Source organism: Cricetulus griseus (assembly GCF_003668045.3).
Source record: "Cricetulus griseus strain 17A/GY chromosome 1 unlocalized genomic scaffold, alternate assembly CriGri-PICRH-1.0 chr1_1, whole genome shotgun sequence".
Classification (NCBI taxonomy): Eukaryota; Metazoa; Chordata; class Mammalia; order Rodentia; family Cricetidae; genus Cricetulus; species Cricetulus griseus.
This window is the reverse complement of record NW_023276807.1, coordinates 90,873,214-91,161,571: the sequence shown is the minus strand read 5'-3', so window position 1 is coordinate 91,161,571 and position 288,358 is coordinate 90,873,214. Positions and strand designations below refer to the sequence as shown.

General features: G+C 36.3%; 1 long non-coding RNA gene and 1 pseudogene across 1 annotated transcript; one reads left to right on the top strand and one right to left on the bottom strand.

Moving 5' to 3' along the window:
- Positions 1-245,196: 245,196 nt before the first annotated feature.
- Positions 245,197-245,733, bottom strand: LOC100766033 (annotated as a pseudogene).
- A 30,748-nt stretch (positions 245,734-276,481) lies between these two features.
- Positions 276,482-284,689, top strand: LOC103163470. Its single transcript, XR_003479673.2, has 3 exons — positions 276,482-276,625; positions 279,194-279,308; positions 283,978-284,689. It is a non-coding gene; the product is annotated as an uncharacterized LOC103163470 (long non-coding RNA).
- Positions 284,690-288,358: the final 3,669 nt, after the last annotated feature.

Genomic DNA, 288,358 nt, shown 5'->3' with positions numbered 1-288,358 from the left:
TACATTGCTCACTTAGATGTGTTACTCTGGCCAATATACTAACTGACTCAGAAAGCCGCTGGTATTGTGTGGAGCCAGGAACTGAAGAAGGTTCTTTAAGGGGGCTAGGCTGCTGTGCAGGTTGCCCTACCACTTGACTATATGTTGGAGTTGACCTAATGATACTTATGATATCAGTGGCAAACAATGATGCTTTCTGGGTCCTTTAGCAATCTCCTATAAGTGAAACACAAAAGATACCTTTGGGATTTTGAAATAAGGTTTGACCATCATCCCCAGATAATAATTTTCCCTTTGAATGACAGCTCTTAGCCTACTATTGGGACATAGTGGAAACTGAATATTTGACATTGGGCAACAAATTTCCCATGTGATCTGAGCTACCCATTATGATCTGGGTTTTATCTTACCCACAGAGTCATAAAGTAGAGCATGCACAGCAGTAACTTATTATCAAATTGATGTGGTGTACATATAATTGGACCTGAGCAGTTCCTGAAGGCACAGGCAAGTTACATGAAGAAGTTTCCCAAATTTCTATGGTTTCTAATATTGTTGCAATATTGTCTCTAGCCTCATGGATGTTCCTTTATGTTTGGATGACTGAGTAAGAGAAGACTAGGGCCAGCACAGGAAGATTTGGTGGACTTGGTGGAGCCCCGGTTGGGGGCCCTACCCTGCCTGGGGAGTGGTGGGTGGATGGGGTGGGGATTAGGTTGGAGGTGGGGGAGAAGGAATGGCGGTAAGGGGAGGGAGAGGGAGAGGGAGAGGGAGAGGGAAAGTACATGTGAAACAAGCCTGTTCCCTAACTTGAATTAATAATAATAATAAAAAGAGAGAAAAAAATTCTGAAAAAAAAAAAGAGAAGACTAGGGCATGTTTTATTGATGGTTGTCAACATTATGAATGTGCTGCCCAGAAGAAGACAGTTCTAGCATCACATCCCCTTTCTGGGACATCTGTGAAAGATACTGACAAAGGGAAATCTTCACAGTAGGCAGAACACATGGTCATAATTTTTGTTTGGAAGGACAAGTGGCCAGATGTGTGATTTTCATTGATTCAAGATCTGTAGCCAATTGATTAGCTGGATGGTTAGGGACTTGGAAAGAACATAATTGGAAAATTTGGCCAAGAATGTAAAGATCTTTGTGTCTCATGCAAATGTTCATCAAAAGGTTATTACATCAATGAACTAAGTTGCATGGTGGGTTCCTGCAGTTTCTCACATAGGCTATGGTACAGAGAGGTGTCATGGCAAGTTTGAGGTTTTGTTCCTGAAAGCAGAAAAGTTTACAGATGCTCAGTAAGGACAGAACAAGATGAAAAAAATTCCAAAATGGTTACAGTGTGTTTAAAATGTACAAAGGCTTGGGAGAAAAAAGAAAAAGGATATGGATAATCATAAATGTTTACATGCATATATATATATATATATATATATATATATATATGTGTGTGTGTGTGGTGTGTGTGTACATATATATATATATATATATATTTCTATATATAGTTTAAATAATATATAGTTTTAAAATAATATATTTTTTAAATATATAGTTTTAAAATAATATAGTTTTAAAATAATAAAGTGCTTAAAAAGATGGTAAAGTAATATAAAGAGATAAGCCATGTAAAGATGAGAAATACACAGAGAGTCTAGATCTTGTATGTTATTGGGTAGTCTTTAAATATTTTGGCTGCAAAGAGATGTTCGATTATGTAAGCTGCTAGACTACACCAACATATATATTTAAAAAATACCTTAATTTCAAAGTGGAAATTAAAATGTTTGTTGCTTTGGGTAGAGGTTATGGTTTTATATCCACAGGAAATGAGAAGTTATTGATTTATTCCAGGTTAATATGGATCAGGGAAAACACCCTGAAAATTTTTGCTACAAATATAAAGCAATATACTTAGAAAAATTATACAATATATGACATATATTTTACCTGCTCCAATATAAAACAAAAAATCATATTTTAATGCCTTGTGAATACCACATATTCCATACTTGTAATGTATGTTATTTAAATGTTTATGTATTTTCAGAACAAAGATAATAGACACCAATAAAAATGGATGGCCCATTTGATCAAGCATCTTAAAATGCCTCTTTTACAGTCTCCTTAAAATTCTGCATCTAAATAAGCTTCATGGCTGCTTTCTGTATCAGTCCAACTTCACAAACTGCTTCAGTCAATAGTTAACAATTATTCTAATTTTCCAAAGGTTCTCCCAAAGATACCAATACACACAAGTGATTAGGAGTAGTCTAGAAAACAACACCTATATTCCCAAGAGATGAAATATGTTTGGGTTTTGGTTATTCAATGGATTATAGTTATTAAGCCTTGTTTAGAGGGGTCAGTTACATATTGTTATTGGTCATAGTAAAAAAAGCTAAACAAAAAAGTTAAATTCAAAGATGTCTTTCTAAAGGAAAATTGGGGGATATGAAATAGAAATGATGAGGTAAAAGGGTAGATTGTTGGATCTACTTTAATCAAAAAACCCTATTAATCTCAAAATACTCTACATTGGTATTGATATTAGTTTACTGATAGAATTTTAAAGCTAGTTTTTGCTATATTATTTGTATGTTTCTTCTCTCATTTGGAGTACACTTCAAAAACCTACAGAATATGGCATTTAATATGTTTAATAGCCTAAGGCCTTACATGGCAGTGAGGTACATCTGATTCTGACAGCACCAATGAACTTCAAAAGAAGATGATGAGCATCAAAGAACCTCCATATGGAGTTTGTTTTCTTTATTGCAAAGCTAGCCACTTTGGCAAAGAAACTGCCCTTGCCTCAATTACTTATGGTATACTGTCCAAAGTGGACTGGAAGGATGCAAAAGAAAATGACTGCCAAACTTTGCTAAGACAAGATAGGAAAGTCCTTGAAAATTCCATGTTTCTGAAAAATGTCTTACATATATGCTAGTCCTGAATGCCAAAGTTGGAAGGCATAATTTTACAGAAGACCTTTGGGTGACTATCCAGTCAGCCTGCTGTTCCTGTCATTATGTAATATTTCATGTCTCTTGGTCATAATCGAGGTCCAGAGATCTCCTTGGCCAGCTGGTCTTTTACCTCTCTATATCCACCTCTCTCCCCAGTCTACAAACCATTCTGCCTCTCCCTCTCTTCCACCTCCCCACCCTGTACTTTATCAGCAAAACAATGCCAAGCTTCTCAGGTCTACGTTCCTAGGTTGAGTCACAGGTGGCCCTTGTTTGAGTATTGCCTACTCCAGCCATAAGGTAAAGCATGGAGCTGCTCTCTTTCTCCAATTGCTGTGCTTAGAGACTTCAGACAGTACTTGGTATGATGGTATTTAATCTTAATTGATTGTGATCCCTTCAGACCCAAATGTCTATGGGTGAAGTCCACAATCTCTGTCCATTGCTGATGCAGGCTCAACTCTATAGATAGTTTTGTGAAAGTGTTTCCATCTTTTTTCAACACTTTAAAATTATTGTTTACTGTCTCACATCTTTGAAATTTGAAGCCTATGTGAATAAAATAATTTTGTACTAATTGTGAGACACATTTTGGAAGTTCTTTGTGGATTTAGAACAAGTTGTTCAGATATCAGACAATTTGAGTATTCTACAATTTGGATTTCTTCAAATTTTTTTGAATATATCTGTTGTTTTGGTTGTGCTTGGTTTTCTGGCAGAAGCCTGATTTTCTTAGTCATTTTGTCATAGCATACTCAAAGCTAAATTCTGCCCTACTATTAAAATGTTTCCTGGTATGGACAAAATGCTTGCCATGCTGGCATGCAGACTTGAATTTATAATACCAGCATCCATATAAAAGGACAGGTACAGATTGTACTTATAAGCAAATCTGGGAGTTGGCAAAAGGAGGTTCTTGTGTCCTTGATGGATAGTTAATCAATGTATTTTGATTTTAGTGAGAGAACTTATTTCAAAAAATATAGTCAAACGCACAAAGGAGACAGCGAAGTCAGAATAAACACACACACACACACACACACACACACACACACACACACACACACACACACACACCACAGCATTCCTAATGTTTTCCTGAATTCTGAATTCTAAACCCTGTTATATTTCTTTATTGCTTCAATAGTTGTCCCACCCGCATTGTGTGAAATGGGGAAGTTTTCACCTTAGACTATTCTAGCCCTTCTTTTTTGAGTTTTGGAGATTGTCACTTGACATTGGGATGGTTATTTATTTATACATATTTGTTGGAATCCTATGGAGAGCTTTTGAAATTGTTCTGTACAGGCTTCCTTTCTCATATTCTACTTAAAATTTTCTATAAAAATTATCTTTCTGTTTTTTTCAGAATCACTTATTTCATCATTTGTAGTCACCACAGAATCTACTGTCTGCTTAGAGAAAATACTAGCTCAAAGTAGATAGCTGGTATATGTAGTTTTTCACTCCTCTCAAGGACCAGAGGGCTTATACCATGTGTTGCTTCAAATATGATGTCTCATTTAATTATGATAGGCATACACATTCATATGTTCAAACACACACTATCTTCTGTTCCTATTGTGCTTTAAGTTTCAAATTAAAAGCCTGTCACACAGCTTAAGACACTGTCACAGCTTGCTTTCTACATTCTCATTATGTAATATAAGATATTATGGTGCTATCATCAGTTCTTGTGTATATCAGAAAGTTAGAGAAATCCTATTCATTTCTTACTTTTCTTAATTCAGCTAATATTAATTAATTTGGTAAACACTTATTCAATCATATGCCAAGGACTTAAGAACCTTCTTAATATTCTCTGCTGTTTTTCCTCTTAAAATGAAGATTAGATATGAAAATTAGTGATTTTTCTGGCTAAGGAAACAGATGTGGGTACCTGTTTATGCAGATCAACCTGAGGTGTCACTCCACTATCTGAAGCCAGGAGAAAGAGCTACACCTCTCTGCATATTATTCTTCTTTCAATGGGATGATAACTGTTTTAAGCAATAAAGATTTGTAAAACAACTAAGACTTTTATCTGGAAAGGTAAAATGTTCATGAGTTTTAAAAGATATTTACAATTATTTTTACCAATACCTATATTCAAAACTATTATCTAGTACTTTCATTTCATAACTGTTCTGACATCAATTTTTTCACATTTTTCCAAATTAGATTTTGCATCACAATACATCAAGTCATTATGAAGTACAGTTCTCTACTCATCATCTATGAAATCTCATTGTTGTTGTACTGCTTTTCCATCTGCTACCTCTTTCTATAATAAATTACTAGATATTGTTCATGTAAAGCATCTTCTTTCACAATTAAGTCTACTTAAATTCATCTCTGTTTTAAATCCTTTCTCTGCCAAATTCAGACTGTCATGGTAACAAACACATATGCTTAGTAATTTCCTGATAGCTTAACTATCATTGGTTATTATTCTTCCACACATTTAAACCCAACTCCTATATTACTTCTCTCACTCTATGCACTTTATTTGACTAATTCTCACAATAAACATAAATTTGGTGAATCCTGATGTATTCACATTTCCAAAGTTTATTTGGCCTCTGTGCACATTCTAGGAGTTTGGCATTATATGATTATCCACTAACCTGACTATTAAAACAATGAAATACTGTCCAGTAACAGCTTTTATCATGATATTAGTGATTATTGCAATGTCTATCAGCAATGCAAGTGTTCCTAAGAAAACAGATTTACATACAGCAAAAAAATCTACCAAGTAATACTCATCTGTATCTCAAAGAATGAAAGCAAAACAACTACTTTTTAAAGTTATTTATAAGAACATATACTCATGTGTCCGTGTTTCATCATTCTTAGGTCATTATTTGGAGAAGATTTCTTTCCTTATGGAACACCTTGAAAGCAGGGCTATGTTTGAGTATGTTGTTCCTTTATTAATATTGAAATATATGAAGTCTTTAATTTCTTTGTTTTTCCTTCATAGACCCAGGAATGGTGCAATTGAGCATTGTACAATTTCCATTGAGTTTGCAGGGTTATTGCAATAAGTGTTCTTTTTTGTATTTTTTTTTATTAGTTCAAATTAGGAACAAGCTTGTTTCACATGTCAATCCCTTCTCCCTCTCGCTCTCCTCCTCCACACCTCCCCTTCCCCCCCACCTACCTCCCACCCCATCTATACTCCACTCCCCAGGCAGGGTGGGGCCCTCAACAGGGATTCCCCAAAGTCACCACATCATCCTATGACAGTTCTAGGCCCTCCACCATGTGTCCAGGCCGAGTGCATCCCTTCTTGAGGGATGGGCTCTCAAAGTCCCTTCTTACATCACATGAAAATACTAATCCACTTCCAGGGGCCCTCTGGTGTTCAGAGGCCTCCTAATTGACATCCATGTTTAGGGGTCTGGGTCAGTCCTGTACTGCCCTCCCAGACAGCAGTCTGGGATCCATGTGCTCCCCCTTGAACAGGCCAGCTGTTTCTGTGGGTTTCACCAGCCTGGCACTGACCCTTTTGATCTTATTCCTCCCTCTCTGCAACTAGGTTCCAGTGGATGTCTGTGGATGTCTGCCTCTGCTTCCATCAGCCACTGGATGAGGGCTCTAGGATGGCATAAAAAGTAGTCATCAGTCTCATTATAGGGGAAGGGCATTTAGGTTATCATCTCCACCATTGCTTAGATTGTCAGTTCGTGTCACCCTAGTAGGTCTCTGGAAATCTCCCTAGGGCCAGATCTCTCCTTGGACCTATTTTGGCTCCCTCTGATATGCTATCTCTTATCCTGTTCTCCTCTATTCTTCCCCCAACTCAACATTTCTGCTACTCCATTTTCTCCTCTTCCCTCCTCTTCCAAGAGAGGAATTGCTGGATCTTGAGGTTGACTGATTCCCATTTTCCTGAGCATTTCTCTGATGGCCAAGGATTTTGAGCACTTTCTTAAGTGTCTTTCAGCCATTTCAGATTCTTCTTTGATTCTTTCTTCCATCTCTCATATTCTTCTTGTTATGCTTGCATCTGTATTTATGATTCTTTGCCCACCTTTTCTATTTCCATTATTCCCTTCAGACAGTTTTTATTGTTTCTATTTTTAGTTTTCAAGTTTCCACTGTTTTAATTGTTCACTTGTTTGGTTTTTTTTTTTTTTGCTTTCCTTGTTTTCTTTAAGAGATTTGTTTATTTCTTGGATATTTGGTTTATGCTTTTCTCCTCCACTCCCCAGGCAGGGTGGGGCCCTCAACAGGGATTCCCCAAAGTCACCACATCATCCTGTGACAGGTCTAGGCCCTCCACCATGTGTCCAAGCCGAGTTGAATTTTGAAACTTGAAATTTTTGTTTGTTTTTTCTTCCATTTCTTTAAGGGATTTTCTCATTTCCAGTTTGAGGGTGTCTATCATCTCCATAAAGTAGTGGGATGGCCACCAAGAACATCAGTAGGAATGGAGGTAGTACAGCCTGACCCTTTAAGATAAGCCAGCTTTTCTGAGGATAATATACCTTAGAGATGGGGCTAATCATTCTGTTTGGAACCTGAAATGTCATTAAGACTCACAGACATCAGACAGTGAATTTTTGGCTTTTTTTGATCTGATTATAATTGTGCCCTTGTTCTCTCCTCTTGGAATAAAAAAAAAATGTGTAACTCATTTTGGACTTTGTAGAAACACAGACTTGGGAGATTTTCCACCTTTAAAAGACATTGAGAAGAAAGTGTTTAAATCCTGAAAAATGTGCCTCCAGAAGACTGACCTGTGAGGATATTTTATTGATTAATATTTGATGATAGAGGTTCCAACTTACTGTGGTTAATGCCACCCCTGATTTAGTAGTTGGTCCTAGAAGATATAAGAAAGGAGGCTGAACATGAACTTGGAGAATAAGCCAGGCTTCTCCTGTGGTCTCTGCTTGTGTTTGATTACTTGACACAAATTTGCCGAGGGATTAGCTATGATCAGGATGTGTAAAACAAATGCACTTTTCTTTTTTCCCAAGATTCTACTGTTCAGTGTGTTTATCTCGGGCATATATAACAATGTAAACAGAAATACCAATTAAAATTATGAGTTTCAGTATAAAATTTCCATAAATACATTGATAATATTCATCCACCAATTTAAAATATGTTACTCATTGCAAATGAGCTAAAGACAAAGAAAGAAAGAGAAACACAAACTTAGCTAGTAAATTCTTATTCTAGTTTTCTAAAAACAGTCTCTCACAATGCATAAAATACAGCAAGGATAAATATCCAGTGATTAGTAAATAAGAATATGGTTTGTGATTAAACCCGGAAGGAATTTCATAAAACAAAACATAAAAGCATTAGTCCAGATTGTCAAACTTGAGAGAACTGAATAATATATCAATGAATACAAATATTACTTGGTACATTATAAGACTGAATAAGGAATTCACTGGAAGTATGTGATAAGAAAAATAGAAGAGATTGCAATTATTGATCTGAATTTGTAAAGTAATCAGCACAAGGAAAGATAACTTATAAATTTTTAATAGAATTTTATATTATTGCTTTTGAACATAAGAAAGGAAAAACAGGAATGTTAATGATGGCATCTATGAATTAGATTAGTCACATACTTAAAACCACAGGTGATGGCCCAAGGCCTTAGAAGCTATTATATTCAATTTAAAAATAGTTGGTGATATAAACACAACAACTTTGAAAAAAATGAGAAAATACATCTTTACAAATATTCATAGTTGATCTTTTTTAAAAACATTATTTAAAGGGGTACCACAATAGTAAAGTACAACCAATTAATATGCAGATCTATGGAGCTCACTCCCAACTGACACATCTATAGCTGCACCTAAGGAAACATCTAGAAAGAGAATCTGTAATATACATATATATGTATGTAAAACAGACCATGAGTCTGAAAAGTGTGTGAAGGCATAACACATGGAAAATATTTGTAGAAGGAAATGGAAAGGGGAAATTTTATTTATATTATAATCTCAAGAAACACAATATTACATATATTGCCATGAGATAAGTGAAGATTTTTAGAACTTCATGAAAGAAACACCTTATTTCTGTCCTTATGATCTCATGTTTAGAGCTATTTTTGTTTGAAATCATATATTCTCATCCCTTGAGGGAGGAAAGAGGCTTAAAACTCAAGAATTTAAGAAAAATCACAAGGCATATGAATCTCAGACAGTCCCAGGAATTTTGGTTAGAGAAAATATTATTATTCCAAGGATTATTGTGAAATTCAATTAATTCAGATCTCAATGGAGTCAGAGCTAGTTTGATGAGGAGATGTTTACTAGGAAAGTACTCATACGATGGAGTCAGTCTTGTACAAACAGGTGGGTGAGGGAATAGAGAAAGCCACATGCGTGAAATCCTTATATTTAAAGTCTCACTACATCACTTGTGCAAGCCTCCAAGTGGGCATGACTAACTTCACCTGGGCCAGCCTTCAAGTGGGCATGGCCAGCATTTCCCCCTACATAGAGCAGCAAATATTGTGGTCTTATGTTCACACTGATTTCCTCTTTTCCTATCTGGTCCATAGGATTTTTGGTGACAGCATAGGAAAATTTGTGTAATCTGCCTTCCCTTTGTCATTTTCTATGACAGAGATACCATATTGTTCAACCTGTTTACTATAGAGCAATCATCAAAATTAGTGTGAGCAACCAAAATAGAAATCTCTCTTCCTAAGATTTGTACAGTATACATCTCATGAATGGCTGCAATATTACCACTAAGAGGATAAGTTTAGTGACTAAAATAACTGCAAGGAGATTTTATAATGAGTGTAACCTATGCAGCTTGTAGAAGTGATTCTTTTAGCATCACAGCCTTTCTGAACTCCGAAGACTCAACAGATACCCAGCACTGTGTAATTTACCTTGCAGAAAATGTAGAACATGAATGTTTCAGCTGTCTTGGCCTTTCTCTCATGAATATTTTCTCAGAAAGGTTCCAAGCCTTCATGGAGAAGATCCTACTCACCAGATACTTTAAGAACATATAGAATTTTAATTAAGAACACTGGAGATACGTTAAAAATCGCACTATGTCTGATACTGTTTGAAACCCTGATTCTAACACAGTCCCACAGGCTGCTTCCCTTCCATGTAGAAGAAAATTTAGGTTTATGTGCACACTGTACTTCTCTATCCAATTGACAACCTGTAGCAGAGTCAAAACCATTGAGAAGAAGCTCTTATCACAGGGTAATATTCAAGTTAAGTTACATCAAAGGGTGTAGTGGCATCTTGTTTTACCAGTGGAAATATGGTGGTGGCCACATCCTAGGTGTGTGGCTTCAGGTGTGCTAAGGTGATCCCTTATAAGGAAGTGAAGGGGTTGGCACACTCTCTTCTCACTTCTCACTCTGACACGCACTTCTCTTGGTTGTAGTTGGAGATCCAGAAGGCCAGAGACTGCATCTTCAGTAACAGGAAGACTGCAGTGGTTATTTACCATTAATAGTGTCAGTGCTTCCCTAATAAATATCTGTTAATCATTTATCTGGCTCTTGTGGTCTCTTTTAAATCCACCTTCAAAAGGGACTCTGTGTGCTCTCCTGTCATTTCTACTTTCTTTGAATGGAAGGGCTAGAGAGGTAGCCCATAACTTGGAGTCAATGCTTCTCTTACAGGGAGCTGAAATTCAGTTTCTAGCACAAACTTTGATTTAGATCACAGCTGCTTATAACTCCAGCTTCAAGGGATCTTAGTTCTCTTACTTCTACAGATATCTGTACCCAACTTGCACAACTCCCATATTATCCCTTCCATACAAACAATTAAAAATGTTATGAAGAATTGATAAACTCCTACTTTTTAATCTCTATATTTGTTTCTACTCCAGATTAATTTCTTTCTTTTTCCAGACTTGTCTAAGGATATGCCTACTGCAGTCCTCATATCTCAAGTTTGAGTCCATCTGTGCTCTGTGGAACACATGCTTGAAACTGAGTACTCTTCTTTGCAAGTATGAGTGGAGGCTTCAGTTAAAGTTCTGACCTCATTTATCCTGAAAAAAACAGCTATTCTGGAGATTTTCCATGTCTTCAAACATAAAGAAATCAGTTTAAAATTTGAAATAATTTAGTATTTGAAGAACTGAACAGGCAGTTTCCTAAATATTTCCATTTCACAATATATACTTGTTCCACTTTGCCTGTTCAAGACTCAGAACTTTTTTAATCAAAGCTTTTCTTTCAAGAAGAACATTCCTTTAGACTAAGAATACAGAAGCCCCATTTGAGGAAATTGTTGAGAAAAACAGAATAACCCTCTTCATGGTTATGTAATAAGTAAAAAAAATGGGGAATTTCCATAGTTATAAGCATTCACCATTCCCAGATTCAAAAAATCTTGTCCTCAGTTTTATCTAAATTCCAGGATGTGCAGAGTTGATATTGTATTTTCTTCTCTAAGCTTTATAAAAGAAATAATTTCACATGAACTACATAGTTCCAGTTAGCTAAAATGACAATTGTATAAGAACCCCAAAATAGATTGCTTGTAAAGAAGTGGAGATGAAAGTGTGTCATATCCCACCCATACCCAAATTCAACAAGGACAATTTTGAGTTTTTGGAAAGAAATGAGCATATAACTTTAAGTCCTTATTTGCCTCTTCTTACAGAATCATGGATACAGCAACAGAAAGTCCATAGCTGGCTTAAAATATAAGTATGACTTCTTTCCTTCAACTGTTGCTGTTTTGTCCTGAGACAGCCATAAATTTGATTTGCCCTTGAGATGACAATAAATCTTTTACTTACACTGAAAATGCAATTTATGTAATTAAGTATAATTTTCCTCTGTGGGTTTCTCCTTCCCAACTAGAGGATGCTCAGCTTCAAGCTTAGTGTGTTAAGACAGTGATGTATTCAGGAGGATCCACCATGGAGTAATGCCAAGCAGATGGCTTCTAGGCAGATGGGCTTTAATCCTTCATTAATATCCACCTTTGATTTCTAGGAATAGCCCACTAGAGCTCTACTTCAGCAACAGGTTCCTGAACAAAATCATTGCCCTTCTTATTCATTCTCTTTTCCTCCCATTGGATACATAGCTTTTATTTTAAAATTTATTTTTCATTTTACATACCAACTCCAATTTCATCCCTCCCCTCCCCCACCTGCCACTCTTCCCACCCAGCATCCACTGCTTAGAGTGGGGAGTCAAAAAAGTATAGCATACCAAGTTGAGGCAGGATCAAACCCCTACCCCTTGTCTCAAATCAGAGCAAGGTGTCCCACAATGGGGAGTTGGCTCCCACAAGCAAGTTCATGCCCCTGGGCTAAGTTCTGGTACCATTACCAGAGATACAGCAGCATATCAAGTCACATAACCACCACCCACATTCAGGGTCTCTAGTTATGTCCCAGGCAGGCTACCCAGCTGTCAAACCATAGAATATGAGATTCCGGTAGCTTGGGGCATCTCTCTCTGTGGTTTTCCACATCATGGTCTTGATGCCCCTGGTTTATATGATCCCTCCTTCCTCTCCTCAAATATCAGAAAATTGAAAAAATTGTCAATACTCTTGGATAGGTAGGATCATCATAGTAAAAATGGCAAACCTTCCGAAAGCAATCCACAGATTCAATGCAATCCCCATCAAAATATCAACAGTATTCATCCCAGACCTTGAAAGAACAATATTAAACTTCACATGGAGAAATGAAACAAACAAGCAAACAAAAACAAGATATCCAAGACAATCCTGTACAATAAGGGGATTTCTGGAGGGATCACCATCCCAGGCTTCAAGCTCTACTGCAGAACTACAGTAATAAAAACTGTGTGGTATTAGCATTACACTTTAATTGAATAATCTTGTTTACTAATCATCTAGTCAGAATTATTAGGGAACTAGACTTGCCAAGGATAGCTAGACTATGGCATAGATGCATGGTAAAAAAGAAAGATATTATTTATTTTAGTGATAAAAAATTACAGTAGTAAAATGATAACTCTGTCTGTTGAGGTCATCCTTGACTTGTATGGATGTGACCAGTTCCTTCAAAGACATGCTTAAGTACAAAGGGGTTTCAAGAAAGCAGTTAGATCCACAGAAAAGCCAGAGGAAATAGAAAGTGACAAACATACATGAGAAGGAAAGGCAGAACCAGTGGCATTGTGTTACCCAGGGCTCTGGCCAGCAGGAAAGTACATTTCTCCTGCAACCAGATTAGCTCCATGCATCCTGGGCTGTGTGTTCCAAACACCATTGAGAAATATACTTCTTTAACTGAGGGGAGAGAACCATATATTAAATAAAGAGCCAAGTTTATAATTTCATATAAGTCCTAAAATTAATAATGCTCTAAAATAAGGAATGTCTTTTGCTAAAGGTTGGTAGAATCAACTGGTGAAATGCTGTACAATGCTGCTTTCAAAAGCTGCACTAAAGGTTTCGGGGGTTTCCCTGAGGCTAGGATGCAGGACACTGGGTGTGAGGAAGATGGAGTTCAAGGAAATCAGATGCAGTGTTCCTGGAAAACAGTGTAATTTGGTCACTCTTATGATGGGACCCATACTTTCATGGAAGATAATGACATCAATGAATGGTAGACTCACCCCTGCAGAGCTGCCTCAGGATTAACAAAGAAATTTGTCCCTGACCTGTTCATCACTCAAGACTTTTCGAAACAGCTGATCTTAGAATATTTCATTGTCTCCCAATCTTCCAAAGTTGATATGGAAGAAAAGCTGTTGCTTTTCAAAATACACTCATTTTCATTGCCACAGTGAGAAAATGCTACCAGAATATGCAGTGTGGCAAGGTCCTCATGTATGGACATTTAAAACATTACAATATCTTCAAGCCTCAAAGTATTCATTGTATTTCCCAAACTGGATATATCAGTCTATTTCTCACTGCTTCAGACAAAGTATCACTGAAGGACAGCAACATTTATATGCCAAGCCAATTATATATATCAAGATAATTTCAAAGTAAATCTACACATTAATGTGAAAAATTCACCTGTATGAGATACTTCCTTTAAGAATGGATACATGAATACTAAAGCTGAATGCTGTCAGCTGTAAGATTTTATAATTTTGGCTGCTTTTCACTACTGGAAATAGAGAACAACTGCATGAATACTGATATTATTTTGTTATTCAATCCCAGGATTTTTAAATGGGTATTTAATACTTCTCTATGTTAATTTCTACATAAGTATTCAAGTTGAGTCACTAGTAAGTTTTACATGAGATTATCAAGATTCTACAATATGTCATATTAGTTAGATAGTGAAATATTTGTTGTAGATGCATGGGATCATTCATAATTTTAATGAGAGCCAAAAGAAATCTTAGAATATATCCCTCTATATAACTACATCCACACAGATAGACTTTTAAAATCCATCTTTTCCAAAAGGAAAGATACAAGCGAAATTGCTTTGAGACTTGCTGTAAGCTTCAATGTCTAGAGAATTTCCAGAGGGAAAATGTAGCTATGAAACAAGAAATCAGTGGGCCTGAGAAAGTCCTGTGCAGTACCAAATGCTCATTTTGGCATCATTTCTATGAATAAAATAAGAAACAGAAAAACAAATAAAACATTAGTTTCTCTTTTTTCTGAGCTCATCATGAAATGAAGTTTCAAGACAAATATTGAATTCAAAATCCAGAGTTGACAAAAGCCATTTGGGAAATACAAATCCTGAGAACCAGAAAGATTTTGTTAGTGTGGAAGGCAGAAAAATGACTCCCTTAATATAACCCAGGAATATCCCTTGTTACATGAAATAATGGACATCGCAGATGTACCTAAAGCCCCAGAACTTCAAACTGCAAGAAATATTGTGGAATGTCCAAAGACCCAATCTAATGAAAAGAACCCTCTGTAGAAGAAAGCCTTGCAGCTCTTTTTGAAAAGAACAGCATGTTGTCTTCAACTAGAGCTGGCTCATGTGTAACAACAGTCTATCTTATTGCTCTGGTCTTTGGCTAGACAATGTCTAATTTCTAACTCTCATCTTCCCTAAGGCCCAGTAAGGCCTTATGCTTTTATGCTTTGTTGTATTTTGTTTTTCATCATCAAATAGATTTCACCTAGCCAGTAAAAAGAAAGCTTAAGAATATTTTTGCAAGATATGACACATGCCTGCAGTTTTAGTTATGCTAATTATATAAATTCAATTTGCTACACACTCTACAAATGTATTGAAACATCACAGTATTTCCCATACATAGGCACAATTTTAAAAGTTAGTTAGTATTTAGAAAAATCATTTTAAAACAATAAATTTCTTAACTTAAGGAAAAAGTTGTGCATTGAGGAAAAAAATTAGATTCCCCATGTCAAAGACTGGTTAAATCAGTAATTACTGTCTCAGAGAGGCAGTGATTACTGTATGAGGGCTCTACAGAAAAGTTGAGTACCCTCAGGAAAAGTCTGTAGAGAGGCAAGGACCTTAAGACAAACAACAGACCTGGCTTCTGCCTGAGAATAGGAAGGTATTATATCACAGGTGCTCCACCTAAAAATTGAAGTGGCGCATACCCTGATTTCAGCTTTGTTTATGCCTTAGAAGAAAGTCATTAAAACTGCTTCAAGTCTCATTACCAAGGAATATCTTGAAACTTTATGTTATGTGTCCATGTTGACCAAATTTCAAGATCTTTTTGTGTAATGTCTTCAATTTTATAATATCCTGGTTGCCTTTTGTCTGTTTTAGGCATATTATCTGCTATGGGAAAAATTAAATGCATTTTTTTTCTACAGTGCTAGTCCTTCTATCATGTCTCCCTGTATTATCTGTATTACTTTAAAGATGTTATGATTTAATGTACTGGAAATCACTAAGACTTCTAATTGGACAAGTTAGTAGGATATATTAAATTAAGTATAATTTTAATTACTGAAAATGAAGATTCCTTTGTTCCTCTTTGATATAAGTTAAATAATGTAATGTGCTTGTATGGGTATGTGTCCTTAAACTTAATGGCCTATAGAATATGTACTTATATCAGTGTAAAACTGAAATATCTCATGATAAATGTCTTGTTTAGATGTCATAATTTCAGCTCAATTAATGCTTTTATAACAGTGATGGTAATTACAGCATTAATTATAACTCTAGTAATTCCTCCTAACATTTGCCTAGTCAGTCCCAATCATTATTCCAATCTTAAATACTAGGAAGCTGAGTCACTGAGAAGCCTGAAAAGAATGAATTTAATTCCTGTTTGAGAAATATCATATTCCTTAGGAACAATCTTGTAATCATATTTTTGGGTGATCTAATGATCTGAGTAATCATGCTGTCAAATATTGATCATGATGGATTGGCGAATGTAGTGGATGTTTTATTAGATTTTTCACTCTGAGTTGTTTCATTACACTAAATCTCACATAAAAATAGGTTACAATGTTGTCTGATATTACTGAATGACTCCATGTGAAACAAAAGAATGACATATTTATCAGAGAATACAGAGATCAACACAGAGAGCAATGATGGTATAAATAACTGCTTAGGGTCCTTTAGGTTGCAAGAGTAGAGTTCCTTCATGAAATAAGAAAGTTGAATAGGCTGTATCTTGGTGAACCATGTGAGCCAAATTGAAGCTTTACAATTTGTTCTTACTTGGGTCTGGGAAGGTGATTCTTCAGCTAAGTGTCCTTGCTGCTCTTCCAGAGGACCAGACTTTTGTTCCCGAACTCACAAATCCCTGTAATTACAACTCCAAAGTATCATACACCCTCTTCTGGCCTCTGTCAATACCCTTACACATGTGTATATGCTCTGTACACACATGTGCATTATTAAAATTAAATAAACATACTGTATCAAGGCTACTAGTTCCATATGTCATTATCTCACCTTTATGAACAATTCTGAAGTATTAAGTACATAAAGTCACTTCCTCTTAAAGACACCTCCTGGTTATCACATTGGGAATGTCTACTTGGTGACTCCAGACTATTGACCCATGTTCATTGCTACTTTCTCAGTCAGAGTAGTTATCATAATTCAGAAGGGGCCAGGAATGAAATGACAACAAGAACTGGGTGTCTCTTATTTAATGATATAAAGTCTCTACTGATATAATGAAGCACAGGGGAAAGTGAGATGATGGGCTAGTAAGGTTTAATGCAGTCAGCAGAATAGTACACTTAGTTAAGTTTATTCTTTCCTATTCCACATTATATTTTGATTTTGGCCTTTGAAATTTATGTTCAGTTAAAACTGAAAAAAGTTTATTGAATATATACTAATTATAATCCATTAGACAATATTCATTATCACAAAACTACCTGAATATTGAGTCATAACAACTTCCACACACTAAATGTTATACTTTATTTCAGTTCAATATGTCAGATAATGGTAAAAAGTCAAACAAACATAATACAGTATTGAGGAACTTGTATTGGAGCATAACTGCATTTCGACTAATTCACTGGCTAATATTGCTAATATGCTAGGATATTTCTTTAGGAAGTATGTGGTTAAATGTCATATCATCTGTCTAGAAGGTAGAAAAAAATTAAACACACCTCATTTTCTTTTATTAAGATTAATAGGTTTTATGTAAACAGAGATGAAATTCATTATTGCTTTTGGAATTGGTTTTGCTTTAGAAGAAAGATGACTCCTTCAATAATAATGCTATCAGGTGTCTTTCATTGACTATGTGTGTTCTGCCTCTAAAAATTCAACATTTAGTGTTATAAGCATACATGATGACAATCTCTATTGTGTACTCAAGGATTACTATAGGGAATATTATCTGGTTTTGGTAGAAATTAGCAGCAATAGTTAAATTGTTGAAGAGGATATTTCCATGGAAATCATGAGAATCACTATTAGGAAGTAGAGTGATCAACTGAACTAACCCATGGAAATAAATTTTAAAGCTGACCTTGTGAAAGAATTAGATTACCCTAGAAAATTAAGAATTGGGTAATTTCACAATTTCTATGCTAAACCTGTATCTTTTCCATTTGAATTATGACAAGATCTGAATTTTATTAGATTAATATGGGTTCTAAGACTCTGGCTGAAAAACTATTTAAAATAAATAGTATAATTAAGAATTGGAATATTTGGTTAGGGATATATATGGATATGCTGTGAAGATTTGTCACTCAGATTGGTTTAAGTAAAAGCTGAATGGCTGGTAGCCAGGCAGCAAGTATAGTTTGAACAAACAAACTAAGGATGCTAGAATGAAGAATAGCAAAGTCAGAGGACAAAGAGGAAGTAGGATATACAGCAAATGAGGTAACAAGCCATCAGCCATGAGGAAGAGTATAGATAAGAAATATGGGTTAACCTAAAATGTAACAGCTAGGTAGTAATAAGCCTGAGATATTAGCCAAGCATATAGAATTGATATTAAGTCTCCATGTCAGTTATTTGGGAACTGGGAGGTGGGAAAGAAATGTCCACCTACATACCTACACACACACAGACACACACACACAGAGGCACATACACACACACACATATACAAATTTATATATGTATGATGTATGTATGTTTGTATGTCATATATATATATATATATATATATAATATATATATATATATATATATATATATATCATGCTATTAAAATGTAAAAAAAGAAAAAATTGAAATTGAAAATCATAGTGATAATTGTTGAATTTCTAAAATTTTAGGGTAATAAATGGAAGGACAAATGCCAGGAGGTGTTGGCCTATACCTTTAATCCCAGGATTTGGTAGGCAGAAGCAGGAGGATCTCATGGCCTGCCTGGCCTACAAACAAGTTCCAGAACAACCAGGACTGTTATAAAGAGAAATCCTGTCCTAAAAAAAAGATAATAAAAGCATTAAAAAGGAGGGAATAAGGACAACTAATACTAAATGTGTTTGAAAAAACATGTGGGAATATACATTATATAAGCATGCTATAATAACACATGTATGAAAGGAATATAAATTGAGGCCACAGGGTAAGGCAATGCCACTAATATACATTACTTTGCCAATGATGAAACTTCCAGTGAAAGCACTGGGTTACATCTTGTTGAGTCATTAGCCAAAGTGGTCAAACAGACACCACTAAAAAACACAAGCTATTGCTAAAACTATTGATTATCCTCTATAGTCTGAAGTCAAGGGCTTATTGCTAAAGACAACATGTAGTTACTCAATCAAAGATGGAGATTTGAGATGATGCTAAACTAAAAGTATTTTCCTGCTGAATAGTATTAATGCTAGTGTGAGTTACTTTGCATGCTAGCAGAGAAGGGAAGTAATCATCAAGTATAAATCTTGCAAGCTTAAAATAACAATCTGCCTATATTATATAATGGTACAACTGTGGATCACATTTTACAGGAATAAGCGGCAATTTTTTCCTTTGGATTTAAAACCCATTTCATTATATGGAATGCATACCTGGCATTGTAGTTTTTATAATTTTATAATCGTAATTAGACCAATTTTATATTAGAAACAAGCTTCTTTTACTTGTCAATCCCAGTTCCCTCCCTACTCCTTCTCCCCTGACACTCCACCACATATCCCAACCAATTTCTGCTCTACAGACAGGGTGAGGCCTTCCATGGGCAATCTATAAAGTCTGTCACATCATGTGGAGCAGGACCTAGAACCTCCCTAGTGTGTCTAGGCTGAGAGAGTACTGCTCTAAGTAGAGTGAGCTCCCAAAGTCCATTCATGTACTAGGGACAAATAATGATGCACTACCAGAGGCCCCATTGATTGTCCAGACCTCCAAACTGATATCATCATTCAGGGGTTCTTGAACTGTCCTATGCTGGTTTCCCAGCTATAAGTCTGTGGTCCATGAACAACCCCTTGTTCAGTTCAGCTATTTCTGTAGGTCTCTCCATCCTGGTCTTGACCCCTTTGCTCATCACTCCTCCCTCTCTGTAACTGGATTCCAGAGTTCAGCTCAGTGTTTAGCTGTGGGTTTCTGCTTCTGCATCCATCAGCTACTGGATGAAGGCTCTAGCATGGCATATAAGGCAGTCATCAATCTCATTATCAGAGAAGGACATTTAAGGTAAACTCTCAACTATTGCTTAGATTGTTAGTTGGGGTCAAACTTGTAGATCTCTGGATATTTCCCTAGTGCCAAAATTCTCTTGAAACCTATAATTCCTCCCTGTATTATGGAATCTCTTTTCTTGCTGTCCTCTATTCTTCCCCTGACTACATTTCCCTGCTCTCTCATGTACTCACCGCTCCCCTCCTCTTCTCCCTTTCTCTTTCTTCTAGCCCCCTCTCCTTTGCCCTTATGCTCCCAATTAGCTCAGCAGTTGTTTTCCCTTTTCCTTTCCCTGGTGCTGGGGGAGAGTTGGGGAGACATGCATAGCTCTCTTAGGGTCCTCTTTGTTTCCTAGCTTCTCTGGTGGTGTGGATTGTATGGTGGTACTCTTTTGCTCTATTTCTAAAATCCATATATGAGTGAGTGCATACCATTTTTGTCTTTTTGTGACTGGGTTATGTCACTCACTATGCTTTCTTCTATTTATATCCATTTTCCTGTGAATTTCAAGATGTAGTACTTCATTGTTTAAATATACCGTATTTTTTCCATCCATTCTTCAATTGAGGGGAATCTATGTTGATTACCGTCACATCTATCTTGACCAGCAAGAGAAACACAACCACGACTCTTCTTCAAGCAGTTTATTCAGGAACCTTGTACATCAGCTTCTTCTTTAGCTTCTTTTCTCTCCCAGCCCCCGAAAGCACTTAAGTAGATGCTCAGTGCCCAATCAGCTCATGCCATCTGGCAATCCCGGATAGGCCACAGAAGGAGGAAGCACTCCAGATGCCTCAAGCACTTCCAAATAAGGCTTGTTTACAGCTAAACTCAGACTACTGGCATCCAGCCAGGCACCATCTTAGGGCTGTGGCTCTCCACAGATTACAGGTTCTGGCTATTACAAATAATGCTGCTATGGACATGGTTGAATAGATGTCCTTGTTGTATGAATGTGCATCTTTTGGGTTTGTGCTGAAGAATAGAATTGCTGGATCAAGACAGAAGGTCCAGGGTATTCTACCAACACTAATAAGAGACCACATATACCTGACATTGTTAAAGTAGCCAAGAATCTGAGAATTATGGGTCATATGCCTTAGCCTGCTACAAATATTCTACTAAATGAACATGACAATAAGATGAATTTTTTTTTTTTTTTTGGTTTTTCAAGACAGGGTTTCTCTGTGTAGCTTTCGAGCCTATCCTGGCACTCACTCTGGAGACCAGGCTGATCTTGAATTTAGAGAGATCCACCTGCCTCTGCCTCCCGAGTGCTGGGATTAAATGTGTAAGCCACCAAAACCTGACCCAATAAGATGAATCTTAATGACATACTGCTATATGAGTAGATTGTAACATGGATAATATAAAAAGCCAGAGATGTATATTGGGGTTCAAGCTGAGGATCAGAAAAGCAAAGCAGCCAACTAGTAGAGCCTTATTTCCTCTCCCAAGGCTCAGACCAAAACGGATGATCCTGTCCTCAGTGTGACTGCATACCGATTTATTCCTATCTCATCCCTTCTTATATTCCACTCTTATGCTTGTATTAAAGGCATGCACCACACCACCTGGCCTCTATGAAAAACTAGTTTAACTGCTGGGATTAATGTGGGTGCCATCTCTGCCAAGCCTGTATAGGTGACTAGTGTGGCTAGCATTGCACACTGATCTTCAGGCAAGTTTTATTTGTTAGATCATAAACAAAATATCACCACAGTAGATCAGTGTGTTGTTCAGACCTCATCAAAGAAATTTTTCTTTCAGTAAATTCTATTTAACACAGAGACACAAAATTAGACAATGTAAAGTGTGAGATGTTTTGGATACACAGTCATAAGTGGGATGTTTTCATGAAACAATTCCCCTCACATTTCAGGCATCTATTCTGAAGAAGAGGCTAAAAGATTTTAAGAGCCTCATTTATAGAAGTCTATCAATTGCTATGAACAAAACTTAAGTCAAAATTGATCAAAAACCTCATAATAAACCCAGACATACTCAACCTATTAAAAAATAAAATGGGAAATATCCTTGAATTAATTGGTACAGGAGATTGCTTCCTGAACATTTCACCAGTAGCACAGACACTGAGATCAACAATTAATAAATGGGAGGTCCTGAAGCTGCGAAGCTTCTGTAAGGCAAAGGACACAGTCAGCAAGACAAAACGGCACCCCACATACTGGGAAAATATATTCACCAACCCCGTGTCTGACAGAGGGCTGATCTCCAAAATATACAAAGAACTCAAGAAGCTAGTCTTCAAAACACCAAACAATCCAATTAAAAAGTGGGGTACAAAACTGAATAGACAATTCCCAATAGAGAAATCTAAAATGGCTGAAAGACACATAAAAAAAGTTTTCAACATCCTTAGCCATCAGGAAAATGCAAATCAAAACCACTCTGAGATACCATCTTACTCCTGTCAGAATGGCCAAAATCAAAAACACCAATGACAGCTTATTCTGGAGAGGACATGGAGAAAGGGGAGCACTTCTCCATTGCTGGTGGGAGTGCCAACTTGTATAGCAACTTTGGACATCAGTATGGTGATTCCTCAAGAAAATGGGAATCAGTCTACCACAAGATCCAGCAATTCGACTCTTAGGCATATACCCAAAAGAAGCACATTCCTACAACAAGAACCTATGTTCACCTTGTTCATAGCAGCACTATTTGTAATAGCCAGAACCTGGAAGCAACCTAGATGCCCCTCAACTCCTCAACTAAAGAATGGATAGAGAAAATGTGGTGCATCTACACAATGGAGTACTACTCAGCAGGGGAAAAAAACAATGGAATCATGAAATTTGCAGGAAAATGGATAGAACTAAAAGAAACCATTCTGAGGGATGTAACACAATCACAAAAAGCCAAAGGTGGTATGTATTCATTCAGATGTGGATGTTAGACATAGAGTAAAGGATTACTAGCCTACAATCCACACTGCCAGAGAAGCCAGTAAACAAGGAAGACCTTAAGAGTGACATACATAGTCCCCTGGAGAAAAAGAAAGGGTCAAGATCCCCTGAGCAATTTGGGAGCACAGAAAGAGGTGGAAGGAGCTAGAAGAATGAGAAGTGGAGAAGATGAGGGATGCATAGGATGTGAGGGAGCAGAAAGGTTGAGTCAGGGGAAGAATAGAAGATAACAAGTGAAAGACCCACGCGGAATGCTTCTGCAAGTCCCCTGCCCGCTGCCTCTCTGTCTTCCCCGCCTGTGCCGGTGTTGGATGTTCTCTCTGGAGCAGGCGGGATGGGCTGGGGAGGGTGGGGGATGGGGATAGGATGGGGGCGGGAGGAGAGTTGGCCGAGGAGGATACGGGGCGCTCCTGCCGCCCTGCTTCCCCTCATCCCGCTGTCCCTGCTGCAGCTGCGATTGCAGATGTTGGGGGGCACCCCTTGAAAGACTCCGCCCCTTAGCTCTCTCTTTCTCAAGTTTGCCTCCTCCTCCGGTCAGCGGCTGGTGGGGAGCATGAGGTGGATGCCTCGGCTCCTGCGCTTCCCCGATCCCCACCCCTGCTGGCCTCCACTTCCGCCGCTGCCGCACGCCCGGCCACCGGCTCCCTCCCAAGCCTTCACTCCGGCGGGGCCCGCGCCCCCGGGCCGCCCACCTGGCACCACGCCCCAGGGCTGGGGCCGAGCGAGGAGCCCGCGAGGCGGCCAGAGGCAGGCCGGCCCTGGGGCCCCACCCCCGCACCCCCGCCCGATGGGGAACGCTCAGTCCCAAGGTCAGCCATCTGGACGCAGAGGAAGACGAGATAGAACCAAGGCCGTTTCGCCTGATTACCAGACCTTGGGAGAATGCTGATTTGAAATAACTTTGTACCTCATTAAATTGTCCAATAGAATCTCTGTAACTATGCTTTTCGCTTCTGCACTGCGCTTTTGCTATATAAGGATCTCTCTCCCTTGGCTCCGGGCGCTTAGCCACACAGAAGCTAAGTCACCCGGGGTACCCGCTTATCCAATAAAACCTCTTGCGGTTTTGCATCCAAGTCCGTGGTCTCGCTGATTCCTGGGTGCGGGTCTCCTTCTACGAAAGTACCTCTTCTGAGGTCTTTCACAAGAAAGGAGATACCATAATAGAGGGAGACATTTTTGGTTTACAGAGAAATCATGCACTAGGGAAATGTCTGAAGATCTACAAAGATGACACCACTAACAATCTAAGCAACAAGAGGAGAGGCTACCTTAGATGCCCTCCCATGCTAATGAGATTGATGACTGACTTTTATGCCACCCGATAGCCATAGCCCTCATCCAGCAGCTGGTGGAAGTAGAAGCAGACACACACAACTAATCACTGAACTGAACTGGAATCCAGATGCAGAGAAGGATGAGTGACGAGCAAAGGTGTCCAGACCAGGCTGGTGAAACCCAAAGAAACAGCTGATCTGAACATCAGGGAACTCTTGCTTCCCAGACTGATAGCTGGGATACCAGTATGAGACTGATTCAGACCCTAGGAAAGTGGGTTTCAGTGAGGAAGCCTTGGAAATCTACGGGACCTCCTGTAGTAGTTCAGTACTTATCCCTTGTATAGGTGTGGACTTGGGAGCCCATTCCACATAGAGGAATACTCCCTGACCCAAGACACACAGGGGTGGGCCTAGGCCCTATCTCAAAGGATACAATAGACAATGATGACACCCTATGGAAATACTTACCACCCACCAATAGTAGAATGGTTATGTGAAAGATTGGGTTGTAGTTTGGGCGGGTGGTATGGGAGGAGGGGAGAGAGAAGGGACCTGGAATTGTCATGTAAAACAATCTTGTTTCTAATTCAAATAAAAAAAATCTGCAAAAACAAAAAAAAATGATTTTAAGAGCCTCAGGCTGTTAATGACTCCTAGGAATAGAGTCTCCCAGATATAGAATGACTGATACACACTTGAACCCAAGGAGATTGTGGCAATACTCACAAGGCCTTCACAGTTTAAAACCTGACAAACTCCCAGTTCTGAGAAGGGAAAATTAGACACGTTTCCATCATTAATCAAGAAGCTATCTGATATTGGTACATTTTGGAAAAGGAAAATTTATTTTGTCCAGTGAAGTAACTTTGGGTTTATCTGCCACACTCCAGGGAAATCTCAGTAACCAGGAATAGTTGGAAAATATAAAACAGACTCCATGATTTGAATGATTCATCTATTTAATATTTTTGTATTTTTTCTCACTTATTGGCTTTTCTTGTTGATTGTTATTTTGAGGACCTTATATATAGAAAGGGAGAAAGACAAAAAATAACATGAAGTTGGGCACATAAGGAGATAGAGAGGATCTGGAAGGAATTGGGGTAGAGAAAGTTTATTATAGAAATATAAGAAAAAAATCAAATTTAAAAGCAAAGTATGGCAGCAATATTATTCATAATATTTATAACTTCTCGAACTCCAGACCCTCCTGCCTCTGCTTTCCTCAGCAAATCCTACCAGTCTGCACCAGGGATAACACGAACTGACAATCCAGGCAATGGTGGAGAGGATAACCTAAACGCCCTTCCCCTAAAAGGAGCTTGATGACTACTTTTTATGCCATCCTAGAGCCCTCATCCAGTGGCTGATGGAAGCAGAGGCAGGCATCCACAGATACACACTGAACTGAACTCTAGAAGTTAGTTGCAGAGAGGGAGGAATGAAGATCGAAGGGGTTGGTACCAGGTTGGAGAAACCCACAGAAACAGCTGGCCTTAACAAGGGGGAACACAGAGACCCCAGATGCTATTTGAAGCCAGCACACGACTGATCCAGACCCTTGAATATGGATATCAATGAGGAGGCCTCTGCACTGTAGGAGGCCACTGGTAGTGGATTAGTATTTTTCCCTGGTGTATGTAATTATCACATACTTACATACATCACGTGAATGGATGAACTATTGCCCTGGACACATGGGGAAGGGCCTAGTCCCAGCCAGGATGATGTGGTGGACTTTGTGGAGCCCCCATCGAGGGCCCTACCCTGCCTGGGGACTGGAGGGTGGATGGGGTGGAGGGTTGGTCGGGGTGGGGTAGGAGGGGTGAGGTTGAGGGAAGGGAGAGTGAGAAGGGATTGACATGTGAAACAAGCTTGTTCCTAATTTGAACTAATAAAATATATTTATAACTTCTCTGTTTTGGTTTTCTGAGACAGGGTTTCTCTGTATTACTTTGGAGCCTGTCCTGGAACTTGTTCTGTAGACCAGCCTGGCCTTGATATCTCAGAGATCTTCCAGCCTCTGCCTCCAGAGTTCTGGGATTAAAGGAGTGCACCACAAATACCTGGGTGTTTATAACTTCTCTAAATCATAATTTCTGATTGATTTTAATACCTGCAAAATGATACGTAGCATGCCTTTGTTTTATAAAGTTGACAGTTTACCTTCTTTACTTAATATCATTATTCTGCTCAATGATTACTTCTGGAGGTTCCCTGTGTAAGAAATACCATCTTGGATAAAAATAATAAACAAGTACATAGATTCAGTTCTCACCTAACAAAACAACCATGGGCCAGTGGAGGCTTGCAATGGCTTTATTCCATTGCTTCTATCTGGAGATTTCTGCTGCTATGATCTTAGTTATTTCCTTCTCACCCAAGTCCTTTTCCACATATTCTCCTTCTGTAGTTCATGGTACTATTCATTGTTACAACTACAAGGACAACCTCTGCCTATAAATGTTCTCATTTTTCTTTCTCCACCTCTCATCACAATCTTGTCCTTGTACTGATTACTTTAGTCTCAATGAGGGGGTGCACAATTCTAGATCTCAAGCACCAACTACTGACTATTGCTCTTATTTATGATAAATATCCTTTCAGAACATTCTTAATTGTCCACTCTATTTTATATAAGTGTATATTATAATTAACTTTTTACTTAATTCTAGATACACAGCTTCTTAGATAATGTGTTTCACTTCAAAACTGCGATGTTGCTTTGTGCACTGCTTCTGGAAACAATGAGACAGATTTTTGATTAGTGATTTTTCATCAGCACAATATTTTCATATCCATGTTTCTTTTTGAAAATACCAATTTTTAGACATTTGTACTCTGATATTTGTGGTGTGTTTGTTTTAAATATGCATAAATAAAAATTTCATTTCTGCTTTGGAATTTCTTCTATAGTGTATTTTTTCCTTCTGATTTTGTATTGTTTTTCAGATTTTTTAAGCCACACTGCAGTTCAAAGCCATTCTTGGAGGCAATCTTGAGCTTCTGTCTTATCAATAAATAGTAATTATCACATACTTATATTCAAGCTAAACTTTGAAGAATGCACATGCAGAAATAGAAAAATCCAAAAGAACAAGATATATAACTTCCTAAATTCTACCTCTCATAAAACATAACTCAAGGAATTAATACACAATTTGTAAGTCATCTTTTCAGTGAAGGGAATTAAAGCCAAGTTCTTACACATGATAGGCAGATTCTTTAACATTGAGTCAAATCCCCAGTTCATATTCAGAATAATATCTTTAGAAATGATAAAAATATTTATTCAATGTCATGGTTTCTGGGCCAAGGTAATCTCTATTATATAGTGGTCAATGGTCATGGTAGCTTGAAAGGCTAATTTTTTTTTCTAATATTCCCCTCTTTTCTGTAGGTACATCACTTCTGCACTTATTTTGTACTATTGTTCTTTGAGACATTGGAATGGGTGATATGTGCATAATTCTTGTTTAAGCATTAGGCCAGCATAATATATTTGGCATAGTATTGTTATTACTTTAACCCATTTTGAGTATCCATTAATAACCACCACCCAACGTAAAACAATTTCTCCTATACTCAGCAGGTTGGATTGCCACTGTTGTCTATGGTCATGAATATAAATATTTAGAAGATAGTTTGACAGACACATTGTATCCATTCAGTAAAGCAATAATATTCTATTCCTCACTAGCAATATATTTTTGCTCTCATTTACAGTACCAGATATCAGTTTACTTCCATAAAACAGACCTTAACAAAGTAGAAATAGTTGGTTGCAACACTGAAATAGTGGCATGTGCCCATGGGTACATCTTATCTGTAATGTTCAACTTGTAACATGTGAATATATTCCTGAAAATTCTTCCCCCAAACTTGCCTAACACCTTCCTACATTACAAAAGCTAGCCAACAGTGAAAGTCCCCATTCATTTTGAGCTTCCCATGCTCTACCCGTTGCCTTGAAGCAGATAATGTCTTGAGCAATAGGGTCTTCCTGAATAATGCAGGAATACAATTAACAGGAGATGTAATAGCCTATGCATCTGTATATTTTTTGAAGGGGGTATGCTTCAGGAATTACTTGTCCAACAATTTATAGTGAGATAATTCATTCATAGCTTTAGGATTTTATTCAACAAAATTCTTGCTTTAGGATATGAATTTTCTAGACACATATTTCAAACTCTAAATAAATGCTGATTTTACTATCCTTTCAGATACTTTACCAAATCTCTAAACTAAACTGTGGTTAGTGCTAAATTATGACACCACTTCACAGAATATGAACAGGATCGGTGAGGGCCCATAGTCCCATATCCTAAATAAGTACCAATTGATCTCCAGAATCTTCAGCTAAGGAGATTTAAACTCACTATAGCATGAAAACTACTCATTATTTGTGTTATTTCCTCAAATGCACAAAAGTAAATATAGTCGTATAGAAAGAAGTAAGGCAATATTACTTAGTTAATTCTATAACCTGTTGTAATTTCTTCCAAATCATGTTCTCCCATTATGGAGTCCTACCATAGAGCCAATGACCATATCATTATCCCAGATTGGTTCAATGTGTATTGGATAAGGTTGCTTAACCTAGCCCATAACCAAAGTGAAAAGCCCCAAACTCTAGCCTGTTGCCAGCTATCCTAGCCACTAGAATTAGCTTTAAGGATATGATGCACTCTATAGCAGCTCTATTGCTATTGCCTGTCCATATGTCATATCTGACTACTTTAAGGGTTCCTGACTAGGAAAAGAATCCCTGTCTCCAAAAAGTGTTTTGTTGTTGGTAGGTTGGTAGTTTGTTTGGTTGGCTTTTTTGCTTGTTTGGTTGTTGGATTTTTGATTTTATTAGAAAGCATATTACACAGTATACCATTCTGGAAAACATAACTACCTACACTTAGGATGAATGTAATCCTTTTTACCTGGAATTCTGCATTTTCATTCACCCACTAATAAACATTATCTCCTCTTTTTTATTTACAATGAATGAAGATATATTTCTTTCCAGAAGTCACCAAAGAACTTATGAATTATGTACATCAATAGAGGACTAAAATATCTGATTGGGCCTCAGGTGCCCATAATCTAATTTGTAGGTAACTCTGACCACTTATTCACAGGACGGCTGTAATGGATTACCACATTAATAGGTCTCTTTCTTCCACAAGAGATCATGTAGCAAGGCTCACAAGAAAGTCCTTCAGATTTTAGAGGAGTACCCTTTAGACTCTAACACCTTCCAGAATATCCCTGGGAGCTCCAGATCTTACATTTGCCTTTCCATGCTCAAAACAAGTACAAGTTCCTGTGGTTTTTTTCTTATGCCTCTCAATTGATTTAATATTTTATCAACCCAATTGACATGTGAGATTAAGTCGTTTATATTCATCAAAGCTCCTCCTTCCTCCTAATGACCAAATCCCCCAAATCTTTTCTGAAGAACCCACTAATTCCTGTAGCAGTCATGAGATTCTTTCTGTGTTATCACTTTTCTTAAGTCTCCAGTGGATATAGCCATAAACAGCCTGTTTAATTGGGTTTCCACAACAACCTCAGTCATGTCCAGCTCCTTTATTCTTATTTTCACCCACATTGGCCTTAACTAATTAGCCTACCAGCCCATATGATCATAACACCATGTAACCCCACAATGTGCTAGTTTCAAGAATTGTATTATGTTTTATTTTCTGCAAACCATTGGCAGGAATATCCCCTCTGTGGATATCACTTTTCCAGAAGTATCTTCTCATCAAACATGAGGGAAAGTGACCCACTTGAACTTCTCCACAGATGATCCATCCTATTTCTCCTTTTTGACAGAAACTTCAGTCTCAATGGCAATGGTTGTATCTTTACATATCTCAAAAGTTTTTTTGCTGTTGTCCAATAGGATGTCCTGCCATTCTATACCATGTGGGAAAAGATGGCCATATTGATATAAAAATTATATGTGTTCCTTGCACAAATGGATCTACTATTTCTGTGTCTTTCTACCATTACTGGGTTTGGTGTAATGAACTGTTCTAAACTCGTCTTAATTTCCATCATTCTCTGTATCCGTTGATATATTTTGCATTACTTTTCATGGGTAGATTTTAAAAAATATTGATTTAGTCCCTATAGTGTTTAAACAAGAAGGTATACAAATCCATCTGACCCCCACTTGATGAACCCTTGCATACATTAAGCTTAATTACAGGAACATGAGAGAAGGGTCACTGTGACCCCCAAACTAGTTCCTTCAATAAATAAATTTTGGAAATGTTTAATGGAAGATTCTTTTACTGAAAACTCCAAGTCAAAATTAAGTATTTACAATAAAAGAGAAAGTGGAATCAACTTGATTTATAAAAGGTAAACATTTATAATGTAAACAAAATGCACTCAGGAATTGCACATTTATGTTCTAAAATGATTGGCATTATATAATTTTAAGTAAATAATGGTTTAATGAGTTTACTCAGTAGATAAATGCTTGATGTAAAAGTATGAGGACCTGAATTCTTATTATTAGCATATTAATAAGAAGCAGGTCATGGAATCCCACCCCCACTCAGGGCAGAGCTGAATTGATTCAGCCCTGCCTTGGGACCAACTTATGCATGCCCTCACTGGGATTTCCTGTCCTCGGGTCTGCAGGCAGTTCAACTCAGCCCCTGAAGACCAAACAACCCTGAGTCTTTGGACATCAATGTGCTATTCCTGCCACCACCCACCTGGAGAGGGAGATCCTCAGACCTGCTTGCACCCACATTGAGACCCATCAGAGTATTGGACCCTCTTATACCTACCGGAAGAGAAGCCTGGACACATAAACACCAGGAGAGGAAGAGGTACCACCCACTGGAAGAAGGGATGGGAAGACAATATAAGAATATATCCAACAGCAGAATAACCAATAAGATGCCACCAGAGTCTAGGGACTCTACACCAGCAAGACATGAAAACACCAAGAGAGATGAAGCAGAAGAGAGGGGCCTTAAAACCAATTTAATGCAGATGATAGAGAACCTAACAGAGGAAATTGTTCAAAGAAATGGAAGAAAAGACAAACCAAAAATTGCAAGAATCATTTTAAACAGTGTAAGGTTTGAAGGCCGAGATACAGACAAAAAACAAACAAACAAACAAAAAAATAAAACAAAATACCTCACAGTCTGAGGGAATGCTCGAATTAGAAAAGATGAGTAAATGATCAGAAACTACAGCTGCAAACATAACCAACAAAATAAAAGAGCTGGAAAAGAGAATCTCATGCATTGAAGATATACTAGGAAAAATGGATTCATCTACCAAAGAAAACCACTTAAAACCAACAAATTCCTAAAATAAAATATCCCGAAAATATGTGAGAACATGAAAAGGCTAAATCTAAGAATAATAGGTATAGAAAAAGGTGAAGAAACAAAACTGAAAGGTGCAGAAAACATAATCAACAAAATCAAAGAAGAAAACTTTCTCAACCTAAAGAAAGACATGCCAATGAAAGTACAAGAAGCCCACAGAACATCAAATAGAGTCATCAACTAAAAAGGTCCCCTCCTCACATAATAATTATAACACCAAATCTACAGAATAAGTAATTAATATTAAGAGCAGCAAAGGAAAAAGGCAAGTAACATATAAAGGTAAACCTATCAGAATTACACCTGATTTTTCCATGGAAACTCTGAAAGCCAGAAGGTCCCGAATAGATTTTCTACTAACACTGTGAGACCAAGAATGCCCACCCAGTCTACTATACCAAGCAAAGCTTTCAATCAATACAGATAGAGAATGCAAGATATTTCATGATAAAACCAGATTTAAACAATACATAGCCACCAATAAAGTCCTACAGAAAGTACTGGAAGGAAAACTCCAACCTAAGGAAGCTAACTACACTCACAAAAACATGGGCAATAGATAATCCCACTTTACCGAAAGCCAAAAGAAAAAACAGGGAAAATCCACACATAATAACACCACCACCAACAAATCAAAAACAAACAAGAATAAACACTCAATGGTCCTTAATTTCCCTCAGTATTAATGATCTTAACTCATCTATCAAAAGACATAGGCTAATAGAATGGATATGAAGACAGAATCCATCCTTCTACTGCATACAAGAAACACACCTCAACTTCAAAGACAGATATTACCCCAGAATAAAGACTTGGGATAAGATATTCCAATTAAATGGACACAGGAAACAAGCTGGTGTAGCTAACCTAGTATCTAACAAATTAGATTTAAATGAAAGTCAGTCAAAACACATGACAAAGGTCATTTCATATTCGTTACAGGAAGAATCCATCAGGAAGAAGTCTCTAAAAAATTGCTCATCATCCTTAGCCACCAGGGAAAGACAAATCAAATCAACTCAGAGATACCATCTTACACTAGCCAGAATGGCTAAAATAAAAAATACCAATGGCATTGTATGCTGAGAGGATGTGGATAAAGGGGAACACTCCTCCACTGCTGGTGTGAGCACAACTTGTGCAACCACTTTGGGAATCAGTATGGTGTTTTCTCAGGGAATTGGGAATCAGTCTACCTCAAGATCCAGCAATTCCACTCTTGTTCCTATATCCAAATGATGTACATTCATCCAATAAGGACATATGTTCAACTATGTTCATAACAGCAATATTTGTAATAGCCAGATCCTGGAAGCAACATAGATGCTCCTCAAACAAAGGATGAATGGAGAAATATGGTACATTTATTCACTGAAGTATTACTCAGCAGAAAAATAAAACAAAACAAACAAAAACCAATGAAATCTTGAAATTCACAGACAAATTGATGGAATTAGAAGAAACCATCCTGAGTGAGGTAACCCAGTCACAGAGAGAGAAGCATGATATATACTCACTCATATACTGATATTAGACATTAAACAAAGGGTTAACAACCTACAATCCACAACACCAGAGAAACTAGGAAACAATGAAGGCCCTGAAAGATAAATACATGGTCCCCTGAGGCGGAATCCAAGGCAGGAAGTTTGTGAAATGTTAACACTGAGGATGAATAACTATGAGAAAAGTGAGATCCTTTCTAGAAATCAAAATGTGAAGATATAACAAAAGTTAATCACCAGGATAAACATTTTACTGCAATACTACATACTTGAATTGGAAATTGAGGTAAAATATTCATAATAAACAAGCTTTCAGATAAAGGTATGTTCTTATAACTTCCTTTGTAGTGCAGATGAATTGGAGGTTATATATGAAGTAACTTCTGACTTCTGGGCTGGTCTATCCTCCACAGAATCCTTTCATGGGAGTGCCTGCTAGCATGAGAAGGACTAGTCAGTACAGAACTTGAACACTTACTGATATTTTCAAAATGGTAAAATTCTTATTAACTCTCCCATTGGGCTTAGATATTTTCAAAATGGTAGAATTCTTATTAACTCTCCCATTGGGTTTACAATGTGAGATGTTCTTGATGAGGGTCTAAGGTATACATACTGGTTTATACAATGTCAATGAATGTAATACCAGAAAATGGAAAGGTAATTGTACCTGAGTCATATAGAAAAATCTTGTTATATGTGATTTCCTGAGTAACTACCAAATGACATTACTTGTCTGCTAATATTTATTGCTAATCTTTTCATGTATGTATTATTTTGGGACACTAAGTAATTTGTTAGATCCCAATATGATTTGTCATCTACAAGATATTATACATTTGTACGTATGCAAGTTTGTGTGTTTCTATGTGTGTTAATGAGTTCTTGAAACATTTTCCCTTGACAACATATATTTAGTTATTTTGTTATTTAAAACAATTGAATTAGTTATAACATTCTCACTGATACGTTTGTATTTTGAAACATATTTAGACCTCTTTAATTTAGCCACATAAAATCAAAAGAAGTCAATAAAAACATCAACACTGAACAAATCAAAGATATTTGCTAGCTAGTTCATAAGAGCAAAGGATAGATCATTTAGCATTGAGATTTCTTGCTGATTGAGGATCTGTTTTAGTGTGGCAAATAAAATTCTGACATGAAGATATATCTGAATTATCATAACTTACAGGCTTTAATTCATAAGAAACAAATCAAAGAATTCCACTGTTTAATATAATTCTGTAATTTACTAATAACTCTGAGAACAGAAGATTGAAACACATCTTTCACTCTTTAGAAAAAAATCTGGGTATTTCCATTTTGATTCACTGGATAAATTGTCACCTAAGAAAATTAAACAAACCTTGTTCACCTCAGTCACATGAAAAACAGATGTTTAAACTTTCCCATCCTGACATAAGTCTGTGGAAAGTCACATCATTTGAAATCTAATTAGTGTTTAATAAGCCATTAGAAAATGATGTCATTCAACTCCCACAAATTAATCCTGCTCTTTCAACACCTGCTGATATTTCCGCAACAGTAATTATTTCATGACAAAAAGAGACCTGAACCAGTTCTTATTAGCATAAGCATCTCTTGTGACTATTATACGTTGTTGTCCTCCTGAATAAATGTTAATCATCTCTTTCTGTTTTGAGAGCAGAGAATCTAAGACAAAATTTTAGATGGTTCTAAGAAGCATAATAGGAAATTTCTTAAGTAACACCAGTTTATTTCTGGAAGGATGGTGTAGCAAGCTATTTTAACAAAGTATTTCCCCTAAAACCATGAGATCAAAATGAAGTAGAACAATTTCTTTAAGTTAAGCCTTGGCATAACCCAAACTGTCAAACAATTGTCAAGTATTTCTTGAACCAATGTTTAACATCAGGAGTGATGGATTGCTTTGATTTGAGCTCAACTTTGATGGTTTTACTTCATTATCATTAATTTTAGTTATAATATCAAATTCTGCATAAGAATAATGATACCTCACAAGGTTAGTGAGAAATGATGTGTCACATGGTTACTGATATAATTAAACAAATTTATGAATCCATGGGTTCATGTCATCTAGTAAAAAGGAAGGAAATGCTCCAGTTGTTCTTCTGTATATGAATTTTCCATGGTATTTCCAGTTAGAAAATATTCCAGAGTTTTCAATTTACAAGGAAAAAGAAATTGATGGGTAATGACATGTACCAATTTGATTTTACCATTGTTGGGTTCCTAGCTTGTAATCAAATCACTTCAGTTGGAAAAAATGGATATTGGTTGTTTATCCTTTTATTGAAGATAGAGTACTTTCTCATATAATATATCCTCATTACAGTTTCTCTTCTCTCCACTACTCCAAATTTCTTCCTACCTATCCTTACCTCGGATGAATTCACTTTGTGTCTCTCACCAGAAAAGAATCGGTTTTGAAAAGACAGCAACCGTATATGACAAAATAAAATATAATAAGGTGAAACAAAACTAGCATAATGATGTTGGACACAGCAACCCAACAACATGAACCCCAATAATATTTAGTGGGTCAACTTGCCAAGTACTAGTTGTCACTGATGTACAGTACCACAGCTGTCTGCACTTATGCAAACTAACTGGTACAGACCAATGCAGGCCATGTGTTTACTGCTCTAGTCTCTTAGCTCATATGAGCCTTGTTTAATTGATTCAAAGGGCCATGTTCTCTAGGTGCCCTCTATCCCCTGCTTCCTCTTCTGAATGATTCCATGACCTCTGAGGGTAAGGATTTGAGTGAGAACTCACATCTAGACTCTTCTGCCTAATGTCTGGCTGTGGGTTTCTGCACCCACTCCTATGTGCTGTGAGAAAAAGACTTTCTGGTGGTAACTAAATAACTTACTTACTTATGAGCATATAATAACATTAGGTGTTATTTTATTAGTAAGTTTTTTTTTCATTTTATACCAATAGTGTTTGGTTTTACCCTTGGTCTTAGTACTATCTAGTCTCTGGTTCTTGGTTACCAAAGAAGTGTGTGTTGTGGGTACAGGTTCTGTCTATTAGATTAGGCTGTAAGTCAAATCTGATAGTGGTTGGTTACTCCCTCAAGTGCTGTGTCACCATTTCCCTTGCATATTTTAGGTCAGGACAGATTGTAATCCAAAGGTTTTGTGGGCGGACTGATTCCCACCTTTTCAATTTCTTGATAACTGCAAAGTACCATCTCACACCAAAGAGAATATAATGTAAGAGTAAAAACTCCCTATAAGCACCACCTTGAGTTCTCCAGGTTCATGTTGTTTGGGTGTTGTCTTCATCAAAATGACCCTGCTTTAATTTTCAGAAAAAAATCTTTTTTTCTAGAAATAGCCTAGGCTACTTGGAGATTACAATGGGCTTCCCTTGGCCAACAACTCAACTGAATGTAACTCACACCCACCACTGGAAACCATGCCTGGTGACAAGAGGTGTTTTGTTGAGACTACATATATCCCATTACTAGAGTTTCATCAGGTTCACTTTCATTGATTATTGGAAGTTTCTACTACACTACGTTTCCATACCTCCCTCTAAAGTCTCCCAGTTCCAACTGATTTTCCCTGTATTGTCTCCTTCCACGCTATCTCTTCCACACCGGGATAAACCTACTTCCATTACCAACCAAACTGTGTCTGCCTGTAAGTTATATGAATTCTATTTGCCCTCCCCATGGAGATCAGTTCATCCCATCTAGACTCCTCTTATTTACCTAAATTGTTTTTATGTATAGATTTGAGCTTGGTTATCATTTAATAGCTGATATCCATATATAAGTGAATATATATGGTCTTTATCTTTCTGGGTCAGGGGATACCACACTCAGAATGATGTTTTCAGGTTCCATCCATTACCTGAAAATTTCATGGTGTCATTTTATTAGCAGCTAAATAATACTTTGTTGTATAAATGTACCCCATTGTCGTTATCCATTCTTCCATTGAGGAATATCTATGCTTTTTTCCACTTTCTGGATATGATAAATAAAGCCTCAAGGAAATGGTTGAGCAACTTTTCTTCTGTTAAGATGGAACACTCTTTGGGTATATGCTCAAAAGGGGTGGTATATATAGTGGTGTAGATGGATGTTGAGTTAGATAGACTCCAAAATTTTTGAGGAGCTACCATATTGATTTCCATAGTAGCTGTACTAGATTGCTTTAGGAGTTTTGCCCTTTTTCCACATTTTCTCTAGCATGAGCTCTCACGTCTCACTCATGTCCCAGTTGCTCCACTTCTTTGCCAGTATAAACTATAACTTGTATTAATGGTCTTAGCCATTCTGACAGGTGTAAGATGGAATGTCAAAATAGTTTTGGTTTCCCTGATATTAGCATTTTCATGATATTTAAGGATATTGAGTGCTTTTTAAATTATTCTTAGCCATTTATGATTCCTTTATTAATAAAAATAGGTTGATCATGGTAAGTGATAATTTTAGTGAGTTGTTGGATTCAGTTTGCTAATATATTACTGATTTTTTTTTGGAGAAAGGTTTTGTCTGTGGCTTGGAGGCTGTCCTAGAACTAGCTCTTGTAGACCAGGCTGGTCTCCAACTCACAGAGATCTGCCTGCCTCTGCCTCCCTGGTGCTGGGACTAAACGCATGTGCCACCACCGCCGGCTATTATTGAATATTTTTACATCTACATTGATAAGAGAAATTGTTCAGTAATTCTCTTTCTTTGTTTAATCTTTATGTGGGTGGTATCATTGTAACTGTGGCCTAGTAAAATGAACTGGGAAATTTTCCTTTTGTTTCTATTTTGTGGAATCATTTGAAGAGAGTTGGCATTAACTTTTTTGAAAGTCTGGAAGAATTCTTTGCTAAAAACATCTGGCCTTGGACTTTTTCTTTTATTTTCTTTTTGGTTGGGAGAATTTAAATATTTAAATATTTCTTCTATTTAACAAGATGTATAAGTAACTTTATTAAATGGTACCTATTGAGAAAATTATCAATTTGTTTTAGATTTTCCAATTTTGCTTATTACAAGTTTTTAAGTATGTCCTTTTGATGATCTGGATTTCCTTGATGTGTATTATTATACCAGACTTTGCTTTTCTGATTTTGTTAATTTTGACATTAATTATTCATCCTTTATTTAGCTTAGATAAGCATTTGTCTATCTTGTGGATTTTGTCAAAGAAACAACTTTCTGTTTTGATTTTTCATGTTATTTTTTTGTTTCTATTTTGTTTATTTCAGCTCTGAGTTTGGTTATTTCTTTTGTGTACTCATCTTGGTGTTTGCTTCTTTTTTGTTCTAGAGCTTTCAGATGTGCTGTTATGTTCCTATTATGAGATTTTTTTCTTATTTATTTGTTTAATTTTATTTTGGCACTTAGACTTCTATTTCTATTCTATTATTCTTAGGATTTGTCTTTTCTTAGTGTTTTACATTTTCTGGGTGTTTTGTTTCAAGACATTTTTATATTTAACATTTTTGAGCAGTTTCCATATCTTCTATCTTATCATTAATACCTGAGATTCTTCCGTCTCTTCTATACTGTTGGTAAAGCTTGGTTCTATATTTCCTGTTTGAGTTCTTTAATTTTTCATTTCCAGACTTCCTTCAGTTTTGTTTTTGTTATTGCTTCTGTTCTCACTGCCAAGTGTATTATGCTATAGAACTGGGAATATGCCTTGAGGGCATGAATCTGTAGAAACAGTGAAAGATGTGAAGGTCTGCAGGAAGCCTACCTGGTTTTCTAGTATGCATAGCCTGTGGGTTGGCAGTTGTTGCTTGTTATATTTGGGGGCCAGTATACAGCAACTAAGTCAAGGGAGGAAGATTAAGAGGGGAAGGTATGTGTGGTCCACAGGAATTGGAGGCAGATGGAAGACTGCAGTTGGTGTTCTGTTGCATTCTAGGAACAAGACTAAGGGATTGGATTTGGAAGGTTGGAGGGAACAGTAAGCATCATCAGCTAGCTTGCCTGTTACATTGTTCTGTTCTAACTGGTGTGCTCCCTGTTAATGTCTACTGGTGTTGGATTCTGGGACGGATGGGTTAGGGAAAGGAAGATTAGCAAAGAAGATCTATGTGCTCCATTGGGCATGGGTTCAGAGAGGGAGGAGGGAAGGGATGGTAATTTTTTCCTGATACAGATTTGGACATGAAACTGATGTGGGAGTTTGGATCTCAGGTCATTTTGGAGAGGTATCGTTCAGTCTTCCACATACATGTGGCCCTCGAAAGAGCAGCCTTTTGGTGTCAGGAGCTGCCTGCTGTGGTTGGGGTCTGAGGCAAAGCAACAAGTAGAAGAATGAATATTATAAGGGAGAAGTCTGTGGAATCCACAGGTGATGGGAGAGGAGGGCAGGGAAGGCTGCAAGTGTGCTCAGGTACAGAGATGAGGGTAGGATGGGGAACCGAATCAGTGAGAATAGAACAGTATAGATAATCTTCACCTTAATTCTTTATTCAAGATTTCCTTGAAATTAACTAACTTTACTCAACTAAGGGAAAACACATGCCTGTTTTATGTTGTCTTTACAAATGAGTTACATGCAAATAATATTTGCAATATAAAGTTTTGCTTCAAGTTAAGCTTTGATAATATTTAGCTCAAACTTCCATTGGTAATTAACTAACCTGGATAGGTACAATGTGGACAAAAATGTAGTGACAGTTTATATTTCATTTTCACATGTTATTTTTAAAGATTTTATTTATTTATTATGTATACAGCATTCTGCTTCCCTGTATATCTGCACTCCAGATCTCATAATGGATGGTTGTGAGCCACCCTGTGGTTTCTGGAATTGAACTCAGGACATCTGGAAGGGCATTCAGTGGCCTTAACCTCTGAGCCTTCTCTCCAGCACTTCACATGATATTTTTATATATCAACTGTTTCATTTTTTTCTTACAGATTTTCTTATGGAAACTGTTATATATTAGTAGAATGATTGTTTATTCCAACCATTGAATCAAATTGTATATACTGAGCATTAAATGTATAATATTGTTTTCTAGCTGTTAATTCATTCTACTGACCATTTTTTATGCATACACAGAGATCATTCTTGTTAGCCAAATGTAGTTTCATGGTTTTCTTCGAAGTTAGTATTTATAATTTTGTCCTCTGTTAATATTATTTTATCTACATTCACAACTTGCTCAATGGTGATTTTCAGGAATGTTTTCAGACATGACAGTTTAAATACTACCTTTTTTCGAAAAATACATTATAATGTACATGATAGTAGCTTTTGAAAAGTGGAGATTAAGTGACATAAGAGATATGATTGAATATCAAGTTGACAAAGAGTAGATTTGTGGTGGGTAATCCTGCTTGTAAATTCAACTGGGTCTTGAATTAAGGAAAATACAGGCAATGGCCACTTCTGTGAGACAGTCTTGTGATCAGAATATTTGTAGCTGGAAGATCCACCTTAGGTATGAATAGCAATTCTGGTGGCAGCACAGAAAAAGAACATCTTTTATTATAAAATGGTACATCATTTTCAATAAGTTGAAAAGTTGTATATTTGAATTTAATCCGTGAATATGTATTTTACATTTTTTAAAATTGAACTTCACAGAAAACTTCTCAAGAGAAAAGATCTGTTGTAAATGTCTCTGGGTAAGACAGCATTGTTGAGAAAGTCAGATAGAACACAGGAAAACATCTAACAAAAAGGAATTCCAAGGTTCTCACATTTCTCATTGGCAGAGTTTTAGTGGATTATAGTGCATTATTGGAGGCAATACATGGGAAAGTTCATTGCAGCCAGATCTTGTAGCAGGGGTACCTGGCATCTCAGCAGACCAGCAAGCAGAGCACATCAAGAGAATCAGGTTTTGGTAGGTAAGTTTCAAAGACACAACCTAGTGATCAGTTCCTTCTGTATTGCTCCACCCCCAAAGGTTCCACACTTTACCAAATAGTACCACCAATTTTGGAACAAATATTCAGAATATAATCATGTGGGAACAGTTCAAATGCAAATTGTAACACATGAATAGTTCTCATATGAGGGTATAGAGTTATAGTCAGATGGCCACTGAGCATGGTGTCATATGATTAACCCAAACTAACACTGCCTTTGTTTTATGTGTGTTGCTTCTTGGACATGATTATTTTTTTCTCTTCAGCATGAGGTATTTCTTCCAGTATCCACTGTAAGTTTGGTTTGATGATCGTAAATTCCTCTAGCTTGCTCTTAAAAGGGAAAGTTTTTCTTTCTCTGTCTTAGAATCTATGATCTTTCTGTAGGACACAAGCCACAAGTCAAAACGCTTCTGGCTTTCAAAGTTTCCAATGGAAAGTTAGCTGTTATTCTTATACACCTGCTTTATATCTGACTTGTTTCCTTTTTGTAGCTTTTGAAATTCTTCTTTGAATTTAGTGGATTGACTATTATATGACTTGTGAAACTTGTTTCCAGACTGTGTATTTGACTTTCTCTATGCCTCTTACATGTAAATGGACTACCCTTCTCTAAATCTGGGTTTTCTTCTATATTACTGAAAATATTTTCTGTGCTTTTGACCAGGATCTCTTTACATTCTACTTTATCCATGGTTCATAGGTGTGTCTTTTCATAGTATCCCAAAGATTCTGCATGCTCTGATATGATTTTTCTTAATCTGTGTTATCTAATTCTGCTACTATTACTTCGTACCCTGGTTTTGAATCCTCTACTTCACCCATTCTATTGGTGAGATTTTTCCACTGAGCTTCTTATTAGACTCTCTGATTTTTTTTTATTTCAAATTGTATGTCTCAGTTTTTGTCAGCATTTCCCTTTACTGAATTCTATTTTCAGTTATGCTGCTTTGTCTTCTTTATAATTTAATTATTTCTACTTTCTTGATTTAGTTCTCTGCTCATTCATATCTTCTGAGTTACTTGAACATATTTTTATTTTTTTTTGTCATAGTCATGAGTATTAGGAAAGTTGCTTTCTTTGGGCACTGTTGCAATGGTATTCAATCTTTGTTAAAGACATTCTACAACTTTTCATGTTATTTGGGTTTTTACAATGGGATCTTGGTATCTGAATTCTTTGTGTCTTTTGATATATATTCCTGGCCCACATTGGTTACTTCATGATTAAATCTTTATTTGCTGTTATCACAACTTGACAAATTTGTAGAATGTTTATATGATGTCTGAAATTCAGTCTTTGGTGTATAGTGCTGATTTGTAATTGGGGCAACAGATTGTTCAGCTGGAGAAAGACATAGTTTTTATTTCACCAGCAGTACTATGAAGAATAAGTCAGTTTTCTTTGGGTTATTCAAATGTCCCTGAGGGCATTGCATCTAAATTCATAAAAAATCATGTGAAACCATTTTGGTAATATTAATAAATAGAGATTACTTTCTTCTAACCTACAGTTTGTAGTTATTAGCTGCATAAGAAAACTATGCACTGCCAGGTGTTGGTGGAACACGCCTTTAATCCCAGCACTCAGGAGGCAGAGGCAGGCAGATCTCTGTGAGTTTGAGGCCAGCCTGGTCTCCAGAGTGAGTGCCAGGATAGGCTGCAAAGCTACACAGAGAAACCCTGTCTCAAAAAAAAGGCAAAAAAAAAGAATACTATGCACTTATCACTTACCAAGAGGTAACTGTGATGGGTATCCATACACTAATTTTTAAACTTAATATGTGTATTACATTTTCAGTTTCCAGGTTCTTTATTTCAGATGGTACTTAGCAAAACTGTTTCGGATGTTAATTCACTGGTATTCATTCAACTAAATGTCTAATAAATATGAGGCCTGGTTTTTGCTCTTCACCTGGGTTAATACGGACAATATCTTTGAAAAATGTATTCTCTGTGATAGCCAGGACGTCTCTCTAGCTTTTATAGCTTTTACAAGCCTACTTGGATAATGCTTTAAAATGAAAATTTGGATCACTATATTGTGTTTCATTTCACCACATCAATTCCCAATTCAGAATACATTCCCCTTTGAGCATCATAATTGGCTGGACCACTTGTCATTGTTTAGGCCACTGACAGAAAAAGTTCAAAGCCATTCAAAAGCTCTTGTTTGGATCAAATTTCACTATATGTTGTAGACTCACATATGATAGACATTACTAATCCTAACAAATATTTCAATTGTCATACAGATTTGTGAATGCTTGCCATTATTGGTCTACAGTGTCTTTTAATTTTCAGCTTTCGCCATCAATAGCAAATGATTTAACCTTTGAAGTAGTTTAATAAAAATATTAAAATATTAAATTATACAAATAAGACAATCAAAAATGAAGAATAAATTAGAAACAATTCTGTTAAACAATGTATTTTTCTCAAAATGCAGATGTCTGCCGTCACCATAGTGAATTTTCATAAAAGTATTTCATTAAAAGAATCATATTTTATGTAGAAGTCTGAGATTAAAACATCACTTATCCTCCTTTATTTGTAATTAATTCTTTACTATTTAAACAGATTGATAATATCGGAAACACATCCAAGAATCTCCAATGCAAAAGTGCTTTAGGAAACTTGTGAGTGAGAGAATGTCTGTTAATTCACATTCTTGTGAACAATTGTGTTGGAGAGTCAGAAACACTTATGTGCTTACACGCTTACAAGTTCTATTACATGCTTAGAACTTTTCCAAAACTGCTGAATTTCTGACTATTTGTGCAGCATGCCATGTTGTAGAAGATTTACCTCAATCAACTTGTAAATTCATGTTAAATGTACCCAACAAAATGTATTTCATGTGTGTAGCAGGAAGAAACAACAATGGTAGCCCCGATTTTCTCCTTTGTCCAATTGCACAACTCGACACTTAACACCAACTTCACTGAAACTTGTGTTAAATACGAGGGAAGTTAACAGTAGCTCAAAACATAGATAATCTTGTTTGTCTATGAGATATGATGATAAAAGTATGTGAATGCCCAGGCTTACTCCAGATGTAAGCCTGCTGTAGCCCCTTCCTCAGTAGAGTCTGGAAAGGTGAGCACTATATATTTGAGAGTCAGCAACCATCCAGGAGCCTGAGCTGGAGTCCAGACTGAGGCAGCATGGATGGATTTATCTTTCTTATGAAAAGAAGAAAAAAAGGAGGGGGAATTTCTGCTTGAGAGGAATTCACCACAGGCATTCTTGTGAATAATTCAACTGGTTCTCCTTCTTCCAGAGCCAGAAGAGGAATTTCTCAGAAGTTAAGCTGGAGAACATGTTGGGATTCTGTACTTGAAACCTATAATTAACCTCTTCTATAACTGAAGAACTCACAACATCATGAGAGTATACATTCCATTTATCATTTAAGGGCCCCTTCCTGACAGTGCTTTCCTGTTTCTTAAACAGGTGGGAAACCAAAGATGGGACTGTCATTTTGTCTGGCTTTTCATGTTTCATGATGATTATTGCCACTCGAATTCAGGCATCCTATTTCTGAGATATCTTGGTGATTTTAAGTTGTTGCCATTTTCTTATTATGGAACCAGGACCTGCAAGCTTTTAAATTATTTCATATCACCACAAAATTAAATTGTCATTATTTGAGTTAAACATTTCCAGTTTCCAAGTTATTGCTTCCTACTTATCTCTGTCATATTTCTTGCAGAAATGTAGCCTGTTGGTTAACAGTGTATTATTATTCATCAATAATAACTCATGTGTATTATGAATTTGAACATACATGTTATTATGGTAAATGTAGCTTACCTTAAATAGATTGCTTTTAAAAGTAACATGTTACATATATTTTGTATTTAGTTTATTTTTAGAAGCTCTTAATTTATTGCAATAAAGGTTATCATTCATATTTCTGGCTTCCTGGACTTTATCTGACTTCTGTTCTGGGAGAAGGTATTTTTTCCAGAGATATCAGCAGGTAGGAGCCCTACCTTTGCAACAAGGGCAATGTCTTGAGGAAAATGTTAGAGCAAGACACACACATGAAGAAGAACTTCTCTTAATTTTCCTATAATTATAAAAATTCTCAAGATTCCCATAATGAGGACTCTGTGAGACTTGGCGTGACCGAAACACAGCTACAAGGAGGCATGACCAACTTACTGACTGATTTCAGGTGGGAGGCCCTTGTCCCTTTCTTGCTTCTCCCATCTCCTACTGTTGCTCTTTGGAAATGAAGCGCTCAGTAACAACTTTAAACTCTGCTCCCTGGGGCATCGGGAATGAGGGGAGCAAGTGATTAATAGAAAAAAGAAGCAAAGAAAGTAAAAAGATAATCATATCTCTGGTATAGCCTTCTTCATTCCAAGGTCAAATTATCAGGCCTAACCCATATACAATTAGTGTGTAAATTGCAAGAGTCCAAATGATGATTCTGAAATGAAAGTCATCATTTCACTTATGTTAACATTTAGGGGAAGTTTGCTTACCTTTCGTTCTAAGTTCTATGTTATACAACCCTCTGCATTTTTATAAACACAAATAATAAATTTAATGAAATATAGGAGCTATATCCAGAATAAGTAGTTTCAATTAGCAGCAGGAAATCAATCAAGCATTAATTAATTAGTCAATAGAAACAAATTATTTCCCCATGAAATTCTGCTTTAAATGGCAGATTTTCTTTTTCTAGCAATTATCTTCTTAAATACCAAAGAACACATGAGACTGGCCATGCAATTGGTCATACAATACTGCATACACATCTAAAGTCCTGCCATAGAACTTCCACAGCCTGCACTTTTCAGTGAATAATCTGTATTTCGTACACTAGCTTGGTTCATCAGTTTCATCTTTCCTCAGGTGTGTATGTAGCTCTTTAGATTACAGTTGCCTGCATGGGGTAAGAAGCTCTGCATATGTCTATAGAAAGACTATCTATCACTATGTGAAAATCTTTAAAGTGATAGCAGCACTCTTTAAAATGTACCTCTGTTGATACATAGGAACACAGTGGAAGCTCCAGAAAGTCTTGATATTTTACAACACGTGCTTCTTTTTGAAGAAAAAGAAAGACTTAAAAACTCATGTTTTAATTTTCAAAACATAAAAGGGAGAAAAGTTAATAGTATGAAAATACATGAATTGATGAGTTTTAACATTGCACCCTGCTCATGAATTGCTCCGCACCTAATGACTACACCTACCTTAATGAGTTTGACCCAAATGAGTTTATAACACTCTTCTTGCTATTAGGGAGAAAATTATACAGCTTTTCCTAGTTTAGGTTTAAAGGCTGCATTTTCATATTATAAACCTGGACTCAACAGACAATTATGTCTGGAAGTCTATTACCAGCAAGAAGAATGGCTCAATATCAAGTATACTTAAAATATTGTACTATTTTAGCAGATGGCATCTAAAATCACTTTTTCCAGTGAATGCACATAATATATAAAATCTGTAAGTCATTTGGGCTGAAATGTATCCAACAATACATCTGGTCTTTCTTAAGAAGACAAAGTGACTTAGCAATGCTATCCAGTCTTAATATAGCTTTCTTGATTGTTCAACACAGTGATGGATTTCAATTGTAAGAATTAACATTGGCAATACAATTAAAGAATGTCAAATTTCTGTTTTTAGTTACCATTTTAAAGTTATGACATTTCCTTAATATAACACACCAGATCTCGGGCCCCTACTTTATTTTTGGCAATAATAATCTGGCTGTTTAGAAATATGCCTATCTAAATGTTGAAATTTTCATAGGAATATTAGAGATTATTTTTGTTGAGTGGTTGGAAATCTGTAAGTACCTCGACTAGACTATTTAAAAAAATGTTATCTTAAATTTACCAACCTCCTCCTTAAACCTGTCAATAACAATTTTATAGAAATAATACTTTAGACATCAATTCTAACAATGTATAATAAAACATTTCCTCATGTGATCTAATTTTAGCCTTAGATTAAACCTGCATTTTAAAGAATGGTTTCATTGAGCAATAATTAAGTACTTCTTAGAATACAGGACTGTGTATACCACAGATCTACATCAAGAAACAAACTGAAGAGCTTCAGAAACTCATTTTTAACATGTTTGCAACTGTGTCATAAAGCTTACAAGACATGTCATATTTAACATGGAACCTGCAGAATTATACATTTGGAGAATTTTGTCAATAATCTGTAGCTACAAATAGAATGGAATTTAGAGAAAAGCATCTGGAACAAGTAACAAGCACTGAGCTTTTCCATGTCTAATGCTTTTACATTCATCACTATATTTTTAAAAAATAATCAGCTACAGATTTGGAATTGTAATTTGAGAAAGGACCAAGGCAGTCATTCTGTTTGGATAGCATGAGAAACACTGACCAGCCTCCCACACTATTTTTATCAGAATTCACATAGACATGTTACAGGTGTCTCATGAAAGAAAATTCCCCTGACTGAAATAAAATGGAAACATTACAGTTCATTCATTTTTTGCTGCCTTTTTCTTGTTTCCTTACTTTATGACATTAAAATTTAAAGACTGGTAAAAAGTTTTGCCTTTGCAATTATGCTGATGTTATGAGAATATATGAATATCAACTGAGGAGATTATGAATAGAAATGGCTGTGTCTATTGCCTCAGCCCAAAAGATACAAGCATTTTTAAAAGTTTTTGTTTTTGTTCTGTTTTAGTACACTGTGGTGATATCTTGCTTGTACAAATAAAGCTTGTCTGAAAGTCAGAGAATGGAGCTTGCCACTAGCTAACCACAGAGTTTAGTGGCATCTTTCTTTACCAATGAACATGTGGTGGTGTCACATTATAAAGTAGAGGAGGGACTGTCTTGCATTGTGGAAAGAGCATGGGAAGGGCAGAAACGACATCTTCTGGAGCAGGAAGACCATGGCGGTTACTTACCTTTATTTGTACAAGTACTTCTCTAATAAATAACTAAGTATCATTTATCTTGGGTCTGGCTAACTCAGATAAACCCCTAGCCCCAGCAGTAGCATAGCCTTTTTGTACCAACATAATTTCAAGTGTTTCAAGTGGCCAACTAGACCTCAGATATCTGCACAAGTTGAGGGTGCATTTTTATAAGCATATAATATATAATAATTGGCACAATCAGCTTTTGAAGGGTGGGCATTCAGATTGCTTCCCAATATTTCCTATAAAGAATATCATAAGTTCATGACAGGATAAAGTACAGAGTAGCCTTGGTGAGATAAAACATGTATGGTAAAAATTTTGTTGCCAGACAAAAATTGTCTTCCCAGAATAATTTTCTAATTAAGACAGCAAAAAGGTTAAAATGCTGTAGTATTTTTGTGTACATACATTATTATTTGTTTTAAATTGATGGATATAAAATAATTTGGCTTGTTAGAAGTTTTAATTGACTTCAAAATGACTCTTTTGTTACAATTTTTAATTTGTTACTTTTTTATTCCACAGAGGACACTTGGTGTCCTTTTTATGTACTTTATACAGGATGTTACTTATGAATCCAATTATTTTCAGATAGCTTTAAACATGTACTGAAAAAAAGGACAATGCTAAAACTTAATGTGTATTTTAAGCATCATCTATTTTAATATCATGTTTATAAGAGAAAAGAATGCTTATATTTTACTCTTTCATATGCATCTACCGAAGTATCTACACAGTGCATATAAAGCCAATTTTATTTGACAAACTGAAATAAAATTAAGTACCATAGAGTACATGCAACTATTTCTAAAGTACATGTGTAGTAATTACCTTATTCATTAGTTCAGATTTTTTGGCTATTGCTGTCTGGTATATAAATTGTCTCTGGCTTACTCATCTGTCCATGGCTTGACCTTCCCTTGTGTCCACCTTCCCTTGGTATTTTCATTGAAGAATGTGGCCACCGATTATTCCTTCTTCCAACTGGCCTCTGTTTTATCCAACCCTTCTTGTTGCCCAAAGACTGTAGGATTTTTCAATTCTTTATGACTTACCAACAATAATAACCTGTAGCTTCCTGATGTCTGGACTGACACTGAGATTCTGGGAAATTAGCCAAAATAATAAGGACGTAAAAAATGATTATACTTTTTCTAATTTTAAACCCTTGGTTTCTTAAAATGTTTTATGCTAATAGAAAAGAATGAACAAAAGGTTCAGAGATATGACATTCCTGCTACCCTCAGCCTTGGTCAGCCTTCATGTCACTGACAGTTGGGGAACAATCCTAGGCTGTTCACTTGTCATCTTTATGACCTACATTGACATGGCATCGTCAATTCATTCACAGCTAAGGTTCACTTTTGATGGCATATATATTATGACTTTAGGCAAATGTGATTGCAAAAGATCTCCTCTCAGTGTCATTCAGAGACTTATTACTACCCTAAAAACACAGTGCACTCTGCTTATGCACCTCTCAGTACCTCCAGCCCTAACACTCTCTGTTCTCTTCACTATCCCTATAGTTTGCCTTTTCCAGAATGTTATGTGGTTTGAATCACACAGTGTATAGTCTTTGGGGATTGTATTCTCATGCTAGTAATATGAACTTAACTTTCTTCCACATATTCTCATGGATTTATGGCTCATTTCTTCGTATTGTTAAATTATATTCCATTGTCTTAATGTGTTCATTTGTATGTGCACCTTGATTGCTTGAGAATTTAGTCACTTATGAATAGTTTTCTAAAAATTCCTGTATGGGCATGGGTTTTCAATTCCATTAGATAAACAGCATTGAACAAATTTGTAGTAACAAATGCTGTCTATATTAATTTTATAAGAAACACATAAATCCTCCTAAAGGTCATTTAGCAACTTTTTTGTTTTGTCTCGTTTTTTGTTTTTGTTTTTTGAGACAAGGTTTCTGTGTGTAGCTTTGGAGCCTGTCCTGGAACTTGCTCTGTAGACCAGGCTGACATAAAACACACAGCCTGCCACTGCCTCCCCCAGTGCTGGGATTAAAGTCTTGCACCACCAAAGTCCAGCTAGTCCTGTAGCAATTTTTATTTCCACCATTAACAAATGTGGGAGTCTATTTGCTGATTGTTGAGAACCCTTAGATAGTCTGTGGAAGTGTTTAATGAATTTGTCAGAATCAAATATTTTCTCTTGGCTGCTTCTTGTCTTTTTATTCTCTTGAATATGTTTTTAAAAGAGAAGAAATTTTCAGTTTTCTTTCAGGTATTAAAACTCTACTTTTATATCTGATTACTGACCAATAAATTAATGGTTTTCTGCATGTCCCCTGTTATGTTCTAGTAGTTTAATGGTTTTGAATTTTTCATGCAGTTTTCTATGACTGACTTTGAGACAAGATTTTTTGAAAGATTTAGGGTGTGTAATAGAATCATGCTGATACATAAATATTTCTGAAACATTTGTTGAGTACTTTTAGCTTTTTTATTTTTTTATCTTTAAAAGTTAGCCAAATGTTAATTAATCATATTTGCATAAATCTTTTTCTCAGCTATTTTGTCCTTTTTGTTTATTTATTCTCCAATATAATACCACTTTATTTTACATTATCATTAAATACTAAATTAAGGTAATATTGCTTATGCATTATGCCTCTTATACAGTGCATTGTTTTAGATTCTCACATACACTTTAGAATCTGTTTTCCAATCTCCCTGAAAAACATTGCTGGAATGTTGGCTAGGATCACATTGAGCTTTCACATCATTAAGGGAGAAATGATGCCTGAATAATAGTGACTATTCCTACCCATGAACTTTTATTTAATTTCATTGGTTCAAATATTCATTCAAAGAAAATAAATAGACCTTATAAGGCACACTCTTATTTGTATTTTAAAAATGGCATTATCTGTAACATGGTTTTTAAAATTAACCATATTAATTCTTTTGTAATCACCACAATAATTGAATTCCAGAAAAAATTATCCTCCAAGACTCTAATCCTGTGCTCAATAAACAATAATTTCCCCCATTTCTGTACTCCCCAACTGCCTAGCAGCCATTGTCCCATTTAATGTGTCATGAATTTAACAACATCAAGCCTTTTGCAGAAAGGAAGCATGCCGTGTTTTTGTTGAGGCACCTGATAGTTTTACCTGGTTAAATGCCTCTGAAAGTTTTTTCATGGTGATCCTTGTATGAGAACCCCTCTGGCATATGGCTGAACTATTGTATTTTACAATTCACATTTGCTGACTCATTTTTCTGACTGTGGACCACAGAGGTGTTTTCACATTTTAAATATTACTATAAATAGCTATGATGTGAAGATTGATAACATGTAAATTTGTGAGGAACTATCATTTTTCCCCACAGTGCTACCTTACTTTCTGTTCCTTCAAACAGAACACATTTATACATATCTTAAACAAAGTGTGTTACTCATTATCTTTGTTTATGCCAACATTATTTGATAACAATATTCATTTTTCATGAAGTGATTGTTTCCCCACTTTTGATGTATGTGCACATGATTCTCATGATAAGCTATATAAATATATTAGTAATAATTAAGTATATGTGTTTGTAAGTCCAAAGGCCCTAGAGCTGGTACTGAATTAAATGCCCCTCCCTGAGGACTAGCTTTCATGGTTCCAGAAGACAACATATAATCTTCTAAATGAAGGAAATAACAAACAGTCCTACCAATGTATGACACCTATGAACCACAATAACAAACAGCATTGCACAGTAACTCTGAATATGACAGTGGTATGTATACACAAGCAGTCACCAGATGTTCTCCAATTAGACTTAAGACCCATGCAACAATAGAGAATTATGCCTGTTAATGCAAAGCTAGCCAATGATTCATTGATAGTGAAATTACAGTTAACATTGCAAGAGAACCTTTAGCTATTACTTCACTAAACTGCCTAATCTCTTCTACAATCTAAATATTGGTCCTCATACCCAAAGGTAAATGTAATCCCCACAAGTCATCAAGGAAACTTCTTTGCAACTGACAAATACTGTTACAGAAAAGCACAACCAATTAAAAATGGACTGTGGAGCCCAGACTCAAGAGACACAAAATGAAAGCAAGAACCTCAATACTCTGGTTAAACAAAGTTTCTAATTTTAAATGCAAAGAAGGGGCAAAAGGTCAAGGAGCCACCAGGGTCCACACTCTGCTCCACTGCTTATTAGAGAATTGTAGCAGGTATCCAATAAACATCTATGGAGCCAGGAGTAATGTGACATGAGGCTCTGAAAGATCCCTGGCTGAGTTGTTTCATAATTTGTGTGTTTGAAAGCTTCTGATGTTTTGTTTTTTTTCTACATGTGGAGAGTCATTTCACCTTATTTGCCATTCCAGTTTGCATGATTTCAAACACTCCACTCAAAGAAAATTTCAAGCATTTTGCTCTACTCAGAAACAAGGATGTGTGCTTGGAACTGAAGGGACAAGCTCTGCCATCAAGAATTTTTCGTAGACAAATTTGACCTTCCAGACAGGACCTGTGGGGCTTTGCTGGTATCAGCTCTGAGATCTCTGTGCCATTTTCAGCAATGTCCAGTTCTGTCAACAGTAATAAGTATCTGTACACAATTACTAGGCACAATGTCACATGGCTTATGTATCCCTGATTCATTCCAAGGGAGATGAATAGCTATAGTTCTGGCTGCTTCTGCTTTCATGGGAACCACAACTACCATTGCTAAATAATCCTCCATTATCTGTTGTATACTAATCAAATAGCATGTTAATAGGACTTTAGTCCCATGAATACTGTTTTGTTGTTTAGCCCCTATTTTATGAAACCAAATGAGGCATCATCATTTTATGCATGATGCATTACTAGTCCTGAATGGAGTATTTACATCATACTTCCCACCAACCAAGGCCTGGAGAACATGATGGGGAAGGACTTAAGAATGTAAGATCAGGAAAATGGATAAAATTGTTGAGAAATGATGCAGTCAGGGTAGCACTGACGTAAACTACACAAAAGCTGTACCAGATCAGGCCAGCCACAGATTCAGCCCAAGTGGAAGAGATGAACTCCAACCCCACCCTTTACTGAGGAGTTACTTTGAGTTGATAATTTTTGAAGCAGGGAACACTGATGGGTTTCCAGTGTTCCAGTGAACTATCCCACGATCAAGTAAAAATAGGCATCACTAAGTTAAATAATTGAATTATAAAATAGGGATGAAGATGGGATGGGTAACATATTGGTGGGTGGGGTAGAATTGGAGGGGATAGTTATGGTCACATTCCAATGTACACAAATATAAAATTCTCAAGAATATAGGAAAAATGAAATGAATTAATTTATTTTAATTTAAAAATTACAGTTTATATGGCTGCATTTGCATTTACTTTCTTTTTATAATTTTCAGTACAACATGTGTTCCTCTGCTGACCAGATGTAGCAGATGAGTGTATTTCAGCTTTAATTAACCTTTGCAAAAAAATCACAAATTAATGCTCTTATTATCTTTTTGAATAAGATATCTCTAAATTGAACACTTCTGTGTCAATGATACAACAGATTCTATTAGCATTGCTTTAGCCTTCACTAGCTATCCTGGAATATTGGAAGCAATAGGTTCAATCCCAGAACTAAAAAAAATATTATTTCTTCCTGGACCCAGGAGTTGTGTAATTGGGTGTTACTTAATTTCCATGAGTTTGTAGGTTTTCTCTAATTTGTGTTGTTGTTGAATTCTAACTTTAAACCATGGTGGTCTGATAAGATACAGGAGGTTATTTCAATTTTTTGTACCTATTGAGGTTTGCTATGTTGCCAAGTAAGAGCCTTTTAGAGAACGTTCCATGTGGCACTGAGAAGAAGGTAAATTGTTTTGTATTTGGATGGAATGTTCTATAGATATCTGCTAAGTCAAATTGCACCATAACTTCTATTACTTCCTTTGTTTCTTTGTTAAGTTTCTGTCTGGTGTTCCTGTCCAGTAGTGAGAGAGGGGTATTGAAGTCTCCCACTATAAGTGTGTGTGGTTTTATGTGTGATTTTGTTTTAGTAATTTTTCTTTTACAAACGTGGATGCCTTTGTATTTGGGACATAAATGTTCAGAATTGAGATTTCATCCTGATGGATTTCTCCTGTGATGAGTAGGAAGTGACCTTCTTCATCTTTTTTGATTGATTTTCCTTTAAGTCCAATTTGTTGGATATTGGGATTGCCATCCCACTTGTTTCTTAGGTCCATTTGATTGGAAAATCTTTCCCCAACCTTTAATTCTTAGGTACCATCTGTCTTTGAAGTTAAGGTGTGTTTCTTGTATGCAGCAGAAGGAAGGATTCTGTCTTCTTATCGATTCTACTAATCTGTGTCTTTTTATAGGCAAGTTAAGACCATTAGTGTTGATGGATATTAGTGACCTTTGATTGTTCATTCTTGTTTGTTTTTGATTTGCTGATGGTGGCAAGATTATGTGTAGGAATCTATGCCTCATTTTTCTTTTTGGCTGTTGGTAAAGAGGGGTTATTGCCTATAATTTTTTTGGTTGTAGATAATTTCCTTGGGTTGCAGTTTTCCTTCCAGAACTTTCTGTAGGGCTGGATTGGTGGATATGTATTGTTTGAATCTGGTTTTGTCATAGAATATCTTGTTTTCTCCATCTATATTGATTGAAAGCTTTGCTGAGTAAAGTAGTCTGGGCTGGCATCCATGGTCTCTTAGTTTAGGTAGAATATCAATCCAGGACCTTCTGGCTTTCAGAGATTCCATGGAAAATTCAAGTGTGATTCTGAAAGGTTTGCCTTTATAGGTTACTTGACCTTTTTCCTTTGCTGCTCTTAATATTTTATCTTTATTCTGTATTTTTAATGTTTTGATTATTATGTGGCAAGGAGACCTTTTTTGGTTCAGTCTATTTGGTGTTCTGTAGGCTTCTTGTATTTTCATTGGCATATATTTCTTTAGGTTGGGAAAGTTTTCTTCTATGATTTTGTTGAATATGTTTTCTGCGCCTTTGAGTTGGATTTCTTCACCTTCTTCTATACCTATTATTCTTAGGTTTGGTCTTTTCACAGTATCCATATTTCCTGGATATTTTGTGTTAGGGTTTTGTTGGACTTAAGATTTCCTTTGGTTGATGAATCTATTTCCGCTAGTATGTCTTCAACTCCTGAGATTCTCTCTTCCATCTATTGTATTCTGTTGGTTATGATTACACCTGTAGTTCCTAATCATTTACCCAGCTTTTTCTATTTCCAGCATTCCCTCGATTTTGCTTTCTTTATTCTTTATTTATCTATTTCAGTGTTTAGGTCTTCTGAAAAAAATTAAATGGAAAGTTAATAAATATTCATGCTGTAAGATAACATCTGAAACCTATTGAAATTTCTTACTTTGCTATAGCATAGCCATTTAAGGTGACACTATTATAACTGCCACAGGTATTGTTTTCTGGCTTTATGTTTTTCTGTGCCTATAGAAGTTTAGACAAACTGTTCTTTGATGGGATATGTTACTGAATATAAACCCTAGTTCTGGATTATAGTATCTCACATTTGCTTCACAATAATAATTCTGTTATTTATTCTAAGGTGAAATATTTTCCTTTGCTATATGATAATATAACATGTAATTAAGAGAAGGCAATATAGAGAGAGTTAAAAACCCAGTTTGGAGGTAGTAGTTAGTAAAATTATATATATATATATATATATATATATAATATTATATATATATGTGTGTGTGTGTGTGTGTGTGTGTGTGTGTGTGTGTGTGTACAGTGTGTGTGTGTATAGTGTGTGTGTGTGTGTGTGTGTGTGTGTGTGTGTGTGTGTGTGTGTGTATGTGCATGCATGGTATGTGTGTATTTGTGTGGGTCTGTGCACATGTGCCTGCAACTGAACATTCTTGTGTTGATTGTCCATGTGAAATCGAGAAGGAAGGGTTGGGCATCTTCCTCAATCATTGGCCACCTTACATTTTGAGACAAAATTCCTTCACATAATGGATGTTTTAATTTTAGTAGATCACCTGGCTGGTGAGCTCCAGGCATTCAGCCATCTCTCCCTCTCCAGTGTTTTTGTTACAGATGTGCTCTCCTGTTCCAGTCTTTGCTGGGTGTGCTGGGATATTAACTCGGTACCTTGTTTATGTACCAAGTACTTTATCAACTGAACTCTTTCCTCAAACACTTTAAATATATCTTGAAGGCAATTGTTAGAACATAAGTAATCATGTTGAAAAAGATGAAACCAGCAAGATGAGGCTCCTAAGGGCACCAACATGAAATCAATCCCTAGAACCATGTAGTGGGAGAGAGAACTCTTGCAAGCTGTCCTCTGAACTCCACATATGCACTGTTACATACATACATACTACACGGTGATAAGGTGTTTATAGGATTAGAAAGAAAAGGGTGTCTTGATTATTTTTAGTTATTATTAAAAGCCATACACTTATATATTCCTCAAAGATGATCTGCAGTCCGTAAAGATAAGATTTCTTTATTCAGATAAACACCAGTCCAAATGCAAGCCAGAGTGTGCCAAGAGGCCGCAAGCTAGCATGGCCAGAGAGAAGGGAGGGTCCACATGTTCATGACCTCTTAAGAATTCTCTCTGCTTCATCTTTGACCTCCCCTGACCACTCTTTCATGGGCATGGCCAGGCACACCTGTAGGGGCTACAAGGAGGAGGGGCTACAGTGTCTCCATACACTTATGTGCTTGCATTTTTAGATGCTATGCCTTGTAATGATGGGTATCTGCCTGCTGTGCCTAATTGAGATTTGACCCTCAGTATTCCAATATTAAACTCTATTAAAAAATGGGGGGTGAATATGTAAATATGAGTGCTTCTAAAATAAAGCTTAAAAAGAGATTTTAAAAAGAAAAGAAATGTGTCTGTATGCAGAATTTATAGCTTATCCAGATAAAGTTGAGAAAGTCCCTTGCATATCTAATAGAAACCTTACAATAGTTTACCAGTCATGCTTTGCATTCTGTGACTAAATTCTTAACAGAAACATACTATGGAAGGAGCTATCTGCTTGGGCTCAATGTCTCACAGGGTTCAACCCATTGTCTCTGGACAAAATATTTCTGAACTCATTCTAAGGCAGAATATGATGGAAATGAGAGCATATGTCGGAGGTATTTCTTCAGGGTCACAGTTCTTTCATACTCTCTAGGGTATAATCAAGGGTTACTTTGCTTTAATCCTATCACAATGACTGGTCTTCTAAGAATAATGTCTTTTGAAGGCATTAGTATGATTGGATTCCTCACTTTTTTCAACTTTATATTATCTGAATGCCTACTCAACCTCTTAATTTAAGATACATTCCTCTGTTTTATCTAGTTATATATTTTTATTTCTGTGATGTTTATATTTTTCAAACACACATACAAATTATTTATATTTTTATATCCACTCTCCATCTTCTTCCACTAATATGTAACATCTAGAACAAAGATCTCATTTTTCATTGCAAGAACCTAGAATCATAGTTAAAAGTAATAGGCATCCAACAAACAACTGTTTTGTAAATGCATCATTTGCTGTACTGGTGTTAATAAATGAGGGTAGAAAATAAATGGAAAAAACATACACACAAACTTAGAAGACTCACCAATTAATTTGCATAATGTTTTAATAGACTTTACCTACTTAGAGGGATTTAAAGTATCATCTGTACATGGTGGGAATTAAAGGATGTATGTACAGCTGTCTCAAAGAATGACAAAAGGCAGCAAAACGGACTTCTCTTTTGACAATTCTTTGAGAATATCTATTGATGACAAAAACTACTGGCATCTCTAAGTCTGGAAGCTGTCAATTGTGCACTTATATTTTTTTCCTAAAGTGATTTTAAAAAATAGTAGATGAAGAATGGTAGGAATAATATTCAGTTTTTTCCAGCAGTAAATTACTGCTATCAGCTAGTCTTGAATCTAGGGGGAAAAAAAACCTATCTTTAGCTAAAATCACAGAAAATGCAAAAGAATAATGGAACTATATGTGAATAAGGCATTTCATTCTCAAATAGCTTTTGCTAAAAGCACCTAGCATTAAAAATGCAACGGTCTTTACATGGCCGCTTCTATTCTATAAGGTTCTGGGAGGGAGGTCTTAATGGTTCTGGTCAAAATAGGATACTAATGGCCAAGACTCCTCTTTCTTATTCCACAGCCTATAGTTCTTTATTCATGAGAATTCTGATGAACCCTATCAGGCACTGAGAACAGACCATTTCAGAACCATAGATGAACACATTTGTGTTTTTCCACAAAATCAGCATTTACTGAATAACAACAAAAAAAATTAACAGGTATGTCAGCTTTGTTGCCAGAATTTTGCCAAGTATTCCAGCTTCATTGATAGTAGTCTGAGGCAAACACAAGATCTTTTATTGTCATGTTATTTACTAGGTTAATTCTCAGGTGATACCTTATGCATCATATAGTATGTATACCTATATATGTATAAATGCCAGCTACAGAATGGATACCAAGGATGAAAGAGGTCCCAGAAAAGGTCAAGGAATTTCAAAGATACCTTACTTGAAGATGGAAATATAAGTCCAGCTGAGATGAAAAAGCATCTCTATGTAACACAGATAATATTATGTCTAGTTATATATAATGCAATTTTTAATTGAAAGTATATTCTAGTACAATATATTCTGGTTATGGTATTCTATCACTGAATACCTACAGATTCTGCCCACTTCTCCACCCCCAAATAAACGTATCTTTAGAAGTCAAACTTTCAGTATTTACCAATGATATGATAGTTTACATAAATGACCCAAAAAGTTTTACCAGGAAACTTCTAGAGTTTCAGGGCCCAGAGAGATTGTTCTGCTTCATTTTTGATTAAGGTCAGAGAGATAAAAACTTTCAATGTTTAAAGTCATAAGACCTAAATTTCTATGGTGTGGCTACTGTAGGATGTTTGGTCATAGGCATGGATGTCTTATACAATAACAAGAAACGTGTTCCAAGTTGTGGTCACTCTTAACCATCAAGGCCAGATAGTTGGAGTTTTATTCTAAGGCATAGTTACCAAATTTTTGGCAAATTAAGGAAGAAGGTATGTTTCTTCTATGTATCTTGATAAAGAAATGTTCCCCTTTTTGGTTGGGGAATATAAGAATATTGTAGAATAAACTTTGGGCTTCAGTATTCACTGAATTTCCCTCCTGACTATTCTGTGTCTCTGTATTTTCCTTAGTGTCTTTATGTGCCATTTCTCAATCCCCACTTGCCCTCTCAGGTATAAACCAAGCAAGTCTGCTGAATACTACTGTAACTCTGAAATGACATGTTACAACAGTACAGCTGATACACATCTCCAATTATTTGACAGGATACAAGATCAACTCAAAATAAAAACAATATTCCTCCCATATACAGATGATAACCAGGCTCAGAGAAAAAATCACCCTTCAAAATAGCCACAAAGAACATGACATATCTTGGAGTAGCTCTAACCAAACAGAAGAACTATAGGAAAAGAATTTTAATTCTTCAAAGAAATACATTAAAGAAGATATCAAAAACTGGGTAAACTTCCCATGATATTGGGTAAGTGGGATTAACATAGCCAAATGTCAATCTTAACAAAAGTAATCTACAGATTCAATGAAATCCCCATCAAAATTCCAGCGCAATTCTTCACAGAATTTGAAAGAATAGTACTCTACTCTATAAGAAAAGCCAAAATAAGCCATTGGATATCAAAAGCAATCCTGTGCAATAAAGGAACTTCCAGAGGGATCACCATCTCTGACTTCAAGATCTAATATAGAGTTATAGTAATGAAAATAGTTCAGTAGTGGGACAAAACAGACAGTTGTACCAATGGAATCAAGTTTAAGACTCTAGTATTAATCCATATACCTATGAACGTCTGATTTTGACAAAGAAAGTAAAAGTATATAATGAAAAAAAAACTTCAATAAATCTTGTTGGCAGAACTGCATTCTGACACGAAGAAGAATACAAATAGATCCATATCTATCCCCGTGTATACACTTTAACTTCAAATGGTTAAAGACCTCTTCATAAATTCAGCCACACTGACTGTCTTAGAAGAGAAATTTGGAAGTGTCATTAAGTGCATCAGCACAAGAGACCATTCATGAATATAGTACCAGTAGCACAGACAATGAAATCAACAATTAATGAATGGGACCTCCTGAAAATGAGAAATTCATGTAAAGGAAAGGACACAGTCAACTACACAAAGTGGCAGCCTGCAGAATAGGAAGCAATCTTCACCAACCTCACAGTTGACACAGGGATGATCTCCAAAATCTACAAAGAACTCACAAAACTAAACACCAAAATACCAAATGATCCAATTAAAAATTGGGGTACAGATCTAAATAGAGAATTCTCAGATAAGTCATACCAAATGGCCAAAAGGCATTTAAGGAACTGCACAACATTCTTATCCATCAGTGAAATGCAAATCAAAACAACTCTGAAATACCATGTTACATGTGTCAGAATGGCTAAGATCAAGAACACTAATGACAGTTTATGCTGGAGTGGATGAGGAGTAAGGGAAATGGTCCCCCATTGTTAGTTGGAGTACAAACTTGTACAGTTACTTTGGAAATCAGTATAGTGGCAGTTTCTCAAGAAATTGGGAGTCAATCTACCTTAAGCCCCAGAAATACCACTCTTGGGCATATACTGGAAGGATGTACACTTAAACAAGGACATTGGTTCAACTATGTTCACAGAAGCATTATTTGTAATAACAAGAACCTGGAAGCAACCTAGGTGCACCTCAGCTAAATATTGTATAAAGGAAATTTGTTAGATACACAATGGAATACTACTCATTGGAAAAAAAAACCACAATGACATTTTGAAATTTGCAGCCAAATGGATGGAAGTAGAAGAAACCATCCTGAGTGAGTAATAGAGACAGAAAGACAAATACAACATGTAATCACCCATAAGTGGATATTAGCCATAAAGTAAAGGAAATCTATCCTAAAATCCACAACCCTGAGAAGCTAAGAAACAAGGAGGGTCCTAGGAGTCTTACAAGGACACCTTCCAAAGGAGAGGAAATCAACAAGATCTCCTGAGTAAATTTGGGAGCATGGAAGGGAAGGGGTAGTAGAAGAGTGAGGAGGAGAAAATAGGAGGTGGGAGAAGTACATGAGAGATCAGGAAGGTCAAGATGTGGGAAGGACAGAGAGAAAGAGAATGGAAAGGAATGTTATGATATAGGGAGCCATTATGGGGTTAATGAGAGATGTGACACTAGGGAAATATCCAGGAATCCACAAGGATGATACCCAACTAAGAATCTACACAATAGTGGAGAGGATATATTAACTTCCCTTTCCCTATAATCAGATTCATGACTACCCTAATTGTGATTGTAGAGCCTTCATCCAGTAAGTGATGAAAGAAGATGGAGAGATGCACAACTAAGCACTGGGATGAAGTCCTGTAATCGATTTGTAGAGAGGGAGAATTGATAATTTGATCAAAGGTGTCAAGCCCAAATTGGGGAAATCCACAGAAACATCTGACTGGAGCAACAGGGAGCTCACTCACTCCAGACTGACAGGTGGGGAACCTGCTTAAGACTGAACTAGAACCCCTCATTTAGGGTGACAGTTGGGGGACTTGGGCAGTTTATGAAACTCCTAGCAGTGGATCCAGTAGTTATCCACAGTGTATGAACTGGGTTTTAGGAGCCCATTCCCTCTGGAGGAATACTTTGTTCAGCCTAGATACAGGGTGGGATGACCTTGGTCCTCACCCAAATGGGATGACAGACTTTAATAATTCCCCATTGGAGGCCACACATTCTCTGAGGAGTGGATGGGGTGGGGTGGAAAGATAGTGAGGGAGTGGGAGGATGGGAGGGAACTGGCATTTGTATGTGAAATAAAATTGCTTAAAAATAAATATCAATTAAATAATATTCCTCTGTGTAACTGTACCAAATGTTCTTTATTCATTCATCCATGGACAGTTTCATCTACAATTATTTTGGTTGGGTCTTTGTGTGGATTAGATGTCAGGATAGCTGTGAGCCTGTATACTATGTCAGAAACATCAATGAATATGACTTTGTCTTTCCCTGATATCAGAATATATTAAATAACAATACATACAAGGTATTTTCTTTCTAAAGTAGCAATTTGCCAGATAATACTACCTTCTTGATGTTTGGGCTCAAGCTAATTGAACTTTTTTTATTCTATTATTAATTATTCATATTAGCTCTTAAATTAAACATCATACAGAATAGAGTAAATTTATCTAAGCTCTTATGTATATATGCAATTTACAGAAAAGTACAATATGCTACTGCAGCATTAAAGAGATTTTATAAGGGGGTTAGAAGAAATGATACAAAATTAGGCATGAACTAGCACAACTGCTCCTTGCAACACCAATTATATTAGAGAGGAATATGGGCATCTATGAAACTTTTTATGGAGTTTGCCTTCAACATGGCAGGGATAGCCATTTGTACAAGATACTTTTCTTGCCTCGACTTCTTCAGAGTATGTTATCCAAACTGGACAAGCAGTTTACAAAGAAAAGGGACTGCTGAAGTTGTTGTGTGGCAGAATGGTCCTTCAAGTTTCCTGCTTCATCAAAATGTCTGCCACATATTCTGGTCCTATAGGCTGAAGAAGGATACCCCAAAATTACAGAGTAACTTTGGGTGACTATCCAGGCAGTGATATGTCTCTATCAATTCTAGAGTTTACATATTATCCTTCTGGGGTCCTTAATGGAGAGGAAGATAGTTATGTTTATGTTTTTCTTAATTATGAAAAAGATAAGTTGCTTATAAACTTTAGACTCACAAAAATAGGATAGATGATAGAATATTTTCTTTAAATTTTGCTAAACATTAATGGACTAAATATTGACAATTATAGTTCTTGCTTTATAACTGTTTTATTATATATAATTTTACTATGTTAAAGTTAAAACCTTCCTTTTTGTTTATACAGAAGAGGAGATGATGGGGGGATGTCATTCTGTAGGCTTTGAATATGTTTCTCTTGCTGGTTGATGAATAAAACTGTTTGAACCAATGGAAAGGCTGGCAGTAGCCAGCAGGGATACCAGACTACGGGAATTGTGGTAAGAGGAAGACAGATAGTGAGTTGCCAGTTAGACACCATGTAGCTGCCCACGAAGTAAGAGGTCTGGGCAACAATGGTAGGCCAAGACTCCATGGAGATACACAGACTAATAGAAATGTGTTAATTATTAAGAGAGAGCTAGCCAGTGAGAAGCCTGAGAAATAGGCTATAGTTTTATAATTAATATAAGCTTTTGTGTGTTTGTTTTGGATTAAACAGCTATGGGAATGGGTGGGACAACATCATCAACACTTCTTCCTTATCTATTCACAGAAAAGATACTTCTGTAAGTGGCCATTAAAATGAGATTTATAGAATAAGCAGCAAATCACTGTTCAGAATTTGGCTCCAAGGAAGTCATATTTCAGACAAAGTTCTAGCATTCTGTAGTCCCCACAGATGCCAGATTGCCCCAGAACATGAGGCAGATTTCTTCCCAGGAAGTGCCTCCTACTGACACAGATTGATGCTGTATTTTCAAAAAGAGGTATTCTCTGAGGCATGTAGCAAGATGCTTGAAGAAGAACTTCCTTTTGTTACTATCTACTGACCTTTTTTGTTTCTCTTCTCTGGCTTTTTAGAAAGGCCCTATAGATCTCTGCTTGCCCTCCTTTGATGCTATGAGAGTAAATGAGATGTGGTTTTGACAGTAAAGATATAATAGACAGATACAAATAGGAACACAGGTTTAAGCAAAAGATCCTTAAAACTTGAAAGGTTAAAAGAAAAAATGTAAAAGTACCCAGGGTTTCTATGCCTCTCCCACACAGAATTCTCATCAATTCTTCTTGAAAAACCTTGTACCAGGGAGGATTTATGAATATAAATCTTGCATTCACTCCAAGAATTCTGTAGCTCCACAGTATCACAGGGGCTGAGAGCCATTCCAGCTGCTTTGAAAGTAGTTCAGCAGTGGCACATTTAGCAGTAAAATGTACTAAGATTTGATATGAATGGTGCTTGCTGATGTGTCCACATAACCTGTCTTTAAAGCAACTGAAAGATGAGTAAATCTGAGATACCTGTAGCAACTGCATGGACTGCAGGAGGAACAATGGACAAGAATGTTCCGCATAACCACTTATGTACAGGTCTTTGAAAACATAAAATAAAGACTTTGAAAAAGATGCTGAAGAAATAAATCCCCTCCAAATTTAATATCCAGTGCAATAGCATTAATATTCAGGCGTTATTCAGGTTTGATGAGACAGATCTATAAACCCAGTTACAGAGTACAGTAGGCAGGATGATCTCAGTGAGTTCAAGATAGGACAGGCAACATAAAAATGAACAAATAATGACCCACCTTAAATAGACCTAAGATTTAGGGTGTAAATAATGATAGAGCTCTTGTCTAGTATAACTAAACAACTAAACAATCAAATGATAAATGAATAGATTAGTGTCCATAAACATTGAAGTATTTTTTCAGTCTAAAGCACTCTTCTTTGCCATATGAAAGATCAAACTTTGATGTTCACAGCCTCTACATCCTCAGATATGGAAAAAGTGGCCACCTTTGTTGTTGACATCCCAGCTTAAAAAGCTGACCAGATAATTTCTATTTATTTTGAATCTCCTTAAGACATTTTATTGTTTTACCAGAATACAAGAAATACTTGTATTTACAACTACATAAAATGATCATGGTTACTTCTAATCTTGATTGTTAGTGTGATACACATGGGAAAATGGAACCCAGGATAAACAATCACCTTCCTCAAATAGGCCAGTGAAATATCTGTTAGGATATGTTCATTTTTAATTGATATAGGAGTTGCTGTCTCACTATGGAAAGTATCACAAGGCATGTAGGTCTGGGATGTATAAGAAATGGAGGTTATTTTGCACCTGGTAGGAAGATAGTAAGAACGGTTCTTCCATGGTCTTTGCTTCAGTTATTGCTTGAACACATGCCCTGTTAACCCTCACTGATGGATGGCTGTGATCTATGAGCTGAAATAAATCCTGTTTCAAGAAGTTTAATTTGGTCATGATAGTCATTACAGAACAGAAATCAAAAAAACTATCACAATTATTTTAAGTTGTCGAGTCTATCTCGATCAGCAAGAGAAACGACCACAACTCTTCTTCAAGCATATTCAGGAACCTTGTACATCAGCTTCTCTTTCTCCCAACATGCTCCCCCGCCCTGCAAGCCCTTAAAAGCAAGCTCATTACCCAATTAGCTCAGCCACCTGGCGATCCTGGATAGGTCACAGCTGGAGGAGGCACACCAGATCCACTAAGCACTTCCAAATAAGGCTTGTTTACAGCTAAGCTCAGTCTCCCTGGCATCCAGCCAGGCACCATCTTGGGTCTGTGGCTCCCCACATTAAGTAATTTACCTGCTAGGAGAAATTTTGTGATAATATAAGACAGTATTTTATGAGTCAAGGAAAATGTCTCTACACACCTGAGAGTGTGAATGTTCTTCTGAAGTTGGTTACCTGTTACAAAGGATGCACTGAGGTGTTACACAAAACATGAGTATGAGCATACCAGCAAGTATGTTTATATACCACAGAGTTCCACAGACATGAATGAAGACAGGTCTTTTTTCAGTATTGTCATACTCTTACTTTGTATGCCCCTGAAATATATACTTTGCTAATATATTTCTCAGAAAGAGTCATCCTAAAGATGAAAAAGGAAAGAACAGAAAATGACTGGGGAGTGGTTCATGCCTGTAATCCTATCACCCATGAGGCAGAGTCAGGTGGAACTCTGTGAGTTCAGGGCCAGCCTGATCTACAGAGTGACTTCCATGACAGGTTGAAAAGCTACACAGAGGAAACTTGTCTTAAAAAAAAGAAATAAAAAAAATGGAAAGAAGAGAAAATAAACTATGGGATTAATTAGGCTGCCCTGACTAGAATTGGTAGAAGATAGACAAACCTCAAAGATTACATTTCAAGTATAGTCCGTTGAAGCAAGGAAGCTGTGAGCCTAATGTAGTCTCAAAAGTTAATCATTTATTTAAAAAAGTCATGTAAACTAGAACAAAATTGATGAAAATAACTTCTGAAACAATGGAGTACCTTTCTGTTTTATTTCATTCTTTTTGTACAGGTTGAATGGAGAGGATAAATTATTACAAAGGTGAGTATAAAAAACTTTATTTAAACTCTTTTTAATAGATAAATGTAGTCATTGGCTCTAACATTCTCTTGACTAAAAATGAATTAATCAAAAAAGGAAATTGTGAATATTAAGTGTTTCAAAAGGGTATTTGTAAAATTGTTAAAAATACATTGTTTTTAGCAATTTTATAAAATTACAATTTCATGTCTTTTGTATTAAAAATGAGTAAAGTTCACAAAATAGTTGCCATGAATTATTGGAAAACATTTTTCATGCTCTTATAAAACCTACTTACAACTAAGGAATTTGTGATTTAAAAACTATAATATTAAAGGCTCTAAGAAGTCAGTTAAATTCTTCAAGAGAGACAAAGATAAATTAATCAGTTCATGAAATTGAGACTTACCAAACTGAATTAAATATCATGCCACCTTGTTTTCTATAAATACATTTGGCTATTATTTGTCAATATGCAATAAAAGACTACAAAAGAAAATAAGGAAGATATTTTACATAAAAACACTATTCAATAACTTGTCTCAGCTGGTTCTCTTATGCATCTCCAGTCCATGTGTGGAAAAGGCAAGAATCTCAGAATAGTACTAGAATTAATTTTAATACACATTAAAAGCAATAAAGCAAATACCTGAGTGAAAGAAATGTATGGCTTTAGAAAGTTATAGACTTGAAGCTTGTCATTTCCTGATTCAAATACCACTTTCAGCACTTATGATTTTTGCTAACCTAATATTATCAAGCTATAATGGTTGCAATAAGCATTTGTGAGAAGAAAAAGTCATAGGATATCTGAAGGAAACTGTGGGACCACTATGCCACCTTTTTTCCTTTCTTCACCTTCAGATTTTTTCAAATTCTGATGAGAATTAAGTAATAATTTTTGTTATCATAATTTTGCTCCATCTCCAGCAATGAAGCTTCAAATGTGGTTTATAATTTCATGTAAAATGAAAGTTGAGGAGCTTTTCTAAAATATTCAAAACTGTGTCCTATAGAAGTGGACTAGTATTTATCCCTAGTACATGAATGGGCTTTGGGAGCCCACTCCACATGGAGAGATACTCTCTTAGCCTAGACACATGGGGGGGGGGGGCTGGGCCCTGCTCCAAATGATATGACAGACTTTTAAGATCCCTCATGGAAGGTCTCACCCTCCATGGTGAGCAGAAAGGGGATGGGATAGGGGGTTGGTGGGGGACAGGGGAGGAGAGGAGGGGTTGACACATAAAACAAGCTTGTTTCTAATTTAACTAGAAAAATAAATAATGAAAATAATATTAAAGTGCCTTGAACTTCTATGAGCAAATCTCATCTTCTAGTAAGAAGTAGTTACATGGAAATCTGTTATCCTCTAAAACTAACAGGAAATGATGTTCAATTTTAATTAATTTATTAAATGACTTATTTTCATATAAGAACTAAAAGTACCTTAAAAAAGAAAATGAATCTTTTATGCCATTATAAAAATAGGGGAAAAGACCAGGCTTTTTTAATTTAGTTAATTTAGTGTGCCTTATTTAGACTTGAGTTTTCTTAGGAAGACATCTAAAAGGACATCACATAGGTACAAATTAATTCCAGTTTTATAACATGAAATGAGAAAACTATTTCCAAAAGTTACCCAAGGCCAAATAATCCATAGATTCATAGTAATTATTTTGTGGAATTGGAATTAATCTCAATATTGAGTCACTGAGACATAATTATAATCATATTTAATTGGAGATATTAAGTACCTGGAAATTAGGCATATATATCTTTTATACCAGCACACAAGAGGAAGAAGTGGGAAGCTCTTGAGAACAGATCGGCCTGATCTATTAGTTACTTTTCCTTATTGTAATAAAATACCAAGGCCAGAAGCTATGGAGGAAGGTTTATTTGTGTTACTATTGGAGAGAGAAAGTACATAATGTCAGGGAAGGCATGACTGCAAGTAGTCTGATCAGGGAATGGAGATATCACAGCTTAACAGCAAATATGAAGAAGAGAGTTAACTAGAAGTAGCTCAAGGCTATAAACTCTCAAGACCCAGTTTCAGTAATGTATTTTCTCTAGCAAGTCTTCATCTTTGAAAACCCAATAACCTCCCCTCACAGCACCATCAACAATAGATCATTTCTCATTGGAACCACAATACTGGATATTCATTATGGTTTCCAAATGACTTCAAACTTGTAACAGTCCTCCTATGCTACAGACCACTCAGGCAGAGAACCACACTGCGGGAGAATCAGGATCTTGGTACTCTTGTAGGGACAGAATATAATCCAGGGCTGCTCAATCAGGGGTGGCACTTTTCACAGTATTCTGGGCTCTCCTATATCAACCTTAATTAAGAAAATATGCCACAAACATGCTTGCATTGAAGCAATTCCTCAAGTGAGGTTCCCTTTTCCCAGCTGATTTTGGTTTGTTTGAAACATAAAAGCACAGAGGTAATACCTTTCCTCAAATTGTCTCAAGAGAACCCTGGCCTTTAAAGCTACTGTAAAACACCCTCTATGAAGAGATAAATTTGCACTCATTTAGGAATGGACTGAATTTGGAGACTAGATATAATCCATTTTACCAAGAAAATCTAGAGATCCAATTTAAAGTTCTTCTTAGAAGGTCTCTATATTCTCACTGAGGAGAGGAGTAAAGAAATCTGAGCTCCCTCTAGAATTCCCAGCCAGAGAACCAAGAGCATTTTTGGAAGTGCAGCTATTATTTGTCCCTTCCCAAGACTGCTTAAAGTTCCCGTCTCCTGTTCTAAGTATCCTAACTATCTCAAGAAACAACAATAAGTACCATTTAGGGAATGGAGAGGATGATCAGTCTGAAGTCTTCGAGCTGAGTGGGACTGTCATTTGTGGCAATTGACATAACTCCTCAAAGCCTAGATAGGACTCTCTAAAAGTACATTAATAATTCGATTTGTATAACAACAAAGTGTACAGGAAATAGGAAGTCTGTGGCAAGTGCCTGGCATTGAGCAGGTGAGAAAGGACTTGAGAAGGTATTTGAGCAGAGTGAGTCCATTCTATCAGGAGTGGTGTGGGGGTTAATATAAAAGCTTAACATTACAGTTTATTCTAGTTTCGTTTTGTTACCAGGACAAACAAGATAACTAAAACAGTTAGGAAAGGAAAAGATTTAATGGGATTGTACTTGAAGGTTTCAGGTCATCATTTTGAATTCAAGAAGGAACTAGAAGCATAAACCATGGAGCAAGGGTACATGCTGGATCACTTACAGACCCATGACTAGCTAGCTTTCTTTTACATTAGAGAAAACCCTGCCTAGAAAATTATGCTACCTACAATTAATTGGGTCATTCTATATCAGTAAGCATGACAATACTCACAGCTATGCTCACATACCAGTATGAACTATAAAACTCTAAATTGGGATTATGTTCTCAGGTAATTGTAGGGTATGACAAGTTGACTCTTAAAATTTACCAGAGTATCCACCCTAGAGAGATAATGAAGGAGCTAGAATAAAAGACTGTTGAAAATGTTGGAATCAAAGTCATCTAAAGTCCCTCAATAATCTCACAAGATTATCTATCAAGTAGGCTTCATTATTTTCTGGCTTCCAAGACTTTGCTCAAGAATGTTTAACCTATGAATTGTTTTCAATTGCTGTCAGAATTGCAAAAATCACAGTGTGGGGGCCTTCATAAATGAAATCTAGGAAAGGAGAGAAGATATTTAACCATATTTGTTTTTAGATTAAACAATAGTGGCCCATGTCTCCTTCATTAATGGATCACTCACAGCTGTTGCAATGTTAAAATGGAACCAGAATCAAGATACCCATATCTGGGGATCACTTGTCTTATCAGGAAAAAAAAGCTATTCATGAGATATGATTGTTAAAATAGCGTTTCATATGGATGTAAATCTAATGGATGTGGACTGTTAAAATTCTAATTATCATTTGTCACACTTTCTTTTTGGATATTTAAGGCCATACATGCAGACAAAATGAATTTTTAATAGGATCAAGGTGAGTCAAGAAAATTTTCCTCAGGGTCACTTTAGTTTCAAAGGATACCCTGACTCCTTTAAGTATTCTCTTTTACTAAATATTCTATCAGTTTTGAATAAGAGATGGCCCTGTTGACTATGGCTTCTTTTGGAAGCATTCGGGGCTTATTCTTATGTGTTGATGCTTCTGTTTATAGAATGTACACAGTTTACACCCAATGGTCTCCATTGTCTCCTTGATCAAGAGAACAGGTAACTCATCAGAGCTTAAAAACCTCTTAAGAAGGGTTCCATAGTTCTCCTGGATCACCTTGAAGGATCTGTGTCAAAATACAGTCCCTCTTAATACCCTTGAATATTATCTTGCAGTTATTGTTAAATACCCAGAAGATCAATTACACAAGTTTGATACTTCTCATATTTGTGTTACAGTTAAATAAAGCTTGGACAAAACCTAAAAGCTTCTGAAGAAATCTTGATTATATATGGTTTTGTTCTTTTAATCTAGAACTTGTGCTATCAAGAGTTCATCACTAAGTTAAGAGATTCATTGATTTGAACAATTTGACACATTTTTCATTCATTTATCATATTCAAGTCTCAAATTCTCATGCATTATGTAATTTATTCTGAATCTTCAGACTACTTTAGGTATTTTAGTTTTGTATTTGCCTTTGTCACTTTGGAAAAAAATTGTGTTAATCTTAGGATAATTTTGTCATAAAGACATGCTACTTTACAATTTTTTCATTCATTTATTACATACCCTTAAGATTATTTACATTGCTTATTTGTTTAATTTTATTTTCTTCTGCTGTAATATTTTATTGTGTGAGATTTCATATATGCATGTAATGTGTTGTGATCAAATCAATCCCCATTTCCTCCCCTTATTCTTCCAAGTTGCTATATCACCATTTTTCCTTATAAACACATATGTTCTTTTAAAGCTCAGAGATTCACTTTAATGCTACCAGTATATGCATGGGTACAGAATCATTTCCTTGTACCTAGGTAGCCTTTCAGAAACTACATCTGTGAGAGAAACTGACTCCTCTTCCTCTTGAAGGTAAGAATAGATAATAGCATCTCAGCTAGGGTTTGACTTCATGAGGATCTTCCTCTGCCAAAACTGAGATGTTATTCAGGTCTTGCACAAGCATTCAAGGTCAATTCATGTTTGCAACAGCTCATGTTGTGGGATATTTGAAAGCACTGTGGAAAACTGACACTGTGCTATTAAATTTAACCTTGGATTGGAGGTGGGGTCAGCAACTATTTGACAGGAATGAGTCATAGAGAGAATGAAGAATTCAGGAATATAGATAGAGAGACTCACAGAAAGGAGTAGAGAGGTACTTAGATTTTCAGGATCTTTTTTGATTTGAAAAAGCTGGAGAGATGCTTTTTTGCTGGATCTCTGGCCAAAATGGAAGGTCAGTTCTTTGTTTCTTGACCTCTCTTAGCTAACTGGCAATTTTCCCAACATCTGACTACCAAGTCTTTATTGGTAATTAGAACTATAGAGACTTAGTTAAAAACAACATTTGGTATCTAATGAATGGTATAAGGTCAAGCCAGATAGTATAGGGGTTTCTGCCTCCATCAATCTTCTTACTGCTGCTTTCACCCACACTCTGGAAGGCTTCTCCCACCATGGTCCCCATGTAGCCTCTCCTTATGTGGCTTTTCCCATTGTGGTCTTCCTGCAGCTGTATCCATGGCCAAAGCTGCATAGCAGCCACCGACACTATAGTGCCATTTTGTGTTCCTGCCACTGCTACAGCCACACACCAAGCCCAAATTGCCTCACAGATAATACAATGTTAAAAAAGAAAAATCTTGCCCATAATAAAAGTGGGAAATATAACTATGTAGAGAGTTAAGACTCTGTATGGTGCTATTATGGATGGCTTGAAAATAGAAAAAATAAAGAAGGAATAAACAAACTTATCTGGGATTGACATAATACTGAATATAATTACTATCAATTTGGTAATTCATATTTGATCCTTAATAATTGTGAATATAATTACTATCAATTTGGTAATTCATATTTGATCCTTAATAATTGTGTCAAATATGAAAATTTCTCTGATAAGATACAAGCCTTAGTGAGACTCACTAGTGATATGACATAAGCTTAGAAAAATGTTTGTTTTCATTTAAACAGGGTTGGTTATAAATGGTAATAAATATAGTCAATCTTTTTTTTTTAAAGAAAAAAGTGGAATAGGATATAGGAATGAATACTTTGCATTAGTATGGCTTTTCATTTATTGATACAACTTTAAGGTCAATTTTGTGATATGTATATGTCTCCTCTTGTTTAGGTATTCTGTTTATATAGATCTTTTAAAATGATATGCATAATTAAATACAGGTTATATAATCACCTATGATACTCAGAACTTATAATTAGGTTAGTTAGGTCTTCTAGATATACAGAGATGTATTTGAGATGGTTAGGTATTCTTCAAACCTTTCAAAGACCTACAGAAATATGGCATTTAAATTGTTTAGTGTTTTTCTTGGCAGTGAAACACAACTGCTCCTGGCACACCAATTATGTCAGAAAGGAATATGAGCATCAAAGAAGCTCTTTATGGAGTTTGCTTTCAACATGGCAAGATTAGCCATTTGGGCAAGAAACTGCTCTTGCCCGGACGGTTTGTTGCTGTATAAATTGGACATGCAGGAACCACAAGAAAATGACTGTTGAACTTACAAAACAAGACAGTACTGAAGGGTTCCTGTTAAAATGGAAAAGTGTGCCAGACACACTATGGCATATAGGCTAATGTTGGATGCCCCAACATTACCGAGGAACTTGGGTGACTGTCTAGGTAGCAAGATGTGTCTGTCAATTATAGAGTATATATATTATCCTTCTGTGGTCTTTGGTAGAGTTGAAGACAGATAGTTATGGTTATAGTTTTCTTCAGTTATTATAAAAGATAAGTTATCCTTCTTTTTATGTAGACAGAAAAGAGGAGATGATGGAGGAAGTACTTCTGTGTATGTTTATCTTTTTGATTGTTGAATAAAGCTCAGTTTGGCCAATGAGGCAGCAAGTTAGACAGGACTAGGAGTCAAAGAGGATTCTGGGAAATGTAGTAGAGAAGTGGTGATCCAGGCAGGAAGTGACATAGCAAGGAGAATCATATTTAATCAAGGAGAAACAGAAAGTGTCTCTCTTTTCCTCTCGGCTCTTCCTCCAGCAGCACAATGTGATCCAACGGCAAGAGAGGGTTCCAGAAGAAGGCATCCTCTAAAAGATAAGTCTTATAAAATATATAGATTTATGATAATTAAAACTGAGCTAGCATATGAGAATCCTAGTCATTGGCCAAGCAACATTTGAACCTATTACAAGTTTCTGTTTATTAATTTGGGCCCTAACTTGGGCGGGTGGCTGGCGTAAAGCGCACATATGGTGGTGGGGTTCGGCAACTTTTGGCAGAAAGATTTATTGTAAATATACATCCTTCATAAAGATTCACTACTGATAAGATACAAGCCTTAGAATGAGTTACTAATGAAAATGAGAAAAATACTCATACACAGGCACTATAATTTAAACAAGAAACTACTCTGTCATTGCAGTATGAAACTGAAGAGGGGAGGACTAATGTTATTAGAAAATCAACCTTAGTTTACAGGAATGACCAGCAAACAACAGGCACCCCCAAGTTTAAGCAGAAGTTAAATGGAATACTATAGAGATCTTAGATTTGATGAGATTTAAGGAAGCAGTCTTTTCTTATGATATGCATTCACCTATTTGTGAATCCGGTATTAAATTTATGGACAACTGAGAGTAGAATTATCCCCTAAGGATGTAAAGATTTAGCTACAACAATATTGGAATCTGGCCCTCAGTTGCAATGGCAAACATGATGGACAAAGGAATCTAGGGTTATAAAACCATGAAATAGGAATAGAGGCACTAATATTTCCCAAGATCATCTTCTAGATGAAGGCCAATAAGTTGAGTTGTAATGACAGTGTGAATTTAGTAATCATACCTTGTCCCTAAGTAGTTTAGCAGCCTTAAATATTTGGAACAAGGTTGAAGAATCAGGAAAGACTTGAGAATCATTTTTTTTAAATAATACAAGGCCAAAAAGAAGACTTCCCTGATATTTTTCCCACTAATATATGGACAGTCCATAACAAGTATTTTGGAAAACTTGTATAAATGTTCAAAGAACAAAGGTAAAATACAAATAAATGACTATGTGATTGAATGTTTATTAGACAGAGGTGCAGATGTAGCAATAAATTTAATAAAATTTTGATATCCAGATAGGATTCTTCAGGAGGTAAATATTTAACTTCTCGGGATTGGAATTTGATCTCAGGTAAAATGAAGTACAAGTTGTATCAAGTGTATAAGGGCACAAGGACAAGAATAGAAATTTACACCATATGTGGCTAAAAGAGCAATGAACTTATGGGGACATGATTTGTTGCAGAAATGGAAATCCCATATTATCATCAGTCCTATCATAGAAACAATACTTCAACTAAAGTATGCTTCTGAGAAAAATAATAAAATATATTATCAAGAGCAGTCACTAACCATTCAGATTATACCTAAGCAGGGCACAACAGCTGGTGGTTTTTCAAAGACATCAACAGCCCTACTTTTAAAATAGTTAACTAACAATCCTGAATGAGTGGAATAATAGCTTTTGACGTCAGAAAAACTAGAGGTACTACAACAACTAGTAAGGAACAGGTAAATGCTCAACATATTGAAGCACCAAACAGTCCTTGGAAATCTCCTATATTTATTATTAAAAATGAATCTGGAAAATGGAGAATTTTTCCATATTTAAGAGCCATAACCAAGTTGATTCAGTTAATGGGCTCTTTATAGCCTGGAATTCACTTGCCTTCTTTATTACCTAAAGGACAGTCTATTGTACTGACTTCTTCAAAACAATACTTTTTTACTATACATTTCTAAGAACAAGACAGAGAAAAAGATGTCATCACAATGCCTAATTTTAATAATGCTCATTTCCTCAATCTACAATGTGGATAGTCTCATATTATCTGATCCAGATATAGATATCTTAGGAAAAATGTTCAATGAAGTAAAGAGTATCTTGTTTTGCTAGGGTTTACAAACTGTACCCCTCCCAAAATACAAAGGGGAAACATTATTAATTATTTAGCATATAAGACAGTTTATAGAAAATTCTGCCAAAACAAGTACAAATCAGGAGAGAACAATTAGAAATTTTTAATGACTTCCAAAATTTGATGGAAGAAATTAACTGTTTATTGCCCATGATCAGATTAAGTACTCAATAGCATCATATTTTTTTTCAAACCTTAGAAGGTCATAAGGACTTAAATAGTCCAAGAATAAAAACACCTGAGGTTGACAGAGAGTACAAAAGTTTTCCAGAGCTTGATTGTATCTTATTCATTCTACATTCTACTTATTCTTTTACAGTATTTCTTATGCAGAATGAAGAAATATGGAGAATGTATATTTTACCACACAGAAAAAGTTATAGACATATGTAGAAAAATTTTCTGAATGGATTTATTTTGAGAGAAAAAAATGAGATTTCATCAATCATCAGGAATAGACCCAGAAAAAATGTGACACCTTTTACTAATGCTGAAATTGTCTCATTACTGGAAAAAAATGTACATTGACAAAGAACTTGCAGTAATTTTTGGGAGAGATTAGCCACTAATATACCAAAAGCAAGAGACTACATTTTATAAAAAGAAGTAATTGTATTCTCCTTCATATAATAAAGGGAACACAAGTTTCTAAAGTTCTTAAATTCTATACTGATGCAAATAATTCAGGAAAAGCAAGTTATATATCAGGAAAAATAAGTAAAGTGACTCAAAGTCTTTGTGATTCAGTTAAAAATCAAAATTATATGTTATTCACATGATATTATTAGATTTTTCCAGAGCCTCTTAACATAGTTACTGACCCTTAATATCCATAAAGAATTTTTACATATTTAAATTACTGAACTTATTCCAGATGATTTGGAATTATCTTTATTATTTATCCAATGAAAACAAGTAATCAAAAATAAAAATCAACCTTTGTATATAACATATAACAAATCCAATATGGGTCTACCATGCCCCCTGGCATAAGATAATGATGAAATTGATTAGCTATTAATAGGAAATATGCTAAAAGACTCAGTGTTTCATAAGAAGTACCATTTTTGTAGCAAAGATTAGAAGAAAGATGTGGGTCTCTCTTCTCCTCAGGGATTGCTGACCACAGCTCTATGAGGAAGGAGGGAGCAAAAGCAGGGAACAGTGACCTGACAGCTTATGGGCCCAACAGAGATAGCTTTTCAGGAGACTGCTTCAGTGTTACAGCTCATCTTTATTCCATAATGAGCAGAAATACATAGGGTTGGAATTGTACCAGGAGCATCACCTAATTTGCATTTGGTAGTAGAGTCCTACCACAGAGATGGGAGCACAAAATCTTATTATCCTCTGTGCAACAGAGGGAAAATCCAGGAATCCATGTCACAGGTCTTTACTTGAGATATCTCAAGCATCTAGACTTAGGGGGAGCTTCCAGATTAGGTTAGGCCTCCAAGTCTAGAGACATTATCAAGATAGACAAGAGTCTTGATGGAAAGGGAGTACCCCCATATTGTGATGGGCCCAGAGACCTATCAGGACATGGTGGGTAGAAAACTTAAGTGAAGACTACACCAATAGAAAGATTTATCCATCACTTGGCAATGAGCCAAGGAATTTTTGTGTGGTGGGGTAGGTGGGTGATTTGAAAGAGGATTTCTCTGTGGCTTTGAAAACTGTCCTGGAATTAAGTATTATAGACCAGGCTGGTCTTGAACCCACAGAGATCTTCCTGCTTCTGCCTCCCATGTGCTGGGATTAAAGGCATGCACCAACAACACCAGGCTGAGCCACAGAAATTATAAAGACAAGTCCTACTTTTTACTTTTGTAACCAAATGCCATTACCTTGGGAAGTAACATAAAGGTATTAAAATAAATGAAATTTATCAAATGGATATGCTTCAATTTTTAGGTTTTGGAAAATTAAGTATTTGCACCATAGTATAGATACATATTCAGGGTTTCAATTGGCAATTGTTTTAAGTTCTGAAGGGCTAATTCTATAATACACATTTATTAGGAGCCAGAGCCATTATAGCAATACCTGTACAAATTAAGACTGATAATACTCCAGCATATGTCTTTAGTAAAATGAAATCCTTTTTGCATTTTAAAACATAAAAATATTATACAATCCTACAGGACAAGCAGTTGTAGAAAGATCTAATTGCCCTTTAAAAGTAGGATAATAAACAGAAAATGGTAATGAAGAAACCCAGAGATAGATTATGCAGCTCTTTAAATTCTTTAAATGCCAATGAAAAATGATCAATGGCCGCAGAAAGACATTGGATAGTAGAAAAGAAAAACTGCGGAATTAAATCAACCTTAAGTTTTGAAGACATGTTCACCTCAGAATGAAAAGCAATACATGTGCTAGATTGGGGAAGAGGTTTTGCTTTTGTTTTCACAGAAGAAAAGCTGTTGATACTTTCCCAAACTGTTTAATATTGATAAACATTAGATTTGAAAAGGAGAGACCTTCTTATTATGGAGCAGGAATATTTCATCTAACATATTGGTCATCCAATTCTAACATACTCAAGACAAACATTTGATCAGGTATTTTTAAAAAAGTAACTCTCTAAAGTTGGCTTGAGGCAGGGTTTTCTGAAGAAGATAAGCCTCCATCTGAAGGAATACAGAGACCACTGGACAAGTGAGATATCTGAAGAAGAATGAATAATCAAGAGAAAATGTCCCAAGAAAAAGAGTAAATTGGTCTAATAGTTTCATCAACCTCAAACAGGAAAGAATTTCATAACTATTCCCAGAGACTTGTTTTTGATGTTATAAAACATAAAAGGCAAATGGTTGGTTATTTGTTCCAGTTCAATTAAAATTCAAAGCTGGCTTTGAGGTTGGAGCATCTGTCTCCTTCTCTAAAGTCAACCATGTTTGGTAAAGAAAATCCAATATTTCTGTCTCATGTAAGAGGAAGCACCTGGTATGGGACAGAAGAAAGACAAAATTAAGGAACTATTTTATTGTTAATAATCTCCTAATCCTATGGTCTTCTTTTGACTCCTTAAATCTTTTCTTAATATATAAATATTATTACAAGAATGCATAAGATTACTTGTATACATATAAACGTTTCCCCAGAATATTAGTAATCATATAGACTACTAACCAATTTTAGAAATAAGCTTCATCTATCTTTCTATATGTGTTTTCGGGTCTGAGTCTAAATCCAGTAACTAGGATCTAAGCTTGTGTACCCCAGATGTACTAACTAGATTGTGCCCTCTAATCACTCAGAGATCTGCTGTATTTAGTAGTTAATATTTTTAAATTCTCTGCAGTCAACCATGGCCATTCCCAACAGTGACCTTTGAGGTTTCCAAAGTGATGATAGGGCCCTGCAATGACAAATCCATCTGTACTGTTGTAACAGCATTAAGATGATAAACTCTACTAAAAGATCAGTTTTGAACTACAAACTGCTTGGGACAATTTCAAACAGGTATTTGAGATGGTTGCATCTCAAAGATTTCTCCAGCCAGGACATCAGTTAAACCCTAGACTTTCCTATCATACAGAGACTAGACAACATCCTCTTTAGATGCCTTTTCTCCAAGAGAGAATGAAGGAATTTGAAAAGCACTACACCCACTTTCCTAAGAGTTAGGATTGGTGGTTGTTAGTCATTTGGTGGCTTCTGGATATTTGTCCTTGTTTAGGGAGTTAGTTGTAAGTTGTTATTGGTCATCATCTGGAAGAAACCTAAACAAAGATTAAGGGATTTCTATCTTTTTTCCCCTTCCTTCCTTCCTTCCTTCCTTCCTTCCTTCCTTCCTTCCTCCCTTCCATCCTTCCTTCCTTGTATTCTTTCTTTTGCTCTTTTCATCTTTCTTTAAAAAGTCTTCTATATAGTGCAGCAAAAATGGGGATAGTTATGAAAACAAAGAAAATGGAGGAGTTAGGAATGATATGATAAAAAGGTAGATTATTGAATACACAAAAATTATAAGTCTCAAATATTTTCATTTGTATGGATTTTTATATGGTGATACAAATTTAAAGTTACTTTTGTTATAATATACTGTCTATAATTTCCTACTCTTGTTTAATTTATCGTACCTATGCAGCTCATTTAAAAATGAAATGTAAAGTTCTAGTTCTTGGAAGATATCATTCCAAAATATTTAGTATAATTAAGAAAAGCTGGTTAGGCATTAGTCATCTATAACAGTCAAACTTGTATTTGTGTTAGGTAAACTTTCAAGGTTAAGCAGATATATTTTAGATAGGTAGTCTTTGAACACTTTAGAGATTTACATAATACAGAATTTAAGATTTTTTAATAATATAAGCCTTTTCAAAACATTGAGATATATCTATTACTGCCAGTACCAATCTAATTAAGAGAAGATGAAGAGCATTGAAACACCTCCATATAGAGTTTGCTTTAAATGTGGCAAATCTAGCCACTGGGCAAGAAACTTCCCTTGCCTTGACTGCTGATAGTATGCTATCCAAATTGGACAAGCAGGACACAAAAGAACTGGGCTGCCAAACTTTACCAAGACAATATAGGCCAATACTTTAAAATTCCTACTTCATAGAAAAGTATGTCAGATATACTACACCTGTAAGCCAAATATTGATGTCCCAACATTGCCAAGAAAAATTGGATGATTGTTCAGGCTGTCAGCTGTTTCTGTCATTTCTATAGTTTTGGAAATTGTTTACTCTGTACTTTTATTTAATCGGGTAATGTTTTATCTTTCTCAGGTTTCTGACGGTGTTGACAATTACATAGTTATAGTTTTCCTTGTTACTAAGTACAAAACAAAATAACAAAGGTAATGTAATGTTTATAATGGTTGAGAGATATAAAGGCTAAAGTTGCTCATCACAGAAAATGTTTTAAGATCTAAAAGAATATTTTTCAGACAGTGACACAAGCTATGATAGAAAGTGGTTTAGGCATAAATATTTGTACTCACCAAGATAGGGTAGATAATAGAGTACTTTATCTGATTTTGCCAAATACAAATGGAGTGGACATTGTGGACACAATTCTTATCTGATATTTATTCTTACTATATATAGTTTTACTGTATTAGAGTTAAGACCTTTTCATTGTACTTAGACAAAAGGGGGAATTGTTTCAAAATATTTGATCACTCTGTGAAAAATCAAAACTGTGTTAATAAATTCAACCATGGATCAGGGGCAGAGCCAACAATTGCTTGACAGGAATTAGCCATTTAGAGAATGAAGGATCCAGGAACACAGATAGATGCACAGGTAGGAATTCGGGGGGACTTGGATTTTCAGGGTGTTTTTTTGATTTGGGTCATCTGGAGAGATACTCTCCTAGTGGGTCTCTGGCTAAAAATGAAGGTCAGGTTGTTGCTTTTCAGCCCATGTGACCTAATATGTATTCATCCCAACATCTGACTCACAAGTCTTTATTGTGAAGTAGAGAAATAGAGATTTAGTGAAAAACCACAGTCCCAAGTTCAGCAAATACTGTTTCCACATAGACATTCACTGTCTATGCCTCTTATAAGCTGTTGCCTCTTCCACAATTGATCCCTGAGCTTTGAGGGAAGGGATGTCTTAAAGATGTCTGTTTCCTAGCTTAACATAGTCTCTTATGAGTCTATAGACCCTTCAAAAATCTATGAAAGCCAGCTAGAAGGTATGTACCAGCTTAATTTCTCCATGTTTGATGACTCATTTAAGTGGTATCTTTAGCAATAGACTCTTCTTTTCAAGTTCAGAGGATAATCAAGAATAATGGCAATAGACTGTGGTATTTTGGGGCATCCATGTTACTAAACTGAACAACACAAAAAGAGGTAATTCACACTTACAACACGGCCTTTAATTTAAAAGCAAATAATGCCCGGAATAAATATTTTCTTCCCATTATAGATAAAAATTATTTAGTCAGGCTTTCAGAGTGGTCCATACTAAGGAATTGATAGATCTAGTTCATTCTCCATTTAATAAGTATATGATATTTCTATATTTTAATTCTATTGACTGCCTTGCCTTTTTCATTATATTATTATAAAACTTCTATAAATACAATATTGTTTCTGTACTTTTGGCATAACATAAATCTGTGAACTTGAAATTTTAATCTTGTGTTAGACATATTTTTGTTGTTTGTTTAGTCTTCTTTCAGATTTTATCATGTAAATCCCATTATTCCAAGTTGCCAAAATCATTTGGAAATCATTAAAAAAAATGGGAATTCTTAAAATTGAATTTATTGGCTTTTTTGATCCAGTTTTGTTTGGACAAAAAACCAGTATTGTACAAAGTATTAAGTATATACTTTTATATTTCCTGAAATGGACTGTTGTGACTTTGGATACTAGGGAAAAGTTGAATAATAAAGCCATGTTTATTACAGTATAATTACCATGTTAAACCATGGGATAAATGCCATCAATAATACTTTATGAAGTAAAAAATATATTTAATATATGTATTAAACTCATCAACAGGAATAGGCTTTTTTTTTTGGTTTTTCGAGGCAGGGTTTCTCTGTGGCTTTGGTGACTGTCCTGGAACTAGCTCTTGTAGACCAGGCTGGTCTCGAACTTACAGAGATCCGCCTGCCTCTGCCTCCCGAGTGCTGGGATTAAAGGCATGTGCCACCAATGCCTGGCAGGAATAGGCTGTTATATGACTATTCCAAAGGTCTTTTGTGTCAATTATTCATCCTTACAGTTCCTCCTCTACCCTACTCTAAAATCACCCAACTCTTTTAGCCTTCCTATTGCATTATTTCACATTTCTCCTTCATAAATCCTACATTCCACTCCTTCCCCATGAAACTTATTCTTATAGTCACATATTAGTTTCCTGACTGCTGTGGGTATGTGGTTTAAACATCCTTATCTACATATTCAGTGCTGGTATCCACAAATGACAGAGAATATGTAGTACTTATATAATTAAATCTGAGTTAGTTCATTCATAATGATTATTTCCAGTGGCAATCATTTATCTGTTAATTTAACATTTCTATACTTAAAAACAATATTTCTATTGTTATATATAATGTTTTTATTAGCCATTTATCAGTTGCACATACAGTGTTTTCATTTTCGGAATTCTGTGAATAGAGTTTTTCATAGATGTTCATGGCTGTTCAATTCACAATAGCCAGAAAATAAAGGCAATCTAAATATCCATTATTTTCTTTCTCAATACAAAAACACAGAGTAACATTGACAAATCACATAACCATGTATTTAAAAAAGAATTGGGTACCCATCACTCGGGAGGCAGAGGCAGGTGGATTTCTGTGAGTTGGAGGCCAGCCTGGTCTCCAGAGCGAGTGTCAGGATCAGCTCCAAACTACACACAGAAACCCTGTCTCAAAAAACCAAAAAAAGAACTGGGTAGCATGATGATTAATTATTTTTGTTTGTGAAACTAGCATTTAATGGCTAATCCATCATACCACCATGATATGATCACTTGCATATATATTTTTAAACTTTCAAGTTCAATAGCAAACTTAACAGAAAACAGCCACAAAATTTGTTGATATGCACTATCTAGAGTAGGATTTACCACAGTTTATAATCTGACAGGCTATATTAGAATATACAATTCAGATATAAAGCAAACACAATTAAGTGCTTGGGTGAAGTTCTATTTAAAAATCAATCCATGGATTAGGAAAGCCACACTGTGATTTACTACATGCAATGTGCTAAAATCTCCATTATATAGAGACTACCAATCACACAAAACAAAAACAATAAGTGTGGAACTAAGCAGGTTAGGAAACTGTTATAATATTCATGAGATGGACCTTAGAGGGTGGATCCAAACCAAGGCAGATGAGAGTCAACACACCATTTAGGCAAAGCTTATGTGGGAAGTTTTATTGGGGGAAGGGGAAGGAGTGGGAGAATATAAAGGAGAAAGGAGAGTCAGAAAGAGAGAGGGGGAAGAGGGACAGACCTGGGATGGAAGAAAAGGAGGAAGGAGTAAGTGGTGTTCAGTCTTTTAAAAGAACCACACAGTAGGCCAGGGTACTTCCTGCCATAATCACAGGGAAGTTTGGTGACTCTGCCATGTTACCAAGAGTTGGGGCCAAAAGTGCCTGGATGCTAACAGAGACAACGAGGTTTAAAAAAGGATGCATTAAGCACCATTGAGCTAGTGTCTCTAACCTCCTGACCAAGTATGCTGATGTTATTATTGGTTCACTGGACAATATCTCACAGTGTGTCACTGGGTTCCTGAGTGGACTATATGCCTTCCTGAGAGCTGACTGTGAGCTTCTGCAACTACTTCATTTGAGCCTTCAATGTCCAGATTTATAAAAAGTGCTAGCTCCCTTCATCAGTTGGCAGACTGAAGAAACTCTAAGTACCCTTTAGAATTCAATAGATACCTCAAGTAAAAATCATTCTTTACATCAAAAGAACACATTATTATGGTCGGGTATTACTTCATTCATCTCATATTAAAATACATTGGTATTATCACATGGAATTAGAGACACGTAGAAAACTATATATGGTATCAGTTGAATGTATGTCTTTGTTGGTGTTGTTGTCTATCTGTTCCTTTTGCACATTAGGAACTTTAGCATGTAGATGGTAGAAGATAACGTAAGAGGGTAAGTCAAAGTATAGTGAAGGTCCTTGCCATTTTAATTGTTCTGAACCATTCTTTCCTGCTCTCCTCTCCTACCCTCTCCCTCTCTGTCTGTCTGTCTCTCTCTCTCCTTTCCTCTCTCTCTCCCTCTCTCTCTCCATACATATTACATAATGTGATGGCATTAAGAGTATACTGTAATTTTTGAATTCCACAATCTTCAAGTGTTAACTCCCCTGTATAAAACGGCATGGTTTTGCACCTACCTTATGCAGACTCTTTAATATAGGCTGCAATGTAAGGAGTTGGAAAATATTTACTATATATTTTGTTGAAAAACTATATAAATTTTTGTTCTGAATATTTTTGATCTGCCACCTTTGAATTTCCAAGTGAATATAAATGGATATAAAGCTCAATTATATATGTAACCACGCACATGTATGTGTGCACAAACATATACATACAGTTACATGTTTACATGTATCCCCCCCCCCGACAAACACACAGACACACAGACACACAGCATTTTCCTGTTGACTTTGGAGACCTTTACCTCATATGACTATGTTGGGAAATGGTGTCTGTTTATGATGGATATTGACATATTGAGCATGAGCAAGGACAGTATTGAAAGAAGCAAACATAAAAAAACAACAAAACACACACACACACACACACACACACACAAAAACCTCTCATTCTGAAGCAAAGTTAGCAGAGTCAAGACTTGGAAATTCAAGGTCTTTGAGAATCTGTGAAGATATCCCCTCCCCCCCTTCTTGGCTCTTGGTAAAGAAATCAAAACAACCATTCACAGAATGTATTTGTCCTCCCAGCTGTATTTGTGGGATTCTTTTTAAAAAGCCACAGAATGGCTTCCTCTTCTTACACAGGCTTCTTCCCAGCAATAGCTTTGGATCCTCTGAAAGGAGTGCTGATTATGTGCACAGCTGCGAGCAGGCTGGGCTCTACCCTCCTCCTCCTCTGGGTCCACTCATCCCTATCCCTTTTGTTCATCTTGCCTCTCAGCCTGGTCTTCTTTCTGTGAAACTGGCTATGTTGCCCTACCTTGGTAGTTTTGTCTTTGCCACTGCTCTTGAGATATTTGCAGGCCAAGTTTGACCTTCTTCACATCTGAGTCCTCAATGCCTCTCCATTCAAGAACTACATCTGGCAGATTGTAACAGTGCTGTGAATGTAAGAAAAACATTGCAAAAATGATGGCAGCCAAGTACCAGGGATAAAGAGTATACTTTATCATACTGTCTGAGGAATGTGTGAACAAGGGAATGAATTGAGACAAAGAAGGTATTACTGCTCAGATTTAAAACTCAAAGTAAGTCAGAATGGCATAGTTATTTAACTGTAGTCAGAAAGTACTTCTAGTTTTTAAAATATACTTTCTTCATTGTACTTTTGGAGGTATCAAAATGATGAAACTTAATTTCCTAAGAATAAGCTCTAGGATATCAGTGATATCAATTATTATGTGGTCATTTTAATTATATTTTATTATGTGTAATATTTTTGCTTTGCTCTCTCTAAACTCTACATACACCTATGTACTACTTGGGTGAGGTTGGAAGTTGAGATTTCTGAATCTTGGTACTTCTAAGTACTCCAAGGTTGTGAAGGGTCAACAAACATCACATCAAACATTGCTTTACAGTTTGTGATTCCTAATGTGAAAATGTCTTCATTAGAAGACAGGTGAGGCAAGAGGGCCCTTTGGAATGAATGTGACAAGAGCAGTTTTTAAGTAGCTCAAGATGAATTGCTACATTGGAACATTACAGTGGGCATCTTTAAGAAAGTCTCACCTCAGTAGCTCTGCATCAACAATGTACCAGAAACATGGTAGGGAATTATGCCCCCACAGAGCATGCAACTTCATCTTCCATGACTCTTTACTCCATCTGGTTGATGAGGAGCCACATAATTAATTTTAGCCATCACATATGTCTTAATACTTCCCAAGGAAATGGTGCATGATGTAGAATTCCTAATAACTTTCATTACCATATAGAAACCCTGATTTGTCTTATAAATCTGCTTCTTATGCACTGGAGATCCCTGTTCATCATTAAGGATGCTTAAGAGACTAGATTTTCTTGTTGTTCTGTGTAATAAACAAAGATTTGGTAGATCAGAAATAAAATCTCAGAAGGAAAAGATAAGTACCTGATTTGAATGTTAAGGTGGATATCTAGGGACAGATTTTCAGCATCCACTAGTAAAGTCTGACACTTGAGTCACATAATGAGACTTTTAAGTGGCCATGAGATACACACTCCAATACCTTAGTTCTTCCTCTGGGCACAGAGTAACTTAGAAGCTGATTTCTAAGTGCCTTACACTCTGGGTTACACCTGAAGTGCTATTGCTTCATGCCTCCAGAGCCTGTTTATAACTACTACCACTACTAAAAAGTTTTTAAATATTTGCACATAAATTTGGCTGATTTTTATGGAAATAGACCCCACCTGAAAGTTCAAGAAACTTTATAATTCTGTTCCTTCCATGCTGAAGGTCACTCTAACACATTATAAGATAGGGCTGCATTGGTCTACTGGCAGGTATCCTGCTTTGGAAGCCTGCCCCTTCCTTTTCTCACCTTAGAACCTTCCAAGGCACTCTCTTCCTATCTCTATTGTACTACCTTTTGTTTTCCACCAGATTAAGTTTAGCAGAGAAAATTTTATCTGAATTTACGAAGGTCTGCTCTTTTCTAATTCCTCTGCATTTCCCTCTGATTTTTGTTGTTATTTGTTGTACTAATTGCCTGTATATATTGTATATAGTTATTGTCATTATTGTATATGGTTTTTCTTATATTAGTTATACCATTCTTTTTATATTAGACAAAAAGGGGGAACTGTGGGGATATATTATTTATTATCTACTAAACTTTGCCTGAAGATCAGAGAAGCAAAGCAGCTAAGCCACCAGAGAGCTTTCACTTTTACCAATGCTCAGACCTAAGGGGTGATCCACCAAAACTCAGATTGCATCTGCATACTGCACTGCTCTCCCTCAAATTTCAGATTGCTCCTGAGACTGCACTGAGCTCCTTATATGTTTCTCTTTTAGAGTGATTCACACTCATGAAGCCCATGTTGGCTTGAACTAACAGAGCTCTATCTGCCTCTGTCTCCTGAGTCCTAAGATTAAAAGTGTGTGCCAGCACTGCCCAGCTTCTATGGTTGTGGCTAACTTTGCCTTCTGATCTCAAGGCAAGCTTTAATAGATATAAATAATACATCACCATAATTCCCCCTTTTTGTCAAATACAAAAGGAAAGCTCTAGCTAATGGACTTGACATTGTTGCAGTACTTATTGCCAGTACAATAACTTTATACAATATGTACTGGCAATAAGTACTGCAACAATGTCAAGTCCATTTGCATTTGACAAATTTAAAGAAAACACTCCATTATCTATTCTATCTTTGTGAGTCCAAAGTCTGGTACCTAATTTACTTTCTGTTCTAAATTGCATTATCAAATTATCTTTTATAGTCTCTCAAACTTTTAAACTTTATAACTCTTTAGTGAGTTTCTTTTCTGAGTCTGGTAAACAAGGACAACTATAGCAATAACTATGTACTCTTCAACTCCCTTAAAGACAGGAATGGAGTAATATTAACTGAGTAAGCATGATGTACAAGCAAGTGACTTCCAAATAATATCCTAAATGCCAAAAACATCTGGCTACCTGGACAGTCACCCAAGGTTATTCTTCAACATTGGAGTACACATCTTCAGCCTACATATCTCACAGACTTTTCTGTGAAGCAGGATTTTTGGAGGATTGTCCCACCTTGTCTTGGCAAGATTTTTCAGTCTTCCTCTTTTGTGTCTTGCTTATCAAATTTAAACAGCATAATGTTATCAGTAGAGTCATAGGCTCTTTCTTGCCTGGTGGCTTACTTTTCTCACAAAGAAGGTAAATTCCATGTGGAATTTGTTTGATTCCCATCATGTTCTCTGAAGTAGATTGGTGCTGCCAGGTGCACACATGTCTCATTGTCATAAAAAAGTAGAAACTATGTTATTGAAACATTCTAAATGCCATATTCTTTAGATCTCTGAAATATTTGCAAATGAGCTTTCTTTTAAAATATATCATTTTGACTTTTAAAACATATATAATGTGACTACAAGTTTAATTTTAATAGGTGATTATTAACCTGCATTTCCTTATTATCCTATATAGTTGGTAATAATAACTTTCAAAGACTAGAAATCTGTGTTACACTGTTAAATGAGCTGTAAAGGTACAATACCTTGAACAAGACTGGAAGTGTATGTACAGTTTGGTTTAACAAAATTGATCTCAAAATCATATAAATGTACACAAATTAGCATAAAATATACAGAAAGTCCTATCCAATGTAAAGTACTTAAAATTAGTGTTGCTTTTTAGAAGTAGATTCAATAATCTGCCTTTCTATCTTATCATGTCTATAGCCTCCTTTTTTCATTTCAGAGTAGATTCAATAATCTACCATTTTATTACCATATCTATAGCTCCCCCCGTTTTGTTTTTTCAAAACAAGAACCCTGAATCCACACACCTCTTTTCAACTTTCTTTCTGACTGTAACCAACAGCATTTGTAACCAAACCCCTAAACAATGAAAAGTATCCATAACCCAATGAAACACCAAAAATCACCCACACACCTCTTGGAAATGTGGCTGTCGTGTTCTTAAGTTTGCTTTCTGCTGTCTTGGAGTGATGACATTTTTAGGACAACCTTAAAAGTAAAATTTGGGTTAATTTTTAAGCTGTATCATTTATTTTAATGTCTCTGCAAAATGGGAGAATGCAGACTTTGTCTCACTTCCTGGATGGAGTAGTCTATGAGGCTTGTTCATCTTACCTAGCCACTTCAAAATTGTTCTAAGCAGTTTGTAGTCCAAAGCTGATCTTTAGTTGGTGTTGCTCAGCTCAACAGTTAATTTTAATTGAGGTATTCCATCTTTCAGTTTTGGAGACTTCAGAGATCACATTATGTCAGATTAATTTTTTTCTTGATAATTTTTCCTGGTTGCTCTCTCCTCTTCCTTAGATTTTTATTTGTCCAAAGGTCTTTTAATTTCTTAAGATGGTTGTTTTATTTTTCTGAAAAGTCAAAAGCAAAAACTCTTTACCAACTGTAACTTTGGGGAGGTCCCTATTCTAATCTTTACCAATTTTTATCCATGGTTACTCTAAGAGCTTTATCTTCTAAAGCTCTTTGATCATCATTCAGAGAAGTATGCTTTCTTACAAAAGACATTTTATAAAGGAAGTAACTGGATCCTTCTTTGCAATGTATGGAAAATACCAAATTCTGGAGTCCCTACATTATATACTTATGGAAATAAATCAGGAGAGACAGGCATTGTAATAATGAATGTATATCAAGAAAAGACATTCAAGAAAACACTGTATCATCAGGAAACTCCTTGAGGGGCCCCCTGAAGACCTCTATACTAAATATGGCTCAGTCATTTCTTATCACCATGGAAAACCCTTCCCAGTGTGATTGAAGAATCTAATGGTTATTGTAAGAAATCACACTGCTCTGTATGACTGAGGAGCTATAAAAGAGAAAACAAAAATTATACAAAGCAAGTATATTGACAAACTTCTATAAATGATAAAAAACCAAATTAAAAATATAAATAAATGATTTTGTCATAGAAGGTCTAGTAGATACACATGAAGATGTAACAATAATTTCACCAGAATCATGGCATCCAAATTGGCCTCTTCTAGAGGTAAATGTTTAGCCTTTAGGGATTCAAACTTTATCTCTTGTAAAACATATTGTGAGATGGGTTAAATGTATAGGGACAGAAGAACAGAGAGGAAAATTAAAGCCCTATGTTGCTAACATGGCAATGAATTTGTGGGAATGTGATTCATTACAGCAATGGAGTACTCAAATTAACATTCCTCCAATCTTAGAAACAAATAATAAATTAACGATGTTCATGGGAAAAATTTTACAAGGTATAAAGAACAGTCACTCACCCTTCAGGTTGTACAGGATAAGGGCACAACACCTAAATGCACTAACAGCTCTATCTTCAGAAATGGTTGACAGACAAACCTACATAGGTTGTGCAATGGCCTTTAATGTCAGAGAAATTATAGACTTTAGAAAAGCTGGTACAGGGGTAACTAAATGCTCAACATGTTGAGGAATCAACCAGCCTTTGGAGGTCTCCTATATTTGTTGTTAAAAAGTAATCTGGAAAAAGGAGAATGGTAACAGATCTACAAGCTGTTAATAAGACAATTAAATCAATGGGCTCTCTTAAGTCTGGAATTCCTTTGCCTTTTCTATTGCCTAAAGGATGGCCTCTCATAATAATTGGTTTAAAATACTTTTTCTTCAGTATACCTTTAGAAGAAATAGACAGAGAAAAGTTATAATCAAAAGGGAGAGAAGGACCAAATTTAAAAAAATAGAAAAGGAAAAGATTGCACCTGATAACAAGAAAATTATGAGACTCATAGGGCATAAATTAGAAGTTATATTGCAATGAACTTGAAAATATGAAAGAAATGGATAAATATATTTATAGATGCACTTGATCAACACAAAATGAATTGAATAACTTTAGCAGATCTATACAATGCAACAAGACAGAAGCAGTAGTTAAAAATTGACTAGGGTAGTTGGCAAAAGGAACTTGAAGGATCAGATTGGTGTCTGGGTGGAGGGGGGGCAGTACTGAAAGCGTCAGGTAGAAAACTGATGCAAGGGAAATTCCTATGAATCTGCAAGGATTACCCCAGGTAAAACTCCTAGCAATAGGGGATGTATATCCTGAACTTGCCATTTCTTCTGATCATTTTGGTGACTTCCCCAATTGTCAATAGGAGCCTTTATCCAGTAATTGATGGAAAAAGATGCACAGAATCACAGCACAACTTTAGAGTATGCTAGAGGAATCATCCTGAGGAGAGGGAGGAAGGACTGCAGGAGCCAGAGGAGTCAAGGACATAACAAGAAAACCCTCAGAAACAACTAACCTAACTCACAGGAACTCACAAAGTGTGAAACAATAACCAGGGAGTCTGCATAAATATGTGACAGTTTTGTAGCTTGGTCTATTTGTGGCACTCCTAAGAATGGAAGCAAGCGCTGCACCTAATGCTTTGGCTGGCTTCTCATACTAGATTGCTTTCTACTGTCTAAATACAAAGGGAGGTACTCATTCTTACTGCAACTTGGTATACCATGCTTTGTTGATACCTATGGGATGTCTGCCCCTTTCTGAATAGAAACAGAAGAAAGTGGATTGAGAGGGGGGAAATGCAATCAGGAAGTAAAATAAAAAAGAATACAGAAAACACTCCCGATTGAAACAAATCCTAGGAAAAAATGGATTTAGCAAATAAATCTAAGAGATATCCAAAGAAGAATTAAAAATATTACTTCTCCAGTTGCTCTGTGAAATAGAAAAGGTCTTTTAATTTGTCTTTAGGAGGTCAATGACATCATGACACCAACATGACATTCATATTGGCATCAAAATAAGATAATGATACAACAACCCAAAAAAGGAAATATATATATATATATATATATATATATAGAGAGAGAGAGAGAGAGAGAGAGAGGAGAGGAGAATTTCATAGGCAATCTCTCTGATGAAGACCATAGACCCATAGACATAAAAATTCTCATTAAAATATTTTCAAATTTATTTCAGGGACACATATCAATTATCACTCACCATAATCAAGTCAGCTTCATTTTAGTGATGGTGGGGTGGTTCAAAATATATGAATCAATAAACATAATTCACCATGTTAATGTTAACACATTAATAGCAACTATGTAATCATCACATTAGATACAGGGAAGACTTTTGTTTAGACTCAAAAATTAATGATTAAAAATATGTAGAGGCTTGGTATTTACATTAAAGGCTATATATGACAAATCTATACAAAACCAACATGTTAAACCTAGGAAACCTGAAGAATTCCCACTAATAACTGGAACAGCAGAAGGGTAGCTACTCTCAATATTCCTATTCAATTAATGCTTGAAGTCCTTGCTGGAGAAAAAAGATGAGACAATGACATAAAAAAGATACAAACTGGAAAGGAAGAAGTCAGTATCCCTATTAGCAAATGACACAGTTCTTTTTTTTTCTTTTGAGAGACCCCAAAGACATTACCAAAAAACTATCATAGATAAACCTTTTCAGCAAGTATCTCATTATAAAACTAACATGCCCAAAGTCCTAGTAGCCTTCTTGTATACCATAGACAAGTACTTTGAAAAAGAAATCAGGACAATTCTATTCACAGTAGTCTCAAACCTAAAATAATATCAAATGAATACAAAACTTAGACAAAATACCCAAGCAAATGAAAGATGCATACAATTAACTTTTCCAAAACAATGGAGAAATGAATTGAAAAAGACATCAGAAGACAGAGAAACCTCACATGCACATGAACTGGTAGGAATCACATAATAAAAATGGCCATCTTACCAAAATAAATCTACTGATATGATATAAAGCCCATCTATTTCCAAGGCTATTTAAAATAAAAGTTGGTAATCTAACAATTGATATTATGTAACACAGATGACCTCAGATAACCAAATCATTTTGCACAATAAAAATAAGACTAGAGTATTACTATCCGTGATTCAAAACTATACTAATAATCATAGTATCATCTGTTAATAATGTTCCAACCAAATTGATGAACAAATCTTAAAATTCTCAACTTTAACCCTTAGCTGAGTGAATCCACATTTACTGTCAGCCACATCAATTAGGCAAGAGTGGGGCTCCTCCAATTCCAAATTGTCATAAATAAACTGTATTGGGCTGATAACGGGAGTGAAAATAAATATTGAGACAAAAACAGACAGATTACAGGAACTTGAATAGCCCCATGAAAAGTATGGAGCTAGATGAATTTGTGTAATTATGGTTACATGTATCCGAATGGGCCAGCTAATATATTTGCTTCAGACTCTTGTCTACAGAGCCTTCCCAACAATGAAGAAGAGAAATTTTGATGGTCAAAGGGCACAAAACCTTAACTGGACAATTAAAATTAATTTTCACTTCTTTGTTATATATTATACAATATTTTAAATAAATTAAATGATGTTTTACATTTACAAATTTTTATAAGAATGGATTTTAAATGTTTTGGTTGGAAAATGGTATTTGAAGTGATGTGTGTGTTATTTCATTTGATGTAGTTATTCTAAATTGTGGTGGTAAAATATGTCGTCATAACCATAATTTGCCAAGTGTAAAAACAAAAAAGAATTTCAGACACAAAGTAAAAATCAGTAACAGAAAACCATATTATTTGATATGACCTAAACTTGAACAAGGTTTTCTTACTGTTCATGTTTATTTGTACTGGTTCCTTGTGTTTCAATTGTGTATGTAAAACATGCATTTAAAGATAGATGAAGTAATATCAAAAGACCTGAGAATGAGGACACCACCAAGTGACTTCCAAAATTAAAGGAAATGACAGAACCTGGACAGTCACCCTAGGTTCCTCTGTGATGCTAGGCATCCAAATTTGGCCTAAAGGTCTAGAATATCCAACACATTTCTGATAAGCAGGATATTTTAAAGGACTGTCCTACCCTGTCTTGGCAGAGTCCAGCAGTCTCTTTTCTTGTGTCCTGATTGTCCAGTTTAGACAGCATACTATTAAAGCAGTTTCTTACCCAAATGGCTAGCTTCTGCCATAATGAAAGTAAACTCCAATATGGAGGTCCCTCACTGCCCATCATCCTTTTTTGAAATAGATTAGAACCACCAGGAGCAGGCATGTGAACCTGATGTTATTAAAACATTTTAAGTGCCATATTCTGTAGATCTCTGAAATGTTTGAAGATCACCTATCTACCTAAATATATATCTGTGTGACCTTGAAAACATACCTAAACATGACTATAAGTTTGACAGTTATAGCTGACTATTAACTGGATTTCCTTAATATCATATAAGCTTTCAAGGACTAAAACATTTTTCTTTTTGTTTTCTTTTTTGTTGGTTTTTTGAGACAGGGTTTCTCTGTGGCTTTGGAGGCTGTCCTGGAACTAGCTCTTGTAGACCAGGCTGGTCTTGAACTCACAGAGATCCACCTGCCTCGGCCTCCCAAGTGTTGGGAGTAAAGACATGCTCCACCATTCCCAGCAAGGACTAAAACTTTATATTACATAATTAAACAAGCTGCATAGGTACAATACCCAAAGCAGAAATACAAATATACATATAGTATAACAAAATAACCTTAAATTTGTATCAATATAAAAATTCATACCAATATAGAATTTTCTGAGGTTAAGCAACTGCTTTTAGGATTAAAGTAGATTCAATAATCTCTCCTTTTCCCTACAGTGCTTATATCCCCACTTTTTCTTTTCAGAGAGATCTTGACCACGGCCAGTAACAACTTGTAAACAAACCCCCTAAACAATGACAAACATCCATAATCTACTTAACAACCAAAACCCATCCATCCCACCTCTTGGGCATGTGGGCATCATGTTTTCTAGACTGTTTCCTGTTGACATGGGACTCTGGCATGTTTAGGGGACCCCGAGAAAATAGAGACAATGGTCAAGTCCAGGGAAGCTAGCTGTTGTCCAGTCTTGATCTGATAAGACAATACAAGGCTATCTGGAATCCTGACTGGAGCAGTCCATGAGGCTGGACCATCTTAACTACCCTGAAATTGTCCTGAGCAGTTTGTAGTCCAAAGCTGATCTTTGGAAGGTGTTTTTCAGCTTAGTGGCATTACCACAATCCAGGTGGAATCCTCATTGTGGGCCTCATCATCTTTTGGAAACTTCAAAGGTCACTGTTAAGAATGTTCACCGTTCACTGGAGAAAACCTAAACATTTTAAATGTCATATGCGGCAGATCTCAGAGAGATTAAAGGGCCATAATCTATTAAACACACCTGGGATACACAGACTTAATTCCTAAATACCTGCTTCAGACTCATGTCTGATGTCACACACAGGAAGCTACATGCAGCTCATGATTAGAATTAGATAGTACTCTATAAGACCATTAATATCACAACAGCTAAAGTTTAAATATATATGTACTTATATACATATACATCTAACATATATATTATAAATCTTAAAATAATATTTATAACTTTAAAAAGGTTTTAAGAGGCAAAATAAATCCTAGGGGTATGAGATTAGTGACAATATGATAGTCTCTAGATTTGGTTTTCTTCTGTCCCATACCAGGTGGCTCTTCTGATACAAGACAGAGAGTTTGGATTTTCCTTTAACAAGCATGCTTGGGTTTAGAGAAGGAGAGAGCCAAACTCCAATTCCAAAGTCAGCTTTAGTTTGAATTGAGTTGGGACTATATAAAGACCATCTGCCTAACATGTCTGAGGAGAACATCAGAAGCCGACATTTTGAAAGATTTATTAAATTCTCTCTTGTGAAGTGTGCTATACTGCCTGGCCATCTGACTTCTTTTCTTGGGACATTTTCTCTGGATGAATCTCTCTTCATTTTTCCAGTGGTCTTCTAGATTCCTTAGTTGGATGTTTTTATTCTCCTGGAAAGACAAAAACAAAATCCTGCCCCAACTTTAATTTGGGGTAGTTTTCTTTTTTGCCAGGTTGATGAACTATCACCTCTCCAGATCAAGAGGTCTCTAGTGCTCAAACTGAATCCTGATCAATTTTGTTGGTATCTATAGCTTTCCTTTTCCTGTGGAAACAGAAGCAAAACCTCTTCCCCATACAACACATATCCTGGTTTCCATTCTGAGGGCAACACATCTTTAAAGCATACTGGCTGATTTAGCTCAGTGGTTTTTTTATTATCCAATGTCTCTCTGAAGCTGTTGTTTCCTTTTCATTTGCATTTTAAAGCTAATAAAGCATTGTGAAATCTATAAAACAAAAAAGATCCAACTTAGAAACATAATATATTTTATAGGGTAATAGATGAATAAGATTAGTTTGATGTTCTCTCACTCAACCTCATTTCTCATTTGTCTTTTATATATTTTGTCCTTGAAAATTTGATACATATATACAGTAAAAGAAAGAAAAAAACTGACCAAAATACAGATATTTTTCTCACAAGTTTTAGAGAGCATCTAGAGAATATTGTTTTCTAAAACAATATTCAAGAAAATATTTTCTAGTTTATTCTTCCCTAAGCAGCTATCCACTGCCAGTAGCTCCTTGGTAAAGAATGAGACTGGCTATCCCATCTACACCCAGGTCAGAATTTTGACTGTCCTGTTGTGCAAATGACCACAGCTGCTGTGAGTTCATGAGTGTAATGGCCATACCATATCCAAAAGAGAGAAGTAAACAGCACTTGTTCCCATACTCTTATTCTCATGTTCATTAAGCCTTCTTTTTCAGGAATCCCCTATGGTTTTTGGTGCATAAGGGTTGGAGATATGATGCAGAAATACATAAATGTATAATTGCTGAGAGTAAGAAGTCAAGAACTCACTCTATTTTTTTCCAGCCAAATCAGAAGCATTGGCTGAGTTTGAAAACCAAGAAGGGAAACATTCTGTACTTCATGGACCTCACAGACATTTGGTTCAGTGCTCCAAACTAAATTCCAGGGTATGTATAAGAACATTTTGAGAATTTTTTTTCACTTACCTTTTTATAAAAATATAACATAGACATAAATAAATTATTTTGGTATTCCAAATAAAAATAAAATAGTTTTGAAGTATTTGATAGAAAATAATATCAATTAAGTACTTTCAATATAAATTTGCCTACAAACATATATTTAAAAATAACTAGTTTTTCTTTAATACCTGATGGTGATTTCCTCAATTCTGATGACAGAAACAAAAAGACACTAAGGACAATGTATATTTATCATAGATTCAGTTGAAGTTTCTTAGAGATTATATAGCATCACCATATTCCTTTATACATGATTAGCATGATCCTAATATATATTGAACCTTTGCTGATGATTCTTTTCAATGAAGAGAGAAAAATAATTAATAATAGATGAATGATTTGAATAAATGAATAACTAAATAAATATTTTTAAAATCTATAATAAAAATAATAAAGAAAATTATAACTTTCCAAAACACAGAAATAGAATATGAAATTTTAGATTTTAATATGTATACATAATTTTATAAAACTGTTGAAACTTCTTTCCTGAGACTTTCCAATTTTGTGAAATATCATATAATATTATTAAAGTTGACACAACATAAAGAACTTTACAGTATCCACTGATTTATATTGTTGAAACTAACTTTTTTCCACAATGTCAGAATATATACAATGATGTTTCAATGGCTGGATTTTAATAGATTTGCTCACCTGTTTTTTACACAAGTGTCAGAGAATATACAGAGAATGTTATTTTTTCTAATGAAAGATGGCAGAAAACACATTATTCTAGTTTACTTTCTGTTGCTGGGATAAACATTGTGACCAAAACAAATTTGGAAGGTGGAGAAATAGACAGGAGTACAATTGATATGATCAAGAAAATTGGAAATGAGGAGAGCTGTAATCAGGATGGAAACAAACACAAACACAGGAGCAATATGGTGTAAAAAATAACAGTAAAGACATCTGAAAAATCATAAATAAAATTATTACCTCTTTACCTAAAATCATCTGTAATTCATCCAAATCTCTATATATGTATGCATATTCGTAAACATTTGAGTTTGAATGAGATTTTCCTATCAGGTTTGACAATGCTCCCTCCAAAAAATTAGAGGCTACCTAATAAAATATCTGGTAGCAGTGGTGAAGAACCTTCTTTTGAAATGATAGTAAGGACTGTCCAACAATTGCTAAAGCATTATAAACTATTACTCTTGCTCTTGATTGCCCCCCCAGAAGTGGAAAGTAAGTCCCCAGTGATTAAGACAACATAAAATTGCAATATAGTAACCATAGGGCATGTATTGGCTTTGACATGAAAGCCTATTTCCTGAAGACCTGAAGATGCCATCAAAGTTTCCAATGTAGGGAAGTAACCAGTAGTCCTGCCCAACTATGATTCTAGTAAATCACAAAAACTAAACAGTTTGGCATGGTACACATATTTTCATGATACCCAACAGCTCACTAAGATGAACTTAAGTCCTACTAAACACTAGGGAAATTATATTTGGTATTTGAAACATAATTAACTACCTGGAGAAGGTGAAGTCTTGGATCATGAAGGTGAATCTCAAGTGTCAATATATCAGTCCAGGATAAATGCTGAATTCAAAACATCATATGAATGACTTCAACAGTGTCATTGAAGGACCCATAAATTTCCCTCTGAAACTTTACAAGCCAAGAATCCATTTCCCACTCATCACTATCTTCCACATCCCCACAACAGCTCATGAGGCTCTGAGTACTCAATGGATTTTCCAGCCCATAGCTCCGAAATCCTCAGCCTGCCACCCATAACAGGGTATAAGGCATAAAACCACATACACGTGTTCAGCACTGCAATACCCTGTATCTTCATACCCAGTTCTATCCTAGTTTGCTTTCTGTTGATTGGGAGAAAAGGGTTTACTTAAGATTACAGGCTATGGTACATCTTTAAGTTTGATAATTATGTTTCATCTCTTCAAATTTATTATTTATTATTAAAATATGCTATGCAATTCAGCATAGTATTCAATAATAGGATAAGTATACAGAAGAAATAACATCCTAAAAATTAAAATGTGAGTATATTCAGATGTTATACTTAATATCATAGTTCTTTTATATAAACACAAATGAAAAACATCATTTGTGAAGATACAAGCACACAAATACATACACACACACACACACACACACACACACACACACACGTGCACAAGAATGCTCACATGGAAAAACACACAAACGGGGGGGGGGGGGTCCAGAGGCAATGCCATGGAACTTTTTCATTTCTTTTTTCTGTTTTTTATGTAAATAAAAAACAAGCTTGTTTCACAGGTCAATGCCAATTTTCTCTCCAGCCCCTCCTCAACTATGTCCCCAACAATGCCTATCCCATTCCCTTTTTGCTCACCAGGGAGGGGTGAGGGCTTCCATGGGGAATCTTCAATGTCTGTCATATCAATTGCATCAAGGCCTAGCCCCCCCACCCAGTGTCTACACTGACAATATGACTTTATGTGGAGTGGGATCTTAAAATCCATTCCTTCCTATACTAGGGATAAATGCTGATCCACTACCAGAGGCCCCATTGATTGCCCAGACCTGCAAACTGATATCCACCTTCAGAGGGTCTGGAACAGTGCTATGCTGGTTTCCTAGCTATCAGTCTGGATTCAGTGAACTCCATCTTGTTCAGATCAGCTGTTTCTGTGGGTTTCTCCAGCCTGGAAATGACCCCTTTGCTCATCAATCCTCCTTCTCTGCAACTGGGTTTTAGGTGTTCAGCTCACTGTTTAGCTGTGGGTGTCTGCTTCTGCACCCATAAGCTACAAGATGAATGCTCTAGGATGGCATATAAGGTAGTCATCAATCTCATTATCAGAGAAGAGCTTTAAGGTAGCCTCTCCACCATTGCTTAGATTGTTAGTTTGTGTCATCCTTGTAGACCTCTAGTGCCTGATTTCTCTTTAAACCTATAATGGCTCCCTATATTATGGTATCTTTTATCTTGTTCTACTCTATTCTTCCTCTGACTCAATAATCCTGCTCCCTAATGTCCTCCTCTCCTATCCTCTTCTCCCCGTGTCTTTCCCCTAACTCCCTCTCCTCTCTCCCCATTCTCCCAATTTGCTCAGGAGATCTAGTCCCTTTTCCCTTCTCCAGAAGGCCATGTATGTCTCTTTTATGGTATTCCTTGTTTGTAGTATATCTGGCAGAATGGATTGTAGGCTGGTAATCCTTTGCTCTATGTCTAAAATCCATATATGAGTGATCACATACCATGTTTGTCTTTTTGTGACAAGGTTTCTTCATTTAGAATGGTTTCTTGTACTTCCATCCATTGCCAGAAAATTTAAAGATTCCATTGTTTTTTCTGCTGAGTAGTTCTGCATTCTGTAATTGTACCACATTTTCTTTATCCATTCTTCAGTTGAGGGGCATTTAGGTTGCTTCCAGGTTCTGGCTATTACAAATAGTTCTGCTATCAACATTGTTGAACAGATATCCTTGTTGTATGAATGTGCTTCTTTTAGATATATGCTTTATGAGTGGAATTGCTGGATCTTGTGGTAGACTGATTCCCATTTTCTTGAGGAATCTCCATACTGATTTCCAAAGTGGCTGCATGAGTTGGCACTCCTACCAGCAATGGAGGAGTGTTCCCCTTTCTCCTCATCCTCACCAGCATAAACTGTCATTGGTGTTATTGATTTTAGCCCTTCTGACAGGTGTATGATGATGTCTCATAGTTGTTTTGATTTGCATTTCCTTGGTGGCTAAGGATGGAGAGCACTTTCATATGAGTCTTTCAGCCATTTTATATTTTTATATTGAGAATTTTCTATTTAGTTGTGTACCCTAATTTTAATTAGATTACTTGGTCTTTTGGAGACAAGCTTCTTGAATTCTTTCTAAATTTTGGGGATCAGCCCTCTGTCTGATGTGTGGTTAGTTAATATCTTTTCCCAGTCCCTGAGCTGTTGTTTTTTTCTTGTTAACTGTACCCTTTGCTGTAAAGAATCATGTCAGTTTCAGGAGGTCCCATTTATTATTGTTGATCTCAGTGTGTGTGCTCCTGGTGTAATCTTTAGGAAGTGGTCTTCTGTACCAGTTCATTCAAGGGTATTTCCTACTTTCTTTTCTAATATTTTCAGTTTGGCTCTATTTATGTTGAGATCTTTGATCCATTTGAACTAATTTTTGTCCATGGCAGTAGACATGGGTCTATCTGCACTATTCTACATGACAGGTTCCAGTTATGCCAGTAGCCTTTGTTGAAGATGCTTTCTTTATTCCATTGTATAGCTTTAGCTTCTGTGCCAAAAATCAGGTGTTTTTAGGTGTGTGAGTTAATATCAGGGTTTTCAACTCAATTTCATTGGTCTACCTGTCTATTTTTGTGCCAATACCAAGCTGTTACAGGACTATAGTTGTATAATAGAGCGTGAAATCATGGATTGTGATACCTCTGGAATTTCTTTTATTGTACAGGGTTGTTTTTGCTATCCTGGGTCTTTTGTTTTCCATATAAAGTTCAGAATTTTTTCAAGGTCTGTGAAGAATTGTGCTGGTATTTTGATTGGGATTGCATTGAATCTGTAGATTGCTTTTGGCAAGATTGCCATTTTTACTATGCTGATCCTACCAATCCAAGAACATGGGAGATCCTTCCATTTTCTGGTATCTTCTTTAATTTCTTTCTTTAAGGACTCAAAATTCTTATGGTAAAGTTCTTTCACTTTTTTGGTTACCCCAGGGTATTTTATGTTGCTTGTGGCAATTTTTAAGGGTGCTGTTTCTGTGATTTCCTTCCCAGCACATTTATCATCCATAAATACTAGGGCTACTGATTTTTTTGAGTTAATCCTGTATCTCACCACTTTATTGAAAGTGTTTATCAGCTGTAGGAGTTCCTGGTAAAATTTTTGGGTCAGTTATGTAAACTATCATCTCATTTGCAAAGAGTGAAAGTTTGATTTCTTCCTTTCCAATTTGTATCCATTGATCTCTTTTTGTTGTCTTATTGCCCTAGCTAGAACTTCAAGTATAATGTTGAAGTGATATGAAGGAGAAAGTGGACAGCCTTGTCTTTTTCCTGATTTTAGATATATTGCATTGAGTTTCTCTCCATTTAGTTTAATGTTGGCTGTTGGTTTACATAATATTGTTTTTATTATATTCAGTTATGTTTCCTTTATCCATGATTTCTCTAAGACTTTCATCATGAAGGGGTGTTGGATTTTGTCAAAAGCTTTTCCAGCATCGATTGAGATGATCATGTGGTTTTTCTTCTTCAGTTGGTTTATATGGTTGTAGGGAACCGTCCCTGCATTCTCCATTACAAGATGGCACTTGCATCCGGCAGGCACCGAATGTAAACAAGTTAATGCACGCAGGCGCTGGGTAACTTTCCATTCCTTGATCTCTGCCTCTTCCGTGGCGTCATATGGTCCGATGAGCTGCAGCCAATCATAGGGTGACACGTCCCAGGCAGCAGTTGCCAGCCTTTATTAGGGGACAGGATTCTTGGCTCGGGGTCTCCGCTTTTGTAAGCTTATGCTCTCTCTCTCTCAAGACGCATAAAGCTTTACTGCAGAAGGATCCGAGTGTCCTGTGTTGTTCTTGCTGGCAAGACAATTGCGCGGGACATATGGTGAATTACATTAATAGATTTTTGAATGTGGGACCAACCCTACATCCTGTGGATTAAGCCTACTTGATCATGTTGGATAATTTTGATGATATGTTCTTGGATTTGGTTTGCAAGTATTTTATTGAGGTTTTTTTTGTTTGTTTGTTTGTTTTTTTGTTTTTTTTTTGTTTTGTTTTTTCGAGATAGGGTTTCTCTGTGGCTTTGGAGCCTGTCCTGGAACTAGCTCTTGTAGACCAGGCTGGTCTTGAACTCATAGAGATCTGCCTGCCTCTGCCTCCCAAGTACTGGGATTAAAGGTGTGCGCCACCAGCGCCCAGATCTTTATTGAGTATTTTTGCATCAATGTTCATGAGTGATATTGGTCTGCAGTTCTCTTTCTTAGTTGTGCCTTTTGTAGCTCTAAATGCTCACACGAATTAACTAGAGTATAGTCACACCAGAGATTTGACATCACAGCTGAAAGCTCTACACCAAATGGAAGTAAATTCATGTGGAGGAGTACATGCCAGGAAATAATCAAACTGAGGGCAGAAATCAATAAAGTTGAAACAAATAAAATGATTCAAATAATCAATGTAATGAAGAGTTGGTTCTTTGTGAAAATCAACAAGATAGACAAACCTTTATCCAAACTAACCAAAAGGCACAGAGAGAACACAGAAATTATCATAATCAGAAATGAAAAGGGGATATAACAATGGACACTGAGGAAATCCAGAGAATCTTCAGGTCATACTTTGAAAACCTGTACTCCACAAAATTGGAAAATTTAAAGGAAATGGAAAATTTTCTGGACAGATATCACTTACCAATATTGAATCAAGAACAGATAAGCAACAGACCTATAACCTCCAAGGAAATAGAAGCAGTCACCAAAAGTCTTCCAACCAAAAAAGCCCAGTTACAGATGATTTCAGTGCATAATTCTACCAGAAATTCAAAGAAGAGCTAATACCAAAACTCCTCAAATTGTTCCACACAATAAAAGCAGAAGTTTCGTTACCATTTTAGATTCTTCTATTGAGAATTCTCTAATTAGTTCTATAGTCCATGTTTTAATTTCATTATTGGGTGTTTTGTTGACTAGGTTCTTGAGTTCTTTGTATATTTTTGAAACCAATCCTCTGTCAGATGTGGGACTGGTGAAGATCTTTTCCCATTGTGGATGCTATTATGTCTTGTTGACTGTATTCTTTTCCTTACAGAAGATTCTCAGTTTCAGGAGATGCAATTTATTAATTCTAGATCTCAGTCTCACTATTACTGTTGTTATGCTCAGGAAGTGGTCTCTTGTACCAATTCATTCGAGAGTACCCCCTACCTTGTCTTTTAAAGGTTCAGCATGGCTGGATTTATGATGAGTTCTTTGATCCATTTGGACATAAGTTTTGTGCATGGTGATAGTCATGGATCTATTTGCAGTCTTTTACATGCCAGCATCCATTTATGCCAGTTATCATTTGTTGAAGATGCTTTCTTTTCTTCCATTGTATAATTACAGCTTCTTTGTAAAAAATCAGGTGTTTGTATGTGTGTTGTTCCATATCAGTGCTTTCAATTCAATTTCATTGATCTACTTCTCTAATTTTGTGGTAATATCAAGCTGTTTTGAGGACTATACCTCTATAATACAGCTCGAATTCAGTTATGGTGGTGCCTTCAGAAGTGTCTTGTTTATTGTACAGGGCAGTTTTGGCTATCCAGTGTCTTTTATTTTTCCATATAAAGTTGAGTGTTGATCTTTCAAGGTCTGTGAAGAATTTTGCTGGGGTTTTGATGCTGTTTGCATTAAAACTGTAGACTCCATTTGACAAGATTGCCATTTTTACTATGTTGGTCCTACCTATCCATGAATATGGGAGAGCTTTCCATTTTCTGGTACCTTCACCATGGAACTTTTATATTCATCGGTTTTTAGGGAAAATAATGATATAGTTGTAATTGATTTAGTCATTGGGTAGTTGATTAAATTAAATGTTCATTCCTTCCATAATATTGGGCACTAAATTTCTATCCAATGAAGCAAAGTCTCAACTTTCTACTCATATGATTGCTCTTTCTTATTATCTAACCAGGAACTATCTTGGGATCCATCTTAAATAATTTATTAGGACAATCTTAATCATGTTTAAGAATGAAAAATCCTCAAAAGGAAAACCTTACCTGGAGTGTGATAGTGTTACAACATTCATTAAAATGGAAGAAGAAAAAAAAAAGGAACACAGAGGATAAACAATTAGATCACAGTATGCTGAAATATGTAATTGGAAAAAAAATGAAGTTGATGCCACCAGAATTGCTCTTTAAATAGATGTAAGTTATGACAACTAACTTTGGAAGAAGAAAGGCTGCTTCAAATTAAGCAAGTCAGGACAGGAAAAATGTAGACAAATCTCCCAATATGATAATAATGAATGAAATTACAATGTAGTTTTATAACTATCATAAAAATGCACAATTTAGATAAACTGAATTCTGAGATACATAAAAATGAAGCTACACTTATAGAAAGAAAATTGTAAATTTGAAAAACTGACTATGAATTGCATCATTGTTCTACAAACTATCAAAATAATTTTAATTTTATTAAAATTTTTCCAAAAAATTATATCAAATTCCAAGTTACTGTTATCATGGTGCCATTTCATTGCACCAAATAAGAGAATACCACAAAGTACAGTGATATGAGACCACTGTATTATAAATTAAATGCTAATATACTAGCAAACTGAATTTAGAATCAATGGAAAATTGATTAGCATAAGCTAAATTATCAGGTGGCATTTCTTCAAAGGATGCTAGTTTACTGTTAAAAATATGATATTAATTTATATAATGTTCGCTTACATTTTATATCAATTATACATGCAACTTAGGAATTATATAATATATCCTGTATAAAAACAATCTACAAAAAAAGCTTAAAGCTGGGGTATGGGTCTTTCACTGGCATGGACATGGCTGAAAATGATCTGGTGCTTTATTGTAATTAACTTATAAATGCTTACATATCCATTGTATAATTGGTATAATAGCAAATGAATTTCATAAACCTTGCTGTACATCAGAAATTATGGTACATTATAAAATGGAATTTTATTCAGCTGTTTAAAAGTAATACATTTCAAGTAATGGATGTAACTGGAAAACGTTCTTTTAAATGAAATGCCCAGGCTAATATTGTTTTCTAATTCAACATAATCTAGAATGACCTGGAAGATGGACTTATGGGCATTCTTTTGAGTATTATCTTGATTTTATCATTTCATTTTTGCAGATATGGTGACTGTTAGTAATTTTATTTCCTGCATCAAATCCTAATTCTATAAGTAGAGAAAGAGAGCTAAGAAGAAGCATGCATTCATTTCCATCTTTCTACTTCTTAGTTTGTGGTATGTATAGTTTGGATATGTATAAATTAAGAGCTTTAAGCTCTTAATTCCCTGATTTCCCCACCATAAAATGGAAAGTATCTTAGCATATGAGCCAAAATACATTTTTCCTTCTTTACATTGATTTTGTCAGATATTCTCTTATTCCAACAGGAAAAGCAAATATGATAGTTAGTAACACAGGTTCAGAAAGATAAGTAGTATAAGTTCAGTCTCATGTGCTAACTCCAGCTTCCAACTGTTAAATATGCATATAGAGATGTGAGTAAATATGGGGGAAGCTCAGAAAATATTCAAGGGATCATGTGACTAAAATATAAGAGATAAACTTTAAAGGAATGGAGGCGATTAGAAAGTAGAGAAAATATGAAGGAAAGAATATGGGGAGCAAAACGAATAGTGGGGAAAGGAGGCAGAGAAAGGAAGGGTAAACAGTCTGGAATGCAACCAATGAAAATGAAATACGTCTGAAAACCTTATGCCTTAGGTTTCTGTTGTTGTGAGAAAACATCCTGAACAAAAGCATGTCAGATAGAAAAGCTTATTTCTTCTTACCCTTTCAGGCACTGTTCATCATGACTTAATGTCATAATTTATATTGTCTTTGTAATTACTTTAAAATATCTAATATTGATTTGCATATGTCATATTTTTGTATTCTACATATGGGGATTTAGCTTGGAACTGAGCTGTAGAGGTATTCTGTTTACTGACTTTTCCTTCATTCCTTGATTAATTTGCTTTCTTTTTTTTTTAAATTTTATTTTATTTTATTAGTTCTAGATAGGGAACAAGCTTATTTCAAGTCCCTTCTCCCTCTCCCTCCCCTCACCCCCAAACTTTCTCCCCCACCCCCAGCCCATCCCCCCAACCCCATCCACCCACTACTCCCCAGGCAGGGTAGGGCCCTCAACGGGAGCTCAGCAAAGTCCACCAAGTCTTCCTATGCTGATCCTGGGCCCTTCCCCATGTGTCCAGGGCCAGAGTGTAACCCTTCATATGGGATGGGCTCTCAAAGTCCCTTTTTGCACCAGGGAAAAATACTAATCCACTACCAGAGGCTCCCTGGAGTGCAGAGGCCTCCTTATTGACATCTATGTTCTGGGGTCTGGATCAGTCTTGTACAGGCCTCCTGGACAGCATCTGGGGTCGATGTGCTCTCCCTTGTTCAGGCCAACAGTTCCTGTGGGTTTCTCCATCCTAGTACAGACCCCTTCGTTCTTCATTCCTCCCTCTCTTCAACTAAATTCCCGATTTCGGCTCATTGTATATCTGTGGATGTCTGTCTCTGTTTCCATCAGCCACTGGGTGAGGGCTCTAGGATGGCATAAAGAGAAGTCATCAATCTCATTTTAGGGGGAGGGTTTTTAGGTTATCCTCTCCACCATTGCCTGGATTGTCAGATCATGTCATCCTTGTAGGTCTCTGGAGATCTCCCTGGTTCCTGATCCCTTCTCGGGCCTACAGTGGCTCCCTCTGATATCGTTTCTCTCATCTTGCTCTCTTTCCTCTATTCTTCCCCCAACTCAATGTTTCTGCCCCTCCATTTCCTCTCCTCTTCTCCTCTTCTCTTGCTCTTATTGTAGCAGCTCCTTCCCCCCCCACCCTCATGCCCCCAATTAGTTCGGGAGTTCATGCCATTTCCATTCCTGGGGACCATTTAACCCTTAGAGTCCTTCATGTTTCCTAGTTTCTTTGGTGAAGAGCATTATATACTGGTAGTCTTTTGTTCTATGTCTAAAATTCATATATCAGTGAGTACATACCTTGCTTGTCTTTTTGTGACTGGGTTACCTCACTCAGGATGGTTTCCTCTAGTTCCATCCATTTGCCTGCGAATTTCAAGATTCCATTGCTTTTTTCTGCTGAGTAGTACTCCATTGTATAAATGTACCACATTTTCTCAATCCATTCTTCAATAGAGGGGCATCTAGGTTGTTTCCAGGTTCTGGCTATTACAAACAATGCTGCTATGAACATGGTTGAACATATGTCCTTGTTGTAAGTACATGCCCTATTTGGGTATATACCCAAGAGAGGAATGGCTGGATCTTGAGGTACACTGATTCCCATTTTTCTGAGCAACCGCCATACTGATTTCCAGAGTGGTCTTACAAGATCGCACTCCCACCAGCAATGGAGGAGTGTTCCTTTTTCTCCACATCCTCTCCAGCATAGATTGTCATTGGTGTTTTTTATTTTAGCCATTCTGACAGGCGTGAGATGGTATCTCAGAGTTGTTTTGAGTTGCATTTCTCTGATGGCCAATGATTTTGAGCACTTTTTTAAGTGTCTTTCAGCCATTTCAGATTCCTCTGTTGAGAATTCCCTATTTAGTTCTGCACCCCACTTTTTAATTTCGTTGTTTGGTGTTTTGGTGGCTAGCTTCTTGAGCTCCTTATATATTTTGGAAATCAGTCCTCTGTCAGATGTGGGATCGGTGAAGATCTTTTCCCATTCTGTGGGTGGTCGTTTTATCCTACTGACTGTTTCCTTTGCCTTGCAGAAGCTTCTCAGTTTCAGGAGGTCCCATTTATTAATTGCAGACCTCAATGTCTGTGCTTCTGGCGTAATGTTCAGGAAGTGGTCTCCTGTGCCAATTTGTTCAAGGGTAGTTCCCACTTTCTCTTCTAGAAGATTCAGTGTGGTTGGATTTATGCTGAGATCTTTGATCCATTTGCACTTAAGTTTTGTGCATGGTGACAGGTATGGATCTATCTGTAATTTTCTGCATGTCCGCATCCAATTGTGCCAGCACCATTTGTTGAAGATGCTGTCTTTTTTCCATTGTATAGATTTAGCACCTTTGTCAAAAATAAGGTATCCATAGGTGCGTGGGTCGATATCAGGGTTTTCAATTCGATTCCATTGGTCTATCAGTCTATTTTTGTGCCAATACCAAGCTGTTTTCAGAACTATGGCTCTATAGTAGAGCTTGAAGTCGGGGATGGTGATGCCTCCAGAAGATCCTTTATTGTAAAGAGTTGTTTTGGCTATCCTGGGCTTTTTATTTTTCCATATAAAGTTGAGTATTGTTCTTTCAATGTCTGTGAAAAACTGTGTTGGGATTTTGATGGGGATTGCATTGAATCTGTAGATTGCTTTTGGCAGGATTGCCATTTTTACTATGTTAATTCTACCTATCCATGAGCATGGGAGATCTTTCCATTTTCTGGTATCTTCTTTAATTTCTTTCTTTAAGGTCTCAAAGTTCTTATTGTACAGGTCTTTCACTTTTTTGGTTAGTGTTACCCCCAGGTATTTTATGTTGCTTGTGGATATTGTGAAAGGTGATGTTTCCCTGATTTCTTTCTCATTGGATTTATCATCTGTGTATAGTAGGGCTACTGATTTTTTTGAGTTAATTTTGTATCCTGCTACCTTGCTGAAGGTGTTTATCAGCCGTAGGAGTTCCCTGGTAGAGTTTTTCGGGTCACTAATGTAGACTATCATGTCGTCTGCAAATAGTGAAAGTTTTACTTCATCCTTTCCAATTTGTATCCCTTTGATCCCCTTTTCTTGTCTTATTGCTATAGCCAGAACTTCAAGTACAATATTGAAGAGATATGGAGAGAGTGGACAGCCTTGTCTTGTTCCTGATTTTAGAGGAAACGCTTTGAGTTTCTCTCCATTTACTTTGATGTTGGCTATTGGTTTGGTATATATTGCCTTGATCATGTTTAGATATGTTCCTGTTATTCCTGTTCTCTCCAAGATCTTTATCATGAAGGGATGTTGGATTTTGTCAAAGGCTTTTTCAGCATCTAGTGAGATGATCATGTGGTTTTTCTTTTTAAGTTTGTTTATATAGTGGATTACATTGATGGATTTTCGTATGTTGAACCATCCTTGCATCCCTGGGATAAAGCCTACTTGATCATGGTGGATGATTTTTCTGATATGTTCTTGTATTCGGTTGGCCAATATTTTGTTGAGTATTTTAGCATCGATGTTCATGAGGGATATCGGTCTGTAGTTCTCTTTCTTAGTCATATCTTTGTGAGGCTTGGGTATCAAAGTGATTGTAGCCTCATAGAAAGAGTTTGGCAATATCCCATCTGCTTCTATTGTGTGGAACAGTTTGAGGAGTACTGGAATTAGCTCTTGTTTGAATTTCTGGTAGAATTCTGCAGTGAAGCCATCTGGCCCTGGGCTTTTTTTGGTTGGGAGGCTTTTGATTACTGCTTCTATCTCATTAGGGGTTATAGTTCGATTTAAACTGTCTATCTGATCTTGATTTAATTTTGGTAAGTGATATTTATCCAGAAAGTTGTCCATTTCCTTTAGGTTTTCCAATTTTGTGGAATACAGGTTTTCAAAGTATGACCTAAAGATTCTCTGGATTTCCTCAGTGTCCGTTGTTATGTCTCCCTTTTCATTTCTGATTTTGTTAATTAGCATGCTCTCTCTCTGCCTTTTGGTTAGTTTGGCTAGAGGCTTGTCTATCTTGTTGATCTTCTCAAAGAACCAACTCTTTGTTTCATTGATTCTTTGTACTGTTTTCCTAGTTTCTACTTTGTTGATTTCGGCTCTCAGGTTGATTATTTCCTGGCGTCTACTCCTCCTTGGTGAGTTTGCTTCCTCTTGCTCTAAAGCTTTCAGTTGTTCTGTCAATTCTCTAATGTGACTTTCCTCCAGTTTCTTCATGTGAGCACTTAGTGCTATGAACTTCCCTCTTAGCACTGCTTTCAGGGTGTCCCATAAGTTCGGGTATGTTGTGTCTACATTCTCATTAAATTCTAGAAAGTCTTTGATTTCTTTTTTTATTTCTTCCTCAACCAAGGAATGGTGCAATTGGGAGTTATTCATTTTCCACGTAAATGTAGGTTTTCTGCAATTCGTATTGCTGTTGAATTCTAGCTTTAATGCATGGTGGTCTGATAAGATACAGGGGGTTATTTCAATACTTTTGTACCTGTGGAGGTTTGCTTTGCTGCCAACTATGTGGTCAATTTTTGAGAAGGTTCCATGTGGCGCTGAGAAGAAGGTATATTCTTTTGTGTTTGGATGGAATGTTCTATAGATATCTGTTAAACCCAGTTGTGTCATAACTTCTTTCAGATCCTTTGTTTCTTTGTTAAGTTTCTGTCTAGTAGTTCTGTCCAGTGGTATAAGGGGGGTGTTGAAGTCTCCTACTATAAGTGTGTGTGGTTTTATGTGTGGTTTGAGCTTTAGTAATGTTTCTTTTACAAAAGTGGATGCTTTTGTATTAGGGGCATAGATGTTCAGGATTGAGACTTCATCTTGATGGACTTTTCCTGTGATGAGTATGAAATGCCCTTCTTTATCTCTTTTGATTGCTTTCAGTTTAAAGTCTAATTTGTTAGATATTAGTATTGCTACCCCAGCTTGTTTCTTGAGCCCATTTGATTGGAAAATCTTTTCCCATCCTTTTACTCTGAGGTATCGCCTGTCTTTGAATTTGAGGTGTGTTTCTTGTAAACAGCAGAAGGATGGATTCTGTCTTCGTATCCATTCTGTTAGCCTGTATCTTTTTATGGGTAAGTTAAGACCATTGACATTCAGGGATATTAACGTCCATTGTTCATTGGTTCTTCTTAGTTTTGGATTTATTGTTGGTGGTATCATTGCGTGTGGATTTTGCCCTTCTGTTTCTTTTTGTGTTTGGTGAAATTCGATTAACTACTGACAGTGTTTTTGTGAGTGTAGTTATGTTCGTTGGGTTGGAGTTTTCCTTCCAGAGCCTTCTGTAGTGCTGGATTTGTTGATATGTATTGTTTAAATCTGTTTTTGTCGTGGAATATCTTGTTTTCTCCATCTATAGTGATTGAAAGTTTTGCTGGGTACAGTAGTCTGGGTTGACATCCATGCTCCCTTAGTGCTTGTAGGGTATCTATCCAAGACCTTCTGGCTTTCAGAGTTTCCATTGAGAAGTCGGGTGTGATTCTGATTGGTTTGCCTTTATATGTTACTTGGCCTTTTTCCTTTGCTGCTCTTAATATTTTCTCTTTATTCTGTAGATTTGGTGTTTTGATTATTATGTGTCGGGGCGACTTCTTTTTGTGGTCCAGTCTGTTTGGTGTCCTGTAAGCTTCTTGTACTTTCATAGGCATATCCTTCTGTAGGTTGGGGAAGTTTTCTTCTATGATTTTGTTGAATATGTTTTCTGTACCTTTGAGCAGTATTTCTTCACCTTCTTCTACACCTATTATTCTTAGGTTTGGCCTTTTTACGGTGTCCCATATTTCCTGGATATTTTGTGTTAGGGTTTTGTTGGACTTGAGGTTCTCTTTGGTGGATGAATGTATATCCTCTAGCGAGTCTTCAGTGGCTGAGATTCTCTCTTCCATCTCTTGAATCCTGTTGGATACACTTACATCTTTAGTTCCTGATCGTTTATCCAACCTTTCCATTTCCAACATGGTCTCATTCTGTGTTTTCTTTATTGTGTGTATTTCAGCTTTCATGTTTTGAACTATTTCAAGAGCTTCCTTCACTTGCTTGGATGTTTTTTCTTGGCTTTCTTTGGATTCTTTAAGAGATTTATTTATTTCTTGAATTTTTTGGTTTGTCTTTTCCTCCAATTCATTTAATTTTTTGTTTGTTTTCTCTTCTATTTCTTTAAGGGATTTTCTTGTTTCCTCTTTAAAGGTCTCTATCAACTTGCTGAGATAATTTTTGAGGTCCATCTCATCTTCATGCTCTGTGTTGGGCTTTTCAGCTCTTGCCGGAGTGGAGTCCCTAGGTTCTGGTGGTGTCATGTTGGTCTTTGTGTTGTTGAGTGAAATCTTATTCTGTCTTCTCCCCATATCCTTTTAGTGGGTGCGGGTGGGTTCTCTCTATCTCCTCTTGTGGCCCAGTGGTGTGTGGGGGCTAGGAATTCGATGTCCACAACTCTAGATGATCTCGACGCTCCTGGTGGTCTCCTCGCTAGTTCCTAGTTTCTTGGTCGTTCGGCGGAATGGAAGAGTGGGGTGCTACCAGATTTGGGGCACAGGGAGCTCCTCCCTGCCTGGGCTTGTCTGGCCCAAGCCGGCAGGCTCAGGAGGGGGTGGTGGGATGGGGGTGGTGGGGTGTTCTGGCCTGGAGTCGGGAGCGGGCAGGAGCTCACTCACCTAGTTCCAGGTCAGTCTGCGGCGGCGGAATGTAAGAATGGGGTGCTAGCAGATTGGTGGGGCAGGGGGCTCCTCCCTCTCTGGGCGTGTCTGGCCCAAGCCGGCAGGCTCAGGAGGGGGTGGTGGGATGGGGGTGGTGGGGTGTTCTGGTCTGGGGTCGGGAGCGGGCAGGAGCTCACTCACCTAGTTCCAGGCCAGTCTGCGGCGGCGGAATGTAAGAATGGAGTGCTAGCAGATTGGTGGGGCAGAGGGCTCCTCCCTCTCTGGGCGTGTCTGGCCCAAGCCGGCAGGCTCAGGAGGGGGTGGTGGGATGGGGGTGGTGGGGTGTTCTGGCCTGGAGTCGGGAGCGGGCAGGAGCTCACTCACCTAGTTCCAGGTCAGTCTGCGGCGGCGGAATGTAAGAATGGGGTGCTAGCAGATTGGTGGGGCAGAGGGCTCCTCCCTCTCTGGGCGTGTCTGGCCCAAGCCGGCAGGCTCAGGCGGGGGTGGTGGGATGGGGGTGGTGGGGTGTTCTGGTCTAGGGTCGGGAGCGGGCAGGAGCTCACTCACCTAGTTCCAGGCCAGTCTGCGGCGGCGGAATGTAAGACTAATTTGCTTTCTTATGGAACTCAACATCAATGGTCTGGGGATAGCACAACCCTCATTAAACCCAGATCAATCACCAGTCAAGGAAATGTACCACAAACTTGCCTACTGGTATATCTCCTTGAGGCCTTTCCTCAATTAAAGATTCCCTCTTCCCAGATAGGTCCAAATTCGGGTCAAGCTGACAAAAACTAACTAGAGTACCAGTTTAATAAACCAGTTACTTAGAAAGTAGGTTATAAATCATAAGCATAATAACATGAAGAGTTTTTAGGAAAATTATATGGAACATTAATTATATATCAATACCCTTTGAAGGAAAACCTCAAACAGCAAGTAAAATAGAAATGGCATTGCCAGATATTTGAGAATAGAAAAACATAGAAAAATACATAAGATATGGTACTGAGATCTACCCATGAAAAGACAAATTGTGTACTCTAGTTCAGTTTTCAATTGAATTTATTGTAGTAGTAGATTTGCTGAGCTCTAAACAATGATTTTAGTTTCCCACTGGAAGGGACTGAGACTCCAAATGAATTTTTTTTAATTTGAATTTCAATTTGTTTGTGTGTGTGTGTGACACAGAGAGAGAGAGAGAGAAAGAGAGAGAGCTCTAAGCAATATCTGATTTTATATTCTGTAAGATTCAAGACATAATTTTCATCAGCTTTTTAAAAAAGGACAAATTCTTACTTCATGTCATAGATTGCTTCTCTTGAATGACTATAATCTTTGTTATAATAGCATTAATATTTTAACTTATTCCATTAACAACACAACTACTACTTAATATTGGTTATGAATAATGAGATATCAAAATATTCTATGAATAACCTTCTAAAGTCACACTTCTTACTTCAAATATTTCATGCAAATTCTAAAGGACATTGATTACAACCACACATGAAAAAATCAACATCCATTTTAAGTGTTCATGTTATGCATATTAATATATTTGCTTTCTGAATGAATCATATTCAATAATAACTGTATAACTAAACAAATGTAAATTAGCAGTAAAGATTATCTTGGATGTAATTAGATTTGCAGTAATAAAATCATCAGAGATTTGTAAATTATAAAGAAGAGATGATATTGTTTTATGCTCTGAAGTAATTAGATTTATTTGAGTGTTCAGTTTATTTTTAAAAGTATACAATAATCACGCAAAGTAGAAGGAAAACAAGTATTTTATTTATTGAAAGGATGAAATTAAACTGTCAGGACTAAACCATCTACAATTTTTTAAATTAATTTTCTGTCCTATAAAGTTTCTGTCTTTATCATTTTGTTAGTAAATGTTCTTCCCAAGCACTTTTGTTTCAGCCTCAGAGACAAACGCAGTGTTGAAAATTCATCTGCTAGAAAGAAAGCTGTCCTGCAGGTGGTAGGCCATGCCTGTATCTGTAAAATTAACAGCATTTTTGGAACACTTTCATTGTAACATGATCAATTTTGAATCTCATTAGGCTTCTTATAACCCGTTTAACTCTTTTAGTGTATTTCATATGATTTAATATTCACACATGGATTAAATCTACCCCCAGATTCTGTGTGTTCTAATTCCTATCCTATCACAATCCAGTGTTTTCTCTCCAAACTTTATGTCCTCTAACTTTGTTTCTATAAACACTCATTAACAGAGTCTCTTAAGTGATACCTATATGTGTTTACATGTGGTACTATTTACTGGAGTATGGATAGCCTCTGCGGGCCACCATACATGAAAAATATAATAACTTGACTCTTCATCCTCCAACAGCCATCCATTGCCAAGAGTTGGAGTGGAATTTTAGGGGCATTCCCACAATAATGGTGACATTTTTGCTAATTTTATCTTGTACAGATTTTATGCACCCAGCACTACAAATTATGAGTTCAGTGAGCAGTTGCACTGTCATTCTTGGCAACTGCTACTAGGCTGAAGACCTAGACTCCCTCTTGTTCTTGTAATCTTTAAACTCCCTCTTCCCACTAATTCCTGAACTGTGGGAAAGGAATGTGATATAGATGTTCCATGTAGAGATGAGCACTTCACATTCTCTTATTCTCCACATAGTACCTGGATTTCTGTACTATCTACAGCAAAAAGAAGGCATTTTTCTTCCACACATTGCAAGTTTACCTGGGTGGGGTCTTGCCCTAGGTCACCACTCCTTTCATTCCAATGGAAGCAAGCCTCCGCTTGAATTCCTTATCTATTTCATCAAAGCCTTGAGTCTAACATTAAGTTTCCTAGTGCTCTTTTTCTCCTCAAAATTTACATTCTTTATTTCTCTCTGCCCCATTTTTTGTTTTTCTTGCAGACCTATATAAGAGTGTTTACTAATAACTACAGGACAGGATCAATACCATGCTGACTTAAAAATCTTTACCATCAAAGAGTTTAGCCCATTACTTTCTAATCTAGTCTGAGGGTGGTCTTAATATGATGTCAGAAAGAATTCAAATAATTTCCAAAATATCTTAGGAATAGTATCTGGCCAGTTATGATAATATTTTCTTCTGCATATTCTTGAGATTGGCCTTCACAGCATACCACAATCTGCTTTAATGTCTTGCAAGCTCCTACTAGGATGGTACATTAAGCTCAGGTTATAGTATCCAACTACTTTCCTAGACCAAAGTCAGAAATCCTTCTATGTTACACAAAAGAACAATAACAACAAACAAAAGCCAATCAACAAACCAACCAAACAACAAAAATGCATGGCCAGAAGTTTCAAAGTAAGATACTTATGGTACCAAATTCTTTTTTAGTTACTTTTATATTGCTATGATAAAACACTAGGCCCAAGGAAACTAATAATTATAGTGTTTGACTTGGGTTACAGAGGATTAGAGTCTGTGGTGATTGAGTGAAGACATGGTGGTAGGAACAACTAAGAACACAGGAATCAGATAGCATATGGGGAATGTTAAGAATCTCTTGAAAATTCAAACTAATTTTAGTTTAGTGACATACCTCCTCCAGCAAAGACATATCACTTCCCACCAACTATATACCAAGTATTCAAAAATAAAAGATATTGGGGCCAATCTAATACTACCCACCCCTAAGAAAACAAAGCCCTCTAAATCAATAGTTCATAAGAATTCACAGAGACTGAGGCAGCATACACAGGGACTATACAGGTCTGTACCATATGGGGTCTTAGAGTCACATGTTCCCATCCACAATCAGAAGCCATGACCTATTGATAGCTAATTGCAAGGGAAAGTTTGGTTTTCCACAAGGGATTCTTACTGGGGAAATAAGTACACTGCCGACTCAGGACTAGAGTTGCTACAGAAAACAAATTCAGCAGTGTATTTGGAGACTATTTGTTTCAATTTGTTAGGGCCTTTTCTTTCCTTTCTTTTCATTTTTAATAATATTTTTATTTTTGATTTATTTATACAAATAATTTTATAGTTAAATACTTTTTATGGAATCCTGAGTTTGGTAATAACTAGGTAACATCTATGTCTATTTCTTGTATGTTTTCTTGGGTTTTTTTTCCTTTTGTTTATTTCTTTATTCCCATGTTGGTATATTAATTTTTGTTTTATCTTACTAAGTTTTTATATTATTTTATAGAAGGTTGTTTGTTTTCTAATCAGAGACATAAAAGAAAAAAATTTCAATGGAGGGAGATGTGGGAGGAACTCAGAGATATAAAGGAGTAGAATCCATAATCAGGATATATTATATGTAATAAATATTACAATAAAAGTAAAAAGCATTCTATCATATATATATATATATATATATATATATATGTGTGTGTGTGTGTGTGTGTGTGTGTGTGTGTGTGTGTGTGTGTGTATGTGTGTGTGTGTGTGTTTGTGTAGCAAAACTGAAAAAGAATATATTTTCATCTCAAAGAAATGGAAAACAATTTTAATCCTCTGGAGGGTGAAAAGAAAAGTAAAGTGAAATTGGAGAATGGATAGAAAGTGTCATCAATATTAATGACAATAAAAATGAAAGTTCTACATTGTCCAACAAAAAGCTGCTGAAATTCTCTGCAGAAGAAGCCATATTGTCTTGCTTCATACATTAGAAAGAATGAAATGAACCAATTAATTTTAAGACTATAATGCACAATGTGAATGAAACATAAAAGAAGGAGAATAAATTGAATGAAAACTATTCACAGCAAAATTTGATTTCATACTAAAAGCATTTGAGGAAGAGGATCAGATTGTGATTACAGTATAAGATATGGAAACAGAAAAAATTCTAGCTATTTCAAATGAATAAGAAAAAAATATCCTAGTAAAATTTATATCATTCATGAGCAGATAATTTTCTTAAAAATATTTTTAAGATAATGATTATGAAAGTTCTATTTATATTTTATTATTTTAAAAGAAGAAAGCAGGGTTAGGGAAATGGTTAAGCTTTAAAATACTTGTTCGGTCAGTTCTTCCACCAACATTGTTCTGAACAACCACTCTAATTCCAATTCCAGGGGAGATGTTACCATCTGATAGATGCTGTGATTACCAGGCATGCACATATTAAAAATCTCTCATAAAATAAATGAATATAACATTTTACAAACAACTGAATAATCTTCCAAAGTGTTTCTAATGAACCACGTACAAGCTTAGTAATAAATTTAAAATATAACTAATACAGAAATTTATTGATGCAGATCATAGAAGCAAGGCATAAACCTTTACTCGAAGCATCCAGAAACTAGGAGGTGGTGGTATAAACCTTTAATCCTAAAACTCAGGATTAAGACACAGAGGGATCTCAATGAGTCCAAGGCCACCCAGATCTATATAAGAGTGAATGAGTACAAAAGAGACCTTTAATCCCAACATTAGGGAAGTATGTAAGACAGAAACAAGGTCTCAGAAATGCATTCATTCCCCACCACACTGAAGATAGGAGCATTCATTCTCTAGCCAGGCTGAGGAGGTATTATAGTCTGAGGTTTGGTAAGAGCTCCTGGAGATAGGATCAGCCAATGCAACCTGATGCAGAGGTAAGAAGCTAGTGAATGGCTACTTTGTATTTGTTTTTTGTTTTTTCATATTATGCTTGAAGACTGAACCCCAATATCAGGGTTATTTTTTTATTCATGTTACATAGCGCAGGCAGCTTTCCTCGAGGAAGCTGCCCACCGGGGCTGGCTTTGGGATTAAAAGTTTCTACCACTTGTAGTTGATTCTGTGTGATTTGTTTTTGTGACTGAGTACAGGATGTTTCAACCTTATGCTTCTGCTGGCATTTATGACACTTGCTGCCATAGGATTTCAAACCATATGCCCAAATAAAAGTCTTTTGTAAGTTGCTTCAGGCCATTGTGTTTTATCACAGGAACAGAAAAGTAACTAATACACAGACTATTCAAAAATAGATACCAACTATACTCTTTTTTATTTGGAATGGACCACAAAAAGTCCCTTCTCCACATAAAATCAAATTCCCAAACAATATTAAGAATATAAGAGCAGCTAAGGAAAATGGTCAAGTATCATATAAAAGCAAAACTGCCAGAATTATACCTGACTTCTCCATGGAAACCCTGAAAGCCAGAAGGTCCTGGATAGATGTTCATCACTAAGAGACAACAGATGCCAGCCCAGATTACTATACTCAGCAAAGCTTTCAATTATTATAGATGGAGAAAACAAGATATTCTATGACAAAACCAGATTTAAACAATACACATCCAGAAAGTACTGAAAGGAAAACTTCAACCCAAGGTAGTTAACTACAACCAGAAAAAGATAGGCAATAGTTAATCCCACTTTACCAACAGGCAAAAGAAAAAAAAAAAGGGGGGGGGGAGGAAATCCACACAAAATCCCACCAACAACAACAAACTGCAAACAAACAAAAATAAACAATCAATGGTCATTAATATCCCCAACTATACTCTTATGTCATTTTGTAGTTTTATGACTTTAGGGGTACCTGACAAAAATGCTGATGTTACTTTGATCTATCTGCCTTTTTTAAACATTAGTTGGTACATATTTCCCTTAAAGCTTTTAATACAATTCCTTTACTCTGTGTTTTTGAGATCTTTGCTCTAATTTGTCACGGAGAAGTTCTTTTTCATAATATCTGTTTTGGATTCTAAGTGCCTCTCGAGTTTGTATGTATACTCTTTTCTCTAGATTGGAAATGTTTTCTATTCCAGTTTCATTGAATAGATTCTCCATGTCTTTTCATGTTTATCTCACCTCTTTCTACCCCATGGATTCATAGGTATGGTAACTTGACCATTTCCCAGTATTCTCGTACATTGTTATCATGTTTATTTTTCTCTTTAGTGAAATCTGTGTGCATCATTTTATCAATCACATCCTTCATTTCTGATATTATTAGTTCTATTGGTCATGATCCATTGAAATATTCATTTCTGTCATTTCTCATTTTAACCTTTTTTTTTCAAAAATCTTAATTTCTTTGAAAATTTTTCCTCCAATATTGATCTCTCATCAATAGTGAGGATGTTTTCATTTATTGTTACAACATTTTCCTCCACATTGCTCATTTTCCTATCCTGAAACTGCATTGAGTTTACATATTTTATTTTCTTTCAGTTTACTATCACTTTTCCAAGAAAAGTTTGAAGTCTCCATCTAGAATTTAATCTATTTCAGTATATTTGGGTTCAGGTACTAGGGAGTTTTGATATTTTAGAGGAGTCATGCTGATTGCTTTTTCATGTTTATCATATTTCAATTTCTTATTATTTATTTATTAGTCAATCATTATTTATTAGCAGGGTTGAGGATTTTATAACTGGTCAGCCTACACTATTTTATTTTATTTTATTTTATGTACAAGGGTGTTTTGCTCACTTGTATGCCTGAACACTGTGTACTCCTGGTTAGTCACAAGTGTGTGTCAGATCCTTTGGAACAGGTGTTAGAAATGACTCTAAACCACTATGCAGATACTGGGAATCAATCCAGGGTTATTAGAAAATGAAGTTTCATCTCTTCAACTCTGAAGAGTCTATTCTTGAAGGCTTAAGCCCCATTACCACACTCTGAGCAGGAAACTGTAGCAGCAATAACAAGCCAAACACAATTATGCCTTTAAAATTGTAATATAAAGGAATATGCATATGCTTTTACTCATATGTATGTAAAGTATGACAAAGAAAGAGATGAGGAAAAGTTGAAAAAGAGAAGCAGCATTCATAAATAGTAAAAAGACAGAGAGTGGAGAAAAATGTTATAGAGGAAGAGAACAAAGAACAAGAGAAAGGAAAATAAAAAGAAGATAACAAACACATTTTCAAATAACAAAAATGCACAAAATAAATAGAATATATTTTATTTAGTATTATATAAGAAATAAATATATGACTTTACTAAAAATGAATAAACTATTTTCAGGCCTATATACCAATATATAAACTTATATTATGATTATAATACACAATACACATATGAAAAATCCAATATAGTATTAAAGTAGAATGAAAGACAGAAGGGGTATCATTCATGCTACACTAATGTAAGTAATCTAGAGAGTATTTTATTTATATTAGCAAGTATACATAGGTTATATATAAATAAACTTCTTTTTTTTTGTAAATACTTGAGCTTCCATCGATTTTGATCATCCAATAAGAGTCCCAAAAATAATTTTCCATGGATTCCAGGAAATGGTCTTTTTCTGATTATCAAAGCTTTTTTTAGGAGTTTTAATACTTCTTACCTTTCACTAGTAAAATTGGTATAATTTGCACTGTCTTCTTAAAATTAGACAGAATTTGGCCAGAATTTTCAATTTCTATTGATGATATTGAATTTTTTTCTTTTTAAAAGACATAACTTGTGGTACAGTTATTTAAATACAGTAGAAAGCGATTCCAGTGTGTCTCCCAAAGCCACATAAACACTGCCAAGAAGTTCTGAGCCAGCTGGGATTCTGAATAGAACAGGTGCAACAGTCAACAGTGTCTGCTGGAGTCAGTTTCTCTGACAGAGACTTGTGTATCACAAATCCATGAGCCTTGAATGTGAGATGAAGACCTCATCATTACAAATTTTGTATGAAGAATGGACATTAAAAGACATTGAATATTTTCTTTGAAAAAATAATAAATTTCTGTTGATTCTGCTGATAATTTAAATGGTAATTAACAGATATTTCTCAAAATAGAAGAATAAGAATTTTCTTGAATCACTCCATCTAAAAATGATGTCAGTTGTGATTGGGTAGATACAAGGACATGGGATTCCAGTTCACAAGCTCTAAACATGATCTCCTTTTCAGAATATCTCAGGGCTCTGTGTATCATCTATGGGGAAAAGAATGTGCTCTATCAACTGAAGTTTTTCTTATAAAATCTATATCCAAGAATATAGGGCTGTTGCCAGTTATACGTTCTGGCTCAAAAACAAGCATACAGCACAAATCTGCAAGGTAATGAGGTCTGGTACAAGAATTAAGTAGTGCCTTGGAGAGAACACAAAATCCTTGGCAAAAGGATGGAAACCTCACATGTGCTTTGGCTACTTGTGGCCATCCTCCCTGTGGAGACTTGAAAACAGAAAAGCATTCTATCAGCCTGTTATTCTTAGATTCATCCACTTGCCTTCTTACTGCCATATCTTTCAATATTAAATTACAATATTTAACTTGTTTTATTGTTATAAAAATAATTATGTGTTTTTACAACCATTCCTACAGAAAACCAAAGGTTATTTTGAAAATATTTGGAATACTGCGTCTATAAAACTATTTTGTAGATAGATGACAGGTAGATAAACAGAAAGGTAGATTAGATAGATGATAGATACATGTGAATCTATTAGGAAATGAACAATATCAGTTTTGAATAAAAATAAGCTTACATAAAAAGGAGATAACAATGTTGCATTGAGTAGACAGAACTTATGGCAAATTATTATTTGCAGACAAAAGCAAATTTCACAAATGAAGTGCAGCCTATGTTTTATTCTCTGAACTGTGATTTTTCCAAACTTCCTAGAGCAATGTGATTTTTGCCAGGGATGCACACTACCTTGAAAACCTGCAATCAGCTAAAACCTCTTTGTGTATAAAGGTGGAAGAGTTTTCTAAGGTGCGTAAGTATTCAAATGCATTATCCTTATGATGTCTTATAAAGTATTAATGCATATGTTCAACATTTTTCTGAAAGCAACAAGCAAAGAACAGGAAATAATGGTTTTCAGAGGAAACTTGAAGAATGCATTTAGTGAGTGTTCAAGATCTTTGTTGGAAATATGCTCTAATTTATCTTGCACTTGTAAAGAGTCAGAATCAATGACTATTAAGAGCTTGGTTAAGGCATTGGACAAATATATCTGTGGTGGTTTGAGAGTAAATGCCCCCCTAGAGGAATGGCACTATTAGGAGTTGTGTCCTTGTTGGAGTAAGTGTGTCACTGTGGGTGTGGTCTTTTAGATCTCTTTGCCTTGTTGTGACAGTCAGTCAACTTCCTGTTTCCCTTGAGTCAAGACAAAGGACTCTCAAATCAAGCACAATGTTTGCCTGCATGCATCCATGCCTCCAACCATTGTGATAATCGACAAAATCTCTTAAACTGTAGGCAAGCCTCCTCAATTAAATGTTTTCATTTATGAGTTGCTGTCATCATGGTGTCTCTTCATAGCAATAAGCAGCTATCTAAGATAACATTTATTAACAAAAATGAATTAAAAGCCATCTTTGTTGAGGCTGGCTTACTTTAAGAGAAACTGGTAAATATAGGAGCCAGTCACAAAGCTTGATTCAAGAAGAACCACTTATTTTAACTTCACCCTCCCACCTGCCATCCAGTCCCAACCCATCAGAATTGTCCTCATCTCTATAGCAAACCACCAGATGGCTTCACTTTGTTCTCTGACCCCATTCCAACCGATCACACATATCTCATTCTACAGTCTCCCTCTACCATCCTATATCATTCATTGCCTCAGCTGCCAACTCCAGAAGATATGCTCTGCAAGCATGCCCACCTGCAAAGAAATTAAGTAAGTAATATGCGTCCACTGCCCTGTCCTATAATTCCAACATCTTAGTCTTATCCCTATCTCTGTAGAAGAGTACAACCTGTGGACACTTTTTCATCTTTAACCTCATTCAAGGGGACAACATATATCTTTTCCTACAGTGTTTTACCCCAATTCCCTCCTTTGTCTCAGTTTCAAAGTCCCATATGTGCGCCATAGAAAACCACAAGTCATGCTATGCAAAGGAATCAGGTAAGTGATTGTCACTCTACCTCTTGTTCTCCAATTCCAATCCCCATATTTGTAGCAGAACACCTGTTTCAGCCTTTCCTTCCGTCTGCCCCCCAGTTCTGGTGGCATGACAAGATTCCCTCCCACCTGTGGTCCTCTCAGGCCCATATCTTCTAATCCATCCCCTTTCCTTCACATCAGTTCCCAACACTTAGAATCACTTTCAACCAAGGACCAACAATAATGGCCACACCTGGCATGATCTCAGAAACATTACATACAAGGCAACCCAAATACACTATACTTTTTACATGGCCCCAGTTTTCCTGATACCTAAACAGCATAAAGAATCAGTAAAGAGAATCATAAACAAATTTCCCTTGTGGGCACATGTGCAAGTATTCTCAATAAAATACTTGCAAAATAAGTAAAAGAACATGTCAAAAAAGTTCAACAACCTTGATCTAGAAGACTTTATCTCAGAGATGCAGGGACTGGTCAGCACCTACAAAACTTTCTAAATATGGAGAAGATAAGCAGGTTCTTAACTAGAGTCTTCACACCACATGAATGGTGCTCATGGCTATTGAAGGTACTTTGTACTGTTTGGGAAGAGAAAGGTAAATCTAACTGCAAAAGCTTTGAACTGCAATGATGGCCTCTGTGAAAGACTTGCTAGTGCAGTAGTTGCAAAAACTTGTGAGAGTAGCAAACCTATATCTGATTGGATTTAAGGCCTACTCCATGAAAAAGTATTTGGCAATGACCCTTCTGCTTCTATTGTGTGGAATATTTTGAGGAGAATTGGTAATAGCTGTTCCTTGAATTTCTAGTAGAATTCTGTACTGAGCACCTCAGGTCCTGGCCTTTTTTCTTTTTTTCTTTTTTTTTTTTTTTCTTGATTGGGAGACTTCTGATGGCTGCTTCTATTTCACTAGGGGGTTATATGTTTACTTAATTTGTTTATCTGGTCTTGATTTAATTTTAGTATATGGTATCTATCCAGAAAATTGACCATTTCTTTTAAGATTTTCCAATTTTATGGAATATAGGTTTCAAAGTATGACATGATAATTCTCTGGATTTTCTCAGTCTGTTATTATGTCCCCCTTTTCATTTCTGACATTTTTTTAATTTGGATATTCTCTCTCTGGCTTTTGGTTATTTTGCATAAACGTTTCTCTATCTAGTTGTTTTTCTCAAAGAAGCAACTCTTTGTTTTATTAATTTTAATCTATTGTTCTCTTTGTTTCTATTTTTTTATTTCATCCATCAATTTGATTATTTCCTGTCATCAATTCCTGTGTATGTTTGCTTCTTTTTTTTCTAGAACTTTCAGATGTTTTGTTAATTCACTAGTATGAGATTTCTCTAACTTCTCTTTATACAGATATTTAGTGCTATGAACTTTCCTCTTAGTGCTGCTTTCATGGTGTGTCCCATAAATTTGGGCATGTTGTACATTCATTTTCATTTTATTTTAGGAAGTCTTTAATTTCTTTATTATTTCTTACTTGACCCAGGGGTGATTAAGTTGGGCATTATTCAGTTTGCATGAGTTTGTAGGCTTTCTAGAATTTGTGTTTTTGTTGACTTCTAACTTTAAGCCATGGTGAACAATAAGATACAGGGGGGGGGTTATTCCAATTTTTCTGTATCTTTTTTGAGATTTGCTTTGTAACTGAGTATGTGGTCAGTTTTAGAGAATGTTACATGGCATGCTGAGAAAAAGTGTATATCCTTTTGTGTTTGGGTGGATTGTCTGTGAAGCCCATTTGAGTCATAACATTTGTTATATCCCTTATTTCTTTGTTAATTTCCTGTTATTCCTATCCACTGGTGAGAGTGGGATGTTAAAGTCTCCCACTATTAATGTATGGGGTTAGATGTGTGATTTAAGCTTTAGTAATGTTACTTTATGAATGTGAGTGACCTTGTATGTGGGGCTTACATATTCAGGATTCAGACTTCTTCTTGACGGATTTTTCCTTGTGATATACATATACGATATGTCCATCACCCCTTTTGACTACCTTTAGTTTGAAGTCTATTCTGTTAGATACTAGGATAGCTACAACAGCTTGCTTCTTAGGTCTATTTGATTGGAAAGTACTTTCCCATCTTTTTACTCTGAGGAAATGTCCTTATGTGGAGTTGAGGTGGGTTTCTTGTTTGAAACAGAATGATGGATCCCCTATTCATATCCATTATGTTAACCTGTGTCTTTTTATAGGTGAGTTGAGTTCATTGACAATAAGGTATATCAATGACCAGTGATTGGTGACTTCTGTTAATTTTTGGTGGTAGTGGTGGTGTGGGATTATTTATTTCTTGTGCTTTCTTGGGTATGTCTAATCTCTTTGGGTTGGAGTTTCCTGTTAGTGCTTACTGTAAGGCTGGATTTATGGATAGATTCTATTTAAATCTGTTTTTTTCATGGAATATCTTCTTTTCTACATCTATGGTAATTGAAAGATTTGCTGGATATAATAGTCTGGGTTTTTCTTTTTATTTCTTTATCTTACTTCAGATTGTTTGTTTGTGTTTTATCTTATTTTACTTTATTATGTTTTTTTAGATGCCTGTTTGTTTTCTACAGAGAGTCTGAAAGGGAGCTGGATTATGATAGGATGGAAGATTTGGAAGAACTCAGAGAAGCTAGGGGAAAAAAAACCATAGTCAGAACATATTTTGTGGGAAAATATATATATTCAATGAAATGAGAATAAGAAAAAAAGAAATGCTTATACTTCCCTTATTTGACAGATTTGTGCTTGAAAAAGTAACTCACAAGGAGTAAGTTGATGTAAACACTATATATCAGCAGTTGCACATGGTTCACATTAATTATTCATTAATAAGTTCTGTAATTTAACTAAGTATATAAATTGTTTCTACTCTTAACTCTACTCATTTTTAGAGCACATACTTTTCAGGAAGTATAGTGAAAATAACAAATCCTATTATTAAATACTTTGTCAAATTAATTTTGTTTTACTTACAGACTAAGCACTTACATCCTGATTTTCTAGATATAATTATTGTAATGTCTGGTATTTTTTCCCTAAAATACAAGATATATCATTTCAGAAGTACTTCAAATATACAATTAAAATTGACACATTATGTCAGTAGTTTCTGTGTTCATAAACTTTTCACTATATAGATAATTTTTTCAATAATTTAAATAGAAGAGCCTTTCCTTACCTTCCCTACTCGGTTTTATTTCTCTTTGCTAATTCATCAGAAAGTATAATTTTATTATTTTCATATGTGGTTGTCTTTTTTATGATATACTTTATATATCTCAGTTTATGTAGACGAAACACTGAAGTAGTCTAAACATAACACCTGCAAATTACTGAGTGCTGAGATTCCTGACTTAGGCAACTTTTCCTTTTTTTAATTTTTGAGATTATAATTTCATTTCATTTCTCCCTTCCTTTTTTTCCCTCCAAAACTTCCCACATACCACTCCCTGCTCATCTTCAAATTCATCCCTTTTTTATTTTTATCTTTTATTTAAATTAGAAACAATCTTATTTTCACACTTTAATCTACTGCTATTGCATACATATGTACATATGTAAATATTTATATATTCTTAAATACATCCTGCTTAGCCTATTTATTGTAACTAGTATGTATGTTTTTAAATCAGATCAGTTGGCACTAGAAAACCAAGTGGAGTCTTCTTCCATGGGGAGGACCACTTCTCTCCTAGCTTTCCTCAGATTCCTAGCTCCTTGTGGACTTGTGGGCTTTTTCTCATCACTTCCAAAGAAGTGAGCACTGGGAATCATAATCTGGAAATAACCAAATCTAAACATTCAGCTCAGTAGAGTACAAATAAACAGAGCACTGCTGATTTTAATGAACCAAGTGTATTAAATACTGATGTGTGCCAAGCTTGTATGCTTTTCCTGGTTCATGGATTCAGGAAATCAATGTAATGTTCTAACATATATGTGACATGACAATGGCATCTAAGTTTCAATAGAATAGTCATGACATGTTTATACTCAGTAGGGTTAATCTGCTATTTCTTTTCCATACAAAGACAAGTCAAGAGGATCATAAGGAATGTAAGGAACAACCAGGCTGGTCTAAAATTGTCCCTCAATAATCATCTCTCTTCAAAAAGTGCTCTGAGGATAGAAGATAAGTAATCTCATCTACACCATCTAATTCTAGCTACACAAAATCATGAATCTTAAAGTAGGGGAATAGTCCACAAACAGTTTTAGCATGAGGATGATGAGAAAAATTACATTGACCTAGTATCTCATTTTGTTTTCCATACTGAGGATAAAACTCAGGACTTTATCCATCGAAGAATATTGATCTCAAACAGAGCCAGACACCCTCCTCACTTTATTTACTGTCTTTGAGGATGTGAGAGAAAATAATTGCCTTAGAGATCTGCAGACACACCCGCTCTCTTTGAGAGTTACAGACAGGGTTACATCGCTGTGAATTACTGTCGACAAATTATGTAACCTTTCAAACCACCATAAACAGTGTGAAGGATTTGTTAGACCTGATTGTATTTCCTTAGCCCCTACTGCTGTCTCATACAGTTTGTGAGTAACACGAGCCACAAAATCACCAGAGAAGCTTGTACATGGAATGTGAAATCACTCTCCACTGCCTTCACCCTCAGCTATGTAATGATATCCACTGATCTGAGGAAATGTAAAAGCAGATAACAACTTACCACCGAGGTTTTAGCACTACATCAGAAATTTAATTTCTTGAGGTATCAAGCTGGTTGTGATTTTTTGATTTATATGTCTTACACATATAATATCCCCATACTCAGATTATAAATAAAAACTAACTTGACTTTTAACCTGGCCCACAAGCATTCAGTCCTAGATAATGAGTTATTTATAGTTGAATCATGTGAACACCACCTAGGGAAAAGTAGAAACTTTTACTTTAGTGACAGTTTGCTCAGAAAAGTCAGAAAATAATACAAACAATGTATAAAATGGCAGTATAAAATTTTTCACTTGCAGTAGATTCAAAAATAAAGGAAAAGAAAAGAAAACCTTCTACTAGAGTATTCAGAGTATTGCATATAGTACATGATGATCATCATCCTTTCTAAAGCTCAGACCTAGAAAAAAAAATATATATATATACATGTATATCAGGACACACACACACACAAACATATAAGAGGTCAATCATATACATGAAAGGTAGATAGATAGATAGATAGATAGAGAGACAAATACAACTTGCTTTTATCTCCTTCCACTGGTTTTTCACTATCTTTGCCCTTGCAGTTTTCTCCTCAATTCCTCTAATCTCAGTTTTCTTACTCCTCAATTCAAATGGGAATTTTTAATATTCCAAGGAATTCAGACCATCCACCTCTCTGTGCAAAGTCTCCTTTTATATTTCATTACCATTTCCTAAGTCTTTTTATTATCAATTAAATTTTATTTATGAAGATAAATAACATATAATCTTTAGAACTTTTAATATTATAGTAACAGACATTTGGGACCAGCCAGATTATTAGACATGCCACCCTGTCTGGCAGTGTTGCCTGGTAGAAACAGAAAGTAATTTACACATTGATTCTTCTTAAACTTCTGTCACAAGTTCATAGTGGCTGCCAAGGAAGGAAGGTTCAGTTTTCTCCTTTCTCTCAGTGTTGACACTGACTTCCTATAGGTTTCTACATTCTAAGTGGTTAACCCAATTAGTTCTAACAGTGGAGCATTTCTGTGCTTTCAGTTCTGAAGTTAGATATCCAGTCCTCCCAATGAAAATATCAAGTATCTGGGAAAGTAACAAAAATGCTTGCTTATTCACCCAAAAATACTGAACAGAAATTCAACAATCATGCAAACAGTAACAGTCTTGAATGATGTTCAGGTTCCTCTATGCTGTCATTCTGTTCTCAAGATGTCCCACTAGACAGTGGGGTACCAGGGCAGGAGGTGCACCATTTGTCCAATTGGCAGTGAGAATAGTTTTTATCACACTGTTAGAGCGCTTTGCACAGAAATGCGAAAAAGTGGACCATCTCTTGGTTATTGTTGCTATTGTTGTTGTTTGTGGTGGTAGTGGTGTGTGTGTGTGTGTGTGTGTGTGTGTGTGTGTGTGTGTGTATGTGTGTGTGTGTGTGTGTGTGTACCTGTGAGTCACACTCTGTTGCCTGAACTGAAGTCTCTTATTCCTGAAACCTATTTCCTTACCATGTCCAGAACTACCACCAGGTATATAGTCAAGCTTCTAGAGTCACACATACATTCTCTTTGAGTTTGGTATCTACAGGTTTCCCTGGGTAGTTGTTTCAGCTCAGCTGGTTTCAGCACAAAGCCATAGGCATCAGTGCAGTTAGCATTCTGTAGTTCTTTATTTTCCTTTCTATTTTTATTACTTCAAATTGGAAACAAGCTTGCTTCACATGTCAATCCCTTCTCCTGCTCCCTGCCCTCCCACCACCTCTCCCCCCAACCCCTGACCTACCCCCCACCCAATACACCTTTCACTCCCAAGGCAGGGTAGGGCCATCAACTGGGGCTCCCCAAGTACACCACATCATCCTGGGATGTGCGTAGGCCCTCCCCATGTGTCCAGGGCAAGAGTGCATTCCATCATGTGGGCTGGGCTCTCAAAGACCCTTCTTACACCAGGGAGAAATACTAATCCACTACCAGGGGACCCCTAGACTGCAGAGGCCTCCTAATTGACATCCATGTTCAGGGATCTGGATCAGTCCCTGCTGGCCTCCCAGACAGCAGTCTGGGGTCCATGTGATACCCCTTGTTCAGGCCAGCTGTTTCCATGGATTTCACCAGCCTGGTACCGACCCCTTTGATCTTCATTCCTCCCTTTCTGCAACTAAGTTCCAGAGTTCAGTTCAGTGAATATCTGTGGATGTCTGTCTCTGCTTCCATCAGCCACTGGATGAGGGCTCTAGGATGGCATAAAAAGTAGTCATCAGTCTTATTAGAGGGAAATGGCATTTAGGTTATCCTCTACCATTGCCTAGATTGTCAGTTTGTGTCATCGTTGTAGGTGTCTGGAAATCTCCCTAGTGCCAGATCTCTCCTGGGACTTGTAATGGCTACCTCTAAAATAGTATCTTTTACCCCGCTCTCCCTTATTCTTCCTCCAACTTTATATTTCTGCTTCTACATTTCCTCCTCTCCTCTCCTCTTCTCCTGCTCTCATTCTGGCAGCTCCCTCTCCCCTATCCTCATGCCCCCAATTAGCTCAGGAGTTCCTGCCACTTCCCATTCCTGAGGTCCATGCATTTTTCCTTTAGAGTCTTTCTTGCTTCCTAGTTTCTTTGGTGAAGAGGATTGTAAGCTGTTAATCCTTTGCTCTATGTCTAAAATTCATATATGAGTGAGTACAAACCATTTTTGTCTTTTTGTGACTGGGTTACCTCACTCAGGATGGTTTCTTCTAGTTCCATCCATTCTCCTGAGAATTTCAAGATTCCATTGTTTTTTTTCTGCTGAGGAGTACTCCATTGTAAAAATGTACCACATTTTCTCTACCCATTCTTCAGTTGAGGGGCATCTAGGTTGCTTCCAAATTCTGGCTATTACAAACAATGATGCTATGAACATATTTGAATATATGTCCTTGTTGTATGGAAGTGCATTATATGGGTATATGACCAAAGAGGAATTGCTGGATCTTGCAGTAGACTGATTCCCGTTTTTCTGAGCAACTGTCATACTGATTTCCAAAGTGTTTTAACAAGTTCACTCTCCCACCAGGAATGGAGATTTCCTTTTTCTCCACATCCTCTTCAGCATAAATTGTCATTGATGTTTTTTATTTTAGCCATTCTGACAGGTGTGAGGTGGTATCTCAGTTGGTTTGAGTTGAATTTCTCTGATTGCCAAAGATTTGAGTACTTTCTTAAGTGTCTTTAAGCCATTTCATATTTCTCTTTTGAGAATTCTCTATTTAGTACTGTATTCCTCTTTTTAATCTCATTGTTTGGTGTTTTGGTGTCTAGCTTCTTGAGTTCATTTTATATTTTGGAAATCAGCCCTTCGTCATTCTGTGGGCTGATGTTTTGTCTTACTAACTGTGTCCTTTGCCTTACAGAAGCTTGTCAGTTTCAGGAGGTATCATTTATTAATTGCAGACCTCAATGACTCTGCTAATTGTGTAATGTTCAGGAAGCAGTCTACTGTGCCAATTCGTTCAAGGGTATCTCCCACTTTCTCTTCTAGAAGATTAAGGGTAGGTGGATTTATGTTGAGATCTTTGATGCATTTGCTCTTAAGTATTGTGCATGGTGACAGATATGGATATATCTGCAATCTTCTGCATACCCAAAACCAGTTGTGCCAACAACATTTGTTGAAGATGCTATCTTTCTTCCATTGTAAAGGTTTACCATCTTTGTCAAAATAAGATGTTCATGCTGGGCATTGGTGGCACATGCCTTTAATCCCAGCATTCGGGATGCAGAGGCTGGCAGATCTCTGTGAGTTTGAGTCCAGCCTGAGCTCCAGAGTGAGTGCCAGGATAGGCTCCAAATTTACGCAGAAAAACCCTGTCTCAAAAAACCAAAAAAAAAAAAAAAAAAAAGAAGAAGAAAAAAGAAAAAAAGGTGCTCGTACGTGTGTGGGTTAATATCAGGCTATTCAATTCAATTGCATTGGTCTATCTGTCTATTTTTATGCCAATACCAAGCTGTTTTCAGAACTATGGATCTATAATAGAGCTTGAAGTTAGGGATGGTGATGCCTCCAGAAGATCCTTTATTGTACAGAGTTTTTTGGTTTTTTTTTTTTTTTTTTTTTTTTTTTTTTGCTATCCTGGGTTTTTTGTTGTTGTTGTTGTTTTTCCAAAAAACAGTGAGTATTGTTCTTTCAAGGTCTGTGAGGAACTGTGTTGGGATTTTGATGGGGATTCCGTTGTATCAGTAGATTACTTTTGGCAAGACTGCCATTTTTACTATGTTGATTTTACCTATCCAAGTGCATGGGACATCTTTCCATTTTCTGGTATCTTCTTTAATTTCTGTCTTTAAAGATTCAAAGTTCTTACTGTACAGGTCTGTCACTTTTTTGTTTAGCATTATACCAAGATATTTTATGTTGCTTGTGGATATTATGAATGGTGATGTTTCCCTGATTTCTCATTGTTTTTATCATCTGTCTATAGTAAGGCTACTGATTTTTTGAGTAAATTTTGTATCCTGCTACTTTGCTGAAGGTGTTTATCAGCTGTAGGAGTTCCCTAATAGAGTTCTTCGGGTCACCTATGTAGACTATCATATAATCTGCAAATAGTGAAAGTTTTACTTCTTCCTTTCCAATTTGTATTCCTTTGGTCTCCTTTTTTTGTCTTATTGCTCTAGCTAGAACTTCAAGTACAATATTGAAGAGATATGGAGAGAGTGGACAGCCTTGACTTGTTCCTGATTAGAGGAATAGCTTTGAGTTTCTCTCCATTTAGTTTGATGTTGGCTGTTGGTTTGGTGTATATAGCTTTCATCATGTGTAGATATGTTCCTGTTATTCCTGTTCTCTCCAAGATCTTTATCATGAAGTGATGTTGGATTTTGTCAAAAGCTTTTTCAGCATCTAGTGAGAATATTATATGTTTTTTTTCTTTTTCAGGTTGTTTATATGGTGGATTGCCTTGATGGATGTTTGTAGGTTGAAACATCCTTGCATCCCTGGGATAAAGCATACTTGAACATTGTGGATGATTTTTCTGATGTGTTCTTGGATTCGATTCGCCAATATTTTTTGAGTATTTTTGCATCGATATTCATAAGGGATATTGGTCTGTAGTTCTCATTTTTAGTTTTATCTTTCTGTTGCTTGGGTATCAAAGTGATCGTAGCTTCATAAAAAGAGTTTGGCAATGTCCCTTATGTTTCTATTGTGTGTAACAATTTCAGGATTACTGGTATTAGCTCTTGTTTGAATTTCTGGAAGAATTCTGCAGTGAAGAATTCTGGCTCTGGGCTTCATTTGATGACTGCTTCTATTTCATTACAGTTTATAGGTCAATTTAAACTGCTTATCTGTTCTTGGTTTAATTTTGGAAAGTGATATCTATCCAGGAAACTGTCCATTTCCATTAGATTTTCTAATTTTGTGGAGTACAGGTTTTCAAAGTATGACCTGAAGATTCTCTGGATTTCCTCAGCGTTCTTTGTTATATCCTCTATTTGTTTCTGATTTTGTTAATTAGCATGCTCTCTCTCTCTGCCTTTTGGTTAGATTGGATATAGGTTTGTCTATCTTTTGGTCTTCTCAAAGAACCAACTCTTTGTTTCGTTGATTCTTTCTAGTGGTTTCCTAGTTTCTACTTTATTGATTTCAGCCCTCAGTTTGATTATTTCCTGGCATCTGCTCCCCCTTGGTGAGTTTGCTTCTTTTTGCTCTAAATCTTTCAGTTGTTCTGTCAATTCTCTAGTGTGACTTTTCTCCAGTTTCTTCACGTGGGCACTTAGTGCTATGAACTTTCCTCTTAGCACTGCTTTCCGAGTGTCCCATAAGTTTGGGTATGTTGTGTCTACATTCTCATTAAATTCTAGGAAGTCTTTAATTTCTTTTTTTATTTCTTCCTCAACCCAGGAATGGTGCAATTAGGTGTTATTCAATTTCCACGAGTTTGTAGGTTTCCTGCAATTTGTATTGCTGTTGAATTCTAACTTTAAAGCATGGTGACCTGATGAGATACAAAGGGTTATTTCAATTCTTTTGTATTTGTGGGGGTTTGCTTTGTTGCCAACTATGTGGTCAATTTTAGAGAAGGTGCCATGTGGCGCTGAGGAAAAGGTATATTCTTTTTTGTTTGGATGGAATGTTCTATAGATATCTGTTAAATCCAGTTGTGTCATAACTTCTGTTAGATCCTTTGTTTCATTGTTAAGTGTCTGTCTGGTGGTCCTGTCTAGTGGTGAAATCTGGGTGATAAAGTCTCCTACTATAAGTGTGTGGGGTTTCATGTGTGGTTTGAGCTTAATAATGTTTTACAAATGTGGATACCTTTATATTTGGGGCATAGATGTTCAGGATTGAGACTTCATCTTGATGGACTTTTCCTGTGATGAGCATGAAATGCCCTTCTGCATCTCTTTTGATTGATTTTAGTTTGAAGTCTAATTTGTTAGTTATTAGAATTGCTACACCAGATTGTTTCATTTGATAGGATAATCTTTCCCCAACCCTTTAATCTGAGGTAATGTCTTTCTTTGAAGTTGAAGTGCATTTCTTGTATACAGCAGTAGGATGGATTCTGTCTTTCCTGTTTCCATGCTGATATGTGTCTTTTTATAAGTAGGTTAAGTCCATAGACATTGAGGGATATTAATGTCCATTGATTGTTGTTTCTTGTTTGTTTTGGATTGATTGGTGGTGGTGGCATTGTGTGTGGATTTAGCCTTCCTGTTTCTTTTCGTGTTTGGTAAAATTGGATTATCTATTGCCTATATTTTTGTGAGTGTAGTTATCTTCTTGGGTTGGAGTTTTCCTTCCAGAACTTTCTGTAGTGCTGGATTTGTGCTTATGTATTGTTTAAGTCTGGTTATGTCATTGAATATCTTGTTTTCTCCAACTATGGTGATTGAAAGTTTTGCTGGTTACAGTACTCTGGGTTGGCATCCATGCTCCCTTAGTGTTTGGAGGATATCTATACAGGAACTTCTGCCTTTCAAAGTTTCCATTGATGAGTTGGGTGTGATTCTGATTGGTCTGCCTTTACATGTTTCTTGTCCTTTTTCCTTTGTTGCTCTTAATATTTTCTCTGTATTCTGTAAGTTTGATGTTTTGATTATTATGTTTCAAGGGGACTCCTTTTTGTGCTCCAGTCTGTTTGGTGTTCTGTAAGCTTCTTGTTCTTTCATAGGCATATGCTTCTGTAGGTTGGGGAAGTTTTCTTCTATGATTTTGTTGAATAGGTTTTCTGTACCTTTGAGCTGTATTTCTTCAAAAAGGCTGTCCTCCCATGTATATCAGCCTGATATAGTATCTCAAGTTGCAGTGAAACTAGGCATCTCCTCACCTATGAAGCCTGGAAGAGGCAACTCAGTAAGCATACTAAACACAGGCATCAAAGTCAAAGACAGCCCTTGCTCCCATTCTTAGAAGTTCCATAAGAGTACCAAGCCACACAACATATGTACAAAGGGCTTAGATCAGTCCCATGCATTCTCTCTGGTTGGCAGTTCACTTAAGTTATTCTGTGGGTTTCCTGTAGTGTTCTTGTCCCCTCTGCCTCCCATAATCCTTCCTTCTCCTCTTACAAAGGTCTCTCTGAGGTCTGCCTAATTTTGGGCTGTTGGTCCTTGCATCTGTTCCCATAAGTTGTTGAGTACAAACTCTCTGATGACAATTGGGTTAGGCAAAAATCCATGAATATAGCAGAATATCATTAGGAATCAATTCACTTACACTTTTTTGGGGGGGTCAGTCATATTGGGTCTATCCTAGGTCTATGGCAAGCTCAGCTGCTGGGTGTTAGCTAATATTTTGATCCCGCTGACTACACAATTACAAGTAGTTTTTTATTATATCAACACCTGATCTATTACCATAATGATATACCATACTGCCTTTCCCATGTTTATTTCTGTGAATTGATATTATAATAACAACTGAAATATAAGAAAATATTTAGTGTGACTCAAAATTACAGAGGGTTAGATTACATTATCTTCATAGAAAGGATCATGGAAGCTGGCAGGCATTCATGATGCTGGAGTAGTAGTTGAGAGCTTACATATGATCCACAAGCACAAGGCAAAGAGCGAGAATTAGCTGGGAATGACATGGTCTTTTGGAATCTCCAAGTCCACCTCTTGTGACAGAGCTCCTAATGTTTTCTGAACAGTTCTACCTACTAAGTAAGGATCAAGCATTAAAATATGAGCCTAAGTGGCCAATCCTCATTCAAAGCACCACATACATTTTTTTTTTTGGTTGTTCGAAACAGGGTTTCTCTGTGTAGCTTTAGAGCCTATCCTGGCACTTAGCCTGTAGACCAGGCTGGCCTCAAACTCACAGAGATCCACCTGCCTCTGCCTCCCGGGTACTGTAAATAAAGGCATGTGCCACCAAATCCTGGCCGACATCGATTAATTTTAATAATTCACATAATCTCTAAAAATATAGTACTTACTACCAAGAAATGTTTTATGACCATTTCATCAATGTAAGTATCAAGAAAAAATGAAATTACTCTGAGTTTTATTACCATACCTGTTTTCTCAAACTATCCATTATTTATATTAGATATACTCATTTCTTGAAGAAAAATAATACATGTACAAGAGTAGAGAGGTGCAACAATGCATAAAGTGGTATAATATCAAGAGTAATAAAACATGAATACATTCAGTGAGAGAAAAAATCAATGAATGCTGTCATATACTCACTTTACATTCTCCATAATTTTAATACATTAAAAATTAATGATTTTTATTTGTATATATCATTAGGTTTCTAAATATATAATCCATATCAGGAATTGGTTCTAGGAAACTCACCTTCAAGACAACTTTGATTATCACTTTTCTAATTTCTATCACAGAAGTATGAGGGAGCCTGTGCCCTGCTCAGAGCCCACCTGAAGTCTGGGGACTCTGCACACTGTGGATACTGTCCCAGTGGTACAGCCCATCCAGAGAAAGCCAGCATCCTAGTCCCCTTCTCTGCCCATTAGATGAGATAAGCATGGGCCTGTTTCCTGCCCACCTTCTGGTACCATGCTCAGAGCCACCTGAGCCCTGGGGACTGTCCACTGGGAAAGCCATCCTGGCAGTCCAGGCCAACCAGGGAATGACAAGGTCATGGTACTAGTCCCACCTCTAACCACAGGAGGAGGAGAACCATAGAAGTATTGGACCTGTTTGCACCCACCTGAAGTAACCTTGGACTCATATACACCAGGAGAAAAAGATACTCCTCCTGTACCCACTGGAAGAAGGGATGGGAAGAAAACAATATAAAAACACATTCAACATCAGTGTGAATACAGACCTACAGACCGTGCCAAAGAAACTAGGAAACATGAAGGACTCTAAGGGATAAATGGACCCCAGGAATGGGAAGTGGCATGAACTCCTGAGTTAATTGGGAGGATGAGCTAATAGGGGAGAAGGAGCTGCCACAATAAGAGCAGGAGAAGAGGAGTAGAGGACAGGAAATGGAGGAGCAGAAATATTGAGTTGGGGGAAGAATAGAAGAGAGAGCAGGATGAGGGATACCATATTAGAGGGAGCCACTATAGGTCCAAGAAGAGATCTGGAACTAGGGAGATCTCCAGAGATCTACAAGGATGACATGATCTGACAATCCAGGCAATGGTGGATAGGATAACCTAAAAGCCCTTCCCCTAAAATGAGATTGATGACTACCTTTATGCCATCCTAGAGCCCTCATCCAGTGGCTGATGGAAGCAGAGACAGACATCCACAGATATACACTGAGCTGAAATATGGAATTTAATTGAAGAGAGGAAGGAATGAAGATCAAAGGGGTCTGTACCAGGTTGGAGAAACCCAGAGAAACAGTTGGCCTGAGCAAGGGAGAGCACATTGACCCCAGATGCTGTCAGGGAGGCCAGTACAAGACTGATCCAGACCCCTGAATATGGATGTCAATAAGGAAGCCTCTGCATTCCAGAGAGCCTCTGGTAGTGGATTAGTATTTTTCCCTGCTGTAAGAAGGGACTTTGAGAGCCCATCCCACGTGAAGGGATGCACTCTGGCCCTGGAAACATGGGGAAGGGCCCAGGCCCAGCACAGGAAAATTTGGTGGACTTTGTAGAGCCCCCTTTGAAGGCCGTATCCTGCCTGGGGAGTGGTGGGTGGATGCGGTGGGAGGTAGGTTTGGGATGGCTGAGGAGGGATGGGGATGAGGGGAGGGAGAGGGAGAAGGGACTTACATGTGAAACACGCTTGTTCCCTAACTTGAACTAATAAAAAAATAAAAAAAACACACATTCAACAACAGAAAAACCAATATGACACCACCAAAGTCAAGGTACTCTACACTAACAAGACATGAATATCCCAATACAGATGAAGTAGAAGAGAAGGACATTAAAAACAAGTTCATGAAAATGATAGAGGCCCTCAAAGAGGATAAGAGAAAATCCCCTTAAGAAATGTAAGAAAAAACAAACAAAATTACAAGAAATAAATAAATCTTTTGAACAAAGCCAGGAAAAACAAAGAGATAAAGGAAACAGTTCAATATCTGAAAACTGAAATAGAGACAATAAAGAAAACACACACTCAGGTAATGCCGGAAATAGAAAAGTTGGAAAAATGATCAGGAACTACAGATGCATGCATAACCAACAGAATATAAGAGATGGAAGAGGCAATCTCAGGCATTGGAGATACACAAAGAGAAACAGATTTATCAACCAAAAAGTATTAAATCTAAGAAACCCCTAACATGAAATATCCAGGAATTATGGACACCAAGAAAAGACCAAACCTAAATATAATAGTTACAAAAGAAGGTAACGAAACTCATCTCAAATGTGGAGAAAAAATATTCAAAAATATCATAGAAAAACCTTTCCCAACCTAAAGAAAGACCTGCCAATGTAAGTACAAGAAGCTTACAGAACACCAAATAAATGTCCCTCACCACATAATAATCAAAACCCAAAACATACAGAATAAAGAAAGAATATTAAGAGCATCTAAGAAAAAAGGCCAAGTAAAATATAAAAGCAAACCTGTCAGAATTACACCTGACTTGTAAATCCTGAAAGCCAGAAGGTCCTAGTTAGTATATCCACAATTAGAGATCTCTAATACTAGCCCAGCCACCATAACCAGCAAAGCTTTCAGTCATTATACATGGAGAAAACAAGATATTCCATTACAAAACCAGATTTAAAAAATACATATCCACTAATCCAGGCCTAAAGAAAATTCTGGAAGTAAAACTCCAACCCAAGGAAGCTAACTACAACCAGAAAAACAAAGGCAATAGATAATCCCATTTTACCAACAGGCAAAAGAAAAAAAAGGGGTGGAAGTCCACACATAATCCTATCACCACCAACATATCCAAAACAAACAAGAAGGAAAATTCAATAGTCATTAATATCCCTCAATGACAATGTTCTTAAGTCCACTATAAAAAGATACAGGCTAACAGAATGAGTATGAAGACAGAATCAATCTTTCTTCTGAATACAGGAAACACACCTAGAGTTAAGGGTTGGGAAAAGACTTTCTAATAAAATGGACCCAAGAAACAACCTGGGTAGAAATCCATCAAGATGAAATCTCAGTTCTGAAAATCTATGCCCCAAATACAAAGGCATTAGCATTCACAAAAAATTACTGAAATTTATATCAAACATAAAATCTCACATACTTCTAGTGGGAGACATCAACACCCACTCTCACCATTAGACAGGATCACCAGACAGAAACTTCACAAAGAAACAAGGAAATAATAGACATTATGACCCAATTGGGTTTAGCAGACATCTATAGAACATTGAATCCAAACACAAAAGAACATACCTTCTTTTCAGTGCTACATGGAACCTTCTCTAAAATCAACCACATACTTTGCAACAAAGCAAACCTCAACAGGTAAAAAAAAAAAAAAAAAATGGAATAACACCCTGTATCTTATCAGACCATCATGCTTTAAAGTTAGAATTCAACAACAAAACAAATTGCAGAAAACCTACAAACTCATAGATATTAAACAATGTAAAATTGCACCATTTCTGGGTCAAGGAAGAAATAAGAAAATAAATTAAAGACTTCCTAGAATTCAATTAAGATGATGACACAACATACCCAAACTTATGGGGAACTTCGAAAGCAGTGCTAAAAGGAAAGTTCATAGCACTAAGTGCAAACATGAAGAAAATGGAGAATAGTCACATTAGAGAATTAACAGCACAACTGAAAGCTCTAGAACAAAAAGAAGCACACTCACACTGGAGGAGTAGACACTAGGAAATGATTAAATTTAGGGCTGAAATGAATAAAGTAGAAACTAGGAAAACAATACAGTGAATCAATATGTCGAAGAGATGGTTCTTTAAGAAAATCAACAAGATAGATAAAAATTAATCCAAACTTAACAAATGGCAGTGAACATGAAACTTAACAAAATCAGAAATTAAAGGGGGCACATAACAATGGACACTGAGGAAATCGAGAGATTCAGCAGGTCATATTTTGAAAACTTGTACTCCTCAAAGTTTGTTAATCTAAGCGAAATGGAAAATTTTCTGGTAGACATCACTTACCAAAATTAAATCAAGAACAGATAAGCAATTGAAATAGACTTATAAAGCCTAATGAAATAGAAGAAGTCATCAAAACTTTCCTAACCAAAACAAGCCCAGATCCTAATGGTTTCAGTGAAGAATTCAACCAGAAATTCAATGAACAGCTAACACCAATTCTCCTCAAAGTATTCCACACAATAAAAGCAAAAGGGTCATTGCCAAACTCTTTTTCAGAGGCTTCAGTCACCTTGGTACTCAAGCTACAATAAGACATAACTAAGAAAGAGAACTAAAGACCAATATCCCTCAGGAATATTGATTCAAAAATAATGAAATTCTGGCAAATCAAATCCAAGAACACATCATAAAAATAATCGACCATAATCACGTAGGCTTCATCCAAGGATGCAGGGATGGTTCACCATATGAAACTCCATCAATGTTATCCACAATATAAACAAACTAAGAAAGAAAAATCACATGATCATCTCATCTCAATGCAACTTCAACAAATGGTGCTGGCATTACTGTATGCTGGTGTGTAGAAGACTGCAAATAGATCCATATCTATCATCAAGGATACAACTTAAGTCCAAATGGATGAAAAACTTCAACATAAATCCAGTGACACGGAACCTCTTAGAACACAAATTAGGAAGTACCCTCTAATGAATTGGTACAGGAGAAGACTTACTTAACATAGCACCACTAGCACAGACAATGGGATATACAATTAATAAATGGGACCTCCTGAAACTGAGAAATTTCTGTAATGCAAAGGACACAGTTAACAAGACAAACAGCAGCCCACAGAATGGGAAAAGATTTTTACGAACCCCACATCTGACAGAGGGCTGATTTCCAAAATATGCAAATACTTCAAGAAGCTAGTCACCCAAACACCAAATAATACAATTAAAACTTGGGGTACAGAACTAAACAAAGAATTCTCAATAGAGGAATGAAAATGGTTAAAAGGTACATAAGAAAGTGATCACCATCCTTAGACATCAGAGAAATGCAAATCAAAACAACTCTGAGATACCATCTTACTTCTGTCAGAATGACCAAAATCAAAAACATCAATGACAGTTTATGCTGGAGAGAATGTGGAGCTAGGGGAACACTCCTCCTCTGCTGGTGGGAAAGGAAACTTGTACAGCCACTTTGGGAACAGAATGATATTTCCTCAGGAAAAATGGGAATCAGTCTACCACAAGATCAGCAATTCTGCTCTTAAGCATATACACAAAAGATGCACATTCATATAACATGGACATCTGTTCAACCATGTTCAAAGAAGCATTATTTTTAACAGCCAGAAACTGGAAGCTACCTAGATACCCCTCAACTGAAGAATGGATAGAGAAAATGTGGTACATTTACACAATGGAGTAATAGTGGAAAAAAAAAAAAAAACAATGGAATCTTGAAATTTGAAGGCAAATGGATGGAAGTAGAAGAGTCTATCCTGAGTGAGGTAACCCAGGCACAAAAAGGCAAACATGGTATGCACTCACTCATATATGGATTTTAAACAAAGAGCAAAGGATTACCAGCCTATAATCCACCCTGCCAGAGAAGCTAGGAAACAAGAATGACCCTAAGAGATATACATGGTCCCCAGGAATATGGGAAAGGGACAATTTATCCTGAACAAACTGCAAGCATGTGGGGAGGAAGAGGGAAGTAGAAGAAAGGGAAGGGGAGAAGAGTAGGACATGAGAGAATAGAAGTTCGAGTCAGGTGAAGAATAGAGGAGAGCAATAAAAGAGATCCCATAATAGAGCGAGCCATTATAGGTTTAAAAAGAAATCTGGCACTAGAGAAATGGCCAGAGATCTACAAGGATGACACAACCTAACTAACAATCAAAACAATAGTGGAGAGACTACATTAAATGCCTTTTTCTGATAATGAGATTGATTACTACCTTATATGTCATCCTAGAGACTTCATCCAGTAGCTGATGGAAGCAGAAGCAGACACCTACAGGTAAACTCTCAGCTGACCTACTGGAATCCAGTTGCAGAATGAGGAGTTATGGTTATAGTGGTCAAGACCAGGCTGGAGAAACCCACAAAATCATCTAACTTGAACATGATGGAGCTCATGTACCCCAGACTGATAGCTGGAAAACCAGCACAAGACTGTTCCAGACCCCCTGAAGGTAGATGTCAGTTTGGATGTCTGGGCAATCTATGGGGCCTCTGGTAATGGATCAGTATTTATCCCTGTTACACAAATAGGGTTTGGGAGCACACTCCACATAGAGGGATCTTCTCTCATCCTAGACACATGTGGGAGTGTCTAGGCACTGCTCCAAATGATATAACAGATTTTGAAGTTCCCCCCATGGATGACCTCACCCTCCCTGACAAGCAGAAATGTGATGGGATAGGGGTCTTTGGCACAAAGAGATGAATATATTCCAGCAAGTGAAGGTATTGAACACAGCTCTATGCTCTGTGTTTCCCCACATGGTATAAATACTATAAAGTAATTTGTATTCTTTGGGTATGATTTGGAATAGTATATTAATATGTAAAATAGAAGTCATATCCATTTATGAGTCATTTAAAGTATGTAAAAACTAAAAGAATAGTATTACAAACCCCAACTCAGATGTAACTTGGGACTAATAGGTTATTACTACATGCCCAGTCTTGCTGTGTTTACTGTGCCTTCTTTCTCTAATTCTCTATCAAAATTGTATAGTTTTATTAAGTACCCTACCCTTAAAAAGAACTTAACCAACATATATGATTTTATGAACACTGGTATGTGCGTAAATGCATGAAACTGTAAACACAATGAAGACAGAGAAAAAATCTTTCACATTCAGAAGCTTCAGTTGTAGCAAATATTCTCTTTCCTAACAAATGTACTTAACACCTACTCTGACACAACCAATTCTCAGATTTATAACAATATAGATATTTCTGGGTTTTTATGAACTTCTATGTAAGTGTGACATATGTGGAACTATTCTTCCCTAATGTATATTCCTGTTTTGTCATGCATCAATATTTTATTGCTTTTCATTGTTGGGTCACATTTCACTGTGCTGATAGAGTATGATATTTTTTAAACACCGGTTATTAAAATTTTCCTTGATTGATGTGATTGGTATAAATTATACTACCTAGAAACAGGTACATTAGAGCAGAATTTCTCCAATATATTATGTAAGAACACTTAATTTTTAAACATGTCACCAAATTAGTTGTTTAAAATCATTATCAATAAAGAATACAAGAAACTTTGTCTCTTGCTCATCACTTAGCAACATATGATGTTAAATATTTTATCATGGACATTCTAGTTGGTATGTAGTAACCAATTATTTAGCTTTGGGATATCTTTCGTTGTTAGTGTATTTCAACTACATAATTATATCTATAGTTTAGAAGATTTTTTTCCATTATATTCAACAGGAAAACCTTTTACTTTTAAATGGAAAATTTAGTCTTTTTTAGAGATATTTTAATATTGTTAATAGTAAAGGAAACATGAGTTTTTATCTTGGCTTAATTACCTTTATTATATTAGTTTTAAAGAAATGAATGTTCATTTGCCGAATTTTTATTTTAATTATTTTGTGTCTTTTTATTTCTCTTCTATAGATGTGTGGTGTGTGTGTGTGTGTGTGTGTGTGTGTGTGTGTGTGTGTGTGTGTGTGTTTTCTTAGAATAATCAAGGTAAATTTTTATCTGGGTATATATTTTGAAACTATGTTCTTGCTGACTATGCTTGCCTTTTCTATTTTGTCACTTTGTCTTTTAATCAAGTTCAATTTATGTATGATTTTCAATAGAAAGGCTTTCTGATGGCCTTTCTAAGAAATCCTTGTGTTCTTCTTTAATTTCTGTAGCTAAGATAAAATATTCTGAGAAAAAGTAACATAGTAGAGAAGGGAGTTAATTTCAGTTTTCTATTTCAGGCCATGTTATATCATTGTGTGGTAATTAAGGCAGGAACTCCAAAGAGCTAGTAACGTCACATTCACAATCAAGAGAAGATTAAATAAATACATAATGATCATATGCTTGTTTGTCCTCAGCTTGCTTTCTCCACTCCCACAGAGTTCAAGATCTCTGACTAGGGAAGGCAGACATCCCACAGTCTTATAATATCCAATAATCTGTGGTCTTGTTTACAAAAGACCCTTGAGTCTCACAGCTACGTACAATGTTCTCTTGAGTTCTCTCTATGGGAACTCCAATCCTTCCACACAATTTCTGGCTTTAGTTGTTCCCCATGACCCATTCAGTGTTGCATTTTTATACCTTCAAGACCAGTAATACAAGGAGGATGTTCACATTGCTAAAGTCTGATACCAGGTCAAGTTATCAACAACATCTCTTGGACACAGCTATGTCAATGTCTGTATGCTGACCCTGAGGAAAAATTTCCTGTTAACCCAACTGTAGTACTGGAGATTTCATTTCAATGGTGCAGATTTTTTAATAGTCACAGATGCCTTTTCATCTCAGCCAGATGCATACACAAAATTTTTAGCCAAAATATCAAAGAAATAATCCAGACAGCAACTTTCTTCTCTAAAATCCTATGGCCATTCCTTTGTCTCCCCCAGAATTTTTAACTTACAAGATTCCACTAAAGTGATTCATGAATCTCATCTTCCATACTCTAATGATTTTTCTAGGCCAAAATCCCAAACTCTTCCACAAAATAGCCCAAAAGAATGGAATCACCAAGACCAGTTTTATTACAGAAAGGCCTGCCATGTCCTCATTTCTAGTTTCTCTCTGAGCTTTTTTCCAGTTGATAGATAAGATACCCTTACAAAATCAACCAAAGGAACAATGCACAATTTACTATATGAGGTCACAGGTAACCTGAGAGCTACAGCAAAAAAAGATCCAAAAAGAAAGAGCATATCAGTATAATTTCCCTTATGAACACAAATGTACTAATTCTCAATGAAATACTTATAACTCTATGTCCCATATACACTTATTAGTGAGTACATACCATGTTTTTTTCACTGTGTCTGTGTTACCTCACTCAGGATGGTTTCCACTAGTCCTATTCATTTGCCTGTGAATTTCAAGATTTTGTTTTTTGTTTTTGTTTTGTTTTGTTTTTAATTTTTTCCTTTGAGTAGTACTCCATTGTGTAAATGTACCACATTTTCTTTATCAATTCTTCAGTTGGGGAGCATCTAGGTTGCTTCCAGCTTCTGGCTATTACAAATAGTGCTTCTATGAATATAGTTGAACAGATGTCTTTGTGCTATGAATATGCATCTTTGGTAATATGCCCAAGAGTGGAATTGTTACATATTGAGATAGACAGATTTCCATTTTCCTGAGAAACCTCCATTCTGATTTCCAAAGTGGCTGTATGAGTTTACACTCACACAAGCAATGGTGGTGTGTTCCCCTTTCTCCACATCCTCTCCAGCATAAGCTGTCACTGGTGTATTTATTTTAGTCAATCCAACAGGTGTACGATGGTATCTCAGAGTTTTTTTGATTTGCATTCCCCTGATAGCTAAGGGTGTTGAGCACTTTCTTATGTGTCCTTCAGCCATTTTAGATTCCTCTGTTGAGAATTTTCTATTTAGTTCTGTACCCCACTTTTTAATTGGATTAGTTGGTGTTTTGGTGACTAGCTTCTTGAGGTCTTTGCATATTTTGAATATCTGTCAGATGTGGGGTTGGTGAATATATTCTTCCATTCTATTGGCTGCCACTTTTTCTTGTTGACTGTGTCTTTTACCTTATAGAAGCTTCTTAGTTTCAGGAGGACCCAATTATTAATTATTTATCTCAGGGACTGTGCTACTGGTGTTATGTTCAGGAAGCAGTCTCCTGTGCCAATTCGTTTGAGAGTACCTCCTACTTTCCCTTCTAAGAGGTTCAGTGTGGCTGGATTTCTGTTGAGGTTTTGATCCATTTGACCTTAAGTATTGTGTATGGCAATAGATATGGATCTATCTGCAATCTTCTACATGTCTTCATCCAGTTATACCAGCACCAATTATTGAATATGGTTTCTTTCTTCAATTGTATAATTTTAGATTCTTTGTAAAAAATCAGGTGTACATAGGTATGTGGATTAATATCAGGGTCTTTAATTCCATTGGTCTAACCCCACTTTACCAAAAACAAAAAGTGGGTGCGTGTACACACAATACCACCACGAAGAACAAATCCGAAACTAAAAAGAATAAACAATCAATAGAAATTAATATCCCTCAGTAACAATGGTCTTAACTCACCCATACAAAGACACAGGCTAATAGAACGGATACGAAGACAGAATAAATCCTTCTGTGCATACAAGAAACACACCTCAACTTCAAAGAAAGGTATTACCTCAGAGTAAAGGGTTGGGAAAAGATTTTCCAATTAAATGGACCTAAGAAACAAGCTGCTGTAGGTATCCTAAAATATAACATATTGGACTTCATATTAAAATTAATCAAAAGAGATGAAGAAGGGCATGTCATATTCATCACAGGAAAAAATCTATCCAGATGAAGTCTCAGTTCTGAACATCTATGCCCCAAAGGCACCCACATTTGTAAAAGAAACATTACTAAACTCAAATCACACATAAAACCCCACACACTTATAGTGGGAGATTTCAACACCCATTTCTCACCACTGGACCGGACCACAAGACAAAAACTTAACAAAGAAATAAAGGAAATAATAGGGAAGTTATGCCCCAATTGTGTTTAACAGACATATATAGAACATTCACACCCAAACACAAAAGAATATACCTCTTCTCAGTGCCACATGTTTTGGTTATTTATCGATTGCATATCAGTTTTATATGTAACTGATTAACTAATCAATATGTAACTCATGCTATACTCAGGGTCCTGACATATATTTGTATGTGCATGTTATACTAGTGCAATTTGAAAATGTCATGTAGTGGAAATAATCCAAAGCCAATCAGTGGATGAATGGACAAACAAATGTTATCATCTATAGCTTTTTCTAGGAACATAGTTCAGTCTTTAAAAATTGGTGAAATTCTGACACTGAAATAGATACATCTTGAAAACTCATTAAATTAGTTAGAAACTTTTCAAAACATATGTATAATTTCACTTCATGAGAAATTTAATCAAATTCAGAGAAACAATATGGGTAAGCATGACTGAAGAAATTCCATTTCTTTCATGTATTAAACAGTGCCATAAACAATTTGTAATTTTAATAAAGTATGCATCAAAGAAAAGGCATTTATTACCCAAGACATATTTTTGCTTACACAAAGTTTGGAAGAGGAATCTGTTGAAATGGCTCAGAGGGCATAGAGACTTACCCACAGATTGGATAAAATTAATTTATTTCACCTTGTATAAGAATCAAGTACCACAAATTGTTCTGTGACCTCCACAGGCATTGCATGATCATACACCTTAGAATACACATTCACTAATAGAGAGAAACATGCACACACATTTACCACACTCACAGAGAGGGAGAGGGAGAGAGAGAGAGACAGAGAGAGAGAGAGAGAGAGAGAGAGAGAGAGAGAGAGAGAGAGAGACTCATGTATGCACACAAGCAGCCACAAATATTTGTTTCCATAACCAACCTGACGAAAATCTTTAACATGAAGCTAAGCCTCCCAAGTGCTGGGATTAAAGGCATGCACCAACAACACCTGGCATGAATGTTTTTAAAATGATGAAATATTCAAATTTATAAAATTGTAAAAGTTACTATGTTTTTTGAAACTAAAAAGAGCTCTAAGTGGAATGTTACAGTTTTATAATTGAAGTCACTCTAAGCGAAATTTGTCTATGTAGGAATTATAGCTTGTAAAATAAAGTTATTTAACTCAGTATTCAAATAAAATATATGCACAAAAGAACATTTACAAGCAAAATAAGTAAGCCATTATTATAATGCATGATTCAAAAGTTAGAAAGAAAAGACTTTTTTAATGAATGATGACACTGAACCAATTTTGTCTCTTCAATTCTTTCAGAGAGCATCTTTTTCTATTAAGTATGGTATAAAGTGAAGTTGGAAGTGTGTTTTGTAACCATGAGATCACATCAAAAGCATCAACTACTTCAATGGAATGAACTGTCAAAATATGTATGATAATATTCAATAAATTTATGTAACTGTTAATGTCCTTATTGGAAGAAGCGCTTCACCTCACAAGAATGAAAAGTTTTCTGCTTTCCAGTCTTTAACTTCCTTCTGTCTTCTCTTATTTATGTCTTTTCATTCCTTGATGTTTTCTCAATTACATTTAGATGAGTATTCATTGACAACTTCTTATCATAGAAGATGTTTTTTGATAAGCAGGAAGGGACCCATTCATAGATAATCTGAATTATAAAGAAATACCAGTTATTTTTATATAAAAGACATTACAACAGTTTTATTTCTTGATGTAATTATATTCAAGGACTTTGGGAAAGATAGAAGATAGACTGCCTCTGAGTAAGCCATTGGAACAAAAGTGTCAGAATAAGGTGGGAAGAATTTTATTCAGGTGAGAAAATAGATTTAGATATTTATAAATGATCTGTAAGCATGCTGGAAAATAACAAAAATCAAAAGTGTGCTCTTGTGATTCCAAATGCAGTCAACCTTACAATGAAAATTAACCATCACATGGAAAGTCCAATAATGCTTGTCTTCAAAGGTGCTAAGGTTAATCTCTTCTATCCAGAGGCTTCAGGGTTTTCCACAACATTGATCACTTTGTTTATATTTACAATGCTATCTATATATGCAAACACATTTATATTTTAAACACAATAAATAAATGGGTCAGAAATATAAAGAGAATCTAGGAGCTCTCAGTGTCAATCACTCAGTCAAAAAGCTTTACATGTTTTATCACTTCATTCATTAATGATGATATGAAAAGTTGCTAATCATCACTATTCTGAAGTCTTTGGCAAAGTAAAAGGTATTACTACAAGTGAAGATGGAATTACCTATGAAGTTGATGTGATTTCTGGATATAATCTTCAGCTGATGATAGATAAGCTATAGTGAACGCATACCACTAATATTAGAAAATTTTGTTTTCCTTATTCTGTATTTCCTTATTCCTGTATTTTCTTATGAATATCTGCTGAATGACTGATTCTTATTTAGTAAATATGAGGTTTACAGAAGCAGGAGCACTACTGAGATCCAGTGAAACTAATACTCATCATATTTTATTTATGAATAGAAAAATATTTTTTCTTTCTTATATTCTTTATTTTTTCTATTCATTTATTTAGCTCATAAATAAAGTCATGCACAATTATGATACACAATATAGTATGTCCACAATGGCATGGCTAAATTGAACCAATTAACATGTTATATCACACATATTCATCAGTTTTGTTTTGAGAACACTTAAAGTGTACTATCTCACAACTTTTAAAATATAGCATATTGTTATCAACCATATTTATCATGCTCTCAGTAGACCTCAAGATTGCACAGAGTCCATACCTCTAGTCCAACTGCAGTTTTATATCCTTAAACCAATCGTGTCCCCATTGTTAAAAGATCCACATTGAAGCCTAATAGCCACAATTCTGCTCTCTGTTCCCATAAGTTCATCTTTTCTAGGTTACACATAAAATTGAAATTGTATGACATTTGTCTTCCAGTGTGTCACTTATTTTTTTGGCAAGCATATAACTTTACTACTTACTAAAGATGAAATCAAATCTTTGAACTAGTTTTTTCAAGACTGATCTTATACCTCTCATTTGATGTGCAATATTTGTGATTATGAACCCAATTATGGTTCATGAACATCACAGAATTAGTGATAAATAACCTCCATAATTATATCTATATGCATGAAGCATTTCTCCTTATTATCTTTAATGCAAAAATTAAATTGGATAAAGAAGAATTTTCTCACTACATAGTCAATACCCTCCTAGTTCTAGTTGCAGATTGGGAGTAAGTTTTATACCTCTTAAATATGTACTTCAAGGCAGAGCTTTTCTGTTTGCTTTTCAGACTGATTTCATTTCAACCAACATGTCATTAGATGCAAAGAATTATTTAAAAAGAAAATTGGAAACTATAATTTTCCTGAATCTAAAAATAAATCTTAAGTAATTGATGAAATTGATCTCTGACTTTATGACACAAGTAAGAATTTATGTTGACCTTAATTTTGTCATGTTTTCATTAACACAAGAGCCTGGCTTATCTGTACAGCTTTAGCTAGAGTAAAATTTTGATGTACCATTTTATAAGTTTGGTTGATTGAGATTCCAAAATTGAGTGAAGAGTGAATTGCTTTTTAGACCTTTGCTCTCAAATTTGTTTCTTGCCAAAACATAAAATCATAAAATCATCATGTTTTCAACATTATTAAAAGTTGTGAATAATAATATTTCTAGAACATTTTTCATAATTTGCAGATGGCTTTAAGAACCAGAGACATGAGAGTAAATATACTGAGAAAGAAATTTCAAACGTTGTATATTGTGAAAAATACAAAAATGATTTAGAATCTTAAAACAGAGTTTATTAATGGATTGTGCATTTTCAGGTGATCATAAATAAAGAACAATAATAAAAGCTAACCTTGGTGATTACACATTATACTTTCATAAAACTCAATCCAGAGTCTGTTTCACTTGCTTATAAAATATTGGCCAGTGATGAGAATGAATGTTTTGGGGTTTCAGGCTTGTGAGAAATTATTTATTTTATCTTATAGATTCAGAAATGAATCCAGAGTTTTGTGTATGTGTGCTGCAAATATTACCTGGATACGTTAAATGAAACAGTGATCAGAGAACCCATCAATCAGGTAAAAGATATAGTGTACTCATAAATCTCTTACAAGCATAAGAATATGAGTGTGCTTGATGTCTATATCCCACATTAGAAGGAGAGAACTAGTGACTGCTTGTTACCCTGTGATTTCCATGTGCAAACAGTGGCATGTGCTCAGCCCTCCCAACACACACACACACACACACACACACACACACACACAGAGAGAGAGAGAGAGAGAGAGAGAGAGAGAGAGAGAGAGAGAGAGAGAGAAAGAGAGAGAACCTCTCAGTGTCTTCTTTATCCTGAGCAGAGTGCTCTTGAACAGGCTGGACTTGGTAATTGAGAAAGATTTCTCTACATCTAATCACAAAGTAATATCCAGAAAGGATTTTCCTATTCCCTCTGTCTACAGGATTCTTTAAAATCACTATAATGAACATAATGAAGAGCTAACCAGAAACAGAGAAAAAAATAGACATACTTAATTGGAAAAACATGTATAGCACTTAAAATAGTTTGAGTGTTATGGTGCCAGCTTGCAATCCCAGAACATGGACAGCACAGGCAGGTGGATTGGCATAAGTAACTGGGCAGCTTTGCCTTTTCAATAGAGTGAGTTCCAGAAAAGTCAGACCTACCAAACAATACACAGTTTCAAAAAGAAAAGAAAATTCTAACATACTGACAACAAATTTAAAGATCGTAACAGACATTCCAGTGCATATAATAGAAAGTTCAGAGTCATTATTACATTAAAATTCTATTGCTACTTTCAAATAAACACATACCTATAAAAAGCAGTAGTACTTTTTAAGTTTTTCTAATTCCTGCATAAATACAGTTTATCCTAATGTAATATTTTTGGCATAATGTTCATTCATTCTTGGGCAAGAATTTCCTTCTTTCTGGGCAGAGAAACATTTAATTTTTGAATTCACCATGTCTTTATTTTTAATTAGTGTCTATTATTTTGTACAATAATGGGTTTCAAAATGACATTTTTAAATATGTGCATTACACTTTCAACATATCTCCTTTCCTTCATAAACCTTTCTTGCTTCCGTCCCTATACTCGCCCCTCCCTTCTCTGAATATATCTCTTTCTACTTCATTTTAAATAGAGACTCAATGTATGAGGAGAAACAACTGTACTTGTCTTTTGAGTATGTCTAATTTTACTTAATGTACGCTACACTTCTACCCATTTTCCTGAGAATTATACAATTTCATCCTCCTTATGGTTGGATAATATATGTATGTGCATATACCATATTTTCCTTATCCATTAGTCTACTTATGTTGTTAGAATGACTATCCATGTAGTCTCTAAATCATGGTTTTATTCAAAATGACACATGGTCTTGCAAGAGTAGTTAACTTCTCAGAACCTAATTTCATCTCCTTTAATAAAGATACAAAATGGGTTGCTGGATATTAGGAAGATTCTGTTTTCAATTTTAGAAGAACTCTGATTGTATTTTCTATGGTAGGTAACATATTTATCACTTTAATTACCAGTGTACACAAGTTTCAATATTGCACACATTTAGAATCATATGTTTTAGTCTTTCTAATTGTCCTAACAATCATAGTTTTGTTTTATAATACTTTGGTGATATTGATATTGAGCATTATCTCAGATGCCTGCTCACCTATTCTGTCTTCTTTAGAGAAATGTCTTTTCAAATTCCCATAGATTGCCATTTTCTCTCCATTGAATTTGCTGTGCAGAGTTTTTTCTGCTTTTTTCTTTACCTTTATTTAGTTCTACTTTCAAATTATGTTCTGTTTTGTTTCCTCTATTTTTTGATTCAAGAAATAATTATCAATCCAACAACATAAAGTATGTGTTTTTAATATATTTTAAAAGTTTCTGTTTTAAAATTGCTAATTTATTTTCATTGAATATTTGTATAAGTTGTAAGGCTGACATTCAGTTTCACTTTCCATTTGGAATTATTTGTGAATTATTGTAATTCTAAATCACCCCAGTATCTGTTTTAAATGTAAATTGAACTTTGTCCTGCTAGAAGGAGACTTCTGCTACCATTAGCATAATTTACAGGTCTTAGCTTCCTCCCTCTTCTCAATGCAATAAATTTAGATATCTGCTATATAGAATCATACCTTAGTGATACTTGTGCAACGCACAGCTAGATGCATTTTATTTGACTCACCCAAACCTCACATAAACTGATGGCAAAATAACCACATTTCAGTTACAGCACTACCTTCAAAGAATCCACAGTTACTATGGCAAACAACAAAAGTGCATGATGAGGCTTTGGGTCTCTATCCAAGATCCATCCATATTTCCTCTGTCCACTTTCCTAATGCTTGCTAAATTGAGATTTACACTGCACTTCTGCCTTTCCTTATTCCATGTGTCCTATTCTTTAAGGGATTCTCCAAAGTACTCTTCTCTAGCATCATGTGCTATGTGTCTGCTGCCTCTATGTCTCATTTATCTCACAAATCAAATCTACCTTCTCTCCAGCAAAGAAATGTATCCCAAACTGACTACTTCAGAATGAATAAACTGGAGTCTAGGTACAGAATATTCACAAAATTATCTGCCTTTGTACCTGATATTATATAGAAGAACATCTACTTATGGCACAGACTTATGACATTGAAACATTTTCCATAAAAAAGAGGCACTCCTCAAGAGACACAGGGTAGAAATCCATAGAAAGACCTCCTGAAGCTACTTTTGGGACAGGCATAGCATTTGTAGCCACTATCCATAATCTTCAAGAGAAAATTAGAAAGAAACACAGTACTGGTTTCCCTGGCACTATTTTCAGAATAAGCTGTCATTTCTACAATGCATAGTTGTGCAAACTTATTAGAGATCTGACTCTCCATCACTCTGCAAGCATTTATAGGCATTTATCTCATTGGTATGTAAGGATGCTGTTTAGCTGATGATGTGATCCTTTGTTTACAACAGTCACAATTACTTTTATTTATATAGGGAAATATTTTCTGACTTGAATTATTGTTATTGAGAATTTCATAAAATATGATTTAATCATATTTGCCTGTTCCACCCTACTGCCATTTTTCCTAAATCTAGTCCTTCTTCCCTACCCAGCAAACTTTATACAAGTACAATAGTTACTGTCCATGTCAACCCACCACAAACTGCACACTTAAAGAAAACACACTTTTCCTCTCCCAGTAGCTATCAACTGCCAATATTTCCTTACATGAGATGGATTTGGGGCCTACCTCCAGTATCAATTAGTGAGTTTTTTCTTGCCTGATCATATTCTTGTCTTGCATATACTGTCACAAATGCTGTGAAATTATAGATGTAACAGCCTTGTTATGCTAAAAAAATCATGTTTTACAGTTAACCACTACCTACACTTCATAATTTTTCCATTTATTTTCTTTTACAATGATACTTGATCTTGTGTGGACAGAATAAGATATAGTTGTCCAATTTAGGACTGAAAATTTCAGTTTCTTATTGGATGCTCATTGGCCAATTGTAGGTCTCTGTATTAATCACCATCTACTTAAAAAATATCTGGTGAGTCTTGAGAGGTATATTCTATGGGTATAACAATAAGGAAGTAGGAGTCAGTTTAATTTCATGTTCATTTTAGAGTAATAGTATTTTTTTCCTTGTGTTTATGGCCTGTCTAGCCACAGGTTCTTAGGTCAGGAAATGGTACAAGTTATGAGTTTCAACTTGTACAGCAGGCCTTATATCCAAACAGAAAGTTGTTAGATACTCTCATGACATTAATGCCTCCACTTCTCTGAGCATTCATTTCTATAGGAGATGTGTGAAATCACGAAGACCCTTGACCCCACTGTTCATGCCCACAGCCCACCTCCAATCTACTCAGGCAGTTACATTCCTAGAGCCCTACTTATATTTGCTTATACTTCAGCCACACTGCATGTCCACCTACATCTTGTAGAACCTTGTCCTCACTATTTTTACCTGTAGTTCCAATCCCCCAAGAGTCACACAGTTTAAAGTTCTTATAACCTCCTATCTCTGGTACAAACTGTTTCATCTTAGTTTTCTTATACTAGGGTTAGGACCCCAACCACCAAATTTGTTCTATACTGCTATACCATTTATGACTCTTCCACATAGGTTAGAGGATTTGTGACTCTGACACCCACTTGACACTTACACGCAAATACCATATAGTAAAACCTGAGGAATATAAATAATCCCCACCAGAGAATATTTCCACCATCTATCAAGTACTTCAACAAGAGAAACCACAAATCATTAGCCCACTCTGAATTACAGACATGATCAATATTCTTTGTGGAGCCAGCCTGCTAAAGTTAGGGTTCTCAGTACATCCTGCCATGATGCACACTCTCACATCATAAAACAAACCATATACTGTAAGGTCAGATGATCTGTAAGACCTCCACAGCTAAAGTAATTCTTATACCTCAAACCACACTGTTCATCTTTCTAGGTATGACCGCCAAACACAACACTTTAGCTGCCCCATCTACAAATCAACTGTATCTAGCATATCAAACCACAATAAGCTGACCCAAGAAGGACCAAGCAGATGGAATTCCAAGCATGAAACATGTTTGTGCCAGGAAGATTTATTTAAGCAACAAACCAACTCCAATGTAGAAAAACAAAGCACAAGAAAAGCCAAAAAATTTTGGCTTCCAAAATTCTTGTACCACCAATATGAGTGTCTTAGTGAAGTTCCAAAGAATCCATAAAATAATTGTGTATATTTTCAAGGAATCCAGAGGTCAATAATAAAGCCATTGATGATTTCAAATAGGATTGCATTAAGAGAATGAATGAAGTGGTAAGGGAAGCCTCAGTAAAAACTCAAACAGGTAGATAAAACAAGAATATCAAAGAATGAAATGGAAACAGAGTACAGCAAAGAGAAAAATATTGAACAACAAAAACTGAAATGATGATGGAAATGAAAAATCCAACATGTCAAGTAAAAGCTTGAATTAAACATCTTACCAATAGAATGGAAAATGTAAAGAATAGAGTACGGGAGAATCAAGTTAAAATTAGCGATTACAGAAAAAATAAACAGAACATGAAAGGCCTATGAAACACAATAATAAGACCTATTTATGAAGAGGACAAACAGTTCCAAGACTGCACCAAAGGCATAGAAATGACTTTTCCTAAAAATAAAAGAAGTAAACGTCACAAATATAAGGGGGAAATGCCCATTCGATAATGGAGGCATACAGAACACCAAGTCAACAGAACTAGAAAGGAAATACCCCAAACTAGAATATAATGAACAAAATACCTATTCAGTAAAAAGAAACATGCATTAAAGGAATCAATAGAGAATGGTCAAGTCACACATAGAAGCTGGGTCACAAGAATAATAGTCAATTTTATACTGGAAAATCAAGAAGCAAGAGATCTTTCAAGTTTGAAGGGATCAACTATCTATCCATAGTACAATATCCAGCAAATCTATCTGAACAATGAAAGAGGAATGAAAAACATTCCAAAATTAAATAAAACAATTTATGACTAATACTCTAGTTATATGGAGATATTAAAAATAATTCTAGAAGAGCATGATAAACATATCCAAGAAGTAACACACAAAACATGCTGAAAAGCTTTTGTTTTTTAATTGTTTAATTGCTACTCATATTTACGTATCCATTTCCCCTATTCCCTCAACCTCCCATCCTTCCATGTTCCCCACAAACAACCCCCAACCCATCCCCCAACTCCTCCCCAGTGACAGGTCCAGGAGGGACCTTCAAAGTCTATCATACCATTTGGGGGAGGGTCTAGGCCCTCCTTGCTGTATCTGGGATGCAATAGTATCCCTTCATAGGGATACTATTGGGAATGGACTCCCAAAGTCTATTTGTGCTCTAGGGTTAAACACTGGCTCTACGATTAGAGGTCCCATAGACTGTCTTGGCTTCCTAGCTGTCACCAACATTCAGAGGGCTTGGTTCACTCCAATGCTGTTTCCCCAACTTTATGGCTCAGGGCTCCATTCTCTCACTAGGTCAGGTTGACTGTTTCTTTGGGTTTCTGCAGCACCATCTTGATTCATTTGCTCATCCCTCCTCCCTCTCCAAAAGTTGATTTCAGGAGTATGGTTCAGTGCTTAGAAGTGGAAGCCTGTTTCTGCTTCGAACAGCTACTAGATAGAAACAATAAGAAAATATCAAACATGCTATTACAAATAATGCTGCTATGAACATGCTTGAATAGATGTCCCTGTTGTATGAATGTGCATCTTTGGGGTGTATGCCTAAGAGTGGAATTACTGAAACTTGTGGTAGATTGATTCCCATTTTCATGAGGAAACACCATACTGATTTTCAAAGTGGCTGTATCAGTTGGCACTCCCACCAGCAATGGAGGTGTGATTACCTTTCTCCACAACCTCTCCAGCATAAACTGTCACTGGTGTTTTTGATTTTAGACATCTGACAGCTGTAAGATGGTACCTCAGAGTTCTTTGCTTTGTATTTCCCTGATGGCTAAGGATGTGGATCACTTTAGGTGTCCTTCAGCCATTTTAGATTCCTCTGTTGAGAATTGTCTATTTAGTTCTGTACATCACTTTTTAAATGGATTAGTTGGGGTTTTGGAGACTAGCTTCAAGAGTTCTTTGTCAATTTTGGAAATCAGCCCACTGTCAGATGAGGATTTAGTGAATATCTTTTCCCATTTCTGTGGGCTGCCATTTTGTCTTGCTGACTGTTTCCTTTGCCTTACAGAATCTCAGTTTCAGAAAGTCCCAATTATTAATTGTCAATCGCAGTGTCTGTGCTACTGGTGTTATATTCAGGAAAAAGTCTCCTGTACCAATTCGTCGGAGGGTACCACCTACCTTCTCTTCTAAGAGGATCAGTGTGGCTGGATTTATGTTGAGGTCTTTGAGTGATTTGGACTTAAATATTGTGCATGTCAATAAATATGCATCCATTTTTGTAATAGCCAGAAACTAGAAGCAACCTGGATGCCCTTCAACTGAAGAATGGATGGAGAAAATGTGGCACATTTACACAATAGAGTACTACTCAGTGGGGGGGGGGGCGGGAAACAATGGAATCTTCCAGATGATGATTGAGAAGCTAATTTAAAAAAAAAAAATGGTGCCAGGTACCACAAGAGTAACAGAGCCTGCTGTTTTTCTGGGATTTTGTTTTTTACTTTTTTTTTTTTTTAATGGAGAGTGCTGGATGTCTCTACAATTTTGTTCAAATGACTGCAGAACCTGGAAAAGCTGTTGCTGCTATTGATGCATAACATACTGCCATTATTGGTCATATATATATATATATATATATATATATATATATATATAATTTGAATTTTTGGAAACTTTAGCTGTGCTGTCAACTTTGGAAAAATGTATCCCAGTTTACCATGTTGAGTTGGCATTGTACAAAAATTAGCAGCCATATTGGTCTAGAAATTTTGAACTTAATTTTTTTCCATTTACAGGGGTAATGCACTGTATTAAATATGTAATGTCTTAAAAAAACAATGGAATATTGAAATTCACAGGTAAATGGATGGAACTAGAAGAAACCATACTGAGTGAGGTAACCTAGTCACAAAAAGACAAAAAATGTTATGTACTCACTCATATATGGATTTTAGATCTCAAGCAAAGAAGGAGCAGCCTACAATCTATACCACTAGAGAAACTAGGAAAAAAGGAAGACCCTAAGAGAGACATACATAGTCCCCCAGAGAAGGGGAAAGAGACAAGATCTCCTAAGCTAATGGGAGCATGGGGGAAGAGGAGAGGGAGTTACAAGAATGAGAAAGGGAGAAGAGGACAGGAGAGGAGGACATGAGGAAACAGGAAAATCTAGTCAGGGGAAGAATAGAGAAAAAGAGATACCATCATACAGGGAGCCATTATAGATTTAAAGAGAATTCTGGCATGAGGGAAATGTCCAGAGATCTACAAGTTTGACCCCAACTAACAATCTAAGCAATAGTGGAGAGGCTATCTAAAATGCCCTTCTCCAATAATGAGATTGATGACTATCTTTTATGCCATCCTAGAACCTTCATCCAGTAGCTGATGGAAGGTGACTCAGACAACCTCAGGTAATCATTGAGCTAAACTCCAGAATCCAGTTAAAAAGAGGGAGGAGTGATGAGCAAAGGGATCAAGACCATGCTGGAGAAACCAACAGAAACTACAGATCTGAACAAGGAGTTGCTCATAGACCCCAGACTGATGCCTGAGAAAGTAGCATAGGACTATTCCAGACCCCCTGAAGGAGCAAGTCAGTTTGGAGGTCTGTACAATCTATGGGGCCACCAGTAGTGGATCAGTATTTACCCATAATATACAAATGAACTTTGGGTGCCCTCTCCATATAAAGGGATACTCTATCAGCCTAGATACAGTAGGAAGGGTCTAGGCCCTGTTCCAAAAGATATGGCAGGCCTTGAAGACCCCTATGGAAGGCCCCATCCTTCCTGGGGAGAAGAAAGGGGCTGAGATAGGGGGTAAGTGGGGGGGCATGTGGGAGGAAAGGAGGAGCGAATTGTAATTAACATGTAAAAGAAGGTTGTTTCTAATTTAAATGAAAAAGAAAATACCAAACATGTAAAGTCATTTTCAAGGCAATATTCAATACACATCTTTCAAAAATAACTTGAATATCAATGAACTAAATACAAGAAAAATATCAGACTAACTAACTGTACACCAAAAAAGAATCCATCTTTTCGATACAAACAGTGAAAGTTCACCACCAAAGAGTGAAATCAGTTTAGGGTAAAAGGAGGAACAATATGACCGAGAACAAATGGGTGTTTTATGGTATCTGGAAAAAAACTGACTTAAAGCTTACATTAGTCAGAAGGGATAAGAATGTTACTTAATAAAGATGAAGGGGAAATTCTATTAAGAAGACATTACAATTCTGAATGCATATGTACTGATCACATATCAACCTAGGTCACAAAAACAACTACTATTTTATGTAAAGTCTATATGATCTGACTGTATTACTTTTGCTTATGTATGCAAAGAAAGGTATCCTAATATAGTGATGCCCACACATTCACATTCAGAGATCTTCTAATTCACAACAGTTGAAAAATGCAATCAACCTAGGATTCCCATCAGCTAAGAAATGGGTATTGAGATTCTAAAACTATTTGCACAGGGATTATTGTCAGCTATAAAAAATGAAATTATGATATTTACAGAAAAATTGATAGATCTAGAAATTATACATTGAGTGAGGTAACTCAAGTAAAGAAAGACAAATTAAGCATGTTCTTTTTTCAAGTGGAGGTCCAGACTTTTAATTTAAATATAAACATTTTATATTTAAATTGGTATTAGTTTCTGTAGAGGTCAAGAAGCAAGAAAAAAATCAAAGATACCAAATGAGTTAGTATGGGATAGCATTATAAAACATGGGAACATGAAACTTGAGGTGTAAAGTAGAAGGCCTGAAAAGTTTTAAACAAGGGGAAGAGAAGGGATAGGAAAAACATGGAGTGGAGAGTCTTATCAAAGCTAAGGATGCCTAAAAATTTGTATAGAAACCTTTTTTGGTTTTTGTGTGTTTTTGTTTGTTTGTTTGTTTGTTTTTTGTTTTCCTGAGACAGGGTTTCTTTGTCGCTTTGGAGCCTGTCCCAGAACTAGCTCTTGTAGACCAGCCTGGTCTCGAACTCACAGAGATCCACCTGCCTCTGCCTCCCGAGTGCTGGGACTAAAGGCATGTGCCACCAACGCCAGGCGAAACCTAATATTTTATAGGTCAAAAGAAATAGTCTTCTCAGGGGGAAAGTGCACCAATTGTTTATCCAATGCCAAATGGCCTTGAAAATATACATGCAAGGAACATTGTGCAAATTGAGCAGGTGTTATTTATTACATGTGTATGTAAATACACATATGCATGCGACAACTACTAACAATAAAGAAGTCCATGATTTTGAAAGAGAGTAAGGAGGAATGGATATATGGGAAAGTTTTGAGAAACGAAAGAGAAGGGAAAATTAGGTAATTATGACAATCTCAAGAAAGAAAAGAAGCAATAGAGGAAAGCTTTGTATAGAGGTGGATAATGCTGTTCACAGAAATCATAAGCCTTTAAATAAAAACCCCAGCACCAGGTATGGAATACCACCTTATACCAAAGAGATTGCAGAGCCCTTCTATACTAGCAATAATACTGAACTTTGTTTGTCTACCATAGCTAAATAGTGAGACCCTGTTGCTGAACACAACATGCAGGTACCTGATAGATTTAACACAGACATTAAGCTAGAACTAAACCAGGAACTTCCAGTCTGATGGCTAGCATTCATAGTGCTGAGTAGTACTATGAAGGGACTTGGGAAAGAAAAATTTCCACCAAACTATATCCCATGCTTTCAGTAATACATGATTTGCCGACTACTGTAATACTATGTTTATAATATTCCTGGTAACTAACTTCTTTGTGACTGGATTGGAACCCTCGCAAACAGAAGGAATGTGCATCTGGTATTATAAACCTGGTTAAATTCCTATGCCCATGGTGCTAACAGTCTAACTTGCTTCCCTAAATAGACAAATTATCAACACTACTGTCTCAGTATGTATGTTTATGCCTGCAGAGTGGTGTTGCTTTCAGCAAGGATCAGATAAACTCCTTTTTGCAAAGGGCAACAGTTGATACAGACTCATGTCTTGTCAAAGTGCTGAGAATAAGTTACTGTCAAGAACTTATCCATAAATGCAACATACATATCACTGTCAACACTTGCAAGTCACAAGAACTTCCTAGAAAAAATGGTATAAAGAATACAATAGTTACATGCTGGCAAAGGGTGTCATGGTAAAAACCCTGCAATCCAAACATGACAGTCTTTTCTATTAGGAACATACATCAACAAAAAATATGGACCCGAGATTGGGCGTTATAACCCACTGTCATGCATAGAGAAGGTACAGAAAAGGCCCTATACCTTCCTGAGGCTCTTTTGACAGTTACTATGCCATTAGAAGAAAGGGTTCCAAATGAAAGGAAAGGGGATAACATGATGATTTTTCCCAATACTACAAAAAGTCCATCATAGTGTGTTTAGGGTTATGTCATAAAATACCAAATATTATGTTCTGTATAAACACTAGAAAGATATTTCTCATAATCTTCCAGTCAAAAAGTACAAACTATAGGTTGTGTCAGATTTACTTTGTGAAGAAGGTGGCTGCCATATTAAAACATATATAACTCCTAACATTAAAATTATAATTGATTTATTTTCATGATCAAGTCACCTCCAAAAACCTCATTGATTAACTATTACTTTGGATCGAGGACTTTCTATCATGAAATTTTGAGGAACACAAGCATTCAGAAGATAAGAGGATACTGGAATTTGATTACATTATGCTGAATCTGTATATCATATAATATGGCATAGATATTGTCAAAGAGATATTCAAATTTGTGAACCCAAGATACCTTTTTATTTGCTTTTATTATCTTTATTATTGTTAAACAATGCTTCATAATCTGCAATGTGAAAGTAAGTTTATCACTTCTAATAAGTATTGTTGTTGAGTATTTTATTCTTTCTTTAAAGATTTATGTATTTATTTTATGTGAATTTGATTTGTTTGAGTACATGAATATGCACTGCATGCATACAGTGTCCTTGGAGTCTGGAAAAAGGCATTAGATCCCTTGAACTCATTTTAATGAAGTTCTGTGACAACTGATGTAGGCACCAGAAACTAAATTTGGATCTTGTAGAATTGGAAGTAATCTTAGCCATTGAGCTGCCTCTCCAGCGACTTTATTGCTTAGATGATGTTATAGAAGCAATTTATTATTTCTGCATACATTCAATGAGCAATGCCTTCATTTAAATCTATTAATTGCTGATTAAGAAAAAGCAGATGCATTTGATATTACTATGAAACTAAATTCTATAACTGTTGCTGTTTTGTGTTGTTTACTTATATCTTCAGATTGTTAGCATGAATATTTGCTTCTCTTTTTAATAAAACAAGGCTTATTGTTGAACTGGAGTTTGAAAAACATTTTTGAATATTCATTAAATAATTTGTTTTCCAATTTTTAAAAATCATTTATGATATATACAGTTAGAAATTAATAATTATAAATATCCAAGAAGCTTTCACATACTTGAGTAGGAGAGGAAGGAATGCATTTTGACCTATGACAAATTGTTCTACCATTTATTCAAATGTATACTTGTCCTAAAATGCTTTGCTAATAAAAGGTGATTCTAAAAGCTATGCTCTCTGAATTGGATGAGAAAGTAATACCTTCTGTGCCAACTAGAGCACAGTTTTTCAATCTCATATCCTCTGAATTAGTCATGCAATTTCCACACCTGTCATCTAAATTTGCTTAGGAATTTCAAAAGAATAGGCAATGCTGATTTTGTTATTCTCTACTTGAATTGGGATATTATGAGTTGAATTTTAAAGTAGTTGAGGTACATAGAACATAGAAATAAACTGAAGCCAGATATCTAATGCTAAACTATCAAACTCAGTATAAATCATCAAGTTACAAGAGTGTTAACTAGATTGCACTATTCAGTACCGAAGTATCACTGATTATAATTCACTGTCCATTGTCTGGGTCCATGAGATTTATTCACACTCTAGATATGTGTTTTATTCTGATAGTTGTACAAACAGTAGCTCAAATACATGCTTTATCTTCATATATAGTGATGACTTTTCTCTCTAATTCATGGTGAGGGGCTGAACAGATGTCTCAGCAATTTAGAGCACCACTTCATGCTCATGGAAAGGATGCAAGTTTAATTCCCATCACCCACATATTGGTTCACAACAACCAGAACTCCAGTTCTAGGAATGCAATGGACTTTTCAGTGGGCACCAGTCATGCATACAGTATACATGCACATATGTGGTCCAAACACTCATACACATAGAATAAAATAGGTAAACTCAGAGTGGGTAGCCTTACAGAGGATTCAGAAAACCTGAGTTACTTTTTTAATGCTGCCTTAAAATCAACATAACTACACTGAAACAAAATCCTGTTCAGCATTATTGCTTTAGGTTTCCAAAATCAAGAAACCAGTAAAATTCTAATTGATCTTTTAACTGGCATGTGCTTGATCAATACTGAAATCCTGTAAGGGAATGCTATTCTCTTTCCCCCATTCCTCACCTCTAAAAGATCTGTCCTCATATGTTTAACATGACATCAATATGAATTTATTATAAATGCAACAAAATCTTAACTTGGAACAGATATTTTTTACTGATAATTTCATGGTATTCTATTTTCTTTCATCTTATAGTAATGTAATTGGTATTTGTGTGCATGGTTCATGGTTCATGCTTAGTACTTCATCCTGGATCTTTAATGTCACTGGCAAAAGTGACCTGCTTTGCATAAACATGCTGAATGCAACAGTAGTTCGACAGGAGTAGCCCCTAATGAGAATGGTGTTACAATATATCCAAGAGTAAGCCACAGAAAACTGCTGTCTATTCTACTTATGCCCCCAGCATTTAAAGACACTAAGTGTAACAGGGGTTGGGCTTGACTTGATGTTCTTATTGTCATATTTTTCTTCTTAACCTTTATTTGTCATAACAGTTCTTAAGATTATTTGCAAAATTATCTCCTATATAAGTAGTTAAGTTGAATTTTACTCACCAATTTCATTTTTAGTACACATAACATAGAAGAGTTAAAGCTAGAGAAAGAGAGGATGGAGAATGGCTCAGTGCTTAAGAGTACTTGCTCTTGCAAAGACCTGGGTTTGTTTATTCAGCACCCACATGGTTGCTCACAAACATCTGTAACTCCAGTTCCAGGCAATCAAAGATACTTTTCTCACCAGCACAGGTACCTTGCATGCAGGTGGTACACTTACATAAATGCTGTCAAAACCCTCACACACATTTAAAAAACCTAAAACAAAATTCCAAAATTATGAAATAAGAACATATAGATTAACTGGAAAGGGCATATTGTAAATAAAATCCAAAATAGAGGCCCTCTACATCAACAATCACAAGAATGACCAGAAGTAGGGAAAAAGCCACTGTTCTCCAAGATATATTGACCATTTACGTCAGTCTGAGGGTATAGTAGTTCTTTTTCAGGGGATGCTTGTCACAAAACAACTTATTCTACAGTGAGTTCTCTCTCTCTCTCCTTCCCTCTTTGTTCCTCCATTTTCTCTTCATGCTCCCCTATTTCCAACAGCAGCTTGTTTCATTTAACTGGTGGAAAAGTTTTATATCTCCTTGCCAAGTACCACTAATTTTTGACCACTGGTGAAGGACTTAAGCAAGCTTGCATGAACTTCCATGGTTTCTATATCTTGTGTGTAATATATATCTATATGTGTGTACTATAAAGGATGCTCTGCTACATTTCACCTCTTTAATTATTCTCTAGAAATTTTAGTAAATAAGTCCAGAAAAAAACGTTCAGTTCACCTAGTGTCCTGGGTGCCTAGGATTTCTTTGATCTCACACTTGGTCTCAACTAATTTAGTCAAAATCTTATTGAATCATCCTCACAAACTTGAATGTTTCCTCATGCCTACGTCCTGTCTTCCTGGGGATTAATTTTTCATATTGGTTAATCACACTGATGTTTTAGAGTGAGAAAAGCATTGTTATTTTGCAGACTATCCCATATTTTGCTGTTTTGTCATTATATCAGTGGGAACTCTTTCTATCAGCTTCATACATTTTAAGTCATATCAAAATGTGACATATCTTCAGATCTAGGAAGCAGAATTGAGATAAGCCTGTATTCAGAGGAAAATCACAATTCCATGTTGCTGAGATATGCACATTAATCTCAAATCCATCCATATGCTACTCCATGTGCAGAATAGAGATTCCCTTTGTTCTTTTCAGATTCAGCACTTGAAAATGCTGGACTTGGTTCTAAAGCTTCTCTTTTTCAGAAATTCATAACCCCCTTATTCTGCTATATGCATGCTCTAATGTCCCACACATGGTTTGTTTTGGTATGATTTTCTTGTCTGTAAGGAACAGACCTTATTTTAATGGAATTTGATATTCTTACATTGAATAAAATGATTTATGCTTAACTTATAGGTATAAAATATTTAATATGAACAAAATTCTATAAAGTCAAGTATAAATGACCACAGGATCTCTGATCTCTATACTCAAAGAAATATTAATTAGCTGATATAATGATTTTCATCTTTGTCCTTTGGGAAAAAGTAAATTGTCTTCTTTCAGCTAGAATTTTTTTAGATCTAGAAAGCATTGTCATTATATGGGCATATGCTCATATTTGGATTCATTTCAGAAAGGTCGAGAAGCATTAACATCTAGAAAAGATGCAGGGAAGTGAATGATTCTTATGTGAGATTTTAACCTGTGGTAGCCACATGTTTCTGATCATTTCAGAGTAGTCAAACACTCTACTGTACTTGCAGATACAGAAAAAAAAAAACGGATTTGTCTCATACAATTTAAAAATGCACATGTATTAATGGTATTAAAGATTATCTCTGGATAACAGGTCATGGCTAATTTTGTTTGTCTGTTTCATTTTGTTGTTCTACTCTATGAGCAGAAAAAATTCTTGATTTTTATGATTGATGGATGACTTCCTGCCTGGATTTCACAAAACTGCCTACTGTTCACATTCCCCTTTACAGGACAATGAGTTCTGTATGGAAATGTTAGTTATCAGTTCCTTATTCACTGGCTTCCTCAGATGGAGCAGAAGTGACCATACATTAGCCCTGCCTGTTGTGTGTTTCTCTAGTAAGTTTCCATTGAGTCCCACACAATCAAAACAAACCAAAGTGGTATTTAGCAATGATTTTAGTAGAATTTTACACTACTTCGATAGGAGGGTCTGAAAAAGAAGTATGCTTCCAATGTTAAATGGTGAAAGTCTTCTCACTGTACCTACTGCTGCTGGAAGTCTAGGAGATAAAACCTAAGCAGAGATTAATATCCATAAAAACTGAAAAGTTATGAAGGATAAATAGATGATGTAAAAATGCTTGCTGTGCTGAATGCAGAAGTGAGACAGCCACCTAGCTGCCCACTTACTCCTGTTTCAGGCTCTTCCTTGACAGAGCAAAGTTTGTCCTTGAATAGCTATAAAAAGAGACATGGCTGGAGTATTTCTGGAAAAAAAAGAAACAAGAGCAGCTTTATTGTTTAACTGTACCAACAAAAACCCTTTTCTTCTTGTTCCCAAAAGGGATTAGCGCATTGGATGATATCATAAGTTTGTGTTAAATTTGTCTCCACTGTTTATATGAAAACATCATTCTTCTTCTACCATGGTACAGGTTCCATCCAGAACAACATGTATCGATATTGGTTCCTGAAAATTTGGAGTATCACTGTTATAAGCAAATGTATCTCTTCCTTTACTATTGGAGGACTTTGGCTTAGCACAGGCATTTTGTTTATGAGTTTTTGGTCTGGCCTTTAAGCAGGAAGAATTAAGTTCAGAAGACACACCTATTTCTTTACCTATGAACAGTTTGAGGCTGAGACCTATCAACAGTGAGCCTGGTATTCTTTTTCTTCCATTGAATTCAAGAAGTGTATAATGACACTAGCATGAATTTCTGATCACATTTGATTTAGAAAAGCTTCATGTTCCCAGAATTGATTGGGAACTCTGAGATAGGCTTGGGTCCTGGAAAAGTGCATATACTGCTCAGGATTTAGTCAGTCAATACAGTAAATACTTGACTGTGAATGCTTTCAACAGGATGCAAACCATAGAGATCATGTCCACTACTCTAATAGGATGTTTGAAGTACTTTGTGGAACAGAGGTGGTTTGAGCCCAGCTGAGGTGGTTTCAAATGAGGTCCCAGCCTGAAACGGCACAGAACATATCTATGACAGTTTGAAGTAGAATCTATTCAAGTTTGGAAAAATGAATCTAGTTAAGCATTAACAGCAATAGGGATAGATAATTTAGGAAGAACACAGTTTTCTTTCAGATGGATAGGAGTACCTAACCATCACCATACCTATCTAAATAATGATTAGAAATATTGGCAACAAGAAACAAAAACAAATAAGTTTAACTGGCTTGAACAAGAGATTATACTTGGGGAAGACAGTAGGAAGGCAAAAGCCTCTTGGGCAAGGAATAGTTTAGGTTTGTTTGGAAGTCCCCACATAATAAGAAACAAGATAGGAAACAGCTATAGATAAAACTGTGTGTCAATTAAAATGTGTATCAATTGTCCAGTGATGCCCCTATGGGTCATCTGAGACACAGAAGGGGTCAGGGGATTTTGCATGCAGACTGGGGTAAGTGTAGACAGATTAGGTAGAATTTGAGTTAACTGTGGCAGAATTAATTTTGGGGTTTGGATTTTCTACATTAAATAGATACTTGGTGTTAAGTAATTTTAGCAATAAAAATTAATTTTGAAAAAATAATGCTGCATTACAAGTGGATATTTTCTAGCAGTTTACACAAGATTTGTCTGATCAATCCAGGCAAAAAGGTATATATGACATGTCATCATATTCCTTCCCATAATAACATTCCACATAAGGATCAGAGGCTGGGGGTTCATGTTTTCTACATTTACCACATGACATTGGTCCTTGTGGTCATTTTCAAAGTGAAAATATAATTTCTTGATAAGTTCTCTCATATTTTATGTTGAGTGTTTCAAAACAGGTGAACTCACTACATTTCTTCCAGTTTCCTAGTGATTTGAGTATTTAATAAGACCCTACAAGATCTCCTTTTAAAAATCTAATCAAGTTTTCTATATTTTGTATTATTACCACTTAGTGTGGTTTTATGGCTATATAGCTCTTCTGTGTTTACCATCATGTTGGTGACCAAAATTTAGATTCTTTTTTTTTTTTTTACAGTTAGTGTTTGTCAATATATTTAGGGATTAATCTTAGGAACTTCTGAGGAGACGCTTAACTTCTTTGAAATTTCCCCTGACTGTTGTGTCATCAGCTCAGGTGGGTCAGGGTTTTGCTGACTGTTTGTATCCTGTTGAAAGTACACAAAACACAAAACTCTTACTTGTACAATGCCTCTTCCCTTTGAAGCTAGACTCTGCATTCTTCACAGCCTCTTAGGTCAAGAGGATATATGAACTTATGAAGACACAAAGCCTTTTTGGAAGTGTCCTGTCACCCTATGGAACATATCCAACCTAGTAGACATGAGAAATGAGTCCAACATATTGATTGTCATCTAACCTATTTATTCTCACTGACTTTGTTCTCCAAATGCAGCCACTAAATTCCCAGGTGTTCAGTTACACTAATTGTGAATAATAAACAGTGCTTTATAATTTTGCTGTTGTAGACCATTTAGAAAAAATCTGAAAAAACCAAACAGATTTTGAAATAAATGTTCACTCTTTTAAGACTCAGCTTTTAAAAAGTAGTTAAATGCCTGAAAAAACTCAGCAGAAAACACAAGTAATCATCTTGATAAAACGAAATCTGCATCTTTAAAGCATATCAGCAAAAACATATTAGCAACTTGATGTTTTATTGCAAACCAGAAAAGTGCATTCAAAAGACAGAAAATATGGATGTTATTGTAAATATCTTATAATAGCATATTTGTAAAGGTGACATACAGAATAAAATGCAAATTTGTAGACAAACTGGAGATAGACTAGCAGAAAAATAACAAATAATTACATGAAACAAACATCTATGAACATTCAAAAATACATAACCTCACTTAATCTTGATGTACATTCTTAGAAACCGTCGCAGGATGGCTTGACAGAAAAAAAGAGACAATGAATCTACTATCCTTCATTACATGCACAGATCCCAAACCACCTCTGCTGTTGTTTGACTCCACAGCAATGAACCAGGAAGGAGCCAAGAAGAAAACATGCAAAAACAAACAAACAAACAAACAAACAAACAAAAACAGTTCTTTACTGTCCAGGGATAGAGCAGTAAAGTATCCTGGCCCAGACATTCAGATTGCACTACAGAGCTACCTTGGCTAGATATCCTGTTTCCAGGGCAGGAGGATCTCACTCTGAATAGTCCTTTAGTTTGGAGAGAGATCTGGCACAGGGGAAATGTGTAGGTGATCCACGGGGATACTCCAACTAACAATTTAGGCAGTGGTAGAGAGGTTGCCTTTGATGACTTTCCTCTATAATGAGAATAATGACTACCTTGGTTAACATCCCTAGAGCCTTCATCTAGTAGCTGATCAAAGCAGAAACAGGCACTCACAGCTAAGCACTGAACCTTACTCCTGGAATCCAGTTGCAGAGAGGGAAAAGGGATGAGCAAAGGAGCCAAGACCTTGCTGGAGAAACTGGCTGAAACAGCTGACCTGACCTAGTGAGATGAGATTGCTGGATTGCTAATCCCTAAGGGCATTGAGGACCTCAAACAGAGAAGCTTTCTAGGAACACTGATTGAGGAAAGGGCTAGTACTAGCCTTCAGGCATCTCTGAAAGTACAGATTGTGACTTCATGGGTCCTAAATTGGGAGAAAGTTAAAGTATGATGAATTTGTGCTCCATGCATGGACCACCAGTGTGGAAGATTTCTTTGAGCTGGTAAAGAATTCAGACTTGAAAAATGAATACAAAGGAAATTTTATTTAGTCCAATGAAGAGAGATCATGAGAATAACAGAACTGCCCAACTATGGCAAATGATTCTGTGAACTTCCATTTTGGAGCTTGTTCCATTGTGGTCAACCACTTCACATGTGACTTTTCAGCAATTCCCGACATGCAAATAAGAGCTCACCAGACTGATCCATATTCAGTCTAGGTAGATCAATGTGAGACACATGGCATATGATTTCTCATGATTTTTTGAGAAATGCCACCATAGAAACAAAGGTACTCCTATTGTGTTACTTTGTAGCTAATTTTCTTTGCTCCTACCATTCTGCTGTCCCCCTCTTCAGGCAGAGTACTGTAGCAATTTGTCTGTTTGAAGGATAATTTTTAGACCAAAGCTGCACTGGAGACCCACCCACCATCTGCTATCTCACTTCTCTATTTTCTTGTCACACTATGTAATTGGAGAAGGGGGTTTATATAGCATTAAAAGTTGATTTTGCTAAACAACTAAAGGAACCAGAAGAATACACACAATGAAACAAAATTGAGGGAAGGCTTTTTTGGCATCCACAGTTCCTCCCTCCCTCCTCTCCTCCCTCCCCTCCCTCCCTCCCTCCCTCCCTCCCTCCCTCCCTCCTTCCTTCCTTCCTTCCTTCCTTCCTTCCTCATTTCTTTTAGCCTGGAATTGAGAAGGGGCCTGGTTACTAACCTGACAAGGATATTAGACTAGCATGTATTCTAAATCCCCACCAAAAGAAACAGTTTTTGAAAATGACTAACCTGAAAAACCCATTTGAAAGCAGAAGGAGGTGCAAGAGATGACATTATGAATAAAGAAATTCATGCGCTAAAACCAGAACACATAGTTCATCTTCTAAAAAAACACTGGGAAATGGAAGCTAAAACCTATGAGAGTTCTGGGCCCAAAACTAGAAAAGGAAATTAATTTGACTATTAATTTTAAAGCTTATTAATTGTCTTCATACCAAAGACATTTTCATTTACATGATATAAATTTTAGAGAGCAGTCATCTTCTACTGAGTGTGATAGCTAGACATGTAAAAGCGCTATAGTCAAAGCTGATAAACTAAATTCAGTATCTGGGGCCCAACTCTCCCAAATTGTCATCTGGCTTCCCCTGCATGCTGTGGTAGATACACGTGTAAAAGTAAATAAATAAACAAAAAAATAAAATAATAAAATAGAGTGATAACTTACAAGTTAAGTAATAAACGCAAGGACTAAGAGCAGTTTACAAAATCTTTAATTCCAAGCCAGTGTCTCCTGAATTCTGATGGCCTTATCAATATAGTGTACATAATTATCTATTCACTGCCAAGGTGAGTGAATGTTAGATATTTGCAAAGTATTCAACAAATTCCCTAAAATGGCAGCTGATCAGAAATGGATGTGACAGATAAAAATATACGAATTAAGTTTCAGTGATTCACAATGCATGAAATAACTACCGGATTTGAATCTTGAGTTAATTTGTACTTCTCTGTTTGGAGCAACAATTATTATAGATGAATTACATGTAAGTAACATTAAAAAATAATTGAATACATTATAGAAGGGGAACTATGAACAAGAATGCAACAACACTTGAAAAGTGAATAAAAGAAACCAGAGTTGCTCAATAGTTTGTTTTTGTTTTTGTTTCTTGATAGTTTAGGTGAAACTCTGGGTATTTAACTCAAACTCATTCTACTCCTATGACAGCGATCCACAAAGGAGTAAAAAAGTAATCAAGGGAAGAGCTAGACATTCAACCCTCATTGAGTTTGAAGAAAAAAGAATTTAGGGAAGTTGTTTGGAAGGGGGTATTCTGGTGTTTTGCAGCATCATTTTAAGAGAAGAATTTAGATTCTAAAATTCCCTTCTAGTAATTGTTTCTACTTGTTATGTTCCTTATGCTACTATTTACTAAAAATTTACAACTTAGTCGCATGGGGTTGATAGCATCAAGAAACATGCATTAAATTGAATTAATAACCTGAAATACATTGTGTAAAAGTTTGGTTGGCTCAATCTTAATTTTAATAGACTGAAAGTGATTTTATATAGTTTGGTTTCAGTCGTTCTTATGATTTACAATAATTTGCACTCCCAACAAGTATTTATTAGCAGCCTACAATAAATAAATTGTAGTTTCATGTACTAATATCAAAGGAAACGTGGATGCATATACATCCTGTGGGAACAAATAGCTGCTTTTGGAGTACAATGTGACATTTTCTGTAATTTTGAACAATTACTTTGCAGTAAAGAAAATCTACAAGGATTTGATGAATAAATTATAGGCAATATATAAGAAACTATCTTCCAAATAATAAGAAATAAATAGGACTTTCCAAATAAAAGAACTTCAATATTCCAAGTAGATGCATTGCTAGATCAGAATTTGCACAGGGCTAGCAGCAGTAAAAGCATATGTTTTCAGTAATTGTTTGGCTTCCTAAAATGTATGAAGCTTAGGAACTAGAAGAGAAGGTGACGTGCAGCACTTACCAGTGGCTAGAAGCAATGGATTTCTTTCATGAATGATGAGTTTTCAAAGGACAGCTATTGTTTCTTTTTTTTTTTCTCTTTACAAGTTTCAAGGACATGATTGCATAGCTGCAGTCTAGAATACCTAAAGGCTACTCACATGTTACAAAAACTGCCCCTCAGTTGGTATTTGGGACCTGGAAGGACCTTTAGGAGGTAGCTATTAGTGGGCAGATTCAACTGCACATGAGGTATTCTCAAAGAAGGCTGGAGGGTATTGGCCTTTTCTTTTATTTTTTTCTCTTTTGCTTTTAAGTCAATAAGATTAGGTTTGTGCCCCACTACACAACCTTACATGATGATTAGAGGACCAAAACAACAAGGTAAATGAACCATGCTTTCCAAACTCAAAATGCTGCACAAAGGTGATCTGAAATTCTTCACTGGATAATTATTTCTGATATTTATTATCATCTGAGAAAGTTGACTAATTGGTGAAACTTAAATATGTCTTCATTTTCTTTATCTTCGACAGCCACATAAATAACAAGTAAACCCCCACAACACTGAATACCATTTGCTACAAAATGCTCGTTTAACAAGCAAATTATTTCATAGGAAACTGTAACGTGGAAAATTGATTTATTCAGAAGAAGCGCGATTTATTTGCCTAAGAAGTTCAAGATCTAAGAATAATTTAATACTGGAATACAAGCTGTGTGCCATGTATTTTCTATTCATAGATTTTTAAAATTTTTGTGTACTCTGACTTTTGAGCTACACAATTCCCCAAATTTCTGATTCCCAGGAATGGGAGACACTATTGTCTGTGATTTCTCTCTTAAAGCACCAGAAAATATTTACTAAAGAAAGTATATAGACTGTGAATATTAGATAACAGAACAAACTGTAAATAGAGTGCAAAAGAGGACAAAAATAGAAAAAAGTGATTAGAAACAGAGATGGTTAGTGAAGACTATGAAGAATAAAAACAAATTTTTATGTGAAAACATTCTAAAAAAGTGTGAAGCAATCTTAAGATGAACACAATTTTTGCTGACCTTTTGAAAACTCCCTGGGGCTGTACAGACCATGTAAACCAGCTACCCCATAGGTCAGTTTCTGACATGTTAGTGTATTACATTTAAGGGAAAATTTGAAATTGGCTACCATTATTTCGGTTTGTAAAACTAGCACACATTTTTGAATAATTTGGACATTTAATGTAAGTATAATTGAAGACTTGTTGAAGGAAATTACAAAAGATGCTATCAAGTAGGATAATATTCAAGTTTTAAATGTCTTATTTCTAACAATGTTATGAACTCCTTCAAATGAGCATGGTTTTTATTGAGCTAAATGCTCACTTTGTTCAGAAAGTAAAGCAATTGTTAGAGTCCATAATGATATCTTCCTTTGATAGAGCATATTATTTAAAATTTTAATTTTCCTCACACATATATCTTTTTAATTAATTTTTATTTAAATTAAAAACAATCTTATTTTACATACCAATCCTAGCTCCCTCTCCTTCCTGTCCTCCCTTTCCCCCATCTCACCTCCATTTACTCCTCAAGGATGGTGGGGACTCCTATTGGGGATCACCAAAGTCTGTCACATCATTTGGGACAGGACCTAGGTATCTAACTTGAGAGTGTATCCCTCCATATGGAATGGTCTCCAAAGGTCATGTGTGAACTAGTGATAAATACTGGTTCCAGTGCCAGAATCCCCATAGACTGCCCAGGCCCCCAACTGACACCCGCATTCAGTGAACATGGTAAGGTCTTATTCTGTTTTGCTAGCTGTCAGACTAGGGTCCATAAGCTGTCACTTGTTCAGGTCAGCTATTTCTGTGGGTTTCTCCAGCATGGTCCTGACCCTTTTGTTCATCACCTCTCCCTGTTTACAACTGGATTCCAGGAGTTTGGCTCAGTGCTTGCCTGTGAATCTCTGTTTCTGCTTCCATCAGCTACAGGATGAAGGCTCTATGATGGCATTTAAGTTAGTCATCAATCTCATTATAGGTGAAAGGCATTTAAGGAAGCCTCTCTATTGCTTAGATTCTTAGTTGGTGTCATCTTTTTGGATTCCTTGAGATTTCCCTAGTGCCAGATTTCTCATCCAGTAGGGTGAAGAACTAAAAGGAGAGCAAGGAAAGAGATACCTTAGTGGAGGGGGCCATTATGGTCTTAAAAAGAAATCTCCAGGAATCCACAAGGATGACCCCAACTAAGAACCTCATACATATTTCTAAGATGCTGTTATCTTTTCTTTTTATCACTTATCTGATAGGAGCCATCCACCCATTACATGCATATAGGCTACTGTAGATTTCAAAATTGCTTCTTTTCTTTCATAATGTCTTGAGAATCCTGTCTATTGTCTAGGAAAGCTATAATACATTATTATCCAATTTCTAGCATCTCCATGTTGCTTTGGAATTTCATAAATATTCATCATCCTTATCTACTCCTTGAAATTTATTCTATATTTTGGTATACTCTAGCACCAATAAAATAAATTTAAAATATATGTATGGAATAGAGAAGAGAGAGCTCAAATGAAGGTCAAGGTATATAGGAACTAAATGAACAAAAACTAAGCAGCATGAAGAAATGGTGAAAGAGGCTGTGAATGGAAATAAGCAGTAAAACACTTTACCTCATGCAATAGAATGTGTCTTTGATTCTGGGGAAATACGCCTTGTGTTATATGACTAAAATAGAGATTAGGAACTCTAGGTAATATCAAAATGATTTGGAAGATATAGAACTCTATTATACATATGGAGTTGTAGAATATGTGCTTAAATCTGAATAGAGAAAATTCTATATAATTTCTATTGATATGATGTACAGGGGAGATTTATAAGATATCAATTTGATGAATTCATTTCAAAGGAATAATTGATCATCATATGAGTCTAGCAGAATGTAAGTGATGAAGAAACCTTCATTCCTAAAAATGTTAACTACATCAGCTCCTCCTTTTTAAAATAAATTGCTTCCTTGCCTGCCTTTGAAGCCGAGAGCAAACAAAGCAAAACATGCAAAGCAGGTCAAACCCCAGTACAGTTTCTTCTCCTCATCCCTTGTGTATGAGGGTGACTGAGACAGGTAAAGAGCAGAGGACACTTCATCAGCTCCTCTGACTTTAGAACATGAACTAGATGACTGGACATGAACAGAATAACCTAGGCCCACATTAAATGATAGAAACACAGACATGTGGTGGAGTTTAAAGATTTCTTAGTAATTTCATGAAAAATATTAAGGGAAAGAACAATGGGAAAATGGATAGCAATGGAAGTGGTGAAAGGTGTTCCATGGGGGGGGGGCATGGCAAGAAACAAACAAATAAGGGATAGTTTTCTTTCACATTTAAAAAAGGACCCTTGAGACTGTCTCTTTGGCTGTTATGGGGTGGAAGAGATTGTTGAATTTCTCACCAGCCGGAGGCTTCTTACAGGTAAAAACAGAGACAATGAAAGGACAGTACCTTAGGTGGCAAGACCAGATCTTCTAAGGGAAGCTGTGGCAGTTTGTCAAGTGAGGAAGATTCCAGGAATAGTCAGGTGTTCCAGTAGCACTTTGAACATTTGGGAATATTTTCTAGAATCCTGAGAGCACCTACATATCAAGGCATTGAAAATTAATTAACTGAACCTTTTTATTATGCCAGGCATTATGAAAATACAAATCTTACCTATTAATGGTTTAACATGGCATAATTCATTGATATGTTCTTAAGTATAAAAGTAAAATTACTTTCTACAGCATTGGCAAAATGTAAATGAGAAATGTGAATTTAGTAGTGTAGTTCTGAAAAACATTAAAGAGAAGATGATATTGGAAATGTTTTTAAGGCTAAGACTGTGTAGCAAAATATTAAAAAGTTCTCTGAAACATTAATATTGAATGTATAAGAATACCCTAAAAGTCTCCTTAATGATGAAATATGCATTTCAAATTGTGATTATATGATTTCATTTAACTTACTGGAAAAGGTCTAAAACTAGTATTGCGATCTATCTTTAAAGAGTAAGGTAACAATGGCTGAAGAGAAGTCTCATCCATTTACAGCACTAACTGCTTTTCCAAAATTCATGACTTTCTTCCAAAATGGCAGGTATAACTCCAAAGGATGACAACTTAATAACTGTTCATAACTCCAGCTTCAATTCATTTGATACATCTTTTACCTGTGTAAGTATCTGCCCACACAAAGAAATACATAAGAACATAAATAAAGATCACATATGAAAACAAAGCATAAGGAAAAATTAAGTCAATCCTCAATAGCAATCAACTAGGTATTGGCTGAGTAATAACTCTCTGACTGAAAGTCTATATTCTGGAGATTTTCTCCTAGTGGAGAAAATTTTGCATAATTTTTAGGAAACTGGAGCTTGGTTCAAACTATCAATAAAAATTTTAATAAGCATGAAGGAATTTCAATAACTCAAATAAAATAGTCATGTGTAAAACTTGAAATAGTATTAGATATTTTATTTTATTTTTCTTTACTGTTTTTGAGGCACAATTATTTATCAATGCATTTTGAGAAGAGAAAGTTGTCTTAAGGAAGCAACATTAACAGTATAGAATGGTTTTACAAAAGTTTTATTTTTATCCTTGTATGTGATGACTGCATGCATGTCTATATGTCATGTGCAGGATCTGTGACTGTAGAGTTCAGAAATGCTTGTAAGATTCCCTGGAATGGGATTTAGCCATGTCGGTGATTGTCTACATGGGTGCTTGATGGGAGATGTTATTCTATAAATATGTCTCTCTTATTGATTTATGAAGAAAACACTGTCAAGCCAATAGGGAAGCAAGATAGGCGGGACTAGGAGATAAGGAAGATTCTGGGAAATGTAATAGGGAGTTGCCATGTGATCCCAGGAGGAGAGCACACATGAGTCTGGCACTCTTGGTAATATAAAACCTTGTAAAAATGCATATACTAGTAGTTATGGGTTAATACTTAAAAGAGAGCTAGCCAATAAGAAGCCCTAAGCTTTGGCCAACAGCATTGTTACTAATAGTCTCTGTGTGCTATTTAGGGGCTGAAGTGGTGATGGGAGTCAGGTGGGAATCCCATAACAGGTGCTGATAATTAAACCTGGTTCCCTTCCAAGAGCAGCAAGTGCTATAACCTCTGAGCCAGCTCTCCATCTCTTAACTGTATAAGATACTTAGATAAGTAATGTTTATGAATTATTTTACAAAGACTTAGAAACTGAAGAATCTCTTCAAACAAAATGCTAATTATTTTTGAAAACGTGAGGGGTTAAAAGGTTTATGAAAGGAAAAACAAACAAACAAATAGTCAACTTCTACAACAAAACAGGTTTAAAATGAGAAATTTTATGGATGGAAGGTCTCTAGATTAGGGAACCAGAATTCTCATTGCCATTTCACTGAGATTGGAGTATCTTAGTGAGAAATGTGTAGACAGGATGGGAACAGGAAATGAAACTTTCCTGTGTTTGCCTGTGATACATTATTTCTGGAGTAACAGCAGAAAGTCAGATGAGGGAGAAACTACTCAATGTTCCACCATCACTTGAAGTCAGCAGTTTAAGAAATAGTAAGAACATAGGAAAATGAATTACTTTCATTCTGCAAATGGTCACTACAGTAATTTTAGGAAACCATAGACATTTTACCAAACTGGAAGAGCTTTATCAAATATCCTGGCCAGGACTAACACTAATAAGAGCCAAAGGAACAAAACAAGAGCAGTGTTTTCAAGAAAATCAGAAAGCATTCCAGAAAACCAAAGAAAAAGAAAGAGAGAGAGAGAGAGAGAGAGAGAGAGAGAGAGAGAGAGAGAGAGAGAAAGAAGGAAGAAGAAGGAAGGAAGGAAGGAAGGAAGGAAGGAAGGAAGGAAAGAAAGAAAGAAAGAAAGAAGAAAGAAAGAAAGAAAGAAAGAAAGAAAGAAAGAAAGAAAGAAAGAGGCATTTGAAGATTTCTTTGATAAGTCTCCTTGAATTTGGATGTAAAAATTGGGGATAAACTACATTAGTTAAATGAGGAATATTGCATTGTCTGTAAATAATTCTTTATTCTTCAGTACCAGATGACTCTGGATGTTCTCTGTGGAACTTCTCTCTGCCTATGGAAGGATTCCTGTCTATCCCAATCATCTATCTGTCCATCTCACTCTGATAGTGTCTGGGCCTCTGGCAAATCTTCTTGTAACCCTTTGAACTCTCCATCAAATCACACTTAGATTATGGTCCTCTGGCTATATTTCCTATATTGCTATCATCTGCTTATCACACTTGGACAGTGTGTGAGCCCTCTCTATTCCCTTGAAGACAGAACTTTACCACACAGCAATATTTCTTTTTAAGTTTCTCCCCTAAAATCTTTTCACTTATGAACACAGATTGAATTCAAGCTTGGAAGCAAAGATATTGTTGGATGGGTCTCTTTTGTCTCTTTCTTTCAGAACTCCACCCTTCACTGCATGTTACTATTTCTAATCATTAAAGACAACACTTTTTAATCTGTGGAAGAGGGGTTTGGAGAAGGAATCTATAGTTATATATCATCTGGACTTGCTGCCTATCAAGTATGACAGATTGCCAGTTCTCTGCAGTAAACAATTAATTTAGAATAAATATGAATAAAGGTGACCATGTGATAGAAGAAATTGAGGCAAATGTGGTATGAAAAGGAAATATAGGGTAACAGTGTTAAGAAGAATGAAGTTATTTATCCCAAACACTTACTAAATCTTTGATTTGTATTGTTCCCCATGTGTTAAAAGCTTAATCCACAGTCAGAGTTATTCATCAAAATGGTGGTGACACTAAGTGCTTGGCTCTTGGATGAGGGTAGTCACTGATGTCTTCTTGAAAGAACACTTTCTCCTTCTTTTTCTTTGCTTCCACAATAGGAGATGCTTGTTGCTACACATTCTCTTCTAAGATGTATGTTCTTTTTCTTTTTCAACTTTAAAAAAAAGAAATAGGGTCAAGCTTACTTTACATGTCAGTCCCAGTTCCCTCTCCTTTTCCTCCTGCCCTGCCCCACACTATCTCATCCCCTTTCTGCTTCCCAGGGAGTGTGAGGCCTTCCATGGGGTATCTTAAAAGTCATTTAGAGCAGGACCTAGGCCCTCCACCATATGTCTAGGTGAGAGAGTATCTCTCTGTGTGGATTAGGTTCCCAAAGTCAATTTGTATACTAGGGATAAATATTGATTTACTACCAGAGGGCCCATAGATTGGTGAGACCAAGATGTATATTCTTATACAGGCTCAAGAGCAATTTGGCCACTTGTCTATAGATCAGCACCTCCACACCCAGAATCCAAAACAAGCATTTTCACTTCAAAATGTATCCCATTGAGAATTTGTTGCTTTAATTGAACACTGCCTAGTACAGATAATGTTACTACCTGAGTATATAGAGTCCATTAATGCAAATAAACTAAATCATTGACCCCTATACACCTTGTAGGTTGTAAATCTTAGAAAAATTAAAGCAGTTGTCTTGTTCCTATTAGCACAAAATGAATAAATTTCTGTTTTACTGATTCTCTAATTTTTACAGTTCAAGCATATGTACAAGGTGATGAATAAATTGATGCCATTGAAGCATTATTTAAAAACTAGACCCAAGGCAAATGGAGTCACACTGCAAATGTCCAAATTTTTAAAACAGTATTTTGAGACTCTTACATGAAATTTGATACTAAAGAGTGTTCAGATATTAAAATATAAGACAAATATAAATATAAGACAAATCACTCATAAAAATAATTGCAAAGAAGATATGATTTCCAACAACTGAATAGAGAGAGTATTATTTAGATTTTGGAATAAGTTATTTAATCACAAAATGAAAAAATGAATTGGCAGTAATGTTTTGGGTTTTTTCCCTTTCTATTTTCTTGCTTCTTCTTGAAATACTGAAGCTAGTCAAAAATAGTGTCTGGATTTGAAATTTCATCTCTGCATATGATATATACAATTATGAATAAGTTAATTTAAAACACTTTACTCTTATAAAATTTTGACATTCAAGGAAGAAATTGAAGAAGGTTCTTTGAGAAAGTTACAAACTCAATTCTTACTGATTTGAAGAATCAACACTTTAAAAAGGGCTATCTAAACTATCTACAGTTGTAACACAGACTTCACCAACATTAAAATATCATACTTCACAGAGAGAGGGGGAGTTTCATTTGGAAGCACGAACTTAGTCAAAACAGTCCTGAGCCAAAAGAATGATATTGGAAGCATGAACACATGTGATTTTAAGTAATACTCAAAGTCTTAGTAACAAAACATCCTTGTATTGAAACAATGTAGACTTCTAGATCAATGGAATGGAATATATGATCAAGATATAAACTTATGTTGCTATATGCATCTGAATTTTGACAAGGAAGCCAAAAACACATATCTTGAATGGACAACAAATGTATTGGGAAAGTTGCATATACAAATGTAGAAAAATGAAACTTGATAAATTTATCTCACCCGGCAAAAAAATAATCAACTCCAAATGGGGTAAATGGCCTTAATATATGGCACAAAACTAAAAGTGTAGGAAAGAAAGTATGGAAAAAAATTCCAGATATAGACACAGCTAAGAATTATCTTAATAGGACTCTCTAGTTGCTCAGGAAACAACGCCCAAATCAATAGACTCTCATGAAAATGAGAATCCATAAAACAAGGAAACAATTAATCAAGTGATGAGACAGCCTACCAAATGAGAGAAAATTCTTGTCATCTGTACATCTGATAGAAACTACAGGCTACAAATATAATTACGCCAGTAGCACAGACATTGAGGTCTGCAATTAATAAATGGGACCTCTTGAAACTGAGAAGATTCTGCAAGGCAAAGGAAACAGTCAGTAGGACAAAACGACCACCCACAGAATGAGAAAAGATCTTCACCGATCCCACATCGGACAGAGGACTGATTTCCAAAATATATAAAGAGCTCAAGAAGCTAGCCACCAAAACACCAAACAGTGAAATTAAAAAGTGGGATGCAGAATTAAATAGGGAATTCTCAACAGAGGAATATGAAATGGCTTAAAGACAATTAAGAAAGTGCTCAAAATCATTGGCCATCAGAGAAAGGCAACTCAAAACAAATCTGAGATACCACCTCACATCTGTCAGAATGGCAAAAATCAAAAATACCAATGACAATCTATGCTGGATAGGATGTAGAGAAAAAGGAACACTCATCCATTGCTGGTGGGAGTGCAAATTTGTAAGACCACTCTGGAAATCAGTATAGCGGTTGCTCAGAAAAATGGGAATCAGTCTACCTCAAGATCAAGCCAGTCCTCTCTTGAGTATATACCCAAATATTGCCAAATACTGCATGTTCATACAACAAGGAAATATGTTGAACCATGTTCATAGCAGCATTGTTTGTAATAGCAAGAACCTGGAAGCAACCTAGATGCCCCTCAACTGAATGGATGGAGAAAATGTGGTACATTTTTTTTTATTTTATTAGTTCTAGTTAGGGAACAAGCTTATTTCAAGTCCCTTCTCCCTTTCCCTCCCCTCACCCCCATCCCTCCTCCCCCACCCCCAGCCTACCCCCACCCCATCCACCCACCACTCCCCAGGCAGGGTAGGGCCCTCAAAGGGGGCTCTGCAAAGTCCGCCAAATCTTCCTGTGCTGGTCCTGGGCCCTTTCCAATATGTGCAGGGCCAGAGTGTAACCCTTCATATGGGATGGGCTCTCAAAGTCCCTTCGTGCACCAGGGAAAAATACTAATCCACCACCAGAGTCTCCCTGGAGTGCAGAGGCTACCTTATTGACATCCATGTTCAGGGGTCTGGATAAGTCTTGTACTGGCCTCCCTGACAGCATCTGGGGTCGATGTGCTCAGCCTTGTTCAGGTCAACTGTTCCTGTGGGCTTCTCCAACCTGGTACAGACACCTTCGTTCTTCATTCCTCCCTCTCTTCAACTAAATTCCGGATTTCAGCTCAGTGTATATCTGTGGATTCTGTTCTGCTTCCTTCAGCCACTGGATGAGGGCTCTAGGATGGCATAAAGAGAAGTCATCAATCTTATTTTAGGGGAAGGACTTTTGGGTTATCCTTTCCACCATTGCCTGGATTGTCAGATCATGTCATCCTTGTAGGTTTCTGGAGATCTCCCTGGTTCCAGATCTCTTCTCGGACCTATAGTGGCTCCCTCTGATATGGTAACTCTCATCCTGCTCTCTTTCCTCTATTCTTCCCCCAACTCAATGTTTCTGCCCCTCCATTTCCTCTCCTCTTCTCCTCTTCTCTTGCTCTTATTGTCGCAGCTTCTTCCCCCCCACCCTCATGCGCCCAATTAGTTCGGGAGTTCATGCCACTTCCATTCCTGGGGACCATTTATCCCTTAGAGTCCTTCATGTTTCCTACTTTCTTTGGTGAAGAGAATTATAGACTGGTAATCCTTTGCTCTATGTCTAAAATTCATATATCATTGAATACATACCATGTTTGTCTTTTTGTGACTGGGTTACCTCACTCAGGGTGGTTTCTTCTAGTTCCATTAATTTGCCTGTGAATTTCAAGATTCCATTGCATTTTTCTGCTGAGTAGTACTCCATTGTATAGATGTACCACATTTTCTCAATCCATTCTTCAGTTGAGGGGCATCTAGGTTGCTTCCAGGTTCTGGCTATTACAAACAATGCTGCTATGAACATGGTTGAACATATGTCCTTGATGTATGAACATGCACTATTTGGGTATACACCCAAGAGAGGAATGGCTGGATCTTGAGGTAGATTGATTCCTATTTTTCTGAGCAACTGCCATACTGATTTCCAGAGTGGTCTTACAATTTCACACTCCCACCAGAAATGGAGGAGTGTTCTTTCTTCTCTGCATCCTTTCCAGCTTAGGTTGTCATTGGTATTTTTGATTTTAGCCATTCTGAAAGGTGTGAGGTGGTATCTCAGAGTTGAGTTGCATTTCTCTGATGGCCAAGGATTTTGAGCACTTTCTTAAGTGTCTTTCAGTCATTTCAGATTCCTCTGTTGAGAATTCTCTATTTAGTTCTGCACCCAACTTTTTAATTTCATTGTTTGGTGTTTTGGTGGCTAGCTTCTTGATCTCCTTATATATTTTGGAAACCAGTCCTCTGTCAGATGTGGGACCCGTGAAGATCTTTTTCCATTCTGTGCGTGGTCATTTTGTCCCCAGTGACTGTTTCCTTTGCCTTGCAGTAGCTTCTCAGTTTCAGGAGATCCCACTTATTAATTGCAGACCTCAATGTCTGTGCTACTGGCATAATGTTCAGGAAGCAGTCTCCTGTGCCAATTTGTTCAAGGCTAATTCCCACTTTCTCTTCTAGAAGATTCAATGTGGATGGATTTATGCTGAGATCTTTGATCCATTTGCACTTAAGTTTTGTGCATGGTGACAGGTATGGATCTATCTGAAATTGTCTGCATCTGAATCCAGTTGTACCAGCACCATTTGTTGAAGATGTTATCATTTTCCATTGTATAGATTTAGCACCTTTGTCAAAAATAAGGTATTCATAGGTGCGTGGGTCAATATCAGGGTTTTCAATTCAATTCCATTGGTCTATCAGTCTATTTTTGTGCCAATACCAAGCTGTTTTCAGAACTATGGCTCTATAGTAGAGCTTGAAGTCAGGGATGGTGATGCCTCCAGAAGATCCTTTATGTAAAGAGTTGTTTTGGCTATCCTGGGCTTTTTATTTTTCCATATAAAGTTGAGTATTATTCTTTCAATGTCTGTGAAAAACTGTGTTGGTATTTTTATGGGGATTGCATTGAATCTGTAGATTGCTTTTGGCAGGATTGCCATTTTTACTATATTAATTCTACCTATCCATGAGCATGGGAAATTTTCCATTTTCTGGTATCTTCTTTAATTTCTTTCTTTAAAGTCTCAAAGTTCTTATTGTACAGATCTTTCACTTTTTTGGTTAGTGTTACCCCAACATATTTTATGTTGCTTGTGGATATTGTGAAAGGTGATGTTTCCATGATTTCCTTCTCATTGGATTTATCATCTGTATATAGTAAGGCTACTGATTTTTTTGAGTTAATTTTGTATCCTGCTACCTTGCTGAAGGTGTTTATCAGCAGTAGGAGTTCCCTGGTAGAGTTTTTCAGGTCACTAATGTAGACTATCATGTCGTCTGCAAATAGTGAAAGTTTGACTTCATCCGTTCCAATTTGTATCCCTTTGATCCCCTTTTCTTGTCTTATTGCTATAGCCAGAACTTCCAATACAATATTGAAGAGATATTGAGAGAGTGGACAGCCTTGTCTTGTTCCTGATTTTAGAGGAAACACTTTGAGTTTCTCTCCATTTACTTTGATATTGGCTATTGGTTTGGTGTATATTGCTTTTATCATGTTTAAATATATTCCTGTTATTCCTGTTCTCTCCAAGACCTTTATCATGAAGGGATGTTGGATTTTGTCAAAGGCTTTTTCAGCATCTAGTGAGATGATCATGTGGTTTTTCTTTTTCAGTTTGTTTATATAGTGGATTGCATTGATGGATTTTTGTATGTTGAACCATCCTTGCATCCCTGGGATGAATCCTACTTGATCATGGTGGATGATTTTTCTGATATGTTCTTGGATTCAGTTGTCCAATATTTTATTGAGTATTTTAGCATTGATGTTCATGAGGGATATCGGTCTGTAGTTCTCTTTCTTAGTCATATCTTTGTGTGGCTTGGGTATCAAAGTGATTGTAGCCTCGTAGAAAGAGTTTGACAATATCCCATCTGCTTCTATTGTGCGGAAAAGTTTGAGGAGTACTGGAATTAGCTCTTGTTTGAATTTCTGGTAGAATTCTACAGTGAAGCCATCTGGCCCTGGCCTTTTTTTGGTTGGGAGGCTTTTGATTACTGCTTCTATGTCATTAGGGGTTATAGGTCAATTTAAACTGTTTATCTGATCTTGATTTAATTTTGGTAAGTGATATTTATCCAGAAAGCTGTCCATTTCCTTTAGATTTTCCAATTTTGTGGAGTACAGGTTTTCAAAGTATGACCTAAAGATTCTCTGGATTTCCTGTTATATCCTGTTATATTCTCTGTTATATCCCCCTTTTCATTTATGATATTGTTAATTAGCATGCTCTCTCTCTCTGCCTTTTGGTTAGTTTGGCTAGAGGTTTGTCTATCTTATTGATCTTCTCAAAGAACCAACTCTTTGTTTCATTGATTCTATGTACTGTTTTCCTAGTTTCTACTTTGTTGATTTCGGCTCTCAGGTTGATTATTTCCTGGTGTCTACTTCTCCTTGGTGTGTTTGCTTCTTTTTGCTCTAAAGCTTTCAGTTGTTCTGTCAATTCTCTAATGTGACTTTCCTCCAGTTTCTTCATGTGAGCACTTAGTGTTATGAAATTCCCTCTTAGCACTGTGTTCAGGGTGTCCCATGACTTCGGGTATGTTGTGTCTACATTCTCATTAAATTCTAGTATGTCTTTAATTTTTTTTTATTTCTTCCTCAACCCAGGAATGGTGCAATTGGGTTTTATTCATTTTCCACGCAAATGTAGGTTTTCTGTAATTCGTATTGCTGTTGAATTCTAGCTTTAATGCATGGTGATCTGATAAGATACAGGGGGTTATTTCAATACTTTTGTAACTGTGGAGGTTTGCTTTGCTGCCAACTATGTGGTCAATTTTTGAGAAAGTTCCATGTGGCACTGAGATGAAGGTATATTCTTTTGTGTTTGGATGGAATGTTCTATAGATATCTGTTAAACCCAGTTGTGTTATAACTTCTGTCAGATCCTTTGTTTCTTTGTTAAGTTTCTGTCTAGTGGTTCTGTCCAATGGTGTAAGGGGGTGTTGACGTCTCCTACTATAAGTGTGTGTGGTTTGAGCTTTAGTAATGTTTCCTTTACAAATGTTGGTGCTTTCGTATTAGGGGCATAGATGTTCAGGATTGAGACTTCATCTTGATGGATTTTTCCTGTGATGAGTATGAAATGCCCTTCTTTATCTCTTTTGATTGCTTTCAGTTTAAACTCTAATTTGTTAGATATTAGGATTGCTACCCCAGCTTGTATCTTGAGCCCATTTATTAGAATTTTTTTCCCATCCTTTTACTCTGAGGTATCGCCTGTCTTTGAAGATGAGGTGTGTTTCTTGTAAACAGCAGAAGGATGGATTCTGTCTTTGTATCCATTCTGTTAGCCTATATCTTTTTATGGGTAGGTTAAGACCATTGACATTTAAGGATATTAATGCCCATTGTCCATTGGTTCTTCTTTGATTTGGATTTATTGTTGGTGGTATCATTGCATGTGGATTTTGCCCTCCTGTTTCTTTTTGTGTTTGGTAAAATTAGATTATCTATTGCCAGTGTTTTTGTGAGTGTAGTTATGTTCATTGGGTTGGAGTTTTCCTTCCAGAGCCTTCTGTAGTGCTGGATTTGTGGATATGTATTGTTTAAATCTGTTTTTGTCATGGAATATCTTGTTTTCTCCATCTATAATGATTGAAAGTTTTGCTGGGTACAGTAGTCTGGGTTGACATCCATGCTCCCTTAGTGCTTGTAGGGTATCTATCCAAGACCTTCTGGCTTTCAGAGTTTCCATTGAGAAGTCGGGTGTGATTCTGATTGGTTTGCCTTTATATGTTACTTGGCCTTTTTCCTTTGCTGCTCTTAATATTTTCTCTTTATTCTGTAGATTTGGTGTTTTGATTATTATGTGTCGGGGGGACTTCTTTTTGTGGTCCAGTCTGTTTGGTGTCCTGTAAGCTTCTTGTACTTTCATAGGCATATCCTTCTGTAGGTTGGGGAAGTTTTCTTCTATGATTTTGTTGAATATGTTCTTCGATTGCTCGGTGGAATGGAAGAGTGGGGTGCTAGCAGATTCGGGGCACAGGGAGCTCCTCCTTGCCTGGGCGTGCTTGGGGGGGTGGGGGTGGTCAGGTGTATGATGTTTTGGCCTGGGGTCGGGAGTGGGCAGAGACTCACTCACCTAGTTCCTGGGTCAGTTGGCGGCGGAATGAATGTGGTACATTTATACAATAGAGTACTACTCAGCAGAAAAAAGCAATGGAATCTTGAATTTCGCAGGCAAATGGATGGAACTAGAAGAAACCATCCTGAGTGAGGTAACCCAGTCACAAAAAGACAATCTTGATATGTGTTCACTCATTTATGAATTTTAGACATAGAGCAAAGGATTACCAGCTTGTAATCCTCTTCAGCAAAGAAACTAGGAAACATGAAGGACTCTAAGGGATTAATGGTCCCTAGGAATGGAAAGGGCATGAACACATGAAATAATTGGGAGCATGAGGGTGGGGGGGAGTTGCTACAATAAGATCAAGAGAAGAGGAGTAGAGGAGAGGAAATGGAGGGGCAGAAATATTGAGTTTGGTGAAGAATAGAGGAGAGAGAGCAGGATGAGAGATACCATAACAGAGGGAACCACTATAGGTCCGAGAAGAGATCTGGAACCAGGGAGATCTCCAGAGACCTACAAGGATGACACGATATGACAATCCAGGCAATGGTGGAGAGGATGACCTAAAAGCCCTTCCCCTAAAATGAGATTGATAACTTCTCTTTATGCCATCCTAGAGCCCTCATCCAGTGGCTGATAGAAGCAGAGACAGACATCCACAGATATACACTGAGCTGAAATCGGGAATTTAGTTGAAGAGAGGGAGGAATGAAGAGTGAAGATGTCTGTACCAGATTGGAGAAACCGGCAGAAACAATTGGCCTGAACAAGGGAGAGCACATCAACCCCAGATGCTGTCAGGGAGACCAGTACAAGACTTATCCAGACCCCTGAACATGGATGTCAATAAGGAGGCCTCTGCACTCCAGGGAGACTCTGGTGGTGGATTAGTATTTTTCCCTGTCCAGGACCAGGACAAGAAGATTTGGTAGACTTTGCAGCACCCCTGTTGAGGGCCGTACTCTGCCTGGGGAGTGGTGGGTGGATGGGGTGGGGGGTAGGCTGTGGGTGGGGGAGTAGGGATGGGGTGAGGGGAGGGAGAGGGATAGGGACTTACATGTGAAACAAGCTTGTTCCCTAACTAGAACTAATAAAAAAATGAATGTAAAAAAAATTTGAGACAGCCTGAGGGGTAGTTCTAGAAGCAGTAGGAGAGTGGTTAAGGGTGAATATGATCTGAGTTCATTATATTTATATATATATATATATATATATATATATATATATATGTGTGTGTGTGTGTGTGTGTGTGTGTGTGTGTATGAAATTATCAAAGAATTAATAAAATACTGTTTCTGTATTTAAAGGAGGATCTCAGTACTATAGTATTGTTTTATATATCAGACATTATAAGAGTCATTAAATAGTAAAAGTGTTAATATTCTCAATGGTGCTTTGCCTTCTTTCTTCAGGGTTAGGGTCAGTCAATTATTGCTTGCAAACGATAGAAAACTGAAATAGCCAAATTATAAGATAATATCAAATTCTGCAAGGAAAGGTGAATTTTGCCCATTCTTTTTTTTTTTTTAATTTTCAGTGTTGAGGCAAAATGTGGCTGTGTCTGAAACAAGTGTCATGAAAAGAATACATCTAGAAGCAATGGTTAAACTTACCTGATATCTTGTACCCGTGTATAAGAAACATTATCTATAAAGTTTCATCTCTAGTTAGACTAGAATCATGTAACGGACATCAGGAGCCTAGTCACTCGTAGTCTACAGTGCCTTCCCAAAATGAACATTCTCAAGAAAAGCAGCTTATACAGAAACATCAAGTGTTGTATAAAACATAGAGACACCAGCTCTCACCAAGATTTCAATTCCACGCTAGACCCTCAGTTAAATTGTGATGTCGACTACCTCTCTGGAGCCTACATCTTTCTCTAAGAGATCTCCTACTGCTCCAGTAAATCTTCCCTTTGAGAAATTGTTTTTTGTCCCTGGCACCTACTTTCCATGTGCCACATTGAGAAGTACCAGGTATAACTTGTTCTTATTGCAACATTTGCTATGTCAGCCGAGAGGAAAGAAAAGTTTGGGGGATTGGGGGGTTGTTATTTAAATAGATTTTGGAAAAAGAAAGGAAAACACAGCATTGCAAGAGAAAAATATGAGTGGTAGGTGCTGTGAGTAAATGACCTGCAGACAGTGACTTAGCCTTGAACACTAGCATGCTTTCATTTGCCCAGGTATTCTCTTGAACTATTTTGTCCTTACTCTCTCGCTCACCTGTCTGTCTCTCTTCTTCTCTGTTTTTTCTAGAGTTCTCTCTTGCTCTTTCACTCTTGCCCTCTCTACATCCCCTTGCCTGTCTCTCTGCATCTCTGTCTCTGTCTCCCTCTCTCTTTGTGTCTTTGTGTGTATGCCTCAGTAAGTTATCTATATTTCTATTACCTTATTGTGCATCCTTGCTTCAATTTCTTTGGTTTGGGATATAACTTGAAAGCTATAGGGAGGTATGCCACATCTCAGAACTGAAACTATAACGTCTGTGGAATCAGCTAGGTAATAAACACAAAGTGTTTCTGAGCTTTTCTCTCTTTCTTTACATGAGTGTCTTTTCTTCCTTTCTTTTAGATAAATGTGGTGAATAAAGAAGTCCATGCATTGGTAGGTTTGTGTGCATACACAGTTAGCACCTGTTTAGGAGACACATGTTTCTTCCTGGAAAATGATATAGTAGTAGAACATGGTCCCATGATCTCATAGATTGCTGATCAAGTAAAGATGGCAGTGCCTACAGGGCTTCTCAAGATATACAAAGCATAGCACTCATTATACCATCAGACTTTCTTATGCCTTTGCCATTTTTTACACATATCTATTCTCTGTTTATCATCTCAGATCGCCATGGGGATGATGGGTTCTATAGGCCATTGTAGCCCTAATGGTAGTTGTTATGAATGCAAATGTCATCTGCAGGGTCCTAATATGGTTCCCCAATAATTTCCAAACTCTGATTTATTTTCTTCTATGCCATCATACCCTTAGTGTTCTAATACCTCACCATTCATTTATGGTAAAAAGTCTTATCCTGAGGGAACATTGATCTCAAAATAAAATGGATCTTCTTAAAAATTAAGTACAAAAAAATTTCCCCTTCCCAATTTGCACATTTAACCTGAATGATATTTAAATCAAAATAACCAAAAACAAAGTATCCAAAAAGCTAAAGTTATACACACAGTTGTATCAGGATTGTTTTTTAATTCTTCCCTTTTACTTTTGAGATAATAGTTAGCTTCATTTCTCCCCTCCCTTTCATCATTCCAAAACCCTCCCACATAACTCTTCTTGCTCTTATTTTAAATTCTTGGCATCTCTCTCTCTCTCTCTCTCTCTCTCTCTCTATATAATAATATATATATATATATATATATATATATTATTCAAGTATATTCCTAAATAACTTTCTCAGTCTGTAAGATGCTACTCATATATATTTTCAGAGCTGAGCATTTGATATGAATAACCAATTGGTTTGTTCTTTCCTGAGGAAAGTTATTTATCCCACTCTCAGCATTTCTCATTTGTACATAGTTTTGTGACTTAGTAGGTTTCATCTTTACTTAAGTATCTCTATATACTTATCTCAAACTTTTTCATTTCATGTTTAAGCAGTCATGTTGATAAGATTTTGTGGGTGTAGCTTCTGACATTACCATGAAACACAATATCACAGCAAACTCTCTGGTCCTCTTAGAATCTTTCTGCTACTTCTTCCATAAAGCTCACTGGATCTTATTGACAGACACCTTTCTCTAGATGGAGCCATTGGGATTGGGCTTTATAACTGCATTTTATTGGGTTATCTTTTTCTGTAGTGATATCCTTATGCTTTGAAGACAAGTTTCCTTGATGACAATTGAGCACCACATTTATTTGTCAATGTAAGTTGAATGTTTAGATTACAATTAGGAATTATATTGCTTTAGTAAAGTGGTAGATAGATGCTTTTTCTGAACATCTATGACTTCACAACCAGTGAGAACATGGCTAGGTTTCCACTACTATGCATAAATTTCCTTTGGTTGATTGGGTATGATGGGATATTTAAAACAATGCCTTAGAAAGTGACATTATTTGGGTTAGTAAAAAGAAAAAGAAATAACTTCTGGGAATCTCAAAGTATGGAGTCAGTCTTAGTTAAAAGAAAATACAGGTGATTGATTAAAACTCCAACTAGTGAAAGAGTAAACTCATTGTAATTAAAAACATAAAACAGTGCTTTTGATTTCTTCCAGGCTACCCTCAGATATATTGGGAGTGAGAAGGTGAGAAGGAAGGGACTCAACAGGTCAGGTCTTTTCTTAGAATCACAAAATAAACAAGGTCAAAGTTCCTTTTCACTTCAAAGACACTCATAATTGTCTCTAAAATTAGTGTCGCATGGATGATATACTATGATTCAAACTCTAGAATGAAAGTAAGGGGCCTGAAGAGATAGATTGCTTAGAGGTTATGAACACTTATTGTCCTACAGAGGATCTGAATTTGGTTCCCACCTCTCATATTACCTGGCTCATAATCACCTGTAACTCCGGTGCCAGTGGTTGGATAGAATAACTTCATCTGGGCTCTGTGAGTATCTCTATGCACAAGGTGCACAAACATGGACAAAAAAATAATATGAATACATGCGTGTCTTTTAAAAACTTAAACTGAAAATATTGTTGTAACCTAAACCCTAATAATGTCTGGTTTTAGTAAAAGCTTAATAATAGGGGAGACAGTCCAATGAGTGGAAGTTGAAACTATAAGGTGATCTTATATTCGGATCTATTATATAAAATGTTGGAAATGTTCTAATTTGCATATATCCAGGCCTTCATGACTCTCTACCATGAGAGCAGACTATGCAAACAGAACAGAAAAGAAGAAACAGAGAGAAGACAAGGGAAGAGAAGATAAGAGAAAGAAGACAAGGGGATGGAAGAGAAGACAAGAGAAGACAAGAGAAGACAAGAGAAGAGAAGAGCTCTATTATAGAGCAATAAGTCTGAAAACAGGTTGATATTGGCACAAAAATAGACGAATAGACCAATGGAATCAATTGAAAACCCTGGTATTAACCCACAAACCTATGAACACCTTACTTTTGACAAAGATGCTAAATCTATACAATGCAAAACAGATAGCATCTTCAACAAATGGTGCTGGCACAAATGGATTCAAACATTCAGAAGATTGCAGTTAGATCCATACCTGACACCATGCACAAAACTTAAGTGCAAAAGGATCAAAGATCTCAACATAAATCAAGGTACACTGAAGCTTCTAGAAGAGAAAGTGGGAGATACCCTTGAACAAATTGGCACAGGAGACCACTTCCTGAATATTATACCAGTAGCACAGACACTGAAGTCTGCAATTAATAAATGGGACCTCCTGAAACTGAGGAGCTTCTGCAAGGCAAAGGACACAGTAAGACAAAACACCCCTGGACAGAATGGGAATCGGATCTTCCCCAACCCCATGTCTGACAGAGGGCTGATTTCCAAAATATACAAGGATTTTAAGAAGCTAGCCATCAAAACACCAAACAATGAAATTAAAATGTGGGGTGCAGAAGTAAATAGAGAATTCTCAACAGAGGAATCTGAAATGGCTGAAAGACACTTAAGAAAGTGCTCAAAATCCTTGGCCATCCCAGAAATGCAACGCAAAACAACTCTAAGATACCACATCACCACCTGTCAGAATGGCTAAAATCAAAAATACCAATGACAATCTATGATTGGAAGGATGTGGAGAAAAAGGAACACTCCTCCATTGCTGGTGGGAGTGTGAACACTCTACATAGGAAACTTGTATATTTCAAGCCTTGCTTTCCCTTCCATTTCTTTGTTATATTATGTTCATGGTATTTTATTGGCTTTATAATATCTTTTTCTCCCATTTTCTCAAAAACATCTCATAATGTTGGGTTAGTGTTAGAATTTGCCAGTAAGTGTCACTAAATGAGCCAATTCTAAAATTCCCTTAGTTTGTCAGAAAATTAAACCTTCCTACTTTGAAATATGAGATTATGTTAAAGTGCTTCATTTGTAGCCAAGCCTGAGTTGCCAGTTAGCATTCCGCTTATACTGACATCATAGGGCTTCTGCTCATCTTGCTTCCTAGTCTGATGTAGTTCTTTCTTCTTCCAGGACTTTGGCAGCTCATGAGGATTATTATTATCTCACCTTTGCACATGTCTCCAGCCCCTCTTTTGCAATCTCCTTCATCAACAAGGCCAGGACTGCTCTGTACTGCTCTGTCACTGTTTCAAAAGTCCCAGCATTTCTCTTGTGCATAGAGCAAATAAGTCAATTTCATTGAAAATCTCATATTTTCATATCTCTTGACTAATGTTTGAAATTACAGTCACTTCTTTCAGGGTAATTTGATTTTTTAAAATTTTTATGTTTTTTAATTTGAAATTTAAAATATAATCTTGCTCTCTCTTAAATTCATGGGTTATTTTTCATTAGTTGTTTAACATATTTAATTTAACACATGCATGCACATGCCTGCCATGCACTCGAGCACACACACACACACACACACACACACACACACACACACATAAATATAATTGTGTAACTACAACAGCTCAATTTGTTTAATGCTATTTGTACATATGTTTTTAGAGCTGAGCATTTAGTGCTAGTTCTATCATTCTCAGTTACCTACACTTCTATGTGTAGAGTTGAGGCTGGCCCTCCCTTGTGGTGTTCCTCTATCCACTTAGCATATCCTCATTCAGATGATGCTTAAGTATTCATGTTGTGAGGAATCATAGGTAGAGTTTCTTAAATTCCTAGGAGACAATCTCACAGATAACTTCTGTTTATTTGAGTCTTCTAATTTTCCTGTCCTTTTCCCCATAATGATTCCTGATTCATAGGTATAGGAATAGTACAATAGATATATCAGTTGGGACTGGGCTGTACATTTTTGCATTTTGTTTCATTGTGGTTTTCTATAATGGTCCCTGTCAGTTGCACAGATGGTTTTCCTTGATGAAGTTTGAGGCCTACACTTATCTGTAGGTATAAGAACAAATATTTACAATATTATTACAGACACTAAGTTTCCTTCACTATACCAAAATTTCTATGTATGGTCAACAATATGCCACTGAGAAATATATATATATATATATATATATATATATATATATATATATATATGTGTGTGTGTGTGTGTGTGTGTGTGTGTGTGTGTGTGTGTGTGTGTGTGTGTTAAATTCAGCAATATGGAATTAAACGATGTGCCATATCCTATGGAAGGAATACTGTGCCCTATGCAAAAGATAATGGAGAAACATATTGTACGATCCCATCTTCCTTGAACTGCAACATAAGAACAAGTATTTACATCCATATGTATGATACAGTCAATGATTTAAAACTCCTATCAATAATGATTTTATCTGTGCATTTTATTAAATATTATGTTTTTCTTCATTTAATGATATCAGAAAACAATCTCTTTAGAAAATGTAATGAACTGATTTTTTTAACTTATTTATTTTTACACATATATTTTACCTCAATAGGTGTTTTACTGAAGTTCCCCTTGTGATAAAGCTCCATGAGCCAAAGAACCTCAGAAGGAAGGGTTTATTTAAGCTACATTTTCAGGACACACTCCATCACTAAAGGAAATCATTATAGGAGCTTAAGTCAGGTACCTGTATGTAGTAACTGAAGCAGAGTTCATGGATGTCTGCTGCTTACTGGCTTAGTCCTCTCATATCCATCATAAATAAAATTCCTGACAGTCTTATCTACATTCTTTTCAATTGAGGTTCCCCTTCTCAGACAAGACTAGCTCTTGAAAAATTGAAAATAAAAGTATTAACAAAAAGCAACTAAGACAATCGACTCTTGTTAGTTTGACACAAAAATATATTACCATTAAACCAGACTAGTACTTTTATGTTTTTCCCTCAAGTCTTTTTCTAATTACATACCAAGAGCAAACATTAAAAAAGTAAAAGTCCTACAGTCATAAAATTATAAAAAAATAGAAGAGGGGAAAACATGATAAAAATATATTATTTGAAAAAAATTCAAAAAGTTTTCCTTTACTTAAAAGTCCAAGTTCTCTTTAAAAAATCCAGTGTCATTTGAAGCCCTCTCAGTTGTGCACTCATACAATGTCAAAAATAAGTTCCATAATTTCTTTACTTCAAGAGGGAAGAAACAAACCCAAATAATAATTAAATAAAAGCAAAACCAACATTCAATATTATAAAAAAGTTCAATACTTGACATATCAGATATACTCATTATCCTGTGGCATTTGAAGGGTCTGAGCGGCTACACTTCTGTGGCTCCACTCTCCACAGTATGTGCAGATAATAGCTAGTCTCATGCTGTCTCCACTGCATAGCTTGTGCTATCGTTAAATGATCATTCCATTGTACTGGAATCTCCAGAATGCTGGGGTCACCACTGCAACAGGATTCCATCTTCAACATTACTCTCCTTTGGAATCTTTTCAGGAAGTCTGATCCTGCCACATGGTGACAGGCCTCAACTTTTTTCTAGGACCCCTTCATGCACTCAAAACCAGTATCACTCAGAAAATTCTTGCACATTATCAAGTTCAATGGAGAGTATGAGGTATAGACTCAGTGAATACTAAGCCTCAAGTTCTATGTGCTGACCCAAGGAACCACTTCCCAGAAGATTTTGCTTCAATGATGCTGATTTTTACTAAATCACACATTTCTCTTCAGCCCCAGCTGGCTAGAACTGCAAATTCTGAATTAAAAATACTGTATAAATGGCCATGATAGGCTTTCCTTCTCTGTGAAACTTCACAAGCAATGCATCCATCATCTGTATTGTTCTTACTATTCTAAGCATCTAAGATCTCATCGTCCAGCCCCTCAAGCTCTGAATACTCAGTGGGTTGTCCAGCCCAAAATTCTAAACACCACCATGGTATTCCCCCAACATTTCCTGGTCTGTTGCAGCTATACCCTACTCATGGTACTGATTTTGGTCTAAGTTGGGGTCCTAAAGCTCTAATAATAACTATGACAAAGCAGCAGCTTGTGAAGAAAAGTCATCTTGTTTTGTTGTTATGTTAAGTTTACACTTCCAGATAGCAGTTCATTTTTGAAGGGCATCAAGGCATGAAGTCAAGGTTGGAGACTATCGGAAAAACTTGAATCAGAAGCTGCAGTTATATGTTGTTAATGATCTAATAAATCCACTGAGTATTACAATGCACAGCCAGCTATACTAGTTAGCTATAGAGGCTGGGTCGTGGCGGCACACACCATTAATCCCAGAACTCAGGAGACAGAGAAAATGGATCATTGTGAGCTCATAGCCACCCAGAGCCACATTAGAGTGAATCAGTCTAAAAGAGAATTAGAGCTCATGCCTTTAATCCCAGTCCTAGATAGGTATATAAAAGACAGGTGTGCAGTGCCTCAGGCTACATTTTGAGATTTATTCTGCAGCCCTGATGAGGAGAGGCAGTGGGGAAACGATTAGCCCTTTCATTCTTAGGTAGAGGTAAGAACTACTGGCTTGCTTGTGTCACGTTTCTCATCATCAGCTTGAAACTTGAACCCCAATATCAGACTCTGGGTTTTTATTCTTTGTGTTACAAGAAGCCATGAATGAGTGCTGCTTGCTGTATTTTGCCCCCTATGGATTGCTCAGCTTTCTTTCTTACACAACTGAGGAAAATATGCCCAGGGATGGCACTGTGAGAAAATGTTCCACATACTTACGTAAAGACCAATCTGAAGGGTCATTTTCTCAAGGGAGGTTCCCTGTTCCCAAGTAATCCTTGATGCTGTCAGGTTGACAAAAACGGAAAAACACAGTGTGTATAGCATTCAGAAATTTCATTTGGTAGTATTTGTTTGCTGTTTAGATCAATTAAAAGTTATTTTATGAAAATTCTTGTGAGAATTAAAGGGATTCTGGAATTACCTATTCATGATAAAAATAATTTTAATGTTTGTCAATTTCAGTACCTTTCTGAATCTTCCAATTTACATAAAATCATCTCATAGAAATTCATGTCTTGGTGAATTTATTTCAATTCTTCCAGAGATAAGAGAGATGATGGAACTCTTGCCAAATGCCTCTACCAATGAAGGAATAGCTTATCATCAAGTACTTTAAAAATATCTTTCATAGGATTTTTCCTATTTCAAATCCAACAGTTATGTTACTGCCAATAATTTGTGCCAGAGGCATGAACAATTGTTCTTAATTTTAATTTTCCCAAGGAATAGAATAGATATCCCATCTTACTTTCTTGTGCTTAATGTATCCTTGGGAGATTCTGAATGGCTGTGAGATTAACCCCGAGTCATCCTCTCACAGAAAAAACTCAAAAATGAACCAAAGTGTTGACTGGAATTTTGACTGAATGTCTTAGTTACTTTAAAAACTTACTGGGAACAACTATTTATAGAACATGAATGAAGAAAGATGATGTAAGTTAAACAGTTTTTATGATGTCTTGAAATCTATTAGACCCTAATATTCCTTTTCAAGTAAGAAGATAATATAATAAAATGTGAGCAAATGGGAACCACTGAAACAATTTAAAGTTCATATAAAAATTCTCTAGAAAACATAGCACAGAATTGGTACCTGAGGACCTAAGGACCCTGATTCTGCTGAGATCGCTGGGCTGTAGGGGTGCCCACAGACTGCAGAGGTGAGCTGCTTTGGCCCCTGCCTTGGGCCGAACTTCCACCTGCCTACTCTGGGAACTCCTGAAAGGGGGGTCTGCAGACAGATTGAATTGGCCCTAAAGAACCTAGCAACCCTGACTCTGATGAGATCACCGGGCTCTTCAATCCCCCACACAGTGCAGAGGCAGATTGAATCAGCCCCTGAGGACCAAGCATCCCAGAGTCTGCTGACATCTGTACCGTAGTCCTGCACTTGCCCACTTGGAGAGCTAGTGCCTCAGACCTGCCTGCACCCACCTTGAGACCCATCAGTGTATGTGGGACAATTGCACCCACCTGAAGAGAACCCCAGACCCATACACATCAGGAAAGGAAGAGACACTGCATACACCCACTGGAAGAAGAGATGGGAAGATGACAATATAAGAACACATTCAACATCAGGAAAGCAAATATGACACCACTAGAGTCTAGGGACTCTACACCAGCAAGACCTGAACATCCCAACACAGATAAAGCAGAAAAGAGCAAGTTAAAAACAACTTCATGCAGATGATAGCGACCCTAAGAGAGGAAATGAGAAAATCCTTCAGAGAAATGGAAGAAAAGACAAACCAAAAAGATGCAAGAACTCAAGGAAAGCCAAGAAAATACAATTAAATGGCTAAAGGAAACAGTTCACTACCTGAAAACTGAAATAGAGATAATAAAGAAAACACAAACTGAGCGAATGCTTGAACTGGAAAACCTGACTACACAATCAGGAACCACAGATGCAAGCATAACCAACAGAATACAGGAGATGGAAGACAGAATCTCAGATGCTGAAGATAAACTAGAGTAAATAAATTTATCAAGCAAAGAAAATCTTAAGTCCAACAAATCCTGAATGCAAAATATTGAGGAAATATGGGACACTGTGAAAAGACCAAACTGAAGGATAATAGGTATAGAAGAAGATGAAGAAACCCAACTCAAAGGTACAGAAAACATATTCAACAAAATCATAGAAGAAAACTTTCCCAACCTAAAAAAAAGACATGCCAATGAAAGTGCAAGAAGGCTACAGAATCCAAATAGAGTGGACCACAAAAGAAAGTCCCCTGGTCACATAATAATTAAAATTCCCAAATGTAATGAATGAAGACAGAATATTAAGAGCAGCAAAGGAAAATGGTCAAGTGACATATACAGGCAAACCTTCAGAATTACACTGGACTTCTCCATGGAAACTCTGAAAACCAGAAGGACCTGGACAGATATTCTACTAAATCTGAGAGAACACGGATCCCCTCCCAGACTACTATACCCAGCAAAGCTTTCAATCACTATAAAAGGAGAAAACAGGATATTTTATGACAAATCCAGATTTAAACAATATGTAACCACTAATACAGAAAGTACTGGAAGGAAAACTCCAACCTAAGGAAATTAACTAAAGTCATAAAACATAGACAATAGATAATCCCACTTTACCCAAAACCAAAAGAAAAAGCAGGGTAAATCCACATATAATACCACTACCAACAACAAATCAAAAAAAAACAAAAACACTCAATGAACCTTAATTTGCCTCAATATTAATGGTCTTAACTCTCCTATAAAAAGACACAGGCTAACAGATTGGATATAAGGACAGAAACCATCCTTCTGCTGCATACAAGAAACACACCTCAACTTCAAAGACAGAAGATACTCCAAAGTAAACGGTTAGGATAAGATATTCCAATCAAATGGACCCAAGAAATGAGCTGTGGTAGCTATCCTAGTATCTAACAAGTTAGACTTCAAACTAAAATCAATCAAAAGAGATGAAGATGGTCATTTCATAATCATCACAAGAAAAACCCATCAGGAAGAAGTCTCAATTCTAAACGACTATGCCCCAAATACAAAGGCACCCATGTTCATAAAAGAAACATTATTAAAACTCAAATCGCAAGTAAGACCTCACACATTTATACTGGGAGACTTAAACACCCCACTCTCACCACTGGACAGGACCATGAGATAGGAACTTAACAAAGATACAAAGGAACTAACCGAAGTTGTGATCCAGCTGTGATTAACAGACATCTATAGAACTTTCCATCCAAACACAAAAGAATTTACCTTCTTTTCAGCATCACATGGAACCTTTTCAAAAATCGACAACATACTCTGCAACTTAGCAAACCTCAACATGTACAAAAAAAAAATTGGAATAAACCATGTGTCTGATTAGACTACCATACTTTAAAGTTAGAATTGAAAAACAATACAAATTGCACAAAACATACGCACTCATGGAAAATTGACAGCACACAATTGCACCATTCCTGGGTCAAAGAAGAAATAAAGAAAGAAATTAAAGTATTCCTAGAATTTAATGAAAATGAATACACAACATACCCAAACTTATGGGACACTTTGAAAGCAGGACTAAGAGGAAAGTTCATAGCTCTAAGTGCTCACATGAAAAAAGTAGAGATTACTCACACCAGAGAGTTGACATCACTGCTAAAAGGTCTAGAACAAAGGGAAGCAAATTCACACAAGAGAAGATGCCAGGAAATAATCAAACTGAGGGCAGAAATCAATAAAGTCAAAGAAAACAATTGAAAGAATCAATGTAACAAAGAGTTGGTTCTTCCAGAAAGTCAACAAGATAGACAAAATTTCATCCAAACTAACCAAAAGGCAGAGAGCAAATATGCAAATTAACAAAATCAGAAATTGAAAGGGGGACATAGCAACAGATAATAAGGATATCCAGAGAATCTTCAGGTCATACTTTGAAAACCTGTCCTCCACAAAATTTTAAAACGTAAAGGAAATGGACAATTTTCTCAACAGATATTAGTTACAAAATTGAATCAAGAACAGATAAGCAACTTAAACAGACCTATAACTTCTAAGGAAATAGAAGAAGTCATCAAAAGTCTCCCAACAACAACAAACAAAACAGCCTAGGGTCAGATGGTTTCAGTGTAGTACTTTACCAGAAATTCAAAGAGCTATTACCAATACTCCACTCAATAGAAGTAGAAGTTTCATTGCCAAACTCTTTTTATGAGGCTACAATTACCTTGGTACCCAAACCACACAAAGACACAAAGACTAAGAAAGAGAACTACTGACCAATATCTGTCATGAACATGGATGCAAAAATACTCAATAAAATACTGGCAAACCAAATTCAAGAACATATCAGAAAAATCATCCACCATGATCAAGTAGGCTTCGTCCCTGGGATGTAGGGTTGGTTCAACATTTGAAAATCTATCAATGCAATCACCCATAAAAACCAACTGAAGAAGACAAACAACATGATCATCTCACTAAATCCTGAAATGCCTTTGACAAAATCCAACATCCCTTGATGATAAAGGTCCTGAAGAGACCAGGAATAACAGGAACATACCTGAATGTAATAAAAACAAAATACAGGAAGCCAACAGCCAACATCAAACTAAATGGAGAGAAACTCAAAGCTATTCCTCTAAAATCAAGGACAAGACTAGACTGTCTACTCTCTCCATATCTCTTCAATATTGTCCTTGAAGGTCTAGCTAGAGCAATAAGAAAACCAAAGGAGATGAAGAGGATACAAATTGGAAAGGAAGAATTGAAGGTTTCACTGTTTGCAGATGATATGATAGTCTACATAAGTGAACCAAAAAACTCTACCAGGGAACTCCTACAGCTGAAAAACTCCTTCAGCAAAGTGGCAGCATCCAAGATTAACTCAAAAAAAAAATCAGTAGCCCTACCATACATGGATGATAAATGTTCTGAGAAAGAAATCAGAGAAACATCACAATTTACAACTGCCACAAACAACATAAAATACCTTGGGGTAACACTAACCAAAAAAGTGAAAGACCTGTATCATAAGAATTTTAAGTCTTTAAAGAAAGAAATTAAAGAAGATACAAGAAAATGGAAGGATCTCCCATGTTCTTGGATAGGTAGGATCAACATAGTAAAAATGCCAATCTTGCCAAAAGCAATCTACAGATTCAATGCAATCCCCATCAAAATCCCAGGAAAATTCTTCACACACCTTGAAAAAAAATTCTCATCTTTGTATGGAAAAACAAATACCCAGGATAGCCAAAACAACCCAGCAGAATAAAAGAATTTCCAGAGGCATCACCATTCCTGATTTCAAGGTATATTACACAGATACAATCCTGAAAACAGCTTGGTATTAGCACAAAAATAGACAGGTAAGACCAATGGAATAGAGTTGCAAACCCTGTTATTAACCAGCACACCTATGAATGCCTGTTTTTTGACAAAGAAGCAAAATCTATACAATGGAATAAAGAAAGCATCGTCAACAAATGATGCTGGCATAACTGGATGCTGGCATGTAGAAGACTGCAGATAGATCCATGACTATCGCCATAAACAAAACTTAAGTCAAAATGGATCAAAGACCTCAACATAAACCCAGACACCCTGAACTTACTAGAAGAGAAAGTAGTAAATACCCTTGGACAAATTGGTACAGGATACCTCTTCCTGAACAACAACACTGGTAGCACAGACACTGAGATCCACAATTAATAAATGGGACCTCCTGAGAGTGAGAAGCTTCTGTAAGGCAAAGGACACCCTCAGCAAGACAAAACAGCAGCCCACAGACTGGGAAAAGATATTCACCAACCCCATATCTGACAGAAGTCTGAAGTCCAAAATTTACAAAGAACTCAAGAAGCTCGTCTCCAAAACACCAAATAATCCAATTAAAAAGTGGGGTACATAACTATATAGACAATTCTCACTAGAAGAATCTAAAATGCTCAAGGACACAACAGAAAGTGTTCAACATCCTTAGCCATCAGCAAAATGCAAATGAAAACAACTATAAGATACCATCTTACACCTATCAGAATGGCTAAAATCAAAAGCACCAATGACAGTTTATTCTGGAGAGGATGTGGAGAAAGGGGAACAATCCTCCACTGCTGGTGGGAGTGCCAACTCATACAGCCACTTTGGAAATCTGTATGGTGATTCCTTAGGAAAATGTGAATCAGTCTACCACAGGATTGAGCAATTCCACTATTAGGGCATATACCCAAAAGAAACACATTCCTACAACAAGAACATCTGTTCAACTATGTTCACAGCAGCATTATTTGTAATAGACAGAACCTAGAAACAAACTAGATGCCCCTCAACTTAAGAATGGATAGAGAAAATGTGGTACATTTACATAATGGAGAACTACACAGTGGGACAAATGCAATGGAATCTTTAAATTCCCAGGCAAATGGATGGAACTAGAAGAAACCATTTTGAGCAAGGTAACCCAGTCACAAAAAGACAGGCATTGTAAGTACTCACACATATCTGGATTTTATTCATAGAGTAAAGGATTGCCAACCTGCAGCCCAGGCTGCTGGAGGGGCTGGTAAAAAAGGAGGACCCTAACAGAGAGATACATGGGTCCCTGGAGAAGGGGAAAGGGACAAGGTCTCCTGAGCAAATTGGGAACATGGGGGAATGGGAGAGGGAACTAGGAGAATGAGAAGTCGAGAATTGGAGGGGTGTGGAAGACATGATGGTAAAGGGAGGTTGAGTTCGGGGAAGAACAGAAGAGAGCAAGATAAGAGATAATATAATAGAGGGAGACATTATAAGTTCAAAGAGAAATCAGGCACTAGGAAAATGTCTGGAGAGCTACAAAGAAGACACCAACTAACAATCTAAGCAACAGAGGAGAGGCTACCTTAAATGCCCTCTCCTGATAATGAGATTGATGACTAATTCATATGCCATCATATAGCCTTCATCCCGCAGCTGGTAGAAGTAGAAGCAGACACCCACAGCTAAACCTTGATCTGAACTGAAATCCAGATGCAGAGAAGGAGGACTGATGATCAAAGTGTTCCATATGAGGTTCTTGAAACCCACAGAAACAGCTGACCTGAACAAGAGAAAACTCTTTGTCCCTAGACTGATAGCTGGGAAACCAGCATGGGACTGATCCAGGCCTCCTGAATGTGGGTGTCAGTGAGGAGACCTTGGAAATTCATGGGGCCTCTTGTAGTGTAACAGTACTTATCACTACCATAGGGAAGGACTTTAGAAGCCCATCACACATGGAGGAATACTCCCTGAGACTATACACAAGGGGGTTGGCCTAGGCCCTATCCCAATGTATATGACAGAATTTGAAGCCCCACTATGGAAGGCCTCACCCTCCCTGGTGAACAAAAAGGGTATGGGAGAAGTAGGACATTAGTTGTGGGGGAAAAGGGAGGAGGGGAGGGAGAGGGACCAGGGATTGATATGTAAAATAATTTTCTTTATAATAAAAAAGAAAACATAGCACAGCAAATTGTGATTTTAATAATAAAACTTCATATTCCATCCATATTTCCATGGCATTTGATCTTTGTTTTTCCCTCTTCTATCCCTAAGGACCCCATCACAGACATTTTGGTCAATGAAAAGGAAGGAAGGAAGAGGAGGGGGAAGATAATGAGGAACAAAAAATGAGGAGCATCCATGTTTATCCAGTGTTTCTGACCTACAAAAAACATTGGTCAAGCACTTTGACAGTATTTTGACTGCCTTCAATACTTTCCATTAAGAGTAGCTATCTCATGATTTTGGTCCTGAGCTAGCATAGAAAGATTTGAACAAATAAGTAGCAGAGTAAGGACAGCATTGGAAAGGGAAAGAGACCCAGTCCTGCTCTACCTCTACCTTTTGCTGCTAAGGAAACACAAGAAATCACAGATAACTCTGATAAAATTATCCCTCTGTTTATCTCAACAAGCCTTGAAGTTATATTATATTCATATCTCTGTTGTAAAAAAGGCATAAGCTGAGGCCTGGTATCATTGCTTTGCAGAGCAGGTATCTGAAGTACAAATATAGAAGGGACTGAATAAAACATAGTTAAGTGTTGCTTGGACTCCTATCAGTTTCAGAGTTCTTTTCTTTGTCAAGGGTGCATGTTTGCCAGCCTGTTACCCTTCAAAAGTTGTTGCCTCCGGGTGCTACCTCCTAGGAGGTGTGTCAATACAGTGTCAGAGAGGGAGCAGTCAGAGCTCCAGAGGGGAACATTCGGACTGTCATTGGACAAGGGGGTAATGCATGATCTTAGTTACTTAGGGAGCGTCTTGTGTGGTTGTAAGATAAGTTTGGTGAATTCTGGAAGGGTTATCCTTCTCCATGATATCTGATGGAAGAGAATTTGAGGTTCTAGAGGGAGTAGAATTTTCGCTTCCATTATTCTTTTCCTTGCCATATCTCTTATAACTTTCCAAAAATATATTTAGTTTTCCCTGCTATTTATCCAGATCATAAATTAAAATTCTTACTGTAAAATAAATATAGACATGGAATTAGGTGTCATGTGATTTTGAACTGTATACAACTTCACATATCCTATATTGTGGTGGTTCAGGCATTTGTCCTGTCTCATCACAGCCTACAATAAGAGGATCCATCTTGTCCAGGAGTTGAAGGCTGCAGTGAGGTCATTGCCATTATGGTGTTTCCCCTGGAGATTGCCAACCAGCTTACATGTATGTTGGTGACTTCTGAACAGTCACTGCATTACAGCCTGGACAACAAATTGAGATTCCCTCTCCCTGAAAACATAAAGTGAGTATAAATTTAATGTAATTTTCCAAGTGATTTACAACCCTGATCCAATCTCATCTATGATTCAGTGACTGCTCATGAGCTCAAAAGAGCTATAGGTATGTAACAGAAGAAACAGGAAAAGCCCAGGAATGACTGACAACAAATGTCTTAGCTTTCTCTGGGGAGAAATAACCATGCCTAGAATTGTCTTAACTTCTAAAACAACACCAAATGTAATCTGCCCTTTATAGTTTTGACCCGCCAGGAGCCCCAGTGAGTGTCTTTAAAATACTAGAACCGTGAAGCCTGTAAGAAACATGCATGACTTAAGAAGGGGTTTGTCATGCTCTTAACCCAGGAAACACTTAAAATTATGCAAATCAAGAGATTCCAATCTGCCTGTTGACTTTAAGAAGACCAGTGAAACTGCCTAGGCCATCTAGGGTATGCATATCTATAAAGCTAGCAAGTATCTGAAAGATGTCACTTTAAAGAAGACATAACATTATGCCATCCTGAAGGGTAATGTTGGAGTTGTTAGCTATACCCAATCCAAGCAGTGGGATAGGACATAAGGTCAGTGACCCAACATGTGCTGAGCACAAGGGTTTAGATATAGATTCTCTAGTCGTTGAACACATCCAATTGTACAGAACTCCCAAGACTCACATTGAATTTGCAGAGCTCATGTATACACATGTATATCACTGCATAATCCCCACCAAAATGCAGCTAGAGACCAGGCCTCTCCTTGGCAAACATGTCTTCTGTTTGGCACAACTCTTCACTTTTTTGTACTTGTATTTTTAGCTTATCTATATGAAAATCAGAGAGCACCATTCTTTGAAGCATTCAGTGTGTGCTGGCATTTCATCTACAAACACAGGCAGCATTATATAAAATTCATGACCCCTGTTTTCTCTCTCCTACCAAGGTTAGATACTGGACTTCAAGGGAAATGCTGGAGATTACTGTACATCTTTGGCACTGTCATTCTTATATGAGAATCACATCATTCAGACATAGATCACAAAACACGATACTATCTATTGGGCTTGGGAAATGATCTTCATCTGTTTAATGAAGTTACTTTGTTTACAGTTCTAAGAAAGTTTTTTTTAAATATTGACAAGATAGCATAAATTTTAAAATACTTTATGGGCTGAGATGAGACTGCATACATTTTCTTTAGTTCCTTCATTATATAATTTTAACAAGTAACTTTTGAAAGCTTAACCCACTTTTTAGCTGGATAAACTCCAATTACTCAAAATGCATCATTTTTTTTTGTACCAGTTGGAGTAGCATGTTGATTTGCCATGGAGAATTTTATGTGTTTATACTTTCATGAGGAATGCTTTTTTTCTGGCTTTACTCTCTTTTAATAACTACATTTGATGTTGTCTGATGATGCTCAATATTACTGACCCCATAAATAGACTTGGAAAGGATGTCTCATCTTTAATCTTCAGGAACATTCTGTGTAGAAAGGATATAATATATTTCCTTAAAGTTTGACTGAACTGGTGAGTAAAATAATCTGGAGTTTTCTTTGTTGTAATGCATTTTATCTCATGTTCACATTATTTAGGAAATGAAATTGTTCAAGATTTCACGTTTACTTGTAGCTTATGTTTTGAAAATTTCTGTCTATTTATTATGTTGGTAAAAAGAAAGACAATACTCAGAATATCTTGTTCTTTACTTGTTTTACTAATCTTATTTCAGACATTGCCTATTAAATTTATAATTAAAACTATTAGAACAACTAAATCATAAATGTAGAGACTCTGGTATGAACATAAGCGATAGAAAACCCTAAAAGCTATAGCTAAATAACAAGGAATAAATGACAATTAGACATTTCTATTATCAAATTTTTGAAATTTAAATTTAAAGATAAGACTGAGTGTGGTGGTGCAAACTTTTTAATTCAGTTCTAGGGAGGAGGGATTTGCTGGCTAGCTAGTCTAATCTACTTGTTAAGTGCCAGGACACTAATATATGTAGCACTACCTGCACATATTTGTGTATCTACAAGCACACACACACATATACACACACAAACACACACACACACACACACACACACACACATACACACACACTACACATATATATACAAGCACACAAAATTCAAAAATAAATGATATTTCCAATCTTATCTTTACACTTGTGAAAAATAATTCTTATATATTTAAAACAAATTACAAAATTACAACCGTAGAAATGATGCATAAAATATGTATTAGTAATTAACAGAAAAGTATCATTAACTCTTACCAAGACCTATACAACAGGTTTCAACATGTTTCAGTGTGAATGAGACACACAAACTTTGCAAACAGGTACAACTTTTTGTAAATACATATATAGTTCTTTATGTTATTAGTCAGTTTTATTTCAAAGGTGCTATAAATGTTGGCCGAGGTGTCAGCTGTACTCAGTTGTCCACCTTACTAAAGGTATCATTTGTAAAAACAACATCAGAATATTGAAATTCAAAGAGCTCATGAGTTTCATTCTAGTCTTTGCTCTTCCAGAAAGGAAGTTGTGCAAAGGGATCCTATGGCAGATGCATCCTGTACTGTCAGCTCTGGCATATTATCATAAAATTTGGAGAACCACAGATCAAATAGATGGAATGAATAAATGGGTTTTATTTTCAGCAGTTTAAAAATGAAAATTTTTACATTTAGAACTTGCTTATTTTAAACTTCTTTTGATACATGAGAATATGTATGCACATATTCATATGTATGCACATATTCTAGAAATTTCTAGAATGATTAAGGTACATTTAAACTTTTAAAGGAAGTCTTAAGAATGTGGGAAGTATTTGGGCACTGACTGATATTTTATGCTTTCATGTGATGATTAAATTCTTCATTTTTGGGACTGGATGCTACAACAATATGCACCCTGGTTTGTTTTCCAGAGGATCTCGGTATGATTCCCAGGGCCCATGAGGTATCTCACAGACATCTGGATCTCCAGTTCTAGGGGCATGTGATGCCCTCTTCAGGCCTCTTCACATATCAGGTGAGCAAGTCTTGCATAGACACAAGTACAGATAATAGACACATACACATAAAATAAAAATCATATATATATATATATATATATTATATATTATATATATATATATATATGCACACACATAGATATATCTTCATTGTCAAATTGAGGATATTTGGAATTGCCCAGAAGAAACACCCCTGGATAAGTCTTGGAGGGTATTCCAGAGAAGCTAATGAGAAGACCAATCGTAGATGTAAATGGGTTAGGTTGCAGACAGAATCAGCAGGCAAAAATTAGTCTTCTTACAACCAGGTGGTATTTAATCCCAGCACTTGGGAGGCAGAGGCAGGCAGATCTCTGTGAGTTCTAGGTCAGCCTAGTCTACAAAGCAAATTCTAGGACTCTTAAAAGACATCCAGGACTTTTAAACAGAGAAACGTTGTCTTCAATAAAAACAAAACAACAACAGCAACAAAAAGCTAAATCAAACAAACAAAAAAGAAAAGGAAAGTTTTCCAGCATACCCTTTTTTCTACACACACACACACACACACACACACACACACACACACAAATACACTCAACAATGGTAAAATGTACAGCATTATATTTATATTAAGGAACATTATTTTTATCAAATTGAGAGTAATAAAGATAAAATCTCACCAAATTTAATTTAATTAATTCACTGTGTATTTTAATAAGCATTATATAATTTTGTATGTAGAGATCTAAGTGCCAAGAACAATTTTAATAGTATATAATAACTGGAAAAGTTAAAGCATTTCAATGGTATCAACACAATTTAAGTAATTTAGTATTATTGTCTATTAAAGGTTAATTATTTACTCTGAGCTCATGTGCACTCCATACTTCTTTTACCAACAGTTAAATATGTACAAACTCAGTATCTGGGAAACCTTTTTTTTTTTTTTTTTATCAGACTTCATGAATGAATAATTTTCTTCACAGTCACAAACACTATGTAAACTTGCAATTGATCTTTTTTAAAAATAAACTTATATTTAAATTTAAAAAAATCCTATTTTACATACCAATCCTAGTTACCTCACTGTCCACTCCCATGAGCCCCACCAACCCCCTATCCCACACCCCATTCACTTCTCAGGGAGGGTAAAAGTCCTATGCTAGTTCTCCAGCTGTGAGACTGGGGTCTGTGAACTTCCACTTGCTCAGATCAGAATTTTGTGTTGGCTTCCCAAGCATGGAAGAAATGATCTTTGTAAATGACCAAAACAAAAATAAATCCCAGGGTAAGGGTCTCTTTTGATGTTTCAAATCTGTATCTTAACACTAAAAGAAACATGTTAAAAAATACTCTATGTGGAATAGAGGGATACTCTCTCAGTCTAGACACAGGGGGGAGGACTTAGGCCCTGCTCCAAATGATATGACAGACTCTGAAGATACCCCATGGAAGGCCTCCCCCTTCCTGGGGAGCAGAAAGGAGATGGGATAAGCAGTTGGTGGGGAGCAGGGGAGGGATAGGGAACAGGGATTGACATGCAAATCAAGCTTGTTTCTAATTTAAATTAGAGAAAGGAAGAAAATACTCTTTCACTGAATTCTTATTCACAGGTATGCACACACAAATGCTTATAAATGTTCATATGTGGCAGGAATTGTACAGACAATCAATGGATATTTGTTTCATTAACTACAAAACATTATGGGCTATAGTTAGAAAACCAAATAACTAATAAATCCATGTTTACATTTAAATGTTTGTATCATGAAAGCAATAGCTGTATGCTGCAGGACACTACCATTGTTTTATTATTTTTAGATTTACATTAATGCCTCATTATTCAATTAACTACACTACATATAGTATGTGCAATGCAATGCTATTGTGATATAAGACTCACTTTAGGCTTATTCATGTATACAGCAAATGTAGGGACAAAGAATCATGTGATTTAACAAAGCAAACATATTATTTGGATCATTATAAGTTGAGAAATTGATTCATGTAACAAACATCTTATGAACATCTCATGTTTATAGACTTTTTCTTAAGACCATTCCATTTAAATGTGAATTGTCATCTTCCACTTATACTTGGGGAAGGTCCTTCTTGTAGGCCTATGTGGTAATTCTTACTCATTTATAGTCAGAATGCACAAGGCCATGGGAGTCACAACATAGACATGCCAGGTTTCAAAGTGTGTAAGAAGGATATGGTGATTCACTGGTTGGTCATATAATAAATTGGCCCACCAATTAAATTCAAAACAGCTTTAAGTCTATTTAATAGACCCAGTATAAATGAATTAAAAGTAAAGTCTTGGAATGTTACATATACCTTAAGTGTATACTGCTAACTGTGCCAAGGCAAATTTAATTCTTCTGTAATTCAATCCAATCGAAATAAAACACTGGCTAAAAGACAATTTGTGTGATTAAGGGAAATTTAGTGGATCCCTAACTGCTTTTGGTGAATGCCTTTTCACTTCCCCCCTTTGTAAAGCTAAAAGTGTTACAGATAAACATAAAACACACACACACACACACACACACACACACACACACACACACACTCAATGCTTCCTCACAAGACTCCATTTCCAAACTACTAAATTGGAATATTGTTGTTTTCATTTCTATTAATGTGGTTAAAAAATTGATTAACACCAACTCATGCCTTCAAGGTCACAATGTCACTGAGAGAAGTCAAGATATGAAGGTAAGAACTTCAAGAAGAATCCATGCAGGAACATTGCTTGCTGAGTCATGCTTAGCTATAAATTTTCTGTATCTCAGTGAATAGGATTGCCTGCCATTCACTACATTCTCCTTCATCAGTTAACAATCAGGGCAATGTCCTACAGACATGTCCACAAACAAGTCAAATCTTGGAAATTTCCCAATCCAAACTCTTCTCAGATGACACAATGCTATGAGAAGTTGTCAGTTAAAGCTAAGTGATACAACTGTAAAAGGTGCATCTGACACTATATTTTTACTCTTAACACCGAATTAAAGGAAAATATAGAAAAGTCATGTAAGAAGGCCATTGCACAACAAAGAAGGGTTTTCTTGAGCCACTATTTGTGACTCTGCTCTTACTGATTTTATTTATAAATCTTACAAGCACTCATGTTTCAAACTCACAAATGTGAAATAACTTGGTATGTCTTGGTATGATTATAAGTACTATTTAGATATAAATTGAATTTGTTTCTCTGTGTCACAAGTTATGGACTCAATACACCTGTCCTGTCTATAACCTGGACTAGTGTTTCACTGTGGATGGGGTTGCCCTATGGACTGTGGTAGTCCAGCAGCATGCCTATAGCTTCCCATTCAAATCTAGCACTGTTTCCTTTCACTAACAGTGGTAACAAAAATGCCTCTGTACATTGACAAATATCACTGAAAGAAAGCAATGAGTGTCCTGTTGGAGGACTGATGCCTTTAGAGATAAACACTGGTAGACTGAATAGCACCCTGGGCTACTGCACATTCCACAGTAACTAAGTAATTTTATTAATTTTTATTCTCATATTCTCAGCCATGCAGTCACATGCTGGAAGCTGGCCACAGGTAGGACATGCCTTCAAGGGAAAAGAAATCAAGGAAGTTGTTGTGTGAACTCTGAACTATAAGCTATTCAGCTAGATAGACAAAATGTGGACAGGAAATCTGAAAACGTCCCAGCTTTGTCAACTGATTCACCTTGAAGAGTGGAAAGATCGACATTTATGTGTGCACTTGTGTTTTGTCACTGGTTTGTAATATGTAGAGCATCTTTACATTTCGAAAAGGAATATATATGTCAGACCTTGACAACTAATAGCTTTTACAAGCACAAATCACAAGTATTTATGCCCTTTTAAACAGAATAATGACAGCCAGTTCTCACCTGAAACTTCCAGAATTGCTTGCCGGATAAGGACTCTGATTGCTGTTTGTATACACAAATTGCCTATTGAATTCCTGCCTCCTTCTCTCAATTTATAGCAGTTATTTTTAGGGATATTTCTGATTGTTGGTAGCCAACTTTCTTCCACTTTTCTGATTACAAATTTAGTGTAAAGAAGCTGCTGTCATGATAAAAACATATTCATATAATCCCTCACCCCAGACGAGTTGAATACAGTGAGTGACTCTTGAAGGTGATTTCAAGACATCTGTCAGAAAAGAAAATGAGTGTGGGGGAGGCATTCTTATGTGTCACCAGAAAATTGATAGGTTACAGTGTCTCACTGAAGACTCAAACAAATCTTATTATATCCATTGCTATTTTTGTAACTGTAACAAAACTCTGGATTGAAACAACTTAAACAAGGATTATCTTGGCTCATAGTTGCAGGGGATATAGTCCACTTGAAGGAGCAAGGCAGTCCAGCAGGATGTCCAGCTGATCACATTGAGCTTTCAGTCAGGAAGCAGAGAGATATGGAAACTGCCTCTTAGCCAGTTCAGTCTATTACCAATTGATTTAGTTGGTGATGATGATGACAATTTCAAAATGAATCATCTCTCAGACAACTCCCTGGAAATGCTTTCACAGACAAGCTCATGAGTGTGTCTTCATGAAATAGGTGATTTTAAATCTAGTCATATTACCAAAGATGCCCAAGTTTTATCTGTATAAAGAATAAATTAGGAGTCATTAAATTGGGAATGACAGAATTAACTTTTGAGAAAGTGCAGTTAAAATATGTACAAAGCTAGTTCATTTTGAAGTATGACATCTTTCTACTATGCATGATTTAATTTATTCAATAGTGAAACTGACTAATTGATGGGAAATTATTACCAAGAAGCAAAAGAAATTCTGTCACATACTAACATGGACTATACATATATGTTTACATTTACTTATTTAATATGTGTATGAGAGTGGGTACACTTGACCTGGTTTACACTTGGAAGTCAGAGGACAAATTTCAGGAATCGATTCTCTCCTTCAGGTATGTGGATCCTGGGGATCAAATTCAGGTTTGGGGGCTTGGATGAAGAACTTTTATGTACCACATCATCTCTTCAGTCCTAGATTTTGTTCAATTTATTGTAAAGTGCTTATACATGCAAAAATACATCCAAAACAAGAGTACATATACTCTTTGACATGCAATGGCACTTTCTCTGACAAATCTGTCAACAACTAAAAATATCACAAGTTAAGATATTTAATAAAATAAGTTTCCTGAAAATGATGAACATTGTAAGGTATCATTGTTTACTCACCCAATGAAGTGATTGATTGGCAGCAGCAGCTCTTTGCCTTTGCCCAGAGCTGAGAAGAAGCATCACACTCTAGACCATGATTCTGCAAGCTCAAAAGAGAGAACTTGACTTATCATTTGTACCAAGCACATGTTACTTTCAAACTATTATAAGTTGAACAGTCCAAACCACAACATTCCTGAGGGGGGAGGCTGGCTGTTTATGTTTAGTAGTCAAGGAATTTGTCCAATCTAGTCCCAATTCTGGAATGTTCCCTCATTTAAAAATAATAGCCACTGTTCTGCCTTCTTCAAGATGATGATATGACTTACATTTTTGAGTTCAGCATTCATAATATAACATTACATGCATTTATCTGAATTTCCACTACACAGATATCCTTTTAAATGATCCTTGTTTTGTCATATTCTAGCTTATAAATAAATGAGACTTTATTGCATTCCAGTTTTGGGATTTCAAAAAGTCTATAATTTCTTTAAAAGACAATTATTTTATCTGCCACTTTCATTATATTTTCTTCTTTTTATAATGAATTTAATGTTCTGTTAGAGTAAAATGCAGAATATTTAAAGGATAGGTTTACAAAAATTTTGTTGCAGCATCTACTTTGTATTTAATATGTGTGTTTTTCCACTTTATCTTAATACAGGTGGTAAGAAATGGGATTCTTATATATATAGCTGAACACCTCAGAATACAAACTAGTGGCTTTGCAATCCCAGGGTGTAACCTGAGTTCAGTGCCAGCTGTTTCTGAAGGCAGCCTGCTTTTCTTAGCAAAGAATGATATTTTGAAATTGAAAAACAATGTTTCTGTCTCCAGAATGCTTCCATGATGTCTCCACTCTAACATCATCTTTCTGGGCAGTAGAGGAAAATATATTTCAAACAGCATGAATTACATTGCCAATTGATATTCCAACTTTCAATTGCATTATTCCCTTTACTTTTATATGTTCTTGTTATTTCTTTTTAATGAGAACTTGCTTTCTAACAACAAAAACATAATTACTTAATTTTTTCTTCTTTCTAGCTTGTGTAATTTAAAAATCAACCATTTCTCTTAATAAATCCTCTTAGTGGAATTTAAAATACATTTGCACTGTTTTTTCTTGAACTGTATCTGGCAAGACTGTATGTTGACTATTTTTCATTTCTTTGAAATAAATAACAGGAGTATTGCTCAATTCATAGACCAAGATGAGCCTTTATTTCTCTTTCTTTTTCGTTTTTGTTATTTTTTATTTTCAATATTTAAATTAGAAACTAGATTATGTTAAATGTCAATCCTCATTCCCTCTACCTATCCTCCTCCCCTGACCCCACTAACACCCTATCCAATACCGTTTATACTCTCCAAGGGTAATGTGGATTTCCATGGGGGATCTTCAGAGTCTATCATACCCTTTGGGATATGGCCTAATCCTTCCCCTGAGTGTCTAGGCTGAGGTAGTATCCCTCTGTGTGAAATGGGACTTTGGGATCCCTTTATTTCTCTTTCATTTGGGGAATTTATGGTTTTATAGTTTTGAATGTATCCTAAATTTACAAAGATCAAATGGCAAATGTTGTCTCTCTTGTGTTCTAGTGGTATCTAGCTACTCTGATATATCTTTAACTCACTCCCTCACCAGTGTATAACTGTGTCAATTTTCATAAAGTGTTTGCTGATTTTAGTGAAAATAAGGTATTCGAGAAATTTTATTTCTCATTGTCTCTTATATAAAGATAAAACAGTACCTATCTGTACCTGGCCCTGTTTTACTGTCTGAGTCATTGGGATATCCTTATACAAATACCCTCACACCTAGAAGAGTACATTGATCTTCCCATACCCTTCACAAAAGGCTTCCTGGCTTGTTTCCAGAGAAGCCATCATACAGTGTGTTGTAATGAAGAATATTGTGTACATTGTATTCTACATGTGAAAGAAAATGAAGTCACCTGGATGTTCTGTACCCCATTCAAATGCCTGCATGAAGCTCTTGGGGGCATTTTTCTGTTCACTGTGCCTCCTTGCAACAGAAATAATTATTGTATACAACAGGACTGCTACAGCTATGTTGAAAATTAGATTTTTAAAATAATTTTTATTTTATTAGGGTGGATTATTTAATATCTGTTTAAATAAAAATAGACACATTTATTGCAATCTATTCTTATTTCTTAATTGAAGGTGCATATAGGTGCAAATATGATTTGAGCCCATTTCATATTCCAAAATTGCAACTTTTTGCTAACAATTCCTTTATCACATCTTTAGCAAATATTTTAACTAATCATTGCATTTACAACTGTATACTAGCCATCACTACAAATTTTCCATAAAGTGTGTACATACATGTCATTTCTTTACTCTTTAGATCACATTAATACTCATTAAAAAATGTAGATCAATGCTGCTATGACATGCGGATTGGCACACCCATTCATAACCATGAAAATGACAGTGTCTTCCTCATTAAAGAAATTTTATTTCTTTTCCATTTACAAACATGCTGTGTGGCTAGTGTGTGTCTTTAAGACATGCTACATATCAAGGCATCCGCATTTGTAAAAGAAGCATTACTAAAACCCAAATCACACATAAACCTACACACACTTATAGTGGGAGACTTCAACACTCCAGTCTCATCACTGGACAAGAAAGCCAGACAGAAAATTAACAAAGAAACAAAGGAACTAATAAAAGTCATGGCACAATTGGACTTAACAGATATCTATAGAACATTCCATCCAAATACAAAACAATTTACCTTCTTTTCAGCGCCACATGGAACCTTCTCTAAAATCGTCCACATACATGGCAACATAGCAAACCCCAACAGGTTAAAAAAAATTGAAATAACCCCCTTGTATCTTTTTAGACCACTATAATTTAAAATTAGAATTCAACAACACGAGTTACAGAAACCCTACAAATTCATGGAAATTCAGTCACACCCAATTGCCCAATTCCTGGTTCCAGGAAGAAATAAAAAAAAATTCTCTACAGATTTCACTTACCAAAATTAAATCAAGAACAGATAAGCACTTAAATAGACCTATAACCCCTAATGAAATTGAAACAGTCATCAGAAGTCTACCAAACAAAAAAGGCCCAGGGCCAGATGGCTTCAGTGCAGAATTCTACCAGAAATTCAAGGTACAGCTAATAACAATTCTCCTCAAAGTATTCCACACAGTAGAAGCAGAAGGGTCATTGTCAAACATTTTTATGAGGCTTCAATAACGTTGATACCCAAGCCACACAAAGACATAATAAGAAAGAGAACTACAGACCAATATCCTTCATGAACATTGATGCAAAAATTCTCAATAAAACACTGGCAAATAAAATCCAGGAACACATCAGAGAAATCATTCACCATGATCAAGTAGGCTTCATCCCAGGGATGCAAGGATGGTTCAACATACGAAAATCCATCAATGTAATCCACCATATAAACAGATTGAGGAAGAAAACCACATGGTCATCTCACTAGATGCCAAAAAGGCCTTTGGAAAATCCAACATCCCTTCATGATCAAGGTCTTAGAGAAATCAGGAATAACAGGAACATACCTCAACATAATAAAAGCAATATACATCAAGCCGACAGCCAACATCAAATTAAATGGAGAGAAACTCAATGCAATTCCTCTAAAATTAGGGATAAGACAAGGCCACTCTCTCTATAACTCTTCAATATTTCCTTGAAGTTCTAGCTAGAACAATAAGGCAACAAAAGGAGACCAAGGGAATACAAGTCAGAAAGGAAGAAATCAAACTCTCACTATTTGTAGATGATATGGTAGTCTACATAAGTGACCCAAAAAACTCTACCAGCAAACTCCTACTGCTGATAAACACCTTCAGCAAAGAGGCAGGATACAAGATTAACTCAAAAAAATCTGTAGCCCTAGTATATACCGAGGACACATTGGTGGAGAAAGAAATCAGAGAAACATCACTCTTTACAAATGTCACAAACAACATAAATACCTTGGGGTAACACTAACCAATAAAAGTGAAAGAACTGTACCTTAAGAATTTTGACTTTCTAAAGAAAGAAATTAAAGAAGATACTAGAAAATGGAAAGATCTCCCATTCTCTTGGATAGGTAGGATCAGCATAATTAAAATGGCAATCGTGCCAAAAGCAATCTACAGATTCAATGCAATCCCCATCAAAATACCAACACAATCCTTCCAGACCTTAAAAGAACAACTCTCAACTTTATATGGAGAAACAAAAGACCCAAGATAGGGAAAACCACCGTGTAAAATAGAAGAACTTTTGGAGGAATCACCATCCCTGACTTCAAGCTCTATTACAGAGCTATAGGCATGAAAACAGCTTGGTATTGGCACAAAAATAGATAGGTAGACCAATGGAATAGAGTTGAAAACCCTGATATTAACCCACACACCTACAAACACCTGTTTTTTGACAAACAATCCAAATTTATACACTGGAACAAAGAGAATATCTTCAACAAATGGTGCTGGCATAACTGTATGTGGACATGTAGAAGACAACAGGTGGACCCAAGCCTTTCACTCTGCACAAAACTTAAGTTAAAATGGATCAAAGACCTCCACATAAACCCAGCCACACTGAACCTATTAGAAGATGAAATGGGAAATACCCTTGAATTAATTGGTACAGGAGACTGGTTCCTGAACATAACAACAGTTACACAGACACTGAGATTAACAATTGATAAATGGGGACCCCTAAAACTGAGAAGCTTCTGTAAGGCAAAGGACACAGTCAGCAAGACAATACAGCAGCCCACAGAATGGGAAAAGATATTCACCAACCCCACATCTGACAGAGGGCTGATCTCCAAAATATACAAAGAACTCAAGAAGCTAGTCCCAAAACACCAACAATCCAATTAAAAAGTGGGGTACAGAACTAAATAGACAATTCTGAACAGAGGAATCTAAAATGGGTGAAGGAATCATAAGAAAGTGTTCAACATCCCTAGCCATCAGGGAACAGCAAATCAAAACAACTCTGAGATACCATCTTACTCCTGTTAGAATGGCTAAAATCAGAAACACAATTGAAAATTTATGCTGGAGAGGATGTGGAGAAAGGGGAACACTTTTCCACTGCTGTTGGGAGTGCCAAATTGTATAGCCACTTTGGAAATCAGTATGGTGACTCCTCAAGAAAATGGGAATCAGTCTACCACAAGATCCAGCAATTCCACTCCTAGAGATATACCCGAAAGAAGCACATTCATATAATAAGAACATCTGTTCAACAACGTTTGTAGCAGCACTATTTGCAATAGCCAGAAACTGGAAGCAACCCAGATGCCCCTCTACCAAAGAATGGATAGAGAAAATGTGGTACATTTACACAATGGAGTACTACTCAGCTGAAAAAAACAATGCAATCTTGAAATTTGCAGGAAAATGGATGGTACTAGAAGAAACCATTCTGAGTGAGGTAACCCAACCACAAAAAGACAAACATGATATGTACTCACTCATATGTGGAATTTAGACATAGGATTGCCAGCCTACAATCCACACTGCCAGAGAAACTAGCAAACAAGGAGGACCCTAAAAGAGACAAACATTGTCCCCTGGAGGAGAAAGGGTCAAGATCCCCTGAGCAAATTGAGCGCATGGGAAGAGGAAGGAGGGAGCTACAAGAATGAGAAGGAAAGAAGAGGACAGATGCAGAGGTCATGAGGGAGCAGAGTCAGGTGAAGAATAGAAGAAAGGGTATGTGATAGGAAGGGTTTTAGTTGGGGGCATGGTTAGGGAGGACTGGAAGGAGAAGGAAACTGGGATTGTCATGTAAATCAATCTTGTTTCTAATTCAAAAACAATGAAAAAAAGACATGCTACATATCGGTTCATTTTAGTATCATTTATCACATTTGCAAATGGTATGAATTGTTCTCAGAGGCTACATTTAGAATTGTGGCTACTGGCTAGAAATGGAAATTTCATATTTTTGAGGTCATTTTTTAGTAAAGTTTTTTATTTATTGATGTATACATTAAATATCATAATCTATATTCTCTACAAACCAGGCAAAATTTGTGAAGAATAAAAAGAAACATTGTGAAAAGAACAGTTTTACAAATATCACCAAGCTGAGTTATTTAGGTGTTATTTTAAGAAACACTGTTATCCAATCCTAAATAAATATCCTCAAAATGTTTGTTATAACATCTGTGATGTTGCTGCTCAATATTTATTATTTCCAGATGAAAAACTCTAATAAATGCCTATAGTTACCATATATTATTTTCCTTTAAAATATTAAAACACAGAATATTGATGAATTCACAGCCATACAGATAATAAATACTTGTATTGGGCAATGGAAATGCTACGGTCTACAAAAGTCAACAGAAAACTAAGAAATCACATAAAAATTCCAACTTCAAAGAGCTCATCATGACTTCTCTCTTTCTCTTTATAATCCATCTGAAAATACATATTTTATTATGTCAACGTGACATTTTTACAAAGACTAATAATGAAAGCAATAATAGGACTGAAGAATATCACAGTGGTAGAGGACAATTTCCCATCAATTTATGAGGCACTAGGTTCACTTTCTAGGACTGAAAAAGGAAATTAAAATAACAATAATACACATAAAATTAGGAAATGGGAAAACCTTCCAAATATTTGAGCTTCATACTTTAAAAATCTCAAATTATTAGCAAAAGTTTTAATTAACATAGAGTTCATAACTTGTATTGGTGAATACAAAAGAAAATTTGCTTTTATTCACTATATACACCATTAGCCATCTGTGTTGGCTGACCCTGACAGAGTTATACTGTGCTTATGGCAATGCTTCAAAAGACAGTATGTATTTTTCTTCTATAAAATCAAATATCAGTGAAGAATTAAATGAATTATTTTTGTACCTTCTACGATCAGGTCCTTCTTCTATATGGCAAGGAAATTGAAATATGTGATGCTTAGTCACACTTTAATGCTATAAAAATTTGAAATAGACCAATTTGGGAATTGTGAATATCATATTAGAAATGCTCAAAGTCAATGACAGTCATTGTTTTTCTTTCTGCATAGAGAAAATGGAGTTTTAAAATGTAAACTTAAAAATTAAAATGTGTGTTTTATGTATTTAGAAATACACACATATATGCATATATGAAAATAATAATTAAATAAAAGGGAGGCCATGAGTTTTAAAGAAAGGAGAAGTGTCCCGCGCCCGCTCTGTATTTCTCGCCAGCAAGAAATCATACACGGGACACTCGGATCCTTCTGCAGACAAGCTTTAATGCATCTTGAGAGGAGAGCATAAGCTTCCCAGAGCGGAGACCCTGAGCTAAGAATCCCGTCCCCTAATAAAAGAGGGCAACCGCCGCCTTGGATGTGTCACCCCATGATTGGCTGCAGCTCATCCGGCCATATGACGCCACGGAATAGGCAGAGATCAAGGAATGGAAAATTACCCAGCGCCTGCGCAATAATCTTGTTTACATTCGGTGCCTGCCGGATGCAGGCGCCATCTTGTAATGGAGAATGCAGGGACGGCTCCCTACAGATCCCCCTTTTTTATTAATTAATGATAAGGCTTTATATTTTTACAAGCAAATAGGTCACCCAAATGTTGAGGGATAGAGGCAGAGGTTGTACCTTCCCAATCAAATATTAAGACTGTGTACAAGAGTCGCCATCAGGCTGTTAGCTTGACCCGAAGCGCTCTCGACCTGTCCTCTGCCGTTTTTCTGGGAAAGGGAGACTAGGGCAGGCAACCCTTATGCAGGACAACATGCCTCCCAGAGAAGCCTGCATATTGTGCAACTCTCTGTGCGATGCCTTGCTCGACATCCCTCATGAGCTGCTCAAGCCAGGCACTCTACCCTGTGCAATGAGCCTAGGCTCCGGGTGTGCAAGAGCTGTCTGGCCAGCGGCCTATTGCTTAAGCATAGTTAACTAATATCAGTGGAAGCCCCTTGTTCCAAAGCTACAAGCGCTTGGGCGATAACCACCTTGTCTCTCTTAGTTTGAGCCCTGAGCCTACAGACCAGCCAGAGAAGCAACATCAATCCGCAGCAAACGGCTGCACCAAACAATCCCACCTCCACCCATTTCCTTAAAATAGGAGACAGCTGAAGCTATCTATGATGACAATCTCTCCGTCAAGGACAGGAGTTAATCTGGATAATAGCGGCTCTCAACTCCCGGGGAGAGGGTGGAGTTCCGACTTTTGAGGGTCCAAAGGGGCTCTTCGGGTGAGTCTTTCCGGGATCCACAGGGGATTCTCTTCATCCTGTGGAAAAACACATATCGCTCCCCTGGATCTTATGAGAATAGGATCCGGGCCTCTCCAAAGACCAGTTAAGACATCTTTCCATTTTACCATCTCCTCTGAGGTATGACGCTTGGCCGCTGTATGGCCCTGAGCGTCGGTGTTTAGAAAATTAAGGGTAAAGAGTGCCATGGATATTGCAACTCTTGGCACCGAGGGTAAGGATGCTCCCATTCCCTCCTTTTGTTTGATTAAATAAGACTTAAGTGTGTGATGGGCACGTTCCACAATGCCTTGTATAAGGTAGGCCAGTTAGATGGGTAATTTCCATCTGTCTGTAGAAGTGCTGGAACTTTTGAGAGGTATAAGCCGGCCCATTATCTGTTTTTAAGAAGCACACAGGTGGCTAGGTAAAGTCTTATTTCTGTAATACAGCTGAACTTCCTTAAACAGTAGCTTAACTTCTTTCTGAGGCAGGGTTTTTTTTGTGACTTTGGAGCCTGTCCTGGAATTCGATCTGTCGGACCAGGCAGGCCTTGAACTCATAAAGATCCATCTGTCTCTTACTCCCGAGTGCTGGGATTAAAGGCGTATGCCGCCAACGCCCAAAACTTAAAGGCGTGTGTCACCAACACCCTGAGCTTAAAGGTGTGTGCTACCAACATAATAGATTAGCATCTTTTACAAAACAAGAACTTTACATTGTCAGGCTTTGCTTAAAAATTCTAAATTGAAGCTCTTTAAGTATAAACATTAATAAAATTAAATATTTGAAAACTGGTTTTAAAAAGAAATTTAAATTCCCTTAAGGTCTTTCTGTAATATATAGAAGCATTAACATTTTAAATCTTAACTGAAAAACTTGTTTCTAAGATGGTACCTCTGATTTCCATGCGGTAACCTTTAGTCAAGATGGAACTTTAGCAAAATGGCTACCGTCAGTCATGTGACCAGCTACAAAATGGCCATACCAGGAAATGGAACATTTTAAAACAAGCATACATAAATTACTTGAGCATCTTTAGGATATGAGGCTTTTCCCAGGCACCCCAGGCCTCTAAGAAGTTTTGAATAACATGTGCGGCCTTTTCCCCTGTCAAAGACTGGGAAAGCCATCTGCAATTTTCTCCGCTCCTCTGATGGTAAAAAGGAGTCGGTACCAAATAGTGGGGGTGCTGATGGAAGCACACCCGCTGGCATTTTTGGCAGCCGATATCTATCGGGGTGGTATCGTGCTGCTTCTTTCTCTAGCTCTGCTTCCTTGCTAGAGTCTAAAATCTCAGAGTCTGAGCTGCTCAGCTCCAAGGCCTCTAGTTTCATTGTAGGGCAGAGGCTAGGTTTTGAGTCTTTATTTCTCTTAAATTTACCGGGGTGTGACCGGTTATCTCCTATTTTCTCTCCCTCCATTTTTGTTTCTCCCTCATCCAGCTGAGCTGTTCCTTCCAAAACCCCATCTCTTGAGCTTTTAGAGTCATTAGAGCTATCAAGATTTAAAGCTTTAAACTTATTTACAGAATCATCTAACAAATTATTCACTCCCTTGTCAGTAGACATCCCAGGAGGTCCTTTTTTCTTATTTATTGCTGTTTCTCTTAACAAATTATTCACTCCCTTGTCACTAGACATCCCGGGAGGTCCTTTTTTCTTATATTTTATTGTTAGGCGCGCCCCATCTCTCACCACATTCGGTTTCTGATATGTAATTCTGGACTTCTTTAAGATTGCTACAACAGTGAGAAAAGTCAAAATAGCTCCTAGTAAAAGCATAGAAGCCTCTATATTAACCTCCCACAATAGCAACATTCCCAAGCCAAAGTCCAGAAAAAACATACCTCTCCGAATTTACCACCCTGCAGTTCTGAATCCGCCTCGTTAGAGGGGTCTCCGAGGTGCTGGAGATGTTCACATGTTCCCGGGTTTCGGCACCATATGTCCCGCGCCCGCTCTGTATTTCTCGCCAGCAAGAAATCATACACGGGACACTCGGATCCTTCTGCAGACAAGCTTTAATGCATCTTGAGAGGAGAGCATAAGCTTCCCAGAGCGGAGACCCTGAGCTAAGAATCCCGTCCCCTAATAAAAGAGGGCAACCGCCGCCTTGGATGTGTCACCCCATGATTGGCTGCAGCTCATCCGGCCATATGACGCCACGGAATAGGCAGAGATCAAGGAATGGAAAATTACCCAGCGCCTGCGCAATAATCTTGTTTACATTCGGTGCCTGCCGGATGCAGGCGCCATCTTGTAATGGAGAATGCAGGGACGGCTCCCTACAGAGAAGTGTACAGAAGGATTTGGAGAAATGAAAGGGAATTGGGAAATGATGTAAATATATTATAATCCCCCAAACAATATATAATTAAAACTTGTGCCTTTATTAATTATTGTTAATAAATTCCCTTGTGATTCTACTTTATCAATTGTTTAGAAACAAAAGAAAAAGGAAATACAGAAGGAAAACAAAAATTCTTAAGAGCATTGGCACTGGAGAGATGGAACTTCAGCTAAGTGCTCTTCCTCTTCTTGCAGAGGACTGGAATTTGATTTTTTTCCTTCCTCTTCTTTTTATTGAAAATGGATTTTTTCTCACATAGTATATCCTGATTATGTTTTTTTCTTTCCTCTTCTCCCAGTTTCTCCACACCTGCTCCCATCTGGATTCACATTCTGTCTGTCATTAAAAGGCAAACAGACTTGTAAGGGATAATAATAACATATAATATGATACAATAAAAATAAAACTTAAGATACTGAAATTAGACAAAACAAAGAAAAAGAAAAAAAGAGCCCTAGAGAAGGAACAAGATTCAGAGACCCAATTCTTCACACATGTAGGAATACCATAAAAACACTTAAGCATAATTGATACTATATATATATATATATATATATATATATATATATATACATCGATGACATGGAAGAGTCTTATGCTGGTCCTTTACATGCTGCCTTAGTCACTGTGAGTTTATATTAACTTTGCTCATGTTGACTTTTTTTAAGTTGATTTTTATTTAAATTAAAAACAATCTTATTTTATATACCAATCCCAGTTCTCTCTCCCTCCTGTCTTCCCACTCCCTCTACCATTCTCTCATCTCACCCTCATCCACTCCCCACGGAGGGGTGGGCCCTCCATGGGTGATCATTGAAGTCTGTCACAACATTTGGGGCAGGACCTAGGACCTCCTGCTTGGATCTAGGCTGAGAGATATTATTGCTGAAGACAATGAACACTTAGAATGTAACACATGGTTGCATCATCAAGCTGGATCTGACATGAACACCACTTTCCTGTGGTCTGCCCTCCACTGTATCAGAAAATGGGATGAAAACTGTCAAGGGAGGGTAGCAATTAAACAGTTCTACCCAACCATAACACCCATGAACCACAGTAGTAACCAACATGGTAAGATATATTAAATGTATGTGCCATGTCACTCACATGTCTATGATGACTAAAGGTTATGAAATTGGACTAAAGACCCATTCAACAGAAGAGAAAACATGCCTGATTCCCTGTGACAGGGAGCTCATGGACCTTAGATACGAATCTACTACCAACACTGTTATATCAGGATAATTCATTATTATATACTAAATGTTATCCTTATACCCACAGAGATGTGTAGCTACCACCCCACATCAAAGAAGCCTCTCATTACAGCAAATGACATCACAGAAAACTACAACTGGACACAGTGCAGAAATCAACAAATTTTGCAGAGCTTAGCACCCAACTGTAGCTCAGGGAATATAGAGGAAGAGTGAGCAGTAAGAGTGTAAAAATCACAATACCAGTAAGTCTGCTGAGAAACAGTCACTACTGGAAATAGCTGCATAAACAAAACCAGAACAATGACAATAAAAATGACATGTTAACATGGAAGGCAGAAAATTTCTCAGGGTCCAGCTCCTTGTAAAACATTGCAGATAATGAATAACTATAGGGAAATGAGAATTAGCTTGTTGTAGGGATGAGACCCCTTTCTAGTTGTTAAATGCAAAGTGGTCAGCCTTGAAAATATATACAAAAATAGACACAGCAGGTTGTATTTATATATTTGACACACACATACAATAACTACAACAACAGCAGTACCATCAAAAAAAGTAAGCAAAGAAAAAGAAACTTGAAAGGATATTGTCATGGGAGTGTTTATAGAGAGGGCCATGGGGAGGGCCGAAGGGAGAAAATGGGAAGGGATTGTCATATCATACTATTTCAGTTAAAATCACCACTAAATTTTTAAAATAAAAAGTCACCAGGGAATATTAATATATTATAGGTCTAAATACAAAGCTGTCAGCAAACTCCAATGGCATACCATTAGAAAACAGGAATAAAGTAAAACACAGAGATTTTTTAAAATTATATCAAATTATGTGACAGCAATGATTTTTTGGCAGCAATGTTCTTTTCTCCTACTGTATTCTTTGAACCAATTCCCTGGTGATTTCATCACTCAGAAAGAACCACTCATTGCAGTGTTGGGCATAGAAAATTAGGGATTCAAAACATAGGATCAATGTCTAAAGTTCTGATTGGTAGAATCGCTGAGTCAAAGAATTAATTTAATAACTTATCAGTATTATTAAAAGGATAGTTTTAGTCACTCTTTTAAGTTACACATCTCACTTGTCTACAAGGAAGCAGAAGAGCATGAATACATCAGCATATACATGAATATAAAAAACAATACTCGGCTCCCTGAATCTGGTAGCACCCCACTCTTCCATCCCTTTCTGCCAACTGACCCAGGAACAAGGTGAGTGAGCCTCTGTCCTTACCCATCCCCCGCCCAATCATTCATTCACCCGGACCAACCCAACCCCTGCACATTAGAGAATTGACAGAAAAACTGAAAGCTTTAGAGCAAAAAGAAGCAAACACACCAAGGAGGAGTAGACACCAGGAAATAATCAACCTGAGAGCCGAAATCAACAAAATAGAAACTAGGAAAACAGTACAAAGAATCAACGAAACAAAGAGTTGGTTCTTTGAGAAGATCAATAAGATAGACAAACCTCTAGCCAAACTAACCAAAGGCATAGAGACAGCATGCTAATTAACAAAATCAGAAATGAAAAGGGGGATGTAACAACAGACACTGAGGAAATCCAGAGAATCTTCAGGTCATACTTTGAAAGCCTGTACTCCACAAAATTGTAAAATCTAAAGGAAATGGACAGCTTTCTGGATAAATATCACTTACCAAAATTGAATCAAGATCAGATATACAGTTCAAATTGACCTATAACCCCTAATGAAATAGAAGCAGTCATCAAAAGCCTCCCAACCAAAAAAAGGCCAGGGCCAGATGGCTTTACTGCAGAATTCTATCAGAAATTCAAACAAGAGCTGATACCAGTACTCCTCAAAATGTTCCGCACAATAGAATCAAATGGGATATTGCCAAACTCTTTCTACGAGGCTACAATCACTTTTATACCCAAGCCACACAAAGATAAGACTGAGAAAGAGAACTCAATAAAATGTTGGCCAACTGAATCCAAGAACACATCAGAAAAATCATCCACCATGATCAAGTAGACTTCATCCCAAGCATGCAAGGATCGTTCAACATATGAAAATCCATCAATGTAATCCACCACAGAAACAAACTGAAAAAGAAAAACCACATGATCATCTCACTAGATGCTGAAAAAGCCTTTTACAAAATCCAACATCCCTTCATGATAAAGACCTTGGAGAGAACAGGAATAACAGGAACACATCTAAACATGATAAACGCAATATACACCAAACCAATAGCCAACATCAAACTAAATGGAGAGAAACTCAAAGCATTTTCTCTAAAATCAGGAACAAGACAAGGCTGTCCATTCTCTCCATATCTCTTCAATATTTTACTTGAAGTTCTGGCTATAGCAATAAGACAAGAAAAGGGGATCAAAGGGATACAAATTGGAAAGGAAGAAGTCAAATTTTTACTATTTGCAGATGACATGATAGTCTACATTAGTGACCTGAAAAACTCTACCAGGAAACTCCTACATCTGATCAACACCTTCAGCAAGGTAGCAGGATACAAAATTAACTCAAAAAATCTGTAGCCCTACTGTATAGAGATGATAAACCCAATGAGAAAGAAATCATGGAAACACCACCTTTAACAATATCCACAAGCAACATAAAATATCTGGGGGTAACACTAACCAAAAAAGTGAAAGACTGTACAATAAGAACTTTGAGACTTTAAAGAAAGAAATTAAAGAAGATACCAAAAAATGGAAAGATTTCCCATGCTCTTGGATAGGTAGAATTAACATAGTAAAAATGGCAATCGTGCCAAAAGCAATCTACAGATTCAACGCAATCCCCATCAAAATCCCAACACAGTTTTCACAAACACTGAAAGAACAATACTCAACTTTATATGGAAAAATAATAAACCCAGGATAGCCAAAACAACTCTTTACAATAAAAGATCCTCTGGAGGCATCAGCATCCTGACTTCAAGCTCTACTATAGAGCCATAGTTCTGAAAACAGCTTGGTATTGGCAAGATAGACCAATGGAATTGAATTGAAAACCCTGATATTATCCCACGCATCTAAGAATACCTTATTTTTGACAAAGGTGCTAAATCTATACAATGGAAAAAGATAGCATCTTCAACAAATGGTGCTGGAACATGCAGAAGATTGTAGATTGATCCATACCTGTCACCATGCACAAAACTTAAGTGCAAATGGATCAAAGATCTCACCATAAATCTAGCCACACTGAATCTTCTAGAGGAGAAAGTGGGAATTACCCTTGAACAAATTGGCACAGGAGACTGCTTCCTGAACATTATGCCAGTAGCACAGACATTGAGGTCTGCAATTAATAAGTGGGATCTCCTGAAACTGAGAAGCTACTGCAAGGCAAAGGAAACAGTCACTGGGGACAAAATGACCACCCACAGAATGGAAAAAGATCTTCATGGATCCCACATCTGACAGAGGACTGATTTCCAAAATATATAAGGAGCTCAAGAAGCTAGCCACCAAACACCAAACAATGAAACTAAAAAGTTGGGTGCAGAACTAAATAGAGAATTCTCAACAGAGGAATCTGAAATGACTAAAAGACACTTAAGAAAGTGCTCAAAATCCTTGGCCATCAGAGAAATGCAACTAAACTCTGAGATACCACCTCACACCTGTCAGAATGGCTAAAATCAAAAATACCAATGACAACCTAAGCTGGAAAGGATGCAGAGAAGAAAGAACACTCCTCCATTTCTGCTGGGAGTTTGAACTTGTAAGACCACTCTGGAAATCAGTATGGCAGTTGCTCAGAAAAATGGGAATCAATCTACCTCAAAATCCAGCCATTCCTCTCTTGGGTGTATACCCAAATAGTGCATGTTCATACAACAAGGACATATGTTCAACCATATTCATAGCAGCATTGTTTGTAATAGCCAGAACCTGGAAGCAACCTAGATGCCCCTCAACTGAAGAATGGATAGAGAAAATATGGTACAATTATACAATGGAATATTACTCAGCAGAAAAAAAATATTGGAACCTTGAAATTTGCAGGCAAATAGATGGAACTAGAAGAAACCATCCTGAGTGAGGTAACCCAGTCACAAAAAGACAAACATGGTATGTACTCACTTATATATGAATTTTAGACATAGAGCAAAGGATTACCAGCCTATAATCCTCTTCACAAAAGGAACTAGGAAATGAAGGACTCTAAGGGATAAATGGTCTCCAGGAATGGGAAGTGGCATGAATTCCTGAGCTAATTGGGAGCATGAGGGAAGGCGAGAGGGTGCTGCCACAATAAGAGCACAAGAAGAGGAGTAGAGGAGAGGAAATGGAGGAGCAGAGATATTGAGTAGGAGGAAGAATAGAGGAAAGAGAGCAAGATGAGAGATACCATACTAGAGGGAGCCACTATAGGTCCGAGAAGAGATCTGGAACCAGGGAGATCTCCAGAGACCTACAAGGATGACACGATATGACAATGCAGGCAATGGAAGAGAGGATAACCTAAAAGCCCTTCCCCTAAAATGAGATTGATGACTACTCTTTATGCCATCCTAGAGCCCTCATCCAGTGGCTTATAGAAGCAGAGAGAGACTTCCACAGAAATGCACTGATCTGAAATCTGGAACCTAGTTGAAGAGAGGGAGGAATGAAGATCGAAGGGGTCTGTACCAGGTAGGAGAAACTCACAGAAACAGTTGGCCTGAACAAGGGAAAGCATATCGACCCCAGATGCTGTCTGGGAGGCTAGTACAAGACTGATCCAGCCCCCTGAACATGGATGCCAATAAGGAGGCCCCTGCACTCCAGGGAGCCTCTGGAAGTGGATTAGCATTTTTCACTGATGAAAGAAGGGATTTGTGAGCCCATCCCACATGAAGGGATACACTCTGGCTCTGGACACATGGGGAAGGGCCTAGGCCCAGCACAGGAAGTTTTGGTGGACTTTGCAGAGCCCCTATTGAGGGCTCTACCTTGCCTGGGGAGTGGTGGGTGGATGGGGTGGGGGTAAGTTGGAGGTGGGGCAAGAGGAGGTGTGATGGTGAGGTGAGGGAGAGGGAGAAGGGACTTACATGTGAAACAAGCCTGTTCCTTAACTTGAATATATAAAAAAAATAAGATATTTTCTACTCATCAGACAATATCAAAGAGTTTGACTGAAAATCATAATTACTTAAAACATATTAATATGGATAAAGTACAATTTCATATTGATAAATTCCAACAATATAATATTTTAGGCCTAATCTTATCTATAAATTTGGAATAGTACAGATTCATTGCTTCCTTCTATCTTTGTTCCTCTTTTTTAAAAGGGCTGTCATTTAGGAATTAGCAGCTGTAATACACAGAATAAAAGCAAAAGTCTCTCAGTAACCACTTATTCATTAGCAGTTTCTTCAAGGTATAACTTTAAGAAATTTATTTTCCTTATTATTTCCTAAACAGGAAAAACATGTTTTGCAACTTTAAGAATTTTAAACCTGACATTTTCGAAATGTCCTTGAATCCTGCCTTTTCAAAGATTGGCCTTTATGTTTAGCTCAGGGGGTGTTCTCAATCTAGATGCACCTCTTTTCTAAAACCTATCTTAAATGATGGTTCTTAGGAAGTCCAGAAGCACCATCATGGATGTTGGGGCAGTGATGATATGGGGTACAAGCTAACTAAAAGCAGCCATGATCTTTTCCATGATATCAAAAGTTAAATGACTGTGGTATTTCATATTCAGGCAGTGTCTTTTGGTTTATCTACAAACAGGACGTGTCAATAATTGCAATATTTGTAACTAAAGTGGTTCTTCCTGGGGAGGGGTGATGGCCTTGTTGTAAAGAGCACTTATCCATGCAGAAGACTCAGGATCAGGTTTCAAGTCTGTTAGTAGCCCAAGGGTACTTGTAAACTCCAGTTCCAAGGGATTCAGGCCTCTGGTCTCCATGGCACCTGAATCATACACACATATTTACACATAGCAAACACACAGTCATATAAATAATTTTAGTAGATATTAAGATAGGACGAGGATTAATCTGCACTATGCTTTATTTCAGGATTCTCACCAGAGAAGACAAGAAATGAACTAAGGCAATAGGTAGGGAGCTTATGAATGTATCACCACTATTTAAGCACACCTGAGATATGAACACTGAACATCAGTTCTTTCAGGATAAAATCAGGTTATCAAGTGAAACAGTATGCAGTGGAATCCTAGGAAGACAGATGGAAAAAGCCCTTCATATTTGGAACCAATAAGAAATTAGCTAACTACTGTTTCTGTTTGAAACAAGAATTACAACAATCAAACAAAAAGACAAATCTAGGTTAAATTTGAAAAGCTAGAGCGCCTTTAATACGATGACATCCCCATACACCGATTGAGTTGCTTTGGGGGTTGATATCCAGATAAAGACAAAATAACCTTAGATGTTCAACAATCTACACAAAAACTGCTGTGTGGGCTTGACATATCCTAACTGAAGTTTATTTTATTTCCACTCTTCACAAAGCAGTATTTCACAGTGATTTACACCTCATAAGAGAAAAATAATTTATATATCAACATAATTTATCAAGAGTTTAATGTGTTCCTAGAGTTTGTGATTTTTCTTTGAAGTTCTTTAAATATGTTGATATAAGCCTATACATTATGTTAAAACAATGAAATGAAAAAACTCAGCTGCATTGCTTTCCCTTCTCAATAAATGTGGAATATATTGTTATTTATATCCATAAGGAATGCTGCTATAAATGATCTAATTCCAAATTTAGAAACATAAGATGGAGCCAGTAGATAAGTCAAATTATATGGCATTTACTCATGGGAGAGAGAATTTTATAATAAATTCTGTTTTATAGTCTATTGTAGACTATTAATAGTAATGGAAAAAAACTCATCATGTATGTTTTAATCCCTGAGTTATAGTTTAAGGGTTTGTCTTCCTTGGCCAATTTACTGAGTTTAGAATCATCATAACAATACTCTTTTAGTCATGTGTATAAGAAGTCTTCAGAAAGGATAAACTGAGGAGAGAAGATTGAGCCTAAAAGTGGTTTACAGCATACCATGACCTGGCATGGCAGAATGAAGAAAATGGCAGGTGAGGTAATTGAATGTTGGTGTTCCTTGTCTGCTTCATGACTGCTGCTCCAAAGTAACCAGTCTCATGTCCAATACACCACAACTCTCCTGCCTCAATGGACTCTTCCTTCTAACTGTGAGCCTTAAAAAAACCATTTCCTTAATTAAGTAGCTCTAGTCAGGTACTCTGTCACATCAGTGAGAAAAGTAATAAATACATCTGATTTACAGAATAATCTTTCAATAAATATAAATATTTTGGATTACAAATTACTTTTATATCAAAATTTATCATATAATAATCAACCAGATAATAATAGGGTTTGTATGAGTATATATTCTCATGGCAAAGTGATAAGAGGACCAGACCTAGAACACAGAATAAATGGGGTTTCAAAGGCATTTACCTTTATTCTAAGATATGAGCATCCTAAAATATGAGCAAGCTATTTTGAACAAACTAGAGTGCCTATAACATACAGCTTCATGTATATACTAGGTCAACTAGTTCCATGTTTAAACTTCTGAATTACAGTGTATTTTAAGAAAATACACAGGAAAAAATTATCAACATATCAATGGGAGAGTCACATTAGTTCTTTGAAAATAATTTTTGAGGAAATATTTTGCCTCAGATAACATGCTTAGAGAAATGACATTGCACATTGCCTAAAAGTTTGCATACAAGTTGGATTATATCTGTAATATGACTAGTGTGGTTACTGAAGCAAGTGGATTGTTCTCAGTGCAAGGACAATCTTGGATACATAACCTTTACTACAAGAAAAAATAAAATTAATGTAAAAGAGAACAAGCCCGAAGCACGTGCTTATCATAATTCATCAAGGTGGTGACACAAAGACAACCATGTTTCTACTATATTTTTATTTTTTATTAATACTGTGTGTCATGAAAATGAAAGAAGTAAATAAAATCTTCAGGGCTTTATGAATCAATTATAGATGTAATGCTGCAGTCATGGGTATGGAGAACTCTGGCTTCAATGTGAGCCTGAGTGAAAGAATATGAAGAGGTGGCTGCTATTTGTGGAAAATTCTTCCTACTACACTCAGAAAAACATCTTTGAAGGTACTGTGACTTTGAGCAACCAAACAAAGCTGAGCACTGAAGGTTCTGTCAATTTGAGCAATACTCCACTGTTTGTCACTAGGTACATTTGGCTTTTTTCTGCTGCTGGTTATTCTTTTGATACTTTGACCAAGTGGGTAAATAAAATGTTCTGAAATTAAAGTCTTTTTTAGGCAAGGAGACACCCAAATCCAGTGTGACAGAAGACAGGCAAGGCCAAAAGTCATCTCAGACAGTGGAGGTGCGAACAACCTTTATCTATCACCTTCTAAGTAAAAGAAAATGATATGGCATTGGCAATAGCTTTAGTAAAACCAGAAATGTTTATTTAGCATTTATAGTCTTATTTTCCTTACATTTCTAAGCTTATTTCCTTGGCTTTCTTCTCATTGATAAAATGTTTTCAGAAAGATCTTATTTTGAATATCTTAAGTTGTTCAACACATGCAAAATTAAAATATTATTTAGCAAAATAAAAAGGCACATTTTTTAATTTGTGCAAGCTGAAAACTAATACTATAATTTATATAAAAATATCATTTAATAATGAGCAATAAACAAAAGGAACACTGCCCATTTTTTTTCATGAGGCCACAGTTACCATGATAGCTAGAGAAATAAAAGACCCAACAAAGAAAAAGAATTACAAATTTCCCATGTGAACATATACACAAAATTCTCAATGTAATACTTGCAAAATATATTCAAAAATATATCAAGGAGATCATGGATCATAATCACACAAGGTTCATCCCAGAGATGCAGGAGGGTTCAACATTTAGAAACTGATTATTGTAATCCACCAAATAAACAAATTGAAAGATAAGAACCACATGACAGTTTCCCCAGATACAGAAAAGACCTTAGAAAAATTCCAACATGCTTTCATGAAAAAAGTCCTCAAAAGATTACAGACACAAGGGACATACCTCAATGTGATATATATAGCTTGCAGAAATTCCATAATATAACCACCATTTACTTAAATGGAGAGAAACTTGAAGTAATTACCCTAGCATCAGGAACAGGACATGGTGGTCTACTCTGTTCATATCTATTCAATATAGAACTTGAAATCATAGCTGAAGAATTAAAACAACTTAAAAAGGACAAGGGGATATAAATTTGAAGGGAAGAAGTCAAAGTATCTTATTTGGAGATGGTATTCTAGTATGACACATGACCCTTAAAATTTCACTAAGAAACTTGTAGACCTGAAAAACACTTTCAGTAAAGTAGAAAAGTTAATTCAAAAAAATCAGTAGCTTTCCTATAAACTAATGCCAAAAGGATAGAAAAAACAGGTAACAAATTTTTTCACAATAGCCTCAAAAATATAAAATATTTCCAGGTGATGGTGATGTACACCTTTAATCCTAGCACATGGGTGGCAGAGGCAAGAAGATCTCTATGAGTTAAGGTCCAGCCTTGCTACAGAGGGAGTTCCAGGACAGCCAAGGATATATGTAGAGTAACCCTGTCTCAAAAAAGCAGTGACTAATATATATATATATATATATATATATATATATATATATATATCTGAAGGATATTTCAGAAGATAGAAAGTCTTTAATGCTCATGTATCAGCAGGATTAACATGGTGAAAATGGCCATTCTACAAAGGCAAACTGAAGAAAGATTGAGTGTTGTCATCATCAAAATTCCAACAAAATATTTCACATAATCTTGAAAGGACAATTTTAGCTTCATACAGAAATGCATGCAAAAAAAAACAAAAACAAATCTCAAGGATATTAAAATAATCCTGAATAATAAAATGACTGTTGCAAGTATCACTGTCTGCAACTTCAAGTCATAATACAAATCTGTAGGTATAAAAGCAGCATGATACAGAACAGCTAGGGCTGCTACAGAGAGAAACCCTGTCATGAAAGACCAAAATAAAAAAAAATCTATAAAAAGGGAAGAAGAACACCATTATATTGGCAAAAACCAAACAATGATAAAGTGAATTGAACTGAAGCCCAAAACATAAATCCATTCACACCTGATTTTTTGCTAAAGAAGTAAAAAATGCAACCTGGAAAGAACCTTCAACAAATTGTGCTACTCATACTGGATGAGTAAATATATAAGAATCCAAACAGATCCATATTAATCACCCAGAACTATATCCAACTCAAGTGGTATACATTGATACATTTAGAAAAGAAAGTGGAAAATAGCTTTCAACTATTTGGCACAAGAAAAGATTTTCTGAACAGAATACTATTAAAATATATATGGAGAACAATAATCAATAAATGATATGTCATGAAATCAAAACGTTTCTTTATTACAAATATCATAGTCATTTGGACAAAGTAACAGCCTACTGAATGGGAAAAGATCTTAGCAATTATACATTTGATACAGGAAAAATATCCAAAATATATGAAGAATTCAAAAAATAGATATTAAGAAAAAATAAATTATAAAATCAATTTAAAAATGAGGTATATATCAGAACTGATTATTTCCTCAAAAGTGGAAACAAATTGTTGTGAAACACCTAACAAAATGGGTAAGATCAATAAAAAAATGACAGTTCAATGTGGAAAAGTATATGTAGTAAAGAAAACACTCATCCAATTTTTGGTTGGAATACAAAATTCTGTGACCATTATGGAAATCACTATGAAGGTACCTCAGGAAGATCAGAATGATATACCTCAGGATGCAGCTATGCTGTTCTTGGGCATATACATAAATATGCTTCATCATACTACAGAGACAAAGGCTACTTGTTTAACAATGTCTATTGCTTCTATATTCATTAGAGCCATAAATTGGAAACACCCTAGACATCCATCAACAAATGAATGGATAAAGAAAATGTGAAACATTTACACAATGGAATATTAGTCAGCTGTTAAAAATGAAGTCGTGAAATTCCCAAATAATTGGATAGAGCTAGGAAAAAAAATCATAATGAATTATGTAACCCATACCCAGAAAGACAAACATGTTATATATTTGTTTTTATGTGGATATCAGCTCTTAAAACAATGATTAACTGTAGGAACACAAAGGTTAGGCATAAAATAAGGGACTAGTGAGGGCAGCAGACAGATAAATCTCCCTAGGAAGGGGAAATAGAATAAATGTTTATGGAGTTGGGAGGCATGAAATGGGAGTATCAAGTAGGAAGAGATCAGGAAGAAGGGGATAATGGAAGAAATATGGGGAGAGAAAGCTAAAATAAGTGACATTTGAGTGATAGGATGGAAATCTAACATAGTAGAAGCTACCTAAAATATATACATGTCTGAAATAACAAAATTATTGGGTAGACAGAGCCCCAAATAGACATTTCGGCCAACAAATGAATCAACCAATTTGGAAAATGGGTTGTATTTAATTGAGTTGTTGGTTTAAGCGCCCATAGTGACCCTCAAAAAACCCAGGTTGATGCTAATCTATTCGATGTTCGCCACAAATTCACAGAAAGATCCTACTGCTGAAGATAATACTTATATAATTCCTTGAACATGGAGAAGTTGAAAAGGTGCCCATCTACAGCTTTCACTCCTATGGGCTACTGTTCTTGGTAGTGGAGGGTACTCTGTACACTCTAGTGATGGAGAAATTTAATAATCCAACCAGCTATAGAATCTTTGACCTACATTGGTGCTCTCCCTGCAACATATTTGACGCAATAGTGACACAAAGCTGGTGGGACTAACCAAGAAATAAATGATGTGACTTATAACCCAGTCTACCATGAGATCCATTCATTCTTAATGCTGTTGAGTGACCAACAACTTGATATTAGATAGTTCAGGTTTCTAGGGGAAAACCAAATATTATAGTTCTATTAAAGAAACTTAGCAACACAATGATTTCTAATGGCAATTTGCTGTACTCCTAGATCATGCCTTGCTCAGTTATAATCATAGAAGTTGCCTTTTTCAGGAAATAATAAATACAGACTCATAGCTAGACATCATGCAGAGAGGGAGAGATATCAGAACATTCAGCTGTAAAAAATTTGTTGCTGTCAAATGTGTTTCCTTTCATGGCTCAGGGATGTGTGCTAAAAAGGTGGCAGAAAATATAAGAGCTGGAGGGGATGGAGGACACCAAGGAAGAAATGCCTTTTAACCACAATAGGACTGTTATGCATGCAAACACACCTAGACTGAGGCAGCATGCCTATGGCCTATGGGGATCTGCACCAGGTGGACCAAAAAGGGGACATATGCCTACATCCCTAACCCAGAAACTATCTCCAATACATAACCACTTACAAATGTAAAATTAGTTTTCTCTAAGGTAGTCTCACTGGGGAAGCAAACTACTCTTAAGCAGTAGCTGACCAATAAAATCAAACTCAACGGCATGTTTGGAGATATCTTGTCACATGTTATGTCTTAGCCTTTTCTTTTTCACTTTTTTTTTTTAAATTTATACACACACACACACACACACACACACACACACACACACACACACACACAAAGACTTACCTTATAGGTTCTCTGCATTATATACTAATGCTTACTATTGTTCTTTTATAGGATTCTTTAATGTGATGTGAAAACAAGTAGGCCTTTGTGTCTATGTCTGTATCTTGTGCTTTTCTTGTGCTACTTTCCTTCTGCCAGTTTTGTCCTTTTCTCAATTTTTCATTTTTGTTTTATTTTATTTTTAGCTATTAGAAGCCTGCTTGTTTTCTAATGTGAGAAAGAAAAGAGATGGATATGTATGTGAGGAGAGATTGCGAGGGATTAGAAGGAGAGGGAGCGAAGCCATAATCAGGATATATTTGTATGACAAAACCCCTTATTTTTATTAAAATCAAGAAAACCTTGATTAATAAATCTGAAAGAAAATCAACATTTGTAATTAATACATTTTTCAGAACTAAGTACATAAAGCCATGTAAATCTGACATAGAAAATGAATAACACTGGAAATTTAGAAAGAGGTTAATGGGTTTAACAAACAATAATAAAGAAAAAATATGTCTGGGATATTACTGCACTCCAGTGAGGAAGAATGATCTGGTAATAAAGATATCTATTGGAAAATTAAAAATAAGCCATGACTTCCTAACTCATACTGCAAATAAATTAATAATGAAAATTACAAGACAATGAGATAGAAAAGACAAGAAATACACAGAACTGTCAAATAAATCACATTCATGAGAATAACCTCTTTTTCATGACACAAAAAGAAAGCAGACATACATAAATAAGATTGAGAAGAGGAAGAAAGACAACAACAGAAGGGAGAGGGGGAGGCTGAAAGGGAGCAGGAGAGAGAGAGAAGGAGGAGCAGAAGAGAGATATTCATGCAGTTGCTAAGTTAATGAAAATATCACTAGAAATTCAAGGAAGTACAAACTTAAATTAGTATTGAGTATAATATACTTCTATCCAGAAGGCTAAATGCATTTAGTTGCATAGCAACTCTTAAAAGAAAATATTCATGGAGCATAGTAAGATGACTGAGATAGCTAAAGGGTTAAGAGCTGTTGTAAAATCCCTGAGTTTGGCTTCTCACATGTTCATTGGGTGGCTCACAGCTTCCTGTTACTCCAAGGATATCTGATGCTTCTAGCATCCATGAGATTATGTGCCTCTATCTGGACACCTATATACACACATAATTAAAAATAATAGTAAAAATTGTGGGGGACCCAATAATTCTGTTAGGGAATATTTTGGGGCCCAGCCTCCAGCTCCAGCAAACACAGAACACAGGAAAGTGCCGGCCCACTATTGTACTGTTAATGCCAGTAGGGCTACTATTGTTTACCATTGCCTCAGGGTAATATGCCTCCTATTTGCATCTCTGTGGGCCTAAGCTTCTGAATAGGCCTGAACCAGGGAGGAGATGGGAGAGGTGTGAGTAACTAGGGAGGACAGGAGTGAGGAGTGAGCTATGAGAGGAGAGAGGAGAACAAGGAGAAAAATGGTAAGGAAAGGATGGTTAAGAAACAGAAGAAAAGAAGGCAAATAAAGAAATGACTCTAGTTCTACAACATGGAACTGAGAGCTCTCTAAATATGACAAGATGCCTGTTTTTGATCTTTATCACCTCTGGGATTGCTAGGAGTTTCCAGGTCCACACATCCCCACTCAGGCCAAACCTCATGTGTTAAGGCTGAGACATCGTAGGTCACGACACAAAATTAAAAGAAAATATAGAGCATGGAGACCATTCAATCACTTCCATTAACAGTAAAATTAATGCAACTAATAATGTAAACCTTATTTTATTATTTGTAGTATATTTGTCTATTCTAGAGCTCAACAAACTCATTTTCATACACATATATTTACAAATACATGTATAAAACTATCTCTTCCTAAACCTTCAAAATGACTCACCCATGCCAAAACCCTGGATTTTAAACACTGAGGCCCCTAAAATCTTCTTGTCTACAATGCAATCACAGGCACAATTTGTAAAGCTGATCTAAGACAAACCTTGTAGAGGGAGCACTGTTGTAATATATTATTCATTATTTATTAAACTTGCCCGAGGATTCAGAAAGCAAAGTCAGCCACAAGTCATAGAAGCCAGGCACACACCTTTAATTCCAGCATCCAGAACCTAGGAGGTGTTGGTACACATATTTAATCCTAGGACTTATGATTAAGAGGTAGATGGATCTCTGTGAGTCCAAGGCCATCCAGATCTACAGGAGGCTGATCCAGCCCTCAAGAGAAACAGCTCACACCAAGGTGATCTCAGCACCTGAGGTCATATGCCTTAAATCCCAGCATTAGAGAAGTATGTATATTAGGTACCTCTTTTGTCATCCTTGAAGCAGAACCATGTAAAGCTACATTTTTCACTTTTTTTTTTTTTTTTGCATTGAAACAACTGCAAAAAAAGGAAATGTACTGAAATGAGAATAGTCTTTGGATGAGTGGGATGTGATTTCCCATGAATGATCACTTGTTAGACAGATTTTGTTTTTTCTTTTTCTTAGGCACCTGCTTACATGTTACACAGTAGAGTCAATTTATATGAATAGATCTGGTACTCTATGCTTAGGAGAAAATCTCAGTCCCTCTTTCAATGCTGCCTATCCTGTTTAGCATGATGAACTGAGAAACATGTATAGAAATAACACATTGTAAAGAAGAACACCAAACACAATCCTGGACATTTGGGAAAACAGTCCTTAGTTGACCTTTGAGAGCCCTGATTCCTTGGCCTCTGAAGAGGTTTAAACAGTGCAAGTTGTTCAGGGGGTCTGGGTCAGTCTTATTCTGCTTTCCCAGCTATCATCTGAGGTCCATGAGGCCTGGACAATTTCTGGGGCCTCTGGCAGTGGATCCCTATTTGTCTCTAGTGTACATACGGACTTTGGGAGCCCATTCAGCATTGAGGGATGATCTCTCAGCCTAGACACATGGGAGAGGGCCTAAGCCCTGCTCCAAATGATACAACAGACTTTGAATATCCCCATGGAAGGCCTCACCATCCCAGAGGAGCATAAAGGGGATGGGATAGGGGGTTTTGGGGTGGAATGGGAGGAGGGGAGGGAGAGGGAACTGGAATTGGCATGTAAAACAAGTTTTTCCTAATTTAAATAAAAAAGTAAAACAAAGAAAAGAGTGCAAGTTGTTTAGGTATGAGGCTATGTATGGGGCAATGATGGTAGAGAAGTGTTCTCCACACAACAGAAAAGGTTTATATATGCTTCTTATTATAGGCAAAACCAAGTAACAAAAAATTTATAATAATTGTCTTTGTATCAATCAAATAATTAAGGAGAGACAAATTTGAATGTATGGTTTTGAATCAAGCTCTCCTCTGAAACAATAAAGTACATAATGCAGAATTTCATTATTGACTAGCCTCTTTTCCCTCATGGTCAGGGACCCCCTAGATACAAGAGCATGGGTTGCTCCTCACCAACATACATAATAATTAATATGCTCTCCTAGAGGTGACAATGCCTTTCCCAGTATTTGAAAATCTAGATAGGGAAGTCAGCAACAACCATTTAAGATAAAACAAAAGTTTAGAAAGATATTCTTCTCTAGTAGAGAGAACCTATATTTAAAAAAAAAATATTTTTCTGCCTTATTAACTAAATTTTTATTAAAGGCATGAAATCCATTTCATTTACTGTTCTCTCATCTCTATGACCACATTTATTCATATGCTGCTGGTTTTTCACTGGAGATAGATGCCAAAACTTCATATTGAACTTCTGAGCTGATACACATTCCAAAACATTCAGATGGCATAAACAGTTTCTGAAATTGTCAACCTTCTTAAAGCAAAATAGAAATAGTTCTCCCTTTAGCAATTTACTGTACTCCATTTCTCCTTTGCAGTCAAATAAGCAAATCCTCTGCTGTCTGTATATATGTCTGTCATACACTGTGGTGTCTCCTGGTTGTGTTTTTATTTTCCCACCCATTTCTTCCTCTGTATAAATGGGTAGCCAAGTGAGGGTTTCCAGCATCATCAACCTCATACTTATTAACATTTTACACCACTTAAACATTTGTTCTTATTTTCCTCAATTCTTATTCTACCCATTTGATTATTTAACTGACTTTCATTCAATTGGTCATAAAATTGACCTTAATCCAATTCTTCCTTTCATTTTCTTTCTGTCTCCCCTGCCACCTACCCCGGAGAGTCACACTTCCTATAACTTTTCTGGGTAAACCACACTTTACACTTTATCTGGTCTTTTGCCGAGAGGAAGACTCAATATATTTACCAGATGGAACACTGATTCATTGTTAAGACTTCGTTGTTTATGAGTTCTCAAAGTTTCCGATTGTAGAGATTCAGGCAACAGTGCGGCAAGATTAAAGGATTGCCATTAAACCTTGTCAATCCCCTTTTCAGGTATCAACACAGAATCCCTAGTACCTTCCCTTCTCTGGCTCAGCTCCCACTGGCAGAACAGTTTATCTTTTGATTCCACCTGTGTTTCTGCATAAGATGTACCTTCACACCTGAGGTGCTCCTATAAACTATGAGTAATGGGAAATCCCACCGTTATAAAAATTGTATCACCCATTCCTCTGCACAGCTTTATAGGAATTCATTCCATTGTGATTCTAAGGTACAATTCAAAGAGATTCTTCTTTTTTGACTAAACCAATCTGAAGTCTTGTCATTCATCTCTTTCAAGGAGAAATGTTGAAATCAGTACAGTCAGATGTGAAGTAAGGAGACTGGACCTCAGTATGTCCACAAAGAAGCTGAGTTACTTAGTATAAAGCAAAATCATCATGTTGTGATATAATTGTATTAGGATAGAAATTATTTATTGAAGCCTTTTTTATTTCTGGTGGGTAGTCTCTAAATTTTAGTTTTCACAATCTCAGGCTGCTTAACAGACTGTGTCATGTGCCACATGTTCAGTATTTTATTTCTTACATTATAGCCCTGAAAACCCTTACTGGATTTTGGGTAGGAGGGGGAAAAAGAGTGCATATAATTTACTGAAATAGTAGAATAAACATTGCATTTATTTTTATTTTTTTTTACAAATATATTAAAATATCTTTCTTAAATGCCAAAAAAACCATGGTAGCACACACCTGTAACCCCAGCATTGGGAGGTAGAAAGAAGAGGATCTAGAGTGCAAGCATAGCTTCAGCTACACAGTAAGTTCCAGACCAACCTAAGCAATGAGACCTTAAACCCATAAAACAAATTAAAAATAAAACCACATATGGAAGCTCAAGACTCATTTCCTATCTACTGATGCAGCTTCTGAGAACAATTCAGCCTCACATCCCGTGTGCTCTCACATGACAATTGGTATATTAAAAAGTTGGGAAAATCCAGGTGTGGTGGCACACACAGCTACCTCAGCACTCAGAAGTCAGAGGCAGAGGCAGGAGGAAATGGTTGGTGGGAGAGAAACATCCCAGCCAGAACTAGTGAAACCCTGTCCCCACCCAAAAAACTTTTTTAAAAGAAGGAGGGACTAGTACACTTGGTAGAGTGCTTGCCTGGAACATAAGAAACACTGGTGTGGTCTCTAACACACCAGTTGGAGGATGTGTCTAACATCCTCTAACTGGATGCAGTTCAAGGTCATTCTCTCAAACATTTCTCTATTCAGGGAAATTAACCTAATTTGATGAGATCAGTACAAAAGTGTAATTTCACATTCCCATTTCATTTTGGTGAGGCAGTCTTTAGAAACAACATCATTACAATTCCAAGAGGCCTGGTAGCTCAGTGGCAGAATATTTCTCTAGAACGAGAAAGCCTTTTTTTTTGTTTCTAAGTTTACAATAAAAAAAAAATGAAGGGCCAATGTCAGAAAGTGCCAACAATAAATGATTCTAATTGTTGTACTTTTACAGACCAAAAGTATAAATTGAACTGTAGATAAGTAAGGTCTTAATAGAAGACACTACAACTTAGGGACGAGACAGACTTCAGTCTACAGGAATGAGTAGTTGTAGCATTATGAGGAACATTCAGTAAGCATATCGCATTCCCAAAAGACCCATTTTATTACAGGGAGCACACTGAGCTCTTTCCTCGAAAGGATAAGTCCTGTTCCCCTTCTCCAGGGTGACAAGTGTGTCTCTTCCGGAATCCCTAGTTCTCTGTACAAGCGATACTTCCCATGCCGGTTAAAGTGTTTCTAGAGATAGCTGTTCCGTTTGTTAAGGTTGTATAAGTCATCGGCAAACATTCTGCTTCCAGCCATTTTCTTCTTTCGGATACAACGATGTAATTCATTTCCTCTCCAGCCTCGAAGCCATACTGGGCCCTTGATCAGTTCTTTTGGGTGCTTTTCGAAATTCCCCAGGATTCCGATTTTGTCATATACAAAAAACAGAGCCCTCTTCTAGTTCCAGAGATCGACCACTCTTGGGGGGTGGAAGAATAAGCCTTACACGGTCAATAGTGGAACACCCTGCAAGAAGTTTCTGCAGGCCAAGGGCATCAAGCCCCATAGGCTCCTTATTGCCACCAAAGGAAGACTCCCCCCCATTACTCTAACACCTGTCCACCTCAACAAGGTAGCAAACCAGCAAGAAAAAAAAAGGGGGGGGACCAAGTGTGCTTTTTAAACAGACAAAGGACACAGTCTCAGCCGGGTCTCACATGGAAGGGACAGTAAGAGAAGCAATCTTGGGCCTTTACCCAGCTGCCTTTGGGAGCAGACCTCCCACTCTTGGCTTGCACTCGGCATTTATTTTTAAACAAAGCCCATTTCTGTACAAAAGCAAACACCATCAAAATGATACATTGCTTTAAAATCTACAAATTAGGATATAAAAAGAAACATCTCGCTTTCAGTTGATATTGCTACCCAGTTAAACTCCCTAAATGTTAATTTGTGATACACACAGAACACCCTAACATGAAACAGACCCTGGGATGATGCTTCTATGTCTGTAAAACCATAGTACACAGTTTACAGAATCTTCCAAGAAACTAGAAAAATCACTAAGTTTGGTTGTTTATTTTTTTTTTCATATGAACTTAAATGTGCTGTTATTCATCCAAGAATGACATTTGTTAGGTAGGCTTAACTCTAGTTCCATGCTCACAGAAAATATTGCTGTTCACTTTCCTCCAGCAATCTAAAGGGTTTCCTGGCACTGCTCTATGTCTTGAAAGTGATTCTATCCTTAGTAAGCACACAGTAGCTTCAGGAAATGGGCAGTTCTGGATAAAATTCTGATTCCCATATGAGTCAAAACAACAACAAAACCCTAAAGAAGACTATCAATATCAAAATCCTGCTTGTCTGTCCTCGTGATTAAAAATATGGATAATTATTCTGATTTAATATGCATAGAACATGATTGCATTAATGAGCTCTATTAGTTCTAGAAATTGAGATACATGTCTTAGGCAAGGATGCCTCAAACCCAAACCTGTGGTCCAAAAGCCCAAAGTACTATGATATCTTTTCACCAGTTTATGTTTCTTTGGTGTACTTCTTTAAGAAATTTGAGAAATGATCCTTTACCCAAGAACTAGAAGGATAATGAATTATATATACACATATATGAATATATATAATTCACATATACACATATATATGCTTGCATGTATATATGTATCCATGTACATATGGTGTATAAACACACACACACACACACACACACACACACATATATATATATATACATAAATCAGTCTTTTTATTCCAATTTATTATATCATTGATTTAATTTATCACTATGTACTTAACAAGTAAGGATGAAATTCTCCAAAGAAATAAATGTTTCCAGAAGGCAAGCAATCAGTAGATGGAGTGCTTTCATATTCCACTCCATTTCTCATTTTAGAATGAAAATGAGATGCTATCTGAGGAAATGCAATGAAGTAATATGGAAAATTTTTGATGAAGTTAATGTAACAATGTCTTCAACTTTTCATTGTCTGCTTTGTGGATCAAAAATCACCCAGAACTGATGAGTTGTATTGACTGTGCATTACACATTGATTTTTTATTATTCCTAGTAAAATTAGTCAAGTACTTATGTTGAAGAGAATACACATGCAAAGGAAATAAAGACAAAACATGTCATCCTAGTCTCAAATTTGAAACAAAAATGGCTCTCTCTGTGAAACTATAGACAAACAACTTATTTTGCCTGAAGCCACAATGAGAAAAGCAATGTATCTGTCCTTTAATTAGGCAATAGAAGTCCATGAAGCTGGATTCACTCAGCTTTCCACTGTTTATTTTGCATCAGTAAAATCCATGGACTCTGAATGAGAGCTCAACCATAATTAAAAGTGTTATTGAGCTAAACACAATTACCAGTGCTTACCTCATTATATAATGCATTTGGCACCAAAAGTAGAGTTCAAACTTGCTTTCTTTTCTGCATTCTGGTCAGACATATTTATGAAATGGTTTAATGTAATTTAGCAATGGCCACTATCAAAATCAAGCATGGAAAATGGATGACTTTTGAGTCATGTCACTGAATTCCTAGGGAGCTTGACAGTGGTTACTTAACTTGGAGGCAATTGAATCTGCTCTGGACTCCATCTCCTATTTCCCTTCTAAAATTAGAAGAAGAAATACATCAAATCTGCCCTCCCCGAGGCCTCCCAGTCAGAATCATGCAATAACTCTGGATAGAAGCACAGTGTTCTGCTTTGTAACAAAGATTAGAACAATATATACTATTCGCACATCCCTTGAGAGTCAATCACATTTGTACTGTGAATAACATAGCCAGGAATCTGCCACCAGGGAGGCCAATTCACCTGAAGACAAGCTAGAAGAGATGGGGACTAGTTATCCTTTTATGTTCCTTTCCAGAAGTTGTGTCTTGGTCCAGGCTTTTAACAGCATCACTCGTGGAGCACAGTTCTGGTCCAAGAAGTACTATTTTTCCTTTCTGTCTCTTTCTTTCAAATTCAGGCCCAAAGCCTAAACAGAATTTCTCTGATATGCTGGAGTTTCTCACCTTTTTTCAGAAGCTGCAGCACCCTTATTTTTCATCATTCAGTGGAAAATATGTGTGCTTTCTTGGACCCTTACTCAAACGCATGGCTTTTTCTCTTCTTTTCTGTCATCTGCCTTTTGACAGCCACTGATGCTTGAAGCTTCCCTGTCTTTTTTTTTTTAATTTAGAGAAAAAAATTTTACATATCAATCCCTCTGTTTCTTCTCAATCCCATCCTCCCACTAAGAACATCCCCAACATGTCCTGCAACAGATTCTCAAAGACAGTAAGGCCTTCCAGGAGGTTCATCAAAGTCTGTCACATCATTTTGGGGAGAGCCTAGGCCCTCCTCCAAGTATTTGGGTTGAAATAGTGTCCTTCCATAGGAAATGGGCTCTGAAAGTCCATTTGTGCACTAAGGGTAAATACTGGTTACACTGTTAGAGGTCCCATAGATTGCTCAGGCCTCCTAACTGGCACCCACATTCAGAGGATTTGGTTCAGTCCAATGATGGTTCCTCAGCTTTAAGACTGTGGTCCCTGTTCTCTCACTAATCCAGGTCAGCTGGTTCTGTAGCTTTCTCCAGCAAGGTCTTCACTCATTTACTCAGCCCTCCTCCCTCTCTACAAGTGGATTCCAGGAGTATAGCTCAGTGCTTACCTGTGGGTGCCTGCTTCTGCTTCCATCAGCTACTGGATGAAAGCTCTAGGATGGCAATTAAGGTAGTCATCAATCTCATTATTGGGAAAGGGCATCTCCACTACTGCCTAGATTCTTACTTGGTGTCATTTCTGTGGATCTGTGACAGATTTCTCTTTAAACCTCTACTGGCTCCCTCCATTAAAGTATCTCTTTTTATTGTTCTCTTATCTCCCCTGTCTCAGTCTTCCAGATCCCTCCTGTTCTCCTCCCTGTTCCCACCTCCTCATCTACTCTTTTCTTTTTTCTACCTCACCCCTTCTCACCCCCTCAAGCTCCTAATTTGCTCAGGGGCTCTTGTCCTCTTCTCCTTCTTTAGGGGGACATGCATTTTTATCTTAGGGTCCTCCTTGTTTCCTAGTTTCTCTGGTGGTGTTGATTGTAGGCTGGTAATCCTTTGCTCTGTCTAATATTCATATATGAGTGAGTATATACCATGCTTGTCTTTCTGTGACTGAGTTACCTCACTAGGATTATTTCTTCCAGTTCCATCTATTTGCATGTGAATTTCATGATTTTGGTGTTTTTTCTACTGAGTAATATGCCATTGTGTAAATTATACCACATTTTTTCCATCAATTCATCTCTTGAATGGCATCTAGGTTGCTTCCAGATTCTGGTTATTACAAAAAATCCTGCTATAAACATAGTTGAACATATGTCCTTGTTAAATAAATGTGCATCCTTTGGGTATATGTCCAAGAGTGGAATTGCTGGATCATTAGTTAGACTTATTCCCATTTTCATGAGAAACCACCATATGGATTTCCAAAGTGGCTGTTTGAGTTTGCACGCCAACCAGCAATGGAGGAGTGTTCCCCTTTCTTCACATCCTCTCCATCACACACTGTCTTTGGTGTTTTTGATTTTAACCATTCTGACTGGTGTATCTATGAGTTGTTTGGATTTGCATTTCTATGATGGCTAAGGATGTTGAACACTTTCTTAAGTGTCTTTCAACCATTTTGTATTCCCCTATTGAGAATTCTCTATTTAGTTATGAACCCCACTTTTTAATTGAATTTTTGATGTTTTGGTGAATAGCTTCTTGAGTTCTTTGTATATTTTAAAAATCAGCACTCTGTTTGATGAAGATCTTTTCCCATTCTCTGGGCAGCCATATTGTCTTGTTGACTGTGTCCCTTTCATTACAGAAACTTCACAGTTTGAGGAGGACCCTTTTATTAATTGTCGATCTCAGTGTCTGTGCTACTGGTGTTACTTTCAGGAAGCAGACTCTTTTTTTGCCTTTTGTAAAAGGTCTATTTATTTATATTTTTGTAGTTTACAACTGATCAAGGCTGTATTGACAAAGAAAAAAAGGATTCATAAGACAAAAATTACTTTTAGGTATTTTTCTTCAGTGCTTTAGGTTATTGTTTTTCTATGGGTCATAAGCACAACAGAAGCAATTACTTGAAAATCATTATTACTGTTCAACTTCTTTCTCACTCTCTTTTACTCTTATGATATCTAGCCTCTAGTAACCACATTCTATGATCAACTTTATGAGATCAACACCTTCAGGGTTCCATACATTAATGAGACCATGTGGTACTTCTCATTTTAAGCTGACTTATTTTATTTAGAATAATCATCTTCAGGTCCATGCATATTTTCACAAATGAAAATCTTTCTTAGTTTTCTGCGGCTGGGCTGAATAATATTTCAACAGGCAGAGATGCCACATTTTCTTCATCTATCCAAAGATTGTCCCTTAATGGCATAATTTTTATAACTATAATGAATCTTTTTTCTTTTTATTTTAAATAGATTCTTCGCATATACAATAGATTCTGACCATAATTTCTTCTCATTACAGTCCTCCAATTTCTTCTCCATATCCTCTCTGTCTCAGAACCACTCCTCTTCTTTTACCCTTCAGAAAAGAGCAGGCCTCCCAGACAGCCAAGCATGATAAAGCAAGATGGGCAAAAGCCCTCATATCAAGGCAACCCAATAGGAGGAAGAGTCCCAAGAGCAAGCAAAGGAGTCAGAAGTCCCACAAAACCATCAAAACGACTTGAAGCAGACACATTCAGACTCTGTGCTTGATGCTTCAGTCTCTGTGAGCCCAAACAAACCCTGTTTCCTTGATTCAGTGAATCATATTATCCTAGTGTCCTTGAGCCATCCGATTCCTGTAATCATTTTTTTTTTTTAGTTCAAATTAGGAACAAGAATGTTTCACATGTCAATCCCTTCTCCCTCTCCCTCCCCTCACCCTTATCTCTCCTATCTCACCCAATCCACCCTCCACTCCCCAGACAGGGTAGGGCCCTCAACCAGGGCTCCAAGTCCACCACATCATCCTGGACTGAGCCTAGACCCTCAGGAAGCAGACACTTGTATCAATTCATTCAAGGGTCCTTTCTACTTTCTCTTCTAAGAGGTTCAGTATGGCTGGATTTATGTTGAGGTCTTTGATCCATTTGGAGTTAAGTTTTCTGCATGTCAATAGAAATGGATCTATCTGAAATCTTTTATATGTCTGCATCCAGTTATGCTAGCACCATTTGTTGAAGATGCTCTCTTTTTTTCCATTTTATATTTTTAGTGTATTTGTCAAAAATCAGGTGTTCATAGGTGTGTAGGTTAATATCAGAGTCCTCAATGTGATTCCATTGGCCTATCTGTCAGTTTTTGTGCAAATACCACTGTGTTTTCATTAATTTATAGCTTGAAGTCGGGGATGGTGTTGATCTGGAAGTTCCTTTATTATGCAGGGTTGTTTTGGCTATCCTGGGTCTTTTGTTTTTCCATATAAAGTTGAGTATTGTTCTTTCAAGGTCTGTGAAGAATTGTGCAGGAATTTTGATGGGGATAGCATTGAATCTGTAGATTACTTTTGGCAAAATTGCCATTTTTACTATGTTGATCCTACCTATCCAAGAGCATGGGAGATCTTCCCTTTTTCTGAATCTTCTTTCTTACTTCAAAGACTCAAATTTCTTGTTATACAGGCCTTTCAGTTGCTTGGTTAGCATTACCCCAAGATATTTTATGTTGTTTGTGACTATTATAAAGGGTGATGTTTCTCTGATTTCATTCTCAGCCCATTTATGATCTGTATATATTGGGGCTACTGATTTGTTGAGTTAATCTTGTATCCTTCCACTTTGCCTGAAGGTATTTATACGCTGTAGGAATTACTTATGTAAACAATCATGTCATCTAAAAAATAGTGAAATTTTGACTTCTTCTTTTCCAATTTGTATACACATGATCTGATTTTGTAGTCTTATTGCTCTAGCTAGAACTTCAAGTACAATATTGAAGAGATATGGAGAGAGTGGTCAGCCTTTTCTTTTTCCTTATTTAGAGGAATTCCATTGAGTTTCTCTCCATTTAGTTTGATGTTGGCGTTTGGTTTGCTGTATAATGCCTTTATTATTTTTAGGTATGTTCCTGTTATTCCTAATCTCTCCATAACCTTTATCATGAAGGGGTTTTGGATTTGTCAACAGATTTTTCAGCACCTAGTGAGATGGGCATGTGGTTTTCCTTTTGCAGTTTGTTTATATGGTAGATTATATTGATGGATTTTCATATGTTGAACCATGCCTGCATCCCTGGGATGAAGTCTACTTGATCATGGTGTATGATTTTTCTGATGTGTTCTTGGATTTGATTTGCCAGTATTTTATTAAGTATTTTTGCATCAATGTTCATGAGGGAGATTTGTCTGTAGTTCTGTATCTTAGTTGTATCTTTTTGTGGTTTGGACACCAAGGTAATTGTAGCCTTTTAAATAGAGTTTGGCAATGATCCTTATGCTTCTGTTTTGTGGAAAAAAATGAAGAATATAGGTATTATCTCTTCTTAGAATTTCTGGTAAAATTCTGCACTGAATCCATCTGACCCTGGGCCAGTTTTGGTTAGGATACTTTTGATGACTGCTTCTATTTCCTTAGGAGTTATAGGTCAATTTAAATTGCTTATCTGTTCTTGATTTAATTTTGGTAAGCAATATCTATGCAGAAAATTGTCCATTTCATTTAAATATTTGAATTTTGTGGAGTACAGGTTTTCTTACTATGACCTCAGGATTCTCTGGATTTCCCTAGTATCTGTTGCTATGTCTTCCTTCTCATTTCTGATTTTGTTAATTTGCATGTTCTCTCTGCATTTTGGTCAGTTTGGATAAAGGTTTGTCTATCTTGTTGATTTTTTCAAAGAACCAACTCTTTGTTTCGTTGATTTCTTTTTTATTGTTCTCATTGTTTTACTTTATTGAATTCAACTCTCAATTTGATTATTTCCTGGTGTCTACTCCTGGGTGTGTTTACTTCTTTTTGTTATAGATCTTTCAGGAGTTCTGTTAATTCTCTCACATGGCTATTCTCCAGTTTCTTCATGTGGGAACTTAGTGCTGTGACATTCCTCTTAGAACTGCTTTTAGAGTGTCCCATAAGTTTGGGTATGTTGTGCCTTCATTTTCATTGAATTCTAGGAAGTCTTTGATTTCTTTATTTATTTCTTCCTTCACCCAGGAGTGAAGCACTTGAGCATTGTTCAATTTCCATGAGTTCTTGGGTTTTCTGCAATTTGTGTTGTTGCTGAATTCTAATTTTAAGCCATGGTGGTCTGATAAGATACAGGGAATTTTTCCAAATTTTTTTTGTATCGTTGACGTTTGCTTTATTGATCAGTATGTGGTTGATTTTAGAGAAGGTTCCATGAGATGCTGCAAGAAGGTATATTGTTTTGTGTTTGGATGGAATGTTCTATAGATGTCTGTTAAAACCAAATGGGTCATAACTTCTTTGAGTTCCTTTGTGTCTTTGTTAAGTTTCTCTTTGGTAGACCTGTCCTGTTGGGTGTTGAAGTCTCCCAGTACAAATGTGTGGGGTTTAATTTGTGATTTCAGTTTTAGTAATGTTTCTTTTATGAATGTGGGTGCCTTTTTATTTGAGAATTAGATGTTCAGAATTGAGACTTCATAGTGATGGATTTCTCCTGTGATGAATATGAAATGACCTTCTTCATAAAAAGGATTAATCTTAGTTTGAATTCTAATTTGTTGGATATTAGGATCGCTACACCTGCTTTCTTCTTAGGTCAGTTTGATTGGATTAACTATTCCCAACCCTTATTTCTGAGGTAACATCTGTCTTTGAAGGTGAGGTATATTTCTTATATGCAGCAAAAGGATGGATTCTGTCTTTGTATCCATTCTGTTAGCCTGTGTCTTTTTATAGGTGAGTTAAGACCATTAATAATGAGGGATATTAATGACCATTGATTGTTGATTCTTGTTTGTTTTCTATTCATTTTTGGAGGTGGTAGTGTATGTGAGTTTTTCCCATTTATGGGTTTTGGTAAAGTGGGATTATCTGTTGCCTATGTTTTTGTGAGTGTATTTAATTTCTTTGGGTAGGAATTTTCCTTCTAGAAGTTTTTGTAGGGCTGAATTTGTGGATATGTATTGTGTAAATCTGGTTTTGTCCTGGAATATCTTGTTTTCTCCATCTATAGTGATTGGGAGTTTTACTGGGTAGAGTAGTCTGGACTGGAATCTGTGTTGTCTTATCATTTGTAGAAATCCAGAAGTTTCTGGCTTTCAAAGTTTCTATGGAGAAGTCAGGTGTAATTCTGATAGGTCTGCTTTTATATGTTCCTTGGCCTTTTTCCTTCACTGTTCTTAATATTCTTTCTCTATCCTGTACATTTGTTGGTTTGATTATTATGTGGCAAGGGGACTTTTTTTTTTTGGTCCAGTCTATTTAGTGTTCTGTAGCCTTCTTGTACTTTCATAGGCGTGTCCTTCTTCAGGTTGGAAAAATTACCTTCTACGATTTTGTTGAATATGTTTTCTATGCTTTTGAGCTGGGCTTCTTCAACTTCTATACCTATTATCCTGAGGTTTGGTGTTTTAACGGTGTCCTGTATTTCCTGGATATTTTGTGTTAAGGATTTGTTGGACGTAAGATTTTCTTTGGTCGATGAATCTATTTCGTTTAGTTTATCTTCAGCATCTGAGATTGTGTCTTGTCTTCCATGTCTTGTATTCTTTTGGTTATGCTTGCACCTGTGGTTCTTGATTGTTTACTCAGCTTTTCTATATTCGCTCAGTTTGTGTTGTCTTTATTGTCTCTATTACAGTTTTCAGGTCTTGAAGTGTCTGAAATGTTTCCTTCAGCTCTTTAATTGTATTTTCTTTGCTTTCCTTAAAAGATTTGTTGATTTCTTGCATTTTTTGTTTTCTTGCATTTTTTTGGTTTCTTTTTTCTTCCATTTCTTGAAGGGATTTTCTCATATCCTCTTTGAGGAACTCTATCATTTTCCTGAAGTTGTTTTAAGGTCATTCTCTTCTGGTTCATCTTTGTTGGGATGTTCAGATCTTGCTGGTGTAGAGTCCTTAGACTCTGGTGGTGTTATATAAGTCTTTCTGTAGTTGGATATGTTCTTATTCTGCAATCACCCATCTCTTCTTCCAGTGGGTATGGGTGGGGTCTCTCCTTCTCCTCTCAACCAGAGAGTGGAGGGGCAACATTGGAATGCCCATTGATGGAACTGGCTGTTTTGTTCTGCTCCCTGGTCTCTTTTCAGGATTTGGTGGTTGGAAGGGTTTTGGGACTGCAGGCCAGACAGGTGGAGGTGGACTAGGATAGCCCCTGGGACTCACCTCTCAACAGGACGGTGGAGGGGCAAGACTGGAATGGCTGTTGATGGAACTGGCTGCTTTGTTCAGCCTCCAGGTCTGTCTTTGGAGTTTTATGGCAGGAAGAGTCTGGGGACCACAGGATGGAGAAGAGGTGGTGGTCTAGGATATCTCCTGGGACTCACTCTCAACTGGAGGGTGGAGGGGTAGGACCAGGGAATACTAACTTTCTAAAGGGATGAAAAGTTACTAATGGTGTCACTAATACAAAGTAAAGGAATACTGAAAAGAAGTACAGATTACAGCTAAAAGGGTGAAACTCTGCCTTATGATTTTTTCCAAAGCTCTTATAAAATTGTCAATGAGCTTCCTTTGAGTCTGTTCTTAAACTCTTCTGATAATAATACCAAAGAGAGAAAAAAGGTAACTCTAATTCTCATGGTAACACAATTATATACTTGCCATTTAACCATGTGAAGTTTATTGAGATCATGATAACTAGTTCAGCATTGATTTCTTTATGCTTTAATATGGTAAAGGTTTTTAGGATGTCAATCCATATACTTTATCATGTAAACTATGCTGTTAATTACACACAAGCAGGCTTTCCAGTTAAAAAGTAAAGCAATACTAAATATTTCAAAAGTACTTATTTTATGAATATAATTACAAGCTTAGAAAATTTTATTAAAAACCAGATCTATGGCAAAAAAATATAATATCACAACAGGCACTGTACTTTCTTTTTCATAAAATTAAACAAAAATTTAAAAATATACTTACTGTATTAGTTTTACATATTCTGTTTTGGAGTAGAAATAATAAAATGAAAATGAAATAATTGGGATATGACTTAAAATATATAGTCTTTATAATATTATAAGAAAACACATATAAACATTTAAATGTTACCAACTACACTTGTAACAGCTAATTATTATCAACTTGACTGGATTTGGAATCATTAATAAAATAAGTCGTGAGGCTCATCTCCAAACTTTTGCAAGAGAGGCTTCACTAAGGGAGGAAGGTTTAGGTTGGGTGTGGGCAGCAACAACCCATGAGCTGGAATTTCATATTGAATAAGAAAGGGAAATGGTTAGAACCCATTGGCACCAACATTCATCTCCTACTGCTTCCTGACTGCAGCTGCAACCCCATACTGGCATGCCTGCCCACCAAGACAGAGTGTATCCACCTAACTACAAATCTAAACCAACAATTCCTTACATTGCTTTTCTCAGTCATTTTATCCCTAAAATGAGAAAAGTGGTTAATACGTTGCTTATCTGATTTCTCTTAAACAAAGTATGAAATATAAAACTATACAGGATTATCTTTTATTCATTCAGACTAGAAAATACATAAAAACAACTGGGAAGTTAATTCTGCCATCTTTATAAATGTTCCTAGAAGTCAAGAAATAATTTCTTGCTTTGGTTGATTCCTTGGAAGGCCCAAAGATGTTATGTATTATTATAGCACTAACTGACCAGTGTTACAGATGCATCCCTTCCTGTTGGCTGGCTTTTTATCAGCATAGACATACAACTGAATCCCATCCAGAACTCGGCAAATCTGTGTCTGATGAAAAGTGAGAATTTTAGCTCCTCAGGAAAAAAGAAACACATAAAGCTATGTTACAATAAATCTTTCTGCCAAAAGTCGCCTGAGCCCCACCACCACCACGTGTGCACTTTATGACAGCCGCCCACCTGAGTTAGGCCCAAATGAATACACAGAAACTTGTATTAGGTACAATGCTGCTTGGCCAATGACTAGGATTCTCATCTGTTAGCTCAGTCTTTATTATCTTAAATTCATACTTTATGAGATTTATCTTATCGGACACCTTATTGCCGTTCCTCCTTGCTGGTGGATCACATCGTGCCACTGCAGCAGGAGCAGAGGGGAAAAAGAGGGCCCTTCCTGTTTCTCCTTCACTTAAAAATGAGTCTCCTTGCTATTTCACTTCCTGCCTGGATCACCACTTCTCTACTACATTTCCCAGAATCCTCTTTGAATCCTAGTCCTAATTTCCTGTCTCATTGGCCAAACAATATTTTATTTAACAATCAATAAGATAAACATACAGAGAAGCAAATTCCCCATCAAAGCTACCTCCCTCTACCTATGGCAGTCTCAGATCATCTTTCATTAGGCATTTGTTTTGTTGCTGGTTTTAAACTTGCTTTTGTGTTTTGTCTGGAAATTTTTATTTTACATCATTATTCCATTTATCATATACTTATGCATTTCTAATTTCATTATGCTACAAAAGCACTGAGTCTCTGTTTTTTTTTTCTGAATACTTAGTACTATCTGCCTGCCATATAGTATCCATTATGTAGGTAAATGAATGATCCTAAAGTACAGTGTGAAGGTTAATAAGGTACAATTCACTTATTAAAGCTAAATTAAAGTACAGCAGAAAATCTGAGGTATTGAAGTATCTCTATATGAAATTTTGTATCAGCAAATAAAGAAATTGGAGAAGGTACTAAAGGATGACAAAAAAATCCTCTATTCTAGAGTCAGAAGAATGTATTGTGTCAAATAGCCAATTACTGCTAAAATAAATCTTTAGAATTAGTGTAGGTTTCATCATTTCCACCCATTTCCAATGGAAATTTTCATAAATCTAAATAAAGCAATACCCAAATTCACATGAAAACATCATAAAATGAGACCAACTCATGTTTCGTAAAATGAGTGATGCTGGAGGCCTTGTGATATCTCATTTCAAACTATACTTCTGAGTGTAGTAACAAAACAACATGGTATGGACACAAAAACACACAAAGGAAAGTAGACTAAAATAGGGGACACATAAAGAAGAAAATCATGACTATACAACTTTCTGATTTCTAAAATTCACCAGAAATATGGTTATTTCAAATGTGGTGCTAGGAAATCTGCACATTCATGTGCAGAAAAAAAAAAAAACTAGATAAACTTTTATGCAGAAGTAAAACAAAAGTGGATCAAAGAAATGCATATGAAAGTTGACACTATGGAACTAATAGTTGCAAACATTACAAGACTTAACCATAAACTGGAACTTCATGCTTAGGATATTAATTAGTGCAGTAAATAATCATTAACACTTACAAATTGAATTGTATGACATTAGTTTCTTCACAGCAAAGAGAACAGTGCTGTAATAAAGTGATTGACTAAAGAATGTAAGAAAAATCTTTGTCAGTTAATCATTTGACAGGAGATTGATGGTTAGAAACATAAAAAGTGCAAAAAACATAATGCCAGGCATGCAGCACAAGTGCCTGTAATCCCAAGAGAGGGCAGAAAATGGCAAGAAAATAACTTTATGGTTTTGATCAGCAAAACATGAGGAATTATATTAAAGGGTTCCAACATTAGGAAGGTTGAAAACCACTGTCAGTGCCAACAAATGGGAGCCAAATGTTCAAATACCTAAATCTGTGGGGGATATTTCCTATTCAAATCACAATACCCAGTCATCTCAACTTCTAAGAAAGTATAATGAATTCATTATATATTTATCTCTGAGGTATGTATTCAAGATAACTTTTACTTTACTTTATTTTACCAGTATTCAAAATAATAGGGAGTTATGAATACTTATTTTCAAACTTATACTCTTTACTTATACATATTCTTAATTTTATTGTGAGAATTATTACTGTATTGGATAGGTTTATATCAACTGGAAAGAGGCTGGAGTCATTTGGAAAGAGTGACTCTCAATTGAGAAAATGATCCCACAAGACTCGCTTGTAAACAAACATGTGGGGCTTTTTCTAGCTTGATGATTGATGTGGAATGGGAACAGCTCACTGTGGGCAGGTGATCCTGGGTTTTCTAAGATAACAGCTTGAGCAAGACATGGAAATCAGGACAGTATGCACCATCCTCTATGGCCTGTGCTTTAGTTCTTTTCTCCAAGTTCCTGCCATGCTTGACTACCTGCACTGACTTCCCTCAGTTATGGGCATTTACCTGAAATTTAAGAAGGAATAACCCCTTTCCTACCCAATTTGCTTTTGGCCACTGTGTTTTTCACAGCCATAGGAATTCTGACTAAGAAAGTGACATAATAGTGTATGACTTTAAAAAATTAAGGCTCAAAATGCAACTGGTTATAGCACAATTAAAATTATAGAAAGGCAAGTTACATGGATCAATATATCCCCATAATAGCATATAACATGTGAATGCATTGAGTCCCCCAGACAGTTAAATATGAGTATATGCAATGATTGAGGGAGGGGGTTAGAAAACATAGGTACTTTTAGTTCACTAACACTGATGATCTTAGAAGTAATTATCATGTTCAGTCTTGGGATAATAGAACTAATGGAAGAACATGAACATATAGCCATCAAATAGTACTATTGGAGAAAGATCTTATGTTTATGTGGTTACAGATTTCCTCAGAGGGAAGATATTCAGAGATGGACAAATCTGGTTCATATCTTGGCACTTTACACAGAGAATGCATCTGGTACATTTTCTACAACCCTGAATAGACTAATAGGATTTGATTTCTAATAAAACTCTATGCATCCTGGCAAGGAACAAATTTTATAGGACACTGGAAATTTTTCATGAGGGTGAAAAAATATTATGTAAACTACTTTGATCATTACTGGATGAGGTTCTAACAGATTTTAAGAGCTGTGAGCTCCTAAAGTAATCTTTTATTATGATAAATATTCAGCACTCACTATTTATTAAACAAAAAGTTAATTAGAGCCAGGCAGAATTGTAAAACAAAAATGATTAGGGATATGAGATGCTGGCCTTCACTCTCCTTGAAATCTCGAACATAAAATACTTATTTGCATTCTTGATATAGAAAATATATACTACACTTTTTCGGTTAACCTTCACTGATGAGACTCCAAGCAAACAGGTTAAACTGTAAAGGTTCTAAGAAAAAGTTCAAGCTTTAACTAGTATCGAATTTCTGCCTTTAAGTAATATCAAAAACTCTATAGGTGTTTCTTTTTAATGATGTGGGAGGACAAAATAATCATGTTTTGTATATGAAATCTGAAATCAAGTACTTACTCATGTTTTGTGTTGCAGTTTCTGTAAGATACATTTATATTACACACTCATCTTTTCATTCTACCAGACTAATATATACTGAATGAAATTGTTAAGCCATATCTATTAAATAGTATGTCTTATAGAATAAGAAGTTCATGGTTGTTTCTTTTATTTTTTTCTTTCATACAACCCTGGTTCTCCAAATATGCAGAACAGATAGATTTATGATAAAGGCACAGTGATATGGGCTCTGCATGTTCTATAAGAAGATACCATTTTGTAGAAAGGAGTCTCCACACAAAGACTGATAATAGTTGTTGTCTCTGAGTTAATTTTCAGTCAAAGTGACTGACTCAGAAGTACAAGACTTACTGTCCTTGGTGTGTGGAATACTCCATAAACTATGGAGAGGACAGTGTAGAGAAAAGCACTAACAGTATAAATATCAGAGATAAGACCTGACACAGTTGTCAATCTAAGTTTTAGAAAGATGTACTGTGATTTTTTCTGCCTCCTCTGTATAACCTATTATCTAAAGATGTAATGAAAGCCAACTGTTTAATGTGCTAATACACTGTAGTCTCAATTTGCTTTGTGTATGAGTAAACCACAGCATAAAGATTCAGTTCTGATTTAACTTATTTATGGGAAGAAGTAGCCTGTGTTTAAATTTATACAGCATATTTTCAGCTAAATTTTAAGGAGTTTGTCTTTCCACATATAAACTCATGTGGGAAGAAAGAATCATGCTAGGTAATTGGTTTTGAATAGCACCACTGATCCTCTAAAGGCTACAGGAATTACATTTATAAATGGGAGATGGAAAGCTGCTTATGTTATCCATCTACTACTGGTATCTTGATTTGGAATTTGATTTGAATAGGCTGTGACCATTGGAGAATTCAGCAACAACAAAAAAATGATTCCTTGATATAAACACTAATAATGTACTTTTAAAATAATTTGAAAAAAATCAAGATATTCTCCATATTGTGTTAAATGTCAAACTTGAAATATACTTAATTATCAGACAAAAGCAATTAATTGTCTAGTAATTAAATGAATGACAAATTAAAAGTCTTCAGAATTGAATCAAGAGAGTATGCATATAAGAGACTTAAAACAAGCAAATAAAAAACTTGCCAGGTGGTGATGGCACACAACTTTAATCCCAGCACTCAGGAGGTGAAGACAGGCAGATCTCTGTGAGTTCAAGGCCAGCCTGGTCTACAAGACCTAGTTCCAGGACAGCCTCCAAAGCCACAGAGAAACCCTGTCTTGAAACACAAAACAAAACAAAAAACCCAAAAAACTAACAAACAAATACAAAACTTGAAGAACATCCATCCTGTTAATAACTATGTTTATTGGGAAATAGAGATTAGGTGACAGATTTCAGGGATATTATTAGAAGAACATGAATGATGAAGCTATTTTAACTACGGTATTGGGAATAAAATTCTTTATTATCACTATAGCAATGAGATTACTTGAATACTGATTTTTCATTGCTATAGTTGCTATAATGTTGAAAAGTTTCTCACACACATACAGACACACACTCACACACTTATCTCCACACACAGAGAAAGAGAGAGAGAGAGAGAGAGAGAGAGAGAGAGAGAGAGAGAGAGAGAATAGATGACAGGGAGAGGGAGAAGAGAGGGAGAAGATTCACTTACAACACATTTTACTCCCATGGAAGAAGAAAATGTCCTGGTTAGTCAAGATTGACAGGAGTTTTTCATTAAAAATAGAGTGTGTCATGTAGGGAAGTAATGTGATGACAAAGTGTCCTAGCATTTTTAATGGGTAGATTGTTGTATGATGCTTTACTCTTTTGTCTTTTTTGAGGGGCCCACCACCCAGATCCCAAATAAATCATACATGGAGGCTACAATCTTAATTATAAATGCCCAGCCTTTGCTTGTTTCTTTGCAGCTTTTTGTTGTTGTTGTTGTTGTTGGGCTTTTTGTTTGTTTGTTTTGTTATTTGAGGCAGGGTTTCTCTCTCTAGCTGTGGAGCATATCCTGACACTTGCTCTCTTGTTCTGTAGACCAGGCTCGCCTTGAAGGCACAGAAATCTGCGGCCTCTGCCTCCCAAGTGCTGGGATTAAAGTTATGTGCCACCACTACCCAGCTTCTTGACATCTTTTCATAACTTAAATTATCCAATCTATTTTTGGCCTTTGGGATTTTACCTATCTCTACTCCTGTAAACCTTTTCTTTCCTTCTTACTTTGTGTCTGGCTGTGGAGCTGCCTTGCTGAGAGGCTGGCCCCTGAAGTCCTCCTCCTTACTCTCTCATTACGAGATCACATCTCCCCAGATGTCTCTTTATATTTATCCTCTTTGCCTGTGAGTCTACCCTGTTTCTCTATCCTGCCTCACTGTTGGCCATTCAGCTCTTTATTAGGCCATTTGGTGTTTTAGACAGACACAGTAACTCAGTTTCACAGAGTTAAGCAATGCAACATAAACAAAAGTAGCACACCTTAACATTATATTCCCCAACAGTAGTTTTTTTTTCACTATAAATTCATATATAAATATAATCCTTCAGAGTTTTGGTTATTTATATTATAGATGTGCTCCCATCCTAAATTTAAATTACTAATATAGGTGGGGATTGGCGCATGCCTCTAATCTAAGCACTCCAGAGGCAGAGGTGGGGGAATCTCTGTGAGTTGAAGGACAGCCTGGTCTACAGAGGAAGTTCTAGGACCAGCTCCAAGGCAATACAGAAAAACCCAGTCTCAAAAAACAAAACAAATTTCCCAATATATTATATGTTGTATTCACAGATAGAAGTCTGTTTAGCCTGGTTTTAGTGGTGAACACCTTTAATCCCAGCACTTGGGAGGCAGAAGCAAGCAGAAACTCTGTGAGTTTGATGCTAGCCTGGTCTCCAGAGCAAGTGCCAAGATAGGCTCCAAAAGCTATAAATAAAATCCCAGTGACAGATATTGGGGTTCAAACTACAACTGAAGGTTCAGAGAAGCAAAGCAGCTAGCCACTAGCTTTTGCCTCTACTTCAGACCAAAATGCTGATCCTTGATCAATCAATCCTAACAGGGCAATGCACTGCTCTCCAGCAAGTCTCAGAATGCAATTCTCTGAGTTCATATATCGTCACTGGGATTTTATTATTTGTGTTACAAGGAGAGTCATCAGCTCCTCACTAAATGCTAAAATGAACCCACCTCCAATCTAAAAGCAGAAACAACTCATATAACTATCCCAGGGGATACAATAAAAATCTAGAAATTTTGTCATAGTGATGGAAATTGAGTTCCATTGAAGAGTGCTTTTCTATAGTTTGATCTTGAACAATATATTTGTGAACATACAAATATTTGTGGAAAAAAAACTCAAAATGTCCAAAACGAAAAACAACAACCTTTACAGTCTGACATACAACATAAAAGAAGTTATTCAATCAAAAGTAACACAAGTTTGAGATTTAGCAGACAATAACTTTAAATCTTCATTTTAATTATATTACAGGTGTTCAAAAACTTAAGAAACATTGAATATAGATGAGCTCAATCAAACATTCATAAGACATAAAATTACCACACTTGATGTGAAAATTATTGTAGTGAGATTAATGATAATTTACAAGTCTGAAGAGAATATTAACAATCCAACAGGGAATAAAGAGGCTAATGTTTAAAGGGACAAAAAGGATGTTCAGTAACCTATGAGGTAACATAAAAATTCTTAGTTTGTGACTAATTTAAATCATTGGCATAGGAATACAGGAATGCATTTGTTCATGGAAGTGTGTGATCTGGACATGACATCAAATAAAATATTGATGCAAAAAAAGTTGACAAAAAATGAATAGAAACATCCGAAGTCTTTAGACTGAAAGAATTAACATTTTTAAAATGTTAGCACACATTAAAAATATTATGTAAACAGTACAATTCATATAAAGTTCCAGCTCCATTTTCTCAGGAAATTGTTAATGTTTAATATCATATAGAACAATAGGAGACCCTAAATAGCTACAGCATTCTTTGATTACTATTTTAATAAGATAACCCTGTAAAATTTGGAAGTTTATTTGTCTCTGAAATTTCTAGATCATAGCTAACTCTCACCATGTGTTCCTAAATATTCTTCCATGTTTCCTACATTTGACATTATAACATCTAGCATTTAATCATAGTTGCATTATATTCCCTACTTGATAATTTCAAACTCTACATGGCATTTAAATCTATTGTATTTGTTTGTTACTCAAGCATTTTTTTCTATTTTTAAATTTTAATGAAAATATAATTTAATTATTTCCTTCCTTGCCTTTTCTCCTTCCAATGCTTTCATGGCCCTCCTTATTCCCTCTCAATTTCATAGTCTATTTTCTTTAATTATTTTTGTTACACACACACACACACACACACACACACACACACACACACACACACACGAATATATAAGGACAACCTCATTTGGAGTTGCTTGTATATATATGATTTCAGGGCTGACCACTTAATATTGTATTACCAATTAAGGCCTTATTCCCAGAGAAGACTAACACTCCCTCTTTCTGCATTCCTTGTTTTCCAGTATTTCTCTTGCTAGGGATTGGATCTCATGAGCTTCTTATTCCACATTAGCATAAAATTTGACATTGTCATTGTTCACATTCTTTAGACATTTATTTTTGGGGTATCAATGGTGTGGCAACCTTGTCCTTTCAAGAAGGTACAATCTCCAAGTATACCTCCTGGTCTCTGGGTCTCACAACAATTCTACCCTCTCTTCTGTAATGCTCCTGAACATTAAGAGTTATGTGGTAGAATTATTTATTTGGCTGGGCATACCAGGATCACTTGTTCTCTGCATTTTGACCAGTTGTTATTTTCTATGATGGTCGCTGTCTCCTACAAAAAAAAAAGATTCTTTAATGAATGCTCCATATATCTGTAGGTATAACCATAGGGTGTAGTTAGGGTGCTCTAGTTAACTAATAGTAGCGATTTCTCTACTAGGATCAATGACCTTAGCCAACTACTCAAACAGTTTTTAAGTCAACATCTTTTACACAACATATAAATTATGGTGAAAGTTCAGTGAGAAGGGAACAATGGAACTGAGATACTTAGATGTTTAATGCCATGTTAAATGTTAATGTGATGAGGAGTAATGATGTGTTTAGTTTAGTCTTGTTCTAGGTATTGTGTGCTTCTTGTAAACCTTGCTTCTTAATTTTCTTTAACTTTTTAAATTTATTTTAGTTTTTCAAGATAAGATTTTTCTCTGTAACCTTGGCTGTTGGTATTTGTTTTTTATTTATTTGTTTTTCTAGAGCCACAGAACTAACAAAGTGATGTCCCCTCACCCATGTGTGTATATCTATATCTAGATATAGATATAAACTTGAGGCAGGGAAAAACACTTCTAATCTGGGCCATACCTTATTCTGGAAGCCTATAAAGACATATTATATATGCACACATTTGTTATATACAATATAATACAATATAATATATACATACATTATAAATTATATGGGATTTATTAGAATGACAAGCTGCAGTCTAGCTAATCCATCAGTGGCTGGTTGAGAGTGGAAAGTCCAAGAATCCAGTAGTTGCTCAGTCCATAGTTTAGATGTCTCAGATGGTATTCAGTATATGTGTGAATCCAGAAGAGGTAGGCTGTAAAGCCAGTGAAGGAATGGACTTACTAGCAAAGCAAAGAAGACAAGAAGGCAAAGATACTATTTTCTTTAACTTTTTAACTCTAGATGCTGTTAGATTTTCCTAGGAATATTTTTTGTGGGTGGGGGGAGGGCAGGTTTTCTCTGCATGACAGCAATGGCAGTCTTGGAACTTGCTTGGTAGAACAGACTGGCCTCAAACTAACAGAGATCGGCTTGCTTCTGCCTCCCAAGTTCTGGGATATGCCATATCTGCCCAGGTGGAAGGGTAGCATTTTGACATTACCTTTATATCTGTGTACCATAAGGATCTGAGAAGAGTAGTTTTCCTTGAAGTGCTGTCATATTAGATGCAGAGATCATTGTACAGACAATAGTTGCTTTCCCTCTTTCCTAAATAAAGAGGTTTATTTTTTAAAAATTGTGAGACCCTAACAATGGGATTACTGGAAATAAAATACAAAAAAGCCTACTTTCTTCAGTTCTGTAACTCTAGAAGATTTTAATGATCAAATAGGTGGCATTCAGCCTCCAGTACATGTCACATTTGTGAATTGCCCTCACCTGAAATTGTTGGATAGTTAACTCCTGGTAAGCTGAACACAGCTGTGAGTTTCTGCATTGACAGTACAGTGACTTCAATTTCTTGAAACTATTAAGACAATTTGCTAATTTTCAATTTTTAATTTCTTGCTGAAGGATGATTGACAACTTTTGGACTTTTCTTATGTTGAACCTAAAAACTATCAGTTTTTGATTGAACTTTTATTGTATGAATTGCCCATCATTCTGCTAGATTGTCCATCTCCTTTGCCCTTCAGTACAATATGTTTTATTAAACATCACTGTAATGTACTTTAGGTCAAGAACCTCTGGCTGTCACTCAAACCTTGCTGCTCATTATGATAATTGTGCTTCTAACAGTTAAGGTCTGCACCCTGGGCCCTATTATTTCAACAAATCACCACATTTGGTGTTTCAAAAAGTTATAAAATATTCTTTATTAATTCCAGCCTTACAAACACAGTAGCTATGGTTCCCCTCAGTGTGTAAGATGCTCTTGTTACAAGAGCATTCTATATAAGCAATGTGTGTTAAGGATCTCCCAGTGATCTTTGTGAGCTGCTAGTCTTCTACCTCAGGAATAAAGCTTCTAGTAGGTTGGGCTTTCACTGTCCATAAAGAAAGAAGAACCACTGGTGTTTAATGTAGAGCTGGGAGCTACTTCTGAAGGACCTTCGTCAGATATGTCAGAGCATTGGAATATCCAAACTTGTAAGTGCTTGAATCCATATCTGACATTTACACTTGTTTGGTTACATTCCTTACAAATCACAAGCTTGAAATTGATGAGAAGTTGCAGAACTGAAAATTGTGTCTTCACTGAAATCCATCTAAACTCATAATTGTATCCTAAGTTTGGCATGCAGTTTACTCATTGTTCTTCATACAAAGGGTCAGACAACCTCCTTAGAAAAGCTTCCAGTGACGCCCCAAGTTAATACTCAATAATCTACCTGCACAGCTTCTTCTTTTTTTTTTTTTTTTTTTTGAAAACACAAGTAACACTCACAGTATTTAGAAGAAATTCACCTGGGATGTAATAGTCATTATTATATGATAACTCTTCACCAATGAAATGTTAATGATTTACATCTGCGCTGCATCCCAGAGTCTATTTTACTCTATCTGCCTTATGAGTGAGGGCAAATGAGCTAATAGAAACACCACTCCAAATCCTGATTTATAGTTTCCTTCTTGTTTCCCTTTTTTGAACTAAGTGCTTTAGAACTCATGCACAAAGAAGTCTCTGAGAGAAAGCACTGCCTATAATTTTATTGAAGTTCTCTAAGAAACAGCATCAATATGGAATAAGCATAGTAGGAGCATTAGGCTAAGCAGAAATAACTTATAAACAATATGCATAATAGGTGACATCTGGGATGCCCTGTTTGCTTGATAATCAGAGTTTGGATTGGAAAGTTATCAACTAAGAAGGCAAGTCACATCTAGTACAATCTTCTATACACATGTATACTTTTACACATTAAAGCATATAAACAGAGAGAGGGAGATGGGAGGTGAGAGAAGGGGAGAGAGAGAGAGGTTAGTTGACTAATCTTAAGAAGAGATTTTACAATGGGGAATCACACTTTAAATAAGCCTTCAACTGTAATATAAGGATTTTTCCCAATCTAATTTCCAACTAGTAATTGAAAAAAAATATTTGTCAAGGAGCATGATATCTTTTTAGGGGATGGTGTAGGGAGGAACTTCCAAAGAAGAATGTGACTTTGTCTTTAAAGAAAAATATTCTGGCAGGAAGAGGAACAGATACTTTCATATAACAGATGCTTTTGGTGGCACATAGCGCCCAGCCACTCTTCCACAGAGATTGTGATCTTGTTTTAGAGTTGTCATTAAAACCTTACACTGATGTGACATAAAACTTAATAATATATGGGAATTTTTTAGGATTTTGATATTTGACCTCCGATTATACCACATTTCAGTATTTTCTCATCAATTTCTATCCAATTCTAAGCTTCCTCAAGAAAAGCGTATGTGCCTTCCTTGGAAAACATCTTATAGGGACTCAACCCCTGAAAATATTGGTGAAATTTATACAGTATTAAACTTTATGCAATAGTATGATTTAATATTAATTATTTTTATAAGTGCATTATTTAAATGTCTACATAATCCTGTTTGAAACAGTAACAGACAGATAAAGGAAGATATGGTAGGTTAAAATGCTTTTGGAAAGGAATATGAAATGGTGATTATAAATTCAATTACAGAACTGTTCTCATCACAGAGTTGCTAATGGTGGTATTTTAAATCATTAATTGGAGTAATGGTAGATCATTTGCTTTATTTTTTCACGACTACCATCCTACACCAGTTTTAGATTGCTCCAAGAAGTCCAGGTACCCACATTTCTTAGTTAATTTTCTGACATGGAAATAATGATTCTTGAGTTTGCCATCATGTCTCCTCTGTTAGACCTGTGTTTCTTCTGAAGCTGAATCATCCCTTTGTTTTTACAGGGCATACTATAAAACATGCTAATTAAATATAGAAGTGTTAAGTTTTGAAATACTCTATTTTTGATTAACATCAAGTGCATGCCACTTTACTTCCAGGTGAGTGCTTGTGGAAGATCATCACTGTCCATTTTAATTTCAAGTTGATTCAGTGGAAAAGATAACTGAAATGCTGGGCATACGTTTGTCATCAAAGTTGGAATTTAAAGCCCTGTAATGGGAATGTCATCAGCCATAACACTTAAAATCTATGCATATATCTGAGATAAATAGAAAATAAAATAAGGACAAGGGAAAGAACTTCACTTACAGTGTGCTGCTAAATTTGAGATCTAATGTGCAATTAAAAAATCTTAAGTTAAAGGTAAAGAGAATAACACAGAAGATAGTCTAACAGCTAAGACAAAGTTTAGAAATGTAAATTCATATCGCTTGTCTAGGTAGCCTTCCAGTCAGCTGGAGGATATTGGGTAATCTAGTGAGGACTATATACATTCAAATGTCTGTAAATCTGATTCACTTCTTCATAGGGTCCACACAAGAGTTTGTCTGTGTTTTGTAAATTAAATCAAATCAACACATTTATGATAATGAAGTAAGTAAAATGGATCTGTAGAATGGGGAATTTTGAAAAAAAACTTGTAGTTCACTTTTTTATTATTTACATGTAAAAATAGAGCATTTTATTAAAAATTGTCTATTTCTTCCATGATTGTAGTAAAACTTATTTTTAAGTTGAAGATAGTCTAAAACTCTAGTTGTTAGAATAAAGATGTTATCCATTCTGTCTCTCCACACTCCCTTCAAGGAAAAAAATGACATTGCTAACAAGTTAATAGATGGATTTTATTTTATTTACTTAATATGTTTTATTTTTGAGATAGGATCTCATGCATTCCAGGGTGGCCTTGGACTTGCAATGTAGCCAAAGATGAATATGCATTCCTGATCTTTCTTCTTCTACCTTTCAAGAGTTAGAGTTACAGGCATGAACCACCTGGCTGGTCACTGTTACTTGAAATGGAACATTATACATTCCACCCAGGTATTAATTCTCCAAACTTATTTGTTCTTTCACTCTGCTTTATTTCTCCCAGTGTATGATTTTCCAAATTTTACTTTCAATCTACTTTAAATGAATCAAATTAAGCTGCTAAAGTATTTTCTTTCTCTTAGCTGTAGATCTTTATGTTTTCATCAAGAGTCCATTCAATTAATTATGCTTTATATCCTGAGTGTTGACTTAGTGGCTAAAGAGAAATAAACAGTTAAAAGTTTTTGTGGCAAGTATCCATAATAACGATAAAAATAGAAAATATCTAAAACAATATGCACCCTTCTTATTTTTCTCTGTGTTATCAAATGTTTGTGTGATATTATTTTGCATTTTCTATTGCCACTAGTTAATTCCAATGCATTTCTAGTTCTGTGCTCTGAAAATATGCCATCAGGTACACGTATCTGATGAAAGACGTAATGAAGAAAAATTATGCTTCATAATTCTCAGTTTATAAACTTTATCAGGATCAAGTTAGAGTCTATCAGGCCCAGCCCTTGGTACCTCTGACTCAGTGACCAATGTGTCTCTCTCGACATAGAAACCATAACAATACATAATGTCTGGCATTAGTCAAATCAACCACCAAGTTTGGATAAGTTGAGGTAGCCCCATTGTTGTAATGACCTTTCAGAGCAAGAGAACATACTCAATTTATATTGCATCAATTATTAATTTGTGTATAGAAATTATAAAGAATTTTTAAAATTCTACTTACCATAAATCTTGACTTCTTCAAAACTGAAGGTTGAGAAATATAACAATTTGGAAAAGACAGATAAAATGATACTATCTGGGAGGTAATGCTAAATGACTGAATTTGTCTCAGTGGTGTAGACAGCAGATACACCATGTTTGTGTAGAAACTTCATTGTCTAATACTTAAAGACAAGAAATCATGAACAATCTATCTCTACAACTACATTTAAGGGGTCTTTAAGGATAAGAAAGAAGAAGGGTATTCAGTCTCTCAGCATCCTTGGCTTGGAATAATACACAACACTTCTACTCAAAATTCTGAGAGAGAAGCTACAGATTCAAAAGGGACAAAAGGAAGCTTGGTGAAGATTAAATGTCTTAGTGATCACAACTGTACACATTTTTCCTGATTTTGAAGACATCCATAATAAAACATGTATTTATATAATATACTAAATGTATGTGTTCATATTATTACACATTTACATATAATATTTATATGGTTGCATATCATTGATTTGAATTAAGAATTAATTTCAGAATTTTATGAAAAGAGTAACATTATCCAGTTCTCCTCCCTTTTTTGTGGTCCTGGGGTTCAAACTGTGAACATTTTAGTCAATGGCTCTACTCTTGACTATCTCACAGGCTCTTGGGGTTTTGGGAAATGAAATTTTGACATAAAGCTCTGTCAGGTCTTGAATTAGACATACAACCCATGGTGACCACAGGATTCTCTCTGTCTCTCAGGACTGGGACTACAGATGCTAATTGATTTATTCAAACTTAATTGTATATATTCTATTGGTAAGATCTATTGTAGAAACTGGTGATTTAGAGAAATAAAAGAAAAAGAAAATTTCCATTACTTAACAAAGTATATATCTCTGTGGATGACTCAATTGCTGCTTGGGGCTGTTTTGTTTATTATCATGCATTAACTATAAAATACGAGTTCTCCTTAGGACATTTCTATATTTACATATAATATTCTATGATCATATTCATTTTCCTCTATTACTCATTCTTTTCTCTCCTCCACCTTCATTTTCATGCCTCACTCTTCCATTTCTTCCTCCACATGTGTATTATTTCCCTTTTGTGATTTTATATCATTACCCCACTGAGTTTCACACATGAGAAAGGACAGCTTTCAAATACCGACCTATTTCACTGCACATGAATATCTCCATCCATATATAACTTCCCATTCTTTCTTGATTAGGAAATATGCACATATTGCAGATGTTGCATTTCCTCTATCCACTTCTCTGTGGATTTACAACTAGGCTGATATTTTGCACAGTGCTAAAATAGACATGATTATGCAGGTTTAAAGTGTCTCTGAGGAAAACTAACTTGGATTCTTTTCATTGTATACCCAGAAGAGCTGTGAATGAAGAAAATGTAAATTTATAATTTTGGTTTTAAAGTAATGATTCATATTGATTTTTGTAAGGTTTATCTAAATAAGCTCTTAATATTGTTCACATGCCCCTGCCATGTCATCAGCACTTGTGGTTTTCTTGATGATTTATTGATGATAATTGATTTCTTGATGATATTTCCTTTCTGATTGAAATAATTGTAGTTTGATGTCCATTTATTTTATGGTTAAGCTTCTGAAATTTTTTTCATGTGTTGATTGGTTACTGTACTTCTTCATTTGAAAAATGTTCAACTCATTTCCCATCATTTCTTGGTTTTATTCATTGGTTGGTGGTTTTTATTTATTTGAAAATTTCTCAGTTCCAATTGCATCATTTCTTGGTTGAATTACTCATTCAAAATTTTTAGTCTATTGTATATTCTGATTATTAAGCCACTATCAAATGAAAGCTGGCAGTCTATCACTTTGTCCAGTTGATGTTACCTTGGGGAAGTTTGCAAGAGACAGTCTGTTCTACAATTAGCTCAGAGTTGATATGTTGTGTTAGTAAGAATCAAGGGCATGTTGAAGATTTCAGTAAAGTATAGTGGATTTGTGGGTAGCATCATTTTGTTAATCCTAATCTGCTGCAGATTTTTGGTTAAGTTTTGTTATGTAATTAAATGCCTTTCAAACCATTCAACACTACAACTAGTGACATAAAAATTAACCTCCATTTTTCTTAATCTGTACAGCAGATAACCATATTTTATTATTATGTTGTGGTCATGTAAACATTTTCCAGGGAAAACTAAAGATCTTTTTGAAATTTACCCATCCTGTTTGTAAGCATTTATCAGAAGGCTAAATGGGTCTGAATGTTACAATCTATAACTACTTCACAGATCCACAGAAATGAGAGTTTCACAACTGCCTTCAATTACTTGTGTTAAGAACCAGTAAACATCATAACATAATATGTCATAGCACAGCTGTAAAGGAAGGAATTGTCCTTAAGACATCCATTAGGATTCAGTGAGATCTAGAGAGATAATGGGGCATGTGCAGTATGTATGCCTGCAAGTGTCAGGATGCTTTTCACCAGACTGCTTGACTACTTGCATCCAGATAATACAGTGGCCACTGTGACCACTCCATGTCTCTGCTTTTTACTTTATTATTGCCAAAGCTTATTTTTTCTTTCTTTGGAAATTATTTATTTACAAATAATGTAAGTGGATGACTAATACATGATAACTAGTGATAAAAATTAACCTGTCTAACACCAAATATTTACAAATAATGTAATTTCCTCAATTAACTTCTGAGAGGAATTAGAAAGGATGTTTTTCCCATCATTCCTTAATGCTATTCATAAGCTCTCTAGCAAAATGCACTGAACCTTCCCATTGAGAAAAGTAGTATAACAAAGCAATACATTACAGATGTAAATGATAGAAAAGAAATTTGATATTGTAATAGTAAGTACATTTAAGCAGAAGTAAGCTCACTTTGACAGAGAAGGACGTCGTTTCTGATTATATGAACCAAGAAGCCATTATAGCTATTTTCTTACACTCAAATTGTGTTTCAATTTCAAAGTGTAAGATAAACATTGGTTACTTAGAATTTTAACAGAAATACCAAAGAAATAACTATCTAAGATGTACACATTTATAATACAGGCATGTGTATAATTGTGTATGATTATTTCCCACCATGAAGAACCAAAATCATTTTTATGTTATAAAGAAATAAATTTGAAGTATTAGCAATATATACTACAACAATAGGTAAATATAAATAGAAAATATTGTCTTACCCTATTCCATTTTACCTTACCTATTACCTTTCCTTTTCCCAAAAACTCTACAAAGAGAAAATTAAATTAAATTTACCATAAAACAAAATCAGATAATGAATTGGTGAATGACAAAATTTGCATACCATTTTAAAGGAAGTCATTAGGATTTGAACATCACTGGCATACTACTAGAATTATCAAGAAAAAATAGTAGCTGAGAGAGAAAAGGCACAAGTTAATGAAAGCAAACATATTAAAGGACCTTACAAAAATGAAAAGGATAATGTCAACAGTATGAAGATAAACTAAATTGTTTGGATAAAACTGAGAAGTTGATACAAGGAAAGAAATCAAAAATCTGACTCAAAATTGAATAAATAGTATAACTAAAATATAATCTATCAAGACATGATCAAAAATATATTCCCTGTGTTAGTTTGGGTTTCTTTTGCTGTGAAGAGATATCAGGAGCATGGCAAATCTTACAAAGGAAAACATTTAACTGGGCCTGGCTTACAGTTTCAGAAGTTTAGTCCATTATTATCATTATAGGGAGCGTGGTGGCATGCAGGCAGATGTGGTGCTGGAGTAGCAGCTCAGAACCCTACATATTTCAGGCATTAGGAAGTTGAATGAGACACCGGGTGGCATCCTTAGCAGAGGAAACCTCAAAGCCTGCTTCAGCATTGACAGTCTTCCTCCAACAAAACCATACCCACTCCAACAAAGTCATACCTCCTAATAGTTACACTCCTTATGATCTTGTGAGGGCAGATTACATTCAAATGGACATATGCCCCTAACAAGCCAATCCCAAAATGGATTGACTACTGAATTATGCTAAAAATTGGTGGCAGGATTATTATCAATCATTGAAAAAATGAGAACAGCTTCCTTCTCTGATGTCAACATCATTTATCAAAAATAGACAAAGATGACATAAAAAAGTCATACACTAAAATTTCTGATGACTATCAATACATAATGCTTGTATACATAATTATACAACAAGAAAAATTAACTGTTTATCTCAGGCCAGTGACCAATGGTGGAAACTACATCTCACAATAAAACTTCAGCTACAAAGGGCTGAGGAGATATACCAGTTGGTTTGGTGATTTGAATGAGTATTACCCCAATAGGCTCATCTATTTGAATGTTTAGTGGCTAGTCAGTGTAATTCTTTGAATGTATTAGAAAGATTAGGAGGCATTCTTGCCAGACAAGTCTCTCTTTTGTCCTGCAGACTGGGATATTGCTCTCAGCTACTGTTTCAATGCCTTGTGTGCCCCCAAGCTTCCCATCATGATAAAAACAGATGGAACATTTCAAATGGTAGCCAAGCCCCCATAATTAAATGCTTGATTTTATCTTTGGTCATGTGTCTCTTCACATCAATAGACAATAGTGACAAAGACAGTGGGCAAAGTATTTGATTCTAGAATGTATTTAAAAACTAAACCTGATGCAGGAAAGCATGACAATGCTGTAACCCCAGCTCTTATAGGACAGAGAAAGATATATCTGTGGGGCTTACTGTCTGGCCAGTACAGACAGTTCCAGACCAGTGACAGAGCCTGTCACAAAAATAACAAAAACAGAGAAAAAGGTTGAATTAAGATGTCATTAAGGAAGAGTATCTGAGCTTTCCTCTGCCTCTACATAGCTTTACCTACATAAAAGTGCACTGGTACACAAATTGCATCAATAAGTAAAATTCACGTAATATAATACAGATATCCACAGAGAAAATATGAAAATCTATTAACATCACAATAGATGGAGAGATATTACTTGGCCCATCACAAAAGTCTTACATGATTGGAAACATTCATTTTTAGGAAAAAAAAAAAAAACACCAGGGAAAACCCACAATCAACATCATATTGAATTGTAGAAGAATGTTTCATTATTCCATGAAAAGGAACCCTGTTCTTGGCACTGTTCAGTACATCTATTATGTACTCAATGCTCTGATGGGGGAAGTACTTCTGTGTATGTTTATCTTATTGATTGTTTAATAAAGTTCTGTTTGGCCAATGAAACAGCAAGCTAGGCAGGACTAGGAGTCAAAGAGGATTCTGGGAAATGTAGTAGAAAAGTGGTGATCCAGGCAGGAAGTGACATAGAAGGAGACTCATATATAAAGAAGGAGAAACAGGAAGCATCCCTCTTTTCCCCTCCGCTCCTGCTCCAGTGGCACAATGTGATCCACCAGCAAGGAGGGACGCCAATAATGCGCCCGATAAGATAAGTCTTATAACATATATAGATTTATGATAATTAAGACTAAGCTAACAGATGAGAAGTCCCAGTCATTGGCCAAGCAGCTTTGAACCTAATACAAGTTTCTGTGTGTTCATTTGGGCCTAACTCAGGTGGGCGGCTGACATAAAGCACACACGTGGTGGTGGTGGTGCTCAGGAGGCTTTTGGCAGAAAGATTTATCATAACAATGCTCCAATTGAGTCATTAGGTAAGTTAATGAGAAGACTTGCATAGAAGTAAATTATTCTGTTCTAAGATAAGCATAAACATATGTATGGAAAAATCTTGGTGAAACAAATAAATCAAGGCATTAGAATATAGGTTGGCCAACAACACTCCATGTTTGTACAAAAGGTGAAAGTTATGAAATATAATTAAGAAAATAATTCATTGCATGATGCTCTCAAGATAATAAAATTCTTTTTTTTCTTCTCTGTGACCTTAGCTTTCCATCTAGTGGTTTTTAAATTTTAGAGATACAGAGAAGCCTGAAGATTGTCATTTACTCTGAGAACTGCTTTAAAATAATGGAACATCAGAGAATATATTTGAAGTATAACAATCCCTGTAGTTGGAACCAAAGTGTCATTCATAGATCCTTAGCAGAGAATTATATTTGCTATTATTCTAGTTTTAGATGGAATACCAGTATTCACATGAATTCCTTATAATGGCCATGCATACCACCAAAGTAATTATGGATATCATTGCTGACATACATGATGCCCCAGATTCATATATGAAAGTTTTCATGTCTGTATCTCTTTAGAACATAAAACATCAATGATATAAAACCATTGTCAATTGAGACATTTGAATTCATTTTGGATCCTAGTTAAGAAAGCATTCTAGCCAGGTGTTGGTGGCACATGCCTTTAATCCCAGCACTCGGGAAGCAGAGGCAGGCCAATCTCTGTGAGTTCAGGGCCAGCCTGGTCTCCAGAGCGAGTTCCAGGATAGGCTCCAAAGCTACACAGAGAAACCCTTTCTTGAAAAACCAAAATAAAATAAAATAAAATAAAAAGCATTCTAGAGTCCAGCCTAATGGATCCCAATTATGTCATGAACAAGGCTCTAGGCACAGCAATGCTTTTTTGTTTTGTTTTATTTCTATGAAAGTAGGAGAAAAAATAATGTTCCTTTTATTTCTAATCAAATCACTGAAACATTCCTGAGATGCCTCTTGTAGCTGTGTTATTCCTAGATTTATGGTTCACAATAGCCATATGTGACCAGTAGTAAACTTTCAGAATAGAACGGAGAGAAACTACAGTAGAAAATAAACTCTTGGCTTCAAAGTAGAGGCAAATGGTATATTCTACATTTGATGTGCCTTATGGCCTTTCTGGAGTCAGATGGGAAGTTTCAGCCATGATGGGATTCATTAATATTGGAAAGACTATGAATGAATCAGGAATTTTGGATTTTGTTGTATGTACTTCTGAGCTTTCTAGATCCATGTGGTACATGACAACTCTAGCCTGATTGGTCAGGATATTCATTAAGAGCTAATGAAAAATATAAGCCACCAGATTATTACTTCTTATACTTCAGACAGTTAAAATTGATGTCATTTTTATTGAAGAAGAAAATCCCTGGTCAATCTCACTTTAATGATGTCTTTTGTGTGAGAACTAGGAGAAACACTAATTTAAATTAAAATGAATACTTGAATGGTTTAAAGAAAAAAGGACTTGTCCCTTTATACTTCTCAGGGGATCCATGTATGTCACTCTTAGGGATGTCCTTGTTTACAAGGTTCTCTGGGGTTGTAGATTGTCAGCTGGTTATCCTTTGCTCTAAGCCTAGTATCCACTTATGAGTGAATACATACCATGTTGTCTTTCTGTGCCTGGGTAAGCTCACTCAGAATAGTTTCTTCTAGTTCCATCCATTTTCCTGCAAATTTCAAGATTTCATTTGTTTTTGTTTTCCCAGTTGGAGTATTCATTGTGTAAATATACCACAATTTCTTTATCCATTCTTTGGTTGAGGGGCATTCTTTGGTTGAGGGGCATCTAGGTTGCTTCCAGGTTCTGGCTATTATAAATAATACTTTTATGAACATAGCTGAACAGAGGTCCTTGTTGAATGTGTATCCTTTGGGTATATGCCTGAGTGGAATTGCTGGATCTTGAGCTAGTCTGAATTCCATTTTCTTGAGAAGCTGCCATAGTGATTTCCAAAGTGGCTGTACAAGTTTACACTCCCACCAGCAGTGGAAAAGTGGTCCCCTTTCTCCACATCTTCTCCAGCATAAGCTTCCATTAGTGTTTTTGATTTTAGGCATTCTGACAGGTGGCATGGGGGGTTGGTGGAGGAATTAGGAGGACATAAGGGAGAGGGAACTGGGATTGTTATGCAGAATAAGATTGTTTTTGACTTAAATACAAATTAATAAAAATGATTCAGAAAAAAAGATGAAAGTTGCTATCTGGCATCCTGTGCCTCATTTCACATGTGTCTATGTGAGATTCAACATGTTGGAGATGATGTTTGCTAATTGGGATTAAGTCTTATCAATATGATTTGCATGACTATAATGGTACTTTTCTGGCTCTGACTTACAGAAAAGCCAAATTTCCAGGGCAAGTGTTGTTAAATATTGTGAAGAAACCCCCTACATTTCCTAAAGTATATTGTATAAAGGGTTTTGTCTATATTTTTACCAGTATTTTTCATGTCTCTGGTTTAGAAAATAAACTCTTCCACAGTGGATAGAAATAAGAAACTTTACAGCAAAGCACATTGTGATAACTCAGATATTGTTGATCAGTCTTAGGCATCCAGAAATACTGAAAATGAAGATGTTGAAGAATGTCAATGAATGTCAAGCATGTTGGGTCCAACAGAGGCTGATGGCCTTGGTAGTGACTCAGCTTTATTAAGAGGTGAGAAGTACTTGCCATGAATGTCCAAATTTTCATGTTACACTTGAATTTTATTTAAAGAAGTTAAGGATTTAAAGAAGATAGTTTGACATTTTGATGACTAATTGTTAACCTTTCAATATCTGCATCAAGTACTAAAAAGACCACATGTCCTTGTTCTTCAACACACTGAACAGCATTGGTGTGCTTAAGGATTCCATATTTGACAGCATTGATGACAGAATCTATCACATTGTTCTGTTTCTCCCAGCAATGGTGAAACAAAAAGAGTTTCCAACAAGATTTCTAGGTAAATGAACAGCAAAATCATTGTTACATAAAGAGCAAAAACTTTGAAAATCTATGTAAATTGCTTTTAAAGGCACAGTACATAGAGTCTTACTGAGCTTAAGAGACTAGTTTATATACAGTGTTGCAGTGGTTTAACTGAATGAAAATCAATGCTCCTATGAATTTGTTAGATGTAAAATTATGTTGATTCTGTCAACATATACTGAGCAACCATTTCTGTCTGTATGGATTTCCTAATAAAATTATGGGAGTATGTAGTGATTTTAAATCTATTTTAAAAGCCTTTATTAAGTTTGCTCTTTCTAAACATGTAGATTTAAAAAAATATTCTACACTTCAAATTAAATAAGTAATGCTTCCCATTGTGATGAATGTTATTCACTGACTATATTTCATGCCTATTGCAATATTATATATTTATGTATTTACATATACACTTGAAATTATAAGGGATATGAGCTGCAGTCCCTATCTAAGAAAAGATGGTCCATTTTTAATTTACTGGGTACTGCAGTTGCTTCAAGTTATATGTTCACTTCTACAGATTTGTAACTAGGATCCACAAATAAGGGAAACTATTTGTTATTTGTCTTTCTGTGTCTGGGCTAACTCACTTATTCAGAATCATTTGAGTTTTACCAATTTACTTCAAAATTTCATGATTTCATTTATCTTTACACATGAAAAGTACCCCATTGTGAAAATATAGCACATTATCATTATCTGTTAATCAGGTGAGGATTATTTAGATTTCTCCCATTTACTAGCTATTGTGAACATGGTGGCCACTGATATGGCTGAGAAACTGTCTAGAGTAGAATGCTGAATCATTTGGATATTCATCAAGGAATCCTACAGCATGGTTATTTGGTAGGTATGCTTTTAGCCTTTTGGGAATGAGAAAAACATAATACAGCACAGAGAAACATTTTCCAGTACCATAAAAAAGCAATAATGAGTATGAAATTCAAAACTTAAGCACAACAAATAAACAATAGCATTATAGAACAAGAAGACTAGAAAATGATAGACGACCTTTGTCAGCTGTACATCAGACAATATATTAATATTTAGAATATATCAAATACTAAAACCTCAAGCACTATAAAAGCTTTCCAATCCATGAATGCACAAAGGCACTGAAGATGTGCTGCTCAAATGAAGAATAAATGTCAAAAATATATTTTTAAAGTGCCCAACATCCTTAGTCCTCAGGGAAACCCAAAGCAAAGATACAATAGGATTCCTTTATACCATAGTGAAAAGGAAAAATTGTGATGATATTAAATACTAACTACTGCAGAGTAGTGAAAACATTATCTCTCATAATATGATAGAAATGTAGGTTTCTCCTTATACTGTTAAGATGTATATGAATCTATGTAAACAATCCCAAATTAAGATTATTTTATTATCATATGGCATCCCAGGCTTGGTGTTCCAAAAGGAAATTATATCAACATATTACAGAGAAATATTCATATCCACATTTCTTATTTATATAATATGCATAGAAACTATAACTAGCCTAGATATTCATTAGCAGTTGGATCTCCAATGTTATATAAATGTTATATATTTGGATACTAGTCTTCAAATTTGGGGTTAATGAAAATCTTTTCCCATTTTTGTAGGCTGCCCTCTTATCAGAATGATAGTGTCCTTTGCCTTACAGAAGCTTTCATTTTCATGAGATCCTATTTATTAATTGTTAATCTTAATGCCTGTCTTAATAGTGTTCTGTTCAGAAAGTCTTGTCCTGAGTCTATGTTTTCAAGACTATTACTCACTTTCTCTTCTACCAGGTTCAATGTTTTATGTTGTTTTTGAACTACTTGGACTTGAGTGTTTTGTAGGTTGATAAATAAGGATCTATTTTTATTATTCTACATACAGACAATCAGGTAGAACAGCACTATTCCTTAAAGAGACTAACTTCTTTTCCAGTGTGTATTTATGGTTTCTTTATCAAAATAAAGATTTGTGTCTGGGTCTTCAATTCAATTGCAATGATCCATGTTTTTTTTTTTTTAGATATCAGTGCCATGTGGTTTTATTTCTATAGTTCTGTAGTATAACTTGAAATGAGGAGTGAGGAGAATCCCAGCAGTTATTTTGCTGTTCAGGAATAGTCCTCAGATGTTTTTTTGTTTTTCAATATGAAGCTAAGAATTGTTTTTTCTTGGTTGATGAAGAATTGTGTTGAAATTTTGATGGGGATTGCATTCAATATGAAGATTGTTTTTGGCAGGGTATCTTTTTTTCCTCATCTACAAGGATGGGAGATATTTGAGCTTCTGATATCTTCTTCAATTTCTTTCTTCAAATACTTGAAGTTTATTATATTAGTCTTTCTCTTTATTGGTTAGTGTTACCCCATGATATTTTATAATATTTCAGGCTATTTTGAAAGGTATTATTTCACTGATTTTTCCTCAGTCTCTCATTTGTACATAGGTTGGCTACTGATTTTTTTTTTTTGAGTTAACTTATTATCCAGGAATGTTGCTGAAAGTGTTTATCAGATGCAGGAGTTCCCCCATAAAATTTTTAGGGTCATTTATATATGCTATCATATCATTTACAAAGAATGACACTTTCACTTTTCCTTTACAAATGGATATCCTTCCCCGCATGCCATTACTAAGGAGACCCCTTGAGTTCCTTTAGTTTTCTTATTGCTCCAGGTAAAACTTCAAGTACTATATTGAAGACATGTGGAAAGATCAGACCACTTATTCTTGTTCCTGATTTTAAGGAAATTTCTCTGCACTTGGCCTACAATCTGTCCTGCTGGTGCAATAATGACACAGAATTTGTGGGAGTAGCCAATGGAATTGCTGGATCTTGAGGTAGACTGATTCCCATTTTCCTGAGGAACACAAATACTGATTTCCAAAATGGTTTTACTGAGTTTGCACTCTCACCAGCAGTGGAGGAGTGTTCCTCTTTCTCCACATCCTCTCCAGCATAGACTGTCATTGATGTTTTTATTTTAGCCATTCTGACAGGAACAAGATGGTATCTCAGAGTTGTTTTGATTTGCATTTCCCTGATGGCTAAGGATGTTAAGCACTTTCTTAAATATCTTTCAGACATGTTAGATTCCTCTGTTGAGAATTCTCTATTTAGTTCTCTAACCTACTTTTTAATTACCTTATTTGGAGTTTTGGTGACTAGCTTCTTGAATTCTTTATATATTTTGGAAATCAACCGTCTCTCAGATGTGGGGTTGGTGAGTATCTTTTCCCATTCTGTGGGCTGCCACTTCATCTTGTTTACTGTGTCCTTTGCTTTATAGAAGTTTCTCAGTTTCAGGAAGACCCATTTATTAACTGGTGGTCTAAGTGTCTGAGGTACTGGTATTATATTTGGGAGGTGGTCTCCTGTAAGATTTTTTTCAAGGGTACCTCCCACTTTCTCTTCTAAGAAGTTCAGTGTGGCTGGATTTATGTTGAGGTCTTTGATGCATTTGGATTTAAGTTGTGTCCATGGTGTTTTGATTATTATGTGTCAAGGGGATGTCTACTTTATTTGGTGTTCTGTAAGCTTCTTGTACTTTCATTGGCATGTCTTTCATTAGGTTGGGAATGTTTTCTTCTATGATTTTGCTGCATATATTTTCTGCATCTTTGAGGTGGGTTTCTTTTTTGTTTGTTTTTTCTTCCATTTCTTTAAGGGATTTTCTCATTACCTCTTTTTCTTTCTCTTCTGCTTCATCTGTATTGGGATGTTCAGTTCTTGCTCATGTGGAGTCCCTAGACTCTGGTGGCATCATATTGATCTTTGTGTTTTTGACTGTGTTCTTATACTGTTATATTCCCTTCACTTCTTCCAGTGGGGACTGCTGGAGTCTCTCCCTCTCCTGTTGGGTAGGAGACCAAGGTTCTTTTCTGGTGGGTGCAAACAAGTCCAATACTCCATTGGCTCTCCTCTTCCTGTAGGTGGAGACGAGACTAGTATTGTGACACTGTCAGACTCTGGATGGTCTAGTCTACTGGTATGGGTCCCCCATGCGCAGTCCCCAGTCCTCAGGAGGCTCCAAGCAGGGCACAGGAAGTCGGGCATGAAACAAGCCCATGCCGCCTTCTCCTGTGGTTGGACATAGGACTTGAACTGCAATATTGGCACACTCTGGATGGGCTGGTCAACCAGGATGGGTTCCCCAGTGCACAGTCACCAGGCCTCAGGAGGCTGTGAGCAGGGCACTGGAAGGCAGGGTGATTCATGACATTTTAATGAAAGTATCCCTTCATGTGGTGGTGGAGCTGAAGGTAGTGTTGGAATTTCCAGTTTAGTGTCAAGGGCCTGTATTACCACATTCCAGAGAGAAAAAGTTTCCACTAGCATTCCCTCATCCTCTTTAAATGTTTACCAGCATTGACTGTGACTCAACTCATCCCAATGTGAAGTCCTGTCCACATGACAAAATCAAGAGGCTTACTTCCTCAGGAGCTTGTTCCGGTGGTGCCAACATTCTGGAGTTCACATCACTGGAGTTCCGATCCCAGAGAGGATGTGTGGAATCAGCCAGAGAATGGAGACTGACATGATCTGAGGGTAAACAGAGATGGCTGCCATTTATTGAAAAAAAAAAAAGTCTACATCTTTTGTAGTTCACAATTGCACAAGGATTAAATGGGAGTAAGGGACATATGAACTGCAAGGTGGCTTCTGAACAGGGATTCAGAAACCTAACATTGAGCTTGAGAAGTTTATAGGCTTCAGTCATATGTTAATGAAAGGGCCACAAGTTCTCCATGCCAGAGATAGGAATATCTCCCTTTTAAGGTTGCAGGAACTTTAAGTCCCTGAGGAAATGGGAACTTTTGTCTATTTGCCTGACCTTGGCAAAGGACATTCTTGGCAAAGGACATTCTTGGGGATCAAACCTTCATTATAGAAAATTGCAGGTTTTGGTTTTTGTTGTTGTTGTTTTGGGGTTTGGGTTTGTTTTTTGTTTGTTTGTTTGTTTTTGTTTTTTTCTTTTTCTTTTTTCTTCTTTTTTTTTCCATATGGCTTAGTTTATCCAAATAGCTAGAGCTTGAAGAGAGCAAAGACAAAGCTTGACAATATTACTATGAACCTGAGCTGAGTAGACCTTGGGAATTTATAAATCTTGATTATCAAGCAAATTTTATAGAAGCTTGGTGTCAACTTGTGTGTGAGTAGGCAGAGTGATCACACTATGTGGTTCCATGGTGTTGGGAATTTTTTTCAAAGAATTATTTTGTTTTATAAGACTGCCATTGTAGGGGTCCATGCATTTATCCCTTAGAGTCTTTCATGTTTCCTAGTGTCTTTGGTAAAGAGGATTATAGGCTGGTAATCCTTTGCTCTATGTCTAAAATTCATATATCAGTGAGTACATACCATGTTTGTCTTTTTGTGACTGGGTTACCTCACTCAGGATTGTTTCTTCTAGTTCCATCCATTTGCCTGCGAATTTCAAGATTCCATTGCTTTTTTTCTGCTGAATATGGGAAGCGGCAGGAACTCCTGAGCTAATTGGGAGAATGAGGGTAGGGGAGAGAGAGCTGCCAGAATGAGAGCAGGAGAAGAGGAGAGGAGAGTAGGAAATGGAGGAGCAGAAATATTGAGTTGGGAGAAGAATAGAGGAGAGCAGGATGAGAGATACCATATCAGAGGGAGCCATTATAGGTCCCAGGAGATATCTGGCACTAGGGAGATTTCTAGACACCTACAAGGATGACAAGAACTGACAATCTAGGCAATGGTGCAGAGGATAACCAAAATGCCTTTCCCCTGAAATGAGATTGATGACTACTTTTTATGCCAACCTAGAGCCCTCATCCAGTGGCTGATGGAAGCAGAGGCAGACATCCACAGATATACACTGAACTGAACTCTGGAACTTAGTTGCAGAGAGAGAGGAATGAAGATCGAAGGGGTCAGTTCCCGGTTGTAGAAACCCACAGAAACAGCTGGCCTGAACAAGGGGGAGGGGGAGCACATCAACCCCAGATGCTGTCTGGGAAGCGAGTATAGGACTGTCCCAGACCCCTGAACATGGATGTCAATGAGGAGGCCTCTGAAGTCTAGGGGGCCCCTGGTAGTGGATTAGTATTTTTCCCTGGTGTAAGAAGGGACTTTGAGAGCCCATCCCACATGAAGGGATGCACTCTTGCCCTGGACACATGGGGAAGGGCCTAGGCCCAGCCCAGGATGATGTGGTGGACTTTGCAGAGCCCCCATTGAGGGCCCTACTCTGCCTGGGGAGTGGTGGGTGGATGGGGTGGGGGGTAGGTCAGGGGTGTGGGAGGAGAGGTGGGGTTGATGGGTAGGAGAGGGAGAAGGGATTGACATGTGAAACAAGCTTGTTCCTAATTTGAACTAATAAAAGAAAATTAAAAAAAAGATTGCCATTGTATACATTTACATCGTTCAAAACCTGTGAGAACCAAAGCTACATTTTAAGTTTTGATTACTATACCAAAGAGATCAATGAAATAAAATGCATCTCTTCTATAAGCCTCTCGGTCAAGGACACACAGTTTCTAAAATGCTGGAGGCTTGTTCATGGGAAATAAAATGTTACATGTTTTCACTTCCCTAAACATGTTTGTTTCACCCATCTGCACTGAGTATGCTTAATCACATGCAGGCAGGGGGTACCTAGGCATCAGGATGTATGCTTGCCGGGATTGGAACTGATGGGAAATGCAGTTTAAGATTTTCCATCTTAAGACCTTACAAAATTTGATTCTGGGTCATTTCCTAAAAACCTGAGTATGGACTTGGCCAGACTCCATCCACCTGGCCCATATTTAATTCAAGCTTGCTTCAAGTTTAAATTGTAATAGTGGGTGCTGGAGAGATGGCTCAGAGGTTAAGAGCAGTGACTGTTCTTCCAGAGGTCTTGAGTTCAATTCCCGGCAACCACATGGTGGCTCACAACCACCCTGGATGAGATCCGGTGCCCTCTGCTGGCATGCAGACAGAAGACTGTACACATAAAAAAGAAAATCTTTAAAAATAAATAAATAAATAAATAAATAAATAAATAAATGAATAAATTGTGATAGTGACCTTATTCTCAACCAGTAGGATAAACAGCCTGCACAACATTACCTAAAAGAAAGTGCACAAGAAATCTCCCATAGTACATAGTGAGCAACACTAAAGATGTAAGTATAAGGGTGCTGGAGAATTGTAATCCACAAGGTTGAAATGCTGGAACTTTGTCATGCAGTTGGTTGTCATGCAGTTCATGACATCAGTTTCTTGGCTATGATGAGGAGAGATGTCATGCCATCCTGCTATTCAGAATAGTGTGCAATGTAAGTATGTAGGTACTGTTTTTTTTTTCTGAAAATTTTCAATAGATTATTTAGAACTGCTGGAAACTGAAGCAATGAATTTGAAATCTAGATAAGGGTTGTTGTGTCAATACTCTACTTTAAGAGACTGAGAGTTTTGCTAATTTTCAAGAAATTGCCAGTCAGGCTAGAGAATGTTATTGCCTAACTTTACAAGCAGCCTTGAGAACAAAAGCAGATATAGCCCATCACTGTCAAGAAAATGTTGAACTCCTCACAGCAATGAGAAAAGAAGCCTTTTTAACAGCCTCCTTGAGTGAAGACACAAAGTTCCATATGTGAAAAAGTCAGGTATCAACAATAGTACTCTTAATTTTCAAACATATTAATTTTCACTTTTGAAATTCTATGTAGAAATTACAGTTAAATTGGGGTAGATTTCTAACATATAGAAACAGAAATAAATGTCTGTAGCCAGACTTCTTTGCAGTAAAATAGACCTATCACTGAAAGAATACAAGAACACAAGGCTAGAGAAGTCATGGGTGGGATGGGGGGAACCACTACTATTATTGTGCTAAAAGAACATAAAAATAAAGTGACTCTTAATGAAATGTATTTATACTCCTGCATCAATGAATAATTAAGGCCTTGTCATTCTGTAGTGCTATCATAGAGAACCACAATATGATAATGTGCAGAGAGTGAGAGATTTTAGACACTCAGTCATAAATGGAGGGACTTATAAAATATTCTCCTTGGTGCTCAGTGATTTATGCAGTAGAGGGGATAAAAATTATATCAGAATTTCATGGAAATAGCATTTACCAGACACAACAGTTCCCATGCATACATTAACCAAAAGAAACTCTGAAAGACCTCCTTAGACTCAAGACAGACAAAATCCCAAAAGGTAGAAAAGGAAGTGGGCACATGTCCGATCTTTAACCAAGAAGTTTTATTTATTTATTTATTTTTTTGCAGTGAATAGTTACTGAATACATCAAAACAACTTCAGAGCATACCTCAAGCTTGAGATTAATTGGCGAACATAGACTGAACTCTATGGTTTTTTTGTTTGTTTGTTTTTGCAGATTTTTTTATTTGAATTAGAAGCAAGATTGTTTTACATGTCAATCCCAGTTCCCTCCCCCTCCATTCCTCCCCTACCACCCCCCAAACTAAAACCCTACCTATCACATATCCTTTCTTCTCCCCAGAGAGGGTGAGGCCTTCCACAGGGGCTCATAAGAGTCTATCATATCCTTTGGGATAGGGCCTAGGCCCACCTTAGTGTGTCTTGGCTCAGGGAGTATCCCTCTATGTGGAATGGTCTCCCAAAGTCCATTCCTATGCTAGGAATAAGTAAGATTTATTAATCTTATGAAAATTAAAATGAAAATTAGATTGCTCCAACACAACTTGAAATAGATAGCCTCAATGTGTCACAAAAGTAAAGAGAAAAATAATTAGTGTAAA